This window comes from Odocoileus virginianus, chromosome 30, assembly GCF_023699985.2.
Source record: "Odocoileus virginianus isolate 20LAN1187 ecotype Illinois chromosome 30, Ovbor_1.2, whole genome shotgun sequence".
Lineage (NCBI taxonomy): Eukaryota > Metazoa > Chordata > Mammalia > Artiodactyla > Cervidae > Odocoileus > Odocoileus virginianus.
The window spans coordinates 34,021,599-34,266,284 of NC_069703.1; the positions used below are offsets into that span (position 1 = coordinate 34,021,599).

The window sequence follows — 244,686 nt, forward strand, 5'->3', positions numbered from 1 at the left end:
CGGCCTCAACCTTCCTTTTCTCGGGTCCTCCTGGCCCACACAGTCACATGGAATAAGCAAGCAAGAAAGGGATACCACATTTTCAAGATCACAGGGAGTTTTGCCAGGCGATGGGGTTCCTGGAAGCCAAGCCTGGTTGGCCATCAGAATCTGGGCCCGGCCCCCTCACAGACTGCCTGAGGCATCTCCCCAGTGAGCCCCAGGGGTGCAGCCTGTCGCTCAGGACTTCCTGCCCTGCCTGGAGCCTGGGTGCTCCCAGCCCTCCTGCTCACACGGGGGTGCGACTTCTCCAAGGGCACCGGCGGCGACCCCTGCTGCACCCCTAGAGGCAGCCAAACAAGCGGCCTTTGTGGTCTGGGCGCGTGGGGAGCAGCACAAAGGGTGGGAAGAAAGGCGCCAATCCTCTTAGGACCCGCTGTGCGCTTTCCCACTGGGATCCATCTGCTCCTGGGGAGCCGGGCAGAGCCGGCGCCTGGCCCCGCCGCAGAAAGCAAGCAAAAGCCTCCGGGGAATGAAAGCCGGGCCCGGCCAGCCCAGATCCCCATGGCAAACACAGGCCTGGCCCGGGGCCTGGGAGGGGGCAAGGCTGATCCCAGGGGGAGAACACAGTTAAAAGTGCCGCCCCAGGAGGGGGACCCTGGGCTAATCCCCTCCTACCCCGCGCCTTCCCTTCCCACACCCCTGCGCCTGGCTGGGACAAGGGATGGGAGGGGGAGGGACTGGGTCCTCTCCGGGGTCCTCTCTCCAGCTCCAGGCTCTCAGTGGACCCCTTTACATGCATCCCTTATCTTTTCCCTGCAGCACCCCACTTTTTGAATGGGCTCAGCAAGGCTAAGTCACCCAGCTGCTTCATGGCAGAGCTGGGATCTCAGCTCTGGGCTGAATCTAAACTCGTTTATCCAGGTGGCTATGAAGGTTGCTGAGCCTCTCTGCGCCAGGGCTCTACAACCATCTCCATTTCTTACCGCAGCCCTTGGACACATGGGGAAACCGAGGCCCAGGAGCAGAAGGTGATTTACCCAAGGCCACAGGCCAGGCAGAGCGTCCCTAGTGGCTTAGGTGGTAAAGAATCTGCCTTCAATGCGAGAGACCCAGCTTCGATCCCTGGGTTGGGAAGATCCCCTGGAAAAAGGAACAGCTACCCACTCCACTACTCTTGCCTGGAGAACTCCATGGACAGAGAAACTTGGCAGGTTACAGTCCATGGGGTCGCAAAGACTTGCGCACGACCGAGCGACTTTCATTTTAACTTCACCATCACAGACCAGTTAAAGTCCTAGCTCCACTCTGCTTTCTGGTCCCAACTCTCATACCTCTACGTGCGACCTTGGACAAATCAGGATCTGTGAGCCTCAAGATCTTCATCTGGAAAATGGGCATAAGATTAACTACCTCATAGGGTTGTTGCAAGCATTCAGTCATTAAATCATAGTCATTTTTAAATATATTTTCAAATATTTATTATTTGGCTGCATCAGATCTTGGTTGCATCATGTTTGAGGTCTACAGACTCTCCAGGTGCAGCAGGCTGGCCCAGTCATTCCATGGCATGTGGGATCCTAGTTCCCCAACCAGGGATCGAACCTGCATTCCCTGCATTGCAAGGCAGATTCCGGACCACCAGGGAAGTCCTGTTACAGTCGTTTAGAAGGCTGAGTTCATGTTTACATGCTAAGTTGCTTCAATCGTGTCCAACTCTTGTGACACTTTGGACTGTAGCCCAGTAGGTTCCTCTGTCCATGAAATTTTCTAGGCAAGAATACTGGAGTAGGTTGCCATTTCCTCCTCCAGGGGACCTTCCCAACCCAAGGACTGGACACACGTCTCTTGCATCTCCTGCACTGCAGGCAGATTCTTTACCGCTGAGCCATCGGGCAAGCCCATTCCAAAGTGTAGACAGATAATATTTGTCCCATTTTACTTATGAATAAACTGAGGTTCAGAGTGAAGAGGTGATTGGCTTAAGGATAACAGCTGAATGGGGACCTGAATTCACCTCTCTGACTGCTCATCCTGTAGTCCAGAGTTGGGGTGCTGCTGGGGAAGAGTGGGTCTTTAGACTCAGCAGGCCCGGCTCTGCCACCTTCTGGCTTCTAACCTCAGGCTCCTTAAAACCTGATGTGGGCTGGCCACGTTACCTTTGGAGTCTTCCTTTCCTCCTCTTTAAATGGGCATCTGTGAAAAGGGTGATTCTGAGGGTTTGATAAGATAATCAATTAAAACTTGAGCTCAGTCCTGGCACACAGTAGGTGGCCAATTATGGTATTAGATAGCCCCGAGCAGAATGGACCCCAGAACAGGACGGGGAGGAAACAGTGAGTTTCCGCCTATGAGTGGCTGGCCCCAAACTCTCATTTTTTCCATGGTTGGCGTTTGTCTGGCGGAGTGAGGAAGGGGAAGGGACCAGGGGGAGGGAGGCAGCAGCTGCGGCCCAGGTCGAACCCCTTCCAGGGAGGGGAACTGCAAACCAGCTGCCCCTGTCCCCCACGCCCCATGTGAGGCCCAGAGCCCAGGTGCAGTAGAATTCAGAATATCAGAACCCAGATGCCGTCTCCTACACAGACACACACACACACACACACACACACACACACACATACACACACACAGGCCAACTCTGACCACCTTACAGGTGCCTAAACGGAGGCTCAGGAAGGAGGCTGGGACCTCCCAGAAGATCATCCAGCCACTGAGCGTAGCCCAGGCCCCAGCCACCCTGTCCCCTCCCTCGAGGGGATCTGACCTGGAATGCCCACCAGCCTCGCTCCCTGCCCTGCCCACTAAGGAGCCATGCAGAGTGCCAGGTGGCCTGAGTGAGCCCTCTGCCCCTTCTAGTCCCCAGGATCCGGAAGCAGCTGGCCTCCTCTCAGAAGAGCTAAGTGAGCCCACAGTTTTCCCCTCTCTCTCCTCCCACTTCCTACGCCCTCCCTCTTATCTTTTCTCCACTCCCTCTCTGTTTCTCAGGCTCTTTTTCTCTCTGAGCATCTCTTTTTCACGCTCATACTCTCTGTCTCTCTGCATTGGTCTCCCTGCCACACCACAGCCCTTGACATTCTTTGCCCTCGGTGTGTCCCTCTCCATCACCATGGGGCTTCCCCATTGATGGTATACCCCTCTGGGGCATGGGGTGATGGTCAGGACCAGCTCATCATCCAGGCCAGGTCCAGCTCTGTCACTAGGCCCAGGCGATTCCTGTCCCCCTGGGAGCCTCCATCCCTCTCTGCGCACGGCCAGGGCGCAGGATGGACATGGCCCCACACGCGTTTCTGTCCCCAGGAACCAGAGTCACCGAGTGACTTGAGGAGCTTTGTAAGAACTTTACTCACCTTTGAAAATGGTCCCTCCTCCAAATCTTGTCTCTCCCACCCCTCCCCCAACAACACCCCCACCCCGCCTGTGCCCACCAGAGACCCCCATCTCAGCCCTCTGGTCAAGCCCTGCCCAGAGCTTTCAGACTGCCCCCTGCAGAGCAGGGTGGGCCTGTGGATCCCGATTCAGATTCACCCCAAGGGGTCATCAGATGACCACAGCATTCATTCCTAGTTAACTTTTGGCCTTGAGGTCAGCGGGAGTCAGACATCCTGGGTTCAGATCCCTCCCGTAACTGGCTAAGGGTGTTGGGCATGTGACTTTACTTCTCTAGGCCTTATTTTCCTTCGTCAGTGAGTGGAACATAAACTACTGATTTGTAATTGAAATTTAAGAAAGGGGCGTAACTAAAGAAACCGGGGCTGGGTGGGGACTTGTGGCTGAGTCTGTGGATTGCTTCATTTACGTACAACAGAATGTCTGCTTGGCAAAGGCCCTCTGTACTTTTGGAGAAACTGAGGCTGGGAGAGGGGAGGCCACCTGCCAAGAGTCCGACAGCGAGAGGCAGCAGTGCACGGGCTTGAATTCTGGCCTGGCTCTCAGCGGTTATTTGGTGCAGATTATCAAAGACAACCGATTCCAGAAGGGAGATCAAAGGCCTGCTTCTTTATTCACAAAGAGAAATCCTCATTAAAACATGGCCAACGGCTGAGGCAGCCAGGGAGACAGGCCATGTATGCACAAAAAGAGAATTAATGATCCCAGGCAGACGGCGCCAAGCGGCAAGGGAGCCGTTCAGAGAGTCTGAGCTGGGGAGAGCTCGGGCCAGCGCAGAGGTGGTCTGGGAGGGCTTCTTGCAGGAGGAAGGGACTCAGGTCAGCCTTGTGGGAAGACAGGATGTCCCAGGAGAGCTGACTACAGCTGCTACTCATTGAGCACTTACTGTGTTCCAGGCACTGAAAGGATGAGACTCCTATGCCCAATTTCCAGAATAGAAAACTGAGAGGTAAGGGGTCTAAGCAATGCCATAGGGCAAGCCAGGGCCAGATTTTTAAACCATGTCTGGGCTCCCCACGCCTCCAAGTTCATCACCACTGGATTGTGCTGCCCACATAGGAAGAGTACGTGTGCATGAGTGTCTCTGAGGATAAGAAGGGAATGAGGATGTGGTCTGTCACTGGAGCAATTTGTCAAAAGCCAAAACTCTGGGGAGTAGGGGTGGAAGGGCCTGGCTAGAACAGCATATTAGGGCCAGTCTGAGAAAAGGTGCTTTGAAAGTGCTGGTTGAAGTGTTCAGCAATTACCCATTCTTTGATTTGACCAAATATTTCATGAATATCTGCTATGCAACAGATATTGTTCCAAATGCTAGGGGCACAGCAGTGACAAAAATAGACAGTGCATGGTCTCATGGAACTGATCCCTTGGGGGGAAGGATGGAGAATAAACACATAAATAAATAAAATCATTTCAGATGGTGTATTAGTCTCCCAGGGCTGCTGCAACAAACTGCCACAAACTGGGTGACTTCAGACAACAGAAATTTATCATCTCAGAGTTCTGGAGGCCAGAAGTCTGAAATCAAAGTGTGGCAGGACGCTGAGTCTTCTGAAGACTCTAGGAAAGAACCCTTTCTTGTCTCTTCCACCTCCTGGTGGCACCTGGCATTTCTTGGCTCATGACTGCATCAGTCCAATCTCTACCTTTGTCCTCATATGACCCCTTCTCTGTGCCCTCTCCTCTTCTTTTAACGATTCATCCCATTTTACAGAGGAGGAAACTGAGGCTCAGAGAAGAAAAAGAATTCACGGGAGGTCACCCAGCCAGGGGGTGAGGCGCCAAGTCCAACTGATCCCCAAGGGCTAATGTGGGGACCCCAACATTGTACTACATGTACGGGGCCTTGGCACTCATTACTTCTATAGGAGGAAGGCTCCTAACTCCAGGGGTGTCCGCCCTGGGGGAAAGGGCTCTCACCTCTCTAAGGTCCAGCCCGTTCCTCTGGCAGCAGCCCCGTGCTTTCCCTCTGGGGACCCCCGGGTTCCTCACACTATCTGGGCAATTTGAGAGGGGCTCATCCATCCTACCTCCCACTCTAAGCTGTGGGTACCAGGCCTGGCCAATCAACATAAGCCATTCTCCTTATGGCAGCAGTGATTGGTTCAAAAATGGGTGTGTAACTCATGTCAGGCCAATGAGAATCTACCCAGGAATTGCATGGGTGCTTATGGGGGGAAGGGGGCCATCTTTCTAGTGGGCTTGCTATCCGGGAATCCATCTTGCCAACACGCGGGCAGAGGACTTGAGGAGGAAAACAGAGGGAAGAGATGGTGACTGACGGCGTAGTTGGAGGGCCTGGATCCAGCCCTGCCAGGGTGCCGCAGGCACATGCACAGCGCTCACCCGCCGGGTTGCCTGTGAAGGACCAGAGCCGTCTAGGACTGCCGTTCTTGCAACCCGGATCAGACTTAAGAGAACTCCCAGAACGGTATCAGAGCTCAGGGCGGAGGTCGGGTCTGTGGCTTGATGTGGAAAAGCCCACATTTCAGTCCTCTGGCCTAGAATCTGCCTCTACCTGGCAGGCTGTCCAGATTCTCACAACACTGCAGAGCATCTTTGGGTACATTTCTTAGTGAAGCCCTGAACGTGCCGCTCCCCTGAATCTCCGCCCACCCACCCGTCATCCGGGCACCTTGTGCACCACCCCTGGAACTCCCACCCAGCCCCTGGGCGTCCAGCCACCCGCTCCTCCCGTGTCCCCAGTTCCCCTCTGGGCTGAGCCCTCACTAAGCCTCTCCTTGGCTGCTGCTCCTTGGAGCTGGCTTGAATTACAGTGTTTGCTCAGCAAGGTTGGGAGGAGACAGACTCCCACCCCCACCAACTGGCTCCTGCCGAGCTAGTGCACAGCCTGCAGGCCACACACCCCTTCCCAGCTCCCTGCTGGTCTCACAGCGGTGGGGGGCGGGCGGGGGGGAGTGCACCCACCTTGGGGACCATCCCGGGTCCTGACAGATCTGTGCTCAGCGATGGTCTCCCTCCCTGACCAAGCCATCCCCTCCGCAGCCCAGGAGCCAGTCTCTGGGTGCTGCACGTGGGGTCCACAGACATTTCACACTCAAGTAGTTCCAGACACGATTTGCCATCTTCTCCTGAAACTCTCCTCCACCGGAGCCGAGGCTGGGCCGTTGGCGCTCAGGCACCTGAGCTGGGGCTGGAGCTGGGCTGGAGCTGGAGCTGGAGCCTGCCTCCCAGCCCTGCAGCCAAAACCGTGCCCCTGGCCCCACTTGTCAGCCCCACCAGCACCCCCGGAGCCTGCCCCTCCCCTCCAGGCCCCCTGGCAGCTCAACACCCGGCCTCCAGGGCGCACTCAGCCAATTCACCCTCCTTACTGTGGGCTCTGGGGAGCCCCTTTCAGGGTGTTGGCAAGGTCAACATTTTTTTTTTTTTTCATGAAAATAAGCCAGTCATAAAGTGTAAGAGCAGAGACATTACTTTTCCAACAAAGGTCCATCTAGTCAAAGCTATGGTTTTTCCTGTAGTCATGTATGGATGTGAGAGTTAGACTATAAAGAAAGCTGAGTGCCAAAGAATTGGTGCTTTTGAACTGTGGTGTTGGAGAAGACTTTTGAGAGTCCCTTGGACTGCAAGGAGATCAAACCAGAACATCCTAAAGGAAATCAGTCCTTAATATTCATTGGAAGGACTGATGCTAAAGCTGAAACTCCAGTACTTTGGCCACCTGATGCGAAGCACTGAGTCATTGGAAAAGACCCTGATGCAGAAAGATTGAAGGCGGGAAAAGAAGGGGACGACAGAAGATGAGATGGTTGGATGGCATCACCAACTCAATGAACATGAGTTTGAGTAAGCTCTGGGAGTTGGTGATGGACAGGGAGGCCTGGCGTGCTGCAGTCCATGGGGTTGTAAAGAGTTGGACACGACGGAGCGACTGAACTGCACTGAACTGAAAGAGATCTGTGGGCTTCTCTGGTGGTGTAGTGGATAAGAATCTGCCTGCCAGTGCAGGGGACATGGGTTCGATCCCTGGTCCGGGAAGATTCCACATGCCACGGAGCAACGAGCCGCATGCGCCACATCTCCTGAACCCATGCTCCAGAGCCTGTTCTCTGCAACAGGAGAAGCCACCACAATGAGATGCCTGAGCAGCACAGTGCAGAATAGTCCCAGCTCACTGCAACCAGAGAAAGCCCACACGAAGCAACGAAGATCCAGTACAGCCAAGAAATAAAATAAATAAATTTTTTAGAAGAAATCACAAGCCAAAAAAAAAAAAAAAGAACTCCGCAAAAATGTAAAACAGTGACACTCCGCCCACTAAATGTTTCTATTTTGGGAAATACAGTTATCTTTCATAAAAATGTATTATTTATTTTAACACGTGATGAGTTTATTACCGTTACTTTGAAATGAAATAATAAATATTTTTTAAGTCTTCTCAGTCTACTGGACTGAATCCAAACTGTGTTGCCTGTTGAAAGTTCCCGGAAGGTTGTGTTCCCTCTTTTGTCTCCAGATCTCTGCCCGTGCTATTCCCCCTGCCCCAAATACCCTCTTTTTCCTCCTTCCTCTATTGCCTCTTCAAGATCAGAGTCAGGTCTCACTTCCTCCAGGAAGCCTGCCCTGATGCCTCTGGTCTCCTCCGTGCTCCCACCACTCTTATGCTGCCCCCTTTCAGGGCTCCTTTCAGGTTTGCCTTGGTGCATCTCCCTTACCAGATTGCAAGCTTCTCCCCCATCTCTGTACACCCCACTGCTGGCACACAGCCTGGCCCTTAGTAGGTGCTTAATGAATTTTGCAGCTAAATTAAAAGCCTGTGGCAGGTGGATCGATATTACTGGTGAGTTCAGAATTTCCTCCATAGGACAAGTTTCAAGGTGGCTGTCTTGTTGGAAGGCATTTCCAAAGGTGGCTAGGGGATCTCTCTAAGGTGGAGTGGTTCTTACAGAGTAAGCTATTTAAGCTCTATGAGCCTCCGTTTCTTATTTGTGAGATGGTGTTAGGTCTTCTCTAGTGGCTCAGTGGTAAAGAATCCACCTGCAATGCAGGAGACACAGGTTCAATCCCTGGGTCAGGAAGATCTCCTGGATAGGGCATGGCCACCCACTCCAGTATTCTTGCCTGGGGATCCCATGGAGAGAGGACCCTGGTGGGCTCCAGTCCATAGCGTGGCAAAGAGTTGGACAAGACTGAGGCAACTTGGCACGCACGCACGCACGCATGAGATGGTGTTTTGACATTACCTCCCCTCTATTTCACAGAAGTGTTTTGTAAGCCGTAAGGGGCTATGCACATGTAGGATTTTCACTGTTAGAACTAGGAAGGAACCTGGAGATAGCAGATAACCTTAATCTTAGAGCTGAGGAAGATATGAGCAATTGACTCATTCAAACTCCTCAATTACAGGTGAGAGGACTGAGGTTGGATGGGAGGACTTACTTCTTGTGGACAGGAGGGTCATCTTCTAATCTCCATTCCTAACCCTGAATCTCCCTCTGTCAACTCAAGGGACCCCAGAATCATGGGAAACTTCCTCACCTGGACGTCAACTACTGTTACCATTCTGGTCTGTCCCTAATTTGCTTGTGGAAGAAGCTCTTCCCCTGTGTTCATAGCTGTGAAAGTAAAGGGCTGGATAGATTAGCTCCAAAATATGTTTCAGTGTAACTGATCAATAAGGGAAACATGTCCAACATCTTACAAAGAAACACAAATTAAAACAACAAAATAAAAAGCAATAATGCCCAGTGTCAGCAGGCATGAACTGAAATGAGCAATCTTGATACTTTTGAGGCAATGTTAGCCAGTACTGTCAAATCCTACAGACAAAGTCTTTTAAATATGATGTGCGTACCCTTTGGCCTAGAAAACTCCACTTCTAGGATTTTATTGTAAGGAAACAATGAAAACATTGAATGCTGTTCATTGTTTATAATAACGAGACAAAGAGAGAGACAGACAGGCAGAGATAGGTGTCAAAGGACACTGGCAATTACCAAGGATATAGGCAATGGAATAATCCTGTAGCCACTCAAGCCGATGATACACAGTGCATATATGATGTAGAAAAGTACTGACTGGGAAAAGCAGATGATAAACAATAGGTAGCATATTCCTATCAGTGTTGTTGTTTTAAAATGTATGTTAAGAAAACAAGCAAAATATTCACTAAAAGTTAAAAATGGTTATTGGGTGCTGGGATTAAGGGTGATTCAAACACTTACATCCTTTTGGGGTTGCTTTGCCGTATGTATTACTTATCAAGTTCCTTTTCAGCTCTGAAATTCTAGAATACGGGGCCCCTCCCTGGTTGTGTCCCCATTAGCATTAACTCGTCCCCCTCAGCCCTGGTGTGAATCATGGAAAACAAGAGTGACGGTCAGCCAAAGAGGGATGTGGGTTTGGTGGGGAAATGCTGTGGACCTTTGGCCAGGACATGAGCGGTGGAAGTTGCCCGAGTGTGTCATCCATGAGAAGACGCTTCTGTGACTGCAGCGGCAGGAAGCCAGGTGTCAGCGGAGACAACGTGTCCTGAGGGTGAGAAATGGGACTTGGAGCAGGGCCGGGGTGGGGGGTGCAGAGGGTGCTGCCCAGCTGGACGGCCAATCCCGACAACCAGAGCGTTCCAGGGCAATGTGACTGCAGGGACTTCAGAGCGTGGCTGCTTTATCACCCCTTTCTACACTCACGGAAATGGAGGCCCGGCAAAGCAAATCAGAAATGCCTTTAGGACCAAGTTCACCTGCGCGTATTTGTTCCTACCTTCCCTCTATTTTCTTTACCTGACTGTGTAAGCCAATAAAACTGTATTTATGAAATCTCTACAGAAAAATGTAAGATGAAGTGAGATAATAAAACAATCAACTGACTCTATAAAAAGCAAGAAATGCCTTTAGAGACAACTGAGCAAATGCTCTCAACCATTTAGCTTTTAAAATTTCCAGTCCGTTTCCAATCCATCGCAGACTGAACCTTTTATAAAAGACAGTAAAAATAAATTATTACTAGTAAGGTATCTAATTCATAAAAACAGAAAGTAGGAACTTCCCTGGTAGTCCAGTGGTTAAGACTTCACCTTTCAATGAAAAGGGTGCATGTTTGATCTGGGGTCAGGGAACTAAGACCCCACATGCCTCATGGCCAAAAGATCAAAACAAATATAGAAACAATATTGTAACACATTCAATAAAGACTTTAAAAATGACCCATATTAAAAAAAAGTCTTTAAAACAAGAAAGAAATAGAAAGTAAAGGGTGGCTCCCAGGAGCTGAGGATGGGATTGGGGGGATGAGGGGAAAGGGGAATGGGGAGTTGTTTACAGGACACAGAGTTACCATTTTGCAAGATGAAAATCTACAAGAGATTTGTTTCACAACCCTGTGAATATACGTTACACTACTGAACTGTTCATTTAAAAATGGTTAAGATGGTAAATTTTATGTTATGATTTTTTTTACCACAATAAGAAAACGTCTCATAACTTGCAGGGATATAGATGCCAATACAGAAAGTTCTATTTTGAAGTGACAGTTGATGCTTCATAAAGCAACAGTGCTAAAACTGTGCAGGAAATGAGACAAACATACTGTATTTGTCTTAGAACATTTTATAAAATAATTACAAAAAGATGAATGACTCCAAAAATGAGCACGAGATCGGATGCAGCAGCAACGCTAGCTAGTGATGAAAGTTTGGCAACACCCTCGTCTCTGCACAACTCATGCACCAGCCATGGTCCACCGGACCACACGTGAGTCACCTGGAGGCCTGTGTGTCACAACACAAACAATTTATTGAGGAACCCTGGAGCCTCGGTCAACTGTCACAGCACACTCGCGGGACGGTTTGGGTCCTGACAGACACTGTTCAGGCCCCAAGGAAGGAAGGAAACGCTGTTCATCCTTTGCTGTGTCCTCAACACAAAACTTGACTGCATCCAAATGCCACCAATGCTTGCGGAGTGTATGGGTGCTGACGTTGCCCATGCGCCCTGCTTTGGAGCGCAGGGAGGCTTTGAACAGTGCAAGAAAAGCCTTTGCTCGGGGACCTCCCTGGGGGCCCAGTGGCTAAGACTCCCAATATAGGGGGCCCAAGTCCAATCCCTGGTCAGGGAACTAGATCCCACATGCCACAACTAAGAGTTCGCATGCCACAGTGAAGATTCCAGGAGCTACAATGAGGGCTGAAGATCCCAGCACAGCCAAGTAAATAAATAATTCTTTTTTTAATGAAAGAAAAGTCCTTGCTCTTTGTTAAGAGAAAAGACAAATCAATTGACTTCTTAGATCCTTCCTCTTAGCACAAACGCAGTAAATTCCCAGTGGTACCCAGAGTCCATTCCCTTGCGTCTTTTCATGTTCCAGTCTGCAGCTCCAGAGGTACTCATAAAAAGGGCATAGAATCCAAAAGAGTCGCACAGGGCAGCTGAGGAACATTTTGCAATATCAAATAATCCGTATTATTCTTGAGCTGGTATACATGTAGGTCCAGATGTAACAAGCTTAGAGCATGACACCGATCACTTACCTGAATATTAGATCTAGATATTGCTTTAAGAGACAGCAAAATTCAAGATATACACGATACAATTTATATGAGGAACTCAAGAGAGTTTGTAATATTTTCCACAACAATCATAATTTATCACATGCAATCCCATTACCACATTTAAGCTTGCTATGTGAAACTCACAGCTCATTTCCTAATCTAAATATTGCTTTTAGAGTAGTATTGACAATTTCTTCCTACATCCTCAACAGAGCAAGTGTTCACCAATTAAAATTAATTAGAAACTATCTGAGAAATACAATGACTTGAGAAAGGTTGTCTAATTTCACATGACTAGAAACAGAACAGAAATTATAAGAAAATCTTGATTATCACAACACAATTATGGATTTTTGCCAAAATAAAGGCAGGAAAAACAAATTTGACAGAATGAATGTGTAATAACTTATGAACATGTCTGTCTTTATTTTATCGCTCACTCAAACATCATCAGCCCATAAAGAGACAACCGAGGCATGTGCAGTCATCGTTAATGCTTGGCTGACTTGCACTCATGTAAAAACCATCGCTTTACACATATTTTGTATTTTGTTATAATGAACAAGTTGCCATAATTCACTTACTTTGATTAGCTTGATTCACAACTTTAAAATGTTTAGATATATAGTATGCGGAGCTCCATTTGTGTCTTGCCCTGTTCCCTACAGGAGAAGGCAATGGCAGCCCACTCCAGTGTTCTTGCCTGGAGAATCCCAGGGACGGGGGAGCCTGGTGGGCTGCCGTCTCGGGGGTCGCACAGAGTCGGACACGACTGAAGCGACTTAGCATCAGCAGCTGCAGCTGTACCCACAAATGTTTGGATGGATTTGGCCGAGGGATCTGTCCAGGGCCACAAGTAATCCAAATGCTTTGTCTCTCCCATTCAAACATGTAGTTAATGAGCACCTACTGGGACTTCCCTGGTGATCTCTTGGCTAAGACTCCAAGCTCCCAATTCAGGGGCCACAGGTTTGATGCCTGGTCAGGGAACTGGATCCCACATGCCGTAACTAAGAGTTCAAGTGACGCAACTAAAAATCCCTCAAGCCGCAACGAGGATCAAAGATCTTGTGTGATACAACCAAGACCCAGCACAGCCAGATAAATAGATACATAAATATAATTTTTTTTTAATGAGCACCTACTGATTGCTGGGTGTGTTGATTCCACCAAGCTATGTAGTTTATAATCCCTGTTCTAAGAGCACCAGTGGAGCTGGAAAGACCTGTGTTCAGTCATTGGAGCACCTCTAGGAGATGTCTGGCACATGGTTCCACACTGACCAGCTTTTAACTCAAATGGACCGGGGCTGAGGTCTTGCTTGAGTCCACTGCATCCTTACTGAGTGGCCTTAGGCAAGTGTCATCTCCTGTCTGAGTCTTGGTTTTCTCTCCCATGAAGTGGGGATAGTAACCATACCTACATCCTTATATTATGAGAGTTAAATGAGATTATGCATGTGTTTTAGTCACCCATTACTGTGTAAAAAATTATCCCCCAAACTTCATGGCTTAAAATGACAAACACTTATTACTTCCCAGGGTCTGTGGGTCACTGGCATCACTGGGTGGTGGTTCTGGCTCAGGGTGTCTCACCAGCCTGCAGTCAGAATGTTGGCAGGGGCTACATTCATCCAAAGGTTTGACTGGGGCTAGAGAATCTGCTTCCCAGCTGGCTCCTTCATGTGGCTGTTGGAAGCAGCCTCAGTTCTTTTGCAGGAGGCCTGTGCTCCTTACCACCTGGGCATCCCAACACATACTTGAGTGTCCTCAACACATGGCAGCTAACTCCCCGCAGAGTGAGTGATCCAAGCAAGAGGAGAAAGCCACAGTGCTTTCTTCATGGCCAAGTCTCCAAAGACACGCATCATTAGTTCAGTTCAGTTCAGTCGCTCAGTCATGTCCGACTCTTTGTGACCCCATGAATCGCAGCACGCCAGGCCTCCCTGTCCATCACCAACTCCCAGAATTTACTCAAACTCATGCCCATCGAGTCAGTGACGCCATCCAGCCATCTCATCCTCTGTCGTCCCCTTCTCCTCCTGCCCCCAATCCCTCCAAGGCAGGGTCTTTTCCAATGAGTCAACTCTTCACATGAGGTGGCCAAAGTATTGGAGTTTCAGTTTCAGCATCAGTCCTTCCAATGAACACCCAGGACTTACCTCCTTCAGGATGGACTGGTTGGATCTCCTTGCAGTCCAAGGGACTCTCAAGAGTCTTCTCCAACACCATAGTTCAAAAGCATCCATTTTTCGGTGCTCAGCTTTCTTCACAGTCCAACTCTCACATCCATACATGACCACTGGAAAAACCATAGCCTTGACCAGACAGAACTTTGTTGATAAAGTAATGTCTCTGCTTTTTAATATGCTATCTAGGTTGCTCATAACTTTCCTTCCAAGGAGTAAGCGTCTTTTAATTTCATGGCTGCAGTCACCATCTGCAGTGATTTTGGAGCCCAAAAAAATAAAACCTGACACTGTTTCCACTGTCTCCCCATCTACTTCCCATGAGGTGATGGAACCAGATGCCATGATCTTAGTTTTCTGAATGTTGAGCTTTAAGCCAACTTTTTCACTCTCCTCTTTCACTTTCATCAAGAGGCTTTTTAGTTCCTCTTCACTTTCTTCCACAAGGGTGGTGTCATCTGCATATCTGAGGTTATTGATAGTTCTCCCGGCAGTCTTAATTCCAGCTTGTGCTTCCTCCGGCCCAGTGTTTCTCATGACGTACTCTGCATATAAGTTAAATAAGCAGAGTGACAATATACAGCCTTGATGTACTCCTTTTCCTATTTGGAACCAGTCTGTTGTTCCATGTCCAGTTCTAACTGTTGCATCCTGACCTGCATACAGGTTTCTCAAGAGGCAGGTCAGGTGGTCTGGTATTCCCATCTCCTTCAGAATTTTCCACAGTTTATTGTGATTGACACAGTCAAAGGCTTTGGCATAGTCAATAAAGCAGAAATAGATGTTTTTCTGGAACTCTTTTGCTTTTTTGATGATCCAGCAGATATTGGCAATTTAATCTCTGGTTCCTCTGCCTTTTCTGAAACCAGCTTGAACATCTGGAAGTTCTCAGTTCACATATTGCTGAAGCCTGGCTTGGAGAATTTTGAGCATTACTTTACTAGCATGTGAGATAAGTGAAATTGTGCAGTAGTTTGAGCATTCTTTGGGATTGCCTTTCTTAGGGATTGGAATGAAAACGGACCTTTTCCAGTCCTGTGGCCACTGCTGAGTTTTCCAAATTTGCTGGCATATTGAGTGCAGCACTTTCACAGAATCATCTTTCAAGATTTGAAATAGCTCAACTGGAATTCCATCACATCCACTAGCTTTGTTCATAGTGATGCTTTCTAAGGCCCACTTGACTTCACATTCCAGGATGTCTGGCTCTAGGTGAGTGATCACACCATTGTGATTATCTGGGTCATGAATATCTTTTTTGTACAGTTCTTCTGTGTATTCTTGCCACCTCTTCTTAATATCTTCTGCTTCTGTTAGGTCCATATCACTTCTGTCATTTATTGTGCCCATCTTTGCATGAAATGTTCCCTTGGTATCTCTGATTTTCTTGAAGAGATCTCTAGTTTTTCCCATTCTATTGTTTTCCTCTATTTCTTTGCATTGATCACTGAGGAAGGCTTTGTTAGCTCTCCTTGCTATTCTTTGGAACTCTGCATTCAAATGGGAATATCTTTCCTTTTCTCCTTTGCTTTTCACTTCTCTTCTTTTCACAGCTATTTGTAAGGCCTCCTCAGACAGCCATTTTGCCATCACACATCATCACTTCTTCTTTATTGTATTAGTTAGAAGCCAGTCACTAAGCCCAGACCACCTTCAAGGGGAGGGAATTAGTCTCCACCTCCTGGAGGGAGGAGGAGCTTAGAATTTGGAGACATATTTTCAGACAGCAGGAACCTAATTAGCAGAGGATCTGGTAAGCAAGTGTTCCTTGTGAGTGCCATGATTATTTCCCATGTTTGTACTTCGTTTGACCATAAACAGGGTTCTTTGCATTCTTCGTTGCATTTAATGTTCATAAGAACCCTGTGGTGTCATTATTTCCATCTTGCAGGTAAGGAAACAGGCTCAGAGAGAAGAAACTTACCTAGAGTCAAGCAGACACTGGTGGCAGGGTCGGGCTGGAAGCCTGCCCACTGGCGGGACAGCAGCCAGCCTGGCTACCTCTCGTATTGCTTCCACACAAGATGGGAGCGCAAGTTTGGCAGTCAGAAGTACCAGGAAATCTGAGAAGCCACAGAAATCTAGCAGACCATGGGCAAGGACGGCAACTCTCCCAGGAAGAGAGGGTGGGACAGGATGGGAGGGCTCCGGCGAGCACGCAGGAGACACGGGGCGCGATGAGTTACGGCAGGCCTTCGAGAAGGAAGGGCTGGGGGGTGGGGGCAGGGGAGGGGTGACAGAGGGAGACTGGGCAGGTGTCGACTGTACCGGAGGACAGGCTGATGCAAGTGACCTTGTCTGGGCAGGGTGACGGGAGACTGGATGGGCTTTGGGGTGGTGTGGTGCAGCCAGTGTTAGCCTTGGAGATGTTCCTTAGTGCCAGTGCCCCAGCCCAAGGAGGCAGCAAATTTTGAGGACAAGTCTAGGGCTTGGAGAGTTTCCCCTGGGGCCAAACGAAGTCTCTACCACCTCCAAGCTGTGTGCCATTCAGTGATCTCTAAACCTCTCTGAGTCTTTGTTTCCAGACACTAATACCCACTGAAGTCCTCTTTGTGCCCCTGATACCTAGTATCAACACGGCTATCAGAATGCCTGTGACACCCTGTGGGGCCTAATTGTCTTCATGGGGCAGAAAAGGATAATTGTCTGGAGCTGTGCTAGCCACTAGCCATATATGGTTGCTGTTCAGTTGCTCAGTCATGTCCAACTCTTTGCAACCCCAGGGACTGCAGCACACCAGGCTTCCCTGTCCATCACCATCTCCCGGAATTTGTCAAACTCATGTCCATTGAGTCAGTGATTCCATGCAACCATCTCATCCTCCGTTGTCCCCTTCTCCTCCTACCTTCAATCTTTCCCAGCATCAGGGTCTTTTCCAATGAGTCAGCTCTTTGCATCAGGTGGTCAAACTATTGGAGCTTCAGCTTCAGCATCAGTTCTTCCAGTGAATATTCAGGACTGATTTCCTTTAGGATTGACTGGCTTGATCTCTTTGCTGTCCAAGGGACTCTCAAGAGTCTTCTCCAACCCCACAGTTCAAAAGCATCAATTCCTCAGCACTCAGCCTTCTCTATGGTCCAACTCTCACATCCATACGTGACTACTGAAAAAACCATAGCTTTGACTAGATGGACCTTTGTTGGCAAAGTAATGTCTCTGCTTTTTAACACATGGTCCAGGTACTTAAATTCAAAAGTAAATTAAGTCAAATTAAAAATTCACTTTCTCAGTCACAATAGCCATATTTCAAGTTCCCCATCGCCACGTCACACTTAGTGGCTACCCAGTTGGACCAAGCAGGATGGAACACTTGCGTCGCTGCAGAAAGTTCTATTGAACAGCACTGATTTAGAGCAGCAGGTCCAATAGAGAGATAACACAAGTCACGTGTGTAATTTTAAATTCTCTGGCAGCTACATTCAAGGAAGCAAAAATAAATAGATACATTAATTCTAACAAAATATTTTATTTAAGCCAATATATCCTAACTATTATTTTGCATATCACCAATTAAAAATATTAATAACTTATATTCTTTTTTTTTCTTACTAGGCCTTTGAAATCCAGTGTGTGTGTCACATTTATGGCACATCTCAATTCTCACTGGCCAGATTTCAAGCATTTGATGGCCACACGTGGCTCGTGGCTAGTGTACTGAACACAGTGGTAGGAGAGCAGAGACTCGGGGACCAGCAGAGCTGGGATGAACATTTCCTCCTTCACCTGCTGTAGTGCTGTGTGACCTTGGGCAAGTTAATCAGCCTTTCTGAGCCTCAATGTCCTCATCTGTAAAACATCTGTGATTCTCTATATGTGACATTATTATGTAGGTGACACCACCATTTTCTATATGTAGAATTACTATATTATTATATCATTATCTTCTATGTTATTACTCTTATTATAGCAGCCAGTGCAGTGACCATTGTGACGATTCATAAAGAGACTGAGTCCAAGCCTTTGGCATGATGAGAGCTGCAGGGTGAACTCCTGATGCAGGCCGCTTGCACTGGTGGTGTCACTGTTACAGGTCTGACTTCTCCACCAGCCTGTGAGTTCCTGAAGGGCAGAGACCAGGGTCTGTTTATTCTCTGCCCTCATCCCCAACCCTTTCCCCCACATCTGACCCAGGCTTCCCTCTGACTGGGCCTCACTCTGTGATCAGACAAGTACGAAGGCTGTTCAGCTTTCAAGTCAGCCCCCACCCCCAGGGCCCAGCTCAGAGCTCATGACTCAGGCTCAGCAAACATCTCAGCCCATGAGGCAGCTGGTGGTTCAGAAATCAATTCTCCCTTTGGTGAGTGGGGGTGAGGGGGTAAGAAAGCCCTGGGCTGGGAGAGAGGAGACCTGCTGATAACCCTTTCGGCAACCTTGGGTGGGTGCCTTTCCCTCTCTGGCCTCAGTTTCCCAACTGTAAAATGGGCAGATCAAACCTGATGAATGCCAGGACCCTTCAGTGGCAGCTATACAGCTGGTAACAAGGCCCCTGACCAGCCAGGCTATGCTCAGAGGCAGCGTCCCTTCTGACTCTCTCCTGCCCAGATCAGAATGCCCAGACCCTACACTCTCAGGGAGAGTCAGGGCTGGCCCCCAGGTCTCCTGACCCCAAGGTACCTACCATCCTTCTGCCTCCACAGAGGATGGTGAAAAGATGGCACGGCCCACACTCAGGAACCAGCTTGTCATCCTGGCTTGACCACTCACAGCTGTGTGACTTTCAGTAAATTTCTTAACTTACCTCAGTTTCCTCATCCATAAAATGGGTATATTACTCCTTACCTCATAGGGCTGTGGTGAACCTTAAATGATCTGATGGGTGTAAAGAGCTCAGAACAGTCCCCAGCTCTTGCAGTTTCTTTTCAGATGTTCACTGTTGCATTATTTTTCACTGTTATATATGCACAAGTGTGTGTGTGTGCGTGTATACATATAGTTTGATGTTACAGTATTATATTATTTTATTACTGATGCTATTATATCACATGAGCTATTGTGACAGTCATCCCACATGAAGCAGGTGGAAGAGGAGGCGCCGCTGGCAGTATTGAGCCTTCCAGGCAGTTAGTGGACTTCATCTCATTCAGTCCTTCTGTCAGCTCCAAGAGGGTGCTCCCTGCGGTCCCGTTTCATAGATGAGGAGACGGAGGCTTAGGGGTGAGACAGCCCACCCAGCGTCACACAGCCAGCAAGCAGCAGAGCAGGAATTTGAGCTCAGTTCTGACTCCAGAGGCCTCAGCCTTTCTCCCATGCCTCTGTCTCCTTGGAGAGGAAGAACTAAGCTGGGACTTACCTGGTGGTCCAGTGGTTAAGAATTTGTGCTTCCATTGCAGGCGTGTGGATTCGATCCCTGATCGGGGATGTTCTGCATGCCATGTCGTACAACCGAAAAAAAAAAAAAAAAAAGAGGAAAAACCTAAGATCTGGGTTCTATGGCTTGGGCTTCCATTGTGGCTCAACTGGTAAAGAATCTGCCCATAATGTGGGAGACCTGGGTTCTATCCCTGGGTTGGGAAGATCCCCTAGAGAAGATAAAGGCTACCCACTCCAGTATTCTGGCCTGGAGAATTCCATGGACTGTATAGTCCATGGGGTCGCAAAGAGTCAGACACGACTGAGTGACTTTCACTTTCATTTTCTCTCTATGTCTCAGTTCCCACACAGAGACCAGTCCAAGATCCTCTCAGGTAGGAGAACCTACCCTCCGACTCCGTCTAGAAGTTCTGGCCCCCAGCTGGGCACCGATTAGTCAGTTCAGTTCAGTTCAGTTGCTCAGTCATGTTGGACTCCTTGCGACCCCATGGACTGCAGAATGCCAGGCCTCCCTGTCCATCACCAACTCCCGGAGTCCACCCAAACTCATGTCCATTGAGTCGGTGGTGCCATCCAACCATCTCACCCTCTGTCATCCCCTTCTCCTGCCTTCAATCTTTCCCAGCATCAGGGTCTTTTCCAATGAGTCAGTTCTTCACATCAGGAGGCCAAAGTATTGGAGCTTCAGCTTCAGCATCAGTCCTTCCAATAAACATCCAGGACTGATCTCCTTTAGGATGGACTGTTTGGATCTCCTTGCAGTCCAAGGGTCTCCCAAGAGTCTTCTCCAACACCACTGTTCAAAAGCATCAATTCTTTGGTGCTCATCTTTCTTCATAGTCCAACTCTCACTTCCATACATGACTACTGGAAAAACCATAGCTTTGACTAGATGGACCTTTGTAGGCATAGTAATGTCTCTGCATTTTAATATGCTGTCTAGGATCTGATAAATCAGGGTCCCTCCAAATGCCTCCTCCATGGCCCTAGTCCCAGCCATGGCCTTGGAGGGTGTTTTCTTTTTTTTTTTTTTTTTTAATTTTTATTAGTTGGAGGCTAATTACTTTACATCATTACAGTAGTTTTTGTTATACATTGATATGAATTAGCCATGGATTTACATGTATTCCCCATCCCAGTCCCCCCTCCCACCTCCCTCTCCACCCGATCCCTCTGGGTCTTCCCAGTGCACCAGGCCCGAGCACTTGTCTCATGTACCCAACCTGAGCTGGTTATCCGTTTCACCCTAGATAATATACATGTTTCAATGCTGTTCTCCTGAAACATCCCACCCTCTCCTTCTCCCAGAGTCCACAAGTCTGTTCCATACATCTGAGTCTCTTTTTCTGTTTTGCATATAGGGTTATCGTTACCATCTTTCTAAAGTCCATATATATGTGTTAGTATACTGTAATGGTCTTTATCTTTCTGGCTTACTTCGCTCTGTATAATGGGCTCCAGTTTCATCCATCTCATTAGAACTGATTCAAATGAATTCTTTTTAATGGCTGAGTAGTATTCCATGGTGTATATGTACCACAGCTTCCTCATCCATTCGTCTGCTGATGGGCATCTGGGTTGCTTCCATGTCCTGGCTATTATAAACAGTGCTGCGATGAACATTGGGGTGCATGTGGCTCTTTCAGATCTGGTTTCCTTGGGGTGTATGCCCAGAAGTGGGATTGCTGGGTCATATGGCAGTTCTATTTCCAGCTTTTTAAGAAATCTTGGAGGGTGTTTTCTTGACAGGACTTTTGTGGAAGCCAGACTAACCAGGGAGCTCAGAAATCTCCCTTTCCATGACTTCATTTGCATAATCCCCACAAGCCAGTGCAGACCCAGCTTCCCTTTGTGATATTAATTAAGTGGAGGAAAATGTCCTGGCTGAGGAAAACTGGCTCCCGATTTTCAGCCACATTCCCCCACGCCATCCATCCTGCTCGCCCCTCCCAACTAGATCATGGGTATGGTGCGGAACTGGAACTCAGCGACAAGAGGTGTGAACCGGCTCTCTTGTGTCCCCTCATTCCTGCGTTCCCCTGGGCCTGCCTTAGCCCCCTGAGCCACTGGGGGAAGGAAGGCCTGGCCCCTGATCAGAGATCAGCCATCGGTGGATGTTAAGTGTTCAATTGTGTGATAAAACATGCCATTTGCATTTAAAAATTAATCCCAGAGGAAAATAATAGACTATTAGTTAATGGATAGAATTGACAAGCTGGCTGCTTTCCAATGCCATCTCAGGCAGTTACAGCGCTGAGCTCCACACAGCCTTCGAGATGGTCCAAGAAAGATGAAAACCACCTGCTCAGTATCCTTGGACTCCCCTTGAGCCCCGTGTCCCAGCTCCGTGGTTGGAAGTCTGAGGCCAACTGCCAAGTCGGCTCCGTAGCCCGGGGAATACCTCACCGCTGTCACCCACTAACTGGCTGGCTGACCTTGAGTTAGTCACTTTCCTTCTCTGAGACTCGGTTTCTTTATTTATAAAAGGAGAGGGGTGCAGAAGCTGACGTCAGCCTCTTCTGAATTTAAAAGTTCTAGGGTCCCAGTCATCACCAACAGCGAACACTTGTACTGAGGCATGTCATGTTGAAATACTCTTCTCAGAAACAGTCTGTCCAAGAGAAGGCTGCAAAGTTTGAGCCCACTACCGCCAGCCACTTCTCCTTCTCTCTTCTCAGAACCTCTCCTGGACCCCAGATATCTGTTCCCATCCAGGCACAGAGACAGAAAAGTGCCAGGAGACCTGAGTTCTAGTCCTGACATTGCCCCAACCCCCCTGAGACCCTGGACAGAGCTGCTTCCTCTCCCGTGAGACCCAAGGGCAGAGGATTTTGGCCTGACCAGGGGCCCATGGGGTGGTATGAGTGTTGTACCTATGCCAGGCTGAGATGCTGACTGGACCAATCCCAGTCTCCCCCCGAGAGGCACAGTTCGGCCATCAGGGTGCGCGTGCAGAGGAGAGCAACCTGCAGAGAGAAGAAAGGGCACAGAAGCCTCATTACGAGCATCCTCAGAGAATCTCTCCAGGGGTGAATTAGACAACATTCATGAAATGCTCAGCACAGCCCCTGGCAGCTAATGCTATTACTATCATTATCTCAATGGTTAGAGATGCCTTAGATTCTGAATAATCACAGATCACGTTCAGGCCTCCTGCGGCTTTTGCTGGGTTCCATTAAGGCCTGACCATAGAGTAGAGCTTCCCGTTTTTTGATTGCCAGGTGCGTCCTTCCAAAAACTCCTGAGTCCGTGTCTTATAATCCAGAGAGTTGTCACAGCGCATATGTCACCACCACCTGGAAGCCTGCTTGTCTTCATTTTCCCTCCTCTTCATCCACCCATCCATCCATTTGGTCAATGCCTCTGAAACATCTCCTTGGGCCTGGTCCTATGTAAATATGAACCAGCTGTAGTGGGGCTTCACTCTTATCCCAGAGTACTCGGCTGTACTTGGTTCTATGACTTTTTCTTCTCACGGACAAGGGTCCTTAAAGAATGCCTTATCTTTCTGTGGGTTTCCCCAACCCCAGTGTCTACCCCACTCTGAGCTTCTTTGGAAGGGGGCAGTTCTCCTGTGGCCTTTAGTGCCTCCACACCCAGCTTACCAGCCCATCAACCCCACCCTGCTGCACCCCTGTTGCCAGGCACCTATCAAAACAGCTCTTTCAAACTCTGGGAGAGAGGCAAACTGAGAAACGGCCAGGCAGGTGAGCAGCCATAAAAAACCCTGTGTACTCCCGGTGTGGTGGAGAGATCAAAGCATCGTATATCAGGCTCCAGAGTCAACTGTAACAACCTTTTACCTGGATATAACACTCCACAGTTTACAGAAGCAACTCCTATCTCCCGGCTCCTTTCGGCTCCCAACAGGGCCCCCTGCCACGAGGAAGCTGAGAGCCAGGAAGTGACACAGCCTCTCTAAGCCGGCCAGAACGTAAATGGCGGCATTGGGATTTGAACTGGGTTCTCCTAACATTTAATCCAATGTTGCATCATATCTGTAGTCTCAAAAGGGCCTTTATCTGGGGGTCAGGACACCTGGCACCCAGCCCAGCATTCATGAGACTGTTAAGTGACAAAGTTAGCAGAGTCTCTTCCCCTCTTGGGTGCTGTTTCCTCCACAATAATATGGAGAGGGCCGCTAGGCTCACTAGACTCTTAGAAGGATCAAAGCAATCATGGGTGAGAACATGCTGTGGAGACAAGCTGCCCACTGCAAGCCAGAGGCCGCCCCCAAACCTTCTAGGACCCTCAGCTAGGAGACAGATTATCCAGGCCCTCCCAGCTCCCAGGAGGAAGTGACTCTAGTTCTGGGTGGTAATTCCCATGGCTCACAGATACTGAATAGCCTTTTACCGTGTATTTCAAATACCACGACATTTCTCCCTGCTGGTGGGAGAGAAGTTTCGATTCACTAAAGCAAAGCACTTTTAGAGTACCCCTGTGCCAGTCCCTCTGGGACTCCAAGGGGGACGGGATGCAGTCTGCCCCAAAGGGGCTTCCTGTCAGGTGGCAAGCGTGTTGTGTGTCCCGTCCTTCTACACGTACAACAAACCTGCAAGGATTAGGACCATTTACACGGAAAAAAACAACTGAGGCTCCAAGTGGTTAAGTGTGCTCCCTTCTCAAGAGCACACGGGATACGAACACATACCTCCCTGAGCCCCAAAGCCCAGACGCTCTCCACCCACAAGGCCATTTACAGGAATCCAAGATGAAAGCAACTGACACATATGCCGTTAGCACGCTGGGGAGCTTTAGAGAGAGGGCTAGGTCTATAGCAGGATTGCTGGAGGAGGTGGTATGTGATGAGGTCTTTGGAAGGTGGGGAGAATGTGGTCCAGAGTGAAGCTGAGTATGAGAAGAACGCAGAGGTGGGAAATTGGAGGGTGCTCCTAGAGTCTGGGGCTTCCCAGGTGGCGCAGTGGTAAAGAATCCACCTGCAGGAGATGCAAGAGATGTGGGTTCGATCCCTGGGTTGGGAAGATCCCTTGGAGTAGGAAATGGTAACCGGCTCCAGTATTCTTGCCTGGAAGATTCCATGGATAGAGGAGTTTGGCGGGCTACAGACCATGAGGTTGCAAAGAGGTAGACACCACTGAGCATCTCAAGTCTTGAGGGAAACAATCTGGCTGGCGCAGAGGGGCCTAGAGGTAAACAACAGGAGACAAGACTGGGAAGGGGAGTTGGGCCCTGTTCTCGAGGGTCTTAAATGCCAGGCTAGGGCATTTGTATTAATATTTACTGCAGGGAGCAGCCGGGAACCCCTGAAGACTTTTGAGCAGGAAATTGGTTCAACTGGAGATTTTGAGTTTCAGGAAAACCTTCCTGGGGTTGGCTGGAAGGTTAGAATCAGATATCTAGAGAAAGAGAATGAAACTAAAGAAGATCCACCCTCTATACTTTGCCTTTGCTTTCCATCTGATAGGAAATAGTTAAAAACATCCAGCATTTACTGTGGCCTAGCCTCAGAGCCAAGCATTTCACGTACTATCTCATTTCAGACCTCCCAACTCGATGAGAAACACACTGTTACAAATGAGGAAACAGAGACACAGAAAAGTGGAGTGGCGTCCCAAGGCCACAGGGCTCCTAAGAGGTTGAGGTGGATTTGAACCTGGACAGTCTTTCTCTCAAAGCTGCAGCCCTTCCGAATGAAAGCAGAAAGCAGGAAATCCCTCCCCAGAATAAAAATTCAGATGTGCTCCACTGTGGAAGGCTGGTCACAGAGTGACGCAGAGACCCAGCGGTCAAAACTGGAAACCCAGGAGCCCAGCACCTCCTGCCATCGGCTACCTAGGGCGCCGTGCTCCCGGAGGGCGCATCCCCTTCCAGGACCGCCAGGTGGCAGTGGGGAGACTGGTGACACGCAGCCCCGGCCCAGCCCAGGCTTCCTTCCCCAAGTCACAAAAGCCCAGGGGCTGGCGGCGAGGAAGGAGGCGCAGCGTGGCTTTCAGGGCACCTGGCCTTCCTGGTTGTTCCCCGCCCCAATCCCCACACCCGCGGTGCTCCGCGGGGCGTTCAAAGCAGAGCTGGGGTTGCAGGCACCCGGGAAGGCGCAAGGGTTTTACGGCCAGCCCTCCCCTGGAATGCCGGCTTCTCTAGGGGCTCAGACGGGGGAGACGCTGCCTGCAGTGCAGGAAACCCGGGTTTAACTGGAGCCCATTATACAGAGCGAAGTAAGCCAGAAAGATAAAGACCATTACAGTATACTAACACATATATATGGAATTTAGAAAGATGGTAACGATAACCCTATATGCAAAACAGAAAAAGAGACTCAGATGTATAGAACAGACGTGTGGACTCTGGGAGAAGGCGAGGGTGGGATGTTTCAAGAGAACAGCATTGAAACATGTATATTATCTAGGGTGAAACAGATCACCAGCCCAGGTTGGGTGCATGAGACAAGTGCTCGGGCCTGGTGCACTGGGAAGACCCAGAGGGATCGGGTGGAGAGGGAGGTGGGAGGGGGGACCAGGATGGGGAACACATGTAAATCCATGGTTGATTCATTTCAATGTATGACAAAAACTACTGCAATGATGTAAATTAATTAGCCTCCAACTAATAAAAATAAATGGAAAAAAAAATTTAAAAAAAATAAAAAAAAGAAACCCGGGTTTGACCCCTGGGTGGGGACGGTCCCCGGGAGAAAGAAATGGCAACCCACTCCAGTATTCTTGCCTGGAAAATTCCACGTACAGAGTTGCCTGGTGGGCTACCGTTCATGGGGTGGAAAAGAGTCAGACGCCACGGAGCAATTAACACTTTGTTTCCCCTGGAAGAGTACACAGCCGATAGCAGTACTGTTGGAAGAGGGTTTTGAACAACCCAGAGAGATGCTTGCTCCGCAGTGCTAGGAAGGACATAGCACTCCGCATATAGTAAGATTAGAGTTACATGCAAAATACTTGTGCCTAGGAAAATGCCTGAAAGGAAATGGATAGGAACATTAACAATGTCTCTCGGGCTGCTCAGGCTGAAAATTATGGGTTGGTTTTTGTTTCCCCTCTTAACTCTTCTATATCTATTGTTTATCAATAACTGTGTGCTACTTTTATCACAAGGTAGAAAATTTTTTTCTTAAGGGAAGTAGTAAAGATATTAGCCACCAATAAGATTTTTTTTTCTTTTTTTTTTTGTTTTTTTAACTGTCACCTCCATCAGGAAGCTTTCCTTCCGTATCTAGGAAGAGGTAGTGACTTCCTTCTCTTTGCCCCTGGAAGGGTTGAACTGTCTTTATAAAAGGACACTTTTCACTTCGTTGGGTAATTATTGATGTCGATGTCTAAATCTATGCTATTCAATATGGCAGCCAATAGCCACTTGCCACATGCGGTTATTGAGCATTCAAAACGTGGCTGGGGCAAACTGAGAGATGCAGAAATATAAAATACACACCGAACTTCAAAGACTTAGTGCAAAAAAAAGTAAAATAGTTCATTAATTACATGTTGAAATGATACTATTTTGAATATATTGGGTTAAATAAATATATTAAAATTACCTTCACCTGTTTTTTTTTTTAATGCAGCTGCTAGAAAATTTAAAATTTGCGTAATGGTCTTGTGTTATATTCTACTGGACAGTGCTGGTCCCTGAGCTTCATAAGAATAGATCTGTAAACGGCCATTTCAGGCCCAGAGAGGGGAAGGACCCCGCCTGAGGTCACACAGCAAACTAGAACTTGAGGCAAGTAGACTCCGAGACTCTCCCGGGCCTGGCAATGGCTGCAGCTGAGGTCTGAATCATAAGTGGCCACGTGTGCTCATCAGTCCTGCACTTGAGCAGGGATAGGGTATGGGGTGGGAGTTGGAGACCTCGGTACACTGAGAGATGACCTCTGTGGTCTCTCCTAGCTGTTACTCAGCATAACACACTTTCCTTCCAGAAGCCCTTCCTGAAGCCTTTTCCAGCTGGAAGGACTCAGGGAAAGCTGAGCAGACCCAGAACGCAGTGGCATCCCCAGCGTCTCATGGCTGAGATGAGGACACAGGTCCTGCTGGCCCCACTAAACCCACAACTTCAAGGGAATCAGGGTGGAAAGTGGCCTCAGAGAAACCCCCTTAGCCAGGGCCCTCATTTTCATATGTGCCAAATGGGGCCCAGAGAGGTTGAGTGCCCTGCCCAAGCTCACACAGAGAGTTAGGGGAGGGCTGGGACATACCCTGGAGTCTCAGTCTAGGTTACAGGCGCCAGGGAACCCTCTAGACCAGGGGGATGGTGGCATAGATTGGCACCCAGGCTGCCCCCAGGCCCTGCTGAGCCAGGCTCATACTTCTTTCTCTACCTCTGCATTCTCTATGTAAAATCCTTGATGGCTCCCCATTGCTTAAAATGCATTTATATTCCTCCCCCACCATGTCATCGCCTCCACACTCCCATTGCTTGCCATTTTGCAGCTGCTGTTCCTAGAAGGGACCTTGTATATTATCACCCCAGGGCCTTTGCATTTGCAGACCCTTCCACCTGGAACCCTTTCTCCACACTTTTGCAGGCAGGACTCCCATCATCCAACTTTCAGACAGGCCTTGTCTGATCCCCCTCCTCTCTGTCCCATCACCTTTTGTACTGTCTTCCTAGCATTTATCATAAGTATCTTGTCCATACACAGGTCTTACACAGCAGAATGTAGGTTATAGAAGAGCAGGGTCTTCCTTATCGGGCAGATCCACAGTTGGGTACCCTGCCTTCCCAGTAACTGGCGTGTAGGAAGGGCCCAATGAATGTTTATTAATCAAATTTGATTGAAAGTGACATGGACAGATCACATCACTGAAGCCTAGTTCTAGCTGCACCCCAAATTTGCCATATGTCCTTGGACAAGTACTTTTTTCACCCTCTCTGAGCCCCGGTTTCCCCTTCTGAAAAATGGAGCTCCCACTGCTGCCAGGCTGGCTGGCAGGATGGGCTGGTTGAATTAGCATCAGTCGAGTTGATGGGTGTGAATGCTGCTTTGTAAACTGTTAAAGCGTGATTGCAAATGCGAGTAGCTGTTGTCATTAGACAAATGAGGCTTAAAGCCGCCTCTTCCCCTGCTGAGGAGGGGCCTGGGTCAGAGGTTCTCCGGGGCTTCCTGCCCTGAGTGTGTGTTGTGCAGAGGCCGGGCACTGCCCGCAGGCAGCGCCCAGTCTGAAGGGGTGGTAGAGACGAAATGCAGATCAGAAACAAACAAGCTGAGACACCAGCACCCGGCTGGCTGCGAGGGGCTGCCCATCTTTCAGGAAACAGATAACACGTGCAAACAGTCTGAGGGCACTGAGGCCAATGTCAATTAAAGCGCTTGGTGGGGGGCACGGGGCGGGGGCAAATCGAAGCCATTAAGGTGGAGAGGGCAACCAGGTGGAGTGCAGAGCTGGGACAAAGGCGCAGCCGAAGGCAGTTGCCACAGAGACCAGTGAGGAGGGGCCTGGCCAGACTGCAAAACCCAGCCACCCTATGGGCTCCCAAACAGGGAGTCAGACAACGTGCAGCGAGAAGAAGATGAGAGAGAAGGGGGCTTTATTTTATTATTATCGCTATTTTCTTTTTTCATCAGTTAAAGGCCCTGGACTGCTATCTGTTTAATTATACAGGGTTGAGGGAGTCACTTCCATCTTTCAAACTCAGTTTTCTCTTCTGCGAAAAGGGGAGGTGGGAAGTTGACAGATGACTCCCTGAAATCTTTCATGTCCGTGAAAGGCACAAGGGGGGATCAGTGTTGGGATTAGAAGGGCCTGGGCTTGAATTTGAACTCTGACTTGCTGCGTGACCTTGATCAAACTGTCTGGTCTCCAATTTCATCACCTGAAAAGGTGAGCACCTACCTCCTGGCGTTGAAAGATGAAGGTAAACTCTGTGCAAGCAGAGCTTAGCCCCGTGCCTGGTGTGCTAATCACGTGCTCAATTGTGTCCAACTCTGGTACCAGGTTCTTAATAAATACCATTTATATCAAATGAATACCAAAATAAATACTTTATTTGGCATCAGAGAAGGAGGTACCACTGGGGTGGGAAGATGGGGCAAGGGTCCCAGGGGCTAGAAACAGCAGAAGTGTTGAATCTCCCTTAGCACATAGTTTTTATTGTTGTTCAGTCACTGTGTCCGACTCTTTGCGACCCCACGGACTGTAGCACGCCAGGATTCCCTGTCCTTCACTATCTCCCGGAGTATGCTCAAATTCATGTCCATTGAGTTGGTGATGCTATCTAACCAGCACATAGTAGGTGCTCACAAAATATTTCTTGATTTGCGGAAGAGATAGGGCTTCCCAGGTGGCGCTAGTGGTAAAGAACTCACCTGCGGATGCAGGAGACTTAAGAGAGATGGGCTTCATCCCTGGGTCAGGAAGATCCCCTGGAGGAGGGGATGGCAAACTGTCCTATTATTCTTGCCTAGAGAATCCCATGAATAAAGGAGCCTGGAGGGCTACGCTCCATAGGGTCGCAAAAAGTCGGAAAGACTGAAGCCACCTAGCCCGCAGGCACCTGGATGCTGACCCTGGCGAGGAGAGCAGCTTGGAGCCTCTTGCCCAGGAGAGGGAGTCTTGCCCCAGGATGGGCCAAGCTCAGGCTCTCTCAAACCCTGGGTCCCCTGCAAAGGCTGAGAAGCAGGAACTAAAAATAAAAGCCAGCCACACCCCAGTGGATTTTGACCCTGGCCCAGGAGTCTGAAGCCTCCAGGGAGCAACCCCCCACCTCATTTCCTCTCCCTGCTCCCTTCGTCTCCTCCCCAGGCAGTCTCTGCCAGCCCTTCTGGCCTCCTTCCTCCTGGGGAACTTTCAGGATGAGGCCCATTTCAGTTGGACCCTGGAAGCCTCTGAAGATGACCCCACTTTTCCAAACCTTCAATGGGGTCTCCGAGTCTCTGGTGTCCTTTTCTTGGTATGAACTGTAGGGTGCATCTGAAGGGAGGGGATAGCAGGGACATTTTGATAGTGCGTGGGACAAAGGGTCTGGAGAGGTCTGGGTGACTTCGGTTGAATTGAAACCCTGCAATCCTCCGCAGGGCCCTTACACCCACTCCACGGGGCAGGAAGCTCCTGGTGAAGTCTTGTTTGTCAGCAGTGTGGCTCCCAAAGGCCAGAGGCCCTGACTGGGTGATTCCTGCCGCCCTCCCTGCGGCTCACCGGCCATCCGGCCTCAGCAAAGCCCTTAATGATGATGGTGATGAAGGCTGTCAGAGCAGGGATGGAACCAGGGGCTGTGTCCTCCCCGAAGGGACAAGCCACAGCACAAAACCACGGGCGGCACGCGCAGGTCCATCCCACGGAAGGTTGGGGTGGTCTGCCCAGATACCCGCCCTCTGTACCACCCCTGAACTGCCCTGGGAACGAGATGAACAGAGAGGGAGAAATTCAGTGTATACAGACTGAAGGGTCTCCAGGGAGGGGCTCGCGGGCTCGCTCAGAACAGAACCAGGCAGGAGGAGTAGGCCCGGGGTCTGCCTGCCAGCGCCCGGCCCACCGGTGCCAGAGTGACCCCCACACCCCACCCAACCCAGGGCCCAGCGTCAGCGCCAAGGCCCGCTCTCCCAGGCGGAGGCCCCAGCCCAGCCCCAGCGCCTGGGAAAGCCGCCTGTTTTGTTCCCATCTCCACACACACACACACACACACACACCCCAACCTCTTTTTTTTTTTTCTTCATTCATTGCAGTTCGGTCCCTTTCGGAGCTGCAGGGACCCGGGTGGCAGGGCTGAGGCGAGGGGGTGGCCCTCCCGGCCCTGACAGGTAGGGCCCGCCCCGCTTTGGGCAGCCCCTTCCCTCGCCCTCTCCCCCCACCCCTCTCCGGGTCCCCTCTCCCTGCCCCTGTCAGCCGCGCCAGACGCTCTCCGGCTTTGCAGCATTCAATAAAAATTCAGAAACATTTGGGCTGAAATCGCTGCTTTATCTGGAGGAGCCACAGCGCCGGGAGAGACCACTGCTGCGCGGGGGGAGCCCGGGGTCTCGGTGGCCGGGGCGCGGGGCGTCTCTGCGCTCCAGCGCGCGCGCGGCCCCCGGGTGGCCCCTGCGGACGCCAGGGGCTGGGGGCTCCGGGGGCGCGCGCGGGCTGGCGGGGCTGCCGGGGCGCGCGCGGGGGCCCGCGGCCCGGCTGGGCTCCCCCCGCGCTCGCGGCTCAGGTGGGCCGCGCCCAGCGCTGGCGGAGCCCGGGTCCCCGTTCTGCCCGGGCTGGATGGCTCATTCTGCTGGCTGCGCGGTGGCGGCGGCTGTGTGTGCGCCGCGCCTCGCCGCTCCCCCCGGCCCCCCGAGCCCGGGGCGCGCGCTCCCGCCCGGGCCGCCCGGGCCCCGCGGCGCCGCGGCCCGAGGCCCCGGGAAGCGCAGCCATGGCCCTGCGGAGGCTGGGGGCCGCGCTGCTGCTGTTGCCGCTGCTCGCCGCCGTGGAAGGTGAGCGGGCGGGCGGGCGGCCGGGCGATGGGGGCGGGGAGCGGCCGGGCACGGGCGGCCGCCGGCGCCCACCTCCGCCCCGCGGCCCCGCAAAGTTTGCCCCGGGGCTCGCGCCCGGCGCAGGTGGCCGCGGGGAGGTGTGTCCGGCCGCGCCGGGAGGCGCGGGCCCCGCGGGCGCCCGGGAGCGGCGGGCGCTGATTGACTGTGCCAGGAGGAGGCGAAGGGACCATCTTGCCGAGGCTTTGTAGCCAGCCCGGCGAGCGCCGCCCAGGGCCGGGGGGCTGCCCACGCGCGCTCGCCGCCCCCGGCCCGGGCACCCCCCTGCGCGCCGGCCTGGCCTTGCTCGGCACCGGGTGGAGGGGCGCCGGCCGGGGGGTGGGGGTGGGGGCCCGGAGCGCAGTCGGGGCTGGAAAGTTTGGCAGGGAGCGGAGGGAGGCAGGCACCGCGACTGGTCCGGGGTGGGGGTTCCCAGTCCGCGCCCCCGGGCTGGGGTCGGAGCCCCGAAGAGGGGGGACTGGCAGAGTGGAAGTGAGCGCGCCAGCACCCCGCGCCGGTGCCTGCCCATCGCCCGCGGCGTACAATGGGGTCCCCTCCCCTGGAGGACTGCGGGGGGATGGGTCCGTGGGCATCTCTCGGCCGCGCGGGGTCTCCGGGCACCCCTGCCGGCCACCGCCCCGCTGGCGGCAGAGCTCAGCGTGGCTGCTGGAGCCCCGGGAACTCTCCAGCTGCCGCCGGGGCCGGACCAGATGCTCTTGCCATGTGTTGGCCTTGGCCAGGGTCTCTGGGCCCTCTCCCCCATGGCCTCGTGTGTCGGTCCCACCCGACCCCCAAGGAAACAGGGCGGCTGCCCAATCTCCCGAACCAGCTTGCTCTGGAGGGAAAGTTAGTGGGGTCTGGGTGTGTCCCCCAGAAATGGCCGGGCTTGTGGGGCAAGAAATGAACATGAATAATGGTTCTCATGTGTACTGCACTTTACAGTTTTCAAACCGCTTTACAGTTTATGAAGTACTTTGCACTATATGCAAAGTACTGTGGTTTACAACGTGTGGCACAGTTGACAAGGTACTTGAAGCTTTACGAAGTGCTTTCCCACCCGCAATTTTGTTGGATTCCCCAAAATAAGCCTTCCAGGGAATCCAGATGGGTAAGAGTCTTAACTTCCTTTTACTAGAAAGGGAAACCAAGGCTCAGAAAAGCCAGTCCTTCCCGCCTTGGTCCTTGGGTGATAAAAATAGAATGGGGGTCTGGAGTCTGGGAAGCTTGCGCTCTGTTCATTTTGCTGGGTCTTCTTGTCCCTAAACAGGCTAACCTCTCCAGGATTCTGCCACCTGAGGCCTGAGGGGTACCTTCATCTTGGGCCATTTGGGGGTGATGCAAAGTCCCCTTCCCTCTTGCAGCTCAAAAAACCCCATAAAACCAAACCCAAAAATAACCCAGTCGAACCAGGCATGGAGCCTGCAGACTCTGGGAAAGGACGGATGGGGGATCCCATGCGATAACTTTAGTTTCTCAGTGATGAGTGCTTTAGTGACCGCAGTTCAGGGGATGGAAGGGGTGTCCCTGGATGGCAGCCATAGGTTCTGGCACGGAAGCAGCTGTCCCGAGGCTCCTGGAGGGTTTGACAGCTGCCTGAGGTTTCCCGGCGTGGGGCTCCTGGGGCACCAGGGTGCCACGAGCCCTGGGCGTGCAGGGCAGCCCTGAGACCTGGCTGCTGGCGGGAGCTCCCTGGAATAGGGCCGAGGTACCACTTATTAGCTCTGGCTTTGGGGAAATGACTCATGCGTCGGCCCGCTATGCGTTGGGATGTTTACAGTATTATGGGGAGCTTGGCATAAATATTGCTCTTTGGGTTGTAGTCAGCGGTGCTGGAGGGGAAGAAAATTGGCCCCTCTCGCGTTGGAAAAGGCCCTCGGTGTGTTTTTAATTACCGGGGGGGGGGGGAGGGGGGAGTAGATGGAAGGGCCACATCTGTCCAGGCCTGGCCCGGGCGGGGGGTGGTCAGAATCTGGGGAGCTCTGACCAGAGCGGACCCTGGGTCCGGGACACAGGGCTGATCAGCTGCTGACGTCCCAGAAGGGCGTGGCGGCATGGGCTGCCACTTGGGGGCAGACTGGGAGGCGGGCTGCAGTGGGCATCCCGAACCTTGCTTCAGTCTCTTTGCTCCCCGGATACTCTGGAGTCTAGTCCGTTAGGCCTTAAGAAGGAGCTGGCCTAACGGAGGGGGAGATGGTGTGAGGTGGAGGTCAGAGGCCTGGCTTCTCACTTACTCGGGGACCCCTGGACCAGCTCCCTGCCCTACAGGGAGCTCAGTTTCCCTGAGTCTAGAATGTTCACCTGAGCCTCCTAGGATTCACGTGCACCCTCCTTGCCTTCCCTGAGCCTCAGTGTTCTCATCTGCCAAGTGAGGGTAATCACGCTGGTCCTGCCTGTCTCACAGGCAAGTCTGTGAGATTCAGACCAGATAATGGATGGGAAGAAGTCACCTTGAAGATCTGTGTGGCCTCTGGGGGATGGAAGATGGGCACTGCTGCTTGTGACACAACCCAGAAGAGACGGGAGCCTCCCGGGAGCAGGACAGTCTGTGGAAGGAGACCTGAAGCCCGGGGTGATGAGAGGGCAGCCCTCGGGGCTCCCGATACCCAGAGAAGTGCAGCCGCCACTCCTGGCCTGTCCTCCTCCTCCTCCCCAGTAGTAACCATGCTGTCCTGAGCATTAAGGTCTAGGAAATTCCCAGCCTTTGAGACAGGAGAGAGGATGTGTGCAGTTTTTGGGGGTGAGGGGGCGGCTAGGTTGGGCCTCCCAGGTATCACTAGTGGTACCTGCCAATTCAGGAGACGTAAGAGACGCAAGTTTGATCCCTGGGTGGGGGAAGATCCCCTGGAGAAGGAAATACTCCAGTATTCTTGCCTGGAGAATCCCACGGACAGAGGAGCCTGATGGGCTATGGTTCTTAGGGTCGCAAAGAGTCAAACACGACTGAAGTGACTTAGCACACAGCATGGGGATGGCCAGCTTAGTATCTCCCCAGACCATGAGGCCCCTCCCAAAGGAAACCTAAGTCTGGAGCATCTGGATGCTTTGAGAGGATGGTAGTGCCCCCAGGGTTGTGTCCAACAGGAGAAGAGGCCAATGGTGGACCAGCTGCTGGTGAAAGTCGCTCAGTCCTGACTCTGTGTGACCCCATAGACTATACAGTCCGTGGAATTCTCTAGGCCAGAATACTGGAGTGGGTAGCCTTTCCCTTCTCCAGGGGATCTTCCCAATCCAGGGATGGAACCCAGGTCTCCTGCATTGCAGGCAGATTCTTTACCAGCTGAGCCGCCAGGGAGGCCCGGACCAGAGAAAACCCATGTCCTCTGTACATTTGTTCTTTTCTTTCCTTAAGATTTTTTTAATATAGACCACTTATAAAGTCTTTATTGAATTGGTTACAGTATTGCTTCCACTGTACATTTTGGTTTTCTGGCCATAGGGACGTGGGATCTTAGCTCTTCTACCAGGGCTTGAAGTGGCACCGCTTGCATTGGAAGGCAAAGCCTTAACCACTAAGACTGCCAGAGAAGTCCCCGTACATTCGTTCTTTCGCTTTCCACATATTTATGGGGCGTGTTTTTCTCGCTGGTGTGGTGCTGGGCCCTGGGGCGGGCAGGGAGACAGGGGACAAACTGACAGGGAAGCCTTGGCAAGGTGCAATGTGATAAGTGTGCCCCGGGTCCTGCCAGGAGGAAGCCGTGCACCACCTGGGGAGCAGCAGCCGTTTAGGATGGAAGCCAGTTGCTTTGTCATTTATAGCTTTATTCTTTGCCTCATTTTCTTACTTCCCGTTCTCCCTGCCACGAAACTTTCTCAGCCACCTGTCATGTTAATGGACTGTGTTCCCAAAAAGCAAAGGAGGTTGACTTTGGGACTTAGAGGAGGCAAAGTTTTGGCCTGGAAGAAGGAACAGCGTGTGTAAAGACCCAGAGACATGATGATTGGTGTGTGATACTTGGGTGTATCTGAGGGAGATGGGTGTTAACGGCAGCAAAGAGGGATGGGGCTGAGGATGGACGGCAGGGCTCTGATGGAAAGCTTAGGAGTCTGGACTCGATGCTTAGGGCATTGGGGAGCCACTAAAGGTTCTTGAGCCATGGGGGACCTGGCCAGATTTGTTTTTGGAAAGATCACTGACTTCCAGTGTGTGGGAATGTTCAGATGGGCTAGAACCTGTCCTGCACAGTAAAGAAAAGGCCAGCTTGTCTGTTCTTTGCTAGGCTGTGAGCTCCCTGAGGGAGCTCAGTTTTGTGTCCACAGTGGTAATAAAAAGAAAGTGGAGTCGCTCAGTCATGTCCGACTCTTTGCAACCCCATGGACTATAGCCCACCAGGCTCCTCCATCCATGGAATTTTCCAGGCAAGGATACTGGAGTGGGTTGCCATTTCCTTCTCCAGGGGATCTTCCCAACCCAGAGATCAAACCTGGGTCTTCCCGCATTGCAGGCAGATGCTTTACCCTCTGAGCCACCAGGGAAGCCCAGTAGTAAAAAGAGCTCTGTTCAAATGCTGCCTCCCGGAGGCCTTCCCTGATTACCTCATCTAACACAGACTCAGTTCAGACGCTTTCTGTCCCTCCCATTTCGTCGAACTTCAGAATACACACTGCCACCTGAAATGGCATCGGAGCCTTGTTGCTTTCCTTGTTTAGTGTCCATCTTGCCCACTCGACTGTACCTTCCAAGAGACGAGAGGGTTTTTCTGAATTTATTTTTTAAAATTAAAACATTTTATTATTTTCTGGCTACACTAGATGACGGCCTGCAGGATCTTCGTCACCCCCACTGGGGATCAAACCCTGGCACCCACAGTGGAAGCCTGAAGCCTTAACCACTGGTCTGCCAGGGAAGTCCCGAGGTTTTTACTTGTCCTGTTTGCTGCGGCAGCCCGGTGCCCTGAACCGAACCCAGGCACCCGGTGCCCGGCAACTGAAAGATATAATCAGCTAAGGAACGCTGAATGAATGAATGAGTGCGGAGTGAACAAATGAATGCGTATATTATACTGCGCTATACAGTCAGTGTCGGGAGAATGATACAGAGACGAAGGAGGGAGTCCCTCTGGCTGGGGAGATGAAGAAAGTCTTCCCAGAGGGAGAAGCAGAGGGCAGATGTGAGCAGAGATACAGAATGCAGGAAGATGTTTGGGGATAATAAAGAGATCAGTTCAGCCAGAGCGGAGGATTCAAATGGACCAGCGGCAGCTCTGTGCCAGGCAAGTCCGCTCCTTACAGGGGTCGAGGGAGACTGCCTGCCCCTGCCCCGCCATACGTCTCGTCTCTCCCACCCTCAGCCTAACCCTCTCCTGGGCCCACCTCTTGGGCATTACCTATCTAAGATCCAGCGACCTTCAGTGGGATTAATTTAGAATTGGTTTTCCTTTTATGTTTATTTCTCCTGCTTCTCATTTTTAAAGGAGGCTGCTTTCATGTATTCGTCTTAGCCAGGAAATCAGGGCTTAGATTTAAAGCCCAAATGCTGTAGAATTCAAAAGCAAGTTGACTTACTCATTTATTCCTCCATCCATCCATGTATTTTAAAAGAGTCGCCAGGCACCTCCTTCGTGTCAGGTGCTGGGTGGGGAGAAAGGATTCCGACTTTAGTGGGAAGCAAGGGCAGCCAACTTCCCGGATGCTGCAGGGCAGAGAAAAGGTGCAGCCTTTCTGGGCAATCAGACCTGGGTTCAAATCCCCCAGCCCTGAGCCCTGGGTGTGCCCTGGGTGAGGAGCTGGACTCCCATTTCCTCAGGGGTTCCTGGGGACACCCACACAAAGTGTCAGGCACACGACGGGGGAGGAAGAGGGGGGAGGGACAGTTAGGGAGTTTGGGCTGGACCTGTACACGTGGCTTTGTTTAAAATGGATAACCGCCGAGCGCCTACTATATAGCACGGGGAACTCTGCTCAATGTTACGTCACAGCCTGGATTGGAGGGGAGTTTGGGGGAGAATGGATGCACGTATATGTATGGCTGAGTCCCTTTGCTGTCCGCCTGAAACTATCCTAACACTATTAATTGGCTATCCCCGATATAAAGTAGAGTCCAAAAAAAAAAGAAGTGTCAGGTACTTGTCTGTGGAGAGGCTGTTCTCAGCCCCTCCAAAGTCCTCATCCTTGGAGTGAGCGCCTGTGATCGCTGATGGCTGTGTCCTGACTCACCTCTTCTCTTTCTGGCATTCAGACTGTTCAGCCCACAAACCAAGCTTCAGTGTCTCCCCCAACCCAGCACACAGACTGCCAACTGCCCCAGCCTTGGGATGGCGACCCCCCAGGTGTGGGCAGGCCCAGAGCCCCGTCTCTGCCTCTCTCTTCAGGGCTCTATCAGGGGAAAATACTTGCTTCTTACCGTGGCTGGGAATTGGAAGAGGGGCTCTCAACTGGGATCCACAGGCCTTAGTTATGGGACTCCGGGATCACCCTGAAATTATAATAGAATGTCAGATGTGACCGTAGATTTTCCTAGGAAGCAGGGTCTTAGCTTTCAGAAGATTCTCAAAACAGTTGTGAAAACACAAGCCCGTACCCAGGCTCCCAGTGGGGGGGTTTGAATCCTTGGTTGGCCCTGAGACCCCACTGCCAGCTCCCTCTGCCCTGCCACGGCCCCAGACCCTCCCAGGGGGCGGGGGTTGTCCTTCCTAATGCCTTTGGCCGCCTCCACTTCATCAAGGTTTTGCATCAGCCCCAAAGCCAGGGTGGGGGCAGGTTGTCTGGGCAGCTTGCTGGGAACTCCGCGAGGCCCAGAGTCGCAGCTGGTCAGCTTGGCCTGCGCAGAGCTTACCTGTGAGCTTCGGGTGGAGGTCAGACCCCTGCAGGCAGAGAGACCCATAAAGGAAGGGGCTGGTGATGGAACTGGCTGGTGATAGGAGGTCTGGGCTGGACAAGGGAGGGGGTACTCTGCTCCCTCTGAAGGCGGAGGGGTGAGACCAGGAGGGCCTCCTGGCAGTGGTGGACCCGGCCTGCACCTCTGAACAAAGCCCCATCCCATCCTGTGGCCTGGCCTGCCTGCCTGACTTTGCTGGAGATTTGATAGATCCAGCTGGAGGCCGGGGATCTGTAGTTTTTAACTCACTTCCCATTGGGCTTTCCATTGGGCAGGTCTTTCCATTGGGCAGGCAGGGACTCCTGGAAAAGAGCAAGAGAAACCTCAGCGGGAAACTGGGAAAGGCTGAAACGAAGTAAAGTCAATCTGAGTTGGTGCTCACCAGCCCAGGCCGCTGGCCTGCTGGTCAATGGAAGGAGGCTTGGCGGGGGGAGGGCAGGGCAGGGCAGAATGTTTGCACACCTCTCAGGGATGGGGTGGGCCATTGGTCTGACGGCACCTGGAAGCTTCCTGATTGGGATCAACTGATAAGGCTGCCTTGAAAGCATTTTAGGGTTTTAGGGCCTTTAAAAGCAGGTGCCTTCCGGAGGGTGGAGAGGAGACACCTGTCCCCCAGGTGCCTCTGTATCACCTGGGGCATGGGGGGCTTGCCTAGACCACCTTAGCCTGGGCTGTGCCCCAGGAGCTTCCTGGAGCCACCTGGAGCCCTGCTGCAGCCCCCTCGGGAAGGGGGGAACCGTCAGGGAAGAGACTGTGTCTGCTCTGTGGCCTTGAGCAAGCAGTGCGCTGTCTGAGCCTCAGTTTGCTGATCCGTTAACTGGGGATACCACCTGCCGGAGGCTCGTGGTGAAGGTTTGATGAGGTCCTGTCTACAGCGGCCGGCAGAGCAGCCTGGTTTGCAGCCCTGCTGGTGTTCATCCGTTGTCAGGACTGTGAGGTGTCAGCACCCTCGTTCCCCGCAGGAGCACTTGCTCCTGTCTGAAATCCCAGAGCCCTTTAGCCAAGCCCTGACCACTCTCTGTCTTGTTCCGTAAACAGCAGAGCCTAGGATGTCTGGAGTCAGGCTGTCCCTTACTGTGTGTCCTCTGGTCGGTTATTTAACCTCTCTGAGCCCTGGTTCCCTCACTTCTAAAATGGGGATAATAATAGTTCTTGAGGTGGCTATGACGAATGAATGGGTTAGTCCATAAAAGATGAATTTGCGTTTGTAACTAAATGTGCATCTAACATGTGATGAGCGCACAGTAAATATTAACTGTGGCTGTTATTTCTCAAAACCAGTGGGAACCTGCACTTGGGGTAGGGGGTGTCAGTGCCGTTTTACTCGAGGACTCTGTCTGCAGCTCTCCCCCCATCCCTCTTCACTTCACCCCAGGAAAAAGTCAAAGATACCGAGTTAAGTTCTATCTGACTCTTGCTGAGTAGTTGACAGTTCCCTGCAGCCTGCCTCTCTGCTTCCAATGCACGTTTTCCTCAAGAGCCCATCCCCACTCCAAGTCAGCCTCCCTTAACCCCAGGAAAGGGACAGGATCTTCTATCACTGCGACTTCATTCTTGACCCTTGGCCTCCCAGCCACCAACTTCCATGAAAAAGTGAAAATGTTAGTTGCTCAGTCGTGTCCAGCTCTTTGCAACCCCATGAACTGTAGCCCACCAGGCGCCTCTGTCCATGGAATTCTCCAGGCCGAGAATACTGGAGTGGGTTGCCATTCCCTTCTCCAGGGGCTTCTCCAGTCTTCCCACCCCAGGGGCTAAACCTGGGTCTCCTGTATTGCAGGCAGATTCTTTACCATTTGAGCTACCAGAGAATTCACGCCAAATTTCATACGTGATAATAAAAACAGCCAGATGCTCTGCTCAAGGACACTGTATGGGGTTGGCCAAAAAATTTGTTTGGGTTTTCCATTAAGAGGTTATGGAAAAACCCAAATGAACTTTTTGGCCAACCCCATATATGTCATCTCACACAACTACCTCAACAACTGCCCTGGTGGTTTTATTATTGTGCCCATTTTACAGATGTGGAAACTAAAACTCCAAAAGCGACTAGCCCAAGGACACATAACTAGGGAGCAGGAGGCAGGGATTCTAACCCAGGTCTGGAGGACTTTGACGCTTCTGCTCTGCACCACTGCCTTTTAGCAGCCTCTGGAATGTACCTCCCAGCTCAGAGAAAAGGCTTGGCTCTGACGAGGGTCTCCAAGGCAGCCATCCAGCCTCTGACTCCATCAACATCCTGAGATAATGCAAGTGGGAGGGTTCTGGAACTCACAAACCTGCCATAAAAAAGCAATCGCTGTCATAATGGTCAGAATAATGTTGTTCTAACTTAGACAAATCGGGTGTTAACTCATTACATTGTGAGGGGTGCCTCCACAGAGAACAGAGGCTGTGGAACAGTCACAGGGCCATTTGTGGCTTGTGTTTCTAAACCCGTTAGCTCACTGGGTTTTCGCAGCAACCCAGCAAGTGGGCAGGAACCATGGGGCCCATTTTAGAGATGAGGAAACTGAGACCTGGGGGAATAAGGCGACTTGCTGGAGGCCAGTGGCCAGACCCTGCCTGAAGCGCAAGGTGAGTCTTGATGGCTCAGAGATCGTCGATTCAATTTGAATTCCTAGCCAACATGTAAGAATCAGGAGAGTTTACAGAGAAATCCTGTTTCTGGCTTTGTGAGAAGTCAGACAATCTGGCTTCTCTAGGCCCACATTCCCACATGGCCACAGTTGGCTGGAGCCGAATAGTGACTGCCTCTTCAGATGGAGCACGTGAACGCGGGCTGGGGGGGCGGGGAGCTCTCCATCAGCTTGCGTCACACATTTGTGTTACTTGCCTGGGTCCTGCAGGGTTCAAGTCTGCCTCCTGGATCCGCCCCGTCTCTCCTGTTGGTGTTGGTGGTGTTTAGCCTCTAGTCTCTTGTGATCTGGAGTAAATTGCTTCTCTTCCCCAGGCTTCGGCCACCTGTTCTCTCAAATGAGGGGGTAGGACTCAGTGGTTTCGGAGGCTCCTTCCAGCTCTGGGATTGCACGCCCAGTGCCAGGCTCCAGGCAAGGAGGGGAGAGCTAGACAAAGGCCAGGGCTCTGCCCCCGGGACGTGTATCAGTTATCCATTACCGCCTAATCAGCCACCCCAAAATGTACTGTCTCAATACAACAGTGATGTATTATTCCTCCTGATTCAGTGGAGTGGCCGGGTGCAGCTGGGCATTTATTCTGCTCCATGTGGTGTCAGCTTGGATCACTCTTGAGCTTGCACTCAGCTGGGTTGTATTGGAAGGTCTGCCGTGGCCTCCCCTACATCTCTAAGACCCTGGTAGAGAGAGCGGGGAGGCCATCCCCCGCCCTCCCACTCTTCAAGATCGCTCACCCGTCACTAGTCTAGACCGAGCTTTCCACGGTGGCTAGCTCCCAAGAGGGTAAAGAGGAAACTGTAAGACTCCTTGAGGCCTGGGCTGTGATGTCACAAAGCATCACCCCTGCAGTTGGAGCAAGTCACAGAGCCATCTCAGATTCATCCCAGGCCTCCTCATCCAGTTCAGAGACAAGAGGGATATACACTGGGCTTGATTTTCTGTTCAGTCTTTCAAAGGAAGCACCGTTTGCTGCGAACGGTTTAACATGCAATATTCGCTTGTGTGTTGCCCGTGGTCTCCAGTGCGTCTTTGGAGGTGATGCCCAGTGGCCCCCATTCGCCCCCTTCACCGTGCGCACATATCTCCTCGTGTTCTGGGCTGACCTGTGGTCCAAACTTGGCTTCAGCAACCCCTTCCCTCCCTCTTTTTTTCTTTCTTTTTGTCTGCACTGGTGTCTGTTGCAGTGTGTGTGCTATTCTCTAGTTGTGGTGTTCGGGCTCTCTGGTTACGGCGCATGCGCTCTCTGGTTGTGATGCACGCATCCTCTAGTGGCATGCAGGCTCTCTGCTTACGGCATGCTGGTTCTCTCGTTGGGATGTGCAGTCTCTCTGCTTGCAGTGTGCAGACTTAGTTGCCCAGTGGTGTATGGGATCTTAGTTCCCCGAGCAGTGATCGAACCTGCATCTCCTGCATTTGGAGGCAGATCCTTCCCCACTGGACCACCAGGGAAGTCCTTAGGCCCCTTAATGGGAGGAGGCTTTGCATCTAGTGACAGCAGCTATAGGCGGTGACCACATCAAGGGACAGTCCACCCCAGGGAGTTTCTAGTCCCGCACAGGGTGTGGGTAACAGGGAGCCAGAAGCCTCATGCCTGGTCTCTGTCCTGTCCCACCACTGCACTGACTTCCTGTGCTGTCTGCCTCCCCTGAAAGGACAAGGGACCTTCCACTTCACCATGTCCCCTGCCCAGCACAAGGCCTGGCTCATGATGTGCCCTGAATAGATGTTTGTGCCATAAAGTGAAAGTTAAAATCGCTCAGTCCTGTTCGACTGTTTGCGACTCCGTGGACAATACAGTCCATGGAATTCTCCAGGCCTAGGGATACTGAATACTGGAGTGGGTCGCCTTTCCCTTCTCCGGGGGGAGTCTTCTCAACCCAGGGATCAAACCCAGGTCTCCCACATTGCAGGCGGAAGCCACAAGGGGAGCCATGGTAGCCCAAGTCATAGTATTCAGGATCAGGCATGAGGAAGAGGCACTGGGCTGGCAGGAATGAATTTAGAGGATGGGGCTAAGGTACCCTTGTGGCCTGGGGCAGGTCACTTCCCAGAGCTTGCGGAGGTATGTGCATGTGGTGGAGTGTTGAAGACCGTGAGCAAAACACATAGGCAAATTTTATTGTCGAGAGTTTAAGCAGGAAATGGGGTTGCTGACTGAATAGGAATCAAGCCTACACAGATAATACAGACACAGTCCTTCTGATACACCTTAGTCTCTCTTTTATTTTTAGAAAAAACTAAAAATGTGTTTGGGTACATCTCTTGTGTGCACAAGGGAAGCTGAATTATTATTTGGGCTCTAGTTTTGTTACTCAAAGCCTAAGTCTTATTCTTTTAATAAGTGAGTTAATCCTGCTCACATTTATTGATGTAATGGATGTGTTGGGTCTCAGCTCTGTTGTGGTATTTTTGGGGGTTGGCCAGATGAACTTTTTGGCCAACCCAGTATGATGATGTGTACTTTATTTGCTGCGCTTCTTTTTCTACAAGATGTGCATTCTTTACTCTGGTTTATTTAAATATGCTTGGTATTTAGGAAGGTTCATGGTTTTGTTCCAATGGTCACTTTTGTACTTATGCCCTCTTCCGCAGGGTCTAATCTGCTATTATAGCATCCAGTGTATTGTTTCTAGAATTTCAAGTTATGTCTTTTTTTATAGCCCTTGTCTCTACTGAATAGATTCCGTCTTTTCCTTCTTGAACATATTAAACAGAGTTATATTACGATAAATTAACAACCAACCAAATCCTAAGAGTCCTGGCCAGAGACCCTAGACCCATGAATTGGCCGGGTTGTGAATGGGTATTTGACAGACAGCAGTGCCCCCAGGAGAGTGCATGTCTTGTCTAAAGAAGGCAAGTGGGACTTGCCTGGTGGTCCAGTGGTTAGGATTTCACACTGCCACTATATAGGGGACACCGGTTCAATCCCTGGTCAAGGAACTAATATCCTGCATGCCACGTGGTCCAGCCAAAAGCGAAAACATAAAGAAGGCAGGTGCTACCCACTCTTGACCATCTTGCTGTGTGGGGATTTAGGCTCAATTTTGCCAGAACTTCTGGTTTGCGAAGTGCTGACATTTATGGAAAAATTGATTTTTAAAAGTTTGCTCACCTCTAAAATACAATCCTGGCCAATCTAAGTCATAGTTGTTGGCTGAATTTGGCTTACAGGCTGGCAGTTTCAAGCTCTGGTTAAGGTGATTTGGGCAGAGAAATAGCAAAGGCGTTGTTACCTCCATTTTACTGATGGAGAAGTTGAGGTTCAGAGAGCTGTAGTGACTTACCCAAGGCTACACCGCTGGTAGCCAGAGGCTTCCCAGGTGGCGCAGTGGTAAAGAATCTGCCTGCCAGTGCAGGAGATGCAAGAGACGCAGTTTCGGTCCCTGGTTCAGGAAGATCCCCTGGAGGAGGAAATGGCAACACACTCCAGCATTCTTGCCTGGAGAATCCCATGGACAGAGGAGCCTGGCGGGCTACAGCGCCACAGGGTCGCAAAGAGTTGGACCTGACTGAGCGTGCACGCGCACACACACACACAGCTGGTAAGCAGTGACGTTGTCAGAAGTGCCTCTTAATCTTAAACTGGAGAGTCTTCCTGGAACTTCCCTCCATGGCTTCTGTTTCCTGCCTTCCAGAACAATCCAGGAGCAGAAGCTCCTCCTGGCAGGCATCTATGCTATTTAAAGGCAGAGAGCATGTCTTCCTTCCAGTTTCTTCTTCGCAGGCAGAGTTGGTGTAGTGGGAGGTGTGTGTTCTTGGAGTAGAACCTCTGGCTCTGAGACTTACAAACAGCCTGACCTTGGCCCTTTTAGGAAAATTTAATTGTTCATTTTTGGCCGTGCTGGGCCTTTGTTGCAGCCTGCGGGCTCTCTCTAGTTGCAGCGCACAGGCTTCCCTTTGGGGGGCTTCTCTTGCTGTGGAGCACGGACTCGAGGCGTGCGGGCTTCCTTAGTCATGGGGCGCAGGCTCTAGAGCGCATGGGCTTTGTTGCCCCACGGCAGGTGGAATCTGAGTTCCCAGAACAGGGATTGAACCCACGTCCCCCTCCAATGGCAGGCGGATCCTTAACCACCAGACCGCCAAGCAAACCCCAGGCCTTGGCCCCTTCTAACTTACTTACCTCTTTGTGCCTCAGTTTCTTCTGTGGTAAACTGGAGTTAGGAAAGTTTCATAGAAGGCACCTGCCACGATGCTTGTTGCGGAACAGCCAGACGGAGAAGTGGCAAGGCAGGCAGGCCTTCCGGGCAAACAACAGGACAGCATCTGCAGAGATCCGAAGGGGCGGCCCCGGATCGCGTGGTGTCTCTGGGAGCTGGAAAGAGGCCTGTGCGGCTGAGAACCGGGCATGCCAAGCACCAGGGCGGGGTGCAAGCTGCCTGGGCCCAGCAGGCAGAGAGCGTGGGGTCAACACTCCCATTATGGCGACGACATATGTCCACAGCACCAACTTGTCACTTGGCCTGAGTCCATGGGAAGCCGGAAGGACAAAAAGCATCTGAACGTGTAAGTGGGGAGAAAGCGGCTTAGCGCACAGTGGGATGCGTCCCGCCTGAATGGGGGCTTCTCCGCCTCTCGCGGGGAGGCAGAGCCTGGGAACAGCCCCGGCCAGAGCCTGCGGGGCCTTTCTGGAACCCACGAAAGGCCGTGTGGCCCAGGGAGTCTGTTCGAGTCAGGGCCCCAGGGCGGGATGTCTCGCGAGCCTGTCCCCATCAGTGTCAGCTGTCACTCCCCACGGCTTCAAGTGGCAGCTCCTGCCGCTCTCAGGAGGCCAGTCGGAGGTGCTCCCTAGATACCAAGGAGGCCCTGATGCTGGGAGTTCCTGGGCCGCCCCGAAGCTCAGCCCCACACCAGCAAAGCGCGGGGCTCCCTTCTGATGGCCTCAGCTGGAGTTGACAGGGTTCCGATGAGGCCCAGCCCCTTTTGGCCTGGGTCCAGGGACACAGGCGAGGCGGGAGATGCTGGGCCAAGATCCTAGACTCTGGAGATAGTCAGGCTGTCCATATCCTGGCTTCTCACTCACTAGCCGTGTCACCTTGGGTAGGTCATTTCCCACTCAGCCTTGGCTTCTTATCTCGAAAATGAGGGTGATATCACCTACTACATCATGTTGTTTCAGAAATTAAAAGAGCAGATGTTTTTGAAAATCAGGTGGTATCTACCGAACCTCTCAGCCTCAATTTCTCAGTGGTTCAATGATTGATAATAATAGCAGTAATGAAAACAGTGTTCAGTCGTGTCTGACTCTTTGCAGCCCCATGGGCTATAGCCCGCCAGGCTCCTCTGATCTTGGAATTTTCCAGACAAGAATACTGGAGTGGGTTGCCATTTCCTACTCCAGGGGATCGTCCTGACCCAGGGATTGAACCCACGTCTCCTGTGTTGGCAGGTGAATTCTTTACCACTGAGCCACTGGGGAAGCCCATCCTTTACCTAGATTCAATAATTATGAACATTTTGCTGTATTTGTATCCCTTTTTGTATGAGAGTGTGTGTATGTGTATATTGTTTTTCTGAACCATTTGAACATAAATTGCTGATATGGACAAAGAACTAATGTTGACTGAGAACTGATACATATAGGTCTAAGGCCGACTTTCTTAACTACCATTTTAGATCACTTTGCCTGGCACACAGTAGGACTTGAAAATTGGTAGCAGTTGGGAAGAATAGCTGGTAGTACCTACAGCCAACCAGGGAATCCCCCTGTGTTATCTCATTCAGTTCTCGCTGTGGCCAGGAGGAAACTATTAGCGGTGTCTCCGTTCTCAAAAGAAGGAAGAGGGACTTCCTTTGTGGTCCAGTGGCTGATGCTCTTCGCTCCCAATGCAGGGGGCCCAGATGCAATCCCTGGTCAGGAACTAGATCCCACATGCCGCAGCTAAGAGCTTGCATGCTGCAACTAAAGATCCTGCCTGGAGCAACGAAGATACCACAATGAACATCAGAGATCCCACATGCTGCAACAAAGACCCGGCCCAGCTAGCTCGCTAAATAAATAAGACTCAATAAATAAATAAGATTTAAAGGTTAAGTAACTTTGAGAAAAATGAGGTTGAGATTTACACCTGTGTCTACTTGACAGCAAAACCTGTTGCACAGAACTTTAGGGACCCACTTTCCTCCCCATCAGGTCTACCCTTACTGTGGTCACCAGGGCGGCACATGGCAACTTTGCTCCCAGCGGCAGATGAACCTGGGCCATTCTCTCCGGGAATCAAGAGGGCGTTATTATAGAGGCGTGTGGACTTGGAAAAACTGGGGACTGGCCCAGGGTCCACAGTGAATTAGGTCGTTATGAGGACTCAGGCCTTGGGGTTTCTAGAATCCAGCATATTTGTTGCCCCCCTTGCCTGGGTACCCTTTTCACCTTCTTTCTCTGGCTGCTTATTAAGACCAAGCTCCTGTCTCCTGTATGAAGCCTGCTTTGACCTCTCTGACCCCTCCGCCGTCTATGTGTAGAGTTGAACTGTCCTTGGTGACTACTGTGTTCTCACTGGCACCTTGTCGCGTCCCTGTTTTATATTGCCTCGGTTAGACTGTCCTGGGGACTGTGTCAGCACATCTGGTTTACCCCCAACCATCCCGGGGATCCTCAGTCATACTCGTTGAAAAGAGTACAGTTGGAGAGGTAAATAGCTGAGCAGTTGGATAGGAGCTTGAGTGATTGATGGCTGGTTGGATAGAGGATGAGTGCATGGATAATTGCATGGATTGGATGGTTGGGTCAGTAATGGGCACATTGATAGATGGATCAAGAGAGAGAGAGCAAAGGATGGTTTGATGGCAACTGAGTGGATTGGATGGGTGGAGGGGTTGGGATGGATGGACGGATGGATAAAGGCAAAATTGTTGCACATTCTAGATAGTTGGTTGGATAAATGAATGGAAGAATGAACAAACCTGAAAACCCAGAGTGCATTTCTCCCCCTCAGATTCTCTTTGGCATCTAGATTGTGATATTTCCTTATTCTCCACTTTCAGGACTTAAAAAAAGAGCTGGCAAACTGCACACTCCCAAGGTTTGGAGAAACCTTCTGAGCCATTGACTGTGGATTTGCCAACGTTTCTGCACTGGGGAGTTCCAAAGAAGTTGGCCCCCAAAGTGAATTTCTGTAAAATAAATCCTATTTTCCCATTGACTTGGCTCACACTTTTGGAGCTGTGTTCCTGCTGTCAGGGGCTGGTGCTCTCAGAGGCTGGTGACAGGTGGGGAAAGAGTTGGAACTCCCGGGGGCATCAGCTGCCCTGAGCTTCCACTCGCTCAACCTTGAGAGCAGCCTGATGCTGGCCAGGAGCACAGGATCTTGGAGCCAGGGGAACAGATTTGGCATCTGTTCCCAGAAACCTCAGCTGCCAGTGGGATGCTGTGCTGCTCGGCTTCTGGGATAGCACACTCAGTCTCCTCCAGGCTTATCTGTTTCCATTCATCTGTCCATACGTCCTTTCTTCTCTCCCACAATCCTAGCTTCTTTCCTTCTTCCCACCATCCATCCTTTCATTCTGTCTGTTCATTCAACAGTCATTTATGAAAGCCTCCAGTATGCTGGGACACAGAGAGGAATTAATCAGAACTGACATTCTCGGGCACTTCCCTGGTGGTCCAGTGGTTGGGGGCCCACTTTGCGGTGCAGAGGACACGGGTTTAGTCCTTGGTTGGGGAGCTAAGATCCCGCATGCCTCAATGAAAGATCTCGCACGATGCAGCTAAGACTCAATACAATAAATAAAAATGTTAAAAAAAAAAAAAAGAAAGAAAGAAAAACTGACATTCTCATGTCGAAGAGTTACATCCCAACAGAGGGATCGGTGACCTCTCCTTCCTATTCCTTCGTTTCCATCTCTTCTTTCCCTTTGCCTTCTCTTCTCTTTCTCTTTCTCTTTCATCCTCAACATCATCATCATCACAGCAACTGCTCACCACTGAGTCCCTGTTAAGTACTAGGCACTATACCGGCTGCTTTTCTGACACATTCTCATTTATTCCCTTCAACAACCCTGCATCATAGTTATTAACACTGATTTTGCTGATAAAAACGCAGGTTCAGAGATGTTCAGTGATGTGATAAATAGAGAGTAAGATGGAATATTGTTTACTGCAAAGGGGAAATGTCTTCCAGCCTGGATTGGTGGAAGGCATTTAGCCCAGTAGGATTTTTGACACACAATGAATGGAATGGAGAACATTCTTAGCAGAGGGGACAGCTTGAGCAAAGGCTGAGAGGCTGGAGGCGGGCAGGTTTGTAGAAACCACGTGCTAAGTGCATGCTAAGTCATTTCGGTCATGTCCGACTCCTTGCAACCCTGTGGACTGTCGCCCGCCAGGCTTCCTCTGTCCTTGGAGATTCTCCAGGCAAGAATACTGGAGTGGGTCGCCATGCCCTCCTCCAGGAGATCTTCCCTACCCAGGGATTAAACCCGTATCTCTTCTTTCTCCTGCATTGATTGACAGATGGGTTTTTTTTACCACTAGCGCCACCTGGGAAGCCCTGTAAAAACCACAGTGAATGAAAATGTATAAAAGAAAGAAAAGGGAGATGAAGCTCTGGGAGAAGGTTTGAGCCAGGGAATCAGGGCCTTGAGTGACAATCTGTGGCATTTGAACTTGATACTGAAGACAATAGGAAGCCATGGAAGGAAATCAAAAGCAGGGATGGGTTCAGGGAGATGGCCACAGAGGCTGATGTCAGGGGAAGATCCAGAGCGTGGGAGGGGCGGTCAGGGAGGGGCTCTGTGGGTCTGACCCAGAGGGTTAAGCCATACCCTGGGTGCAAGCGAATCTTGCCCAGCCAGCTCCTCTGGTTGTGCGAGGGGCCAGGACGCACTGGGAAGGGGGCCAGAAAGGTGGGGCCCATGGCAGAGTGAGGGGCGTCCCCGGTGGCTCAGCTGGTAAAGAATCCGCCTGCAATGCAGGAGACCCCGGGCTGACTCCTGGGTCAGGAAGATCCGCTGGAGAAGGGATAGGCTACCCACTCCAGTATTCTTGGGCTTCCCTTGCGGCTCAGCTGGTAAAGAATCTGCCTGCAATGCAGGAGACCTGGGTTCATTCCCTGGGTTGGGAAGATCCCCTGGAGAAGGGAAAGGCTACCCACTCCAGTGTTCTGACCTGGAGAATTCCATGGGCTGTATAGTCCGTGGAGTAGCAAAGAGTCTGGCAAGACTGAGCGACTTTCACTTCACTCCATGGCAGAGGGAACGTGTCTCCCTGGCCCCTGCTCCCCTTCCCGAAGCCCCCCAGCTTCTCCAGAGAGCCAGTCCCAGCCCACGCACTTCACCCCGCCGAGCCAGGGAGGGGTTGCGGGCACCTTGAGAGGGCTCAGCGATCCCACAGAGCCTGTACAATCCAGGCAGCACACCAGGAGCCATCCCAGGATGCAAAACACTGGAGCCAGACGGGGGGAAGCTGAGGCCCAGAAGGGGACTACCCATTGCAGGCCTGGAACTAGGTCTGTAGTTGCTAAAAGTCTTTCCAAGGGAGAGAAGACCTTTAAAGCCAGCTCCCTTTTCTAGCTGTAGAGACTTGGATAAATTATTAACATCTGCCTCTAGCCCTTCTGAGAATAACATGGGATAAAAATAAATAATGGGCATCTAAAAAATGACTTAACCATTCCAACCTTCAGCTTGCCCTTCTGTAAACTGTCAGGAATAATAATGAGAAAAACAAAATGTCACTTAGTCATTGTCCTCCCTGTAAGAACGTAAGCTTCATGAAGGCAGGAATTTTTTTAAATGTTCTACAAATAATTTAAAAAATTTGTCAGTGTTGTTGTGTTGGTTTCTGCCATAAAGTGCAATCCAGCCATAATTATGCACACATCCCCTCCCTCTCTAGCCTCCGTCCCCTTCCCCGTCCCGTCCCTCCAGATCATCACAGAGCACCTGACTGGGCTCCCTGTGCTACTCTGACTCTTGTTTCCAAGTATCCCCCGTGCATCCTGGTAAGTAGTGGTGGTTGGGAATGAATGAATGGAGGACTGGCCATCATGTATGAGCGTCCTACAGTGCACCAGGAACACGGTGCTTTACATATCAAATCCTGCTTAGTCCTAACAACAACCCCATGGAGTGGGTATGATTATCCCCACTCTACAGATGGGGGAACTGAAGCTTATATTGGGGCTTCCCAAGTGGCGCTACACCTGCCACTGTAGGAGACATAAGAGATGTGGGTTCCATCCCTGGGCCAGGAAGATCCCCTGGAGGAGGACATGGCAACGCACACAGGATTCTTGCCTGGAGAATCCCATGTTCAGAGGAGTCTGGCAGACTGTAGTCAGTGGTTCAGTCACTCAGTTGCGTCCGACTCTTTGTGACCCCATGGACTGCAGCACGCCAGGCCTCCCTGTCCATCACCAACTCCCGGAGTTTACTCAAACTCATGTCCATCAAGTCAGCGATGCCATCTAACCATCTCATCCTCTGTCGTCCCATTCTGCTCTTTTCTTCGATCTTTCCCAGCATCAGGGTCTTTTCCAATGAGTCAGTTTTTCGCATCAGGTGGCCAAAGTATTGGAGCTTCAGCTTCAGCATTAGTCATTCCAATGAATATTCAGGACTGATTTCCTTTAGGATGGACTGGTTTGATCTCCTTGCAGTCCAAGGGACTCTCAAGAGTCTTCTCCAATGCCACAGTTCAAAAGTATCAATTCTTCAGCACTCGGCTTTCTATATGGTCCAACTCTCACATCCATACATGACTACTGGAAAAACCATAGCTTTGACTAGATGGACCTTTGTTGGCAAAGTAATATCTCTGCTTTTTAATACACTGTCTAGGTTGGTCATAGCTTTTCTTCCAAGGAGCAAGTGTCTTTTATTTTCATGGTTGCAGTCACCATCTGCAGTGATTTTGGAGCCCCAAAATAGGAAGTCTGTCACTGTTTCCATTGTTTCTCCATCTATTGCCATGAAGGAATGGAACTGGATGCCATGATCTTAGTTTTTTGAATGTTGAGTTTTAAGCCAACTTTTTCACTCTCGTCTTTCACTTTCATCAAGAGGCCCTTTAGTTCTTCTTCACTTTCTGCCATAAGGGTGATGTCATCTGCATATCTGAGGTTATTGATATTTCTCCCGGCAATCTTGATTCCAGCTTGTGCTTCATTCAGCCCAATATTTCTCATGATGTACTGTGCATATAAGTTAAATAAGCAGGGTGACAATATACAACCTTGACATACTCCTTTCCCAATTTGGAACCAGTCCATTGTTCCATGTCTGGTCCTAACTGTTGCTTCTTGAGCTGCATACAGATTTCTCATGAGGCAGGTAAGATGATCTGGTATTCCCATTTCTTGAAGAATTTTCCATAGTTTGTTGTGATCCACAGTCAAAAGCTTCAGCATAGTCAGTGAAGCAGAAATAGGACTATAAAGTAAGCTGAGCACCTAAGAATTGATGCTTTTGAACTGTGGTGTTGGAGAAGACTCTTGAGAGTCCCTTGGACTGCAAGGAGATCCAACCAGTCCATCCTAAAGGAGATCAGTCCTGAATATTCATTGAAAGGACTGATGCTGAAGCTGAAATTCCAATACTTTGGCCACCTGATGCGAAGACCTGACTCATTGGAAAAGACCCTGATGCTGGGAAGGATTGAAGGCAGGAGGAGAAGGGGATGACAAAGGATGAGATGGTTGGATGGCATCACCAACTCAATGGACATGAGTTTGAGTAAGCTCCGGGAGTTGGTGATGGACAGGGAAGCCTGGCACGCTGCAGTCCATGGGGTTACAAAGAGTCGGATGTGACTGAGTGACTGAACTGAACTGAACTGAGATGTTTTTCTGAAACTCTCTTGCCTTTTTGATGATCCAGCAGATGTTGGCAATTTGATCTCTGGTTCCTCTGCCTTTTCTAAAGGAACATCTAGAAGTTCTTGATTTCACATACCGTTGAAGCCTGGCATGGAGAATTTTGACCATTACTTTGCTAGCATGTGAGATGAGTGCAATGGTGCAGTAGTTTGAGCAATCTTTGGCATTGCCCTTCTTTGGGATTGGAATGAAAACTGACCTTTTCCAGTCCTGTGGCCACTGCTGAGTTTTCCAAATTTGCTGGCATACTGAGTGCAGCGCTTTCACAGCATCACCTTTTAGGATTTGAAGGAGCTCAGCTGGAATTCCATCACCTCCACTAGCTTTATTTATAGTGATGCTTCCTAAGGCCCACTTGACTTCACACTTAAGGATGTCTGGCTCTAGATGAGTGATCACACCATCATGGTTATCTGGGTGATTAAGATCTTTTTTGTATAGTTCTTCTGTGTATTCTTGCCACCTCTTCTTAATATCTTCCATACGTTTTCTGTCCTTTATTGTGCCCATCTTTGCTTGAAATATTCCCTTGGTATCTCTAATTTTCTTGAAGAGATCTCTAGTCTTTCCCATTCTATGGTTTTCCTCTATTTCTTTGCACTGATCACTGAGGAGGGCTCTCTTATCTCTCCTTGCTATTCTTTGGAACTCTGCATTCAGATGGGTATATCTTTCCTTTTCTCCTTTGCCTTTTGCTTCTCTTCTTTTCTCAGCTACTTGTAAGGCCTCCTCAGACAACCATTTTGTCTTTTTGCATTTCTTTTTCCTGGGGATGGTATTGGTCCCTATCTCCTGTACAATGTCACGAACCTCCATCCATAGTTCTTCAGGCACTCTATCAGGTCTAATCCCTTGAATCTCTTTGTCACTTCTACTTTATAATCATAAGGAGTTTGATTTAGGTCATACATGAATGGTCTAGTGGTTTTCCCTACTTTCTTCAACTTAAGTCTGAATTTTGCAATAAGGACTTCATGTTCTGAGCCACAGTCAGCTCCTGGTCCTGTTTTTGGTGACTTTATAGAGTTTTTCCATCTTTGACTGCAAAGAATTTAATCAGTCTGATTTTGGTATTGACCATCTGGTGACGTCCATGTGTAGAATCGTCTATTGTATTGTTGGACCAGGGTATTTGCAATGACCAGTGTGTTCTCTTGGCAAAACTCTATTAGCCTTTGCCCTGCTTCATTTTGTACTCCAAGGCCAAGCTTGCCTGTTACTCCAGGTATCTCTTGACCTCCTACTTTTGCATTCCAGTCCCCTATGATGAAAATGACATCTTTTTTTCGTGTTAGTTCTAGAAGGTCTTGTAGGTCACCATAGAACTGTTCAACTTCAGTATTAGTGGTTGGGGCATAGACTTGGATTAGTGTGAAATTGAATGGTTTGCCTTGGAAACGAACAGAGATCATTCTGTCATTTTTGAGACTGCACCCAAGTACTGCATTTCAGACTCTTTTGTTGACTATGGGGGCTACTCCATTTCTTATAAGGGATTCTTGCCCACAGTAGTAGATATGATGGTCATCTGAATTAAATTCGCCCATTCCAGTCCATTATAGTCCACTGATTCCTAAAATGTCAACATTCACTCTTGCCATGTCCTGTTTGACCACTTCCAATTTACCTTGATTCGTGGACCTAACATTCCAGGTTCCAGTGCAGTATTGTTCTTTTACAGCATCGGACTACAGTCCATCTCAAAGAGTCAGACACGACTGAAGCGGCTTAGTGCGAACGCAAGAGGCTTATGTGACTTGCCCACGGCCACCGGGTTCCAGGGAGACAGAAGTGAGATCAAAGCTCCGCAGGCGGCAGGGCTGCCCAGCTGCTGCAGAACTGAGTGAACACCATGGTGTTCCGGGTCCTGTCTCAACAGCTGGCGCAAAGCGGAGGTTCTCCGCACAGTGCCCTTGCCCTGTTCTCCCCAGCCCCCATCCCTGGACCTCTGTTCTCCTGTCTGGGTGCCCCAGGTCTGGACTCTGACCTTCTCAGGGTCCTTGCACATGGACCGCCCACACTAAGGAGGATGCTCCCACAGTGAACAACCCTACATTGTCCTAGCGATCGTGACCAATCCCCTCATCCCAAAGGGAGAAGACCTGGAGGTTTCTCCATGCTCTGTCTCCCTCCTGGGACTGTACCACCTCTGTGGTCTCTGCACTAGCTTCCCAAGGGGCCCCCGGAGTGGCGGCCAGACAGATCCGCCTGGATGGCAGCACCCGGAGGCCTGCAGGGAGAGGCGTGTCCTCCATTCCCTGGCGGCTGTCCGTCCCAAGGTGCGAGGCTCCAGCTGCATGCGGCGGGCCGGGCTGCCACTCTGTCTGGAGCACTGCTCGGAGAAACAAACACAGCTGTGTTTATTCCAGAAATTACACATCCTGATAATCTGCTCACTCGGGGTAATGCCTCCCAGTTAGGATCACAGGGGGAGCCGTGCCGAGTTTCCTGCATTTCTGGGCAGATTTTCATTCTCTCTGACAACTGTGCTGTTGGGCAGACCTTGGCCAGTGGGTAGACCTCAGCCAGCGGGCACCTAGACACCATTGGAATGTTCAGTCCTGAGGATGGTCAGAATTCTTACCTGGGCATGAGATGCTGGGAGGAGAGGACCTTTTGCCTTGGCACCTCCAAACTGGGAGACTTGAACCCGACACCCCACTACCCTTGGCCACACTGGGACGGAGAGACACATGAACCTCATTTAGGTGAGCATCACCTGCAACTGGATTTTGAATCTAATTACGTGATTTCTCTAAAACCTGTCCATGACTTCCTATTGCTTTAAGGATAGATTCCCCCCTCCCCATAGACCAGGGGCCCTGCTTAGACTGGCTAGTCTCCCTTTTCTGACTCATCTCCATCACCCGCATGGGTCTAGCAGTTCTACCCAGTCCAGCCTTTCATCCTTACTCTCACTAGACTTATTCCCAAAACAGGGCCTTTGCACTGGCTGATTCCCCTGGACTGATTCCTTTGCTCGTCACCTGGATACCTCACCCATCCTCCACTCTTTCAGGGAACTTTTCCCTGAGCTCTCAACAGCTCCACCAGCTGATCTTTGATGGCATTTGTCAAAGTCATAATTGTAAAATTAATGTTTCTTTGATCATCTCTCTCTTTCTCTCCTACCTGATTATACACTCCCTAAGAGCAGGAGCCGTGATTCAATTGCTTCATCACTAGATTCCCGGTCCTGCTGTAAAGCCTGGTCCATAGTAGGTGCTCTGTAGCTGTGTACTGATTGGAAGAATGAGGGAAGGACGGAACGAATGAACAGTTCTCGGGATCAGTGAAAGGAGGATACGCTTCTGTTTGTTCTTTGGGGTGACAGTTGGCAGAGTGCTGTGACATCCGTCATCTCCCTTTAATTGAATAGACTGGTACTGAAGTCTGCGGGGGCTTGGCACGGGGCCAGGCAGGCCCCAGGGTGGGGGTGGGCTTATTCTATTCGCTTGATTCCAGAGCGAATCAAGCATCACGAGTCTTGCCTTTGGGAGCTCTTACACTGGATCTGCACGGCCGCTTGGGAGGAAGGCCCAGTGGGATTGTTCTTCTAGACGGATGGATGAGGCTCTGATTCTCAGAGAGGGGAAGTGGCTTGGTGGGGCCACTCAGTGAGTAAGGGGGAATGGATATACACTCATCTGGTGGACATCAAGTTGCTGACCCTTCGCCCACTTCTGTCTGGCACTCAGATGAGTGGTACCCAGGGGTCCTTGAATGGTCCTGGGGGCCGGCAGCCTGGTACCTTGACATCCAAGCCTCTTAACCAGCCCTGGTGGGCCGTGCAAACGGTCCTGCTCTGCGGAGCTTTCTTTCCAGAGGGCGTGATGTCTAGTGAGCAGGTTAGATGTTGAGGATGTTCAGGAGAAAAATGAAGTTGGGGCTGGGGGTGGGTGGGACCACGGTCAGGACTTGGCTTCTGCCTCAAGCAGCATGGAGGGATTTGAGGATGTGACTTGTGTTTGGAAAGCATGACTCTGGCTGCAATAAAGGGAAGAGACTGTGGGGCACAGGCCAAGCAGGGGACAGGGCTGAGCCCCTGCGGCGCCCAGGCAGGCGGCAGTGCTGGGGCTGAGATGGTGGGAGTGGGAACTGGTCGATAGATGGCCTTGGCTTTGCTGGTTTGAGGGGAGGGGCAGGGGTGAGGACGCTCCATGCCCCCCTTCTCACCCTGACCCTTTACCCCCTCCAACCACCCTAGGAGGCTCTGTTAGTATTTGTGAGGTGGAGGCATCTGTCTTTTTGTTTCTAACATAAAGTAATAATTTATTGACAGCTCCATCTCCCAGCAGCCGTGTTGGTGACTGAGGCTGGATTGTTCTGGGCAGGGGTGGTGCTGGAGGGGAGGGGGAAGGGCCTGGCTTGGGTCCAGATCCAGTCTTGGTCAGGACCCTCTGAGTGACTTTGCACAAGTCCCTTTCCCTCCTCGGGTGATGGTTCATCCATCTGTAGAATGGGGAAATGAGACATAACCTCCTGGTTGGATCTACATATATTAATCTCCTGATGTGTGCAGAGTTCCTTAGAGCAATACAAAGGACTATGCCTTTCTGTCATCCTCAAGGAGGTCAGAGTCAAAGTAAGAAGACTGGGCTGAACAAAAGACGTGTACTGAGCCCAAGATGATTAAATAGTGCATGACCAGAGGCAGTTGACCAAGGGGCTCTGCAAACACACTCACTGGGTTCCAGTCCTGGGGTCAGCTCTTACTAGAGGTGATCGCCCTGGAGCCCCAGTTCCTATCTCTAAAATGGGTATAATAATGGTCCTCACCTATTAAGGTTGTGATGCATAGAAAGTGCTCAGGAAATGATCATCATGGTGTAGAGGAAGGCAGAGCTGGGAATGCATTTGTCCAGGCTGTGTCCTCAATCCACTTCCCACCCAAGGAGAATTTGCCTGATCCTTGGTTCCAGCCGCCCTAGGATTCACCCCTGGGTCTCAGGACCTACAGAGCCAGGCAGCACTTACCCCCGGGAGACAGTGCCCTCTAACGGAAAGGATGGGGCAGACCATTTCCAGGCTGTATGACCTCAGGCTGGGGTCACAGCCTCTCTGAGCTCCAGGGGTGAGGAGTGTCCCCATCTGTGCCTCTCAGGGTTGCTCAGGGATAAATCAAGAAGCCATTTGGAAAGGGCTTGGAGGGTGGGACTCAGCAAGTTCTGGCTCCCTTCTACTCAGATGTGTGGGCCAGTTGCCTCCCAAGAGTACAAGCCAAGAGCTGCAGGGGCCTGGGAAAGGTGCTGGGGTGTGGAGAGGGTGGTGGGCAGATCCCTGGAGATGAAGGGCAGAGGGATTTGGAGGAGGGCCTGGGAGTGGCCAGAGGGCAACTCTAACAGTTCTCTTTAATTTCTGAGAAAACCTTTCCCCATCTTCATATAATTAAGAGTATTTTTAAAATGCTGTGTTGAAACAAAAATAGCCTATTTCCATATGACCTCATTTCATTCCACGCCCCCCCAACACACACACACACACACACACACACACACAACTAGATTTTAAAGCTGCCTCTCGTGCCTCTTCTAAAGAGTTCTTATTTTTGTGTAACAGGTAGATAAGGGACCCCCCCCACCTCTAAATGTTCTGACTTGCAGCTGGAGGCCCTTTGGGGGCCTGTGACCATAGCTGACACCGGGAGCTTTAGACTCCTTTTTGCAGTAGACTGCTTTTTGCAGTTTACCAGGCGTGTTCACCGGCACTATCTCTGTTGCTGCTCCTGCAGTCCTGTAAGAGAGGGGCTGTCCCCATGATCCACCACTTGAAGGTAGGACTATGGCAACTTCATGTTTTTAGCAGCAGCATCTGGCCCTGGACCTGGCACATTCCACATTCAAACCCAGTTGATATCAATTGAATGCAGATGAGGGATGAGGCCCATTATACAGAGGAGAAAACTGAGGCTCAGAGTGGTGAAAGGGTTTGCCCAAGTGCATTTTTCTTCGGCTTCAAACCAGGACTGTCTTTCTTCACTGTGTGTTCCCCTCCTCCACTGTCTTTCTGATCAGCCCCGTCATCTTGAGACTGGGAGACCAAGCCCCAAAGAGGCCAGAGGACAGGGATGATGTGACCCACAAAAAGTGTTGACAAGGGGTTGGCCAGACAAAGGAGGTTCCCATCCTAGTAATTAGCCTGCTTGCAGCCTCACTCTGTGCTAATAATGTTGCCTTGTTGAATCTGCCACCGTGAAGTAAGACTGTTATCCCTGTTTTCCAGATAAGAGGATCTCTGAAAGGTTCAGTAACTTGCCCAGGGCCACACAGCGAGGAAGTGGCAGGACTGGGATTTGAATCCAGCATCTTCTGAGTCTAAAGCTCATGCGCCAGGCTACTACATCAGGCTGGCTGGACTTGGTGGGGACAGAGCCAAGAACCCCAGACTCTATAGATTCTTGGCCTCCTGGCCTCCAAGACCAGAATTACAAGCAAGAGTCCACCCCCATCGGGAGCTCCTGAGTTGGGAAAGACAGAGCGCTGCCCTGGGTGCCCCCCTGTACTCAGAGGCCAGACCAGGGGCTGGTGTCTCTCCCAGGTCCCTCGGTGAAGGGGTCTGGGGGCAGCTGACCCTGCTGCCTCCTTGGCAGGGTAAGATAGCCCTTCCCTCCCCGACAGCTGTGTACCCTGTCACCTCCACAGTCCCAACTAAGCCACACCGTCCTCCTGAGACAGGCAGGCCCGGGATCCCCAGTCTTCAGATGGAGAAACCGAGGCCCAGAGACGTGCACACACCAAGAGAGGGCTTGAGAAACATCAGCGTCCTTTGGCTGTGGTTCTTAACTTCTTTGGGGTCATGAAGAGCTGGGAGAAGCTGACAAAAACCGATGAACTCCCCACCTGCCAGAACATTGGAGACACGCACGCATGTAATTCCGTATATAATTTCGAGAGGCTCACAGATTCAAAGCTTCCATGGTTTGCTCTGGGAGGCTGATGATGGTGACGACGCGCTACCCTGTGGCAGGCTCGTGGTGCCTCTTGTACATTATTTCGCTGAATCTTCGTCGCCTCCCTGCAAGGTGGGGAAGTAGGCCCAGAGATAGTAGCGTTCCACCTTCATCCTTGGGGGGCACGGGGTTGCAGCCTCCTTCAGAGGCTGTTACCAGAACCTGAGACTCTAGGAAGTTCAGAGTCCCTAGTGAGTTTCTGCTTCCGGGAAAGGGGTGCTGGCTGATCACCACGCGGGCCCGAGAGCAAAGAGAACCCCTGAGACCAGCTTTTCTAGCCCTGCGGGAACTCCTGCTGGGTTGCTTTCCTTCCACGTCCTAGGGCTTCTACTGAAGGACCTTGTGGGGAGCCCCTCTCTTGGTTGTAGGACTGGAAAAATCTGCCATTTAAACTGAACTCACTTGGCTTAAAATTATGGGGAGTTTATCTTCCCCGAAAGTGCCTCTCCCACCCGGGACAGCCCCGTAATTGCCGTCGGGCGCTCAGAGTTCTTTGGCAGTGAGTCGGCCCCGAGGGCCGGGGGTTGATGAGGTCGCTGAACTTGGAGCAGCGCCTCTGGACCTGGTTGCCCTTCGCTAACGGCCTTGTGTGGTGGTAAAGGTGGGCCCTGAGCTGTGGTGCACTGGGTTTGAACCCTGGTGTCGCCGTTTTCACGCTCTGCGACCTCAGGCCGCTCTCCCTCTCTGAGCTTCCGTTCACCATCCATGACTTGAGGATGATAAGACTGTCCGAAGACGCACCTTGCACGGTGCCAGGCACAGAGGTGTTTGCTAATGATAGCGATCGTTGGTCGTAACGACTATTGCCGTAAGCCGGGTGTGTGATTTTCAGGGAACACACTGCCCATACTCTGGAGGTGGGCCCCGATGGGTCTGCAGGAGGCTGGTCAGGGGTTAGGCCTCTGTTTCCTCCTTGGCAAGACTGTACCTGGAGGAGGGTTGGGTGAGGAGCTTGCAGACTTATGGGAGGTGGCAGGGTTGGGGGGAGCGTGGAGGCAAGGAGGCCCCTCTTGCTTGGGCAGTAGGAGGAATGAGACCCCAGGGGCTGGGCCCAGGGGCACAAAAGCCTCTCCCCTTCAGCTTTCCTCCTAAATAATTCTGGAGGCTGGACAAAGACTTCCCTGGGGCCCCTTCCCAGTGCACAAGCAAGGGCTCTATGGAGCTGCCCCCCACCCCACAGACCCGCCTTGGTCGCCATGCTGGCAGAACCTGATTCCTCGGGGGGTGGGAAGGGGCCTGGGAGCCTCAGTGAGGCCTGCAGGCCGTGCTCTGGTTCCCAGAGGCCCCGGGAGGAGGCCCCTTCACAGCGTCAGCGCCAGGCCCTTTGAGGGTGGGGGCGGCCTCTGCAGGCCGACGTGTTTGTGCGGCTGACACTGCGGCAGGGTCACTGTGCATAAAGGCGCTGCCCAGACCCCGGGCCCAGCCTGGAAAGGGGCTTTCTTGTCAGAGAGGAGCTTTTCTTCCCAGCGCACTGCGGGGCGGCGGCAGGGGGTCACCCGGCCCCGGAGGATAATGGAACTTCGTTGATGGAGACACAGGGCCCAGCCTGCCCCCGACCCCCACCCCCCAGCAGAGCCAGGGTGGGGGGGTGGCGGGAAGGGGAGGTTGGGGAAGCTGGTTGCTTGAAATCCTGGCTGCCACCTTGGCAATGGCTCTCTGGGCAGATTCTGAAGGGAATTCACAACCGAGAACTTGGGATTTCCCCCCAGAGGCCTCTGGGTATCTGTGAATCCAGCTGTAGGCTGCCTAGGGATCCTGGGCCAGTCATCACGAGCTTCCATCTCCTAGCCTGGCTGCCTTGTGGATGTGGGAAGAAGGCATCTCGGCCAGAGCCTGCACAGTCCTTCTCATCTGTGCTTCCCTCTCTCCCTGGCCATTTCAACTGCTTCCTGACCTTGCGGCCTTCCCCTTCCTCTCCTGGACCATCTTGGTGACCTCTGACCTCACAGAGCATCACCACTGAGTCTTCAGAACTGCAGCTCAGATCATATTACTCCCCCGCTCAGACTGTAGGCTCCTTGTCATCTGAAAAATCAAAGTCAAACCCTTCCACCTGGTTTGCTAACCAGCTGCTTGGGGGCCCTGCCCCACTGCTGACCTCCCTGCCTGTCCTTGTCATTCTCGTCCATAAGCTGTAGGTTTCCTCATATGTGTCATAAACTCCTGTGCCCCTAGACTTTTGGTCAGGCTCTAGTTGCTCCCTGGAGTGAATGCTCTTCTTTCACTTTTCAATCTAGTGAACTCTTTTTTTTTTTAAGGCTCCACACATGTGGGATCTTAGTTCCCTGACCAGAGATCGAACCCATGCACCCTGCAGTGGAAGTGTAGCGTCTTAACCCCTGGATGGAATTCCCAGTCTAGTGAACTCTTAGGCATCCTTCATGGCCCAACTCAAACATCGCCACCCTAGTGTATTTTGCCCCCCTAGTATATTTCCCTCACCCCTTTAGCCACGTTTTTTTTTTTTTTCTTTAATTGGGCCGCAGGGTGTCAGTTTCGCAACTAGGGATTGAATCCAGGTCCCAGGAGTGAAAGCGCTGAGTCCCAAACACTGGGCCGCCAGGGAATCCCCCCTTAGCTACAGTTCTTTAATAGATGACTTTAGAACATCAGGTATGGTTAATCTTGTCCGCATCAGCTTCCTCCGCTAGGCTGGAATGTAGACTTTCTGTTCTTGCTCATTGCTGGGCTTCCAGTGCCTAGCTCAGGATCTGTTACCACTAGGCTCTCAAACCGATGTTTAATGAATGAACGAATGAATGAATACACTGTCTGCCCATAAAAATAACTTCTTCCGCTATCCTAGAGGCGTTTACAACTCAGCGTGACACCCTCTCAAGACCTTGGAAGTGGGAGGAAGTGATCGTAATGCACAGGCTGTTCTGATGCCTCTAAAACTGGGTAGAATCTGGAGAGAGAGACGGGGAGCTGGGTCTCGGGCCAGAACAGGGTGGCTCTTTTATCGTCCCCGCCTTGAAGAGATCTTTGAGTTCATGCCCTTGAGGTAGGCCCTAATGAAACCATTTATAGGTGAAATACACCAACTCATCTGAGATGAGAAATGCCCACTTCGGGGCTGGCAGGATTCGTGGCGGCCCAGCCTTGCTTTGCGGATGACTGATTCGCTTGGGAGTTTGGTTTGAGCTTCGCTTTCTCTTTCCTTGATCATCTCCTTATGCCTAAATGTTCCTGGCTCTGTCCATGTCTGTCTGGACCGTCTTACCAAAGCCGGGAAACCTCAAATGTTCTTGGTCTCAAGCCCTCAAGCATCAGTTGTAAATAACAGTAATGGTCGTGAGAGGAACAGTTTCCATCTCTGGGCCTGCCTGATTGTTAGGTGCTGTGTCTTGGTACCTTTCTCCATCATGTCTTCCTAACAACTCCTTGTGGTAGGTACGACCATTATCCCATATTGCACACAAGAAAAACCAAGGCTCCCAGAAGCTAAGGAGTTTTCCTGAAGCTACACAGCTAATAAAAACGGCAGAACCAGGATTCAAATCTACTTATGAGTTCTGCTTTCCGGTGCTAGGACCACTCTGCACCCATACATCCGTTCATTTATTCATTCAGTAACCATTTATGGAATGCATATGCTGTTGTTAGTCATTTTGATCATTTATTCATTCCTGGCCTTCAGTAAATGTCTGTTGAGGGCCTACTGTGTGCTAGGGCTCTGCTGTAGAGGTTTCTAGGGGAGATGAGACTGGAATTGGTGCTTGAGGTTGGCTGAGAGGAAGAGAAGGGTTCTCAAGCTGTGATGGAGGAACCCCTAGGGCTCAGGTGCACCCACAGTCCTAGAAAGGTTGAACCTGTGGCTTAGAGGTCCTGCGGTCTGGCAGTTTGGGGATGATGGTGCCACAGGGGCGTGGGCAATGAGCCAGCACGCTCAGGGGTCTTGGGCATGTTGAGGCATGCTCAGGGTTTTGGAGTTTCTTGTCTTAGCTGCCATGGTTCTCTTTCCACCACTTCATCACTCCCTGTGCCTCATTTCTGAAGTGGGCTGACCAGCCTCTAGCTCAGCTGGTTATCCCAAGGCCTCAAGGAGTTCATCTCTGTGGAGGGCCTGACACGGTCGATTGGGCCTAACCCAGTCTGGGCATTTCTGATGTCACGGGCAGATGACCCTTGAGTCAGAGGCAGCAGAAACTAGACTGAACCCACCTGGCCCTGCAGCCCAGCGCCCGGAGCTGGGAGTGGAGATGGGGCTGCCCTCCCCCTTACACCCAGCCTGGCCCGGAATCAGACTCGGATTTGACGGGTGATTCATTACCTGACGCTGCAGAAAGTTGTGCCGGGCCGCAGAAGGGCTGCCCAGGGTTTGTGGTTTTGATCGCAGGGAAGAATTCCCTCGTCGGCTCAGGGTAGGATAACTTACTTGTTGAGAGAGACATTTTCACAAAATAAATCCTTGGAGAAACCAGGCGCTGAGGCAGGGAGGCCTGGGGAGGGATTATCTAAATAAACCCCATTTTTGAAGCTCCAGGCCCCGATGATTTGCCTGAGCCTCCAGTTGCTTGCTGGCGCTTGAGGTCCCCGATGACCCTGAGTTCTTTTTCAGTGGTACCAGTGCAGCCAGGTCCTTTCCATCTGGGCGATGTCCCCACCGTTTGGCCTCATTGGCATTCTCTTCAGCTAGGGTCACTGGAGTACGTGTGGTTTTTTGCAGGCTGGGTGTCATGATTAGTCTAATCCAAGGGTCCCCAGCCCCCGGGATCTAATGCCTGATGGTCTGAGGTGGAGCTGATGTGATAATAACACAAACAAACTACACAATAAATGTAACACACTTGAATCATCCCGAAACCATCCCCTCCCCGCTCCCCGCCCTGTCTGTGGAAAACTGTCTTCCACGAAACCGGTCCCTGGTGCCAGAAAGGTTGGGAACCAACTCTAATCTACCTTTATTTTTTTAAAACAAGATTGCTCACTCTACTTCGCTCAGGATAATTCCTCCTTTTGTGGGATTGTCCTGCCCACTGCAGAATATCTAGTACTCCAGTCTCCTGCCCGGGGAATGCCAACAGCATCCCCCTCGCAAGGTCCTTGTGCCACCCTGGTTCTCAGATGGCTGGCTCCATGGCCCTGGGTTTCAGATGGCACTCCTGTGGTGTCAGCAGAGAGAAAGTTTGCCTGTAAGTCTCCATCGTCGTTAAAACAGTCAGAGTTGCTGCAACACGTTCCTAAATGCCAAGCCGGGCTTCCCCGGTGGCTCAGGGATAAGGAATCCACCTGCCAATGCAGGAGACACGGGTTCGATCCCTGATCCAGGAGGATCCCAGGTGTCGCAGAGCAACTACGGCTGGGCCCCGCAGCGACTGAGTCTGTGCTCTGGAACCCGGGAGCCTCCCGAGCCCATGCTCCGCAGCAAGAGACACCACCACGATGAGAAGCCCACGCTTTGAAACTAGAGTAGCTCCCCCCAGCCCCCATTTACTTCAGCTGGAGCAAGCCTGCGTCTCGCAATGAAGACCCAGGGCAGCCAAAAATAATAAATAAATAAAATTCTTTTTAAAAAAGACCTCTCAAAAAAATAAGTATATGAATGCCAGTGCGGCAGAGGGGCACAGTGCCGAGACCCACTGCCGTCACCGCCGCCTGAGTCTTCCACACCCAGTGTCTTTCCATTCCTTGCATGCACCCTGCTGCTGCTTCCTGACCTGCCTGCCTGCCTGCCTGCCTTTGCTCCTGCCTTCTCCAGCCTGGAGTGCCTTCCCCACCCCTCCATTCTCTTCCGGAGACCCCACCCGTCTTAGTCCAAGAAGTCTGTCGGGAGCGGCTCTATGCTGGCTCCTCCGGCCTTGCTGCTGTGGGGCCTTGGCCTGTTCCTGCAGCTCTCGGAGCCTCATTCATTCTCCTCGTCGGTGAGATGAAGGCCAGGACAGAACTGGCCTCCCCTCCACCCCCCCACAACCCCATAGTAGCCTGGTTCCTGCAAAGCTCTTAACTTGGTGCTGGTCAAGTGCCTGCTGCGGGCACGCCTTCCCCTTGCCCACCCTGCTGCCCTGCACTGGCTCTGCTCCCAGGCCCCGGGCCTCCCCTGTGGGGGTGAGGAGGGCAGCCCCATCCTCCTTGAGCTCCTGCTCAACCACAGTGGCCTGGTCACATGGGCGAGGAGGGTGCCCTGGCCCAGTGGGGACTGGCTCTGGCTTGGGAGACCTCCCCGCCCCCTCCTGCCGCTCGCCTCCCTGCCCCACCAGTGTCTCCCGAGGACCTCCCTGCAGCGGCACCTCAGGAGACAGCGCCTCTCTCCGCCCTGGGGCCGCTGGGACTTGTCTTCCTAACCTGACACCTCGACGTCCCCTCCGCTTTATCCTCCTCCTAAGTAAAACCCCTTAAAACCGCGTTCCTGGAGCCGTCTGCATTCCCTTCCTCCCGACACCTGGCTTTGCTCCCCCCTGTCCCATGACCGACCCCCCCACCCCAAGTCTCCCTCTTATCTAAATCCAAAGCCAGCTTGTCTCTCCTTGGGAGATAAGGGGATTCCCTTTCCCGCCCCCACTGATACCGTAGTTACCCCTTAGGTGTTCAGTGCCTGACATTTAGAGTAACTCCTGGCGCATAGTAGGGCACCTGAATACTTGTCGAGTGGATGCCTGCCCTATGTGGGCCGTCTGGTCCTCTTTGGGGGAGATTTAGAACGAAGTCTAAAAGCCTGAGGGAAGGCAAGGTGTATTTGCTCTGACAGCCCGGTTTTCTTTTCAGCAAGAAAACTCCATCTATTTCTCACATCCTGGGGTCCGTGTACTCTACCTTCCTTGAGCCTGCGTGACCTCAAGGACCATAGTGGTCTTGCAAAACTCAGCTCTTGGTGTGGGCAAGTCACAGGGTGGCTGCCTTTGACACTGCCCGGCTGATCCAGGAGGGTGCCTGAGAGAGAGGCTGGAATCAGACGGTGTTTCTGCAACCAGGGCGGGCAGAGAAGTTCAACACCCAGGTTTGCTCGGGGGTGGGCTGGGGGGGGCTATGCCACATGGCTTGCGGGATTTTAGTTCCCTAACCAGGCATTAAACCTGCACCCTCATCTTGTGGTCCTAACCACTGAACTATCAGAGAATCCTCACAGGGTTGGGGCACTTGTTCCTTTCCTGCTTTGACTTTAGCTGTTCGCACTTGCCCAGGCTTCCCCCGTGGCTCTGGTGGTAAAAAAAAAAACAAAAACAAAAACTCACCTGTCAATGCAGGAGACGTAAGAGACACAGGTTCAATCCCTGGGTCAGGAACATCCCCGGAGGAGGGCATGGCAACCCTCTCCACTATTCTTGCCTGGAGAATCCCGTGGACAGAGGAGCCTGGCGGGCTACAGTCCATAGGGTCACAGAGAGTCAGACACAACTGAAGCAACTATGCATACACATTCTCTTGGCCATTCAGTTGCCAGCAAACCTCAACTGAGCACAGACTTTTTGCTAGGCATTGTACTCTTGGGAATGTGTTGGATATTAATGGTCACATCAACCCACAGGTCAGTAATGCCCAGGCCATTCCTCTGTCCTGATAGACCACTGACCTCCAATACCAGGAGGCCACTCTTTGCATACACTTACTGTGAGGCCCAGGCCAAGGTCTTTGCATCTCTGAGCCTCAGTTTCCTCCTCTGTAAAATGGGATAGTCATTACTGCTTCACAGTACATTTGAGAGGATTCAGTTCAGTTCATTCTCACAGTCGTGTCCAACTCTCTGCAACCCCATGAATCACAGCACGCCAGGCCTCCCTGTCCATCACCAACTCCCGGAGTTTACTCAAACTCATGTCCATCGAGTCAGTGATGCCGTCCAGCCATCTCATCCTCTGTCATTGCCTTCTCCTCCTGCCCCCAATCCCTCCCAGTATCAGGGTCTTTTCCAATGAGTTAACTCTTCACATGAGGTGGCCAAAGTATTGGAGTTTCAGCTTCAGCTTCAGCATCAGTCCTTCCAATGAGCACCCAGAACTGATTTCCTTTAGGATGGACTGGTTGGATCTCCTTGCAGTCCAAGGGACTCTCAAGAGTCTTTTCCAACACCACAGTTCAAAAGCATCAATTTTTTGGCGCTCAGCTTTCTTCACAGTCCAACTCTCACATCCATACATGACTACTGGAAAAACCATAGCCTTGACTAGACAGATCTTTGTTGGCAAAGTAATGTCTCTGCTTTTTAATATGCTATCTAGGTTGGTCATAACTTTCCTTCCAAGGAGTAAGCGTCTTTTAATTTCATGGCTGCAATCACCATCTGCAGTGATTTTGGAGCCCCAAAAAATAAAGTCTGACACTGTTTCCACTCTTTCCCCATTTATTTGCCATGAAGTGATGGGACCAGATGCCATGATCTTAGTTTTCTGAATTGACGGAGATGAAAAACAAACTCTGAGTACAGTACCTGGCACATAGTAGGCCTCTTCTTGCTGTTGCTGCTGCTGCTAAGTCACGTCAGTCGTGTCCAACTCTGTGTGATCCCATAGACGGCAGCCCACCAGACTCCCCCGTCCCTGGGATTCTCCAGGCAAGAACACTGGAGTGGGTTGCCATTTCCTTCTCCAATGCATAAAAGTGAAAAGTGAAAATGAAGTCGCTCAGTCATGTCTGATTCTTCACGACCCCATGGACTGCAGCCTACCAGGCTCCTCTGTCCATGGGATTTTCCAGGCAGGAGTACTGGAGTGGGGTGCCATTGCCTTCTCTAGGCCTCTTCCTACACCTCCACAGATGGTAATTATATCTGCTTCTGAACTGGGAGCCTGGTGTCCAGGTCACTTGTTAACAGAACCACATTTATCTGAACCCCCAGATTGCCCATAGGAGGTCTGACAAAGAGTTTATAATTGATTTGTGAATTTGTTTCTAATAGAAATCACCCAGTAATATTAAAAATAATCAAATCATATTTCATTATTAACACAATAAATTGCCTCCATCCAAAATATTAAAATCACCCCACATCATGATTTCCCTAAGATTAGAGCAGTGACGTGAATAAAATCAGTCATATAACCCGTTTGGAAAACAATTTTGCAGTTTCTAATACAGCTAAACATATGCCTATCCCATGGCCCAGCAGTTCCACTCCCAGTTAAGTATGTACTTAAATGAAATGAGTACACATGTTCACCAAGGCAGGTACCAGATTAGAATGTTTATAGAAGCTCTGCTCAAAGTAGCGCCAAACTGGAAAAGACCCAAATGCCCATCAGCAAAGACCAGGCACATACATTGTGGTGAAGCCACACAATGGAATACCACACTGCAGTAAAAAAAAAACAAAAAAACACAAACTAGGAACTTCCCTGGTGGTCCAGTGGTTAAGAATCTGCCTTCCAATACACAGGGACACCGGCTTGATCCCTGGTTGGGGAACTAAGATTCCACCTGCAGTGGGGCAATTAAGCCCAGGCACCCCAAATTCTGAGCCCACTTACTCTGGAGCTCGTGCACCACAACTAGAGAAGCTAAACATCACAGCAAAGACCCAGTGCAGTCAAAACTTTAAAAAAACACACACACACAAATTGCTGATAACACAAAGCATGATGGGTGAATCTCAAAATCATGCCGCTGAGCAAGAGGCCAGTCCCCGGAGAATCCATACGGAATTGTTCTCTTTCCAAAAGTTCAAAACCAGGCAGAACTCGTCAACGATGGTGGAAGTCAGAACATTGACTGCATGAGGTGAAGGGGGTCATTAATGAGGAAAGGATAGGAGGAACTTGCTGGCTGGCATTAATGAGGAAAGGATAGGAGGAACTTGCTGGCTGGCAGTTACTTGGGTCCATCCATTTGAGAAATTCGTTGGGCTGAATATGGATGATTCCGTGCACTTTCACTGTGTATACGTTACACTTCAGTTAAAAAATGAAGAAATCCAGGGACTTCTCTGGCGGTCCAGTGGCCAAGACTCCGAGCTCCCAATGGAGAGGGCCCCGGTTCGATCCCTGGTCAAGGAACTAGATCCCACATGCCGCAACTAAAAATCTCTCATGCTGCGACTAAAAGTAACCCCACATGCTGCAACAAAAATCGAAGATTCTGAGTGCTACAACAGGACCTGGCACAGCCAGATAACTAAAAATACTATAAATAAATGAAGAATCCAAAGCAGTACCCATCTCCAGTCTATAACAGTGTGATCTTGAGGGACCAACTCCACCTGTCGGAGCCTCAGTTTCCTTCATCCCTAGAAGAGGGTGACCTTCCCCACATTATGGGGTTATGAGAATGTAATGAGTAACTGCAGTCTGAGCAGGGCCTGGCGGACATTGGGAGCCTGTGTTGACATTGTCCAGAAGGGCCCCAGGCTGGGTCTCAGCTGCATCAGCAGCTATGAGCATAGGAGGAGCCTGGCGTCTGTACCCACGGATGTGACCAGAGCATCTAGCTGGCACTCATCTGGTTCTCTGTGACAATCTCTAGCTTATCTTCCAAAGTATATCTCCCCTTCTGTCTCCCACCCCTGCCCGCCACCCGCAGCAAGTAGCCTGAAAGTGGTGACAAAGCAGGATCAATTTAAACGTCTCTGCAGTCTACCCAGGCTAGGAGAGAGAGACCACTAATCCTGTGATCATCCACTCTGCTCTGATTAAAAATCTGGGAACGACCAAGTGCTTGCTAAGGGCTGGGCCAGAGGCCAGAATGGAGCCGTGGAAAGACCACGCAAGGTGTCTGCCCTCGAGGAGCTTAGAGCCTGGTGGCAGAGCAGACAGTCGTCAAAGACCCTCACACTCATGGGACCACTGCATGTACTCCCCAGATTGGTAGGGAGGCCAGGGAAGGCTTCTTAGAGCAAGTGACATACAGGGGGCCTGAAAGATGAGTTGGGAGCTGACCTGGCTCAAAGGGAAAAGGAGGGTGCACCGAAGCAGGGGGATCAGCCAGGGCAAAGACCCAGCGGGCGTGTGCATTACTGGGGGCTGAAGGGACCTGGAGTGGCTCGGACTGAGAGGTAGGGAGGGAGACGGGCGGCTGAGGCCACCTGGTACCTCCTCATACTTGGAGCCACAGGAAACCCAGAGTTTTCTGCAGGGGAAAGATGAGACGGTGAAATCGGCCCTTTGAGAAGAAGAACAGAGCGATCTGACTGACTGCCCACCATGGGCCGTATTCTGTGCTGGTCCCTCTGACCACGCTCCCGATCCTGACTGCCTCCTGCAAGGGACTCACTCGCTGCTTTCAAGATGCAGAAGGAGGTCAGGGAGGTGTTAAGCGTTCTCTTCATGTGCTTCGAGCTGGGAGTGGAGGAGCTGGGATCCAAACCCAGCTGTGTGAGGTGGTGTCCACACACTTCCCGCTGCGTCTTTCTGATCTACAACAGCCTCCAGGTGTGAGTCGGCTTCCCTGCTCAGCCTCGCTTTCCTCATTTCTGGAAAGGTATTAGGGGCCAGCCCTGCCTGCCTCCTAGGGGGGTTGCCAAGGCAGATGACATAAAGGACAAAATGACACGTGGGCAGAGTGGGCAAGCCTCCGAGTCCAAGTCTCTCTCTTTTTTAATCCACACCTCTTAGAGAAAGGGAAACTGAGGCTCAGAGAGGAAGACTGGCTGGTCCCAGCTCACACAGCCGTTAGAGGCAGGGCTGGGATTGCAGCTCGGGTTTCTGCACCAGCTGCTGCGTACCAGGAACCCAGGTGGAGTGGCGGATGAGGCCTGTTGCTATGACCTCAGCCCCTGGGCCAGAGCCCCAGTAAGGCAGGCTCACGTCTGTCCATCATGGTCAGAGCACCTCTGGCCCACAGATAGGCCCAGGCCAGGTTAATTGTATTCTTGAGAGCTCATTTATTAAGCACGTTTTATGTGCCAGACACGGCACTCAGAGCTTTTATTGCCTTATATTATTTAGTCCTTGACATTGCCCCACTGCTGATGAAGTGACTCGCCCAAGATCAGGCTCAGTCAAGGTCTGTTGACTCTGGACCAGCCAGGCTGTTCCAGGAACTCTCTGTTTTCCTGGCAGGACAAGTTGAGAGGGGCCTGGGGTCCTCCCAGTCCCATCTGTACACACCTTCACACGGGCCCAGCAGAGGAGGGGTGGGGGTCTGAGATGACTCACCTATCCAGCGAAGTAAAGCAAACACCTCTGAGTGGCATGTGGCTGTGAGCTGGCGTTGCCAGACCCCCAGTCATCAGGGACCTCTGCCAGCAGGGGCAGCCGCGGGAGAGTGGGCAGGCGAGCCGTCGGGATTCCACTGCCTTCAGGGAACTCGGGTGTGGCCTGTCTCGTCCCCTGGAATGAACGCTTTGTTTCCTTTTGCCAGTGGCATGTGCTGTGGAGCCGAGCCTGTCTGCCAGAAGGGAGGCACGGGCAGGTTAGGCAGGCCCCCTCTGCTATGTGACTTTGGGCAGGTCCCTCCGCCTCCCTGTGCCTCAGTTATGTCGCTTGGCAAATGAAGGCGATCATGCCACCTGGTAGTGGGACCTCCTGGTGGCCCAGTGGCTAAGACTCCTCACTCCCAAGGCAGGGGGACCGAGTTCGACCGCTGATCAGGGAACTAGACCCCACGTGCAGTCACTCAAGGTCCCGCATACCATAACTAACACCTGGCACAGCCAAAAAAAATAAATGTTAAAAAGAATTCTACCTGGTAGAGTTGTGCAAAGCCAGCAAGAAAGCACACATAAAGGGCTCAGCAGAATGGCATGATGGCTAAGTGCTGGTGTGGCTCTGGAGCCTGATTCCCTAGTTCAAATCCTGGCTTCACTGCTCTCTGGGCACTTGAGCAAGCAACTTATCCTTCTTGCCTCTGTTTCCCAATCTGTAAAATGGACGCAGATAATCGTATCAGGTCTTCCCTGATAGCCCTGATACTTTGCGAACAAAGGTCTGTCTAGTCAAGTCTATGGTTTTTCCAGTGGTCATGTATGGATGTGAGAGTTGGACTAAAAAGAAAGCTGAGTGTCAAAGAATTGATGCTTTTGAACTGTGGTGTTGGAGAAGACTCTTGAGAGTCCCTTCTACTGCAAGGAGATCCAACCAGTCCATCCTAAAGGAAATCAATCCTGAATATTCATTGGAAGGACTGACGCTGAAGCTGAAACTCCAATACTTCGGCCACCTGATGCGAAGAGCCAACTCATTGGAAAAGACCCCAGTGCTGGGAAAGATTGAAGGCGGGAGGAGAAGGGGACAACAGAGGATGAGATGGTTGGATGGCATTACTGACTCGATGGACATGAGTTTGAGTCAGCTCCAGAAGTTGGTGATGGACAGGGAAGCCTGGTATACTGCAGTCCATGGGGTCGCAAAGAGTCGGACACGACTGAGTGACTGAGCTGAACTGAACTGATAGCTCAGTTGGTAAAGAATCTGTCTGCAATGCAGGAGACCCCGGTTCAATTTCTGGGTCAGGAAGATCTGCTGGAGAAGGGATAGGCTTCCCACTCCAGTATTCTTGGGCTTCCCTGTGGCTCAGCTGGTAAAGAATCCACCTGCGATGCAAGAGACCTGGGTTTGATCCCCGGGTTGGGAAGATCCCCTGACTAAGGGAAAGGCTCCCCACTCCAGTATCCTGGCCTAGAAAATCCCACGGACTGTATAGTCCAAAGGGTTGCAAAGATTCAGACACAACTGAGCGACTTTCACTTCACTTCAATCTTATGTATCTCGCTGGGTTACTATGAACATTCAGTGTGTTTCCACACATAAAGTTCTTGATGCCCAGCACAGAGTAAGCATTCAATAAGCTTTGCCTCTTGTTCTTATTTTCCTTCATCTTCCCATCTCAAGTTGCCTCCTTTCTCAGGCTGCTGGGAAGCTCAAATCAAATGTGACTTACTGATTACAGTTTTTATCTCATCCCAGAGTCATGGAACAGTTCTCTTTCCTTAACCTCTAAGGGGTTTCTGAATGTTCTTTTAACATAGGGCTTCCCTGGTGGCCCAGCAGTAAAGAATTTGCCTGCCAATGCAGGAGACTGTGGGTTTGATTCCTGGGTCGGGAAGAACCTCTGGAGAAGAAAACGGCAACCCACTCCAGTATTCTTGCCTGGAGAATCCCATGGACAGAGGAGCCTGGCAGGCTACAGCGTATGGGGTCACAAAGAGTCAATCACAACTTAGTAACTAAACAACAACAGCTTTTTACATAGATGTAATTCAAATGTCACATATTTTTTAAATTGATAAACTTCCCTCTAATTTTTTCTAGTAACAACACAGTATATGGTATTTTATGAGAAGGGCACGGCAACCCCCTCCAATATTCTTGCCTGGAGAATCCCATGGACAGAGGAGCCTGTCCTGTCCCATGGACTCTGTCCATGAGGTCACAAAGCGTCAGACATGACTGAAGCGACTTAGCATGCATGCACATGGGATTCTATGAAAACCAGCAGGGGAGATGACACACATGACCGAGCCTCTTCTCTGTGAGCCCCTGTCTCCATGCATTCCTTTGTACTCCTGACTTTGCTGCATATCAGCAGCTATTGGTGCCCTGGAAAAAAGGAAAGAAGGGCAGAGACTGGGGCATGTGTGTTCCCTTTGGAATCTTCCTCCCTCACACTGCCTAGCCCAGGGCTGGGTATGTCATAAATACCCAGCGGAGACCTGATAGCTAACAGAGGGATTCAAGGTTTTCAGTTCAGTTCCGTAGGCAACAGCAGAAGGTGTGTTTGGTCGTCTGATGTCACAGATCCAGGCTGGCATCAACTCCCACTGAGGAAAGTTGTCCCTCCTGGTTCCTCTTGGAAGGAAGGGAAGAGGAAGCTGGAGGGGTGGGATCCCGGATGGAGAGGGGAAGGGACACTGCTGCCTCCCCGTCTCAGGGGGCTTAGGTCCACCTGAGCCATTATGGCATTCATTCATTCAATGAACACTTTTTCAGCCAGGCCTCCGTGGGGCTCCTTCCCTGCACAGCGGGCTGAGGGTGCTGACCAGAGTCAGTGAGTCCCTGCCCTCATGGAACCCTAAGAAAAACAGAAGGGTGGGATGAGGAGAAAATGTGTGAAGCGGTATAATTCCTGCAATCGAGACACACAGCTCGACAAAGGACTTTTCTCTCAAATTTTGAACTTAGCTATAACAACAGCTCTCCTTTGTAAGTGCCTGTTATGTGCCCAGAGCTGTAAGTAAGGAGTAAGTATTAGTTGCCCAGTCATGTCTGACTCTCTGCAACCCCATGGACTGTAGCCTGCCAGGCTTCTCTCTCCATGGGATTTTCCAGGCAAGAATGCTGGAGTGGGTTGCCATTTCCTTCTCCAGGGGATCTTCCCCACCCAGGGATCGAACCTGGCTCTTCTGCATTTCAGGCAGATTCTTTACTGTCTGAGCCACCAGGAAGGCCCAGAGCCAGAGTGGTGTTAGTTAAACCCTTAAACTGCATTGTCATGTTGACAAGCTCACCAGCCCCCCACCCCCAGTAGGTAGCTTTCTCCTTATTTGGCAGATGAAGAAATGGAACAGAGCAGGGATATGACTTGCCTGAGGCAGGTCAGAAATGGAATGTAAAGTTCAGAATCCTTACTCTTCACCTTGACCGTGTACCACCTCCCAATTCAAAGAAACAGAGTGGGATGGTTTAAATTGGAGCCAACTGAGCAAATCCAGGCCAGGTGGTGGCTGCAGCGGCGGGAGGACAGTTCTCAGCAGGTAGGGGAGAGGAGGACCGACGCGGGCGGACGGGGTGTGGAGGACAGACCCTTCCGTGGCCTCCGAGCCCCATTTCTTCCTGGAGTTCCAGGTCGTCAGAGCTAGACTTTGGACGTGCTTTTGTCCCGTGTTCACCAGGGTGTCCGACCGAGCAGACTCGGGGGGGAACACGGAAATGGCATTAAATAACACTGAATCATACGGTAAGAAAGTTCCCCTTCCCTTCTCCTCCACGCCTGCTGATTACTCACGGAGAAAGTCTCTGGTTCCTGCCAACATGTCTCTAACACCTCTCTGACAGCCCCTAATCTCCCTTTTCAATAGGAAAAAGCGAGCCTCAGGCTCAGCCCCGACCAGGGAGCTAGAATACCAGGGCGCCATCTCACTTCACTGTGCGTACTGTGTTTATGTATTTTTATTTAGCAAACACATGTACAGCACTTACGGAGTGTCAGTGCTTTGCAAACATTCACTGCTTTCATCCTCATAATAACTTTATGAGCTCAGCAGGGTTATTATCTTCGTCTTACCGATGAGTGAGCTGAGGCACAGGGAGGCTAAGTTACTTGCCCAAGGTCACACAGTTAACCGTCAGAGCAGACTGTGAACCCAGGCAGCTGGCCCCTTAGCCCGTGTCCTTAAACACTTCGCCAGACTCTGGTAGAGGAATGAGTGCAACTTCCCTGGTGTCTCAGACGGCAGACACTCTGCCTGCAATGTGGGAGACCCAGGTTCAGGCCCTGGGTCAGGAAGGCTCCTTGGAGAAGGCAACCCACTCCCGTCTTCTTGCCTGGAGAGCTCCATGGGCAGCGGAGCCTGGCGGGCTACAGGTCATGGGGTCACAAAGAGTTGGACACGACTGAGCAGCTAACACTTTCATTTCACTTTCACAGTAGCAGCCTGATTTTTCCTTGACTAATGAATTGATTTCAGTAAAACTAAGTGAGTCCATTTAAAAATAAAATGTATCAGTAGTTCAAGTGGTTACATGCCTATGGCCAAAGTCCTAAAAATCGTTTAGGAATCAGTGAAGTTTGAGGCCCTCTGGTCAAGTCCGGGCCGTTTACACGCCAGATGGGAAGCTGAAGCCCAGAGGAGGACAGGACCAGCCCAGCGTCACACAGCAAGTGAGTCTGTGAACCGCCTGGGCAGGTGGGGCTGTGCCATCACCTGCAGCCCAGGAACGCCTCCTTCCTGCCGTCAGGGCTGAGGGGTGCCGGGCGGCTGGAGTCTGAGGGGTACTCACCTGACCGGAGGTGTCCAGGCCTGTAACAGGATTCCCGTTATCTCTGCTGCTACTGGCACAGGCAGGCCGGAGCCCGGAGACCCAAGCCCACATCAGCATCTGGGCCACGGCTGAACTGACTGCCGTTCCATCCTCTACCTTCTCTCTCAGGTCTGGGTGCAGCCTGGGTGGGGAGCTGTCCTCTGCCTGCTCATTACCTTTATGCCTCTCCGGAAAGTTCCACACCTTCACCCTGCAGAGACATGAGCTGTGCGTGGATGTGCTAAGTCACTTCAGTCGTGTCTGACTCTATGAGCCTATGAACCGTAACCCACCAGGCTCCTCTGTCCATGGGATTCTCCAGGCAAGAATGCTGGAGTGGACTACCATTTCCTCCTCCAGGGGCTCTTCCCAACCCAGGGATCAAACCCAAGTCTCTTATGTCTCCTGCATTGGCAGGCGGGTTCTTTACCCCTAGAGACACCTGGGAAGCCCGAGATGAGCTGACCTGGGCTCAAATCCCGGCTCTGTCGTGTCCCCACCTTCAGCAGGAGAGCCAGCCCCTCTGAGCTTTGCTGTCCCCTCACTTTACGTAAGTGAGGATGAATAAGACCCGAGATGTTGGCTGGAGGATGCCGGAGGGGAGGTATGCCTGCTGCACAGGAAGACAGGCGCAGAGACCTCTGCTCAGCTGCCCTTGGAGTCACCAGGCTGCAGGGCCACCTCTGTGTCCTGGGAGGAAGAAGACTCCATCGAAGAGGAGAATGAGTTGGGGTTATCGTCCATCACAGAGAGGAGAAAACTGAGATCCCACGTGGGGGGCCCGGCTTCTTCCAAAACTTGGCGCTGCTCTGGAATTCCACCCCATGAGCACGGCCTCACTCCCAGGCTTTGGACCCTGGCTGACCACTGGCTCCGGTAGCCTTGACTGGGTGGTTTCCCTTCTCTCAGCCTCAGTTTCCTCATTTGTCAAATGAAGCCTACCACGCAGGGTTAACGTGAGGCTTAAATGTGATAGATGTTGTTTGTAACGTCTGAGGCACTCTCCAGATGTTATTTATGACTGGCTTTATTCCTTGTGTAGACAGGAAAATCACCGCACGACACTCCTACCGTGTAGACAGGACACGGAAGGGAAATAAAACCCCCTTTCTAGTGAGAGCCTCGGAGAGGGGCCCGGAGGAGCTGGATCTGGGCTCGTGTTTTATTTCCAATTCATTCTTCCAGCCAACAATCTTTTCTCGCCCGCTACTGGGTATGGAAGACGGAGCGTGTGCTCCAAGGTGGGGTCGCCCTGGGTTTGCATCCTGGCTCCCCTACCTCCTGGCTGGGTGACCCTGGGCAAGTTGCTTCATGTCTCTGAGCCACCAGGTTCCTCGTCTATAGAATGGGGGTGACCCTAGGACCTGCCTGTGCAGGTTGTGATGGGGATGAAAGGAGCCGATGCGTGTGAGATGCGTGGTGCACATCCTGGCCCGTGGTGGGCACGCAGTACATAGTCACCTATTCATGTTGTATTGTTACCACACACCAGGCCCTCTCCAGGCTCTCATGGGTTTGAGTCCCATGAGTTCGGTGGGCATCCAGGTGAATCGGTCAGCCTCCGTCCTGGTGGAGGAGGCCTGGGGGTCACGTCCAGCCGGGGCAGTCAGGGAAGGCTTTCCTGTGCGGGGTGCAGGGGAGACGGAGGAGACCCCCCGAGCAGAGGGACAAGCTCGGGCGCGAGCTTGGGGTCCTGAGAGGGGCTGCACTCGGGCTGCGTCGGGGGGAGGTGGGGGACAGGAGATGAGGTTGCTGAGTCGACGGGCCCCCCGGGGACACTTTGTCGGGGAGCTTGACAAGGTTAAGGATCTTCCCCGAACATCCTTTCACTTCCCCTCAATAACCTGGCGCGGATCTATCATCCCTATATTTATCTAAACCCTTGCTGGACCCATTTATATCCTCAGTCTCTTCTGCTTCACGGGGTAATGAGCTCCAGATGTGGGGATGGGGGGCCTTCCCGAAACCTCTACCTTGGGCCCAGAGGGTGCCGGGATTGGGGGCCGAGGGGAAGGCCTCAGCAGCTGCTCCCCAGACCTGGCTTCATCCTTCCATGGGCCTAAGACCCGAATTGGCGTGGGCACAGGGCCACCCGGGGGTTCCAGGCTACTGAGAGGACCCCCCCAGTCCCACGGCTGAGTGTTCTGCCTGCCAGAGCATCTGTGGGCTCCTCAAGGGGCACCCACTCCAGGGGGGAGATGGCACAGCCAGGAAGCTCTTTCTAGCCAGAAGGAGAACAGGAATGTCCCTAAACCAAACCCGAATGTTCGGGCTTTAAGGGGCTCAGAAACCTTTTGTCCTGTGGTTCCCGCTTGTCAGTCCCAATTTCTGCCATTCTCCACTTGTGGTCTCACTGTTCCTGAAATGACTCACTTTTCTCCTTACCGGAGTGAATGTATTAAGAAGGGAAGCCCGTCTCCCTAACATAAATAAAACACCGATGTCTCTTGACACAAACAGAAGGTAACTGTGACTATAAATACGGCAGAAACAGCACGGGGTGATTACGGTCCAACTCAAGCCTGACACTTGCTCTCTTAGCGCGGCTCCTGCAGAAGGGAGTGGAGCCTGAGAAGGGGTTCAGGGGGCCAGCGGGGCACAGGGGAGCAGGCTAAGGGGATGCAGGAGCAAGTGACGGGGCTGTCACTGCTGTGGGCCACTGGGGCTCGGTCTCACGGGGACCTGGTGTGGGGCGGTGGAGACGGACCTCAGCCTTGCCACCGCCTTCACCAGCCAGGGTTGCTCCCGGGGAGGTATTTTCTCACCCATCGCCGTTTGTTGTGTGCGAGGGGGTGAGGCCTCTGCACACCCCAAGGTGGAAGCGGGAGGGCTGGCAGGTGAGGAACGAGAGCCTCCAAGGCAACTGCACGGGCCGGAGCTGAGGCCCGCTCGCCACTCTCGGCTAAACAGAGCAGCGTGTTTCACAGGGGTGTTGACGTCGCAGCAGCCCCCAGGTGAGACTGTCTCTTTAAGGGAGCAGGGGATTGGAGGGAACCGACAAGGAGGAGATGTTCTCCCTGCTTAACATCCTAGGATGCAGCCTCAGATCCCCCTAACGTCTCTCAGACCTGGCTCCATGAACGAACAAGCGCCCAGAGGAGAAGGGACTTGTCTAAGGCATGTCAGAGCTAGAAAGCTGGGTTCTCCTTTCCCTGCCCTGACCCGCCTTCCCTGAATTCATGTTCACTCACTTTTTTATATAACAGTTTTCTTCAAAGCAAACACCAGGAAATATTTTCAGACTGATACAGGAAAAGTGAAGTCGCTCAGTCGCGTCCAACTCTTTGGGACCCCATGGACTGTAGCCTGCCAGGCTCCTCCATCCATGGGATTTTCCAGGCAAGAGAACTGCAGTGGGCTGCCATTCCCTTCTCCAGGGGGTCTTTCCTACCCAGGGATCGAACCCGAGTCTCCAGCACTGCAGGCAGACTCTTTACCGTCTGAGCTACCAGGGAGCCTGAGTAGATTCAGAAGAGGGAATCCCCAAAACTGAATGGGCAGGAGGCTACGATCAGCTAAGCTGTGGTCTGCAGAAAGAACCAGAGCCTCAGAAAGGCCCATTGTCCCAGCCGTCTCTCCTCCTCGTCACCACCACCCCCACCCCAGCCCAGCGCCCTCTGGGTGATCTCTGATTTCTTGTCCTTAGAGAAATTACACAGAACAGAGAGGAGAGCTTTCTCTCTGGCTTCAAGAGGGCTTCCTGCGAAAGCTGGATGCATGGGGTTCAGATCTACCTTTCTGCCCCCAAATGGTCATGTGACCTTGAAAAATTACTTCCCTACTCATCCTCAGTTTCCTCATCTGTAAAATGGGGGTAATACAATACTTATCTCATAGGAGTGTTAAGAAGATTAAATCTGATGATGCGTGTAAATGCTCTTAACTGTCCTGGCATCACACTGCATGTGTTTGCTGATATTATTATTGTTATTATTAGGCACAATTGGAAAGGAAAGAGACTAACATTTGTTTAGTCCTTTTAAAGGTCCAAGCACTGTGCCTGCAGTTTGCATAGTTCATCCTCCACAATCTTCAGGATCGTTCTAGGAAGGTCGTTCTTTGTCTGATGAGCAGAGAGCATGAGTGAGGTGCCCAGGGTCACACTGTTGTGGGGGTGCAGCCTGCATCTGTCGGGTACCCGGATGTTCACTGCATGGACTCAGGCCAAGCATGGTTGTGGGGACCTGCAGTAAGAGGAGCTGAACTCGCATAGCGGGGGGCTCCAGGGTAGGGGTGGGAGACAGGCTGGACGAGGCAGAGGGGCTGGCTCAGGAATTCCGGGAGAAGAAGCTTGCACTCTCTCCCACGGGCGCTGGAGAGCCACCAGCAGGCCACAGGCAGGGAGTGACATGATAAAAGGGGTGTTCGGAAAGGCTCTGTGTGGCTGCGGTTTCAGGATGGATGGGCGGCAGAAGTGTTCAGAAGGGAGGCAGGAAGCCCAGCCCGGCAGTAGGACTGGAAAGGTCCCTGAGATGCTCACAAGGGACCCTTAGTCAGACTGACCCCGGGGGCCCTGGAGAAGTCCCAGCCAGGTCAGGGCCCAGGGCCAAAGAGGCTGACTGGGCCCCAGAGACTCAACCCTCCTTCCCTTTGCCAGTTTTCAGCTTTATCTGGGAGCCTCCGGAGGGCGTCCCGGCCGCCTGCAGATTTATGAGGTGTAGGGGAAGCGGGCGGGGGTGGCGGCATGGGAGACAGGCCGTTGGGGGGAGATCGGAGGATGCTTTCCAGCCTCCGATGTGCTTTGACCCCTCTGCCACCCCGCCGCTCCGTCACCATGGCCGAGAGCCTGCCCTGGCCTGGGCTGGGCCCCACACCAGCACCTGCTGCCTCAGTTTCCCCTCATGGACTCTCCAGGGTGGGGGTGAGTCGAGAGGGACCACATATGAGAATCTTACTAGATGTGAGGAGGCTGTCCCAGCTAGATTCCCGAGCCGCCGGGAGAGAGCCAGAACCTTCTGTACCAGGGTCAGAAGATGTCTATGAAACATTAAGAGTAGGTTATAAACAGTATGTTGAGTATGATTCCATTTCTGACTTTCAGGGGCATAAATATGCATTTGTGTCTCTCCGTATACATTTTATGCACAGCAAAATGTCTAAATGATATCTAATTGTGATTGCCTCTGGAGAAAGAGCGGTGACTTTTCACTTTCTACTCTTCTAAATACGATGTTTCACTGTCTTGTAATAAGCATGTATTTTTTTCCCACTTAAAAACTGTATTTTTAAAATTCAGAGTAATGGCGGGGGGCGGGGAGGGCGGTGAAGTCAGGGAGAGAAGGGAGGGGTTTCTCTGTGCTCATGGGCCACGGGTGGCATGTTCCCTGCTCATTGCCAGGGACTGAGGATGCCCAGACCTCGGGTCATTCTCTGCTGAAAACCCTGCCCCCACCTCCTGCCCCTACCCCAGCCTCAGTGGGGAGACAGTGCTGACCCACGTGCAGACAGGTTCTTGGGAGTATTGGAGGTGAGTTGTGTCCATTAAGAAGGGTCTCCCAGAGGCAGTAGACCTTGAAGTCTGATAAGATTTGACTATGGATGGGAGAGCTGAGCCTCAGTTTTGTCATCTGTGTAATGGGAATCCTATGTTATTCAAAATCAGACTGTGCTCATTAGGTGTAAGCTATTATTTTTCAGGTGTAGAGGTCCCAAAAACTGGGGTATGGCCCCAGAAATTTTGAAGGTACCCTGCCAGATATCTCAGACCCTGGCCTGAAAAGGCAGAGGGTTCAGGGAGAATTGTGTGAAGCAACATGCAGGGGAGGTGATTCCTCCTAGAAGGGGACTTCCCAGGCATCTGGACAAGGGCAGGGAGACTGCAGCCCCTCAAGGGGCACCAGGCAGCCCTTGGATCCAGGCCCGCCCCCCCCCCCCAAGGTCTGGGTTTCCAGGGGCAGCCAGCACTTGTTTGCATGGGCACTGCCTCCTGAGTGGGGCTCAGGACATCCACAAAGCAGGCACCGTGGTACCCATCCGCTGGTCGGGTAATGAGCAGAACAGAAGATGGACTCAGATAATGAATGCTCGCTCCTCAGGGCCTTTGCACTTGGTCCTTCTTCTCTGTGGGACACTGTTACCCCCAGTTCTTTTCCTGGCTCACTTCCTCACCTGCCACGAGGCCTCCTGAGGCACTCAGCACAGCCACTAATCACCTCGGGCCTTGAACAAAACTCTCGGCCTCACTGAGCCCCAGTTCTGTCGCCTAGAGATGACACTGACGCGGGTCTGTTTGCTGTGTGCCTCTGTGTGCCCCCTCCTCACAGCCCTCCCCACCACCCACACCTGTTACCTTTTCATTGCACTTAGCGGTATATGCCCCTTCTTCTTCCTGTCCTCAGAGGCCCCCTCATTAGCTGCACTGCTCCGGGGCTGGATTTCCTTCCTCCAGCGTGAGGCCTCGTATAGCGCACGCTCAGTGAAGGCCCGATGAACGGAGGAAGGTCCAGGTTGCAGGACTGTTGTGTGAAGGAGGAAGTGACATGCAGGCTGTGAAGCGCTGTGTTTTCACCTTCAGGAAGCCTTGGCCCACACCCTCTATGGCTCTGTCTTGGTTGCCTTTCTGTGTGTCTTTGGTCTTTGGGCAGAGGCTTCAGAGCAGCGCCCCCAGACCTGCGCTGTGTGCTGTGACACTCTTGAGGGGACATGTGAGGGGTGTTCTCACAAGGGGCGATCAGCTCACCTTCCTTGGTGACGGCAGCACCCTCTGCTCCTGGAGGGGTCCCCTCCCCATGGCCACGCTAGCCTGATGGTTCCTGTAGCCCACAGGCTGCAAAAGGCGATTCTTGGCCCAGCGGACAGCAGGCCTGCAGCTGTGTGTGGGCAGGGGACCTCAAAGGCCTGCCCCAGATCCCACCCATGCAACTGTCTCTCTCTCTCCAGCAGCCTAAAGGCCCATGCACTTTATCATTCTCGAAATGCAGCCATATCCTCTAATTTGCTATAGATGCCAAACATCTGAGGCAAGTGAGACAGATAACATGACTACCCCATTTTACAGCTAGGAAGACTGAGGCTTAAAGACCTTCATGCTTGGTTGATTCAGACAGGGCATAATCTAACCCAACCCTGCCCTCCTAGACCCCACAGTTTGGTGGGGGGGGGGGCACTCAGAAATAATCATATCTCGGGGTGGGGGGGCGGTGAAGGCTAGGGAAACACAGAAAGGGGGGCTGAGGGAACCCAGGAGGTGACCTTTGAGCCAGGCCCTGGAGGCTGAGCAGAATTGGGGCAGGTAGGATGCGTTTTCGAGCTGAGTTCAGTAGTAAAGAATTCACCTCTACTGCAGGAGATGCAAGTTCGATTCTTGGGTCAGGAAGATCTCCTGGAGAAGGAAATGACAACCCACTCCAGTATACTCACCTGAGAAATCCCATGGCCAGAGGAGCCTGGCGGGCTACAGTCCATGGGGTTGCAAAGAGTCAGACACAACTTAGCAAGTGAACAACAACAGCAGTGGTGGGCAGGGGCCGGGGGAGGGGAGCGGGCAGGCTTTGGGTGGAGACCACTTCTGGGCCTGGCCATGGGGGCTGGTTTTTAAGAACCAGAGGGGCTGGCGTGTGGAATAGGAGGGGCAGACAGGAGTGAGGAAGATGCAGGAGATGCATTCTGGAAGCCTGTCACATGGTAGGTTCTCAGTAAGCACTGGTGGAAATGACCGTCAGTCTTGTTTGGACCTTTGCCTGTGGGTGGTGGGGGCCCTGAATGATTCTTGAGTGACAAGGTCTGGCTTATGTTGTAAAAACCTACTCCGGGGAGTCAGGGACTGAATCAGCATATCCATGTGGTCTTATTTCCCCCAGACCCTGCTGCCACACCTTGTGTCTTTTTTCCCAGGTTCTCAGAGGGCAGATAGAACTGGGGGACATGAGGCAGATGGAGACCCGGCCAGCTGAGCACACCCAAGGGCCTGTGGTGGTCACTTCCCCCTTTATAACCCACTTCCTCTCTTCTGGGGCCCTCTCCACCGTACCAGCTGCACCCCAGGAAAATGGCCTTAGGACCCTGACGCTGGTGGCTTTGGGACAGTTATGATGACCGCCTTGGGAGGGTGGCAGTGTCTCAGGTGAGTGTAAAATGCTACTTGGCCTTTCTTCATTCAGTCCATGGAATTCTCCAGGTCAGAATCCTGGAGTGGGTAGCCTATCCCTTCTCCAGCGGATCTTCCCACCCCAGGAATCACACCAGGGTCTCCTGCATTGCAGGCGGATTCTTTACCAACTGAGCGATCAGGAAAGCCATCATTCTCTTCACAACCCTGCAAAAGAGCGTCCCATTTTTCCAGATGAGAAAACTGCGGCTCAGAGAGGTAAATTCACTCACCCCAGGCCACACAGCTCAGCCTGTGGTCAAGCCAGGTGGCTCCAGCTGTCCCCAGGGTCTGGCCACGCGCAGGTCTGTGGACTGATCCAGGCTGGCTGCCTCGATGTCACCTGGAAAGCTTGTTGAAAATGTAGATTCCCAGCTGCCACTTGCCAGCCCCCTCCCAAGACTCTGATTCTTCCCGTCTTGTGGGGGAAGGGAGGCCAGGACGGGTGTTTTTAAAAGGCGCTTGAGTCCATTGTGATGCACAGCCAGCTGCTACCCTGCGCCACCACCGAGCGGTATTAAAAGCATCACAAATTACATGAGGGGAAAACAAAGCTGGAAGAGCCGGCCAGCCAGAACGTTAGCGTCGTCATCTTGTAGGGGCAGAGCGGCGGGACGGTGGGGCAGCGGGGCGGCGGGGGTGGGGGATGGTGCTTCTTTGGTATCCTGCTTCCTACTTTCCCACATTTTCCAGACTGTCTTTAATGAGCGCGTATTGCTCTTACAGGGGCTTCTCAGGTGGCTCAGTGGTAAAGAATCTGCCTGCCAGTGCAGGAGGTGCGTGCGGGAGATGCGGGTTTGGTCCTTGGGTCGGGAAGACCCCCTGGAGGAAGAACTGACAAACCACTCCAGCCTTCTTGCCCGTGGACAGAAGTGCCTGGCAGGCTACCGTCCCTGGGGTTGCAAAGAGTCAGGACATGACTGAAGGGACCGAGCAGAAGCGCAATGGCATTTATGATGAGGGAAATAAGTAACAGCATCAGGCAAGGAGCAGCTCGGAAAGGAGTGAGAAAGAGACTGTGTGCGCTTACCCAGACCCAGCTCTGCCGCTTCCCTGCTACAGCACTCTCGAGCCGGCCACGAGATCTGCTGAGCCTCAGTTTCCTCATCTGTAAAATGGGAGCCTGAAAACCTTGAAGTGTTACAGGAAGCATTAAGTAAGATGATCTTCCCTCCCTCTCCTACGCTTCTCCCCCCGGCCGTGGTGCCCGTTACCTGGGACGTCTTTTCTGCCAGTGTCCCGTTGGAGCCGCATCTCCTGGTCTGGGCTGGGCCCTCATAGACTATGGGGCTGGCAGAAACTCTGCCGGGTGGGGTGGCAGGGGGGTGGTGCAACTGCAGCCGATCCATTTTACAGCTGGGGAAACTGAGGCTCAGAGCCGCCCCCGAGCTTGGCTGCCATGCCAGCTCCCCCACCGTGGGAGAGGCATACACGTGCTCACTGCACATCTCTCTCCCTGTCGGCGCCTCACTCAGTGTGTGTGAGGGGCAGCAAGTCACCATCTGTGTTTTCCAATAAAAGAAAATGAAAATTGAAGCGCATTAAAAATAGCTCAATTGGGATTCCGAGAGGAGCTCTGAGGCCTGCTGTGGCAGAGACGCCCAGCCTGCCTCCTCCCACCTCCCAGCCTGGCAGCGATGCCACCGGGAAGTCATCTGAGGCGAATGTCTCCTGGGAAGGGGCCAGGGTGCAGACAGCATCACCCATAGCTCCAAGGGTCGTCGGGGACCCCCAGTCCTGATGTCCAGGCTCCCAGCCTGCTCATGTCCAGAGGTCTTGGGACCTTATTGGAGGCTTCAGAAGATGGATTTAGAGCCATCAGCTGGGGGCTGAGGCCTCTGCCTCCAGAGGAGGTCGCATCAAGGGACCCCATGTGGCTAAGGGAAGGGTGGACACTGGGGCCTGGAGACTTGGGTTCACCCTGACCCCGCTACCCCTGCACTGACTTGTCAGGCCTTGAGCAAAACCCAGCAACCACCTTAAGCAAAAACCAGGAACCACCTTAAGCTAAAACCAGGAACCACCTTGAGCAAAAACCAGGAACCTCTAAGGGCTCCTCTCCTCCTCTGCTCAGTGAGGGTCTCAGCAGTCTCAGAGGGCAGCCTGTGCCTGGGCTCCTGAACCCCAGTGGCTAGCTGGAGATGAGGCTGATTTAGGAGTGTCTCCAGGGGATGTATGCAAGACCAGCAAGCTCTTAGCTCTGTATGGAGGGGTCTCCATGAATGGCCACGATGACAGCTGTTCTCACCGTTTTCTGGGAAATGGGGTGTGATGGCAAGCTGTCGGAAGCCTGAGAGAGGCCTTGCGGATGGCAGAGGGCTTGTTGTGCACTGGCTGCAGCTGCTCACCTCGAGGAAGGCCTGGCCTCGGTCCAGGAGCACTGGTTCCATGATTCCCAGAGCGGCTCTTCCTTCTCGGAGAGGTCCAGCGCTCTCCAGGGCACCTGTAACCTCGGCTACTGTGCAGACCTCTGTGAGGCAGACAAGGGGGCTGGATCTTCATCCCCAAGGCCCAAAGGGTGGGGCAGCAGGGAGTCACCCCAGGTCCCCCAGCCCGGCCTGCAGCAGACGCCCCCTGCCCCCCGTGGCCGTCAGATTTGCGTGGCCTAGGGGTAGACAGAGCAGTGCACGGGGCTGGAGCGGCCTGTGCTGGGCCTGTGCAAGCCGGAGCCAGACCACACCATGCTGCAAGCTTTGGACAACTTGCTCTGAGACTCGGTTTTTTCACCTGCAAAATAGGGCTGATAATCATCCCCCTGCTTTGGGAAGACTGGATCCTGGGCAGTGCCTGGCACATGGTAAGCACTAGCTAGATGGTGGCCCCAAGAGTAGCCCACCCCCAGCTGGTCTCTCATCCATCCAGAACAGAGCCTGTTGCTGGGCCCATGGGTACCCAGTTACATGGGACCAGCACCTGCCCTGCCCAAGTCCCAAGCCTCTCCCCGCTCATGGGTCAGCAGAACCAGAAATGCCAGAGGAGAGGGGTCTCATCGACCACAGCCCTGAACCCCCCCAAACCCCTAACACTGCCCTCTCTCAGCACAGGGGCTTCTTCTCAGTGGCAGGGAGTGAGCATGTGGCATTCTTGAGGGTGTGTGTGTTAGTCGTTCAGTTGTGTCTGACTATGTGACCCCATGGACTGTAGCCTGTCAGGCTCCTCTGTCCATAGGGATTCTCCAGGCACGAATACTGGAGTGGGTAGCCTTTCCCATCTTCAGGGGATATTCCCAACCCAGGGATCGAACCCGGATCTCCAGCATTGCAGGCAGCTTCTTTACCATCTGAGCCGCCGGGGAAGCCCTAACACACACACACATACACGCAAGGCATGCTTGAGGGTGGAGTAGTTGCTGGGGTGCAGGGAGTGATCTCTTTTTCTCTGTTAAGGATGGTGTATCAGTTTCTGTTTGCTGTTGTAACAAATAACCACAAACTTCATGGCTTAAAACAGCACAAATGTATTGTTTTCTTACAGTCCTGGAGGTCAGAAGTCTGAAATGGATGTCACTGGCTGAAATCAGTGTGTTGGGGGCGGTGCCCTTTCTCTCTCCAGGAGAGAGCCTGTTTCCTTGCCTTTTCCAGCTTCCCCTAGCTGACTGCATTCCTTGGCTTGGAGCCCCTCCCTCTGTCTTCAGAGGGCATCGCAGCAACCTCTCCTCCCATCCTTGCATCTCTTCTCTTCCTCTGACCTTCCTGCTCCTTAAAAGGATCCTCGTGATTACATTGGGCCTACTTGGATAATCCAGGATGATCTCCCCATCTCAGAAATCCTTAGTTTAATCTCATTTGCAGAGTGTGTTTTGCTATGTAACATTCACAGGTTCTAGGGATTAGGATGTGGACATTTTCGAGGGTCATTGGTCTGTCTACCATGGGCGGAAAAACTGCCGTCTACCTTAACCTTGACCAGAGGGGCCTGGCTAATGTTGATAATAATAGCATCATACCCTCCATTTATTAGTGACTGAATGTGTTAGTCACAGTCATGTCCAACTCTTTGCAACCCTGTGGACCATAGCCCGCCAGGCTCCTCTGGCCATAGAATTCTCCAGGCAAGAATACTGGGGTGGGTTGTCATTCCCTTCTCCTGGGGATCTTCCTGACCCAGGGATCGAACCCGGGCCTCCTGCATTACAGGCAGATCCTTTACCATCTGAGTCATCAGGGAAGGCTATTTAGTGACTGCTTGGTACCCAGTTTGTGTAGGAATTTGAGTTCTAAGGACAGTCATTATTGTACTGAGTGCCCTCTTTTGCCAAGCCCAGGCCCTGGGCAGAGTGCTTTCTGGGCATGCCCTCATTAACCCATCACCACCACTGCAAGGCAGGTGCTAATGTGACTTCCCATTCCGCAGCTCATGGACCTGGGGAGTGTCCCCCCACCCCGAGGTCCCAGGGTCAGGAAACGGGGTTCAAATCAAGATGTAACTGCTGAGTCCGTGCTCTCTGCTCCCCAGGATACACCTATGCTGCTTCCCTGGCATTTGGACCCAACCCCACCTGGGTTCCACCACCAGCCCCCTGCCCCGCACCCACCAGGCTCCCACTGTCCCACCCAGCTTATCCCGCTGCCCAGTGTCTGCACCCCGCTCCGATGGTGGTGGCTGCCGGAACTGCTTGCTCGGTGTCAGCCTGGCCAGTCTCTGGTTTCCCCGGCAGGGACTGTGGCTGTAGGTGCTCTGTGAGCGAATGTGCTAAAATCAGAGCGGAGGAGGTGGGCAGGGGCGTTGAGGACTGTGCGTGGGAGAACAGAGTAGGTGCCCTATGCCTGAGTAATTCTGCGTCTGGGTGGGAGGTGGGGTACTGGGAGCCAGACAATCTGGACCCCAGTTCTGCCCACACCGCAGAGCGGCCGGTGCGCAGCCAGGGCCCCGATCTTTTCTGGGACTTTTCGCCTGTTGCCTTCTGTCCCCCACAAGGCCTTCAGGAGACACCAGCCCACTGAAAACCCCAGATCCACCCATGTGAGCACGGTTACTCTCTATTGGGTCCCTTCCCCGGTTCCATCATTCTCCCTCTCAATGAGCTTTTGGCGGCCCTTCTCTAAGTCTGTGTCTAAGACCCCAAACACTGCTGCCTTGCCATGGGATATTGGACCAATCCCCAGGGTGCCTCAGTCTTCCCATCTCTACATTGGGCTACATTTCTATGTCCCGGCCCGTGGTGTGATCCTTTTGCAGCCCCCGCCCACCGTGGGGGCAGCCCCTCTCAGCAACACCCCCCACACACACTGGCCTGGACAGCTCCTCGGGCAGGGGCAGAGGGGAGGGAGGCTCGGGAAGGAGGAGACACGTGTCCTCCATGCTCATTAAGTTCCAGGCTCAGGGAGGATCCCCTGGAAACTCCCTGTTCCCGGCTTGCTCCGTCAGGGTCTTCCCGCATCCCCGGAGAGCTCAGTTGTAACCAGAGGGAAATGGGACAGATAATTGCAACTTTAAATAAGGCCAAGTGAGCGCTCCCTGCCAAGCCCAGCACAGGGGACTTCCTGCCTTCCGTGTGAGGCAGCAGGAAGCCCTTGACTATGACGCTGAGAATCCCAGTGCTGCCACTAACTCCCTGGTGACTCCAGGCAAGTCTCTGCCCTTCCCAGAGCCTCAGTTTCCTCACCTGTGAAATGGGGGCCAAATAGCATCACCCGTGAAAATGGACTAGCATAGGGCCTGGCACGGGCAGTCAGAGGTGCCTAGCTGGAGGTCAGGAGTAGGGTTATTAATTTTCCCAGCTTAAATGCAGCTACCCATCCTATCCCCCCAGCCCCCAGAGCCTTCTCTGGGAGCTCTCCTCAGTCCCTTTGGCCTCTGGGTAATGAAGGGTGATACAAGTTGTGGTACTAACCTCTCCTGGGCTAAGCTGACTGTGCCAGGCCTGTGCCAAGAGCTTTGCATCCCTACCTGCGTGTAAGCCTCGCTTCGTGCTCCCATTCTCTGGATGAGGTCATCGAGGCTGCAGACCTGGAGTGGGTCTGGAGAGGAGAGAGACAGGGCCAGCGGGGAAGGGAAGCTGTCATCATGAGGGCACAGGACCACCCACCACACACCTTAACCCCATCAGAGAAGCATCCTATCCCAGTGTGGCAAGATGCTTGAGGTTCCAGGTCCAATTTCCTAATTAGAGCAGGAATTTTCAAGCAGCTCCGTTTGGCCAACCCAGGCTGTGGCTGCAGCTACACTACCGTGGAATTCCTCAGGAGGAGGAGCCCCACTGTGGGCCTGGGGAGCTGAGGGCTGATCAGTCAGGGCAAGGAGATGGCCTGCCCATGGCCAGTGGTCCTGTGGTCTTCTCCGGCTCCTAGGTGCCCCAGCAGCTGGCACAGCCCAGCCACTTGAGGAGGCTGCTCCTTGGCTCAGCTCCTAGGCAGGGCCGGCCCATCATGCTTGTGGTCTCAGCACAGACCGCCTGCTCATCATCTGCCATGGTTCCTGCTTATGCCGGGAGGGGGGAGCTGTGACGTCCTGGTCACCGTGGACACCAGGGGCCACCACTTCCATCCAGCAGCCAGCAGGGTGGGACTCCCTGCTTCCATCCAAACACCAGGCTAGGACAGGGCATCAGATACACTCTGGAGAATTGTTGCTCAGAGAAGGGACGTCTAACCCAAGCTGGGAAAGTGGAGAGGTGTGGGTCAGGGAAGGCTTCTTGGAAGAAGAGATCCCTGAGCTAAGTCTTTGAGGGTAAAGAGAACTTTTCCAGGTGAGGAAGGTCAGCATCCCCGGGAGGGGAAGAGGCCTGGGCAGGAGCCACAAGGAGGTGTAGAATGTTGTCGGAACTCTTCTTTCCTGCCCTGGGTTTCGCTTCTGCGGCTCTGCCTGCCTGCCACGGCCCTGTCTTTTCAGAGAAGGTGTTGCAGGCAGGGGTATAACCAAGAGCAAAGGCATGTGAAGAAGGTGTGGACTCTGATAGTTAGCAGACTGGCCTGGGGTGGAGGGAGGTGCCGTCAGCATCAGAGACCAGGGCAGCCCACAGAAGGCCTTCCAGGTCAGGCCAGTCTGGGTCGTCCCCCCAGGGCAGGAGATGGAAGAAGCCTCTGTCTAGCCCATCGGCACTTGGAGGCCTGTAAAACCACAGGCTATCTGCCCTCCCAGGACTGTGGCTGATGCCCTCTTGGAAGCCTTCCGTGACTTCATGGAATGTTCTCTCGCACAGACAAGAAGTCTCCTCTGCCGTCCTCTGTACCCTCCCCAACACTGGAAACCCAGAAAAGCCCACCGCAGTTGACGTGACTGTCACAGCCCACCTCCTGGAGCTGGCAGTGCCCTCCTTCTGAAGATCCTCAGGCTGCAAAGGACCCCAGCCTATGGTGGGAAGAGCTCAAGTCTGTAGCCTTGTCCCCTGCCCCCTGCCCCTCCCTGGGGACAACCTCCCACCTCCGGATCAGACCATGCCTGCGCCCTGCTTCCATGCTGCCGTGGAAGCCCCCCTACCCCAATCCCAACTCCTTCCCGGCCCCACTGCCTGCTTCAGGCCTCACCTGAGACTCTGGACTCCTGAAAGCCTTCTCCAGATTGTGGAAGGAGTTGGGGTCACGCAGCCCAGAAAACAAACTCTGCCTTCCCCACCAACTTGCAGGGCCAGTTGGGCCCACTAACTTGTCCTCTTGTGTGTGTGTTTGTGTGTGCACTCAGCCGTGTCCGACTTTTTGGGACCCCATGAACTATGGCCCCAGGCTCCTCTGTCCGTGGGATCCTCCAGGCCAGAATACTGGAGTGGGTTGCCGTTTCCTTCTCCAGACTTCTCCTCACTGAGCCTCAGTTTACTAATCTGTAGAATGGAGACACTGTATGCCCCTTGAAGGATTTGGGGAGGCTCAGATGTGCCCCTGGATGCCCCTTGCATAGCTTAGTGCCTAGCATAGCGTAGGTGCTCAGTAAATGGTCTCCATGGTGACGGAGATGCTGGTGGTAGGGGTCTGTTCCCTCACCTCCTGGATAACCTCTTTCCTGACTCGGAGAGCCTCTTCCTCCATGTCTTCTCCACCCGAAGGGGCCCTCATTTCAAGTCCTGTCCCTTATCAGGCCTGTCCACTGTCAAGAACCTTCCATGCCGTCATGTCACGAGCCCCAGTAGTGGAAAGCTCTTGGGCCCCCCCGGCTGTCTGTCAGAGGTCACCCCTCAGGGTGTTGGGGATGGTGGGGAATGAACAGTATGATGAGGGTGATGAGCACGTGGAGGCTTCTGTCATGGGGGTGGTGATGGGGAGTACGGGCGCAGGAGAGAACACCCCAGCAGAGCTGTGTCTGCTTAACTGCCCGAGATGCCAGATGCGCTTGGCAAGTGGGCCCAGGGCGTCAGAGGGAACAGGCGGAGTCTCGCTGAGCAGAGATGGTGCCTCAGGGGATCTGTCGCTGCACGGCAGAACCACGAGGGCCACAGAGGCAGAGCTGGAGGCGGGTATCAGCACTGAGGGGGATGCAGACTTTCTGTAAAAACAGCTCCTCTTGAGACAGAAGCTGCTTTCAGAATGAGTGGGGGCTTCGGGGCCATCACTCCAGGAGTGGAATCTTTGCTCTGCCCCGACCAGCTTAACTGCGCCACCTGGGCAGCCTCTGCACCTCTCTGATCCCTCGGCTGTGATGTCCACGCCTATAAAGCGGATCAGTCACACCAGAGAATGCAGTGATAACTGAAGCAGGCCGCGCGCCTTCGACGACGGTTCCCTGCTGCCCTCGGGCTGGCCTGGGCCGACCGGCCTAACATTCAAGGCTCTTTGTGTTATCCGTTGTTCTCTTTCTCCCAAGACTTCCTCTTTCCTCCAGCGTTCCCTGCAGGAGCTGTACTCATCCTCTCGTCCTGGCCCTTGCCCAGATTGTTCCTCCTGCCTGGAACACCCCACTTATCCTGCTCTCAGTTCTCCCTTCCTTTCCTTCCAGGCTGGCTTGCCTCCCACTCAGTACCTTGGGGTTCAGGCTGGCTGTCCTACATTTGAGACATCTCCATCTCCCAGGCGGGACTGGGATCTCTCCGCTGCTCAGCGGTTTTGTCTTTACGCTGTGGCTCTCCTTCCAGACTGAGCTTCTCCGGTGGCTCAGTCGGTAAAGAATCTGCCCGCAATGCAGGAGACCAGGGTTCAATCCTTGAGACAGGAAGATCCCCAAGAGAAGGAAATGGCAGCCCACTCCAGTATTCTTGCCTAGAGAATCCCATGGACAGAGGAGCCTAGCAGGCTACGGGCCATGGGGTCGCAAGGGTCGGACATGACTTAGCGACGAAACCACCACCACCTCCTTCCAGACTGTGCAACAGGGGGTCACGGTTGGCGATGAGGCTGCATCTGGGCTCAAGTCCTCATTCATTGGCTCCTCTTTGGGGGTGGGAGAGGCCTCAGCCATATCCATGCGTGATAGGATGAGGAAAGACCAAAGGGGACCCCAGTGAAACAGGCTGTCTAGAGCCAGAGGGGAACCAGATTCAGAGGCAGCAGGGCAGAACTCAGGATGCAGCCAAAGGGTTAGGGTTAGGGGGGATGAATAAGTGAATAGATTGGCATGCAAATAGGTGAGTAGGGAGGTGAGTGGGTAGGTAGATGGCAGGATATTTCATGGATAATTATGAGGATTGGGTGGTTGGAAAGAGATGGATGAGTGGGTGTGTGGGGTCAATGGGTGAATGAATGAGCAGGAGAATTCCATGTGACTAAATGCCTGACATCTTGCCCAGAATCAGAGGGGTGTTCTGGATTCTGGGATTTGAGTTAATTGTCCTTCAGTGGAAGAAACCGGTGCCAATTAGGCAAATAGATCTAGTCCCAGCAGGTCTTGCAGCAGGCTTCCTAATTGACTCCAACCTGACAGACCCCAGCTTGGACTTACATTGGGCTGTGTCTTATTGATTTATAATTTACACTCTGCACACATCCAAAAGGGTTTGAGGTGACTTGCAATACTAAACCTGCATGCAACGGGAGAGTTTGAAATGAAGTGAGAAAGTGGGAGGCCACAGAGCGAGTATCCCTGGTTCAGCCCCTGGGTCTACTGCTTGTTAGCTGTGTGATGTTGGGCAGGTGGTTTAACCTCTCTGAAGCTCATTTCCCCCCATCTATGGGAAGAAAAGAAGGAAGAATTGAAAGAAAAAGTTGGTTTAATGGGGACAATGTGTGCCTGATGATTGGATACTTAAGTGGGAAGCTTGATATGTGGGTGAGTGGATGAATAGGTAGTGGGTTATAAGGGTGAGTGGAATGGTAGACGGATGGGATAAGTGAGAGGATGGATGGATGAATGGGTAGTTGGATGGATGATGGGTGGATGGGTAAATGGGGACAATGATAATTCTACCTGGTAGGGTGTTGTGAGCATCAAAGGAGCACTAGCACAGAAGTGGGACTAAGTAAGTGCTTTGAATTATATAGTGTGTGCTAAGTCGCTTCACTCATGTCCAATTCTCTGTGATGCTATGGACTGTAGCCTGCCAGGCTCCTGCGTCCGTGAGTTTCTCCAGGCAAGAATACTGGAGTGGGTTGCCATTTCCTTCTCCAGAGAATCTTCCCAATCCAGGGATCGAACCCTTCTTTCTTAGGTCTCCTGCCTGGGCAGGCCGATTCTTTACCACTGGTGAAAGTGAAGCCGCTCAGTCCTGTCCGACTCTTTGTGATCCCATGGACTGTAGCCCAGCAGGCTCCTCTGTTCATGGAATTTTCCAGGCAAGAGTACTGGAGTGGGTTGCCATTTCCTTCTCCAGGGTTCCCCCTAGGAACTCCATATACTGTATAATTCAGGGAAGCCTGATTTACATAGTATATGGAGCCATTTTGATAACAGTAACTGCCCTTTCTTGGAGGGACAGTCCGGGCACCCGGGTGGCGTAGGTGCGGAAGGGCATTTGATGGCTGGATCGGCTGGAGGCCGGGCCAAAGTGCGGGTTCGATGGCTTTAACAGACGCTGAGGGCTCTCACAGTGATCCAGGCCTAGTCCTGCCCACAAGGTGCTCACAACCCAGTTGGGCCGATGGGTAAAAGTCTCAGGGCAGGGTTACAAGGCTGCCAATGAGAGGTACGCACAGGGCTATAGAAGCCCCAGTGCCGGGATCATCGAGAAGGGCTTCCAGGAGGGGGTGACATAGCCGCGTTGGGTCTTAGCTGCAGCGTGTGGATCTCCACCGCATCGTGTGGGGTCTTCTGTGGTGCTCAGGCGTCAGTAGTTGCAGCACATGAGCTTAGTTGCTCAGCAACATGTGAGATCTTAGTTCTCCGACCGGGGATCCAAACTGCGCCCCTTGTATTGCTAAGTGGATTCTCAACCACTGACCCACCAGGCAGATCCCTTGATATGGAACTTGAAGGATGTGTGTGAGCATCCTGGGCAGGTCAAGAGGACGAGGAACGTTGCAGGGAGAAGGAACGCCTTGAGTGCCGAACTGCAGAGTGGGAGCCCTGTGCAGGGGGCTGAAGGGAGATGAAAAAATGCTTAACAACCACTCAAGATGGGGTGCTGACTGTAAACAACTGGGGTGCCTGAGCTCCTGCTTGCCTTAAGCCAGCCCGAGATGGGTCCTTGAAGTCAATGCCTTCCTAAGGGTGCTTCCTCTTCTTTAAAATGGTTATGATGGGAACTTCCCGGGTGGACCAGTGGTTAAGAGTCCGTGCTTCCACTTCAGGGGACACAGGTTTGATCCCCGGTCAAGGAACTAAGATCCTGCATGCCTCATGGTGTAGCCAAAAAGGGTGGAAAAAAAGGTTGTGACTGATGTTCCCAACTAATCAGTCACTGTCAGGGTCTCACCAGATAAAGCTGAAACGTGCTCAGCATAGACCTGGCACATAGTAGGCGCTCAGTAATGCCAGTTGCCATCACTATATATATATATTTTTAAACTTTTTACTTTATATTGGAGTATAGCCGATGATGTTGTGAAAGTTTCAGGTGGACCGCAAAGGGAACCAGCCATACATATACATGTACCCATTCTCCCCCAAACTCCCCTCCCATCCAGGCTGCCACACAACATTGAGCAGAGTTCCCTGTGCTATATAGAAGGACCTTGTTGGTTATCCATTTAAAATATGTCAGTGCCATCACAATGTTTTCATTAACTGCTTAATAGGTGGGAAGGGCCTATGGGTTTATTTAAGTAAAAGAGCTTTAAAAATTTAAAAACACTGGACAAATGCTGGCTGTGAGAGGCAGCCTGGTGTTGTCGGGAAAGTCAAGGGCAACAGACTTGAGTTCAATTGCTGAGCTGCTGTGTGACTTGGGCCAAGTCGCCTCACCTCTCAGATCTTCATTTCTCTTCTGTTATAAGATGGATCCAGTAAGAGTACCAGGCATCCCTCCGGGTTGTCATGAAGACTGACAGGGCTCTTATGCGTGCGGGGCTGTTCCCATCCCTGCCTCCCTTCTTCCTCTTCCCCAGCAGCCCTGGTGTTCATTTACCGCCCACCCCACCCCCAGCAACCCCTTCCCAGACCCCCATCCATCATCCTGTCCTTTGCAGAGGTTAAGTGGGTCCCCAAGCAGCGAATCCAAACTCTCCCGAAGCCCCAGCCGCACAATGCGGCCCGCTGTTAGTGAGCACCCCGGCTGGCCCGGAGGATTGGGTTTCAGCCGGGCGGCCGGCGCTGGCGGATGCCCAGGCCAGTGGCGGGCAGGCAGGGGGACGGAACGGAGGAGCCCGGCGTCGCGGGGACTCCTCCACCCAGGGCCTGAGAAAACAAGAATAGGCTCCAGGCAGGCAACCGAGGCAGAGGAGGGCCTCTGATGGCAGGAGGACAAGGAGGGGTATGTGCTGGGAGAGCCGGCGGGCAGAAGGATTTTACATTAGCTGGGTCCTCTTTCCATGAGCCTGAGGGCGGAGAGGGGGTGGGGGGCCGCGCTGGAAAAACATCACGCTGCCTCTTGGCACGTTGCAGCCTGTAAGATCCACGGCCTGCCCACAGCTGGCCCAGGGCTGCCTTGCTGGCATCGCCGCCTTCTACTTGGTTGCTTTGGACCAGCGACCCCAAGATGCCCTCAGCTGATGCTTCTCGTCTGGTTTTCAGAGGAGAGGGAGGCCACAGGAAACCCGGGGCTGATAGTTCAAATCGAGTGTTGCTGCTGTGGGGCTGTGTGACTTTGGGCAGGTCTCTGCGCCTTTCTGAACTCAGGTTCCTCATCTGTGCGATGAGGGTAACAGTGCCAGCCTTGCAGGATGTGTGGAGTGACGGCTCAAGGCCTGGCACCAAGAGCATGGTACCTGAATGCTCTGATTTTTTACCCCTCCCGTTTGCGAATCAGCGTGACCTGGTGCCTTCTGGGGTCAGACCAAACACGTCCCATCTGGCCTTGCCTCTTAGTGGCCACGTGGCCTCTGGGGAGTCCTTCATCTCCCCGAGCTTCGATGTCAGTGAAGCCTATACTGCGTCCTCCACGAGGGTCAGCGATTTTCAGTAGGGCCCAGCCTCTGCATGTGATAAAGACCCTTTGCACCCAGTGCCTCCTTGGATCCTCTCAGCAGCCCTGGGAGGTACATAAAATGAGAATGTTATGATCCCCACTTTATAGATGTAGAGACTAAGGCTCAGAGAGGTACAGTGAACTTTTCCAAATCACCCGGCTTATCCGTGGCCTTGAACTTTATCTCCTGATCCTGACTGTTGCCTCCTCTTGGAATCCTAACACGGACCATAGGAAGACTGCGCCAACCCCCAGCAATCGCTAGCCCGGGTGTGGCCTCCATGCTGTGGCTAGCATCTGACCAGGCCATGGCGGGGTAGACAGGCCTGTGGTCGAGTCACCTTAGCCCAGTTAGCCCCAGCAGGGAGCAGCTGGAGCTGCTGGGACGGGTTCGGAGTGGCATCTGCAGCTCACGTGCCAGGCTGCTTGGTTGCCTGGGCTGAGGGCTGCTGGCCAATCTGGAGTAAAGACCCCAGGAAATAACCTGCAAGATATCTGTCGATCTTCAGGACAGATCGTGTTCTCATGTCCATGTTCTTAAGATAGACCATATCACTACCCTCCTCAGGAACCCTCTATAGTTCCCCATTGCCCCATTTTGGATCTTCAAGACAAGATCCAAACTCCTTAGCCTCATACTGAGGCCCTAAGTTCTGGACCCATCCTGAGGTGACAGATTCACCCACAAAGCATATTGTTCCCACCCCCTGGGACAGACACACACATGCCAGCCCGATGCACTGGCGAAGAACACAGGCTTTGGCAAGAGGCAGACAGAGCTGCAGCACTGCCGGGCCATGAAAACCTCGAACAATCTCTCCTAACTTCAGCTTTCGCGTCTGTAAAGGGAGGTTCAGTAAAGCACCTACTTTATAAACAGTTACGATGAAATGAGATAATGAATGCTAAACCTTTAGCCCAGAGCCCACCAAGACCCTCAGGTTTTACTGTTGCCCAGACTCAAGTTTCACACCTCTGAGCCTTTGATCCCGCCATGCCCTTTACATTTCATGCCCTTCCCCTCTCCTCCCAGCCCAATGCTAATTCCCCAGTCAAGGCTAATCCTTTCTTCCTCTGGGTTTCCTGGTTCGCAGCCCATCTCAGCTGTTTCACTCTGCCTCTCTCTGTAGAGAGTTTGCATCTCGGGCACTAGTCGGGAAGCTCCTTGAGGGAAGGACTTATTGATCTGTTTTTACGTCCCCAGTGTTCAGCACAGGGCCTGACACGCAAGCGGTAGAGGCAAGTAGATGTTTGTTGAATGACCATGATCTCGTTTCTCAGACCGGGAGAATTCAGGCACAGCTGCCAGAAACTTAAGCTCCCTTGAGTTAAGTTTTGGAAGAGAAGTTAGCCAGGCTCCAAAGCTGGAAGGACATTTCAAGCAGAAAAAATGGGAACATTCAAGTCACTGAGGCCCAAGGAAACATAGGGCCTTCTGCACACAAAAGGAAACTCAGGATGACTGGTCACGGCTGGAAGGTAATTAAGCTGGCCTGGCTGACAGGGCCCTTGAATGGGTTGTTGAGGAGCTAGGACTTGACCTTGCTGGCAGTGGGAGTTCTGAAGGGCATTCAGTTCAGTTAAGACATGATCAGACATGGGCTTTAGAAACCTCACCTGTGTGTAAATCAAATGCATCTACTGCGTACCAGAATCATTTCTCAGTGCTAAAGTCACAGTGGTGACGGAGGCGGACACAGAGCTCTCCCAGAGTGAGGGCCTTCAGTTCAGTCCAGTCGCTCAGTCGTGTCCAGCCCTTTGCGACCCCATGGACTGCCTTGGAGACTGCAGATCAGCAGGACTCACCTGTGTGATGTCACTTAATTCTCACATGACCCATTTATACAGATGGGGAAACTGAGGTCCAGAGAGGAGCACAGGCTTGCCTACAGTCACTCCCTGAAGAGTGCTAGAGCCCAGGTTCTAGCCTGGACAGTCTGTGCACCAACCCCCTGCTGCCCTCCCCTTTCTTTCCCCTCCTGTCCTTACACTGGCCCGTAAACAAAAAGAGCATAGTGTGTGAGTGTGTGTGTGTGTTTTAAGGCTATAGCTACAGCCTCCTGAAAATAACACAGATGAAGAATGAGAGAGATGATGGTTCAAATCCCAGCCCTGCCTCTGAGGGCTGTGCAGGCCGCTTCGCCTCTCTGATGTCAGTTTCCACATCTGTAAAGTGGGGCTAATGTACCCCACAGGTTGCCAGAGGCCTGAGGGCATGCGTAGAGCGCCCAACTCCATGCCTAGCACACAGTAGGCACTTAATAAATGCTTCTCCTTGAATCTTTGGAACTCTCACCTACTGTCACTTGTGCAGACGGTGTCTGTGGCCCTAGAGAAGTCTGATCCAAGAAGGGGTCAGATGGAGCTGACCGGGGGCTGGGTCGGGGAGCAGAGGGTGACACCCCCCACCCTGCTCCAGCCTGAAAACAGGGCCCCGCGCAGCCACTCTCCCTTCGGCCCAATGCTAACGACTTCAGTGTGTGTCCTTTTTAGCGCAAATATTCCTGAAATGTGCACTTCTCATTCACACATAGCCAGAGGGGTCTTCGGGCCTCCCCAGCCTGTGCGATCAGGGCCTCCTGATTGCTTTCTTGTGTGCAGTCTCCAGGAAGCAGGAGGGGGTGTGGGAGCAGTGGGGTGAGGGCCAGAGCCACTCCCAGGGTCCAGACCCTGTTTTCCCCATCAAGTAAGGCACTCCAGGCTGGTGGCTAGGTGCTGAAAATCTTGTCCACGTACTCTCAGTTTCCCCATCTTTCCACTGGGATTTTTTTTTTTTTAACAGTCATTTTGAACATCCAGGGGTTGGGATCTGGGCATTTCCGGGGCTAACTGGAAGGTTGGGAGGGCCCAGAGGCGAGTGAAAGGGCAGTATTAGGCAGGGCGGGGGTGGGTGGTACCAGGGGGGCTGGGAAAGATGTGGGCAGATGGGTGTGGTCCAGTAAGGGGGCCTCGGACAGTCACTGACCTTTGCTGGGCAGCCCCTGCTCCCACTCCCCAGCTCAGCCTGGCACGCTTTCCCACTTAGCCTCTCATGACTCTCTCCTAATTCATCCTTCAAGCCCTTTATCTGTGTCACTTCCTCCAGGAAGCCGCCGCTGGATGGTTTGTTTTCTTCCTCTCCTGCTGTACCCAGTTGCCATCACATACCAAACCTCACACACATTCCTGTTAGGGTTTTGTCACATCATGTGGTGATTAATTATCTGTGTACGGTGAAAGTGGCTTCCCCTGTACGTGGGATTGTCATTGTCACAGTCGGGGGGGAGTGGTGGGGGGAGGAGTGGGGAGCACATTTCAAGCAACTAAGAGGCAGCTTGGTGGAGTCTACTGGTCCCCAAAGTGTGGGGAGTGAGATGATATTAGGTAGTTTGCAGACAAACTTTTTTAATGGTAATTGTCGTATGCTTGTTTTCCTTCCTTTTATGGCAAGTGATATTGGTTTCCCATTTGTAATAATGATAGCTTTTTCCTCTTTAAAATGCACTTAAGGAAAAAAAAAAAGAGTCGGAAGAAATTTTGTAATTATATGATAGTACAGGCTGTAGGTGGAAACAGCCAAAGTCATGGATATTGTCCTGAAGGAGCAGAACACTAGCATGTTCAAGCCCTACAGTTTTAGGGGAGGGAAGGGGAATTCAGCCTTTGACTGAAGACCTACTAAGTGCAAAGCCCTCTGCTGGGTCTTGGGGTAAGTAAATTACAGATGGGGTGGAAGGGGAAGAGATCAGGAGAAACAGTGTGCAAGAGAGAGTACCAAACAGTCTGTGTAGCTGCAGCACAGCTTGTAAATAGTTATGAGACCTTGAGCAAGTCCCTAAGCCTTTGTAAACCTCAGTTTTCCCATCTGTGAAATGGAACAGTATCCGTTATCTCTTGGCATCACTGTGAGAATGTTGGTGAGGGTTTCTGGCTCCTAATAGACAGGATCTCTGGTCTCAGTGACCATGAGTTTCTCTCCCTCTGTAGATTTTTGAGAACAGAGGGGCAAGGTCTGGGGTGTTATGGGGAGGAGGGAAGTGCTGGCGATGGAAATAGGGCATGGCTTTCTGAACCCACCCAGGTTCCCAGGGAAACTGAGCTTGAACTTCAGTACTTGGTTAAGAGGAACAAAGAGGAAATCAGGGCATTCCAGGAAAGCAGCATCAGACGAACCAGGAGTGGCTCCCTGGAGGCCTCAGCCCTCGAACGAGAGGCTGATGTCCATCAGATGTTGGCAGGCGTGGTCTGGGGTGTGGGAGGAGCTGCTTGGACTCGCCTTCACTTGCAGGGGCCACCTCATGAGTCCAAAGGAAACGATGTGTGTACGCCAGCACAGGGTCAGCCAAAACACACCACACTGGATCTGAAAAGAGAATAGCTGCCACTTGCTGATGATCTGCTTGAGCTGGGCTGCAAGCTCAGAACCCTCCTGGCTCACTTAGCTCTCCTGTTCACCTCCACAAGGCATTATGGCCTTTGTCTAGATGAGGAGACTGAAGCTTAGAAAGGTTGCAAGTCCAAGGTGGCAGAAAAGGTATTGGAATTGAAGTCTGACCTCCCAATCCCAGTACATCTGCTCTGCTTATCTGCCTTTTTTGCAGAGAGTGGAGGGAGATGTGGATGCAGAAAGGCAAAAGGCCAAGGGGAAGTTGTGGGGAAAGTACCCTGGGGTTCCCTCCTGCTGTGACTCCAGCAGGTAACAGCCTTCCCAGAGACAGCCTTCCAGGCAGAGCCCAGGACCGGCTTGGCGAGAAAGGAGCGTAGGGGCCGCCTTCTGCGTCCTCCCCAGCGGACCTGCAGGCTGGCCCCTCCTCTTAGCCCCTTCCAGTCTGTGACCAAGCAGCCATTGACTTCCTGTCCTTCTGAGATCCTCCCCTTGCGGGCTCCAATTGTGGTGGGAGGCAGAGGAGGAGAACAGTGGGACCCCCAAACCTGAGCTCCCTGGGAGCCCAGAGTTTGAGGACCAGCTTTTAGCGTGTGACTTTTGGCCAGTCCTTCGCACCTCCCTGGGCCCAAGTTTCCACCTGGGCGTGGAGGACGTCCGTTCGCAGTCCCTCCTCTGGGCTGTGGAATCCTCTAGCACTTGGCCCCTGGGTCAGCCCAAGAATCCAGCCAAGGGGTGGGGCCACCTGCTTGGCGGGTTTGCCTCCCCCGCCACCCCAGCCCCTGACCCCTCTCTGGTCCCAAGCACAGTCTCCCCTCTCCCTTGTTGCGCGCAGCTCCCAGCAGCTGTTTCTCGGGCCCAGGCAGAGAGCCCGGCTTGGCGCGTCTCTGGCTGAGGCCGATGAGAGAAAACAGGTTAAAAGTTCAGCCCTTGTTCTCTCCAGGAAGAAAAATCTGTAGCATTCGGAGTGTGAAAAGGAACCCTTTTTTCAGCTCCAAAGCAGCACAATAGAACTTCCCTCCAATTTGCCATCAAAAGGACGCCCTTGGCACTGGACTCCACCGTCCCTGGCACCCTCCTCCCCCCGCCTCGCCAGCCCCCAGTGCAGAGGGACACAGTGACCGCAAACACGAGCCACAGGCGGTCATGGGGACACTGCCGCATCCTCTCTTGTCAGCCCACGGGTCTGCCTGAGGTCACCTCCGGCTCAACGCTTCCTTCTTTCCCACCCTCCCATCCGTACCGCCCCTGTCTGGTTCAAGACCTTGTTCCTCCCATTTCGACCTTGACAGTGACCTGGACGCTTTCCCCTGCCCCCACTCTCCTTGCCCTAGTTCATTCAACCCGGGCCATCAAATGAAGTGTCTAGAAGTTTACAGGGTGGGAGGCAGGAGACCCTCACCTCCCACTGTGCCACCAACTCCTGGGTGATCTTTAGGAAGCCTCTTCCCCTCTCTGTGCCTCAGTTGCCCTATTTCCAAAATGAGGCTGTTGGACTAGACCAGAGATAGGATCTCAGATGGTGGGTGGTGGTTTCCTGGAGCACTGTGGTGAGAAGCCCTGTGTGGTCACAGAGTGTGGGAATTGATTAGTGATGTCTGTGCTGGGCACAGGATGGGAGCTTCGCAGCAAGCATTGCCTCTCACTCACTCTCGCTCACCTAGGGGTGGTAGAAGTTCCAGCTGTGATCCCCTAGGTCTCTCCTCCTGCCCTCTGACAACTCTTTGTATTCACACCCCATCTCTGCCACCAGACTGTGAACTGCTCCCTTAGAAGGGCTTTGCTAGTCACCCTCAGGGTACCCGGTACAGTGCTTGGGTACATAATGTACATCAGGATATATCTGTGGATTGAATGCCCGAGCAAGTTAAATCTACTCACTGCATCACAGTTCAGTTCAAAAAGCATTTTGAATCCCCTGTGGCAGGAAACAGGGGAGAGGGGAGGGGTGCTGAGCCCGATCTGGGAGTGAATGGAGATCTTTCTGGCCCTGTGGGTCTCCTTTGTCACTGACTGTATGGTTCCTCCCCTCCAGCTAGAATAACGGGAAGCACGTAGGGCTCAGCTGGTTCAGAAGCTGATCTGAGTTTTCTGAACCCCCAAAGGGCAGGTGATGGGCTGGCCCCATGGACACGGTGTTCACCCCTGCCACCCCTCCATCCCCAGGGCCCTGTCCTTGGGACAGAGTTGGCTGAGCCTGGGGGAGGGGGCCCAGGGATGAGGACACGATGGAGAACTCCCATTTCCTGGAGAAAGGGGAAAGGTATCCCTGATGGGAGGCGTGGGGCAGATGGCAAAATGGGGATAACTGAGGCAGCTTGGCTGGGGCCCAAGGGAGGCCTCTGTAAGGCCAACGTTCCAGTTGGTGAGAATTTGATGCATGCGGAAAAGCAAATAGGACCCTCATTTTGAAGGAAAAATTTGAAATTTCTTGAGGACTCTCTCAAGCCCACCCAGGAGACCCCAGGTTAAGACCCTTCCCCAGTAAAGGAGCAAAGTGGGGGATGGTAATATCTAGGTTGGAGGGATGTGGTTGGCTGAGAGGGTGGAGCATGACCAGGTGTTTAAGGGCTGGAGTTGGATTTAAGGGGTGGAGTCTAGAAGAATAGACTCAGATGATTGGCTGGAGTGTGGGAGTGGGTGGGATCATGGAGTGAGAGGCAGGACCTGAAGGGAGGGTAGTCTATAGGGTCAGACCCAGTGACTGTTTGGAGTAAGGGAGGTAGGTGGCTGCTCTGTACAGACGGCCCTCAAGAGGGAAGTTCTTGGTGATTGACCTTGCTTCACAGGCGGCTCAGCAGTGGCTCTGCTCTCTCCACAGAAACGCTGATGGACTCAACCACAGCGACGGCGGAGCTGGGCTGGATTGTGCATCCTCCGTCGGGGGTAAGTCGGTGGCCCTCAAACCCGGCCTGGTCTGCAGGATGCCTCTGGTTCTGCTGCAGTGCCTGGATGCCTTACCCTACCCCATTCGAGCCCCGTCCACTCCTTCAGATCCCAGGACCTGGGCTCTCATTGCCCCACCCTAGTGGTCTCCTACCATTGATCCAGTACCAGTTACCGTGACAACAGGCTGGATGCTTTTAGCTCTTGTCCTATAGAATTCTAAGAGTGAGGCTGAGAAGTGGGTACTCACAACCACTGTTTTACAGACAGGGAAAGTGAATTGTCAGTTCCTGAGCATGCACTGGGTGTCATACTGTATCAAATCACCTTTACACACATCATCTCCAGTCCTATGGGAAGGAATCACTTCCATTTTACAGATGAGGAAACTGAAGCTCAGAGAGCTATAGCCACCTGCCGGGGACCCCACAGCTAGTAAGTAATGAGGGCTCAGGTTTGTAACCAAGGCGGTGACCTAGTCCTTGGGTCCCTACCACACTAGATTCCATCTTCCTGAGCTCCTACCATCACACTTGGGTCCGGTGGTCTGAGCCCACGTAGGCTATGAGCTTCCCAGGAACACACTCAGGCCCAGGGACTTCCCTGGTGGTCCAGTGGTTAAGACTGTGCTCCCACCGCACAGGACACAGGTTCGGTCCCTGGTCCAGGACCTAAGATCCCACATACCCGCCCCACGCCACGCGCACCAAAAAATTCCGGTGCAGTTTGAGATTCCTCTTTCTTCTCACAACAACCAGCCCAGCAGTTACCTATAGTCTGTGGAGTGAGACCCCTGAAGGTAGGAAGAAAAGTCGCTCAGTCGTGTCTGACTCTCTGCAACCCCATGGACTGTAGTCCACCAGGCTCCTCTGTCCGTGGGATTCTCCAGGCAAGAGTACTGGAGTGGGTTGCCATTTCCTTCTCCAGGGGATCTTCCCGACCCAGGGATGGAACCTGACCCTCCCACCTTGCTTTAACCGCCTGAGCCACCAGGGAAGCCATTCCAATTCGGCCACTTAGCAGCTGTGTGATCTGGGGGCCAGTTCCTTAACCTGTCTGAGCTTTAGTTTCCTCATCTATCATATGGTGGTGATCATGCTCGTAGAACTGTTGTGAGGTTTTTCTGCAAAGTATCCAGCATAGCATGCCTCACGCAGAGTGGGCTCCCAGTGACAAGTGGCTATGGGAACTGTCGCCGTTGTCATCCTCATCGGCATCCTTTCTGATATTGCTCCCTCCTCACCCCCCTGGTCTCTGGCAGGGGCTCGGGGCTCCCCTGGCCCACCCCTGCCCCTCCCCCCATCCCAGCTCCTCCGTGGGGACTCAGCTGCTACCCCAAGGAACTGCGTCCTCCGCTACCCCCCCTCAGGCCTGTGCTCTCAATAGGCAGGGCCCCAGGGTCAGGCCTCTTTCTGTGGCTCTTTCTTGTCACCAATTTTCCATCTGCGAAGGCGGCTGGGCCCACAGCCCCACCCTGCCAGTAATGAGGCCAGGCTGGGCTGCAGGGCCCCCGGACGCAATTATTTGGGGTGTTTAGGCTGCAGGGCCTCCGCATGTTAATTAGAGAGAGGGGAGAAAGGCAGAGTGCTCTAATTAAGTGCTCTAATTAAGTTCTGAAGAAGAGCAGTGATTGTAACAAGGGGCTGACTTTGTCACATGGTGCCACCAAAAAAAAAAAAAAAATTAAATGCAACATAGGGAGCTTCAAGCCGCCATTGAAGCAGAGGCTGGGCCGCTCAGCCTTGCTCACACACACCGGCCCTTCACAGCATCCACAGCCGCCGCCCCGCCCCATGCAGGCTGGGCCCGGAGAATCTGAGGGAGGCAGCGAGACAAAGAGCACCCACGCGAGGGTGACACCTCTCCGACCGCTCACCCTCCCCCCGACAGTCGCTTCTGGCAGTTGGGGAAATAGAGGCCCAGAAGGGGCCAGTGACTTGCCTAAGGTCACACATCAAGTTAACAGAGCTGGGACAAAGCCCACTGCTGGGTCCTCGTGTTTCGAGGTGGGGTGGACAAGCTTGGGTATGGGTCTGAGTCTGGGTCTGTGTGGCCTGGGGTCAAGTGCCAGTGTGTGACTGCACTTCTCTGGTCTCTACTTACTGATCTGTAAAATGGGGATAACCATGCTTCCCACATGTGAAAATCATGACAAAGAAATGAGATCCTATTACAGTGCAGGTTCACCCTGTCAGCCCAGCACCAAAGAGGGGCACAGGAGAAGGAGGGATCGGGGAGCTGATCCCAGCATGCCCTCGGACCCCCCTGGGGGAGACCAGACCAAGAGGGGTTGGGCGTGCCTGGCACTCCTTCAGGCAGGTTGTCCCCAAAGCCCAAGGGAGAATTGGTGAACCTGGACACGGCGCTGGAGGGAGACTCTGCTACAGGAGGTTCCAGAAGGCTGGATAGAGAAGTGAGAGGTGCCCGAGGGGGCGTGAAAGGGTGAGCAAAGGCTCAGGCTGCGAGTGAGCCTGGCTCTTGAGCGTCTGTGCGTGGAACACAGTCTGTGCCGTTCTGTTCCCAGCTTTCCACGGCCCTGCCAAGCCCCCTGCAGCAGTGGGAGTGGGGAGCTCACAGCTGGGTGGGTGAGCGCCCAGGCCGGGGCCTGGTGAGGTGCCCTGACCCCAGGCAGGAAGGTGGGGAGGTCTCCCTCCACTCTCCGTATTAGCTACTCTCGCGGGGTAAGGCCTCGTGTTTCTGTCATGGCGGTGAGGGCTCATCGTCCATTGGACTGAGGGTCCCCGAGGGCAAGGGCTGTGTCTGCCCGGTCGGACAGGGAGCCCCAGGCAGACGGCAGGCCTGTCTCCTCCATCAGACTGGGCACTCCTCGGGCACATCCATCGTGTGCTTTCAGGCCCGGTGAGCCTCTCCCCGGTTTCCATTCCATGGGCAGCTTCCCAGGAACGGTGGGTGGAGGGCGGTGGGGGCATGTCTTCCTCATCAGATTAGTTATCCCTGGGGGGTAAGGGTCACATCTCCCGTGTGGATTAGGGGAATACCACCCAGAGCAGGGCGTGTGCAGAGAGCGGGGAATTCCTCAGGGCCAGAGCCAAATCTCCCGCTCAATTTGGGGTTTCTCTGATGGTAGGTATCGTGTCTGCATCATCAAACTGGAAGATCCCTTAGGTAGAGTCTGTGCCTGCCCTCCGTGAGAGGAGGCCCATGACGGTAGGTGTCCTGCCTGCCGCCTTCTCAGCTGGAGGATTCCCCAAGGAAGAGTGTGCCCCCACTGCTTAGGATGCTCCCTGGGGCTCAGCCCCTACCTGCCCCACCTGACTGGCATTTCACCCGCAGTGGGAAGAGGTGAGCGGCTACGATGAGAACATGAACACGATCCGCACGTACCAAGTGTGCAATGTGTTTGAGTCAAGCCAGAACAACTGGCTACGGACCAAGTTCATCCGGCGCCGGGGCGCCCATCGCATCCACGTGGAGATGAAGTTCTCCGTGCGTGACTGCAGTAGCATCCCCAGCGTGCCCGGCTCCTGCAAGGAGACCTTCAACCTCTATTATTACGAGGCTGACTTCGACTCGGCCACCAAGACCTTCCCCACCTGGATGGAGAACCCGTGGGTGAAGGTGGACACCATTGCCGCCGACGAGAGCTTCTCCCAGGTGGACCTGGGGGGCCGGGTCATGAAGATCAACACCGAGGTGCGGAGTTTCGGGCCCGTGTCCCGCAGCGGCTTCTACCTGGCCTTCCAGGACTACGGCGGCTGCATGTCCCTCATTGCCGTGCGCGTCTTCTACCGCAAGTGCCCCCGCATCATCCAGAACGGCGCCGTCTTCCAGGAGACGCTGTCGGGGGCGGAGAGCACGTCGCTGGTGGCCGCCCGGGGCAGCTGCATCGCCAACGCGGAGGAGGTGGACGTGCCCATCAAGCTGTACTGCAACGGGGACGGCGAGTGGCTGGTGCCCATTGGGCGCTGCATGTGCAAGGCGGGCTTCGAGGCCGTGGAGAATGGCACGGTCTGCCGAGGTAAGGGCCGCGGCGGGAAGGGTGCCCCCTGCAAGTGCGTGGCATTGGTGTCAGCTGCAGCCTTGAGCCTGGCCGCTGGGAGGGCAGGCTGGTCTGGGCAGGGGCCTGGAGCTGACTGGGAGGCCCTCTCCAGCCAGAATTTCCAGATCTGTAGCCGTGGTTCAGCTTCTTGGAGGGAGGCGATGAGCAGTGCTTCATGAATTGTGGTGTGTGCAGATACTGCGGGGGGTGTGCCCGCGGATTTTCGTTGCTATGAGGATAAATGTTTCTCCTTTTAACTATTATGTGAATATTAAGGATAGCAAGTGGTACTTTGTTTCTTCATTCACAAAAGTGACGTGGTTTCCTTTTTAAGAAAATGTGTACGCTGTAGTAAATAACATCGATAAGATAATATCCGTTGAACTTTTGTTGTCAGTCAGTATAGGCCAAGCCATGCTGAAGTGACAAAACAGTAAAAGTTTATATTGCACTTAATGCTACATGTCCATCACGAGTCAGCTTGGGAAAATGTGTGAGTCCTCATAAATGATATTGATAAGATCACATTCATTGAGCTTCTGCTGTATCAGTCAGTATAGGCCAAGCCATGCTGAAGTAACAAAACAGTAAATGTTTATTTCGCACTTAATGCCGCATGTCCATCATGAGTCAGCTTGGGATTCCTCCCTCTGGGAGCCAAGCAGATGGAGGAGCCCCTCTGGAATGTTGTGATCACCAGGCAGAAGGAAGGAGCAAGTGTGACAGATTGTATATGGGCTCTAAAGCATCCCCCACCCCCCAGAATGGCTCATATGTCATGCCTATGCACATTTCAGTGGCCAAGGCAGGTAATGTGATTACTTCCAATTCAGAGAGATGGGAAAGTGCAGCCCCACTGCAAGCTATTTTTACTGTGTGCCGAGCACTTTGTGTGTCTAACTCTTTTAATCCTCACAAGAGCCCTGTGAAGGACCGTGCCATCTTTTAGGAAGAAGTCGAACCTCAGAGAGTTCATACAGTGCGTAGGTGACGGTGACCTGGGGGCTTACCAGGTCATGTGATTCCAAACCACCCTTTTAACCACTGTGCCCCTTAAGTTAATTTAAGGAAAAATGTTAAGTAAACAATAGTACAGGTGGTATTTGATGACAGCCAAGAGTCACAAAGGTTCTTTACAAATATGAGAAGTTGCAAGAGGTACATGGTGGTGAGAAGCCTATAAAGGTCGACAGAGCTGAGTTCAAATCCCAGCCCTGCCTGTTACCAGCTGGATATCTTGAACCAAGTGTGAAACCCTCTCTCATAGGATAGTTGTGAGGATTCAAGACATCAAAACATGTGAAACACTTATAATGGTTTCTGGTATACAGTAAAAACCTAATAAATGTTAATTAATGAGATGCTACATATGAAGCCCAGCATGGCACAGATCCTCTGCGCCGGGAGCTGTGGTGGCCGATGGTGATGGTATAGGAGACTTGAAGCCTGCTTGTGTCGGTTCCTCTTGCCTTCCCGATTGGAACTGAATCCTGGAGTGTTCCAAATGCTAGTCCAGGAGCCTTGAAAGCCAGTTAAAATTGAGCCTGGGGAAGCTACAGTGGTCCTCACCTTTATGAAATTCTATCACATCCACCATCTCCGCAATGCCTCCCTCCAGCCCTCGGAGGAAGCATGTTAAAGATCCCTGGGAGAAGAAGAGGGTGTGTGAGAGACAGGAGCAATGGCCTTGGGGGAAGCTGCTGCAGTGATCTTAGGAGATGGTGATGCCTGGACTGGGCATCCCCAGTGCTGGGGAAGAGGTGGGGTACAGTCAGGGGATGTTTTGGCAGTGAACCGATGAGACCTGAAGACAAGTTAGACAGGGAGCAGTGAGAGAACTCAGAGGGAACCAGAAATTCCAGTTTACAGAGCCTTGGTGATCTTGGGAAAGAAATGGGGAGATGGGGAGAAAAGGCTGATTTCTTGGGGAAGACAACACATCTGGTTTTCTATACTCAAGTGTGAAAATGCTCCACCTTGGGAGATGGCAGGGGTGAGACAGGCCGTGGGGAACAGAATCAGTCCCTCACTGTTCACCAGTTATTCACTCACCCGGCCTTCCCCGCTCCTCCTCTGGGTATCAGACCTTGTGCTGAGCACCAGGTAAGACGGAAGAATCCAGCTGTGGCCTTGCCTTCTCGGAGCTCATGGTCTAGCAGAGGAGACCAACTGTAAATGAACAAGAGTGAGAATGTGTCAGATTTGTTTTAATAGGAATGGTCCAGGCCATGATGGGCCCCCAAAAAGAGAGGGCTTCTGAGAGGAGGTGGCATCGGAGCTGAGTCTTGGGAGAGGGAGGCATTGACCAGGTGGCCCAGGCCTTCTGGAGTTTGGATTGGCATAAGCAAAGGCCTGGAGACATGAATCAGTGTGGCTTATTAGAGGGACTGGTCAGTTGTTTGGTGTGGCTCAGGGAACAAGGAGGGAGGGAAAAAGAACCATGATTGGAGGTGGCCTAGACGAGGAGGTGTATTAGTTATCTCTTGCTGCATAGCAAGTTACCCTCATATTTAGCAGCTTAAAACAGAAAGCACGTATTATCTCACAGTTTCTTAGGGTCAGGAATCAGGCATGGATGGCTTGATGGATGGGTGCCTCTCGCTCAGGGTCTCTCCTGAGGTTGCATCTGGAGGTTTGACCAGGGAAGGATCTGCTTCCACGTTCCTACACATGGTTGTTGGCAGGCCTCAGTCCCTCCCACATGGGCCTCTCGCATGTGCAGCGGCTTCCCCAGAGTATGAAAGAGAGAGTACCCAAGACAGAAGCCACAATCTTTTGATCCTCTCGTTTTCAGAAGGGACGTCTCATTACCTCTCCCATGTTCTCTTCATTAAAAGTGAGTCACCCGATTCTGTCCTTGCTCCCGGGGAGGGAATGACATGGGGGTGTGAACGCCAGGAGGTAGGGTCAGGGGGACCACGGCAGAGGTTTCCTGTCACAGGATCAGAGTCTGGGCTGCTTCTTGCAAGTACTGGGGGCTCGAGGCAATACGAGGGCAGGGTGTGTCCAGGGCTGGCTTCCCCCCACCCCCCACCTCCAGACCAGGCCCAGCCTAGCCCTGCCGGCTGCTGGGCGTGAGTGGAGGCCAGTCAGGGTGTGATTAATGAGCTCAGGGAGCCAGAAGGACACCAGCTGCCGCCGTGGCCTGTGTGCAGCCACCCAGATGTGGGGCTGCTTCAGTCCAAGCCCCAGAGGCGCTGGCCCCGCCAGCCCGGGACGTGTCGGAGTGGTAATTACAGCTCACATCCGAGTGGTCGGCAGAATGCTCTCCCATCTCCAGCTCAGGGATTCTCCACCTTTTCTGTGCCTCCCTCCAGAACCATTGGCAAGTTCATTAAAATGCAGATTCCTGGGTCTGGTGCAAACCTCAGCCCAAGTCTGGTTCTGTGCCTCGGAGGTGACGCCAAGAATCGGCATTTTTTAAACAAGCAGCCCTGATGCTTCTCTAACAGGACTCTTAGCTCAGACACACGATGTGTTAACACATCCTTGGCCAGACCAAGCAGGATTCAAGGCCAGGCAATGACCACAGGCCCAGGCCCACCACCACCCCAGGGAGCCTCCACCCTAAAGGGTGGGAGGGGACATTAGCAAAATCTCTGGGAGGGTGTGGTTTGGAAAGATCCATTTAATATTGAAGCATAATTTGATGGGAAAATAATCTATTGCTTTCTCAAAGAAATACAAGTTTAGAGAAAACTTGGCAGAGGAGAAGTAGGTGAGTCCTCTTGGGGCGTGGCAGCAATCCCAGGGGTAGGCCATGGTGAATAATGATGGACTGGCTATTCTAATGCACTCAGTGGTTTCTGAAACTATAGGCTAAATCAGACCAGCTTGCTCTGGAGCCTACTGTGTGCAGGGCACAGTGGGGAGGGCAAGGGAGGGGCCCAGTTAACACCTCAATCAGCATGTCCTGGGATCCTCTGTGCACCAGTTAGCCTTCTAAGAGGTATTTGTCGAGTACCTTCTATGAGCCAGGCATGTGCCAATCCTAGGAAACATCAAAGTGAACGGGAGGGCACATTCGCTGCCCTCCCAGAGTTTTTGGTCCAGGTGGGTGGATAGAGGAAGATGGAGGAAATAAAGTAAATGAACAAGTAAATAGTTACAAACTGTGAGGAGTGAAAAGAAAAATATAGGGTGTTACAATAGAGATCAAAAGGAGAATCTGCTTTAGCCAGGTGATTCAGAGAAGGCTTCTTGGAAGAGGTGTCATTCGAGCTGACTAGGGCTGACCTCGGATGGTTGGAAGAGAGTGCCTGAGACTCAGGGTTTGGCCTCAAGTGGCTCCTGGGTGAGCAGAGGATTCAGACACAAAAGAACAAGGCAAAAAAAAAAAAAAAGAACAAGGCAGAGCATGGTCCTTCCAGAAATGAGATCTGTCCAGGCCAAGTACTTTGACAGAAGAAGGCTGTCTTTTCCGATGGGGCATCTGGGAGGGCTTCAAGGAGGAGGTGGCATTTGAAGTAGGCCTTCAAGAGTGAGTAGGATTTTGATGGGTGAAGGGAGGGGAGGAACTCATGGTCAAGAAGCCTCATGAACAAAGGCCTGTGGTGTGACAGTACAGGGCATGTTTGGTGGGTGTCCAGTACCCTACTGGGAGTAGGGCTGGGGCACGGCTTTCTCCTCTTGATTCATCTATTCGTGGTTCGCTGAGTACCCAATCTGAGCCTGCACTGGCCATAGAGATTCTGGGTGGGAGACTCTGGGGACTGTCTGCAGAAGACCTTTGCCTTTTCCCCCTACCCCAATCCCCAGCCCCCTTGGTACCACAGTCCCCACTGAGGCTTGCCACCAGTGGGTCTGCTAGGGCCGGGGCTCGGGGGGCAGGAGGGAGGCCCGGGAATCCGCCCCCCCAGCCTCTGCAGCAGCTGCTCCGCCCAAGCCCTGAGTCTGCTCGCCCGACTCTTGCCAGATGTTGATGGGGGTGATTGGGAGCGTGTCCCGGCCTCAGTTTCTCCAAGTGTTACCTTGGCCTCTCCTTCCCTAATGAAACTCCTACTTGCCCCTCCCTGCCCATGCGTGGGCGCCCCCCCCCCCCCCCCCCCCCCCCCCAGCCAAGAAACCACTGGGGACCCTGCCCTTCTCTCTCTCAATGGCAGACGTGCGTCTTGAAGGGGTCTGGAGGGAGTTCCACAGTGAGTGTGATCTCTGCGATGCTCTCGGGGTGTAATGGGATTTTTAATATTTAGCTTGGACAGGGAGAGGGGCTGCGAGCCAGCGGGTTAGAGGGGTGAGGGGGCGGCCGGGTGGTGGGAGGGGGATGGTCGCACGCACATGTTGATCAGCTGGCTCCAGCTCAGACTTCCCAGCTCCCGGCTGCCCCGGGCTTCCCCTCCCAGCCTCTCCTTCTCCTCCCCCTGCCCTGCTTGGGGGCCTCTGGCCCTGCTCTCTCCCCCACCCATGGCCTCCCCTTGACCTTGGTCTTGGAGACCTGGCTTCAAACCCCAGTCCTGCCTCTTGCTAGCTGTGTGACCTTGGGCAAGCCACAGACCCTCTCCTGATGTTTGTTTTCTCATCTGCAAAACAGAATAAACAGATGGACTGCTGTGCAGAGTAAATGAGAAAATACCTAGAAAAGTGTCAGAAAAATAAGGACTTTTACAAACTTGCCTGTGAGCTTGTTTTTTTTCTCCCAATGAGTTTTTATTTTGAGGAAAAAATAACTTTTCCTTATCAGAAAAGCAGTACAGGTTATTTGCAGAATCTTTAGAAATTACTGATAAGCCAAAAGGAGCAAATTAAAATATCACAGAGAGTAACCACTGTAAGCAGACTGATGTGGATCCTTCGAGGTGTATTTATGTGTATTTACACACACATATTGATTTTTTTAAAAGAAAAAGTAGATTCCTTCTGGGAATACATGAGGATTTTTGACTTACTAATATCTTGTGGGCATTTTTCCATGTCATGTTGGATCATGTGGGAAGGCTCTTAGAATTCCATAGGCTATCTGTACCATAATTCTTTTACCAATCCTCTGGTGATCCACATGTAGATTGCTTAGTTTTTCACTATCTTAAATGCTGAGATGAATTTCATGGTCCCTCTGCCTTTCTGCACTGCTCCTGATATTTGTGTAGGATATGTCTCCAGGCGTGGAATTGTGGGGTCAAAGGGTATGTACTTTTTTTTTAGAGCTTTTGGCACGCATTGCCAGATTGCCCTCCAGAAACACTGGGCTGAGGTTACCCTCCTGGCAGCAGCCTTCAGGAGTGTCTGTTTCCCCACATACTCACCAGCATGGGATATTCTGCCTGTGGCTTTATTTTCTGTTTTACTTCCAGAATCCTGTGCTTCCCCAGCCAAGGTAGGGAGGGGCCGGGGCCAGAGATCCTCTCTAGGCCCTCAGAGCTGGAGCCTGGGCCACCCCCAGGGTGGCCTCCTTCCCACCCTGCTCTCAGCTCCAGCCCTTCCCACAGAGGCTGGACCAGTGGCCCAGCTGTGTCTGGTGAGTCTGTGGGGGTGGGGTGCGGTCAGTCTTGGGGTGAAGAGGAGGGAGGCGTCCAGCTGGCAAGTCCTGTGCTGGGAAAGGGGTGTGAGTGTTGGAATGCGGGGTGGGAGGAAAAGCCCAGACCCCCTCCCCACCACGGAAAGTTCTGCAGCATCTCTTCAAGGGCGGGGTGGAGACACCCAGCTTGGGGAGGGGGAAGGGTCATAGATAACCCCTCCAGACCCCAGACTCAGGCCAGGGCTGAGACCACACACACCAACCTTTGGGGAAGGGGATTGGATAGGAATCCTGGCCAATACACTCAGGATATTCAAGTCTTTGCTTTTAAAAATTAGAAGTACCTTCCACTCCCTACATCCCCTTTCCTCTATGCTCTCAAAGCATCTATTTTTATTCATGACTATTCATCCATCTCTCCATCCACTGATCTACCTGTTTATCTATCTACCCAGCCAGCCATCATCTATTCACTGAACTCCAGTTTCTGATTTTTTTGCTTCTTGGAGAGTCTTCGTATAGACGACCAAGAAGCTAACACACAGTAAATCACACTCCCCAGGTACCTACTGTGTGCCAGTCCCTGGATCAAGTGTAGGGACTGCAGACACGAGGAAGGCCCTTCTTACCCTCCTAGTGTTTCCGGTCTGGTATAGGGGAGATGGCTCCATCTGTAACTATAGCCTTGGGGTACTCTGGAGGAAGTCAGGAGACAGCTTGGGGGGCTTCCTGGAGGAGGAGCCATTTTCCCAGGGCTTTGGAGAATAGGAGGAGTTGGGGGCAGAAATTAGTCCAGAAAAAAGATAGTCAGAAATGATACTGATTTTTTTTTTAAAACCCTGGTCTCTTGCTGACCCTCAGCCTTCTAGGTGACAGAGGGCATGGGAGAAGTATTCTTAGCCAGGGGAGAAGGGCCGAGGGGCTGCCAGCACTTTAGTTTCGCTCTGTCCAAGGGCTGAATGAGGCAGAGGCTGAAAGGAGTCCGGAGGACTGGAGAAGGCCAGAGCTGAGGGTGAAAGGTACCTCCGGTGTGCCCAGCTCTGTGCTATCTGCTAGGTTCTGTTGTCTTATTGAATCTTCGGTTGGTATGATGAGCTCCACTTGCAAATGAGACTGAGGTCCAGAGAGGCTCAGCAAGTCTTCCAAGGCCACACAGCCAGCAGCAGGCAGCAGAGGCAGACTGTGAACCCAGCTTCCTCCAATTTGCTGGGACAACTGATCACCCGGGAGTGGGCAGACCTCTGGAGGTACCTCTGCCCTGCCCACCTCCTGGTTACCCAGGGGCCTCTGAGATGGCCGAAGTAAAAAGAGTTTGACAGATAACCAGCTTGGGGGTGAGGGGGTGGGGGAGTCACGCGTGAGATTGTTAAGCCCTCATAGGAAAGAGGGGGCAGCTGAAGGGCTTCCGAGGGGAAGAGGGAAACTCGTGGCTGGGCCTTGGAGGGCGAGTTGCTTTCGTATCAAGAGGTGTTAGCAGGATGGAGCACGCTCCCAGGGCAGAGGCTCAGGGGTGGGGAAGCCCCCATGGGCCTCCTCTCTTCATGCCGAGCCATGAAAGGGGCGCACCCACCCCAGTTAACCTCTGGCCAGAGAGAAGGGGCCCCCCACTGCCAGCCCCCACACAGCATTCCAAGTGCTTGTGTCATGCTGCCTTCCTGCCCATCACCTTCTGGAATCCCCCCATCAGATTAGGAAAGAGACTGAGGGCCAGCCATCCCACCCCCTCGTAGGTGGCCGAGGCAGATGTGCACTCTTGTGCTTCCTACTTCTGATATCCTCTGCTTCTTGGAGGTGTCAGAAAGGCTTGCGAGGGACTCCCCTGGTGGTCCAGTGGCTAAGACGCCACACTCCCAATGCAGGGGTCCCCGAGGACCCTAGTTCTGGTCGGAACTAGATCCCATGTGCCGCAACTAAAATATCCTGTATATGCCGCAACAAAGAGCGAAGCTCCCGAATGTTGCAGCTAAGACCCAACACATCCAAGGATCTCCTATGGACCAGGCAGCTCCCCACGGAGGGTCTCACCGACTCCCCGTCACAGGTTTAGCATCCTCACCCCTGTTTTACTGAAGAGGAAACTGAGGCTCAGAGAGGTGAAGAAACTTGTCCACGGAGACACAGGAAGGGGTAGGATTTGAACCCAGGTCATTTGACCCTGGAGCCCCAGCACTGCCCTCTCTCAGCCCCAGACTGACCTGGGACCCCGAAGGCATCAGGTTGACAGCTTTGGTCGCAGGCTGCCTCCAGAACACTCCGGCAGGACCATAAACAGCTGGGGGAAGTTCCCCTCCCTCCAGCGGCTGCCTTTTCATCTGGCTGGGCTTCGGGATCTGGCGAGAGGAGCCCGTTTATTGAGGAAGTTTATGCATTTAACAGTTTAAGCCTTTCTAAGCCTGTGGTACAACAGGATTTCGGAGCCGTTAACAATTCTGTGTGGTTAAGAGACTTTCATCGCTCTGCGGCAGCTGGCTCGGGCCCCGCAGGCCCCGTTGTGGCCTCTACCCGTCGCCCTGCTGGGGCGCCTCCTCCCTGGGGCCCTTTGTCCTCAGCCCATCCTGCTGCTTCTCCCCTCATTCCTAGTGCCTAGGGATGAACTTTGACCTCAGAGGGGAACTGAGGCTCAGAGAGGGAAAGGGAGCTGCCCAAGGCCACACAGCAGGTGAGAGGCTTGGATCGAGGCCTGGTGGCAAAGCTTGAGTCCCTTCCCACACCCTAGACTGCCTTCCTTGGGTGGGGGTGTGGGTGGCGGGAGGATGTCCCATTGTTAATTCCCTACTGGCAGGACTTACAAACCGCCCCCCTCAAAGCCAGCATCTGATCTCTCCCAGGGCTTTGGGAACAGGTCGGGGTGGGGAGGCTTGCGCAGATTCACTCACCTTGTCAGATATCGAGTTGGAATCAGAACTCAGGCCAAATGAGAATTCTTCACACAGTACAAAACGAGGTTTTTTGTTTTTGTTTTGTTTTTTTTCCATTGCTTGTCAGGGGGGTGGGGAGGGAATGCCATTTGTAATCATAATGTCTTACATATGTACAGTATTTATTTACTTACACTCTGCCTCATTCCAGAAAAAGATTAGAGGCTGCTTTTCTGTAGCATTTGGTCTCACCCTATGAGATACTTTGATCTGAATGATACCCACATGATAGAAGCAAGGCAAAGATTATTAGCGCCATTTTAGAGGCAAGCAAATCTGAAACCACGAGAGAACCGGACTTTGCCAGGGTCACAGTGTCCTTTGGTGGCAGAGACGGGACTTGAACCGAGTGCTCCGGCCTCCTAGGCCCAGGCCCTCACGGGGGCCCCTTGTCATCCCCGGGCTGTTCTGTTAAATGGCCCCCACCCTTTACCTCCACCCCTGCAGGAACAAGACCCCAGGGACCCCTGGAACCACAGGAGACCTTAGTCTCCACCCCCACCAGAGAGGTACCCTGGCAGAGCTCCTCACGGCCCCGAGGACGCGTGGTTTATGTGAAGAGGAAGGTGTGGGTGGGTTTGGCAGACTGTGAGCCAGCCCCTGACAACCATACATATAAAGGGGCCCCAGGGTCATCCTGAGGGGGCGGGGGGGCAGGCCTTTAGACTCCTACCTTCTCTGCCCCCTCGGGCTCTTTGCTCCTTCAGCAGGCCTTCCCAGTCTTTCTCCGTGGAACCCCATCCGTGGAGGTTGGATGATACTGTTGTTTCCATCCAACCGAGGGTTTATTTCCTGATCACACTGACCCACGAGAGGGTCACAGACTGACAAGGGCTTCCGTGTCACTGGCATCCAGACACACCACATGAACTTTGCCTGTTGCCCCCGCTTGACACCCCCTAAACAAAGGGGCCAAGGCAACCGCTCACCAGCTTCATGCTTATAAAAACCGAGGCCCCAGGACATCAGACGGAATGGCTTATCCAGAGACCCGGCAGTCACACTCGGGGTTCAGTCCTGGGCTCTCTGCATCTCCCACTGGGCCCTGATTGTAAATACCGGAGACAAGAGCCCAGGGAGCAGAGAATATGCATTGGTTGAGCGCCCACTGTGTGCCAGGCCTTCTGCCTTAGGCTTGGTGTAGAATTCTGGATCCCTGCAGTCCCCAGAAGTTGGGTATGGTTGTTATTTTCATTTTATAGAGGATGAAGCGGAGACTCAAAGAGGTTAAATAAATCAGCTCAGGATCACGCAGCTAATGAATGGTGGAGCCAGCACTGAAATCCAAAACCTGCTGTCTTCCCACTGGAATATTTGGGCATTTCATTGTGAGTGAAATATTTTCACAATCTTTATCTCATTTGATTCTTGACAGCCCTAGGGTGTAAGAGCGATCTGATCCCCGTTGTTGAGCTGAGGACGTTAAGGCTCAGTGAGGTGAGGTACGCTGCCTGAGGGTCACCACTAGGAAGGGCTGGAGCTGGGACTAGAGCTGGGTCACTGGGTCAGTTTGAGTCTGACGCCCAGGCTGTGTGACCCTCCCAGCCTCTTGCTGATGACTCTTGTTCTGAGAGCTCTTTTGAACACATTCATATCAGACCTCTGCCCCGTTGTTCCACTAAAACTGCTCATAATCAAGGCCATGTTGTTGTTCACTTGCTCAGTTGTGTCTGACTCTTTGCAACCGCATGGACTGCAGCACGCCAGGCTTCCCTGTCCCTCACTATCTCCTGGAGCTTGTTCAAACTCATGTCCATTGAGTCGATGATGCCATCCAACCATCTCATCCTCTGTTGTCCCCTTCTCTTCCCACTTTCAATGTTTCCCAGCATCAGGGTCTTGTCCAGTGTGTTGGCTCTTCGCATCAGGTGGCCAAGGTATCGGAGCTTCTGCTTCAACATCAGTCCTTCCAATGAATATTCAGGGTTGATTTCCTTCAGGATGGACTGGTTGGATCTCCTCGCTGTCCAAGGGACTCTCAAGAGTCTTCTCCAACACCACAGTAGTTCAAAAGCATCAATTCTTCGGCGCTTAGCCTTCTTTATGGTCCAGCTCCAACATGAGTGACACCCATGTCACCAATCCGTTGTCAGTTGCTAGGCCTCAGCTTCCCCAGGGGCATATGACAGGGAGACCACTGTCTCCTGATGTCCCTCCTGTTTTGCCAGGTGCTTTGTGGCCAGTTCCCACTCACCTCCCACCTCTCTACCCCAGAGGACCCGATGCTAAGTCCTTGGTCTCCTCCTTTTCTCTCTCTCTCTCCGGTTGAGTTCATCCAGGCCCTCTCTGGCCAATTTCCAGCTTGGACCCCTTCTCTAATGTCCACACTCACATACCCAACTACCTACTGGACATCTCCACTCTTCCTCCTCCCTGCCTCCTAGTCTGTTCCCTTTCCTGCAGCCAGAGGTCCCTCTAAAACATAGATCATGCCCCGCCTCTGCTCAGAACCCCCAAAGTCCCTCATCTGACATAGAGCAAAAGCCAGAAGGATCCACAGAGCCCTCTGTGATCTGTCCCTCGCCACCTCAGACAGATTTTTCTCCCACTTCCTCCTTGCCTCCTTCATTCCAGACCCGCTCACCTCCATGGCGGTTTCATGGAGGCCATTCCGTGGCCTGGAATGTTCTTTCCTTGGGTGTCTACGTTGATTGCCTTCTCATCTTCTTCAGGTCTCTCCCCAAACATCACCTTCTCACCAAGGTCCCCCATCGCCCTAGTTTTCAAAAGGGTGCCCATGTGTTCACACACACAGATGTGCACTTTCACAGATGTGCACTTACACACTTGTGCACACAGCCTGTCCCCCTTCCCTCTTTATTTCTCTGCATCACCCTTACTGCCACCTAACAGGCTGTAGGCTCACTTCTTTATCTCTTAACTACTTGTCACCCCAGCTGGAATGCAAGCTCCAGGAGGGCAGATGTTTCTGTTTCATCCACTGCTGTCTCCAGCTTCTAGAGTGAGGTTTAGCTCATCAAAAGTGAAAGTAGTGTTAGTCGCACAGTTGCGTGTGACTCTTTGCAACCCCAGGGACTATATAGCCTGCCAAGCTCCTCTGTCCGTGGGATTCTCCAAGCAAGAATGCTAGAGTGTGCAGCCATTCCCTTCTCCAGGGGATCTTCTCAACCGAGGGATTGAACCTAAGTCTCCCACATTGCAGGCAGATTCTTTGCCATCTAACCCCCCAGGGAAAACCTCACTCATAGCAGCTACTCCATAAATGTGAGTTGCAGAGCCCCACTCACCCCAGTCTCACACCCTGTTCCCTCCCAGCCCTGATGTGAGCGATGATGCTAACAAAGGCCCTTGGAGAGGCTGGGGGTTCTTCCTGCTCCAGGGCAACCAGAGTGGCCAGGATGCTCAGCAGGTCTATCCGGGGTTGGGACAGATGTTTCTAGACTTGGATTGAGGGTCCTTTCTCTGATACACAGCATTTCATGTAAAAATCTTAAATCATTCTTGGAGCTGGGGGCCTCAGAAAGCATCTTTGTCTTCTTTGTGTCTTCACTGTTAACAACCATAATGCCGGTGCTTGCTCTCTTTCCTGCACTGGCCTGTGTGTTTAGACTCCCCACACGGTGGTCCTCGACCAGGACCTGCTGGGGGACCCATCTCTTAGCAGGAGCCTGCGAGAGCCCACCAGGGGCCCTGGTCTGTACAGACACAGAGCAGGAGGAGGCGCCCAGCCCACGGAGTCTCCAGCCTCCAGAGTCAGACCCCGGCCCCGGTGCCTGTCTTACTTGAGGGGGTCTTTTCTCTGAGCCTCAGTTTCCTCATTGTTAAATGGGGCCTGCGGTCCCAGCCTCACCGGGTTTAGAAGAGACCCAAAGGAGTTATGGGAGCTCAGAAGACAGGTGAAGGATGGGGAGGGGAGGGACACCCCTGCTCCATCTGGGAAGGGGTGTTTCTCGGGTTGGGCACCAGGCAGTGCCCTGGCCAAGCACCTGGAGATCCGAGTGTGTGTACATCATTCCGGGGGCTGGCGGTGGCTGGCCATCCCCTCTCAGTTATAAGCAAGCCTGAGTACACAGCAGGTGCTTAATACATGCGTATGGCGTGGCATTGTTTTAGCCAGATTGAGCAGTACGGGAGCAGCTCACAGAGTCAGGGTCCAAATATGGGCTCTGTGCGCCCCCCGACTCACCCCGGGACCCTGGCAGAGCACCTCCCCCGCCCCTCCACCTCTGGGGCTCAGAGTCGCCACCTATAGAGTAACTTATGCACCAACAGCCTCTAATTCTGTTCTTCCCGGTCCTCACAGTGCCGCTTGAGAGGCCAGCAGGCCAGCTGTGACCATTTGAGGCAGGAGAATAGTGACCCCTGTTACCTGCCACACTCTGGTGCCCTCAAGCAGGAAGGGAAGCATCAGAGCCAGTTGCTTTGATGCTCATACCCGTTCTGACATGTACGAGCTGTGTGACTCTGGGCGTGTGATCACTTCCCAAAAACCTCAACCTTCCCATCTGAATAATGGGTACAGTAAGGAATGGAATGTTACAGGTGAGTTGTGAGGGTTCAATGCGATAATCCACGTAAGGCACCCAGCACGTGGCATGTGGTCGGTGCTGATCATAGCCTGGACTAACTTGCCTCCGTGCTCAAGGTTGTCATCATCCCCTTCTGCAGATGAGGAAACAGGTTCAGAGAGAGTGAGCGACTTACTTGCTCCAGGCCACACAGCAAGTAAGGCCCCTTCACCCCTGTTGTCCAGGCGAGCAAAAGCAGAGGCCTGGGTGGGACTTGAGGGCCAGGCAGAGCTATTTCCTGCCTCTGTCCCCTATGTCCCTGGCAAATTCTAGGACCAGAGCCTCATGTTACCTTGGCTTCTTCCAAGGAACCAGACTCCAGCGTCATCCCTTAAAGGTGTCACCATCTGATTCACAGCATTTCAAAGACCTGAGCATGGTCGCTGGCCTTTTTGCGCTGCCTGGGCGGACCATGCAACTTCGGGGGCCCCGCATCCGTATCCCTGGCAACTGCAGCCCTGGGCTTCATTCCCCCCACACCCTGCTGTCAGAGCTGTCTGTCTGTGGGAGCTCCTTGGAGTCCTGGGAGGGGTGTACACACACGCGTGTGCTGGGTCAGTGCGGGGCATCCCTGACATGGCTGCATGTATGTGTGTGCTGGCCCTGTTAGACGTGACAGAGTGTGCGCTGGGCCTGATGGGAGTCTGTTTGTGTGCCTGTGTGTGTAGAAGCGTGCCCCCTGACCCAACATCCCTCCACCTGTGCGATTGGAACATCTCTAGACATAAGAGCATGTGCGTACATTTCAGGGAGGGGCCTATACGTGCCCTTGCCCACACGCTCACCCTGGAGCCCACCGTTAGTCATTACTGCCCTTGTGCTTGTAGGTTCCTGTGTCTGCCTGACTTGTCCCAGCACACGTGTGTGCAAAGAGGAGCATACTCACGCATGCGCTGGCTCCCTTGGACCAGAGCACGCCGGTGCACTACGCAGGAACGTAGGTGCCACAAAATGAGTGTGTGCACCCATCATGGTGTGAGGGCATCCCTGTCCATGTGCGTGTGTGTCCCGAGTCAAGTAGGTGTGTGTGTATTTGTGCATATCCAGCCACAAGGAAATCAAGCCCGAGTATATATATTCATTTATATATTGTATCAAACCACATGTACACACGCTTAGAAATGGGTATTTGTGTGCATGTGTGTCTCTGTGCGTGCAAGGGACCCCACTAGTGAAGTGTGTGTGTCAGGGAGGGATACACACACACACACACTTTCTGGGGGCCAGAATGTCAGGGGCATTGATTTTCTGTCTCTTAGAAATTCCCTTTGAGGTCCTCTTCATGTCTCTTTCATGAACCAAGCTCAGCAGTTCCAACATCCTTAGAGCAAATCGGCCCGTTTTGCAGCAAGCAAAACGGCCTGCCCGCCTCCCCCGCTGGTTGTGGGCACAGCACATACACCCAGAATCCTCTTATGATTTACGGGAATGGGGGCCGTAAATGCTTATGAGGGGCCCTGGGGGGCTTCAGTGATGGTGCTGAGCTGGGGTCAGTTCCTCACCAGGCTCTGCAGTTTTCTAGTCGGTGGTCTTGGGCACTCCCCTCACTTCCCAGAGCCTCCAGTTTCTCAGCTGCCAAGAAGGCCCTAACGGTGGCACAGACTTGATGGCAAGGCCCCTGCCCAGGCTGGATCGGCATTTCTCTCACATCTGCGGGCTGTGTTTTGTTCATGCAATGCTTCTACCTTCTTCTTGGGGAGAGAGGCTGCGTCTACACGAGGGTCGGTGGTGGACAGGCCGGCGGAGGAGCCGTGATGCCCCCAGGAGGAAGGGGCAACTGTGTGCCACCCCCCCATGCACCTCCACTGTGCTCTAAGCTAGCATCCCCTCATCCTGGCCTGCCCGCTGTCCTCTGTTACCCCCATCCCACAGAGGAGGAAACTGAGGCCAGAGACAGGCAGGGGCCTGCCCGAACCTCACAGGAGGCAAGCCAGAATTGGGACCCGGATCCAGCTGACTACGGGGCCTTCACGAGCCTTCCAAGAACCCTTCCCGTGGGAGAGAGAGGTCAGGCCTCAAAGGACCCCCATTCCCCAGAGCGGGGGCTGGAGGATGTCCAAGCCCGAGGTGCCGCGGGAACAGAGGAGGGGGAGCCCCAGGTTGGAGGAAGGCAGGCCCTTCAGCCTTGGCCTCCCGCGCACCGGCTCCGGCTCTCCGGGTCCCGGCCCCCTCCAACTGGGCACCCCCTCACCGGGGTCCCCTCCCATCCCTCACGCTGCCGTCTTTGTGGCCCGGGAAGAATGCGTCTCTTTATCTCCCGGGCACCCCTTCCCTTTGATTCTCCTCTCCCCAGCGTTTCTGCTGACCTCTGCGTGTTGGGAATCCAATTAGAGGCGCAGACAGAGAGAGTGACAGCGGCGCTGAATCCCGCCTCGGCCCCTCCAAGCACGCCCGGTGGAGCTTGCGGGCTACGCGGGGCCTGCTTGTCATGCCAGGCCCAGCGCGGGGCTTTGTGGGGATTAGCGGCCCGGGGTGGGGTGGGGCCTCTCCGCAGATGGGACCAGAAATGATGCTGGTGAATGTTACGTCGCGGGGAGAGTGGGGGATTCCCCCCTCTGCTCTGGAGGGAACTCAGCATGGGGAAAAGGGGGGGACAGGGGGCAGGAAGCAGGGTGGCCTTGGCATGGAGTGGGTCACCGCCTTGACCAATAGAGACGATGCTTGGGGAAGTGATGGCCCAGCCCATTTGGGTTATGTGGTTCCAGAGCTAGATCGAAGCGGAGCTGGCAACCAGGCTCAGATTTGCCTGCTGTAGGGGAGACACCCAAATTTCCACCTAGGAGGGGCATCAGAGGTTTTAAGTGCTTGCAGGGGTGGGATATTAATTTTGAAGCTTCATTCGTAAAACACTTTACTTGTGACCAGGAGAGGCAACCCCGAGAAGTGGAAAGGGGCAGCCACTTCATGATGGTGTCTGAAGACTCACCCATCGCAACTACTCCTTGGCATGGCTACCAGCCTGAGGCCAAGACCCTGCCCTTCCCCACCCACCACCATGAAGTTATCCTCCTGGTTTACTGCCACAGAAGACGAGGGTCCCAAGGACCAAAGACCAGTCTGAGGCAGAGCTAGGATTCCTCTCCCCTCACCCCCTGCTCCTAACCCCGGCATCACCCTGACCCTGTCCCCCACCTCCTACGTCAGGAGAGTCTGCGATGCCTGCTCCCCAAGGAAGGATTTGGTGTCTGAAGAAGTGGATTTCTAGCCCTCAGGGAAAATAGCAGCCTCACCCCCAGCCCTAGGAGCAGCAGGCAGAATATGGGCCAACAAATGCCCTAGCCCCCCCAGAAACGGCTGGAGCCCACAGTGCACTGGGCCTTGTCCTGGGCCCAAGCACCCAGGGAGATTTGGATCTGAGGTGGCTTCTTCCTCCAGGAGCTCACAGCGGTAGGTGTGTAAAGGGGAAGTCTGGGGCTATGAGGACCCACAGGAGAAATGCGGGGTGGAGATGGGCCCACACTTCAGGCTGGGAGTCCCAGAGGGCTTCCTGGAGGAAGCGGCACTTTAGCCTGAGACCTGGAGGACAAGCCGAAATAGCTTGAGGAGCCCCCCCCCCCCCCCCCCCCCGCCCAACTGAATATTCTAGGCATGAGAGGCAGGGCAGGTGTGGGGCTTCCCGGGGAGGGGCAGCTGCCCACCCTCATCCCCGTCCTCATTCCGCAGCTGCCTGGGCTGGGCAGGGCCGGCCCATCTCCTGTCCCAGCGCCCCAGCTATGACTGCCTCCTGGGCCTGGAAGGGTTGGCAGCTTTGGATGCTCAGCATCTTCGGGAAGAATTGTCGCAGAGGTGGGACGGCAGAGGGCCGGAGAGCACGCGTTCGAGAACCGGGCCCCTTCCACACACCGCCTCCGCGGACCCCACATCAGCCCAGGAAGCAGGAACTGCCTCCCTGTTTTACCAGTGAGAAAACGGCTCAGGGAGGCAAAGGGGCTGCCCAGACAGACAGTGTGTTAGTATCCGGCCCCAGCATCTAAGCTCAGGAAACCCACAGGCCTTTTCTCCCACCCTGGGCTGTCACAGCCTGAGCAGATACGAGTTTGTTGTATTTATGTTTTAGGTTCTCCTGTCCCAGCACAATGCCTGGCACACAGAAGGTGTCAATGGGTGAGTGGTAGACGGATGGATGGACGGGTGGAGAAAACCAATCAATCGAGCGATTCTTCCTTACCTGGTACCTTTTAAAAAAATATATAACAAACTGTCACCTGTCCCCATCCTGCCTGCAAAGACCGTATTAATGGTGAATTAATCTTTCAGCTCAGTTCTCATGAATACAAAACGGGAGGGTGTGTGTGAACCCAAGAGAGCCAGAAAAGACATCCTGGTCTGCTTCCCACACCTGTCTGGGCCTAAAGACACGCACTCAGTCACCCAGACCCGTTCTCACCCACTCACACGCTCTCGCACAGCCGACACCCCCCCAAGGGACCTCCGCACCCCCCCACCCCTCCATCTCCCCAATTCCAGGCTCAGCCCTGGCCCTGCCCACGGGCTTGCAGCCTCTTCCAGCCCCTCTCCTCCCTCTGAACCTGACTGCTCCTCCTCACCTGCCTTCCTCGCCTCCTCCTTCTCTCCTTCCTTTTGTCTTCCCCTCCTGTCCTCCTTGGAGAAGGCGATGGCACCCCACTCCAGTGCTCTTGCCTGGAAAAGCCCATGGACAGAGGAGCCTGGTAGGCTGCAGTCCATGGGGTCGCTACAAGTCGGACATGACTGAGTGGCTTCACTTTCACTTTTCACTTTCATGCATTGGAGAAGGAAATGGCAACCCACCCCAGTGTTCTTGGCTGGAGAATCCCAGGAATGGGGGAACCTGGTGAGCTGCCGTCTATGGGGTCGCACAGAGTCGGAAATGACTGAAGCGACTTAGCAGCAGCAGCAGCCCGTCCTCCTCTTGTGTTTCCTTTCTCCTTCTGTCTCTTGGTTTCTCTACCTTAATCAGGTTTCCCGTCTTGGCTTCATCCTCCATTGTCTTGGCTTCATCCTCCACCTGTCTGTCTGTCTGTCCGTCTGCTGGGCACTTTCTCTGTGTCTCCCCTCTTCCCCTCACCCTTCCTCATCTATTCCCCTCAGATCTCCTCAGATCTGAAGGAGACCCCTTGACGCCCCCACCGCCCCCCACCCCGCCCCGCACCCTGTCTTGGACTCATCTGGGGCCCAGGGTGAACTGTGAACTGGAGAGTGAAGACTTTCTCCTCAACCCAGACACAGGGGTCAAGCTGGGGTCCAAAAGCAGCGCCCCCACCTTCCCCCTCAGAAAGGGGTGTGGTACACGTCCCCGGGGCGGCCGCCACAGGCTCCTCACCTGCTAACCCAGGAAGTCATCTGGCCTGGCTGTTGATTTGCCGCACAAATCAACTGCACAATATCTGCTGAGCCCCTCCCCGGCGAGGTGGGGGAGAAGGCTGCAGACTCACACAGCCCAGTTCAGATTTTCTCCATGCCTCCGAGCCTCAGTTTTCTCATCTGTAAAAAGGGGACAGGAGACTTGGCCCGGAAGAGCTGTGTGAAGCTCGGATGTTCTGCCCAACACACAGCAGGTGCTCATGGGTGGCCTTGGAAGAGACAGGCTCTGCTCTCAGAGGACTCACAGCCCTGGAGGAAGGCAGGTGGCCGGGAGAAGTCACCCCCCTCAGGCTCTGGGGAGCTGGTAGAGCCATAATCAGTGGCTATTTGTCCCTGAGGTCAGTTTGCGGGGCCAGGGTCAGGAATCACAGGGAAGAGATAGGTCTCATCCTGAGTGACACTAGGCCATGCCTCAGTGGGAGCCATTGCCGGGGATTCAGCCTGCGATCTGGCCAGCCTGGAGTCTGTCTGTCAGTCTGGGGGTTCTCAAGCACGCCTGGTTGGCCCCTCACCTTCATACCAAGGTTAGAACCCTGCAGACTTGGGGTGAGCCACGTACCTCCGCATCATCCACCCATCATCTCTCTCCTGTGCTGGCCACAGGGGGCCTGGCTTGTTGATTTCCAAGAGACTTCAGTGGTGCCCTGGATTGGCATGACCCCACTGTGCGTCCTTGAATCCCACCCATCCTCTCTTTGAGCCTTAGTTTCCTCATCAGGGCCCTTGAGGAGCTTAGACAAGGGGCTGCAACCTCAGAGTGGGCGTGGGGTCACCATCTCCCAACCTCCCAGGGTGCTCCCCATGCTGAAAATTCCAGACCTGCCCCGCCCCTCAGGGGGGCCCATCTCGGGCCCTCCCTTTCAGGAACTGACCTCCCCTCCCACTGCCTGAGAAGTCTGGCCCCAGGATGCCTGCACCCTCTGCCCCCTCCCCCCACTGCCCCGCGACCACCCAGCCCAGCCAGCTGGGCGGCAGGGGATCAGAGGCTGCGCACTGCAATCCCCCTCCCACCCAGCCTGGACCCCGGGTCAGCAAGCCTTCGAGCGTGGGAGGGGATGGAGACCGAGGTTCTGCCGAGTGGGGGTGGGGTGGGGGCAGGGGTGAGCATGAGGCAGGTGCGTGTATGGGTGTGAGTGTGTGTGTGTGTGTGTGTGAGTGAGAGGGAGAGAGATCGCCAGTGCATATGTGCTGCTGGGGGGCTACAGATGTGTCTGAGGACCTGGCAGGGTGAGCCCGGGGAGAGAAGACAAAAGAATGGCATGAGCCGAAGCAGCCGCTGCTGCTGCTGCTGGGCGCAGGAGGCTGAGCGCATTTGTATGCAGCAGGAGCAGGAGCCCAGCAAGGCCCGCTCTTCAGAAGAGCCTCCATTCCCAGGACACTGGAGCGAGCAAGGCAGCGCCCCTCCCTCACCCACCATCCTGCCCAGCCCTCATTGTGGAGGTGGGGAAACCGAGGCTGGGGAAGCCGCAGGGCAAGTAAAATGGCCAGGCTGGGGCTGGAACCCAGCCAGCCTGTCGGACCAGGGTTCTTCCATGTCTTGAGTGCCTCTGGGGCTGCAGCTGGGTCCAGAGTTGGACAAACGAAGGAATGAGTCACAACTGTCAAATGCATTGGGCAAACCTTTGATGCGAACTCGGTGAGCCTCACACAACCTCTAAAACATGTGCCATTTTTATCATCCCCGTTTTACAGATGGGAACACTGAGGCCCAGAAAGGTCATTTGCTCCAGATCCTACAGCTCATAAGCAGCAGAGCCAGGGTTCGAGACCAGGCCAGCTGGTACCAGAGTCCGTGCTGCGGTCACTGTACCATGCAGCCTCTTTGAACGTGGAATTCTTGAACACGGGGACTGTTAGGTCTCTGTCCTTCCAATTCTGAGCACTGGCCTGGCACATAGCAAGTGCTCAGCGATGCTTGCTGAGTGAGTGAATGAGCAAGAGAGGACCTTCACCACGAAGACATCTTCCCAGGCCCCGGGAGCCCAGCTCTCGCAGCAGAGTCCTACTGCGTGTGCGTGGCCCCTGCCCACCCCCCAAGCAGGCAGGTGTTGGCTGCGCCCTCCGCAGGGCCAGGCCCCACAGGGACAAAGCCGGGGGCGCGCCCGGGCGGCCCAGCCCCAGCGCAGGCTGAAGCTGTAACAGGCTGGAAATCTCTTTTGTCAAAGCCTGCGCTGCCTCCAACCTCCTTTAATTAAAGACAATTAGTGCTTTCAGCCCCTCTGCACAGCTCAGCTCCCCTGTTTGCAAACACACAGCTGCGGGAGCTTTGTGGGGGCCCCCCCCTTGCCGCCGCCCCCAGCCCCGCTTCCCTAGAGACACACAGAGGTGCCTTTATTATCAGCACGGAGGCTGCAGCACCAAGAGAGAGGCGCCTCCGCTCAAGGAAGGGAAGGGAGTGCTTCCCAGCGAGGCCAGGGAGCGTGAAAAGCCAAGGACCCTGGGGTGGCCTGGCACACGTGGGCCATGGGTCTTGCTTTTCGAGGAATTGCCTGTGGGTGCCAAGTCCAGCTGGGGCACCTAGGAAGGACTTGACACCTTCCTTTCTCCTGCTCTGCTTCTTAGAATTTGAGCCACCCATGTGTTTTCTCCCAGAACTCTGTGTCTGACCTGTGTCTGATCACAGATGCTGACCCTGAGTACTCCCTTAAGAAGAAAGGAAAAGGGAAAAATGACTTTTAGTGAGCACCTGCTATATGCTAGGGCCCTGGCTAGACTCTAACTGCACAGCCTAATTCTATTATAGTAGACAGAGATGCCAACACTCAGAATGGTTCAGTAACTTGGCAAGGCAGAACTAGAAAGGAGCAGAACCAGTCATCAAGATGAGGCCTTCTGAGCTGAGCATACTGGTTGGATGTCAGCAAACTGGGAGCCCAGCCTCTTATTTAGAATTCAAACGGTCATCTGGTCTACCTCTCCACTTGCCTCAGCCCCCAGGGACTGAGCCTATGCCAAGTGCCAGGCAATCTTGGGCCCCCTCTGGGTGCTGAAAAGAGCGTAGACACAGCCGTGGCCTCCAGGAGCTCCTAGTCGAAGGGGAGCTGCTATGAACAGACCCGTGCACAGCAGCAGCGCCCTGTGATAACAGAGGGCTTTGCAGACTTTTCCAGCAGTGTAGGGGACCTGGGTTCGATCCTTGGTCAGGAAACCTGATTCCACGTGCTGCAACTAAAGATCTTGCATGCTGGAACGAAGCTTGAAGCTCCCATGCGCTGCAACTAAGACCCAGCCCAGCCAAATGAATAAATATTTTTCAAAAGAGGACAGTGGGCAAAAGCATTGTAGGCAAAGTCCAGGCATTAAGAGAGAGCCAATTTCAAGAAAGGTGAGTGGTTCAGGCAGAAAAGGGCTCGCTAAGCCCACTGTGGATAAGGGGACAGAGGCCCAGGCAGGCTGAGTGACTAGCCTAAGGTCACACAGCAAGCAAGTGTTAGAAAGGGAGCCTGACCTCTGCATGCAGTACTGCAATCAGCCCATGAAGGTCTTCCCCACTGGACTCTTGACTCTAGGGGGAAATCATGTCTGTTTTTGCTCACTTTCATAGCCTGGGACCTTGCCCAGTCCTGACCTGGGCAGGAGCTTAATAAATATCTGCTGAGTCAATGAAATGTCCCAGTGGAGGCAGGTGAGAGACTTGCTGGCCTCCACTCTCCCTTCCGAGGTCCAGGACAGACATCACCAATCCATCACCACACTTTTCCGCTCAGTCCAGAAGGGCCGCAGGCAGACTCCTTGGAGCTGGTGTATGTGGTGAAATCACTGCAGAGTCAAGTCCAGGCTCACAATTTTCAGATGAGAATTTCCAAGTAGGTTGTTTCCAAATGGGGAGGAAGGTACAATACTAATAACAGTTCAACATTTACTAAGTGATTTTCACATACTAGGCACTGTTCTAAGCTCTTAATATATACTTAAGTCCTACAGCACCCATGACATGGGTATTTTTCTTCTCATTTTCCAGAGGGGGAAGTTGAGGCACAAAGAAGTTAAGTAACTGACCCTAGAGCATGTGTGGGTGATAAGTCGCTTCAGTTGTGTCCAACTCTTCGTGACCCCTTGGACTGTAGCCTACCAGGCTCCTCTGTCCATGGGACTCTCCTGGCAAGAATACTGGAGTGGGTTGCCATTCCCTTCTCCAGGGGATCTTCCCAACCCAGGGATGGAACCCAAGTCTTATGTCTCTTGCATTGGCGGCAGGTGAGTTCTTTACCACTAGCACCATCCTCAGTTCAGTTCGGCTGCTCAGTCGTGTCCGACTCTGCAACCCCATGGACTGCAGCATGCCAGGCCTCCCTGTCCATCACCAACTCCCGTAGTTTACTCAAATTCATGTCCATCAAGTCGGTGATGTCATCCAACCATCTCATCCTCTGTTGTCCCCTTCTCCTCCTGCCTTCAATCTTTTCCCAGCATTAGAGTCTTTTCAAATGAGTCAGTTCTTCACATCAAGTGACCAAAGTATTGCAGTTTCAGCTTCAGCATCAGTCCTTCCAATGGATATTCAGGATTGATTTCCTTTAGGATGGACTGGTTGGATCTCCTTGCAGTAGAAGGGGCTCTCAAGAGTCTTCTCCAACACCACAGTTCAAAAGCATCAATTCTTCGGCGCTCAGTTTTCTTTATGGTCCAACTCTCACATCCATACGTGACTACTGGAAAAACCATAGCTTTGACTAGATGGACCTTTGTTGGCAAAGTAATGTCTCTGCTTTTTAATATACAATCTAGATTGGTCATAACTTTTCTTCCAAAGAGCAAGCGTCTTTTAATTTCATGACTGCAATCACCATCTGCAGTGATTTTGGAGCCCCCAAAATAAAGTCAGCACTGTTTCCACTGTTTCCCCATCTATTTCCCATGAAGTGATGGGACCAGATGCCATGATCTTAGTTTTCTGAATGTTGAGCTTTAAGCCAACTTTTTCACTCTCTTCTTTTACTTTCATCAAGAGGCTCTTTAGTTCTTCTTCACTTTCTGCCATAAGGGTGATATCATCTGCATATCTGAGGTTATTGATAGTTCTCCCGGCAATCTTGATTCCAGCTTGTGTTTCTTCCAGCCCAGCGTTTCTCATGATGTACTCTGCATATAAGTTAAATAAACAGGGTAGCAATATACAGCCTGGACGTACTCCTTTCCCTATTTGGAACCAGTCTGTTGTTCCATGTCCAGTTCTAACTGTTGCTTCCTGACCTGCATACAGACTTCTGAAGAGGCAGGTCAAGTGGTCTGGTATTCCCATCTCTTTCAGAATTTTCCACAGCTTATTGTGACCACACAGTCAAAAGCTTTGGCATAGTCAATAAAGCAGAAATAGATGTTTTTCTGGAACTCTCTTGCTTTTTCGATGATCCAATGGATGTTGGCAATTTGAACTCTGGTTCCTCTGCCTTTTCTAAAACAAGACCAGGAGCTGACTATGGCTCAGATCATGAACTCCTTATTACCAAACTCGGACTTAAATGGAAGAAAGTAGGGAAAACCACTAGACCATTCAGGTATGACCTAAATCAAATCCCTTACGATTATACAGTGGAAGTGAGAAATAGATTTAAGGGACTAGATCTGATCAACAGAGTGCCTGATGAACTGTGGACGGAGGTTTGTGACATTGTACAGGAGACAGGGATCAAGACCATCCCCAAGAAAATGAAATGCAAAAAAGCAAAATAGCTGTCTGAGAAGGCCTTACAAATAGCTGTGTAAATAAGAGAAGCAAAAAGCAAAGGAGAAAAGGAAAGATATACCCATCTGAATGCAGAGTTCCAAAGAATAGCAAAGAGAGATAAAAATAAAAAGCCTTCCTCAGTGAGCAGTGCAAAGAAATAGAGGAAAACAATAGAATGGGAAAGACTAGAGATCTCTTCAAGAAAATTTGGGATACCAAGGGAACATTTCATGCAAAGATGGGCTCAATAAAGGACAGCACCACCCTAGAGCACACATTACTACTTTGTGAGGCCAGACTCCAAACCCAAGGAGCCTTGCCCCAGAGTCACACCCTCTGTTGCTAGGCCTCACTGCCTCTCCTCCACTAGCGTGGGACCTCCTGGCCCCCAGAGCTGGCCGCCCCCAGGGCTGTTGTGCCTCCAGCTTCACTACAAGGCCCTGGCTTCCTCCCCCACAGCAGAGACCCAAAAGCTTAGTCAGAGCTGGCAGCGCCAGGCCAGGCCTGGGATCCATCTGCCTTTCGGCAGCTCCAGGCCGGCTTCCTCCAACCTGGACAGCTTCCCAGTGGTGCCTCTGCAGGCCCTTTCAAGTCCCCTGGCACCCCCAGCCCCACTTCCTGCGACCCCTGGCCCTGGCCTGACCCGCTCCACTCAATTTCCCAAGATGAGTTGCAGAAGCTTCAGGGTCTGTGTGCAGAGTCGGGGAAAATTAACGAGCTGCTCCCCGGCAATTGGCGGTTTCCAGGCACCAGCTGGCCTGGAGTATTTACTCGGCACCCTCAGAGCAAGACAATTAAGTGGAGCTTAGGCCGGGGTGCAGAGATGTCTACAGATCAGATGGAAACCCTCCTAAGATGTTTTTCCAAGGGATCAGTGCCTGAGAACAAGTTTCCAGGGAACTGGGGTCTTTATTCATTCTTATTAGTACATTACCTAGTAATATGTCTATATATAACATATACATATATAGTCATTCGTTTTGTTCCTTACCTGGGTTGCCATGTTGAATCCTCACCTTTTCTCTGCAAGATAGACATGGTTATTGCCATTTTACAGATGAAGAGACTGAGGCTCAGCAAGGTTAGGGGACATCTTGCAGGTCACACGGGGGAGGTAGGATTTGAACTCAGATCTGTCTGACTCCAAACTTCTGCTTCTTGCCATAGAATAGGTCTCTTTCCTGGTCTTTGAGCATACATAGCCCTGTATTAGGCACCAAGGTTGAGCCAGAAGCAAGAGTTGATCCAATGCGTGCTGTGTACCAACTCTGTGCCAGACGTAGAGAAGAGTGAGAATGTGAGATCCCTTTCATGCCTTGGGGAGTGCCGTGTGGGAGGCGTGTGCTGTACCGAACGCGATCCCAAGAAGATCTGGCCGACTTGAGTCGGTTCTGATGATAGGGTAGAGCTTCATGGAGGAAACAAACCTTGTTTGGGGCTTTGAAGGCTGAATAGGAGCCTGCCAGATAAAGATGGGCAAAAGTGCATTCCAGAGGGGAGAATTCAGCATGTCCACCCCAGTCCCGGTCTGTGTGCCAGGGAAGTGTTCAGAGTTCAGCCTGGTGTTTGGTGAGATCGTTGAGGTGGGACAGGAGGAGGAGGAGGAGAGAGAGCAGAGAAGACAGTTGGGACAGATGACAAAGGACCTTGAAGGCCTGGCTGACCTTGAAGGACCTTGAAGGCTGGACCAGGCATTTCTTGTGGTGACCTGTGCTTAGTCGCTCAGACGTGTTTGACTCTTCGCAACCCCATGGACTGCACCCCACCGGGCTCTTCTGTCCATGGGGATTCATTCTCCAGGTGAGAATCCTCCATGTCCTCCTCCAGGGCATCTTCCCAACCCAGGGATCGAACCCAGGTCTCTCGCCTGCATTGCAGGCGAATTCTTTACCGACTGAGCGGCAACCTGGTTACTAGCCAAAGAGAAGAGGCCCAGGAGATGGAACGGGAGCCTGGTTGCCAATGCCATCCTGTGGGCACCCCCCGACCCAGTACCACACGGCAGGGGTTCCCCATTCCTCCGACCCTTTCTCGTGTCCCCTGGGCTTCATGATGGTCTCACGGTGGCATGAAAGGGAGGGCCAGGAGAGGGGGGCCAAGCTGGTTGCTTGTCCACGGAGCCGCCTCCTCCTTGCTGTCTTCCAGGAGTTACAGACCTCCCTGTCTGTCCTCTCCCACCTCCCCAAGTCAGGCAGTTACTAACGCACTCTGTAACCTACGGCAGGCCACTTCTACCTGGCCCTCAGTCTCCCCAGAAGTCTAAGAAGGAAGTAAATCAGAGGTCTCAGTGGCCTTTAACCTCTGTATCCCCGAGTTCCCTGAGAACATGAGCGAGGAAGCTCTGTCCCGTGGTAGTTGCCCAGTGGATGGGGATGGAGGCAGGGGGTCCGGGGACTTCCTGTGAGGACCGTGGCCTGCAGCGTACCTAAGCTCCCCTGATGTGTTGCTTGGTCCCTGCCATCCCACCTCAAGTCTGGGAAAGCTCCATGGGGGACATTCAGACATTCTGACACATCAAAGAGGGTATGTATTTGAGCAAGGGCTCTGGCAACCCCAGGTTCCCCTCCCCAACCCGTCAGCCCACTGGCAGCCCCCGAGTGGCCTTCGTTACAATGCCCTATTCCCGGCCTTTGGGGTCAAGGGAGGGGGCCTAAACTGGGGAGTCAGAAGAAACAGGACCTGGCCTGGAGCTTGAAAACCCGCTTGCTGTGTGACGCTGGGTGAGTTCTTTGCCTTCTCTGAGCCTCTGTTTTCTCATCTGTACAATGAAGGGGGTTTGGATAATGAACACTTCTTAGCGAATCACCTGGGCCTCTAAGCCCATTTCTGGTACTGTTGGTCTGAGGAAGGGCCCAGCCACCCTGCGCTTGAACACTGCCAGCCTAGGAGACCCCTAAGGGCCAGGATGGGCTCCAACATGTGTGATCTCTTCTTCTCCGCTTGCCCCAGGCCTGACCCCTAGCACGCTAATCACCCAGACCACAGAGCAAGGCAGTTTTGACCCCATTAGCCCACTCACACTTGGGATGTCCAGGCCAAAAGGTCATCATTCCCCCTCACTTTCACTCTCAGCATGCCAGTCCCCAAGCCAGTCTGTCCTCGTGGGTGGCCTGGGCAAGACAGGGGCTAAAAATAACCCATCCTGGGCACTGAGAGTGGAGGACGGAAACAGTGTACTGGAGGCCAAGCGGGGTGAGCCTGCAGGTCGGGCGCAGGCTTAACACCCCAGGTCCAGTCCTGCTTAGCTGTGTGGCCAGGGACAAGGCAGTCCACCTCTCTGCACCCCTGGACATGGTTGTAAAATGCAGGCATGGCATCTGCCTCTCTGGGTATCGAGCAGTGTGAAATATTGGCAAATTTAAGCACCATCAGCTAGTGCCACCTTGCTCCTGGTGTCCTGCCTGGCCAGGGAGAGAAGATAGCCTTGCAGAGAGTAAAGAAACTGCAGCCCTGCTGGGGGGGCGGGGGGGCGGGGGGTGGTGAGGTGGGCTCACAGAGCCACTGGGGGGCCTTCAGGCCCACCTGGGGATTTTCCACAAGGCTTCCACTGGTAGCGGCAGTAGTGATGTCAGTGAAATCATGGAACACATTTTGTAGGAAAATTAATAAGGAACGGTTGGAGACGGAAACTATGAGCTCTTGGAAGCCAGGGAGGCGGGATGGGGGTGGAGATGCGGGGTTGGTACTCAGAGGTTGCCAGACCCACCCGGCTGAGCTGCGGGGGCAAGGAGGGGGTCTTGCAGAAGGAAGGAAGTTGGGAGCAGGGGCTGTGGAGAGTGACGTGATCATAAAACACATGAGATGACGTTGCCACTAAGGCCAGAAGGGGACATCAGGGCCAGTCAGTGGAAGAGAGGAATATGGCACCAAGGTCAGGAAGGTCTTCCAAGCCCCTGGATCTTGGTCTTATCTTCCCTGAGCCTCTGTGTCCTCACCTGTAAAATAGGTATGAGGATTAAAGAAGGCCTAGGAACAATCCTTGGGGCTCCATGAAGAGAAGCTGATATTCATCTCCTTTGTGGGTGGGAGTGGTGTGCTGCTCATCCCATCTGAGACTTTGCAAGCGCCCTGCACCCAGCAGGAGTTTGGTGAGTGTAGATAGAAGGGCCAGAGTGACGGATTGGTGGGTGGACAGGCTTGATGGACAAAGGGATGAGTGAATGACTGCAGACCACACTCACTGGGCTCAGGCGCTGAAATCTGCATTATATGTTTTCCTTCTATCACCCAAAAGCCCTCACTCAGCTGCTGACATCTAGTACCCTTTGATTGATTGTTTGTAATTCATTATAATTGGGCATATTATGTTACGTACTTAAGTTATGGTTCAATTCTATAATCCATTATAGTTCTTTAATTAAAGTCCACCATCTACCCAGTGCTTTTCTGTTTACAAAGCACATCCACACTCATCAACTGGCCGTCTCATCCTCACAACAACCTGTCAGGCAGGTCCTCTTTTCCAGGAGAGGAAATCCAGGCTCAGAGAGGGTCGGTAACTTGTCAAACTTACCGACATACATACGGCTCATAAGTGGCAGGACCAGAATTCAAACCCTGGGTCTTTTGTCTTCAGGGGCACTGCCTGCTGGAGTAGGTCACTCTGGGTGGGGCGTTTCGGATCACTTGGAGCCTAACACGAAGGCATAAAGGAGGCATTGGGGGTTGTGGTTCAGTCATTCAGTCGTGGCCGACTGTTCACGACCCCATGGACTGCAGCACACCAGGCTTTCTTGTCCATCAACAACTCCCAGAGCTTGCTCAAACTCCTGTCCATCAAGTTGGTGATGCCATCCAACCATCTCATCCTCTGTTGCCCCCTTCTCCTCCTGCCCTCAACCTTTCCCAGCATCAGGGTCTTTTCCAATGAGTCATCTCTTCACATCAGGGGCGGGATCAATAAAAATAGGGTGAAGTCGGACATCAGAGGTCAGAAGCTGGGAGGGGGTGGGGCGGTGGGGACAGCTCAATGCCTGGTCCAGGGTGCAGTCTGGCTCCTCCTGAGGGCATGAGGGACCTGCATCCCAGGCAGACAACCTCCACACTGCATTTGAGGTGCGTGCTGGTGGAGGGAAGAAGAGGGGGAGTGACGAGAGGGTCGGCTGGGAGGCAAGGTCAGCAGCAGGCATCACAAGCCTTGGGGGACGGGTGGGCATGTCCAGATTCTCCCGGATGAAGTGCATGTGTGCCAACATCACTGGTCCCTGCCCGTGTCCCCCCAGCAAGTGATTCACCACCCTGAAACTTGATTTCCTCCCCTGCAAAATGGAAGCTTCAATGGGAAAATGGAAGTTTTCATCCAGAGCCCTCCATGCAGAGCTCAGGGCACCCTGGCTGGTCTTCCTGTCAGTTACCAGGCTTGTACCTCACCCCCAAAACCTCCACCCCCACCATCCCCACCCTCCACCCGAAAATATGTCCCCAGGCTCTCCCCAGATCTCAGTCCTGGACTGGAGGTTCAGAAATGGTCACCACCACATTTGTTTGTTCTTATTCATTTACTGAGGACCTGTTGAGTGCCAACCTTGAACCTGACTCAGCGAACATAGTAAAGCACAGTGTCAATTACTCAGGCTTGTCTGTGCTTCGTCGCTCAGTCGTGTCCAACTCTTTGGGACCACATGAACTGTGTAGCTTGCCAGGCTCCTCTATCCTGGGGTTCTCCAGGCAAGAATACTGGAGCGGGTTGCCATTTCCTATTCTCAGGATCTTCCCCACCCAGGGATCAAACCCACATCTCCTGTGTCTCCTGCATTGCAGGCAGGTTCTTTACCCACGGAGCCGCCGGGGAAGCCCCCATCTGGGAAACAGGTAAAGAGACTCTTGCAGTTCACTGTGCTGAGTGCGGTAACACAGAAGGTTATGGAGGATCCCGTGGGAACAGGAGGGAGCAGTCCCTGATGCTGCCAGGGGGACATGACCCTATGCCCCTACACACGGGTGATGCTGAAGGGCGGGGACTGGGAGCAAGTGGAGGGGAGCCAGCTGTACTTTGCACCTTGGTATGCCCTTTCTACCCATCTCAGTCTCCTTGCAGCATGTCATGGTAGCCTCCTCATGCCCATTTTACAAGTGAGGACACTGCTGCTCAGAGGGGTAAATGCACTTGCTCGAAGTCACACAGCCGAGAAGCTGACTCTGCCTCGGGGGCATCTGCTTCCACGATTACCAGGGAAGGGAGGGTGGGCCTGGGTGGGGCCCCAGGATCCTGGGAGGAAGCCTGAGATCCACACGTATCAGCTCAGAAACCGTGTTCTCCAGGCCAGCCGGGGCCACGGGCAGCTGTGGTTTACGAGGCGTGGGGCTGGCCTGAGATGTTTTGCTTCACAAATGCATGCTGGCTCATCTGGGGTAAGTTTGCGCCTTTATGACCATTCTTCAAAGGCCCGGCTCGGCTCTGTGCCCGTCACCATGGAGACGGCTCTGGGTGGCTGAGACCTGCCGGCCTCCGTGGCCACGCGTGAAGGCTGCCCCGTGCTGGGGTGGGTGCCATGCCGGGTCGGGGGGTGGCAGTGGGCACCCACGGAGGCCTATCCTGAGGAGATGCTTGTTGAGGGCAGGGCTTCAAATCCACCTCCCACGGAACGTTAAGTGGTCGAGGCCACTTCACTGTGGCAGGAGCGCCTGTCTCCCCCGCCCGCCCCTTCCCCACCGAAGCAGTGCTTTTGCCCAGCCCACCCCCATTGGAATCTGCACAGGCTAAAGCCAAGTGCTGGGAGGGCTGGATTTGAATCCCAGGGATTGGCTGGCTGCACACCCACAGCCCCCTAAAACTCACACGGAAATCCCGTTCTGTACATGGCCCAAGGGCCAGAGAGAAGTGATTTGCCCAAGGTCACCAGCAAGGCAGGGGCAACTGGAGCCAGGCTGCCGCCTCCTCTGAGCCCAGGGCTCCTGGGCTGCCAGACCCAGGGAGTGGCGGGGCCCCCGCTGCAGGCCGAGGCTGGACGTGGCCAGCCCGAATCTGGAGGCGGGCTCGCTGGCTGGGAAGGCGGCCTGAGCCCTTCCTTGGCCCCAAGCCTTCCTTGGCTCTCTGTTTTGGTCCAAGTCTCAGGGGCTGCTCGAAGATTCCAAAGGCATTTGAACATTTTGGAAGCAATTTGTCAGTCCTGGAAGCTGTTTGGAAGCTCCAAAAACTATTTTAAAGGTTCCCAGAACATGTTGCATTTGCAAAGGCTGTTGTGCATGGTTTCCAGAGAAGTTCGAGGTCCCGGCTGACTGTCCCCCAAGGCAGTGTTGGGGTCTGAGGAAGAAGCATGCTGAGAGCCCCGGGGAGCACTGGACACGGAGCTCCTGGCAATGGGAGCTCCCAGCTTTCTCCCCAGTGACTCAGCCTGGGGAGCCGCCAAGACCGTCAGGACATCTGCTGCTCTGTGGAGCAGAAGGTGTGTGGGTGCTGGCAGCAGGGGGACAGAGTTTGGATCCCAGTTTTACCATTCACAGGCTGTGTGACCTGAGGCCAGTTGCTTAGCCTCCCTGGGCCTCCTTTTCTGCCATCTTCTGCAGGCCGGATTGTCCCCCCTCCCATCTCATCTCGGGCATTTGCAGGATTAAGTCAGAAAACACCCCGCTCCAGGGCTGGTTAACACTTTCCTGACTGCTTCTGGGTATGGATTTGGGGGATGAGGGGAGGTCTGTATCCAGGGTGCGGTAATTGGCCTGCCAGCCCTGCTCAGACCAGACCACCCTGAGCCTGAGGCCCAGCCGTGCCATATCCACTCCTGGAGGAGCAGCCATGGGCGGAAGGCCCTGGTTGACCAGATTGCCCATTCCTGCCTAGGCCCCCATGGAGGGTTCTCTCTGGTCAAAGACCTGTCCTGCCGTTGCCTTTTCCACACGTCACTGGCGCCCTTGGCATTTTCCCTCCCTCTTCTTTATCACTGGCCCAGCTACCCTGCCCCCGCCCATCTGTATATATCTCAGATCTGCTATTTGCTCTGTCCAGGATGTCCGTTCACACACACACACACATCACAGCCTTCCTGGACTCCCTCAGCTCCTTCTCTAGCCCCCATTGCCTTTCTCATGTCATGGCCAGAGGGGTACAGTCAGGGCCTGTCACCTCCTGGGCTAAAACTCTTGCTACCCCAGTGATGCCCCACAGACTCCCCACAGTTCTTGCCACCCCAGTGACTCCTCACTGTGTGGACTAGGCGTGGGGTGAGGAGTCAGACCCCAGGCTTGGCTGAAGCCTCTGCCCCACAGGTGGCCTGGGGCGGGCTTGCGGCTGCGCCCTCTGAACCTCGGTTTCCCCCTCCATAAAATGGGAATGGTAAGTCACGCTCTGCCCGACTCCCTCCTTGTTGTGAGGGTTAAATGAGACAATGCGTGGGAGCAAGGTATAGAAACTCTTAAAGTAACGGGGCTGAGGGTGGCTGAGTGATTTGCCTACGGTCATCCTGGGGCGTTTAGGGGCCAAACCCGGACCTTAATCTTAATTTCATTTATTTATTTATCTCTGGCCGTGCTGCATCTTCGTTGCTGCGTGGGTTTTCCTCTAGTTGCGGCGAGCAGGGGCCACTCTAGTTGTGGCGCAAGGGCTTCTCGCTGCGGTGGCATCTCTTGTTGCGGAGCACAGGCGCTAAGGTGCCAGGGCTTCAGCAGTTGTGGCCGGAGGAGCGCTCAGTGGTTGCGGCTCCTGGGGCTCTAAAGTGCAGACTCGGTGGCTGTGGTACGCGGGCTTAGTTGCTCCGAGGCATGAAGGATCTATCCCGATCGGGGATGGAACCCGTGTCTCCTGCATCAGCAAGCAGATTCTTTACCACTGAGCCCTCCAGGGAAGCCCCCAGGACCTTAATCTTGATCCAAGGCTCCCATGAGAGCCCTGATGGAGACTTCCTCCCCCTGGAACCCCAGGCCATCCTGGGGGCCCCTCTGAGAAGTTTTACTTTTCTGCAACTCCCTGACCCACTTGCAGAGCTGCGGGCAGGCAGGCTGGCTCCCAGCTGAGATGACCCACCAGCAGCCAACTGATGTGCTAAATGCATCATGCTTTCCTGGGAGACGGGAAGATCGATACTGCGGCAGACCGGCAGCTTCGCTCAAAACCACGGCCGACCCCCGAGGGTGACAACAGGCCAAGAATAAATATTACCAGGCCTGCTCCCTCTGTAGGGTCAGTCCAGGCCAGACGAGAATGATGTGGGTTTTGATGTGGCCACCTGTGGCATCATCGTCGTCATATCATCACGCCAAGCAACATCCATGTGCCAGGCTCTGTTTAAGTATTTCCAGCGTGTGAACTCACCAGATCCTCCCTGCCACCCTATAAGGCAGATTCTGATAATATCTCCATTTTATAGAGGAAATGTGGCGGAGACAGGTTTAGTGACTCGCCCAGGGCCACAGAACTAGAAAGCAGCCCACCAGCATCAGAATCCACACCTACCTGACTCAGAGCCCGTGCTTCCACAAGCACATTCTGTGGCTTTTTCAGTCGTACAGAACACTCTGTGGGCACTCAAACTGCAGGCTCTTTGCCTTTCAGAATGCCCTCTTGGGACCCCCTTCCCAGCTCCCTCTGTGCCTTAGGCAATGGGGCCTTGAGCCACATTTTCAGTGCTTGGCATGTTCTTTGCCAGGCGGGCACTCCTTAATAGGTTGGGGGAGGCCCCAACCCAGCAGGTACCCATATTCAGCCTTATTCTGCCAGAGCTCAGAGCAGGCAGGTCTAAGGTGCCCTGTGGTCACTCTGGACAGGAGAGACCTCTCTGGCTGACTTGAATTCTCAGGGGCCTAAAGCCTTGACCTGGAGTGGTCCCGGCCTCACTGCCCATTGGCCAGAGACAGCACGTCCATAGCCAAGGATGGGCCAGCCTGAGGTTTGGCCAGCTCCATACGTCACAGGCAAAGCAAGAGAAGCCCCAGCCCCAGATGGGGTTAAGCTAGGAGGTGGGACAGATACTCAGGACATGAGGTGTGGAGCTGCAAAGTAGGCCCAGCTCTGTGATCTCCCTAAACGGTAGCTCGAGTGGTAGGACATGTGTGGGCCTTGGGGTTAAATTCAGCATGTTGCCTCCTAGCTGCGTGACGTTGGACAAGACACCGAACCTCTCTGAGCCTCAGTCTGTCACCTCTCTTCCACTTGTCTCCAGGCCAGCTGATCCATCTACACTCAGAATCCTTGCGCACATCTGTTTCTTCCCTGAAGCCCAGTGTGCCTGGCCATTCCCCCACAGCTCCTCTCCCTCAGGCCCACCCCCGAGTCCTCCTCCAGCCCTCCTGCACCCTCACACCTTCCAGGCTGTCAGACACTGAACCCTGTCCATTTCCTCTCTAAATATCTGAGTGGTCACTTCCCCTTCTGGCCTCACGACCTCCCTGCCCTGATCCAGGCCTTCTTTCTCCTGAATTTATGCAGCAGTCTCCTCGCTGCCCCCTGCCACGCCCTGCCCATCAGCCCATTCCCCTCTGGCAGTTCCAGAACCACGCCTCTGAAAGGGGAATCTGGTCATGTTGTGATGGCCTGAGACGCATCCTGATTGCATACAGGATAAACCTTCGCCTCCTTCCCATCCTCCAAAGCAGGCACCCCCCCTCTTCTTCCAGTCATACTGGATGGATGCGCTTAGATCCACCTCTAAGCCTCTGCACACATTATTCTCTTAGCCTAGAATCCCCTTCTCTCTTCACCCTCCCCCTCACCCTTTGTTTCACACCCATCTGGCCTTCAGGTCTCGGTTTTGACAGCCCTCCTTCCAAGAATCCTTCGTCGCCACCACACGCCAGGATGGGGAGGTGGTCACCCTGAGGACCCACACCCCCATCAGAGCAGCTTCCCCTCTGAACTGTCATCATCTATTTTTTTTTTTTCTGTGCTGAGTCTTCCTTGCAGCGCACAGGCTTCCCTAGGTGCAGAGCAGGCTCAGTTGCCCTGCAGCATGTGGGATCTTAGTTCCCTGACCAGGGATTGAACCTGTGTCTCCTGCATTGGAAGGCTGATTCTTAACCACTGGACCACCAGGGAAGTCCTGTTGTTGTCTATTTACATGTCTCCCTGCCCACTAGACAGGGGTCCCCATCTCCAGGCTCAGAGTTGGCCCTATAGTGAGTGAGAGCAAGTATTCCCACACCCACACCTGCCAGTATGTAGTCCCAGCTTCCCCAGGACCGCACTGTGAGCCTTCAGCCCAGCGCCTTCTCCTCTCTGTGCCTCAGCTGCCAAGGATCTATAAAAGGGCAAGTCTGAACTAGACGGCGTCTCAAGGGCCGGCTAGCTCTACAGTTCCACAGCTTGGACACCCAGCAGAGGACCCCTCTTGGCTGATCTCTGTGCTCTTGATTCTGTCTTGAAAGTCCGTCTCCAGTCACCAGCTCTTGCAAGCTGTTTGGGCCTCTCGGTGACATTTTCTCTCCCTCTCTGCCCCCAGGCTTCCTGTGAGGACTGAGGCCTCCTTTATGCAACTCCAGATCCAGGTCGAAGGGCAGGCCTGGAAACCACCCCAGCCCCTTACCCATCCTCCCACCATGGGACCTGCCATCTGCACAGCCCCAGTAGGGCCATTAACTCACCATGAGTCAAACGATGCTATAAATAAGTAACGGGGTGAGGGTCCCCAGGGGGTGCAACCCCAGCTGGCTGCCCTATCTCTGGCCAGATCTGGGGTCTCGACCGCCCCAGGACGACTCAGCCTGACAGATCTTGAGGTGTCATCACTGTTCCCCAGAGAGTGACGGGGAAATCACCAGGCCTCTCCGGCCCCCATTAGTGTCAGTAATTGCCAATCAATTTCCTGGGATCCTGGTGGGGAAAAGGCCCCTGGGTGTCTCTGGTGGGGAAGCCACCTCTAATGGCTTTCATTTGGATTGTTGCAAATTGATTGGGTTCTTTTAAATGGAGCTTTGGTGGGTTTTTTTTTTTTTTTTTTCCTCCTGTATCCTAACTAACCCCTCAAGGCTTGTTAGGCCAAAAGATGAGTGATGGTATGACTTTACTCCTCATAAGAACTGAGACCAGGGCTGGTCATACCCACACCATTCATGTATCCTTCATTCAGCAGAAACTTCCTGAAGCCACAACCACAGCTCCCATTTCCTTGGCAGTCACCCCATCCCAGGTCCTTCCCAAGGTTCCCAGATTGAAATCTTACAGTCACCCTCATGTGATTTGTATCACCATGTCAAAGGAAAGGTGAGAAATGAGGCAGGCTGGAAAACATGGCAAGACTTGGCTAAAGTCACACAGCCAATAAATGGTGAAGTTAAGATCTGACCCTAAGTCTTTCTGGCATCAAAGCCTGGGTTTCCGTATTCTTACATGTACCTTTCCAAGTGTGACATGTAAAGTGATGGTGATTCCCCTAAAAGCTATAGCACTACAGGAATTAGAGCTTTCATGGGACTCCTAGGGATTAGCTGATAATAACAGTGGCATCAATAATGGCAGCAACAAGGGCTTGTTTATTGAGCTCTTAATTATGAAACAGAAGCAATGCCAGTAGCTTTACAACTATATTTCCTCCTTAGAACTATGCTGGGAAGTATATATTATTATAGCCATATCACAGGTAGGGAAACTGAACCTCAGAGGTCAAGTGACTTATATAAGATCACTCAGATTGTTAGTGGTAAAACTAGGATTCAAACAGGTGTTTTAATCCATGGCATGCCTGTTTAACCAACTGTTTCAGTTTGGATTGAGAGTGACAGAAAACCAAATAAAAATGACTTAAACAAGATAGGACTTTATTCCTCTCTCAACTAAATGAAGTCCAGAGTAGTTCAAGGCTGCTATGACAGCTCCATGATCACCAAGGTCCTAGGCACCTTCTGTCTTGATCTCATGATCTAATTTGGCTGCAAGAGCTCCAGCCATCACATCTGCATTCCAGCCAACTGGGAAAAGGAAAGAATAAAGACAGGTATGCACATTTCTTTTAAGGACCTTCCCAGAAATTGTTCCTACCATTTTTTCTAATATCCACTGTTGTTGTTAGGGCTTCCTTCATAGCTCAGTTGGTAAAGAATCCGCCTACAATGCAGGAGACCCTGGTTTGATTCCTGGGTTGGGAAGATCTGCTGGAAAGGGGATAGGCTACGCACTCCACTATTCTTGGTCTTCCCTTGTGGCTCAACTGGTGAAGAATCTATCCGCAATGTGGGAGACCTAGGTTCGATCCCTGGGTTGGGAAGATCCCCTGAAGAAGGGAAAAGCTACCCACTCCACTATTCTGGCTTGGAGAATTCCATGGACTACAGTCCATGGGGTCACAAAGAGTCGGACACAACTAAGTGACTTTCACTTTCACTGTTGTTATTTGGTCACTAAGCCATGTCTCATTCTTTGCAACCCCATGGACTGTAGCACACCAGGCTTCTCTGTCCTCTTCTACCTTCTGGAGTTTGCTCAGATTCATGTCCATTGAGTCAGTGAAGCTATCCAACCATCTTATCCTCTGACGCCCCTTTCTCCTCTTGCCCTCAGTCTTTCCCATCATCAGAATCTTTTTCCAATGAGTTGGCTCTTTGCATCAGATGGCCAAAGTATTGGAGCTTCTTCAGCTTTAGCAAGTCTGCCCAATGAATATTTAGGGTTGATTTCCTTTACAATTGTCTGGTTTGATCTCCAGGGGATTCTCTAGAGTCTCTTTCAGCACCACAGTTTGAAAACATTAATTCTTCAGGCTTATTTATAGTGCAACTCTCATTGCATCATCTCACTGCAACATCTCACTGGCCAGAACTAAATCACATGGCAAAGTCCACCTGCAGGACAGGAAGGAAATGTAGACTTGATTCCAAGAGGCCATGTGTCCAGCTAAAAATCAGGGACCGTTATTAAGAAATGAGGGGATATCAGATATTGGGATAATCATTGGTTACTTCCATTAGCATCACTCTAAACTGCCCCCTAAATATATAGATAGATGGATGGACTTTAAGGAGGTTTGTAAACTCACTAAGATTGTCCACAACGTGTTTTCTTTGTGTACATAGGTGCATTTGGAGGAATAACAGTAAAAACTTTCATCAGGTTTTTTTGAGGATCTCTGCTCTAGACTGTGATGCTCTTATAGTTAAAAACTGTCTGTCACTGTATCTTTGTCATCAGCAGGCAATACAATAAATATTAATTGAATGAAATGTTGGATGAATAATTCAATGGATGACCTTAGGCAAGTAACTTCACCTTTTTTGACCCTGATTTTCTCATCCGTAAAATGGGGATAAGTAGAGATTCCACTCAGCTTTTCCTCATTTCTGTATTTCTCCTCTACCCTAGTACCCAGCACAGTGTCTGACACATAGTAGGTGTTCTGTAGATGGGTATGAGGGAAATGGATAGATGGGTAATTTGGTAGGTAGATGGAAGAATCGGTGTTTTTAAGAATGAATGATGGCAAGTGAGTGAATGGGTGAATGGCTGGTGAATGTCAAGATTCAACAGGTTCATTGGTAGGTTCATTGGGTAGATGAATGCATCAGTAGATAGGAAGATTTGTTGATGGATGGGTGAATAGAGTGAACAAATGGATGAATGTCCAGATGAATGACTAAATGAATGGATCAGCAAAGGGAAAGATTGATGTTTGGGAAGAGGTGGAATAAGCAGGTGAGTTTTTTTTGTTTTTTGTTTTCTGTTTTTTTTTTTTTTTTTTTTTAGCAGGTGAGTTTTTATATAAAGAATCAGTAGATAGGTGAAAATGAAAAACACATGACTCGAGGGATCGTAGATGGTTTTGTGAATGAATGTGTAGGTGGATGGACGGATGGGAGGGTAGATGGGTATATGAATAGACAAATGGATGAATGGATGGAAATTATACACCAGATTTTTATATGTGCATATAAGGGATTATGGGCTTCCCTGGTGGCTCAGATGGTAAAGAATCTGCCTTCAATGCAAGAGACCCAGGTTTGATCCCTGGGTCAGGAAGACCCCCCACCACCACCACCACCGGAGAAGGGAATGGCTACCCGCTCCAGTATTCTTGCCAGGAGAATTGCATGGACAGACAAGCCTGGCAGGCTACAGTCCATGAGGTCACAAAGAGTCAGACACAACTGAGTAACTAACACTTTCTCTTTACCTAAGGGATTATGAGATGTTTGGATGGATGAACCGATGGACAGTTGGATGGCTAGACTGTTGACTGGATGAACTAATGGATGGATGGATGAAAACTGTATGCAAAGTGTGTGTATGTTTGCGCACAGGGGAGGTATAGAGTGTGTCGATAGAGGGACTGAAGAGTGGATGGATGTGTGGACGGGTGAATAGAAGGAAGGAAGAGAGGGAAGGACAGTGGCCTCCATCTAACCCAGGCCAGAGAGTGATGAGGCAGGGACAGAGGGTTTCCTGTGCAGAAGGCTGGCTTGCAGAGCAGATAAGCCACCTTTCCTCCAAAGCCTGGCGGGGGGCGGGGTGGGGTGGGGGGTGGGGGGGCTCCAACTGAGCCCTTCCTTGCCACGAGTCCAGGGTCTTGCTGGCAGGGCCAATGCTCAGAAACTGATGTAGGAGGGAGACAAAGGGAGTGGGCAGACACCAGGGCCAGAGGAAGGGAGGGAGGGAGGGAAGATGGGTGGGGGCTGGGTCTGCCACTGGTCAGCCGCCCCTGTTTACTCAGCTCCGGAATGAAGCCCCGGAGAAGAGTTGTTCATATTTCTCTCTTGAACAGGGAGCTGACATTAATGAACAGCTAATTAACATCTTGGAGTGCGATGGTTCCAGTGTCAGTGTCCCTAATTAGTCTCGCGCTAATCTGCTTTAATTAACTGTCCCTGTCGTGGTTTTAATTTAATTTTCAGCTCCAGCCCAGGATGGCAGTCCTGTGAGTATTCTGTCCCAGGGTGCCTACGGCCGGGGCAGGGTGGGCCAGCCAATGCCAGGTTCTTGGGGGGCACTTCCAGGCAGCCCCAGGTTGGGCAGAGCTGGTGACAGACAGACTGGCTCCTCCCTGGCCCTGGGGGCAGAAAACTTGGGGACAGGACACTTTCCTCCCCATCTCAAGGGAGCGTTCTCAGGCCACCAGTTGCTCCCAGAGCATGCACAGGTCAGAAGCAGAGTCTGTGACTGCCTCTTGGACTCAAAACAGGCCCCATACACTGACTGCACTTTCTGAACACGGGCTCTGGGTTCAGAAGGATTCGTGTCCTAGTTCTGGAACTTTCTAGGTATGTGGCCTTAATGAAAGCACCTGCTCTTCCTGACCTCTGGTGGAATGGGGCGCTCATCTAGACGTGGCCCCCTGTGCCCGCCTAGGATGCAGGGCTCAGGGGAATCTGCACACCCACCTCCCTGACGGTCAAGACAGAGTAAACAACCACCCCTGTGACAACCACCCCTGAGCCAGCAGTGGAGAGGGCTGAAGGGGAGCCTGTATCAGGGAGGGAACGGAGCACAAAACTGGAAATCGGATTACCCAGGTCCCAGTTCCAGCTGTGCGACCGCCTCTAAATCTCTCGGCCAGTCTGGGCGTCTTCCCCACTCCCACCCAGGAGGTGGAAGAGACAGAGAAAGGGGAGAACAAGACACTTTCTGAGCACACCACCCTGCTCCCCGCGCTCTGATCAGGAGTGGAGAGTTAAAGTGCAGGTGGTGCAGAGAACCCAAATCTGAAACAGGAGGTCTAAGTAGGAACTGGGCGCTCGGGCCAGCCTGGCGGCCAGGTGAGGCCTCCGCATTTTGCAAAGCAAAGCAGGTGCTACCAGGGAGGACACGGCTGACTTGGTTACAAGGTCCTGCTGCAGGTGGGAAACAAATCAACATGCTGCCCTGCAGTGGGAGCCAGAGAAGCAGCTGTCAAGATAGTGAGACAAATGAGGATCCTCCAAGGGGAAGCTGGCCAGTGGCAGAAGATGGGGAGAGGAAAGCCCAGAAGCCAAGTGGGGACCCCTTGTCCAAGACCGCAGGGAGCTAGGAACGTAGGGCAGGGGTGAGGGCTGAGGCTCAAGGAGTGAAAAGGCCCCCTCTGAGGCAGGGATGCCAGCTCAGGAGTTTACTCTAACCCTGAGGGCACTGGGGAGTCATGGCAGGATTTAGAGCAGGAGTGTGGCCTGATCCAGTGATTGAGCGCTGGCAGACATGAGTGCTTCCCTCATAGCTCAGTTGGTAAAGAATGCGCCTGCAAGGCAGGAGACCCCGGTTTGATTCCTGGGTTGGGAAGATCCGCTCGAGAAGGGACAGGCTGCCCACTCCAGCGTTCTTGGGCTTCCCTTGTGGCTCAGCTGGTAAAGAATCTGCCCACAATGTGGGAGACCTGGGTTTGATCCCTGGGTTGGGAAGATCCCCTGGAGAAGGGAAAGGCTACCCACTCCAGTATTCTGGCCTGGAGAATTCCATGGACTGTATAATCCATGGGGTCACAAAGAGTCGGACAGGACTGAGCAACTTTCACTTTCAGACATGAGTGAAGGGAAGTGAAGAGACAGGATGCAGGAAGGACTGTGAGGGGGCTGCTGTCTTACTCAAAGCAGTACAGTCTTGCAGAGTTGGACAGGCTCGGCGAGACTTCCAGAAGCAGTGAGCTAATGTACATGAAGTGTGTGCTTTTTAGGAAAGATCAGGGTGCACCTCCCTCTCCCTATGGCCTTGGGCTTGATGAATATGTTTGGAGTTTCTCTGTGACCCCAGCTCCAAGGCTGTACCCCATGTTTTCTCAAACTGGGTCTATAAACCCCAGAATTTAGGGAGGTGTGGTCCCAGTAGTATTTTCAGGGCTCCAGGAATTTCTGTGTTTAGATTTTACTGCTGATTCCAAAGAAAGAAACAAAAAAATCCTTTTTTTTTACCATCTCTAAAGCAACACTAATTTCTCCTGGCCTCACAAAGAGGAGCATCCTTACTTCTCAACCTGGCATCTGAGGTTTGGAGAGAAAGTCCGTAAAGATCCACAGAAGAACATCTCCCTCTCCGCAGGGCCCGAGCCTTGTCTGGCTCCGAGAAGCGCTGTCAGACCCGCCTTCCCCCAGGACGGCAGACCCTTCCAATGCAGGATCCATCTCTGGCTCATCTCCGCGTCCCCACGGCCCGACACTGGTCTGAACCCAGAGAGGGCTTGTGAACCGAGGTGAAGTCTCTCTCTGGAAGCCCCACAGGCCCCCTCCCCCGCCTTTGACCTTCAGTTGATCTTTGTTTTCTAGTCCAGCAGAGCCAAACCAGTTTTTCCTGAAATTCTCCGTAAATTAGTGTGGAATTCAGAGCTCCTGCCTCCCCCTCACTTCCACCCACACACCAGTGCACAAAACTCTGGAAGGAGAAAAAGCCTCACGTTTTTCTACACCTGTCCCCCTCTCCATAGCAACCCTGCACAGTTGCCCAGATCCCACTCAGACCATGCCACTTCCAGAGAGCCCGCCCTGGTTTCCCCAGCCAAATATGCCTGCTGGACCATGGAGCCCCGAAGCACGTGCCCCCCCGGCCGGTCGTCCTCTTGCCTTGAGTGGTCCACAGTCAGCCAGGGCTGGCACATGTCCCCTCCTTCCACCCGCTCAGTGCCTGGCTCGTAGTGGAGGGCCTGCAGGAGAGCTTTACCCATCGCCCCCGGGCTGGTGGACGGACAAGCTCCCTGAGCTGTATTCTCGGCAGAGGGGCCAGTGGACGCCGGCCTGACCCCTAATGCAGTAGTCAGAGCGGTGCCCTTGTTGTCCGTCAAGCCTGAGTTTTAACTGCACCTCCACCCCAGTCAGCTGGGCTGCATTGCTTAAAGTCTTAACTTCTCTCATCGGGAAAATGGGTAATGATAGCACTTACCCGATGGGAGCTCTGTGAGGACTTAAACGAGGGACTCCATGTAAAGTGCCTGGGACATACTAAGTGCTCAGTAAAATGAGCTAATGCTGGTGATGGTGGTGATGAAGTGCTAGAACCTTACGCCAGAGCCCCTGCGCCCTCACAGCTGGGGGCAGAGTGGTTGAGGGAGACATGGCTCGGAGTTAGAAAAATTCTCAGTTTAGGAGTCGGGCCTGTGTGAGCACTGCTGACTCTCCTTTTTCCTCTCTCATCCCGCCAGGAAACAGCTGGGCCTGGGCGCAAGCTACTGCAGGCGTGACCTGCAGAAAGGTGACCAGACCGCTGACTCCTGTCTCACAAGGCTTCCGCATCCACGCACATACAAAGACCCACACACCAGGGACATGCGTAGAGATATACATGCGTGCACACACACACACTCAGAATAGAGAAGAAGAGGCCACTTTTGTTGACTCCCAGGCAAATGCAAGCACTGCAAAACAAGAGTGAGTGGGCCCACAGCTCTCCTGTTCTGCTTTCCCTGCCCCCTGCGTGGGTTTCAGTTCAGTTCCGTTAGGGCCACAGATCTGTGCCCGTGGCCTGGAGCCTGGATACCACCTGGGTCTCAGCTCTGTGGGGAGTTGGAGGGACTGCATGGTGGTTTGACTGTTTCTTTTTTTCTTTTTTAAAAAAAAATTCTTTATTTTTGGCTGCGCTGGGTCTCTCTAGCGCAGGCCGTCTCTAGTTGCGGTGGGTGGGCTTCTCATTGCGGCGGCTTCTCTTGTTGCTGAGCACAGGCTCTAGGCGCGCATGGGCTTTAGCGGTCGCGGCTCCCCGGCTCTAGAGCATGGGCTCCGCAGCTGTGGTGCCCGGGCTTAGTTGCTCCACAGCATGTGGGATCTTCCCGGACCAGGGATCGAACCCGTGTCCCCTGCATTGGCAGACAGGCTCTTATCCACTGCACCAGCAGGAAAGTCCTGACTAGTTCTGACCGGGGGCTCATCAGAGGGTGCATATGCCTCTCTGTGGAACCTGGTGGGATGTAGCAGCAGCGGAGCCTGGGCTGTTCCACAGCCCTCCCCCTGGCTGTGGCTGGGCTGCAGCAGAAGCATCCAGGAGCCTCAGAAGCCCCAGCCCCCGCCACCCCGGACCCAGAGCCCCTGGGGCCCCTTCTACATCTGCGCGGATGAACATTTAGTTGACCCAAACTTTGCTCTGGCAGGACGAGGGCAGAGGGTCCAGACTCTACAGATAGCAGAAGGCCTTTCTGAAGGAACCGTGTGTCCTGCGAGAACCACCAGCAGCCAGGGGCTGGCGTTCGGGGAAGGTCATGAGGTCAGACAGCCCGGGATCCTGGCCTCCCAGGATGTTACGGCCTCCGCCTATTATGGCCACAGTATTGTGTATTGTAGTGTTAACATCACCATCAAGCAAGAATCTCAGAATGTTTCAGGCCTAGAAAGGTTGTAATCATAGAATGATAGACTGTTGCAATCATGTAATCATAGTAGCACTCAGAAGAATAAGCTCATGGAAGACTAGAAAGCAAGAGTTGGAGAATGTTGCAGGCATAAAAAGGTAATAATCATAGAATTATAGAATGTTATAACCTTAGAATATTAAAATTTTAGCTTTACAAGCAGGAGTTTTAAATGTTACAACCGTGACACTGCGGCCTACTGCAGTGAACACACACACACGTGCAGAGTATATACACTTGTAGGCTTAACGGCAGGAATTGTAGAATGCTGTAGTAGCAGAATGTCGCAGTCAAGAACTGTAGAATATTTCAATCTTCTTCAGGTGTTGTAATGTCACGCTCAAGAATCCAAGAATGTGAGAACTGGAAGAGCGATTTTACCTGTATTGTTGCCGGAGCCTATGCAAACTATGTGACGCCAACTAACTCATTACTCCTCCCGGCAGCCCATGAAGTGAGCCCCTCCTAGATGGACAAGGAACTCTGGGGGCGGGCAGAAGCTACATGCAAGCCCCCCCAGGCCTTGGAGTCTCTTTTCTTCTTGTTTCGGCTGTGCAGCAGGGCTTGCCGGATCTTAGTTCCCTGACCAGAGATAGAACCCACAGACTCAGCAGTGAACGTGTGGAATCCTCACCACTAGACCACCAGGGAGTTTCTGGCCCTGGAGTCTTGGCAGGAAAAAAGGGGGGAGTTGTTTCAGCCTGTCCTTGGCCCCTCCCCACCCTCGACACAAACCCAGAGGAGAGAACCACGACAGCGCTTCTCCTTTTGTTAACTTCTGGCTTCGGGGCCTGCAATCCTCTTCCAGTGTGTAGGCAGGAAGCCTGAGGCCTCCTAAGGGGCCCTGCGGGCCCCACCCAGATTCCTAGCCAGGGTGTGAGGGGTCAGAGGTGCAGATTTTCTCAAAGGCCTTCCCCCACCACGCTGACCTCACCTGCTTGTCTGCACAGATGACCATGCTGATTTTCACCGAACACCCTTCAGTTCTTCCATCAGTTGCCATTTTCAGGTCACCTTCTGAGGACCAAGCCCCATTCAGGGCCCTGAAACAAGGCCTCTGCCCTAAGGAATGGAATCGTGGGGCTATTTGTGGATACAGAGAAAGTGGTTATATGGGGTCAGAGCAGAGAGAAGTGGCCAGGGCATCATGGAACCCTTCTTGGAGGAGATGGGACCTAGAGGGAGGCAGAATTGGGATATACAGGTTTCCCCTGCTGTCTGAAAGCAGAGTGTTCCTGTGAAATCTTTCATAAGCTGAAATGACGTAAAGACAAGACGCAATTTTCTTCATCATAAAAGCAAAAATCCTCCTCAGATTCTTTTTCCTTTAACGAAAACAGTACTAATGTACTTTGTGAAAAAAAAAAGCAAAGTGGTTTTGGGGACTTCCCTGGCAGTCCAGTGGTAAGACACTGAATTGCTTCCAATGCAGTCAGCATAGGTTCGATCCCTGCTCAGAGAACGAAGATCCCGCATGCCACGTGATGGGGCCAAAAATAATAAATTTTTAAAAAGTGAAGTGGCATAAAGCGCATTTTTGCAAAGCAGGGGTGGCGGGAAGGGCGTTGCAGACAGAGGAAGCAGCAGAGCAAAGGCCCGGAGGCAGCCACGTGTGCAGTGTGTTCAGGAACCGTCAGGGAGCTCTCGTCGGCCAGTGCAAAAGCTGCCGGATGATGGATGTGGGGCGGGAGAAGTGGGCTGAGGCTTTGGGAGCCAGGCTAGGGAGGTCAGGATTGGTAAATGGCCAGGCGAGTTCATGACAACGCTTGAGTCTGACTGGTAGGAAGGGGGGCTGAGGAGCTTGCCATTTGCTTTGCCTCCTTTAGAAACGAGAAACTGCAAATTCCTTCCCAGGACGGGTGGGCCAACCCTGGGCTGGGCTCCAAAAGCACAGAGAAAGGGCTTTCGCGGGAATTCCAGGGCTGTGTGACGGGTGCTGGCCACATAGCCTTTTGTCCAGGGAGGCTGGCGGCCAACAAGGCTCTCAGGGCAGGGACTCGGGGGATGCTCAGGCTCTGAGTGGGCCCCACACGGGGACCATGCAATTCCTTCTGGCCTCCTATTACTTGAGTTAGTGGAACAAGTGACTCCGTTCCCCCATCTGTAATATGCGACTGAAGACCGGGCTCCTGGCAGGGAGTGGATGCCTGTCCCCAGTAGGTTTGCAATTCGTTTTTGTTCCCTTTATGTGAACAGTCTTAGAATCAACAAGAAGCATTTAGTCCAACCACCCATTTTATAGGTAGGCAAAGTGAGCCTCAAACGACCACAGACATCTGAGAGGTAGAACCGCCAGGCATTTGGTCACCTGGAGGTGGGGAGCTAGGTGAGCTCAGTGTGGACTGTAGACTGAAGCCCAGAGTCTGAGCCTGGGATGACAGGACAGACTGTAAACTCAGGGCATGCGGGTAAGCGTGTCAGGCACTCACTGTGGCTTTGCAGGTCCACACTGGCGGCCTCACCACACCGTCGGGGGACAGGGCAGCAGGTCCACTGAAGGTGAGGGGCAGCTGCAGAGATGGTGAGGGGTATTAAGCAAGACAATTTCACTAAAGCTCCTCATAGTGTGTCCTGCACACAGTAGGTCCCCAGGCTCTAGGACAGATTATCGGCAGGGTGTGTGAGCACTGGATACAAACCAAAACTGGGATGGAAGTGACTGCCCCCTGCCAACCCCATCCTGCAAAGTGGCAGGATTTTTGCGTAAAAACAGCTGTAGACACTACGCACCTTATTTAGACTAATAATATTTGCCTATGCAAGAAATGGGCTTCCCAGGTGGCACTAGTGGTAAAGAACCTGCCTGCCAATTCAGGAGACACAAGCGACGTGGGTTCAGTCCCCAAGTTGGGAAGAATCCCTGGAGGACGGCATGGCAACCCACTCCAGCATTCTTGCCTGGAGAATCCCCATGGACAGAGGAGTCTGGTGGGCTACAGCCCATGGGGTCACAAAGAGTTGGACATGATTGAAGCGTCTTAGCATGCACGCACACAAGAAATAGTTGTTGAGTCCCTATGTGCCAGGCAACCTGCTAGACCCTTTGCATGAATCATCTCATTTAAACCCATCAACCCTTATAAACAACTCTATGAAAAGTGAAAGTGAGAGTCGCTCAGTCGTGTCAAACTCTTTGGGACCCCATGGACTGTATTCTCCAGGCCAGAATACTAGAGTGGGTAGTCTTTCCCTTCTCCAGGGGATCTTCCCAACCCAGGGAGTAAACCCAGGTCTACCGCATTGCAGGCAGATTCTTTACCAGCTGAGCCACAAGGGAAGCCCAAGAATACTGGAGTGGGCAGCCTATCCCTTCTCCAACAGATCTTCCCAACCCAGGAATCGAACCAGGGTCTCCTGCATTGCAGGCAGATTCTTTACCAGCTGAACTTCGCCTGGGGAGCTCAAACAACTCCATTATCATTTCCTTTTGACAGAGGAAGAAACTGAGATTCGGAAGTGTTTTGCCTATGGTCAGACAGAGCAGGGCAGGAATCCAGGACTTTCTGAACCCAGAGCCTTACCCCTGTGCCATACCACGCTGGCATAGATACCCAGAGCTGCTGCCTGCAATGTTTGAAAGGGAATGAGCACTGAAATCGTTTCCCAATGGAAACTGTTGGTGGGACATGCTTACCTGGCCTCCTTCAGGCGGGTGTGAAACGCTGCCTCCCCTGGGCTCTTCAAGGGCTCAGACAGGGTTGTGTTAAGCTGGACTGGAGACAGAGGGCTAACCATGGTGGGTTCTAGAGGGGGCTACACCCATCCCCCCCGCCCACCTCCTAGCCAGAGGCAGCCAGGATTCCATTAACCTGATTCTCTGCCCCACATAAACCTGCAGAGGGAGCCCCGCGAGGGAGGGGCGCTGGGGAGGGAAGAACTGGGCTTCCCCAGGCCCCACGTGGAGCAGACAATGGCGCCCGTTTCCTCTCCTGCAGTCCCGGAGGGCCTTCGAGGCCCCTGGCTCTGTGAGGAGGGAGTGGGGAGAGGGATCCAGAGCCAGGAAGACGGGACAAGGGAATCCAGGCTGGGAGCACAGCACAGGCCATCCGAACACAGAGCCCCGAGTAGCCCTGCCTGTCCGGCCTGCACGTGGCCTCGGACGAGTCACGTCACCTCTCAGCTCTCTCAACTCCTCCCTGCTAGTGGTAAGGGCAAACCAGTGCCAGCTCGTCCTGCCGCTGGGCAGTAGCGACACTGCGCCTGACACGGAGTGGGAGCTCAGGATGGTGGCTTTACAATCCTGACCCCTTCGCAGCTTGCCAAGCACGTTCACAACCATTTTGTTCCTTCTTCAAGAAATGTGAGGATTCTTATGAGAGAGATTAAGGGACTTCGAATCACAGATTCTGACTTTATCGTGATCATCACAGTGAGCCACCCCCGCCAGGCCACTTTGGTCTGTTTCTCTGTCACAATTCAGCCTCTTCCCCCAGGAAGCCTTCCTTGACCACATAGCCTGGTTAAGGGCAACTCCTCTGTTTTCCTACAGCCCTCTGGACTTCCGCTGTCAGAGCACTTACTAGCTCTTGTCACAATCGTTAAGTGCCCCCACCTAAGACTCTGCGGGCCTGAACAGTGCTCTCTATAGAAGCAGAAGGAGCATAATAAATATTTTGGTAATGACTGCAGCTATTCCCACACAGGGGAACATGCAGGCGGACACAGACTCACAAGTACACAGGTGGGCATATACACAGGTATGCACGTGTGGGTTGGTGAGTACACGTGTGTGTGGATAGAGGGCGAACTTTCTGGAAGATGGTAGACTAAGCTGACATGGATGCTGTCATCTCCCCACACCTGCAGAAATACACAAAAATATTAGAGATGCTATGGACATAGCTTGAAAGAAAAGAAAATCTTTGGGTGATTTTTAAAATAATAGATGGAACAAAAATGGGGCTTCCCTGGTGGCTCAGATGGTAAATAATCTGCCTGCGGTGCAGGAGACCCAGGTTCAACCCCTGAGTCAGAAAGATCCCCTGGAAAAGGGAATGGCAACCTACTCTAATAGAAGATAGGAGGATAAGATTGGGAAAAAAACACATGCTAAGATCATTTGGGGGTAGATGGGCATGTCAATGAACTTTTGACTTGGTTGAGACAAATATGCACATTAAAAATCTAAGGAGTCAGGACTTCCCTGGTGGTCCAGTGGCTAAGACTCCGCGCTCCCAATGCAGAGGGTCTGTGTGCAATCCCTGGTCAGGGAACTAGATCCCACATGCCGCAGCTAAGAGAGCCTGCGTGCCACAGCAAAGACACGGCACATCCAAATAAATAAATAAATATAAATAAAAGTTAAAATGTAAGGGTAGCCATAAAAGACTAGAATATATAACTACTGAGCCAGCAGAGAAATAAAAAAGCATCAGAAAATTTAATCAATTCCACAGAAGTCAAGAAAGGAGAAAAAAATTTTACATGGATGATAAATAAAACGCATAATGTAAGACAGTGTAGATAAGGTCAAATATATTTAGTAATCACAGTGCATGAAAATGGATTAAACTCAACTGTTGGAAATCAGAGATTCTTAGTTTAGCTGGGAGAAAAATGTCCAGCTCCGTTTATGAGAGACATGCCTAAGAGACAATGATGCACCAAGGGTTAAGTAAAGGGATAGAAAATGATATATCAGCAGATATTCTCTATAATAAAGTGGGTGGCAAGATAAATATCAGGGAGAAAAAAGACTTTAAGGCAAGAAGCATTATTGGGGACAAAGGAGGTCATTATTTAATGACAAAATGAATAATCCACCCAGAAGATGTAGTAATCCTGAGCTTGCATGCACTTACACCATAATCTCAAAACACTTTAAAAAAAAAACACTTGGAAAAAGAAATTGTCAAATCCACATTCTTTTTTTTAAGTCAAAGTATAGTTGATTTACAATGTTGTGTTAGTTTAAGGTATACAGCAAAGTGATTCAGTTCTAATCTCTATCTATTCTTTTTGAGATTCTTTTCCATACTATAGGTTATTACAAGATTTTGAATATGGTTCCCTGCACTATTTATGAGGTCCTTGTTGTTTATTTTCTGTGTGTAGTATGTGTCTGTCAATTCCAAACTCCTGATTTCTCCCTCGCTTCTTTTCTTCTTTGGTAACCGTATGTTTGCTTTCTATGTCTGTGAGTCTTTACATTTTTGTAAATAAGTTCATCTGTATCATTTGTTTAGATTCCACATACAAGTGATATCATATGATATTTGTCTTTCTCTGACTTCTCAAATCCACATTCTTAGAAAGATGTTTTAGGATAGCTTTCTCAGAAATTGATTGACTAAGCAGACACAAGTTACTAGATTTGAATGGCCTAATGAATAAGAACCCTATTCCCAACAAATAATAATGGCACATTTTTTTTTCTGATTATACACACAGAGAGGGTCATACAGACACACAAAACTTCTGCCAGGCGTGTAACTGCACAGGCACAATTCCAGTTAACATCCACAAAGGCACCAAAACGTGGGAGAGGGTCTGGTGGCCAGGTGTTTGGCTAACTAAACCCTTACCTGACGCATGACCTTGGATAGTCAGATACCCTGTCTGAGTCTCAGTTTCCTCATGTGAAAAGAAACAGATTAGCAGTCAGCAAAGTGTAAAGAGCCGGAGAATTAATATACGGCTCAACTCTGCCGTTGTATTCATAGTATAAAAGCAGGCACAGACAGTTCAGACACAAGTGATCATGGGTGTGATCCAATAAAACTTTATTCTCCAAAACAGGTGGCAGGCCCAGTTTGGCCCCTGGACCATAGTTTATCTACTCCAATGTAGATAATACCACTGGCCTTGCCAGGATTAATGATGACATAAAAGAATAGTAATTGAAATAAAGCATCTTACACAGAATGAGCTCAGTTACTGGTCTGTATTGTGAAACAAGGACACAGCATGAGGCTGTGGACACATATATATATGTGCATGTATGTACAAAGACCCAGATACAAAGATCTGTTTGCATCTGGATAAAGAGACAAAGGCTGACGTGTAGATATGAGCACATTTTGTGCACACAACTAGACACGCACATGTAGGCAAATCATCTAGAAAATGGGATCATAGAACATAGACCTCAGTGGGTTGTGAGGCTAAAATGAGGTGATGCTTGCTGTGCTGCCTGGCACGTGGCAGGCACTCAGAAGTTAGCTTTCATGATATCTGGGAAGAGGTCTGGAGACGCAGCGAGGGGTCCGTGACACCACGCACGTTCACACACGTCCCCATAATGTGATTTTTGTGAGTTTGTTTCTAAAGGAGAGCCGGGCTAATGAGGAGGTCGTCTTCGTAGCCAGCAGGTGCCCAGAGCAGCTCTGACGGGGATGCAATTTAGCTTTCTTCTGAGATGTTGGGCAAATGAGGAGAAAAGGCGTTTTAATCCCTCGTCACGTCTCCAAGGGCTGGAGGACATGTGCTGAGTTGGAATTTTTCAACTTCAGCCTTTTTTTTTTTCCTTGACACATCCATCCCAGAAACATCTGTGAGATAAAACAGAGAAGGTCTTATGAATTCAGCTCATACTCGGCCCGTGCTCCCACCCTGGGCCAGCGAGACATGAATCACCAGCCCGGGGGCCCAGCAGCCCCGCAGAGCGGCCTCTGCAGCAGGGCCCCGGCCTTTCCTGAGTAGCTGCTTTTGATTTCCCCGAAGCCTTCTGATCGTCTCCACTCCACAGAGTGTGTGTATCCTAGGGGAGGCGTGCTGAGAGCGCAGCCCATGCGCTGGGGTGGCGGGGTGGAGTGGGGGGGGGGTCAGTCTCATCCCCCAGCTCAGCTAAGTCCTGCTCTGCACCAGCCACTTAGTGGTGCGGAGATGAACCAGACAAGGAGTCGAGGTCCTTGATTGTTCTCGTTTTCCCATTATTTGAAAAGACCGTGGAGGAGAACTACTATCTCGGTTTTGTGATAGGTAGCTGCCTGGTTCCTAGAATATTGTGCATTGGAAGTTTTTATCGTGCACACAGACGGGAGCTCGTGGTAGCTGCTGCTGGGTCAGAGATCAACTGGCTAATGTCTTGGAGCCAGCCGTTAATTGAACTTGACCTTCTAGTGGCCCTTATGCACCGCCCTGCAGCTTTGGATTCCAGGAGCGTTGAAAACCTGAGCCCTCTCTGCCCGGGGCTCACATCTTGTCTCTCCTCTTCTCTGGGCACCATGAAAATGAGTGGATTTCAGAGCTGCCTACCCCCTTGACCTTCTATAGCTGGTACCCGGGGCCAGGGAGGGGTGTGACCGCCTCATGCTCATGTTTTCTGTCAAGTGAACTGACCCCTGCTGGGCACCTGCCCTGCTCTGGGCCCTGTGCTGGGCGCTGTGGCAGCTGAGAAGACAGGGCCCTGGACTTCCCTGGCGGTCCACTGGCTCAGACTCCGTGCTCCCACCGGCAGAGGCAGGGGTTGGGGAGCTAAGATCCCCCATGCTACATGGCACAGCCTAAGAAAAAAAAGGGCCCTGCCTTGAGGAGCCAGCAGTCCCAGGCCTTTTGTATTCTCAGAGAGGCAGACCAAGTCTATAGGGGCACAGGAGGTGGGCAGAGAGGCTTGTAGATCTGGAGGGTTGGGGCAAGACCAGGGGAGGCATAACTCAGGAGGGGACCTCTGAGCTGAATTTGAATGTGAGGAGATGTGGACACTGGGTAAGCAAAGGCATGGAGGTGGAAAGTGTGGAGTCATTCAAAAGATGTCCCAGTCAGGGACTTCCCTGGAGTCCAGCAGTTGATTCTGCATTCCCACTGCAGGGAGCTGGGTTTGATCCCTGGTTAAGGAACTAAGATCCCGCATGCTGCAGCTAAGACCTGGCACAGCCTAACAAATAAATATTTAAAGAAAAAAAAAAATGTCTCACCAGAAAGGACTAATTATCATCATCTCCCAGGTCTTATGAAGGAAGCAGCTGAAGCCTGAAGACAGGAGGTGATTTCCTGTTGTCAGAGGGGCTTCTGGGATCCCCAAGTCCCTAACTGGGACTGATTCCCCTACACACAGGCACCTGCTTTTTCTGCCCTGGTTGACTGAGGGGTGGGGTGGAGACGATGTAATTTTTATAATGCCGTGAGTTTATAGGAGCTGCTCCTCCTGGAGGGACAGGGTCTCTGGAAAGAGGGTACAGATGGGGGAGGGGGAGGAGTTTCTCTAGTTCTGAATTGTTGGTCCCTAGGCCCATTAACCCCATGGATGGAGGAGCCTGGTGGGCTGCAGTCCACAGGGTTGCTAAGAGTCGGACACGACTAAGTAACTTCATTTTTCACTTTCATGCACTGGAGAAGGAAATGGCAACCCACTCCAGTGTTCTTGCCTAGAGAATCCCAGGGACGGTGGAGCCAGGTGGGCTGCTGTCTCTGGGGTCACACAGAGTCGGACACGACTGAAGTGACTCAGCAGCAGCAGCAGGCCCATTTTACAGGTGGAAAAGTTGAGTCACAGGAGACCAAGTCAAACACTGGGAGCTGCAAAGTGTTTAAGATCCAAACTTGGATCTTGGAGAAACCAAACTTGTATGGAGCAGGAGAGCGGGGAGAGGGCGGATGCCAGACCAGATCCAGCCATTTTCTTGTCTGTTTCCGGTTCATCTCTGTCTTCCCAAGGACAATGCCAGACCAGTGTGTGGCTGCTTCTGGGCCTTAGCTTTTCCCTGCCTCCTTCCCAGAATCCTTAGCAACAGACAGGCAGTCTGAGAGGGGCAGGAATGCCCCCCGCCCTTGGATGGGGCCGGTGCCTGTTTACCCAGCTGGCGTGAGCCCAGGCTCGGGTCATGGGGAAGACCTGGGAGGCCTGGCGTCTAGCTGGCGCCCCACTGCTCAGGTCTTCTGACCCCATCTCTCCCCTTCCAGGCGCCCCCTTGACAAGGTGGCCCAAGGTGGGGTTTGGCCTCCTAGGAGAGGGAGCATGGCTCCTGTTACATCCCCTTCATGTCTCTGCTCTTTCATCTTCCCCGAAAAAGCAGAGGTGGCTGTGAGGAAAGGGAGAATGCAGTGGAATGTAGGGGCTGGTTAGTCAGGGGCAGGTGGCCGGACTGGGGGGCGGGCGGGGGCGGCGGGGTTGGAACCAGGAGACCTGGGTTTGCATCCCAGCTCTGTGCGACCTGGCAAATCGCGTGCCCACTCTGAGCGTCACTGCCCCAGTCTGCTGACTGAGGACAATGGTCGCCCCCTCTTCCCAGAGTCCTTAAGAAACTCAAGTGCAAGAGTGAAAGTGAAAATGCTCTGCGGAATCAACTGCAATATGGCTGCTGATTGGCCCCGTTATTTCATTGACTGAGAAAGGGACATGGCGCTGACTCGGGGCACGAACCCTGTGGCCTAGGGACCTGCAGTTACGGGGACTCGTGTGGGCTCTGTGTGGCTCTGGGCCCGAATCTTGACTTCCGCATGTAGAACTGGAAGCCTAAGTCCTGTTCTCCCTGCAGAGTCTCGTGATAACCAAGGAAGATTATTCATCCAACCAGCGTTTCCTAAGCATCTGCTGTGTGCTCCGCCCTGGGCTAGGCCAGCATGTGGTTCCTGCCCCTAAAGAAAAATCATTCTAGAAGTGAATGTGGGGCTCAGTCAGAATCCTACAGTGTCAGATATAAGTGAGTCTGGTCCCCTCGTTGTATAGCCGGGAAAAAACAAGGCCTTAAAGAGAACCACGACTTTCCAGGATACCAGAAATAAGGAGCCCCTGTCGCTACTGCTGTTGAATCCAGGGCGGGCATCGCAAATCAATTGCAGCACTCTTCCATTAAACCTGATACCGCGTCAGGACCCTTCTCAGCGCTCCAGGCAGCTACCAGCCAGCTGATTGAAGTTTGAGGGTGGCACGGAACTATTCGCATACCAGCCCTAAGTCCCAGCCGTGGGCTCATCCAAAGCCGTTCGGCCAGAATTAGCAAGGCTAGGACTCAGAGCCAGGTTCTCTCACCCACTCTGCTTCTTCATTTATTCCTTAAACCAGCTTTTGTTGAGTAACCATCCTCTGCTCAGCTGTGTACTAGATTCAAAGATGAATAAGGCCTGCTTATAAGCTCCCAGTCTGGTGGGGGAAAAGTCAGAAGGAAAATAATGATGCTATGGAGGGATTTGGAAATATAAAGAGGTCCCTGTGGGAACTCGGAGAAGAGAGGGAAGCTGGTGTTCACAGACGGGGTTGGGGGCTGAGGAAGACCCCCCAAAGGAGGGCCTGTTGCAGTCAGCACTCAGCCACCAAACAAGTGGCAAACGTGAGCTGCAGGACAGGGTTCAGATACACTGGGCTTCTCTGGGGATGAAGGCTGTCTGCGACCCGTGAGATGATGAGAGGCATCACAGGGGGGTGGGAGAGGGGGCCACTGACCCTGATGAATGCTGAGAAGGGGCAAAGATGGAACCTGGGAGGAGAGGCTTAGGAGATGGTAGGAGAAATTTCTAGGCTGCTTTCCTCCAACTCCATGTACTGTCAGGCCCCTATTGAACTCACCCATCACGCCCTGCACTCCTTCACTCGGGCCCTCCTGGCGCTACTCATTGCTTAATACAGGTCAGTCTTCCCTGACTAGACCGGAAGCTCTGATAGGGTAAGGACTCAGTATCTTTTGTTACTAGCTGGAACTCAAACCTAGTGCTGGCACAGTGCCTGCTTGGCTCATAGTGGATACTCAGCACATCTTGGATGGATGGATGGTCAGCCGTGCAGCCTCCCTAAGCCTGTTTTCTCCTTTGTAAAATGGGAAATAGTGCCAACTTCATCGGGATGTTGTAGGGATTAAGTAAGATGATGTAACTGAAAGTCCTAGAACAGTGTCTGGCATTCAGAAAATATGTATTGAAGGCATAATGGTGACTGTTTGAGCACAGGTATAAAGGCACTTTTGACAGATAGTTCCTGACAAGTGCATTTTGCATACTCTCTGCCAGGATGCTTAAAAGAGGAGGGAAGCTGGGACATGATTGTCAGAATCAAAACCCAGCAGTTCCCGTCAGGATGATAAGAGCTTGTTTGGGAAATCCCGTACATCCATAAGAACCTGGAAGGACAGAGTCGCATTAACTGTGCAGACACACCTTTCTAAGCACTTTATCCATATTATTCATTCACCCCCACTGTGACCCTGATGGTTTGTGTGTGCTCAGTCGCTCACTCATGTCCAACTCTTTGCAAGTCCATGAGCTGTAACCCGCCCGGATCCTCTGTCCGTGGATTTTTCCAGGCAAGAATACTGGGAGCGGGTTGCCGTTTCCTACTTCAGGGGATATTCCTGACCCCAGGGATGGAACCTGTGTATCTTGCGTCTCCTGCATTGGCAGGTGGGTTCTTTACCACTGCGCCACCTGGGAAGCCCAACCTTGGTGGTATAGGTGTTGTTATTATCCCCATTTGTCATCTGCAGAAACTGAGCTACAGAGAGGTGAAGTGAGTTGCCCAAGATCACACACAGCCGGGATGTGATCTCTAAAGACCACTCTCAAATGAACCCAAATTGGAAAAGAAGAAGTAAAATTGTCCCTGTTTGCAGATGACACAACACGATACATAGAAAATCCTAAAAATGCTGTCTGAAAGCTACTAGAGCTAATCAATGAATTTAGTAAAATCACAGGATCCAAATCAACACACAGAAATCCCAAGGTCACTCTCTTAACCACTTGAGAAGCTCCCAGTCCAGTGTAAAAGGCAGAGCTGTACTATTGGGTCACAGTTGCCAAGGCCCTGTATCCGACATCTCTCTGTCCTGACGAGGTGCCTGCCACCTAGCGAGTTCTCAGTGTCTGGGGAATGAATGAGTAAGTAAACTAATGAATGAACCTTAGATCAATGCGCCAGGCTCTAATCCTCATAGTAGACAAATGACAGGGGTTCGTGCCTAAATCATCTGAGCGACGGTGTCATTTCTCACTGGATGTCCTGGTCAGTTTCAGAGCCCACCTAAGTCATTTGCTTTGCTGTCCACTCGCGCCTGTCACTCCCCATTAACGGCCTTGTCGGCTATCCCTCTGCTCTTCACCAGAGCCGTCTGCTGTCATTTCTGTCCTTGCAAAGAAGGAGAGAACGTGGGTGGCAGAGAGGGCCTGGCGCCAAGGAGACCGTGCTCGACTCAAAGTCGGAGGTAGAGACCTTGACCCAGGCATCCGTGTGGCCCTGGGCAGTCGCATTGCTCCCTGAGCCTCGCTTTCCTCATCAGCATGAGGGGTACAATGATCACAGCCCATCACGGGCTGTTGTGAGAGGCACTCATCATGCTCAGGCTGAAGCGGATTGTCCTGGAAGGTTGTGATTTACAGTCTCGTTTCGGGAGCAGGTGAGTCAGTCTTGAAGATGAGAGCGGCAGGAGACCTTTGGAGAGGAAGGGCAGCCTGGTGCCCTACCAGCCCCAAAGTCCGCCTCCCCTCCCTGGACTCATGCCTGAACTGCCCCCGTTTGACGCCCTCCCGGGCTGAAGGCCTGGTGTCTCCGGGGGCGATTCAGTGTTGAGGTGCACAGGTCAGTGTGACATTTTGACTGCCTGGCCAAGATGTATCCTTGACCCCTTCCACCGTGAGCTGAGTGCAGAGGGAACAAGTTGTGGCCAGGGGCAGAGGGTCAGATGCCAGGAGCTGGGCAAGAACTGAGACCCTGAGCCAGGGTTCCTCCGGGGCTTTGGAGTAGCTCTGGAAGCCCCATGCCCAAGGCTGGGGGAGGGCAGCTGGAAGACCCTAAAAGCAGAGCCGGGAGCTGCCCGGAGCAGCTGTCTTCCCTTTCAACTTTCTGCCAAGCAACAGCGTGGCCACGGGCTCCACGCGGCCCAGAGAGGAGTGGCTGCCAGCCACCCCCCCACCCCCGCCGGGCACCTGTCCCACAAGCCTAATTACGGACTCTCAACAGGCAGTCCGCTCGCTGATTGAGCGTCCTTGGGGAGAAGGCGCTGCTGAAACAGTAAAATACCCGGAAGGAGACACTGCTGTTCCTTCGCAGAAGCAGAACATGGCAACTCCCCTCTCACCCGCTCATGCCCGCGTGGGGCGTTCCCGGGGGCAGAAGAAACCACTGGCAGCCCCTCATTAAATCCCACCCTCCTCTCTCCACGCTCACCATCACTGCCCTGTCCATCCACCGTCATCTCCGCCTGTTCAAGTCACAGGCCGTTTCACCGCCCTGCCGAACAGCCTCTGGGGCTTTCTCATCTTCTTTCTGTGCCCAAGGGCCTGAGGCTTGGTCTCCCACTCTTTCCACCTCATTAATGCCTCTCCAGCTACGAGGGCCTCTGCCCTCCTGAGACAAGCGGGGCTTCCCTAGTCCCTCCTGAAGAGGAGCCTTTGCACATGCGCTTCCCCTGCCTGCAATCCCCTTCCCTGCGCTCTGCTCACCAAGAGCTCCTTCACATCCTTCAGGTCTCAGCTCACATGTCACCTCCTCAGGGAAGCCCTCCCTGACCACCCCAGCTAGAGTTGTTCCCCAACTCAGCACGCTGTAGGGCATCACTTTGTATTTATTTGATATCTGTTTGTTGGCCTTCTTCCTCATGTGATTATAAGCTCTACAAGTAGGGACCTCGCTTGTCTTATTTGCTGCTATGTCCCCAGCAGCCAGAACAGTGCCTGGCACATAGTAGGGCTTCATGTCTGTTGAAAGAATGATTCCTACCAGAAGAAATGAGTAATACTGACAGCCACGTAATGAGCCCCTGAAGACACACGGCACTATCCGCCTGTAACCTCATTTTGTCCTCACAGGATAAGCCCTACAGAGTGCTCCCATTTTACAGCTGAGAAAACTGAGGCCCCAGGGGTTCAAGCAACTTTCCTAAGGTCATACAGAGAGCTAGAAGCAGAGTCCCGGGTCTGTCTAAGTCCCTACTCTGACCTCTGTGTAATTAAAACAGGGGTTATTACCCTTGTTTTCCAGACAGGAGAACAGAGACTCAGAGAGTCATGTTCCTAGGCCTGAAGGCCTCAGCCAGGAAGATCTGGGGCTGGGACTTGAACTCAGAATGCTGCTTTCTCTCTAGGGACAGGGCTGGCAGGAGGCTCAGGCGACTGGGAGGCTGGCCCGGTCAGGGAGCAGTCTGTAATGGAAGGGGTGTTGGGAGTGGGCAGAGACTGTCTGGTTTGGCAGCAGACCCAGGGCTCAGGGCATACCCACAGAGAGAGGAGAGCACAGTAATAATATTTGTTGAGCACTTACTGCACGTGTTATTGTTTAGTCGCTAAGTTGTGTCCAACTCTTTGCGACCCCATGGACTGCAGCACGCCAGGCTTCCCTGTCCTTCACTATCTCCCAGAGTTTGCTGAAACTCATCCACTGAGTCAGTGATGCCATCCAACAGTCTCATCCTCTGTCGCCCCCTTCTCCTCCTGCCTTCAATCTTTCCCAGCATTAGGGTCTTTTCCAATGAGTCAGCTCTTCGCATCAGGTGGCCAAAGTATTGGAGATTCAGCTTCAGCATCAGTCCTTCCAATGAATATTCAGGACTAATTTCCTTTAGGATTGACTGGTTGGATCTCCTTGCAGTCCAAGGGACTCTCAAGAGCCTCCTCCAGCACCACAGTTCAAAACACTGTGTGGAGCGTGTGGCAATGTTCTAAGTACTTCAAGTGTATTAACCATCATCTCAGCAATCTTGGGAGAGAGGTAGCATTATTATACCCACTTTGCAGATGACAAAACTAACTACAGAGAGGTTATGTGACTTCTCTGAGATCACCCAGGTAGAAGTGTTGCCTCTGGGTTAAGCTCAGGAGCTAACCACTGCACTCTACTTGCCCCTCCGAGGAGACAAAGGCGGGCAGGGCTTTAGAGCCCTCTGGTTCAGGAAGGGGCTCCAAGCCCAGCAGAGTAAACGAAACCTGTGGCCCCCGGCCACTGAATTGTGATCCTCAGGATCCTGACTGATCCCAGCCCTTTGGGGGTTCACAGGCGGGCCAGACCCGGAGGCTGAGTCCAAACCTCGGAGCTAGGTGCCCAGGTCTGGTAGCCAGGCAGCAGGGGCGGGTCCGAGCTGCGCCCACTGCGTGCTCTTGGCTGGAACACTCCACCACTCTGGGCCATACCTTCCTCGGCTGTGAATCAGGGCCGGGAGTTCATCAGGATGTTGGAATGGGAGGAGAGGAGGGGATAGACATGAACCAGGCCCCCCCAGCCTGGAGCCTGACCCCTTGAATGATGAGCGAGCAGCAGGTGAGGGAAAACACATGGCCCCCCTCTCACTTGGAAGCCCTGCTCCGCCACTCGCTGAATCCGTGATGTTTGGCCAGGGACTTACTCCTCTGCCCATATCCCCCGTAAATGAGGATCATTACAGTATAATTTGAGATTATATAAATTAATCCACATAAGGCACTTAAAATAGTGCCTGGCCCAGAATAAGCTCTAAGTGTGAGCTGTTATTTATTGGAAGATTACGAATGTTAAAATAGCGGTTTTGGCCTCCCTTGTAACCAAGGAGACTCTCTCTAACAGGGTTGTGCCTTGAGGTCGAAGTAAGCGAGGACGCTACGTTCTCCAGCCCTCACTTGGTGACAGCGTAGGCTTTCCCTCCCCTTCTTCTCCCCTGCCTCCCCATTCTGCCTCTCCAGTCTTCTCAAGGATTAGAGTCCTTCCCTCTGGGTGCTAGAACTAAGTGCTCGTCAAGTTTATGAGCTTTCAGAGCTGCTTTTAGTGACAACCAGGCCTCCCCGTTTTTATAAGGACTGAGATAAGAGACGAGTTTATGAGATTACAGGGTTGTCATCATCCTTTGCTTTGATGTCTGTCTCTCTGTCGGTTTCCTTCTCTTTTACAAAACTAGCTTGTGTTCCAGCACGAGCTGGGAGCAGCAGCTCCAGGCTCCATAAACACGCTGTGCAAATAAAGGAGACGTTTAGAGGAAGGCTGAAGTGCCACTTAAAGGTGTTCCCTCTTAAATGACCGCATCTGGGCAACTTGTCATGAGGTATCCCGGCTGTTGGCCAAAGATCACTTGTTCCGCAAATCTTGCTGTTGGCTCATAATTTTCAACTTTCGACCCTTTAAAACTGAGAAGGTGTGGGATTTCTGTAAGCTTCGGGAATAGGAGTGTTTTTAAAGTAACTGTTAAGGAAGCCATCTATCTTTGGGAAGGTTTGGGGTCTGTTAGACTTGAAGGGCCCTGCAGAGGAGGCTAGGATCCCCAGGTCTCTGCTCAGCCGTGGAGGATTTTTTGATCCAAGAATGTTCCAGTCCAGGGACTGAGCAGGCTTCTTCCTGATTCTCTGTGGGTTCACAGGCTGTCAAGCCGTAGGCAGAGCTGCTTGATCTGTAGGCAGTGGCCACAGGGCCGGGTGGGAGGTTCAGTGCTGGCCACCCCTGCCTGCCTGCCCAGCCTCGTATACCGCACCCCCACATTCAGAGACTCAAGGTTCCAGCTGCAGGTCTCACATCGCAACCCCTTGCCCGGGGCTGTTCCCTCTCTGCCCAGCACACCCCTCCTTTCGTTCTCTTCTCTTGTCCTTCTTTATCTCCTAAGATAGCTCAAGTGTTAACACCTCCAGGAAACAAAGTTAAGGTCCCCTCCTCTGGGCTTCCAGGCCCAGCACCTCCTCCCCCTACCCCATGTGTCCCCTGACACTGGTCAAGCTGTTTGAAAACCACCCATATTCTTGGGCATGTTCCCCACCAGGCTGGGTGCCCATTGAGACTTAGGTCCCTGGGCCCAGCTGAGTCCCCAGCTTGGAAGAGGTGAGACCATGTGATAGAATAGTTAATACCTCGTCTTTGGCCTCAGATGTAGCACTCCATTGCTCCTCTCCTAGGTCTGATACCGGCTCTGGGTGGGTTACTTATCCTCACAAAACCTTCAGTCTCCTCTCTAAATAGGAATGTCACTAGTACCTGCCTTCTAGGACTCCTGTAGGAATTGCTGATGAATGTACACACTATGGTATTGACTCTGAATTTTCCCTATAAGCTAAGTCCTATTGATAGACCCATTTTCCAGATGAGGATATGGAGGCCCAAAGAAAAGTAACCCCCCCAAAGTCGGTTGAAGAACCAGGGTCCAAGGCCAGTTGGACCCCGACTCCAGAGCCTGTGCCTCCACCCACTGGGGTGCACAGCCCCGCCCCCCATAACTTACATGAAGCCATCAGTCCGGCACTTAGCAGGGGCACAATAGATGGTGTTAATGGTTGTTGTTAATCGCTCAGTTCATTTTTTTTAATGACGGAAGAGGTGGAAGTGGTTTCAACAAAGGAGGAAGGGCTGGGGAACTAGGTAAAACAGAGAGGAGACAGGGGAGGGGGTCAGCTGAGGAAGGAGAGGGGTCTGTAGTGCAAGAAGGTGAGAGCCCAGGCAAGCGGCTGCGAGGGACGGACAGAGGGCACATGATGCCCTTTTGCGCTATGGCACAGGACCCCCACTGGCTTCACTCCTCTTAGAGAATAAAACCCCAGACTCCATCGCTGAGCACATAAGGCTTCTGTGACTTAACCCCAGGTCACCTCTCTTGCCTTGTGTCCCCCGCTTTCTCCCACACAGCTCGCGCGCCAGCCACCCCTGCCCTGCCCGCCACCCCTCCAAGCCTTTGTACACACAGTTCATCCTTCACCTCTTCTGGCCCTCACAGACTCCTACACATCCTGTAACACCCAGTTCAAATGGCCCTTCCTCTGAAAAAGTGCTCTGATGTCCTAACTGATCGTATTCACTCTCCCATTCTAGATAGCGATTGTAAGGCCAGGGATTGGCTTATTCCAGTCTGTGCCTGGTGCCGAACATGGGGCTGGGCACAAAGTCTTTATCTAGAATGTTGGGTTGTTTTTTTTTTAAATGAAGTCTATCTTTAATTGAGGGCAGGCCATGGTGGGACCACACATGTGATCTCAAATCCCCAGTGTCCAGGCTAGGACATAGAGACAGAGGCTGACCGAGATTAAGGAGAGAACTCATACTTCTCAGAGATCCAGGTGAAGAAATGCTCCGGGAGCTCTGCTGTATGCCTGAAAAATGCTGCCTGGAGAGTTTGGACCTGGAACCCTACTCCAGGCCCCTCCAGCACCATCCAGAAATGCCTGCAGATAGACAACCAGCTGGATGCCTGAGATACCCATCCACTATCACTCACTGGACCTCCTTAGAATGTGGAGCTCAAAACTGACCTCCCTGAGCAGCAGGGTCGGGGGGTGGGGGGTGACGCTGGGCTGTCAATCTCCGTCTACTGTTACAGCCTAAGACCACATTGGCTTTTTCAGCAGCTTTTGGCTTGTGGTCAACTCAAACCCCCAGATCTTTTTCACTGGGATGGCTGCCAAGCCACATCTTGCACATTTGATTTATGGCTTGGGTTCGCTGAGGCTCACTCCTGCTCCCCAGAAGCCGACAGGAGAAGGGGAATGGTTCCTGAACCCCTAGGAAGGAGATCGATTGCAGGCGACACCCCCCCCCCAAGCCAGGAGCCTCGGGGTGAAGCAGGCAAGCTCCTGATTCTCCCTATTCGTGTTCCTTAATCCCTTTTCCTTGAGGTGCCAAATGCCAGGACCTCTTGGGTGGGGTTTTCATTAGCATTCAAGTCACAGGCCACCAGGGCTTGAGCAGACCAGCCTTCAGGGTTACTGGGGGCAGAGCAGTAGTTCTGGAAATCTCCCAGAAGGGCGGTGAGAGGCAGGTGTTGGAGGCCCAGCCCCCTGAACTTGGTGTCCAGGCGTCCCGGGAAGGCAGTTCACCATTCTGGGCCTCGTTTCCTTGTCTTTTTTGGGGGGGCAGGGGTGGGAGGGGTGGGGGCAGGGTGCTGCCCTGGGTCTTATTCACAGCACGCGGGATCTTCAGTCTTCATTGTAGCATCTGAGATCTTTACTTGTGACATGCGAACTCTTAGTTGCGGCATGTGGCATCTATTTCTCTGATCAGAGATTGAACCTGGGCCCCCTGCACTGGGACCACGGAGCCTTCAGCCGCCGGGCCACCACAGAAGTCCCTCATTTCCTCGTCTGCGGAATAGGGGTGACAAATCCTGACCTCATGGCATTCTTAGACGAAAGTGCCCAGGCTGAAAGTGCCTGCCAGGGTCAGAGTCAGCTGGGGCCAGGCAGCTGGGTAGCAGGCGCCTGTAACGTCCCACTTCATTACACAGAGAGGAACCGAGGCCCTGAACTTGTCCCATCTTTGCAAATCCTGTTCCCACTCATTCCTCCCCCACCAGGGATTGCCTTTTAAATGCCGTATTTCAGAGAGGTCTCTCCTGACCACAGAGTGACCCCTGTAGTCCTGCCTCGGCCTCCCTTGTCTCCTTCGTGGCCATCACAAATCGAGTATCCGTGTTTGTCCACTGCCCCTTCCCTCTGTCCCTCTCACGGGACCCTCAGCCCCATGAGGACAGAGACCACATTTTCCTCAGACCCCACTGACCCTCGCCCCCCAGCACATAGTTGAGACTCAGCAGAGCCTGGACAGCGACCATCGGGAACTTCAAAGATGCAGGTTCTGATCGTGGTCAAAGGGCTCGGGGATGCATACAGAACCCGAAAGAGCAGCACATAAATGTTTCTGCCACGAACAAGGTCTCTTCCCCTCCCAGGGCCTCGGTTTTCCCACCTGTAAAATGAGGTATAAAATGAGGGGCTGAACTAATTCCTTTCTCTCAAGTCCTTCGAGCTCTAAAAGACCCTTAAGTCCACACAGGAAGGAGGGGGAAATTGTATTGAATTGTATTGCCCGTTGGGTTGAAAAAAACAACTTCTGCCAGGAAATCTCTCTTACTCTGTCACTTTCTCCACTGGCCTGGAAAACACCACCCTGCGCAGGCCCAGACCTGCGGAACCCACACCGCAGAAGTCACAGGCCCCCTCCTGCCCTGGGCCCGGGCAAGGGGGGCCCCTGAAAGGTGTATGGCAGCTGCTTCCCCGGGGGGGTCTGGGGCTTTGTTGCCTTAACCGAACTCACAGAGCAGGTAAAAAAATTCCAGACATGTTCTCCGCTGACAGCTAATTGTGTCCTTTATTAATGACCATGGCTTTCTCGGGGCAGGTGGGAGGAGGGAGGAGCCCAAGGGGGCTGTCTCAGGTGGGGTTGATGACCACGTTTCTGGATCCCATAAAAGGGGAAGTGCTCCATGAGGTGACCCCGAAAATGCACCGCCCAGCTGGAGAGGAGAGGGGGCTTTCCCAGGCTCCCCAAGCCCCAGTAGGGGCGGCCAGTGCAGACAAGATGAGGTAGGGATTTTGGAATCTGGTGGCCCAGGTTCTGGGTCCTAATTCAGTCTCTCAGAGCACAACTGTAAAGTCCAGTGGATGGCCTGAAGTGGGGTCTGACGCGGCAACCCACAGAGGGGCGATGGCCCTCGGGCCCTTGGGAGATGTTCCCAGCTCCATCCGGCCATCACCCACCTCGTGATACGAGGACCGGGCCTCACAGGCCCTTCCTCGTGACCCGCCACACCACCTGTCAATACAGCAGCCAGACGTGCCGGGGGGCTCGGGCCCTGCCAGATGTGTCAAGCTCTCCCCACACATCCGGCTTCCCCCCGGGGCACATCGTGATTATTATTTAACACTCGCTTTTCCAGCATCTGCGAGTCCTGAGGATTACAGGTTAGGGAGCTCCACCGTGTTGCTCCAGCTTCAGATCTGGGGGAGCCTGGAGCCCACGGCTCATCAGAGGTGCTGTTTTCTCAAGGACCCAGTGAAGATCTTTACCAGCCCTGTTGCCATGGTGGCCTCGAGATGGAGGGAGGGCTTTTGGGGAGTTCTGTTTGTTCCCCATTTTCTCATCAGGATCCCATGTTAGCCTGGGGAGGAAGGCGGGGAGTACAACATTAACCCCAATTATAGACGAGGGATGTGAGGCTCAGAGAGGGGCGGAGTGAAGGAGTAGCTGAAGGAGGACTTGATCCAGGCAAGGGAAACAGCACGTGCAAAGGCCCTGAGGCTAGAAGGAACCCGACATACTCCAGATCAGCCAGGAAACTAGTGTGGCTGGAGCAGGGTGGACGAGAGGGAAGGTTGTAGGAAGTGTGTTCGGAGAGGTAAAAGAGGACACAATTGCACCGAGAAGAATAAAAAGAGAAGAATAAAATCCCTGGGGGTAAATGTAACCAGAGAAGTAAAGGGGACTTCGTACGACTATTGGTTTTCATTCCAAGTGAGGCAGCAGTTGTTGCAGGGCTTGGAGCAGAGAAGCAACACACCGCTGATTCCTGTTCGGCAGGATCCCTCCGGCTGGTGTGTTGAGGGCCGAGTGCAGCCAGCGCAAAGTAGGGAGTGGGGGCAGGAGGCAAGGGCGAAGGCCAGGAGGCCAGCCTGGAGGCAGCCTCCGTGAGCCGACAGCTGCAGCTCCTTCCCCCCTCTCTTATCCTTTCCGTTCTGGGCATCAGGACTCCTGGCAACCCCAGCCCCGTCAGCCACTCATTTGCTCTGTGAGCTCAGGGACGTCACTGTGCCTGCCTGGGTCAGATATTCTGTGGTCATAAAACCAAGAGCTCGGACAGAAGACGGTGAAGACCCTCCTGACTTCCAGTGACCCAGACCCCAGCCACCTCTCCAGCCTTGCCTCCCACCCCTCCCAGACTTGAACTTCACGCCTCCGTGACCCTGACCTCTCTGTAGCTACACACGTGCATGCACACACACGCCGTGTGACTTCAGGCCTCCGTGCCTTGGCAGAGCCTGTCCACTCTGCCTGCAGGGCCCCGTCCCCCCAGCCGCCCTGCCCAGGGAGAGCCCGAGTTCTTCAGCGGCTCTCAAGCTGGCTGGCATCTCCTGCCACCAGCCTTATTCTGGGGCACTTTGACAGGCGACGTTTGCTGTTCTGTAAGAGACAGTTGATAAAGCGGCTGTGGACTCGGAACTGGCTTCAAATCCTGGCTCCATCTCTGGAGTTGTCTAAGCTTCTGCGTCCTCTGATCATTACACTTCCTACTCTCAGGGTCAATGTGGGGATACAGTAAAATTGTCAAGCGCCTTAACCCAGCACCTGGCACATGGTAACTACTGGGAATCCGTGAAGCCAGACTCTAGCTAAGAGAAAGGACCGTCGCACGAACGTGTCAGTGGTGGGGGTGACACGCCAGAATAGCGCAGCCGCAGGCCCCTGGGACAGCCCTGGTCAGGACCCAGGACGGCCTCCTGGTAGCCCCATGACCCCAGGGGTTTCCTAGCCACCCTCCCGTGTCCAGCCCCTCCCTCTGCTCACCTCCTCCATCGGGGTCTGGTCAAAGCTGCCTGCCGGCAGCCACACAACACTTGGAAATATCCTTAATTGCTTCACCAGAGTGGGGAGTCACCCTGCAGGCAGATAATTAAAAAGTTCAGAGCTTGATTAATTGGGAGGAAATTGGAGGAATGGGGCTCCCTGCTGGGCGGGCGGGAGCTCTCGGCCCCCACCGCAGGGATGGCGTGAAGGGAGGCGGGCCAGAGATGGGCCGGGGGCCCTGACCGAGGATCCCGGGGCCAGAGAGCTGGCACTGAAACGCTCTCACCCACTTCTGTGGCCACAGGGTTCAGGGTCTGCCTTCTCCAGGAGGCTGTGAGCTCGCCCCTTCCTCCGCTTGGGGCCTGTCATTCAGGGAGGTGTTACGGAGGGCCGGCTCTGAACAGGGAAGGCATGGGGCTGCGCAGAGCCCACAGTCTGGGGGAGGCAGAGAGACGGATGTCACCCAAATGCCAAGATGGATGAAGGTAGGGTGCTTTGAGAGCCCACCACCCAGGCCCCAGATGAGTCCTGGGGCCACCATGGTCCGGATGCCTTAGAACCAAACCTCCAGTCCACGCATAAGCAGAGTGACCTTAAGCACAAGATTCCACCTTTCTAAGCCTCGGTCAGTCAGTCAATCAACAAACACTTGCTGAGACCTCCTGTGCATCACCTTACAGCCAGATCGTGGGGCTGAGAGGTGCCGGTCACTGTGGGTTACTGCCACCCCCAGGCTCGAGGCCTTGGGAGGGAGGCAGACAGTCACCCCGCGTAATCGTGCAGGGGCCATGGCGAAGGGTTGGTGCTTCAGGAGCACAGAAGAGAGGCCCCAAACCCAGCCGTGGTGCGGGCGGCACTCCAGGAGAAGGACCCACAAGGAGCTGGAGTCGAGACGTGAAGGACGAAGAGGAATGAAGCCAGGCTGGAGCTGGGACCCACGTATGAGGCAGAGGTGACCCCGAGCACACCCGCTGGGGAGCCGGGGCGGCCTCCTGTGAGGAGCCCAGGGCGCCGCTGGGAGGCCGTGGCAGCTGAGGCTGGCCGTGTAGACCGTGCAGGCGAGGCTGACACGGGCGCCACGTGCCACAGACACAAGAGAGCCCCGGACGGGTCTCGAGCCGGGAGAGGATGCTGCAGATGGCCGTGTGGGAGGCTGGCCCGGGGAGACCCTGGGTTCCCCCCTCAGGCAGAGAGGAAGCGTGTTAACACAACTCCCGCCGCTGCCTTCTGACTTCTGTAGTTCTGCCAGCTGTTGGCAGAGATCCAGAGAGCCAGGGTCCCAGCAGGGGCAAGCAGGGGGAGCCTGGGCATGTGGGGGCAGCGGGGCGGGGGTGTTGCAGGATGACTGACATCCCCTGGGTGGTCCCAGTAGGAGCTACCGCAGCAGGGGGTTGACCCCCGAGTCATTTCTTGGGTTTAACCTGCAAGGGCAGGGCCCTCCCCCGCCCCCTTGAGAGAGGAAGAGCTAGAAGGGCCAGAAGGGGCCCCCTTCATCAGATTGGAACACTGAGGGTCTCAGATACCATGTGAGAGCGTGGACTCTGGGGGTACAGGCTCTGCAGCTTTGTCTCTGAGTGACTTTGTGACAAACACTTCCTTTCTGTGAGCCTCAGTTTCCTAATCTCTAAAATGGGGGTAACACCTCCTGCCGCACAGGGCCATCATGAGGATGGATGAGGTTATAGGCTCCGGAAGCCCCTGGCCCAGCATCAGGTGGTGCCTGTAGACACCCAGAGATCGGAAGCTCCTCCTTCCAGCCTGGGAGCTTGCCTGCCGCCCGCTCCTCTTGTGACTTTGCCCCTGGCACAGAGGATCAGCGCCCTGTCCAGCCCAGTGCTGGGGCACTGGCTCCACTGGCTGAATTTCAGCAGCCAAAGCAGAAAGCGTGCAAAATGCTAAAGCCACTTTGCATGCAGGAGACCCCAGAACCCCGCCCACTCAGCCACAAGAGCACCGCCAGCTCAGCCCCAGCATGCGCTCAGCATAAACCCCTGAAAATACACAAATCAGTCCTTTCACAGTTCAGGGAGAGTGTAAGCCCAGGGTTGGGTGCCTGAGCGTGTCCACAGCCAGAGTCCCGTGGCTGGAAGAGGCCATGATGGTCCCAACCCCACCAAAGTAGGCCGGAAGTAGCCTGGGTTCACAGCGCAGTGGACCCGGAGCAGAGCTGAGGCCGGGCCTCCCTCACTCCCACTTCTTCCCTCTTCTGTGCCCAGGACTCTTCTCTAGGTCCAAATCCTTCCACTACCCAAACCCAGAACTTCCTGGAGATCTCAAGGCAGGAAGGTAGGCCAGCTGCCCTTCAAACCAGGCACTACTGGGCCCAGGACCACTCCCTGGCCCCTCTGCCCACAGCAGCCAGCAGTTAGCCCTGGCTAAAGGAAGACGTGCCAGCCTTTTGCTCAGTTGTGGCCTCTAATAGGCAGGATGTGGGCCTTTTGTCTCCATGACCCACTGCCTAGTACACAACAAGGGCTTCAGTTCAGTTCAGTTCAGTCGCTCAGTCGTGTCCGACTCTTTGCAACCCCAAGGACTGCAGCACGTCAGGCCTCCCTGTCCATCACCTACTCCTAGAGCTTACTCAAACTCATGTCCATCGAGTCGGTGATGCCATCCAACCATCTCATCCTCTGTCTTCCCCTTCTCCTGCCTTCAATCTTTCCCAGCATCAGGGTCTTTTCCAACAAGTCAGCTCTTCGCATCAGGTGGCCAAAGTATTGGAGTTTCAGCTTCAGCATCAGTCCTTCCAATGAACATTCAGGACTAATTTTCTTGAGGATGGACTGGTTGGATCTCCTTGCAGTCCAAGGGATTCTCAAGAGTCTTCTCCAACACCACAGCTCAAAAGCATTGATTCTTCAGCACTCAGCTTTCTTTACAGTCCAACTCTCATATCCATACATGACTACTGGAAAAACCATAGGTTTGACTAGATGGACCTTTGTTGGCAAAGTAATGTCTCTGCTTTTTAATATGCTGTCTAGGTTAGTCATAGCTTTTCTTCCAAGGAGCAAGCTGCAGTCACCAGCCATGAAATAACAAGGACTTAATAAGTGCCTATTGAATAAATTCATAACACATCATCTCCCCAACTGGACCCACACTCCTGAGCGCAGAGACTACATCTTCTTTGTCTCTGTATCCCCAGGTCTTATCACAAAGCAAGCGGCGGGCCAAGAACGAATGTATATAATAGAAGTAAACGCTTGTATAGCCCTTCATATGAACCAGGCAGGCACTATAGCAAGTGCCTTCCTTCCCTTAACTCATGTCATCTTCCCAGCAAATATAAGGCAATGTCACCATTCCCCCCTATTATACAAACATGGAAACTGAGGCACAGAGAGTTAGGGAACTTACCCACAGTTGCACTGTTAGCCAGAGGCAGGCCTGGGATTCCACCCTGGCAGCCAGCTCCACGGTTCAGGCCCTGGTTCAGTTTCATCCATTTATTAGGAGTGGGAGCTAGACTGTGGTGAGCCGGCCTCTACTCAGAACTCAGACAGATTCCCCGGTCTGCTGGACACCCCCAGAAAGAGAGAGACACTGCTTCCCCACCCCGAGGCCTGGCACATGTGGCCTGACAGAACTCCACTCCCCTGCCCATCAGTCGTTTGGGGATTAACCCGGAGTCTCTGGGCAGAGAAGGGGGAGCCGAGCGGCAGGCCAGCCAGAGAGGCTTCGAGGATCGCTCTGTGCCAATTAGCAGCCCCGCCGTGCCAGGCCCAGATGGAGCCCCGCCTCGGCCTGACTCAGGGCTCACTCGGTCAATTATCACCTATCCCTGGAGCCCAGGGGGCAGGCAGGGAGAAAATCTGTTTCCCCGTAATCCTCTCTCCTCCTCCCGGCTGACTGCCATCCCCGCCTCGGGTTGCCTGGCTGAGGGCTCCGGGAGTCTGCAGAAGGCAGGTGCTGCCTGCCCACTTTGGCTCCATGTCCTGGGTTTTTGGGGCCCAGGCTTTGCCCTTCTACCTTGCTGAGTGACCCCAGCAAGCCCTGTCCCCTCAGTTGGCCTGAAAAATGGTCTCCAGCCCTGACACTCCGCCACTTGATAATTCCTGTAACTGGTAGTACCTGGAACCACAAAGACCTGGAGTCAAACCTCAGTTTTGCCATTTAGTAGCTGTGTGACCTTGTGATGTTCACTTACCCCCTCCGAGCCTCAGTTTCATCATCTGTAAAATGGGGGTGATATTGATAACCTACATGAGTGGTTGCATGGATTCAGTGAGAGAACCCATGTAAATCACTAGCACTGGGCTTGTCACCCTGAAAGCACATAATGAAGGGTGATTATTATTGTCCCTACGTGCTGAATGAGTAATAACAGCTAAGGTTTATATAGCACTTGCTGTATATCCTAGGCACTTTATGTGTATTAACCTATCGAACCCACAGCCCCTAACCTCAGGTTGCTCACAGTCCAGTTAGAGAGACAGACCTGCCTTCATTTGGCAGACTGAATTAACTGAGCACCTTCTATGCACCCTACCCTGTACTAGGTGCTCAGGATTTGATTAAAGCCCCGGCCCCTACCTGAACCAGGGTTCACCAGCCGGTGGGTGGTGACATACAGGTGAGGTCTAGTGGTGGGATGGGCTGGGTTTTGCTGGCTTGGCTCACAAGAGCTGACTGTGGGCATTTCTTCCTAACTCAGTGTTTAGTTATCTCAGATTGGTAGCTTGAAATTTGCCCTGGTGGGAGCATTTTCACCATAGCAATTGGCAAACACAACAAATCAGGGCATTCCCCCCCGCCTCAAATAGCCGTTTACCGGCACATCACTGTCCGTGTAACCTGTACCTGATATGCTGCAGTGGAGTCTGAGGCATCTGCTGTGGACAGCGGAAGGCAGGCCTCCCAGAGGAACACATGTCAGATGCACCGATCCCAGAGGGATCAGAGGATGGGGGAGGTGGGCATTCAGATACAGGAACCGGTATGTGCATGCCCGGGGCATCCAGAGACCTTCAAACAGAAGAGAGAGGTGACAGACACATGGGGCTGAGCATCCAGGAGGGTTTGTCCGGGACTGTGGCCACTTCTGGGATGCAGAACTTCCAGTCTGAAAACCAGGGGTGACTCGGTCTCCCTGGTGGACAGGCCCATGGGAGGACCCATGGGGAAAAGTGAGACGTGGAGAGAAATCTGAGCCTTGAGGCAGTTCTGGTGAAATTGACATGATAACGGTGGTACCCAACCTGGCATTTACCAAGTCTTTTCTCTCCCACTGTCTCATATGATTCTCACAACACCTTGTAAGGGGCATATCTGTTCCCTCAAGAAATGTATGCTGAGCACCTACTATGTTCGCACCCCTCTGCCAGTTGCTAGGCAACCAAGGAGAACCAGACCAACCAGGTTCTTTTCCTCTCCGGGTACTTCCAAATGCAGGCAAAGGACAGACGGCACACAGGTTGATAAGCTATTTCCTAATATGATTGCAAATGGTGATGAGGGTCAGTGAAGGAAATAGAGACGAAGGGGAGAGTATCAGGAAGGGGCAGGAAGGCCCCAGAGCCGCCCTTCCAGGCCTAGGTGCGTGCATTCATTCTGAGCACATGGGGCGCCCATGGTGAGCTTGAGCTCTGATTCCTTCTCATGAGATCACTCCAGCTAATGCAGATGATTGGCAGGGAGGCTGAGGTGGAGCCAGAAGACACACTCACAGGCCTCTTGCCACGTCTAAACCACGCAGGGGTCAGTTCCCTTTCCAGGGAGGAGACTGAGTCTCAGAGAGGGCAGGAGACCTGTCTGAACCCACACCTATCTGGGACAGAGCCACCCAAGTTTGTGATCTCAGCTGTCTCTGTTTTCTTCCCACTTCTATACACGAGACTCAGGTGTTAGCAGTTCGGTGCCTTCCCAGCTGAGATGCTAGGAGCACTGTGGGCCCTGGGGCCCCGGGCAGCATGGACTGGAGGCTGCCTCCGACCCCTTCCCTGTATGAAAAGAGGTGGCTGGTAGGGGGCTAAGACCCCAGCACACCCTCATCACAATGTACACCTGGGATCAGACTCTGCCTCTGCTGCTAAAGAGCCACGTGTTATCTGCCCCTCTATGGACCTCTTGACTCACATGTCAAGCGCAGCAGCTGAGCATATACCCACAGGTCCTCACTCCCTCCATCCATCACTTGCTAGGCACCCAACATCGTATTGGGAGTTTACAGTCGTACTTACAGATGTGTAAGTAGTTCAAATAGGCCCCTCAACGCTTTTGGGGGGGGGGACTTGGGGAAGACATCCCGGAAGGGGGATACCTGTGCTGTCCTAACGGGGTGTAAGAGTGTGCCTGATGACAAAGGGAGGGCATTCCAGGTAATGAGGGCAGGAGGGACACAGGCGTGAGGGCAGGCTGGGGGAGGGAGGTGCCACAGGCGGTTGGCAGTGCAGCATCAGGCTTGGGGCGCTGGGTGCTGAGAGCAGGCAGGTGCCAGCTCTGGAGTCCCGGGCACCCTGAGGAGTTTAGGGAGCGATCGTGGATTTTTCTTACATAGAAATTTTATTTTGATACAATTCACATTACCATAAAATTCACCTCTTTAAATTGTACATTTAGTGACTTTTTTTTTTTAGTATTTTCACAGAATTGTGTAACCCTCACCACAGTCGACTTTAGAACATGTTCATCACCTCAGAAAGAAGCCCCATAGCGGTCACTCTCCATTCGCCGCTCTCACCAGCCCCTGGCAACCCCTCAGCAACTTTCTGTCTCTCTAGATGCGCCCCGTCTACCCATTTTCATATAAATGGAAGCATGCACCGTGTGGCCTTTGTGTCTAGCTTCTTTCACCAAGCACGATGCTTTCAAGGTTCATCCATGTTGTAGCGTGTATCAATACTTCGTTCCTTTTTATGGCTGAATAATATTCCATTGTATGCCATTGTGGATTTTCAAAGGACACAAAAAAAGTTGGCGCTTTGGAAAGCTGGCTCTGGAGGGTGGGCTGCAGGAGGCCAGATGGCCGTGAGAGGCTCAGCAGTGGGCAGAAGGGGCTTTCCGGATGCCCGCGGAGCGGGGGGCGGCTGAGGAGAGCCAGGGACAGGCCCTGCTGAGGAGGGAAGGCCTGGTAGTTCATTGGCCACAGTGGGTGAGGGAGAGGAGGAGGCCCCCAGGGCTCCTGGTGACCAGGTGGAGAGCAACGCCATTTCCCAAGACCAACGGGCGGGTTTTATGAAGCCCAAAAATACAGAAAGTACAGAATGCCCCGCAGGAGGGTTGAGGGGCGGCCAGGCAGGAAGCCTGCTGATGGAGGCAGAGTGGGGCGTCAGAGAGGGGGACCGGGACATGGCGATGCAGGGAGGCCAGCCGGGAAGGCGGTCCAGATGGAGGGGCTGGCACAGCGCGGAGCGGAGAGCGGGCAGCCACCCACCGGCCAGGCCCACGGAACCGCCAGCAGATGGGAGAGGCGTGCTAAAGCTGGGCAGGCTCTCACCTGGGAGGGAGCCAGGAGGATCTCAGTCTTGGGACCAAAGTCTTTGGCCTCTAGCATGTGGCCCTCACGGGATCCCCGTGGCCCCATTCCACCGCAGAGCACATTGAGGCTCAGAGGTCAACCACGCAGCTAGATCCAGGGCTGCAGCCCGTGTGTCTGGACGGCACATTGCCGAGAGGCCGAGATGGCAAGGCTCTCCCTTCATCCATCCAGCAGGGGAAGGCTGGTGCCTAAGAGGGAGGGCGGGCAGGGTCTCCAGGGCCAGTGCAGCAAGGCGCAGCAAGCCCTGGACGGGCGCCCTGAGCAGAAGCCGCCAGTCCCTGCCCAGCACGCATGGCTCATCGGCGCAGTGCAGAACAGTGTGGCGGTTAGGGATGTGACCTCCGCAGTCAGACCACCCGGCACTGCCCCTGTAAACCCACATCCTCGGAAAACACTTCACCTCTCTGCTTTCTTTCCCTCATCGGAAAATACTACCTCTGATGTAGGGCTGGGTGGGGTTTGGATCAGTTCCTATGGGTTAAGTCCTTTGAACAGGGCCAGCACTTAATGAGTACTCAATAAATGCTGCGCATTTCACACTCACGCTCCGGAGCCCTGGTCTCCCCCTCTGCGTGACGGATGAGGCACCTCCTGCCATCCTCCTCACTGGTGTCGCTGTGGCCTGGCAGGTTGCTTCAAGGTACAGTCTTTCCCTTGTCCGGCATCTCCTTAAGAACTGGGCTGAACCTGGTTCTTCTCCAAGATGCTGGCAGGGCCTGGTCAGGGTGGCACCGGCCAGGGCTGCAGAATCAGGGGGGTTGCCACCTTCTGGAAGCTCCCCTGCCAGAGGCAGGCAAAGCAGGACCCCAGGGGGAGCAAGGGTGCTGTGTTTTAGCACCCCTGGGGGAAACGCCCTTTGCTTCATCACGGAGACTTCCCTGAGATTGGAACTGCAACCCCTCTCTGACCCTGGGCCAGGCACTGTTCATCACATGCAATCCTTCATGGCTACTTTCAGAGGCAGACACTCTCTTACCAAGGAGAAAACTGTAGTTCAGAGAGGCTGAACCACCTCTCTGAGGTCACCCAGCAGGTTGGTGCTTGAACCAGAAACAGCTGACTAATGCCAGGAATTGTTTAGGCAGTTTTGCCTGAATTGACCCAGGTAATCCTCACAACAACTCCAGGAGGTAGACGCTATTGCCCCATTTTACAGATGGGGAAACAAGCATCTGGCTCCAGGCCAGAAGGCAGGCACAGGCGGAGCCGGGGTTCGCTCAGCAGCCTGCACAGTAAGCTCCGCTCCTCCCTGCCTTTCGGCCTGTGTGGTCCCCAAAGCCCAGGCCCTTTCCGCTTCAGCAGGCGGCTTCGGGGAGTATGTGTGGAGCAGCTGCTCAGTGCCAGGCTCTGTGCTAGGCACAGGGAACGGAGCCGTGGATCAGACATGGCTCAGTCCTGGGAGCCAAGAACAAGGCCAAGAGAGCCCCCTTGTGAGTAATTATGACAGGAGTAAAGCACCCTGAACTCAAGTCATGTAAGGTGGTGATCCCCAATGTTTTTGGCACCAGGGACCAGTTTTGTGGAGGACAGATTTTCTACAGACCAGAGAAGGGGTGATGGTTGTGGGGTGATTCAATTACATTTATTGTGCACTCTATTTCTATCATAATTACATTTTGATATATAATGAAATAATTGTGTGTCTGTGTCCGACTCTTTTTGACCTCATGGACTGTAACCAGCCAGGCTCCCCTGTCTGCAGGATTTCCCAGGCAAGAGTACTGGAGTGGATTGCCATGCCCTCCTCCAGGGGATCTTCCCAACCCAGGGATTGAACCCTCATCTCCTGTATTGCAGGCAGATTCTTTACTGCTGAACCACCAGGGAAGCCCCCGAAATAATTATACAACTCACCATAATGCAGAATCAGTGGGAGCCCTGAGCTTGTTTTCCTGCAACTAGATGGTTGCATCTGGGGTGACGGGAGACAGTGACACCCAAAGTGTGTCCAGTCTGCTCCATCATCTTGTTTGGTTGCTGTCATTGCAGAAAATCCTGCTTCACGTAGATAGGATGTTGGAAATGGAAGCAGGCTTTTCAGTGCTTTTTTGGCCATCTCAGGATGTTCCAACTTGACTTGAATCCAGAATGTGTGGAGATTTAAAGTTGTCTCAAACATACTTTTAAGGCCACAGTCATGTGCCTTGTAAGCACATGGGGAGCGGCTGTACATACAGATAAAGCTTTGCTCCCTCACCTACTGCTCACCTCCTGCCATGCAGCCCGCTTCCTAACAGGCCGCAGACGGGTCCCAGCCCACGGCATGGAGCTTAGGGAACCATGTAAGACTAAGGAGAGCAGCGTCTCTGAGGGGTCTGGGAGGAAAGAAAGCTGCTAAGACTTAGACTGGACTGGAAAAATGATTCAGGGAAATCTATGTGAGCCATTTATAATATATGAGGAAACTAATGCTCAGAGACGTAGAGTTACTTGCCAAAGGTCACACAGAACATGGGCATGGAATGCAATCCACAGTTCATCCCCAGGAAGAGCTTGCCCATTGCAAAGTTCTTCCTGGTCCACCTCTCACTTACCCCTTGTTGACCCCTGACCTGAGGCACCATAGGAGAGCTGAGATTATGAACCCCAGAATGCAGAAGAAACTGAGGCCAAGAAATGGGCAGGACCTAGACCCCAAACCTCCTGATTTCCAGTCCAGGGTCAGGAGGAGGGTGAGGGGCTGGGTTTGCACATAGGAACACACAGGAGTGGACACCTCTTGAAGAATCTAAGCGCTGAGCGTTAGGCCCTGAATCCAAATCCTAAATTATGCCCCCAGAGCAGGGAAGAAGGCCGAAAGCCCAGGGGAAAACCCAGCTTGTTGAATGCCCACCAAGTGCAAACACTGCCCTCCTCAGGCTGTCCCTGGTACTGCAAGTCCTCTTTACTAAATAGATCAAACACCTGCTGTAACAGCTACTATTCATTGGCCATCTATACTGTGCAAGGCCTCGGGCCATGTGCCTCGCATATTTATGCCAAATGTTCACAATGGCCTTCAGAAATGGGACTTGGAAGAATTTTGCTTTTCCAGTGGCTCAGCGGTAAAGAATCCACGTGCATTGCAGGAGATTCAGGAGTCATGGTTTCGATCCCTGGGTTGGAAAGATCCCCTGGAAAAGGAAATGGCAAACCACTCCAGTATTCTTGCTAGAAAAATCTCATGGGCCTGACAGGCTACAGCCCACTGGGTCACAAAGAGTTGGGTATGACTAAGCGTGCACACATACACTCACACATCATGATTTTACTAAAAAAGAAAACAAGTCTCAGAATGGATAAACTATTTGTCTGGGCCACACAGCTAGAAAAAGGGCCAAACCGGAACTCAGACTCAGGTCTGTCTGCTTCCCAAGCCAGCCTTCTTTCCTGCTCTCCCATATCACCTCTCTACAAGCCCTGTGCTGGGCTAGGACTTTTCTCCTGCAATGTTATCCTCGCAATCACCTAGAACCCAGGAATCTAGGTACAAGAATCAGAGCCCAGCCAGCCATTAGTCAACAAGCCTGGACCATGGGCTCTGCCCTAGGCTTCGTCACAGTCTTCAGACTAAGTTGAGATTGGTCTTAGAAGCTGTGGAACAGCCCACCAGCAAGAGGAAGGGATGGTTGCTAGGGGCCCCAGCTGAACTCACAGACAGCTTCAGAGACGAACTCCAGCTTCAGGGGAACCTTCTGGGCACAGCTGGGACTGCCATGTTGGGGCCTGGAGACCCTCAAGAGCTTTCAGAGGAGAAGTTCCCCATCAGTGAAGGCCACTGTGTGGCCCCTCTGGGACGTTGCATGGTCCTTCCGTGGCTTGTGGCCTGAGTTCTCATTTGGTTTCCCCAGTGACTCTCCTTGTCTTCTCTCCAGGTTGCCCATCTGGAACCTTCAAGGCCAACCAAGGGGATGAGGCCTGTACCCACTGCCCCATCAACAGCCGGACCACTTCAGAAGGGGCCACCAACTGCGTCTGCCGCAACGGCTACTACAGAGCAGACCTGGACCCCGTGGACATGCCCTGCACAAGTACGTCCAGGGCCCCCGGAGGGGGACGCCCGACCGAGTCCCGAGTCCACCTGCAGGAACTCTCAGAGGGCGGGTGGCTGTCCGGCTCCAGTAACCTTTCCTAAGTGAGGGGCAGCCAGGTACCTGGTGGGAGGGGAAATGGAAAACTGGCTAGAAAGGACCATCCTGGGGTGGTTGTGCTGCCAACCGCAAACACCACAGAGCTGGCATCTGGCTCCTTACCCCCTTCTGCTAAGTCACACGCAGGATGAAGTCAAGGTCTTGACTCACAAAGGGACAGAGAATGGAAAGCTTGGCAGAAGAAGAACCAACACAGGTGGTGTCTGTGGTAGAAAAGGCTTCCCAGTGTTCTTTTCTGGCAGCAGTTGCCTGAATCACAGGCCAAGGTTCTCCAAGAACAGGGTGACTGCAAGGGCCATGTCACAACCCTGTATCAGACAGGAAAGGCAATCAGCTGCCAGTAGCAGAGAACTGACCCCTGTAACTTAAGCCCTAAGAATTTATTCTTGGAAACCCAAAGAAAAGCAACCCTTGGGTAATGTGGTCAATCCATGAAGTTCCCCGAGACCCAGCACTTTCTTCTGCTCTTCCAGCCATAGCATGTGGTTTCCACCCTTTGGGTCACATCATGGTCCAACATGGCTGCTGAAGCTCCAGCCATCACACACGTTCTCAGTTGTGGAAAGAGGAAAAGGGATAAAGGGACCTACTATAGCTATCTCCTTTTAAGAAAAAGTCCTAACTGTCAACTTCTGTATGTCAGTGGCCAGCACTTAATCCCAGGAGGCTGGGAAATAGCCTTTAGTTGGACATATTGCCACCTTGAATAAAACTGGGTCCTGTCATAAGGAAAACAGGGGAAATAGATGCTTGTTGTTTGGTCACTCAGTCTTGTCCGACTCTTTTGTGACCCCACGGACTGTAACCTGCCAGGCTACTCTGTCCATGGGATTTTCCAGGCAAGAATATTGGAGTGGGCTGCCATTTCCTTCTCCAGGAAATAGATATTGGGTGGATATAATTCCAACACAAAAAGACTGTCCCTAGTAAGGAACACCGAGGAGGGTGGAGTCCGGGGAGAAAGGTTTGAGCAGGTGGGTACAGTAGGATGGAGAGTTATATTCTAGAAGCATGTCTCTTGGGTGGAGAGGAGAAAGGGTTTAGAGGAAGGCTTTGGGGAGGCCTAGGCCAGAGCCAGGGCATTGGGCACAGAGCGGTCTCTTGGGGAATGCACCTCCACCCTCACTGACAGACACCTCTCCCCCTCCCCAGCGATCCCCTCCGCGCCCCAGGCCGTGATCTCCAGTGTCAACGAGACCTCACTCATGCTCGAGTGGACCCCGCCCCGGGACTCGGGAGGCCGCGAGGACCTCGTCTACAACATCATCTGCAAGAGTTGCGGCTCGGGCCGGGGCGCCTGCACCCGCTGCGGGGACAACGTGCAGTACGCTCCCCGCCAGCTGGGCCTCACCGAGCCTCGCATTTACATCAGCGACCTGCTGGCCCACACCCAGTACACCTTCGAGATCCAGGCCGTGAACGGCGTCACTGACCAGAGCCCCTTCTCACCGCAGTTCGCCTCCGTGAACATCACCACCAACCAGGCAGGTAAGCGGCTTCGGATGCAGGCTGCCCGGGGCGGCGCTGTGCCATGCTGTGCCAAACAGGTATCCTGCCAGCCCTCGTTAAAGACTCCCTCACTTCTGCAGAGCGCTTTCCTCTTTTCCAAGGCTGTTCATGTGATCCGGCCACCTGGGAGAGTCAGTGTTACCTCTCAGCTATAGTGGCATTTATCATAATCGCTGGCATTTGTTGAGCGTGTATTTTTGAAGATGAACGTAAAACTGCTATAACAAAAGGGCCCGGTGTTCAGTGGCTTCAAGAACACAGAAGAATGTTTCTCTCTCGTGTAAGAGTCCAGGGGTGAGCAGGCCAGGTCAGCAGGGGCAGCTCTGATCCACCTGCAGGTTCAGGGACCTGGCTTCCTTCTCTCTTGTCTCACGAGCCTCCATGCTCCTCGTCGGCCTGTTCGAAGCTGAGTCGCGGGTTTGTCTGCTCTCTAGCCTGTACAAACGGGAGAAACAGAAGACCGGGGCAGCAGTGTGTTTTAAGCAAGGTAGGCAGCAGTGGCACCTCCCACTCTTGGGCATGGTCCGCTGGAAGGGACGTGGTCTCGTCGCCTCCCCAAGCTGCAAAGGAGGTTGGGAAACATCATCTCTCCCAGCCTAACTTAGACCTCCATCGCAACAGCGGGTGAGGAGACAGACTTCAGTGGCCACCTAGCCATTTCCACATGTGCTTTTTCTGAACCTTCAGCCCCCTCCAGTCTAACTCCAGCAAAACTCTTCTCCCCAGGCTTACCTTCAATAATCCCTCTGTGACCCCCATGTGCCCACCCCCATCTTCTGCCCTGGTTTCCTTTACAACAAAAAATAGTTGCCAAATGATGCGTCCCGTCACCTCTCCTCACCTCCCTTCATCCCCCTTCACTCCACGGCACTCAAGCTTCCAGCTGCACCTCTCCACCAAGGCCGTTGTCCTCAGGCTCACCTGGGACCTCCAGATGGCCAGGTCCGGGAGACAATTCCCAGTCTCCCATCCAAGGGACACGCAAGATTTTCCAGCATTTCATGGTTCCTGCAGTCCCTTCAGAAGACTATGGTTGGCCCTCTGAGTGTGCGCCTTAGTAATTTACTCAGCAGGCTTTGCAAGGCCCTGCTGTGAGTGTGGTCTGGGGCCCATCTAAGTGGGGTGAAGGGAGACCAGGCTCCAGGACAGACAGTGAGTGGGCTGGGCATCCAGAGATGGAGGTCCAGGAAGCCTTCCAGGAGGGGGCAGAATTTGACCCGCCGTTTGAAAGACTCACAGAGTTTTGAAGGGCGTGATGGAAACAGATGGGATTTTGAGATGAAGAAAGGGCATGCACATGCACGTGGAAGGAGAGGCGGCAGCCAGCTCCACCTGGTTGAGGGGTGTTTTTATATATGACCTCACTGCCACCCACCCCCCGGCCTCCAGGAGTAGGAGGCATCTGTGTCCCCATTTCACAGATGTTGCTCAGAAAATTTGAGTCACAAAGCTAGGCAGGGTGTGAAGCAGAAATTGACTAGGTCTAACAGACTCCAGTGCTCAGCACCATGTAGGGTGCCTCCGAGGAACCGTGGACTGGGGGGATCTGATGCGTGTCCATGTGTGAGTGTGCATACTTCCGCTACGTCTGAGCTTGAGTTTGTATGCCTGAGGGTGGCTCAGCCCATCCGTGTGTTTGTGTCGTGGAAGGAGCGTGGTCGTGTTTGTGAGCGCTCATGGTGTTGCTGGGCCGAGAGGGCACGTTTATGAGCGAATGCTGCAGCCCTTATAGGCTCGTGGGTGCATTTAAGCCCGCCTCGGATGCAGGTCCGGATGGAGCTGACTCAAGGCAGGCAATCTGAGAAACCCCTCCAAAGCCAGCAGCTGTTGGTAGAGATACATGGCAGATTATGAAGCCTTGGTTCTGAGTCTCTCCAGCTTGACAAAGCCCTTGAGGTAGGGAAGCCCAGGCTCCCAGTGCGGGGTGGAGACGAGGGAACTCTTTTCAACTGGGAGAAGCTAGAAATTCCCCAGAGTCCATGGAGTTCTTTCCCTAGGTGTGCAGGCATCCCCTGCGACCATTCGGGATCCCCAAGAGTCAAACTGCCTACTTAACAAGGCTCAGCTTGCTAGAAGCAAGGGCTGCTGGCTGGAGTGGGCCCCTCCTGTCTGGAGCTGGAAGTTCCCAGAGAATAGAGGTGGGGCAGAGTGGAAATGAGGGCCCCAAAGAGGAAGGTGCTGGGGGAGCCCTCGGGATTGAAAGGCAGGAGCAGTCAGTAACAAGCCCTGGGTTAGTCGCAGGGGGACCTGAGTTTGAAACCCAGTTTTGTCATTCCTTTGTTTTGTGACTTTACTGTATTGGTCAGATATTGCTGCGATAATGCTGTATAACAAAACCACCCCCAAACCCAGAATTTTACCATAATAACATTCATTTCCTCACTCACTAGTCTGTGCATCAGCTAGGGTTTATCTAATCTGCACCAAGTCCTCCGAACTGGGCAGAGCTCCAGAATGTGGCTGAACTGGGTCAGTTCCATGTGTCTCCCCATTCCCCTTGGACTAGCACCTCCCTGGGCCTGTTTCTCGTGAAGTAATGGCAGGAATACAAGTGGCCGAGTGATATCAGGCCACATAAATGCATGCCAGTGCCTGTGGCACGGTGGTCCACAGTGAACGCAGCCTGCAGGGCTCCTTGGAAAAGGTGTGGGTGTGAGATCCTGTTACAAGAGGTAGAGCTGAGATCTGCCATCTGACCCATCCCACTCAAGAAAATCACTTCCTCCCTTTGGACCTCAATTTCCCCACCAAATTGTGCATCACAAGTCCATGAGAGGGATTTCTCTGGTGGTCCAAGAGTTAAGAATCTGCCTGCCAATTCAGGGGACACGGTTTCCATCCCTGGTCCGGGAACTAAGATCCCATGTGCCATGGAGCAGCTAAGCCTGTGGGCCACAACTGCAGAACCTGCGTGCCCTGGGGCCGTGCTCCAAGACAAGAGGAGCCACTGCAGGGGGAGCCCCTACGCTGCAGTGAAGGGCAGCCCCACTACTCAACTGGAAAAAGCCCGCACACAGCAACGGAGCCAGCGCCGCCAATAAATAAATAATTTTTTTTAATCTATGAAAGCTTTTCCAGAATGCAGGTCCCCTGATCCCACCCCAGACCTGCTGGATCAGAACCCCAGGAATAAGCCCTGGGAATCAGCACTTTTCACAAGTAGCTCAAGTGTTTCTTACCATTAGATTTGGGAGGGTAAAATTTAAGTGAATCCAAACCCCTGCTGATAAAGGTCTGTATAGTCAAAGCTATGGTTTTTTCCAGTATTCATTTGTGGATGTGAGAGCTGGACCATCAAGAAGGCTGAGTGCCAAAGAATTGATGCTTTTGACCTGTGGTGCTGGAGAAGACTCTTGAGAGTCCCTTGGACTTCAAGGAGATCCAACCAGTCCATCCTAAAGGAGATCAGTCCTGAATATTCCTTGGGAGGACTGATGCTGAAGCTGAAGCTCCAATCCTTCAGCCACCTGATGCAAAGAGCAGACTCACTGGAAAAGACCCTGATGCTGGGAAAGATTGAGGGCAGGAGGAGAGGAGGGTGACAGAGGATGAGATGGTTGGATGGCATCACCGAGCCAATGGACATGAGTTTGAGCGAACTCCAGGAGACAGTGAAGGACAGGGAAGCCTGGCGTGCTGCAGTCCATGGGGCCGCCGAGTTGCACATGACAGCAACTGAACAACAACAAAGCCCCTGAAGCCCCTGAAGCCCTGGGGCTTTCTGGGCCATAACCACTCTTTCCCCATCCTCTTTGTTCCAAGCCCTGGGACAAGCCCCGCTGTCTCTCAGGCATCCAGAGCCCAGCTGAGGGCTGTGCAACGACACACACCCTCACCACATCCTCCCCTTCTGCCAGAGGAGGAAACAGGCCCAGAGAAGTGGAGCCATTTATGCAAAGTCCCACTGCTAAGTGGCCTCAACTAGGGTTTGAACCCAGAACCGTCTGACTCCAAGTCTACACTGGAGAAGACATGGATCCTGCCATTGAAGATTTCTGCTGTGGTTGGGAAGATGAGACCTGGATGTAGTTTATGTACAATAAGGCATGAATGAGGATGCAAGGAGGGGTCTGGGAGGTGAGGAAGAAATCATTTCCTCCTAGGGAATGGGAGAAAGGCATGCCATGAAAGGCTTCCTGAAAGTGGAGGCATTTGAGCTTATCTTTGAAGAATGGGGGGGGAACCTTCCCTGGTGGCTCAGATGTGTAAAGGAGCTGCCTGCAGCTCCTTATAGGAGGTCCAGGTGCAATCCTTGTGTTGGGAAGATCACCTGGAGTAGGAACCCACTCCAGTATTCTTGCCTGGAGAATCCATGAACAGAGGAGCCTGACGGGCTAGAGTCCATGGGGTCACAAAGAGTTGGACATGACTGAGCTGCAAACACTTTTACTTTCTTTGAAGAATGGAGAGGCTTCTAACAGACAGAGATGGATTCAGGCAGGGAAGAAGGTATCCTGGGAGAAAAAAGTACAGGAGGCAAACTGGAGGGGAATTCTCCTTTGTCTTCCTCTGAGGCACTAAGCTCCTCTGCCACAGGACCTTTGCACATGCTGTTCCCACTGCTTGGGATGCTTTGCACCTTTCCCCCTTCCTTTTGACCTTAGCTTATCTTCATTGACCATCTGACTCGGTCACATGCCCCCAGCACCACAGCCCTCAGCTTCCTGTGGCTGAGATTTTTAGTCTCGTGTCTGTGATCATTTCGTTCCTGTCTGTCTCCCCAGCGTCAGTACTTGGCAGTACACTATGGGTCTCTTCCCCTCACTGTGGTTTTCCTGATGCCTAGATGGGGGCACACCGCAGTGTGTGCTTCATGAGCAGCTGCCAAGGGGTCTAGAAAAGCGTGGAGTGAGGAGAGGCGTGGAGAATTCCAATGATGCTGGAAAATAAGGCCGGAGACTGGATTTCCAGACAAATGCATTCAGTGCTCGGTTTTAATCAGACCCTAAAATTCAATATATAAATAGCTAGCTCATGGCCTTAAAAGGAAAAAGTATTTCTTTGGGGCAAGTGATCAGGGCTGGCTTGCACTCCCTTGGCATTCACGGGGGCCAGAGCTGTCTTCTGACTTCATAAAGCCATCACGCTGACTTCAAACCACACTCAGCCATTCCAGAACGCCTTTCTGCCTGTGTTCACAAGTCCTCTTGGTGGGGAGTGGGGGTGCCCAGAGGCAGGAGACCAGGCTTGGCTGCATGTCCCCACTTGAAGGTTTAGGAAACAGCATTGGCTGAGGCGCGTGCCTGGGATCACTCAGCTGGGACAGGAGGACGCAGGGTTCAGTCTGGCTGTGCAGAGACCATGGTTCTCAACACAAAAATACAAGACAACACGGGGACAAATGGGGAGAGGGAAGGGGAGCCTTGGTGAGGGCGTCAGAGGATCAGAGGAGAGCCTCTCTGAGGAGGTGGCACGGGAGCCGAGATCCAGATGACAGGGCGGAGACAGCCATACAGACCTAGGTGCGTGCAGCATCTCAGCCACATGGGGCTGGCCTTCTAGCCTGCCTCAGTACTCTGGGTGGCCCTCCAGGGCTGCAGCGGACTCACTCTCACCCCAAGCAAGCCCTGACGAGCCACGTCTCTGTCTGGTCCCAGGGGTGGAGAGAAGGGTCTGGGCTTTGGAATCAGGCAAACAAACCTGGTTTTGAATTGAGCCTAGCTGCTCACAGGCACATAGGCCCAGACAAGTCACTTAGTCGGCATCTGATCACATCTTCCTCCTGGGTATCACCACACTCTCCTGTGGGGTGCTGTGAGCTCAGGCTCTCAAGGTGCCTCAGAGGCTGCCTGAAATGGTCAGTACTCAAAAAGCAGGGATCAGGACTTTCCTGGTGGCCCGGTGGTTGGGCCGCCACACTTTCAATGCAGGAGATGTGGGTTTGATCCCTGGTCGAGGAACTGAGATCCCATGGCCAAAAAAAAAAAAAAAAAAAAAAACAGAGGAAGTCTAAACACACACAAATCATCCTATATTCACTCTAATCATAATAATAGCTCAATTTGGCAAGTGTTTATTATTTGCCAGATAACGAAGTCCTAGATGATAAATCTCCCCAACCTCAGTAGGTCCTGTTATTCTTTTATCTTACAGGTAAGGAAAGGTAGGAGTTAAATGACTTGCCCACCGTCAAGTCACTGGCAGAGCCTGAATAATGACATTACTGCGTACTCAAGGCTCAGTGCTGAAACTGGAGCCACGCCTTCTGCAGAGGTGGGGCAAGCCGTGAGCCTGGACCTGCCACACCACCGCTTGGCTGAGGCAGTGCAGCCTTTGGGGCCACCCGTACTGAATGACCCGTTAGGGATTCCCCCATCGTCATGTCCTAGGGAGTCATGGGGGGGAAAGAGGCATCAACGCTGGGCTTGACAAACTCTACCCTCATGCAGCACGCCCCTTTCCAAGCTATGGGATCAGGCTGTCTAGGGACCCTTACTTCCTTGAGCCTCAGAGTCTTCCCCTTCCAGATGGACATGTTTTCATCATCCCAGCTTTCCAAGATCATTGCCAGGTTAGTAATAATGTGGTAGAAGCCCTGGGCATAGTACGGGGTAGCTGGGCTTCGAATGAAATCAGAAGGTGTGTTAGGTTCCTGTTGCTGCTGCAACAAGATGCCGCAAACTTAGCAATGGAGAAAGAGATGTAGTTTTTGTCTTACAGTTCCATGGGTCAGAAGTCTAGGCTAAACTCAAGCGTTGGCAGGGCTGTGTTGCTTGCTGGTGGCCTCACTCGTTCGGGTGTTAGCAGAATTCAGCTCCCTGTGTTTGTAGCAGAGACATCTCCGTTTCCTTGCTGTCTGTCATCTAGGAGGTTCCCTAGCTCCCAGGGGACTCTCTCTGGTCCTTACAGAGACCCCGCCCCACCCCAGCCCCACCGCATCTCAGACAGCAACTGGGCGTTCGGGTCCTTACAGAGACCCCGCCCCCCACCCCAGCCCCGCCGCATCTCAGACAGCAACCAGGCGTCAAGGCTTCCTCACACTCTCACTCTCTGGCCTGACTCTCATCTGGGAAAGATTCCCTCCTCTTTTAAAGACTCAAGTGATTAGACTGGGTCCACCTGGATGATCCAGGATAATCTCCCATCTCAAGGGCCATAACCTTAATCACATCTGCAAAGTGTCTTTTGCCGTGTAAGATAACGGATTCACCAATTCCGGGATTAGGTCGTGGACATCTTTGGGAGCTGTGATCCTGCCTATCACACCCGGGAGGTAACGGAGGTCAAATTAAAAAACACACCAGCATCCATCCAGTGCAAACACCTCCTTTTATGGGGAGGAAAACTGAGACCCCAGCAGCTTCCTAATGGCCTGCCCCAGACCATGCAGCAGGTGCTTGGCAGAGCTGGCCTCCCACCCCCTGGCCTGCTGTCACAGCCTCTGTCCGTAACGTCACTCCACGCAGCTTTCTCATGGAAAAACTTTCAACTTTCCGAAGCCCTTTCTACCAGCCGTGTCCGCCTCTGATCCTTCCGCCCTCCTGTGGAGTGGGCACAGAGTGGCTGGTCTCCAGAACTGGCATGAGCAAGTGCTCACCTACTTCTCTCTCTAGGGGTGGAGAGGATCAGAAAGAGACGGGACAAGAGAACCCCCAGCGAGGCCCGTGCCTGGGGAAAGGAAGAGAGGGAGAGGGCGCTTCCCTCCCCGGGCCGAGCCCTCTGCACGCATCAGCCTCTTTCATCCTCCCGAGCGTTCTGCAGGGGGAGGCCTTGCCCGCCTAGACTCTCAGCTAAGATTGCTTTGGCTGCCTATGAGAGCAAGAAAAAGAACAGAGAGCTGCTGCCACAGTAAGGCTGTTTAACAATCAACCGTAAGAGCAAGAAGCACTCATCTAGCTTGTGAGTCTCCTGGCTGGATGGGTCTCGGCGGGGAGCAATCGTATGTTTGTGCTCCAGCTAGTCCGGGTCGCTCAGCAGTTCTTTGGATTTTGTCAGGGCTCTACTGCATGTTTGGGGTGGAGCGCTGTGAGCTAGTCAAGAATGGCCCTGGCAGGGACTGCTGGGGCAACAAGCCTGCTCCATGTGTCTCAGCCTCTAACAGGTCAGCCTGGGTCTGTTCTCACGGCCATCAGATACTTAGGAGGGCTTTTTCAAGCCTCTGCTTATATAATATTTACTTAAATTCCACTGGCCAGAGCAAGTCACACAGCCAAGCCCAAAGCCATAGCCAGAGGGGGATTACACAAATTCTAGGACAAAGGTTGTAGATATAGAGAGGCAATTAATACAACCAGTCGACATAGTAACTTAGACCAAATGGAGATTTATTTTTCTTATGTGTAAAGGATGTCAGAAAACAGGAGTTAGGGCAACTGGATGGAATCATTAGAGATTCAGACTCCTCAGCACACAGTTTCTTGTCCTTATAGCCCAAAATGGCTGCAAGAGCTCCAGCTATCACATCCATATGCCAGGCAGCAAAATGGAAGAAGAAAAGTGACAACGGTGGTAGGGCTCCTTCATTTTAAAGAGACTCTCTAGAAGTCCCACACTTTAGCTTGTCATTCATTGGCAAGCACGTTGTTACATGGCCACTCCTAGCTGCCGAAAAACTTGAGAAAGTGTAATCTTTTATTAAGGAAGAATGTGCTCAGTGAAGAACCAGGATTCTGTTAATTTGAGAAAGGAAGAATGGATATTTGGTAGGCAGTGGATACTGTCTGCCACAACCCATTTTACAGGTGAGATAGCGGGGCTCAGAGAAAAGGGTAACTGGCCTGAAGTAATAGTGTCACGTGAGCATAAGAGAGATGGGACCTGAACCCTGGATGTTGCTCCTTCTCCCCTCTTCCGCCATCACCACCACCATTCATGATCCTTTGCTAAGCACTCAGCTACTCACAGTGCTGTTTGAGAGTCTGAGTGGCCCAGAGAGTGACACATGGCTGATGTCCCCCGATCCCTTACTCTGGGCCAAGTCCTGTGCTAAACACTTTAGATGTAAGTCTTCATTTAACCTTGCCAGCATCCTTGCCACTGTCCCCGCAGAAGGCTGAGTTAGGTCCCCTGATTCGAGGTCCAGGCTCTTCCCCCCTTCCTAGTCCAGATGCTGGGGTGGGACCGGTTCCCACTGGGTGGCCTCAGATGAGATCAGGGTGCTTGAGCAGCCCACTAGGGGGTGGACCATTGGATGTTTCCACAACATGAAGCCCAGAGCCAGACCTCAGCCTGCTCAAATCACACTTGTGGATAGGGCCAGGCAACCAGGAGAGAAAAACAACCTGGGTTTTCGAGTCAGGCAGACCTGGGTCCTGATCCCAGCCCCAGTGCTTGGGAGCTGAGGCACCCTGGGCAGGAGACATTGATCTGAGTCTCTCTTTCCTCATCTGTGAAATGGACTCTGTCTGGTCGTGTGGCACCAGGTGGATACAGCTAAATCGACAGTGAGTCAAGGGAAGAGTGAATAAGCAGGTGAACTGCCCCTTGCCGCCCCAGACAGGAGTTCTTCTCAGGTTTAAGGGAAAGAATAATAGTATCTCCTGGACCAACTTTTTTCCCCCTCCAAAATATGTTCCTCAGATTACTGGTTCCAAAACACAATAGCTATTATGTGAAAAAGGCTTCCTGGGCGGCGCTAGTGGTAAAGAACCCACCTGCCAATGCAGGAGATGTAAGAGATGCAGATTCGATCCCTGGGTTGGGAAGATCCCCTGGAGGAGGGCATGGCAACCCGCTCCAGTATTCTTGCCTGGAGAATCCTATGGACAGAGGAGCCTGGCAGGATCCAGTCCACAGGGTCTCAAAGAGTCGGACACAACTGAGCAATGCATACATCACACAAGCCATATCGCCCTCTCCTGTATGCTGCCTGAGGCTACGAACGCCAAGGTCAGTGGACTCAGCCGCTGCTGGAAGGGCTAAAAAATCAGAGCCAGCCTCCCATCCTTCCTCCTCTTTTCCTTTCTTCCTCCACCAAGAATCGACCGAGTGCCTGCTCTGAGCTACATACTGTTCCAGGCACTAGCGATAGACTGAACAAGAGCCACAAGGCCCCCGTCTGCAGAGAAGACTGTTCATGCTATAAAGAAAAGAGCGTGTGGCCTGGTCAGTGACTGCGGCCGGGCTGGTGGTCAGGAAGGGCCTCTCTGAGAAGGTGATGGTTTAGCTGCGACCTGAATGACGAGGAGGCACTGGTCATGCAAGAGCTGGGGGAGGAGGTTTCCGGGCAGAAACACCATGAGGCCAAGGCCCGGAGGCAAGAATGACCTCAGTGTGATCAGGGACAGAGAGGCAGCCAGTGTGGGTGGCGCCTGGGAGCCCGTGGGTTTTACTCCCGGTGGAATCCACGGAGGACGTGGGAAGATGTCAGGGAGGCAGCGAGTGGGGTCTGAGAGTCTGGGGTTTGGGGTGGCGTCTCTGACCCCCCCAGTGGCAGCGACTCTTCCCCCGCCCCCTAAGCTCATGGAATCTTCTGGTGAAAGGGCAAATGCCGAGTGGGGGTCTCCTTCCTTAGAGCGCAGCACTGAATGAGACCCAAACCCACACCCTCTGCAGTAGCCAGACCCACAGGCCTCCTGACTTCCTGCCTGTCAAAGGACCCTAGTCCCAGAAGACCCCAGAAACCCCCTCCTCCTATTCCTTCAGGCCCTGGGGGAGAAAGAGGCTCACAGAAGGAAAGGCTCCTTCTCCAGGTTTCAGCTGAGGAAGAGACTGGAAGTTTCCCCCCAGGGCTTGCTGGGGGCAGCGGGGCCCCTGACCACCTGCTCCCACTGAGCAAGGCCCTGCCTGGCCGGCCTCCCCCGTCCCCTCTCGACCCCCGCAAGCCTCTTTTGTGCTTGCTCCCTGGGGCTCCATCTTCTTGCAGGGGTCACGGGGCGCCCCTGACCCCACCTCCCTGCCGGTGCGCCCGGCTGGTAATTGAAAATACCAGAATTCCCTAAAGAGCAACTCACAGGGCAACCTGACACCTCAGGGTGGGCAGCGGGCAGCCAGGAGGGATGGGGGATCGTCCAGCTGTTCGCTTTTCTCCGCCGTTAATCCCCCCGGATTCCAGGAGAAAGGCCAGCCCTCGCTGGCCCGCCTTGATCGTCTTCCCGACGAATGCCTCCTCCTTGCCACACCCAGGGTGACGGGGCTTATGGGATCAGAACCCGGGTTCACTGCCTGTAACCCAAGCCTACCAGCTAAGCCCACCAAACCCAGACCCCCCTGACCGTGGGCGACCTGCCTCCACCAACAGCTGAGCGCCCAGAGCCAGGACGGCCGGGTGGGCGGTGGGCCATGCTGTCCTCAGAGGCCCGCTGAGACCCCCTGGCCTCCAGACCTCCATGGTCAGGCTGCCTCTGCCACAGCCAGCAGAGAGGACAGGAGATGGATGTGCGTGGGCCTGGGTTCACATCCCAGCTCCAGGGCTTGGTAACTTTGGGCCAGTTTACCTCATACCTCAGTGCTTCCACTTCCTCATCTGTGAAATGGGGATAACCATAATACCAGCCTCATTGGGTTGCTGTGAATGTTAAATGATTTAATTGATGTAAAGCATTTGCCGAAGTGCCTGGCGTGGAGTGAACAGGGAAGTGTCAGGTGTTAGCCGCGGGCCTTCCTCCTTGTATGTGTTATCACCCCTACTGCAGACCTCCTATGGCTGCCCAGGGCCTTGGGGATAAAGCCTAAGTCTGGAGTTCTGGCCCCCACCTGCCTCAGCAGCCCCGTCCCTATGCCTGTCCCGAAACTACTTGTCCCACTGCATCTGGACTCTCCGAAACTGCAGGCCCCCAAAGACTCTGGCCTGGGCAAATGAGAGGGCAGTCTTGGGCACAAGTCTCCAGGCACAGCTCAGCTCCTCACTAGCTGTGTGGCCTTGAAGTCATCATGCCTCTCTGAGCCTGCGTGTGTGTGTGTGTGTGTGTGTGTGTGCACACGCTCAGGCGTGTGTGACTCTGCAACCCCATGGACTGTAGCCGGCCAGGCTCCTCCTGGACAGGAGCCTGGACAATGTAGCCCCCATTGTCCATGGGATTCTCCAGGCAAGAATACTCTAGTGGGTTGCTATTCCCTTCTCCAGGGGATCTTCCCAACCCAGGGATCGAACCCACTTCTCAGTTTCCTCTTCTGCAAATTGCAGCTATTAACCCTCACCCCACACTGTTATTGAGAGGCTCAAACAAAACTCAGGTCGGCTGCTCAGTGGCCAGCGCACAGGGACACACCCCCAAACACTCACGGCGCTGACCAGGTGCCAGACACCACACTAAGCGCCCGATGTGTTTTCACTCCTCCGTCCTCAAAACAGCCCTGGCACGGGTAACCATGAGGCTCACTTTGCAGATGAGGAAACCCAGTGGCTGAGAGCTCTGGCCACACCCACCCTCCTCAGGGGTCTATCAATTTCCTTGTTAATTTCCAGTGTGCATTTACTTGGAATCAGGCGGATCTCATGGTAACCAGAGGGGCGCTGCTGAAGAGCCTGAGGGCTAGTTCCAAGGGCTAGCCCTCCACTGCTTGGCTGCATGAGCCTTGAGCTGGTCACCAAATAGCTCCAAGCCTCAGTTTCTCCATCTGTAAACTGGGGATGTTAATAGCCCCCAGCTCATAGGGCAGTTGTGAGAATGCTATGTTACACTTGTGTCTGGTTCTTTGGTGGCGGGAGTGGGGGTGTTGTTTGTTTTGTCATGTGGGATCTCAGTTCCCCGACCAGGGATTGAATCCATGCCCTCTACACTGGGAGCACGGAGTCTTGACCACTGGACCACCAGGGAAGTCTCTGCTGCTGCTGCTGCTAAGTCACTTCAGTCATGTCCAACTCTGTGCGACCCCATAGACGGCAGCCTACCAGGCTCCCCTGTCCCTGGGATTCTCCAGGCAAGAACACTGGAGTGGGTTCCCATTTCTTTCTCCAATGCATGAAAGTGAAAAGTGAAAGTGAAGTCGCTCAGTCGTGTCCGACTCTTAGCAACCCCATGGGCCACAGCCTACCAGGCTGCTCCATCTATGGGATTTTCCAGGCAAGAGTACTGGAGTGGGTGCCATTGCCTTCTCCGAGGGAAGTCTCTACACCTGTGTTAATAGGTGTTGAGTGCCTGGAATAGGGCATGGCACAGAATAAGTACTCAGAAAGAGTTAGGTTAGCGGCTTTATCCTTGTTATGATTATACTCATGCACACAGCCCTGAAAACCCCTCAAGTGACTTCATGGAGCATGAGTGTATGTTGCTTTGTCCTGGTGCTTACTGTCTATGTAGCTTCAGGCAAGTCACTTTACTGTGATTCTCAGTTTCCCCATCTGCTAAATGGGCTGAAGGAGATCTGCTTCACAGGTAGCTGTGAGGATTAAATGGGCTCATGAATGTCAAAGGCTTAACACAGTGCCCAGCTTAGCAGGTGCTCAATAAACAGTGGTTAGTGAGGCAGGAACAAGGAAGACAAAGTCTCCTTGATCCACTAAAGAGGAAACTGTAGGGAGTTCAACAGTCGCCCAGTCATGTCTGACTCTTTGCGACCCCATGGACTGCAACACGCCAGGCCTCCCTGTCCATTAACAACTCCCGGAGCTTGCTCAAACTCATGTCCATTGAGTTCATCCAATCATCTCATCCTCTGTCATCCCCTTCTCCTCCTGCCTTCAATCTTTTCCAGTATCAGGGTATTTTCCAATGAGTCAGTTCTTCGCATCAGGTGGCCAAAGTATTGGAGTTTCAGCTTCAGCATCAGTCCTTCCAATGAATATTCAGGACTGATTTCCTTTAGGATGGACTGGTTGGATCTCCTTGCAAGGGGCCAGGTCTCTAATCTTCCCAAGAAGCCTGCTGCCCCCTGGTGGGACAAGAAGCTGACTTGAGGGACAGACTGCTTCCCTTGGGGGTGGGGGGTAGGGCGGATGCAGAAAGATCAGAGGACTTCAGGGACACCTGGTCCAGGGTCCAAGTCCTTGTTGTGGGTGATGCCACCCCTTCTAGGATGTCTCGGGCCCATTTTTCGCAGCTCCTCGAGGTGCTGGAAGGAAGCCTGGACCTGTTCAGGCCCACGCTGGCCCCTCCTGGGCTGATGCAACTCCAGGACCAGGGTCAACCAGGAAGAACAGGCAGGGAGCATTTGAGCTGCAAGCTCTCCGGGATCTTCCAGCTGTGCCCACGGCGCAGAGGAGAAACCAGGTCCAGAGAGGGGGGCCACCTGCCCAAGGCTGCCCCAGCCTGGCTGGAACCAGGCTGATCTCATGGTAACCAGAGTGGCACTGGTGAAGAGCCTGAGCCGCCAGTTTCAAGAGTCAGCCCTCCACTGCCTGGCTGCATGAGCCATGAGCAGATCAATTAGCAGCTCCAAGCCTCAGTTTCTCCATCTATAAACTGGGGATATTAATAGCCTGCAGCTCATAGGGCAGTCAGTTCGCAGCAGGCCAGAGAGCAGGCCCTGAGTCTTCTGCTCCCTCCACCAGGGGGACGAAGGGGCGGAGACAGAGCAGGAAACGGGCGCTGGATCTCCAAGTGCTCATCCTCCAGGACCCCCTACCCGTCCCTGGCCTACGCTCCTGTCGTGCGGCCAGAGCCCCTGCAAAGCGGGATTTGGGTGGGAGGAGAAGAGTCAGCCTCAGGCTCCTGTGAGAATCGCCAAGATGGTCGAGACAGGGCATCCGCTTGTCATGGACCCGCCCAGGAGCCAGGAGAGACTACAGGAGGTGCTCCCCCAACCCCAGTGAGTCCTCAGCCCCTCCCGGGCCCATGAAACCCTCAGGCCCAGAGAGCTGAGGGGGCTCCCCACTCCAGCCACGCCGTAGGGAAGAACCAGGCCAGGACTCCTGGATGAACCCTGCTCCGGGAGCAGCAGACCTGGGTTCAGACCCCAGCTCCCCCCGGATGGGCTGTGTGATCTCAGGAAGCCTTGTGCGGCTCTGAGCTTCGGGGGCTGAACCTGTTGGTGGGGCTAATACCGCCCCCTCGTCAACAGTCAGCTCAGGACACACATGCGTGAAGGGTCCGGGGCCACGGCCAACACAACGTAGGTGCTTTGTGCAGGTTCGTTCCATTTAAGAAGAAGGCAACTAACACAGGGGTTGGGGGGGGGGGTGCTCTGTGAAAGAAGGAATGAAGGAAAGCGCTGCGAGCTTGACTTCACTATGACCCCGGGGCAGCTTACAACCCTCTCCAGACCTCAGTTTTCACATCTGTAAAATGAGGGAACGGGACTAAATTATTTCTAAGGGTCCTTCTAGCTCCAAACACAACCTCCTGTGACTTCTTGTCTCGTTCTTCTAACTACCCTCCATGAGGGTGCTAGCAGCACTGCAGGGAGGGATGGGTGAAGTTCCCATAACATGCAATTAACATGTTAACATGCACGGTTCAGTGATGTCATAGTGCGGTCACAATGTGGGCGCTTACCACCTCTACCTACTGCCAAAACATGTTCATCACCCCAGAAGAAGACCCCAAACCCAGCATTCTCCGTGCCCCCTCACCCTACCCTTGGCAACCACAATCTACTTACTGTCTCTGTCACCTTATCTATTCCATACAGTTGGCATCCTCCCTTAACTTAGCACAGATTTGAGGTTTATCTTCATCATAGCGTATGACAGTGCTTCATTCTCTTTTATGCCTAAGTAATATTCTGTTATATGTGAATGCCACAATTTGTTTATTCATTCATCTGTTGATAGACATTCATCTGTTGATAGACTCAGCACAGCACACCTTTTGGCTGTTGTGAATAGTACTGCTGTAAACATTCATATACAAATATTTGCTTGAATAGCTGCTTTCAGTTCTCTGGGGTATGTGATTAACAGTGGAATAGCTGGATCATAGGGTAATTCTATGTTTAACTTTTTAAGGAGCCACCAAACTTTTCCAGAGTAGCTATGAATTGATTGATTGATTTTAATTTTTCTTTTTCTTTTTTTTAAAAATTAATTTATTTATTTTAATTGAAGGCCAATCACTTTACAGTACTGTGGTGGTTTTTGCCATACATTGACATGAATGATTTTATTTTTATATATTTATTTTTGGCGGTCAGTTTTATTCATTGCTTTATCCCTCCACCTAGGAGGCACTCAATGTAAATTTCTTGAAGGAACGAATGAATCTCCCACCTTCTCTGCTTCCCTGTTCTGGAGCCCCATAACCATGTCTAGGGACTCCATAGACTGTAAGCTTTGAGAGAGAATGAATCACATTAGGTCCAACCTACCCGGGGCCAGATCAGAGAACGGGCCCAGCGGCTCTGTCTTGACCTGACGTGGCTGAGCTTCTGCGGGTGTGGCTGGAGTGGCTGGCGTCCGTAACCTGAAGGTGCCCCCTGAGAGCAGCGCCTGTGGCCCCTTACTCTGTCATCGCCTGCGGATTGGCTGTGTGACTTAGGCCAGATGCCTCCCCCTCTCTGGTCCCACAGCTGTCTGTTGTCTGGGCATCTTTGAGGTCGGGTCAGAAGCTGCACCTTCTCGTGCCTGCCCCGACCCCTGACCTCTGACCTCTCTTTCAGCGCCTTCAGCCGTGTCCATCATGCACCAGGTGAGCCGCACCGTGGACAGCATCACCCTGTCGTGGTCCCAGCCCGACCAGCCCAACGGCGTCATCCTGGATTATGAGCTGCAGTACTATGAGAAGGTACCTGTGTTCCTGGGTGCTCCCCCCACCCCCCACCTCACGCAGGGACCCCCCCTCCCCCAGGCTGGTGTCTGGGCTTCTACCATCCAGCCAGACCAGGCAGGCCGGTGAAGCAGAAAGAGCCCTGGCCTCAGCTCTGCTCCTCCCCAGCTGTGAGACCTCAGGCGGGTGCTTTGACTTCTCTGAGTCTTGCTTCTCTGGTCCTGGGCATCAGGCCACAATCTCAGTAAGACGCAGTGGTCATGGCTTTTCCCTACCGAGACCCCTTTCATCTGGACCCTGAAGGGCCTGGTGTTCTGAAAACTGGTTTTCCCAAAAGCCGCATTTCTGAAATTCTGATTACTGGTGTATGCATTCTGAAGCAGAGATTTGAAACTGCTCGAGAGAGCTTCCATACAGGGGGAGAGAACGGAGCCTCCAACCCCCGTGGCTCTGATTCCAGGTGAAACACCCGTCTGCATTTGCCCGCGTGCCCTTTGTATGGGGACAGGGGTCTCTCTCTGAGCTTTAAGTCAGACCCCCTTGACTCCCTCGGGGACCCAGGGACAGGGGTCTCTCTCTGAGCTTTAAGTCAGACCCCCATGACTCCCTCGGGGACCCAGGGTTGGAAGCCACTGGTGTCAAAGAAAGAGCTCTGGACGAGGAATGAGAAACTGTAGGTTCAAACCGCAGCTCCATCCCTAACCAGCTGTGTGTGACCTTGAGCAGGCATCTTTCTCTCTCTGAGCCTCCGTTTCCTCTCGTGTCAAATACAAATGAGACCACCTTTCTCGGGTGGGGTTGGGGGGGTCGATGTGCAGGTGAAGGAGAAGAGGCAGGTGTGGTGCCCAGCATGGTCTGGCCCTCAGCAGAGAGGAGTATGCTTTCCCTTCCTCCCTTCCCTGACCTGCGTGCCTCTCGGTGAGCAAGGGCTATGTGACGTAAGACCAGGTGAGCTCCGCACATCTGAATGTGCAGGCTGCCCAGTACAGAGTCAGCGGGTGACAGAGCAGCTGACCATCAGAGGCCCAGGGAACTCTTGACTGATGGCTTTTTCACCTGCTCCCTGAGGCCGTCCCAGGGAGCCACAGAGACCGCCCCTGAAAAGGGGGGTCACTGAGCCCTCATTCAGACTAAGGTGTAAATGACTATAGGACGTGCATCAGTTAAGGGTAAGCCAACTGAAAAACAGAAAAGGATGGAAAGGCTTTCCCTGACTGAGAGGGAGAGGGGTGGAGGCAGTTCCAGCCAGCCTGGCTGGAGCCCCGCCTTCTGAGGCCCCGCCCAGCCCTTCCACTCCGTTAACTCCTGGCTCAGCTGAACTCTGGTGAGTCTCTGAGGTTCAGCAAACACCTGTCCAGCCTCACCCAGCTGGCTTGTGATCGTTTCCTTGCTCATCCGCTCCTCGCAGCAGTGCATTCCAAGAGACCAAGGACCACAATTGTCCTGTTCACCACGTTCTCCCAGGGCCCTGGGGCTGCCTCCAAGGAGACATTTGATAAATGTTGGGCAAATGAGCAAGTGAGTGAGTTTCTTTCTGCAGTCTTGGTGGAGGGTGGAGTCCTTGCCTTGTCTCTGCCATGACCCCCGCCTGGCACACAGTAGGCACTCCAGGTGTTGTTGGTTGGCCTGAGCCCAGATGATGGGAGGCAATCAGCTTCTCCCTCACTGCATCATGGAGAGGCTTGAGGGAGCTGGGCACCCAGCTCCCAGGGTGGTTGGACAAACTACTCTCAGGCCCAGGAAGCCCCTGGCTTTGCAGAAGCCAGTCTTCCCACCCCCTCTGGCAGGGATAGCTTAGCAGCCCAGAATTAAAAAAAAAAAAAAAAACTAATTAAGAAGCTTTATGATTAAATGAAACTGAAAGTGTTTGTCCCCAAAGACGGGAGCGGAAATGAGAAATCCCAGTGCAGGTCCTGCCTACGACCCATTTCCTACCGAGACGGGAGGGGCTAGGGAGGCTGACGGAGGTATGAACCCGAGGCAGCTCTGCCCTACTTTCTGCCACTGCCCATGCATCCCCAGGCCTCTGCCAGGGGTGCAGGGCCAGCAGGCCCTGCAGCCGCTGCAGTTATCACCTGCTCACCTTTCCTTTGCACTCACTATGTGCTGAGCATATCAGCTCTGGCAACCCCATTCCTCCTCGCAGCAGTGCTATTCATCCCATTAGACAGGAGGGAAAACTGAGGCAAGAAGTTGTATGAGTGTCCAAGAGTGTCCAGCTGCTAAGTGGCAGAGCAAGGATTTGACACTCTGCTCTTACTCTTCACCTGGCCCTCCTGCCTCCCAGCTTTCTCCCAAAGATGTTCTAGGATGACTGTTAAGAGGTGGATGGGACCACACTTTGATGGAGAATTCTAGGCACAAGTGATGGGAGCGGGGCAGACCGGAGGTACAGCTGTCAGCCCCTTCTCCCAGGGCCTGGGTGCAGAAAGAGGCAGCTTGGATCTGCCAACGGGGAGATAGACATCGGTTCACTCAGCATTGACTCATGAGCTTTGGACTGGGCCCTGAGCTGGATGCTGGGTTTATGCAGAGTAACCAAGCTTGCCTGGAGACCTGAAGACTTCACAGTTCAGTTCAGTTCAGTCACTCAGTTGTGTCTGACTCTGCGACCCCATGGACTGCAGCACGCCAGGCCTCCCTGTCCATCACCAACTCGCGGACTTACCCAAACTCATGTCCATTGAGTCAGTGATGCCATCCAACCATCTCATCTTCTGTGGCCCCCTTCTCCCACCTTCAATCTTTCCCAGCATCAGGGTCTTTCCAAATGAGTCAGCTCTTCACATCAGGTGGCCAAAGTATTGGAGATTCAGCTTCAACATCAGTCCTTCCAATGAACACCCAGGACTGATCTCCTTTAGGATGGACTGGTTGGATTTCCTTGCAGTCCAAGGGACTCTCAAGAGTCTTCTCCAACACCACAGTTCAAAAGCATCGATTCTTTGGTGCTCAGCTTTCTTTATAGTCCAACTCTCACATCCATACATGACCACTGAAAAAATCACAGCCTTGACTAGATGGACCTTTGTTGGCAAAGTAATGTCTCTGCTTTTTAATATGCTGTCTAGGTTGGTCATAACTTTCCTTCCAAGGAATAAGCGTCTTTTAATTTCATGGCTGCAGTCACCATCTGCAGTGATTTTGGAGCCCAAAAAAATAAAGTCAGCCACTGTTTCCACTGTTTCCCCATCTATTTCCCATGAAGTGATGAGACCAGATGCCATGATCTTAGTTTTCTGAATGTTGAGCTTTAAGCCAACTTTTTCACTCTCCTCTTTCACTTTCATCAAGAGGCTCTCTAGTTCCTCTTCACTTTCTGCCATAAGGGTGGTGTCATCTGCATATCTGAGGTTATTGATATTTCTCCCAGCAATCTTGATTCCAGCTTGTGCTTCTTCCAGCCCAGCGTTTCTCATGATGTACTCCGCATATAAGTTAAAGAAGCAGGGTGATAATACACAGCCTTGACGTACTCCTTTTCCTATTTGGAACCAATCTGTTGTTCCATGTCCAGTTCTAACTGAGTTGTGGATGTGACTGGAGATGAAAGACTTCACAGTCCAGGGGAAAAGACAGGTTCAGACACAGTCATTAGACAAGATGTGATACAAGCCACAGAAAAGCCAGCAAAGTTTTCGGGGGGCACCAAGGAAATACCCATAATTCTGGCATGGATGAGAGGAAGTCTTCATTTAAGTGACAGTTGAGCAGAACCGTGAAAGATGCTAGAAGTTCACTAGACAGACCAATGATGAGGGTAGGGTTTTTCTGGGCAACAAGAACAGCCTGTGCAAAGGCCCCAGGGCAGGAATGTGCCTGCTGCCTTCAGAGAGCAAATAAGAGTGTGGAAGAGCCACAGGAACCAGGGAGAGATCAGTAGGGGAGGAGCTTGGGGAGGGAGGCGGGTTGGGTTGTGGTGGGTCTTCCAGGCCTTTAGGGTCTGGATTCAATTTGACAGAGTCTGATAGGAAGCCATCAGGAGATTTTGGAATGATGTGATCTGATTCATATTGCTTTAAAGATTCCTATAACTTGCCACATGGAAAATAGACTGCAAGGGGGTCCCAGGGACACAAGTAGACCCAGCACAGGGCTCTCATGGGATACCAAGTGGGAAACGAGCGTGGCGTGGAGTTGGAGGGCTGGCAGCAGAGATGCGAGGAGCTGACCAACTCAACCAGTATTTTGGAACTCAGAGGACCAGGGAAGGGTGAAGGGTGACTCCTGGTGGATGGTGGCGCCTTTGCCTTGGGACAGATGTAGGCTGTGTAATTTGCAGGTGTAGCTTCGGTACTTGCCAGGGGTATGTGTGCTTAGCTGCTGTCGTGTCTGACCCTTTGCGACCCCATGGACTGTAGCCTGCCAGGCTCCTCTGTCCATGGGATTTTCCAGGCAAGAATCCTGGAGCGGGTTGCCATTTCCTCCTCCAGGGGATCTTCCCGACCCAGGGGTTGAACCTGCATCTCTTGCGTCTCCTGCATTGGCAGGAGGATTCTTGGCCAGCGGTAGGGAGGAGTCGTCAAGAACAGACAAGTGTGCAGAGGACACGGAAGTGAAAGGTTACGATCCAGGAGAGTGGCAGGGTTTAAGGAGAGAAAGAAAAAGTTGTAGATGAACGTCTCATTGGAGACACCAGCAGAGGAGGGGTAGGAAGAGAATCCAGAGTGGTTTCTGCCCCGCGCCCTCAGGCAGGGCTGTGACATCCCCACACCACCTCTGCCTTCCCGAACCAGCCCCACTTGGCGAGGCGCGGCCAGGCTGCTGGTGGGGAGATTTATTTCTAGGTAAGCCAGCTCTCACCAGCACTTCAGAGTCCTTCTAGTGCCTGCCATCGATTTCTTTAATGAGTGCTCCAGATCCTCCCAGGTAGGGAAGTTCGAACCGAGCCCTGCCGTCCGTGTGGGTCCCCCAGCCTTCCCCCTCCTCCTGGCCTTCTTCAGAGAGGGCGCTTTTGGAGCGGGTTCTCGCTTGGCCTTTCCCCAGCTCCACGGGGATTTCCCAGCCTGCCCGGAGCCCGGAGCTGACAACCGCTTCGCAGGAAGGCTTCTGGATGCCGCTGACGAATGGCGATGGCCAGACCCGGGCGGGCCGCTCCCATTGGCTCCGGCGTCCCAGGGGAGGTGGCCTCCTTTGGCAGCCGCCCCAAAGCACACAGGTCCACACTCCCCTCGGCTCCCCAAGAGCTCAAGAAGAGTCATTTGTGAGGCGGATGGGCCCACGTAGGCCACATCAATTTATGTGTTTATTCAACAGAAACTTCTACTTGGCAGAAGTGGAAGGGAAGGATATTCCAGAGAGAGGGAGCAAAGGCTGGGGGAGGAGGGGGTGAACTATGAAAGGCCAGGCTGCATTCAGGTTGTTGCCGAGTGTACGTGGAGCAGTAATGACATGGAGATGCTTGTTGTTCATTCACTCACTTTTGCATGCATTCATTCATTTAATGAACATTGGTGAAGGCTTATTCTATCACATGTTAATGATAACCATGATGGTGGTAGCCTCCGTTTACTCTTTTTTGTGTGTTAGTGGTTGTTGTTCAGTTGTCAAGATGTGTCCAACTCTTTCTGACCCGATGGACTACAGCATGCCAGGCTTCTCTGTCCCAAGTTCATGTCTGCTGGATCGGTGATGTCATCCAACCATCTCATCCTCTGTCACCCTCTTCTCCTCCTGCCCTCAATCTTTCCCAGCAATCAGGGTCTTTTCCAATGAGTCAGTTCTTTGCATCACGTGGGCAAAGTATTGGAACTTCAGCTTCAGCATCAGTCCTTCCAGTGAGTATTCAGGGTTGATTTCCTTTAAGATTAACTGTTTTGATCTCCTTTCTGTCCAAGTGACTCTCAAGTAGGTCTTCACCAGCACCACAGTTCGAAAGCGTCAATTCTTCAGCGTTCTGCATTCTTTATGATCTAACTCTTGCATCCGTATATGACTACCGGAAAGACAATAGGCTTATCTATGCTAAAAGTTTTGCCCATTTTTTCTGATTAAACTTCCATAGCCACTCTGTATGGTATATAGTGGTGTTATTCCACTTTAGAGATGAGAACGCTGAGACTGAGAGGGCTTAATAAATGCACCCATGCCTCATTGGTCCACTGTGTAAGGCCTCAAATGAAGCGCTAGTGAATTTCATACTAAATTTCTTCCCATAATCCATCATTGCTTAATCTTTATTCAGATAATGGGACTTCAAAGAGAGAGAAAAAAGAGAGTGGGGAGAGGGAAGGAAACTGATGGCTCTAGGCAGCATCCCCAGTGTGCCAAGCACTGCCTGATCAGATTTTATCTTCACAACAACCCTGAAGAATTGGCATTTATTGCTCCATTTTCCGGAATAGAAAACAGGGTCTCGGAGAAGTGAAGGGTTTTTCCCAAGATTATAATGCAAAGCAGTGGGAGAACTGGCATCTGAAATGACTTCCAGTCTCCTGGAAGTCATGACTTTGCATGGCTCGGACAGTAAAGAATCTGTCTGCAATGCAGGAGACCCAGGATGGATCCCTGGGTCGGGAAGATCCTCTGGAGGAGGACATGGCAACCCACTCCAGTATTCTTGCCTGGAAAGTTCCACGGACAGAGGAGCCTGCCGGGCTACAGTCCATGGAGTTGCAAAGAGTCAGACACGAATGAGCAACTAACGCACATACCAATCCCCTGCTCAGTCCTGTGTCTGGTTTCAGAGACGGGATCCACTCAGGTAGTGCCTCAGCTTCCCAAGGCAACTCTGCCTCTAGCAGTTTCCTCCTATCTACCTCACAGAATCAAAAACTTCTAGCCTCTCTTAAGTGGGGGACCCACCTAGTATGCAGAATCCAAGCCCCTTTTTCGAGCCTGAGCCCATCCCGTGTTGGACAGCGGCACCTACTGGCCAAATCTGGTACTGCTCCCTAAATTCCGCAAGTGAATAGTCTTAACAGTTTAATATTCATTCATTCATTCATTACGTCAGCACTTAGTGAGCACATACTGTGTGCCCAGCCTGAGGGTCCCAGAGATGAGCCAGACAAGATCTATGCCCCAGAGACCCCACAGACTTTAGAGAAGACACTTTTATGTCAGAACGATGGGTAGAAGAGGAGACAATGGACCTGCAGTCTCTGACTGGGACATTGGAGGGCTCCCAGGTTTCCGGTAGCTTAGTTGGTAAAGAATCCACCTGCAATGAAGGAGACCCTGATTCAATTCCTGGGTCGGAAAGATCCTCTGGAGAAGGGATAGGCTACTCACTCCAGTATTCTTAGGCTTTCCTTTTGGCTCAGCTGGTAAAGAATCTGCCCGTGATGCAGGAGACCTGGGTTCAATCCTTGGATGGGGAAGATCCCCTGGAGAAGGGAAAGGCTACCCATTCCAGTATTCTGGCCTGGAGAATTCCGTGGACACAGTCCATGGGGTCATAAAAAGTCAGACACGACTGAGCGGCTTTCACTTCCACTTTCCCCAGCCAAGGTAGTAACTGTGTTGAATCTTGAGTGATAAGTAAGAGAACTGCCTGACAAATGAGGAGAGTGTAGTTCAGATGGACAACAGCAGTTGCAAAGGCTCGGGGTGTCCAAGGAAGGTCAGATCGGCAAACTTATCTGCCAATACAGGACACCAGGTTACATTTGAATTTTCTTTTAATGTTTTGGTATACCTCAAAGAATGCACAGGACATACTTATCCTAAAAATTAGTCATTGTTTAGCTGAAATCCAGATTTAGCTGAGCATTCTGTTTTGTTTTGTTTTGTTTTTCTAAATCTGGCAACCCCAGCAGGGAAAGGGGAAGCAGCTACATACGTCTGGAGCCTGGAGGACCCTGGGGATGTGGCAGGAGAGACCAGCAAAAGCCGAGTCATGGAAAGTCTAGAATTGGGGAAGGACTCTGTCTGCAGGCCCCTGTGCCTGGTCCAGGGGAACAAAACACAGTCCCTTCCCTCCGGAACTTACAGTCAAGGGAGTGAGATTAAGCCTGGGCCCAGGGCACTGGAACACGGCCAAAACCCCCTCCTATGGTACCAACAGCAAGTGCTCCAGGGCTCAGAAGAGGGGAGACACATCTGGCTGGGAAATCAAGGAGGCTTCCTGAAGGAGGGGGCAGGCAATCTGCTGTGGGTAAAGAGACTTCCTATCTGCTGCTGCTCCCACATCCCAAGCTTTTTCGTACCTCCTTGCCTTTGTACCTACTGCTCCTTTCCAGGACCACCCTCCCCCTTCTTTGCTTGGGTGACTTGTATTTATTAAGATTCCACTTCAGTTCCCCCCACTCGTCAAGACACTTTCCATGGCTTCATCTGCTATCCCCAACCCAGGCCAGGCCACACGCCCTTGGTCTCACTGTGCTTACCCTACCCGTGTAAGCCTTTCATACGTATCAATTCATTTCTTTCTCTAAACAATCCTTTGAGGTAGCGATTATGATTATCCTCCCCATAATACAGATGAAGTAAAGGAGGCAGAGAGGTTAAGAACCTTGCCCAAGATCACAAAAGTCATAGAGTCAGGATTTGAACCCAGAAAGTCTGGCTCCAGTTCATTGTTTTAACCTCTATACTGTAATTACAGTGTAGTTGTATAATTACATAATAGGATAGTGGCTACAATTATTATCTATAATAACATGCTCACACTGAATTTGTTGCATGAACGTTTTAAGGACTCTGTGTACCCAGACATACACATGACTAATATGTACACTCAGGCACACATTTTTCTACATAAAGGTTCATAGCTTTTCATTAGTTTCTCAAAGAGGTTCATGATCCTCCAAGTGTTAAGACCTCCACACCATTTGCTTTACTAAACTGACCTCCCCAAGGAGGCCAGGGCTTGTGCTTTACCCACTAGGGGCCCCTAGTGCCCAACTCAGGGTCCAGTGCAAAGCAGGTATGTAGGGAGGGTTTTCTGGGGAGCTGACAGATACCAGAACAAGCACCATCTAGCCTGGTAAACATCTGCCTCAACTCAAGCACTTCATTCCCAGTGCACCAGCTGGATCTTTGTCTAGTCCCAGACTCCTCAGGTCACCCTGGGCAGTGCTCAGATCAGAATTGGCATTCTGTATCTGTCAAAGGAGGGAACATCATCAGGTCCTGGATATCCAAAGGCATGCATATGTGAGGTGGTTCCATGCAGGAACCTGGTTTTGACTCCTAAGGCAGCCACCAACTGATATATGTGACCCTGAGCATCATTTCCCCTTTCTGGGTCTTAATTCTTGCCTCACTCAAATATGCTGAGGCTGAATGGGGGTCCTTCCACTTAATCCATTGAGGCATGGGGCAAAGAGGGGGATGCAGAAGTGAATAAGGTGGACCCTCTCCCCGCTGTCTCTAAGAACTCACAGCCTCATCTTCAGGGTCTGCACACAGTGGCCTCTCAGTCTATGTGTATTAGTCAGCTATTATTGAGATGATGCTGCAGAACAAGCAGTTCCAACAATCCAGCAGCTTTGCAAGAAGTGGCTGTTTTTCCTGCTCATAGGTTTTTGTCTTTGGGTCAACTGAGGTGGGGCTGTTTCAGCCTAGGAGTTAGGTCAAGGTCCTCTTCACATGTTTCCCCTTCTGGAACAAGCGGTTACCCAAGTTAAGCCTCACCATGACAGATGGCAGAAGCCCAGGAGACCGAGTCAAATCAACAAGTGTCTGTAAAACCCCTACTTGCATTACATCCTCTAGCATATTCCAGCAGCAAACCAAGTCATGGGAACAAACTCACCATCTGTGAGGCAAAGAAATACATTCTCCCTTCTTTTGTGGGAAGTGTTGCAAATCATATGCCGAAGATGCAGGTCTGTCATTCTGTTATAGGGAAGGAGTGAAGAATTTGGAACCCCAGAATTTGTCCAGTAGCCAGACCTGCCCCAAGCGGCAGGAGGAGGTGGTGGACTCTGGGCACAGCCTCACTAACTGTTTTCTCTGTTCCTCGGCAGGAGCTGAGCGAGTACAACGCCACAGCCATAAAGAGCCCCACCAACACAGTCACTGTGCAGGGCCTCAAAGCCGGCGCCATCTATGTCTTCCAGGTGCGGGCACGCACCGTGGCAGGCTACGGGCGTTACAGTGGCAAGATGTATTTCCAGACCATGACCGAAGGTAAGCAGGGGCCAGAGAGCAGGAGGAGGGCATTGACTCTACAAACAGAACAAGGGCCACCGCTTCTGTAAAGTGCCTTTGTGCAGATTAGAAAAGGCTCCTTCCCCTTCTAGATGTCAATTCTCCCTCCATCCCGGGTGAGAACCTTCGTGCACTGTACAAACTGCACAGCCACATATGCAGGCATTGTTTCTGTGGCCCAGACAGGATATGGACTCCTCTGTTACCATGATGTCCTTTCCCAAGATCCTTGGGAGCCCAGCCCCAACTTGCAAAGCTACTCTGAGCAAGCCACTTCCATTCCCTGATCCAGTTTCTTCTCATCTATAAAAATCAAAGTGTTATATTCCATCTGAGAGAGCAAACGTATCTTAGCCATACATCACTCCAATGACATGCAGTCGGATTGAGAAGAATTCTGAAGCGACATCGGAACTCAACAGGGAGAAGTGCTGGGATGGATTTGTAATGTCTCCCCTGAAGTTGCAGCCCATGTGCTTTGTGTGTCTGAGTCTGGGACCACATGGTCTCTAAGCACCCTTCCTGCTCCAGTAATCATTGAGAAGCCGCATAGTTAAAGAATGCAGGCTCTAATGCCTGACAGATGGAAATTACAGTGCTGATTCAGCTCTAGCTGTGTGGTCCTGAGTAACTCATCTTGCCTCTCTGAGCCTCAATTTTCCCATTTATAAATGGGGATGATGACAGCTAACTCATTATCATCATCATCATGAAACTAGTGTCAGGAAGTGGGTAAATGTACAGGCCCTAGCATAGGGTTGGCATTCAGTCTCACGTGGTTAGTGCTCACCAAATAGAGTTAAGGTCATAATTTTCATTGCTCTGAGTCTGGGGGCCTTTTCCCCAACCAGTCAAACTCCAGAGCAGAATATTTATGACCAGACTGCAGCATCCCTTCTTAGCATCTGCTTCATCCACTGGACAGAGGCCTCAGCTTTTGCTGAGTTAAACATTTCAGGGAGCCCCTGGACCCCTGAATTCTTGTCTTATCACAAAAATCCTCCCCTATAGCTCCACCACCATTTCTAGTACTCAGCTCCTCTGTAAAATCCCCCTTCCTTATGGCCAGTTTTTCACCTCTCTAGGTCCTCTTGTGTGTTGGTTGAGGGTCACTGACCTGGGGACTGGGGGACTGTCCCAAGATCTTTATTAACTCAACACATATGTGCTTGTGATAAGGACCCAGAAATGACCTAGTCCCTGACTTCAACAAGCTCCTGCCTGGGTCTGGAGGCAATGAGAAGTAGTAAAAATAAAATGGTAAATAATGAAGATCTTGACGCCATTGAGATTGCACTGAGGGGTTTCCAAGAGCCGGGGCCAATGCTGAGTGCATTTTGCACATTATCTTGCTTAAGCCCATGGCCTTGGGTTAAACAGACCTGGGTTCAAATGTTGGCACTGGCCACTGTCTAACTGTGTAAACTTAGGCAAGTCACGATTTTCCTAAGCCTCAGTTTTCTGATCTGATAAATGGGATGATTACAGATAGTACATCATAGAACTGTTCTGAGAATCACACAAGGTACATACCTACCCATGGTAGCCTCTTGAAACACTTAAAAACAATAATAGTTAATATTTACTGAGTACTTACTATGTTCTACAAGTTGCTCTAAGTGGGCTTTTTATTCTTTTTTTTTAATGTATTTATTTATTTTGGGCTGGGTCTTTGTTGGTGCGGTCGGGACTTCTCTAGTTGCAGCAAGCTGGTGGCTAGTGTTTACTGCTGTGTGCGGGCTTCTCGCTGCAGTGGCTTCCCTAGTTGCGGGGCACGATCTCTAGCGTGTGCAGGCTCAGGGGTGGTGGTGCACAGGCTTGGCTGCCCTGTGGCATGTGGGACCTTCCCACACCAGGGATCAAACCCATGTCCCCTGCATTGGCAGGCACATTCTTTACCGCTGGACCACCAGGGAAGTCCCACTCTAAGTGTTTTACACAAAAATCCTATGATGGGAGCTATTATCCTCCCCACTATCAGTCAGTATCAGTTCAGTCACTCAGTAGTGTCCGACTCTCTGCGACCCCATGGACTGCAGCACGCCAGGCTTCCCTGTCCATCACCAACTCCCAGAGCTTACTCAAATTTATGTCCGTTGAGTTGGTGATGTCATCCAACCATCTCATCCTCTGTGGTCCCCTTCTCCTCCCACCTTCAATCAGCATCAGTCTTTTCCAATGGGTCAGTTCTTCGCATCAGGTGGCCAAAGTATTGGAGTTTCAGCTTCAGCATCAGTCCCTCCAATGAATATTCAGAACTAATTTCCTTTAGGATGGACTGGTTAGATCTCCTTGCAGTCCAAAGGACTCTTAAGAGTCTTCTCCAACACCACAGTTCAAAAGCATCAATTCTTCAGCACTCAGCTTTCTTTATAGTCCAACTCTCACATCCATACATGACTGTTGGAAAAACCATAGCTTTGACTACTTTATTGATGAGGAAACTGAGCCACAGAGATAAGTCACTTTACCAGAAATCACACAGATAGTAAATGGCACCATTGGGAGTGAAACCCAAGGAGTTCGGCTTGAGAGTCTGAGTTTTGCCCTGCCTCTGTATATGTATCAGCCTATTATTATTGATTTTCACATCTACATTGAGATGTAGGCATTATTATGCCCATTTTATGGATGAGAAGTTGAGTGTCGGAGCAGCTCATGGATTTGTCCAAGGTTACTTGTGAGGGAGTAACAGCCAGTTCTCCACCCGCTGCTCGTCCAGAGTGGCAGAGTCTAGGACTCCCAGGAGACCCGGGGCAGTGGGGATGCGGGGGGTTATGACTCCCCGAGCCAGGCTGAGACCAGCGCGCTGTGCTTCCTCTCCAGCCGAGTACCAGACCAGCATCCAGGAGAAGCTGCCACTCATCATTGGCTCCTCGGCGGCCGGCCTGGTCTTCCTCATCGCCGTGGTTGTCATCGCCATTGTGTGTAACAGGTGGGTGGTGTCCCCCTGCCTGGGCCAGGCCTGGGTTCCGAGAGGGCTGTCCATCCATTCTGCCATCCCTGAACAGGGTCTGTGACCAGAGGGGGCAGGAGGGGCTCAGGGAGGCCCAGAGACCCCCAGGTGACCTCCCACCGCCTAAACGGCCACAGTTGGCAGCCCATCCCTTTGGTCAAGTGTTGCCCTGGACAAGTCCACGCTCTGCGGAGGTGGCTCACCAAGACGCTAATACTTCAGTACAAAGAGACAGCTCAGAACCGTGGGTGGGAAAGACTGCACGATGCAGGAGGCCAGGGGACTGGGGGAGGGCACAGATTGCCCCACTTTCTGCTCTAGCAAAAGCCCCTTCGTGAACAGGGCCAGAAGCAGGCTGAGGAGCTCAGCTGGCTGAGGTGGCTGGAAAGAGAGGAGACATAGACAGGACGAGGTGGGAAAAAGGGCATCCAAGTGACTGGCACTGCAAGTGCAAAGGCAAGCAGTGGGACTGGTTCCTGGACTTCTGCTGGACTTAATGCAAAGACTGTCCCTTCTTCCTTAGAGCTTTCTACTTTATTTATTTTTGGCCACACTGCACGGCCTGCAGGATCTTATTTCCCCAACCAGGGATCAAACCTGTGCCCCCTGCAGGTGGAAGGGCAGAGTTCTAACCACCAGACCACCAGGGAAGTCCCAAGAGCTTCCCGCTTTAGAACTACGTCTTAAGCTCAGATGGACAGAAGCCTCTGGGTTTCTGGGACCAGGGGCCACCGCCAGAGATGCCTTTGCTCTTTGAAAGGGGCTTGGTTGGAGAGGAGACAGGGGAAACAGTGAGCCTAGACTTGAAGCTGGAGAAGTGGGAAGGGCTCAGGGCAGGGGAACCACGGAGGGTGAGGCTGCTAGGCAAGGGGCTGGCAGGGAGTCCTCTGGCAAGGAGATGGTTTCCGGGGCCTGCCCACCCTCTCCCTATCACCTGCTGTGGCTCCCATCTCCCTGGGCACCTCCAGGTGGCTCCAGCCCTTTGCTCTTGTTCCAGAAGACGGGGGTTTGAACGTGCTGACTCGGAGTACACAGACAAGCTGCAACACTACACCAGCGGCCACAGTACGTATACCCCGGAGGGGATGGCACCCTGGGATCCTTCCCTTGTCAGCTCCCCAGCAACCTCTCAGCCTGCTTTCTCCGTCTGCCTCCTCCCTTGCTGCAGTCAGACTGAATGTTGAGCTGTTCCCTGAATGTGGGCATGCTGTTCCTTCCGCCTGGCGCACTCTCCCCTCTCTTGCCCTGGCTAGCTCACTCTCAGGCTTCATCATGTACAAGCCCCTCTGAGAAGCTTTCCTCGACTCCCCCTCTACCCTGGGTGCACAGCGCCCCCTGCCTGGCTGCATGGTGACGGTGGTCTCCCTGTCCCTCCACCATCATAGTGGGGGGCACCTGGGGACCTGAAATCGTGCCTTGACAGTCACCACCGCCTCCCTGGTGTTAGCTGGCTGCCCAGCACACTGAACAGATTGGCAGAATAAATATCGGGTATGCCAAAGTGTTCGTTCGGGTTTTTCCGTAAATGCTATAGAAAATGAAATTTTTGGCCAGTGCAATACATGATCTGAGTGAGACCCCCCAGGCTCTGACCATGGAGGGGAGAGAAGGGAGCCGGGAGGCCCATTCTTGTGCCGCCCCGTGACTCCTTGGCTGCCCCTTCTCCACCACCCCCCACCACGGTGCCCCCGTTTAATCCACTGTCCCATGCCACCTTCGGCCAGGGCTGGGGGCACATGTGCCGGGCACACCCAGAGCAGATGTCTCCCCCCGGGGGCGCCAAGCAGAGAGAAAAAGAGAGCATAGATTCCTCTCCGTCTGATCTTGGCAGGACCAACCATCTGTGTGGGGAGGGGAGGTGTGGGTCCTCACTTTGGCTCACTTGGCGAACGGGAATTCCAAGTGGGTCCCCTATAGGCTCTCAAGCTGTACTCAGTGGGGTACCCCAGGGCTTCTCAGATGGTCCCCAGTGAGGGGGTCATCCGCACATCCCTTCAGTTGTCACATATGTTTTGTGGCCTGTTACGTACGTCAGGCTCTGCTCCAGGTGCTGGGGACGCGCAAGTAAGCAAACCCCATATTCCTGCCCTGGTGGAACTTACATTCTAATGGGAGGGACAGTAAAACAGTTGCATTTAGAGTGGATAAACAACAAGGTCCCCGTGGGTCAGGCAGGGAACTCTACTCAATATCCTGTGATACACCATAGTGGAAAAGAATACAAAAAAAGAATGTATATATGTGTAAAACTGAGTCACTTTGCCGTACAGCAGAGATTGGTACAACACGGTAAATCAACTATACTTCAAAAAAAATAAGTGACAGGTATTTTTTAAATAAATGCAAAATATTGATAAACTTTTAAAAATGAGGTTTACATCTTTGCAACATTAAAAGAATTCTGGAGATTGGTTGTACATCAGTGTGACTGTACTTAATACTACTGAACTGCAGGTTTTGAAATGGTTAAAATTGTGCAATTTATATTATGCATATTTTACCACAATTTTTAAAAAGAATATAAAAAATCCTAGGAAATTTTTTTAAAATACCGCAATAAATGAGCAAAGTGTATGGTATGTCAGAAAATGAAAGTGCTGTGGGAAGAAGCAAGGTAGAAAAGGGTGACTCAGAACTGCAGGGGTTCAGTTTCAGTTCAGTCGTGTCCGACTCTTTGCGACCCCATGGACTGCAGCACGCCAGGCTTCCCTGTCCATCTCCAACTCTCAGAACTTGCTCAAACTCATGTCCATTGAGACAGTGATGCCATCCAACCATCTCATCCTGTCGTCCCCTTCTCCTCCTGCCTTCAAACTTTCCCAGCATCAGGGTCTTTTCCAATGAGTCAGTTCTTCACATCAGATGACCAAAGTATTGGAGCTTCAGCTTCAGCATCAGTCCTTCCAATAAATATTCAAGACTGATTTCTTTTAAGATTGACTGGTTTGATCTCCTTGAAGTCCAAGTGATTCTCAAGAGTCTTCTCCAACACTACAGTTCAAAAGCATCAATTCTTCAGTGCTCAGCTTGCTTTATAGTCCAACTCTCACATCCATACATGATTACTGGAAAAACCATAGCCTTGACTAGATGGACCTTTGTTGGCAAAGTAATGTCTCTGCTTTTTAATATGCTGTCTAAGTTGGTCATAGCTTTTCTTCCAAGGAGCAAGCGTCTTTTAATTTCATGGCTACAGTCACCATCTGCAGTGATTTTGGAGCCCAGAAAAGTAGTCTCTCACTGTTTCCATTTTTTCCCTATCTATTTGCCATGAAGGGATGGGACCAGATGCCATGATCTTTGTTTTCTGAATGTTGACTTTTAAGCCAACTTTTTCTCTTTCCTCTTTCCCTTTCATCAAGAGGCTCTTTAGTTCTTCTTCACTTCTTCATTTTGCAATGCCAAAGAATGTTCAAACTACCGCACAATTGTACTCATCTCACACCCCAGCAAAGTAATGCTCAGAATTCTCCAAGCAGGAGTTAGAGCAGTGTTTTTAATGTTAATTTATGAATACCACACTGGGTCTTTGTTGCTGCGCACAGGCTTTCTCTAGTTGCCAAGAGAGGGGGCTACTCCCCAGCTGTGGTGTGTGGGCTCTAGGTCTCAAGGGCTTCAGGAGTTGCAGCACGTGGGCTTACTTGCCCCAGGGCATGTGGAATCTTCCTGGGCCAGGGATCGAACCTGTGTCCCCTGCAACGGTAGGCGGATTCTTAACCACTGGTGTAGCAGGGAAATCCCAGAGCTATGTTTTTAAACAGGGTAGAAGGGGTTGGCCTCACTAAGAGGCTTCCTTTGAACTAAGGTGCAGAGGGGCTGGGGGGTTGAGATGTGTAGAACCTGAGGGAAGAGCATCTCAGACAGAGGGACCAGCCTGTGCAAAGACCCTGAGGCCAGAACATGCCCGGCAGGTTCAGGAACAGTCAGGAGGCCGGTGTGGCTGGAACAGAGTGAGGGGTCAGGAGCGGGACGTGTGAATGGCCACGACATGCAGATTCTTGTCAACCAGCGTAGGGCCTTGCGGGGTTTTTGTTTGTTTGGGCTGCACTGGGCTTGCGGGCTTTCTCTAGCTGTGGCAAGTGGAGGCTGCTCTCTCGTTGCGGTGCGTGGGCTTCTCCTTGCAGTGACTTCTCTCGTTGCTGAGCGTGGGCTCTTGGGCTCAGTCGTGGCGCACAAGCTGAGTTGCCCTGCAGCATGTAGAATCTTCCCGGACCAGGGATCGAACTCGTGTCCCCTGCAATGGCAGGCGGATTCTTAACCACTGGACCACCAGGGAAGTCCAGGCCTTGGTTTTTATTCTAAGTGTAATGAGAAGCCTCTGGAAGGGTCTAAGCAAAAGACAGACATGCCCGGAGTTACGATTTTCACATGTACGGTTTTCTCTGGCTGCCCTGTGGAACGTGGACTGGTCGGTGCCCGGCAGGGACGGAGCAGGGACCGGGAGGTGGCTGTTGGGATAATCCAGGGAAGATGGGATGGTGCTGGACCAGGGTGGCAGCGGGGGAAGTGGGGGGAAAGGGTTGGTTTCAGACACACTTTGAAAGTAGAGCCACTGGATTCGCTGCTGCACTAGATACGGGGTATACGATAAAGAGCAGAGTCAAGGCGTTCTTGATATTAAGCCTCTGTGAGAGTGTGTGTGTGTGTGTGTGTGTGTGCGCGCGCGCGCGCAGGCGCACGCACACTTTGCTCAGTCGTGTCCAACTCTTTGCAACCCCATGCACTGTAGCCCACCAGGCTCCTCTGTCCATGGAATTTTCCAGGCAAGAATATTGGCGTGGGTAGCCATTTCCTGTTCTAGGGGATCTTCCCAACCCAGGGATCAAACCTGTGTCTCTTACGTCTCCTGCACTGGTAGGCAGATTCTTTACCACTGAGCCGCCTGGGAGGCCCCTCTGGGTAAGATTTAATTTGAAGTAAAAGTTCTTGAGCTTAAAACTCATTTTTAGACATCAATGTAAAAATAATTAAACCACTAAAATTTCCAGAAGACAATTTAGGTAACTATTTAATTGATAACGTGGAGGGAAAAGCACTTTCTAAGCACAAAAGCAATAAGAGGATCATAAGACAAAAGTGGACAAATTTAACTACACAGAAATAAAAACCCACCTGTATGTTAAAAGTAAAACTCATAAATTCCATCGCCCCATCCTGTGCCCCAAGTAATGATATCATGATGGTAGATATAGCTAAACATAGTGTGTTCTATGGGCCAAGAGCTACTTTAATGCTCAACGTGTATTTCCTCATTTAATCCTGATAATTTCCCACTTTGAACATGAGGAACCAGGGCACAGAGAGTTCCCACAGTTGTGCAGGGCGAACACTGGTGTACAAACACAATCTTGGCCACGCTGTGCTACCTACACCCTTCTGAGTGAGACAGGCTCACGCCCTCCATCACCTGGAGCCATTTAGGAGCATCACTATTTAGAGCAGCAAGTCAGTAACAAGGGAACAGGTGGCAGCGGGGATTTATTTTAAAAATAGACTCCAGAATAGAACAGGTTGCTCATAAATCAACACATTCTCAAGCTCATGCTCCTACTCCCTGCATCTGAGCAGGATTTTGTTGTTTTGTTTTTTTCTCACAACACTGCCAGCCCCGTGATCACATATCCACCAGCAACCCTGTGTGGCTGGGACAGAGGAGGAAGCTGAGGCCTGGGTATGTGTGTGACTGACCCAAGGTCACCCTCATGGGCTCGTGTTTTCCGTTGTCCAGCAAATGCTGAACGAATGCTGACGTCTAAGGTGCCCGGATGTGGAGCCAGAGGGACGCACCGGGTTTCTCAACCCTTCTTTGCTACTGGCCAGCTCGGTGACCTTGGAGAAGTCATCGGAAGCTCAGGAAGAACCACTCTGAGCCCTGGCATCCTTATGTGGGAAGTAGCAGGAATAAGGCTTCTTTCACAGAGTTATGAGGGTTAAATGAATTAATGGATATTAAAGTGCTTTGTAATAGTAATATTTAATAATAGCCAACTCTTCATGATAACAATTAATAATTATTCAGTGCTTTCTGATTTCCAAATACTGAACAAAACCTTTTCAAAAGATTCTCATTTAATCTCGGCAACCCCCTTACGAGATAGGAGATTTGTTTATTATCTCCATTTTGCAGATGAAAAAAGTGAGATACAGAGAGGTGAAGTAACTTGCCCAAGGGCACACAGCCAGATCAATACAGTGGTTGATCCTGAATTCAAACTCATAAAGCAACTTATTTGTAACCATTATTGCTGGCAGATCCAGAATTCAAATCCAGGTCTCTGGATGCCTGGTTCCTCCTTCCCTCATCTTGAATTTCCCACATGGGTTCAGGATGGCACGTGACCCTGTTGGTGACCCTGTCATAAATCATCCAAACAGTAGCCCAATATTTTCTGAAGACTCTTGACCTGCCAAGGTTCTCATCCAACTTCAGTTCAGAAAATGTCCCTCCTGGGAGCCAGGCCTTGTGCAAAGCTCTGGCCACAAGGAGCTCATGCTCTATCCCAAGACACAGGTGGGGAAGCACCCAAAATAAACCGGTAGCTTGGCAGTTGTTAAGTGTAGACGTTCAAGGCAGACAACTTGGATTCAAACAACACTTCTGCCACTAACTAGCTATGTCCATGTCCCCTTGGGCAAGTTATTTCTCCTTATTCTTTCATTCATTCATTCATTTATGGCTGCACTGGGTCTTCATTTCTGTGCACAGGCTTTGTCCAGTTTTGGCGAGCGGGGGCTACTCCTCATTACGGTACCCAGGCTTCTCATTGCAGTGACTTCTCTTGTCTCGGAGCACAAGCCCAGTAGTTGCAGAGCACGGGCTTAGTTGCTCCACAGCAGGTCGGACTTCCTGGACTAGGAATCGAACCTGTGTCCCTTGCATTGTCAGGCAGATTCTTAACCACTGGACCACCAGGGAAGCCCCATTTAGCCTTTCTTATACCAGTTTCTTCATCAAAAAATGGAGGGGACTGTTAGGTTGGACTAAATGAAATGGCCGTTTTTATAGATCAGGGGGAGTCAAATATTGACGATTTCATAGGGCTCCGTCTCAGTCATTCAGTTCAGTCCAGTCGCTTAGTCATGTCTGACTCTTTGTGCCCCCATGGACTGCAGCACACCAGGCTTCCTGTCCATCAGCAACTGCTGGAGTCTACTCAAACTCATAGCCATTGTGTCGGTGATGCCATCCAACCATCTCATCCACACGGGTTCAGTCTAATAGTAGTATTTACCCAGAAAGATTGTCAGGGAAGATTAATTGGGTCAATACCTATTAAGTGCCTGGAACAGGGTCTGGTACGTGGTAAAACCATGCTAAACTGTGAGCCAGTCGTGTTATCAATGGTGAGGTGAAACCAGAGGATCACTGAAGCAGGAACAGCAGCACTCAGAGCCATATAGTCAAAAAGTATTTATTAAGTACCTACGGTGTACCACCCTCAAATATACTCTAGAGAAAACATTTTAGAGCAAGGGCTCATAACTTAAGAGTTCATAACTCCTAGAGCTTCCAGGGCCTGTGAACATTCCAAAATTATATGCTGACCATGGGCACATGCACACACGTGTGAATTCTTGGCCAGGAGCAGAATTCATAGCTTTCATAAAATTCCCGAAGGTATTCGTGACCCCAAACAGGTAGAGAGAGAAAACAAGGGCATGTCAGTGAGTGAGGCTAGTATTCTCCCAGTGAGCATTTATTGAGCACTGTCTGTGTGCCAGGCCCTGAGATTTAGCAAGAACAAGATAGACATGGCCTCTATGCCCCTGGGGGAGAGAGACTAAAGCAAGCCCTCACAGGCAGGAGTGTTCCAGAAAGGGGTGGTGGGAGACTGCGGGCCTGCGAATCCGGGAGCCCTGGTACAAGGTAGAAAAGTCATACAGACATCTGTGGGAGTGGGTGTGGGGACAGGGCAGTGCTAGCCTGAGAAGGCCTTGGTCCCCTCTGGAGGGATCCAGGCAGACTGCACAGAGGAGGTGGCATTCGACCTGGACACAAAGGAAGAAAGGGGTGCTCCAGGTAGAGGGAACCACAGGAACAGAAGCAGAGCGGCCAGAAGCTGTGAGGCCTGTCCGGGACCTCTGAGTGATTTCTTGTGCTGGCATGTGGAGTAGCAGGGAGCTGTCAGTGGAGGCCATTACGGAGCATTGGAAGGCCAGATGAAGGCACTCGCCTTTAAGGACCTCCTTTAAGCCAGAGGTCCCCAGGGACAGTTTCGTGGAAGAGAATTTTTCCACAGACCAGTGGCAGGGGTGGAGGGATGATTCAAGTGCAATCACATTTATTGTGATTTCTATTATGATTTTTATTTCTATTGTGATTATTAGTGTGTGTTAATCACTCGGTCATGTCCAACTCTTTGCAACCCTGTCCATGGAATTCTCTAGGCAAGAATACGGGAGTGGGTTGCCATGCCCTCCTTCAAGGAATCTTCCCTTGATCCCTTGATCCAGGGATCAAACTCAGGTCTCCTGAATTGCAGGCAGATTCTTGACCATCTGAGTCACCAGGGAAGCCCCCTGTTATTATTACATTGTGATATGTAATGAAATAATTCTACAATCCACCATAACTCAGAATGAGTGGGAGCTCTGAGCTTGTTTTCCTGTAACTGAACGGTCCCGCTTGGGGGTGATGGGAGAGTGATCAGTTCAGTTCAGTTGCTCAGTCATGTCCGACTCTTTGCAATCCCATGGACTGCAGCATGCCAGGCCTCCTTGTCCATCACCAACTCCCAGAGCTTACTCAAACTCATGTCCATTGAGTTGGTGATGCCATCCAGCCACCTCATCCTCTGTCATCCCCTTCTCCTCCCTGCTCTGGGGAGAGTGATAGAGAGCAGCTATAGATACAGATGAAGCTTTGCTCACTTGCTTGCCGCTCACCTCCTACTGTGTGGCCTGGTTCCTGATGGGTACCAGTCCATGTGGCCCAGAGGGTTGGGGACCCCTGCTGGAAGTGATGGAGCCCTCCCGACTAGCACTCCTGTCCAAGGCTTGGGGACAGCATCTGATTGGCTGGCAGCAGCCAAGCAGGCTTTGAGCTCCCGTTGTGCTTCTCCTTAGCTCCCTGAACTGACCCATTCCTGTCCTCCCTCCCCAGCTGGCCCAGCAGGAAGAGCTTCCCCCAGTTCTGTTGGCAGGGAGTGAAAAGTCAGTCACCAAGAGCCACAGCCCAGACACTGAGTCTGGGTGAAAAAGAGAGCATCTCTGAGGGAGCTGATGCCCCCGCTCTGGGGAGGGCTGACTTGGAGAAGGAGGAATCACAGATGAATCCAGGAGGAGGAAGCATGGGCCAGATCTGGGTGGGTTTCCTTCAGGAAGCAGTGAGCATGGTGATTCAGAGCAGTGGCCCTTGGCTCAATTATGACAGGCCTGGGCTCAAATGCTGGCTATGCCATTTGCCAGCTGTGTGGCCTTGGACAAATTACTTAGCTTCTCTGAGCTAAAGTTTTCTCTCATGTGAAATGAGAATAATGATCTCATTCAAAAAACTAAGATCATGGCATCCCGTCCCATAGCTTCATGGCAAATAGATGGGGGGGAAAGTGGAATCAGTGATTTTATTATCTTGGGCTCCATAATCACTGCAGATGGTGACTTCAGCCACAAAATTAAAAGACCCTTGCTCTTTGGAAGAAAATCTATGACAAACCTAGACAGCATATTTAAAAGCAGAGACATCAGTTTGCCAACAAAGGTCCATCTGGTCAAAGCTATGGTTTTTCCAATAGTCATTTACAATAGTAAATAGTAAATGACTATTGTAAATGACTATTATTATTGATGTGAGAGTTGAACCATAAAGAAGGCTGAGTGCAGAAGAATTGATCCTTTCAAATTCTGGTGTTGGAGAAGACTCTTGAGAGTCCCTTGGACTGCAAGGAGGTCAAACCAGTCAATCCTAAAGGAAATCAGTCCTGAATATTCATTGGAAAGACTGATGCTGTAGCTGAATCTCCAATACTTTGCTCACCTGATGCAAATTGCCAAGACCCAGACCCTGATGCTGGGAAAGATTGAGAGCAGGAGGAGAAGGGGGCGACAGAGGACAAGATGGCATCACCCATTGAATAGACACGAGTTTGAGCAAACTCAGGGAGATGGTGAAGGATAGGGAAGCCTGACGTGCTGCAGTCCATGGGGTCGCAAAGAGTCGGACAGGACTGAGCAACTAAACAGCAACCTCTAGGATTTGTTGGGTGGAGGAGATGAGATCATACATATAAAGAGCCTGGCACAATGTTGGGCAGAGACAAAGGGCTCAGAAACTGGAAACTGGTATTGTTATTCTTCTGTCTCTATCATCTAGATTCTGTCAATCTACACACATTGAGTGTCAACTGGGTGCAGAGCATTCATTATGCAGTGCACCAGGGAGGGATGAGAAAAAAATGTGCACCCATCCCCCCCTTCCCAGGTCCCACGATGGTGGGTTTTTTAAATAATCTCACTTAATTACTATGGTTTTATCTTTTATTTATGTAGGTTGTGCTGGGTCTTCGTTGTGGCACATGGGCTCAGTAGTTGCAGCACACGGGCTTAGTTACCCCACGGTATGTGGGATCTTAGTTCCCTAATCAGGGATCAAACCCGAGTCCACTGCATTGGAAGGCAGATTCTTAACCACTGGACCCCTAGGAAAGTTGCAAGACGGTGGTTCTTAACCTCTTTTGAGGTCAGAGGCTCCTCTAAGTCTGCTAAAAGTTTTGGATCCTATGCCCAGAGAAACACAAATATACATATATATGTGTATAAAATTATAAGGGAAATCCAGAAAAAAATTTTCTATATTCAGAGATAGATTTTTGGAGAACATTTATTTTCAACAATATTTATTTATATAATTCTAAACTATAAGGAGCATAAATTATTTTTCTAATCCAAAAAGACAATAATAATGTATTCCATTTCAGCAGCCCCCCTCAACACATCCTGAGGCTGCCAAGTGGTTCAAAGACCCAAATTAAGAAAACCTTGACCTAAAGGGCTAGACAGACACCCACATAAATAATACAAAATAAAACTAATGTGTTAGAGCAGTGGTTGGCAAGCTTTTCTGTAAAGGGTCAGACAGTAAATATTTTAGGTTTTGCAGGCCTTATGGTCTCTGTTGTAACTGATCAACTCAGCCACAGGAACGTGAAAGCAGTCACAGACAAAGGAATGTGTGTGGCTGTGTTCCAATAAAACTTTATTTATGACACTTTATTACAAAACGGGCAGTGGGCCATTTTGCCAACCCCTGTGTTAGAGGTTCCAGCTCTTAGACGACTGGAATGTCTGAAACTAGAGGCGGAGAGTGGTCAGCTAACAAGTCCAAGGTCACGCAGCTGAGCAGGGTTGTGGCCCCACTCACCAACTTGCCAAGCCTTGCTACGGTCCAGGGACTCCAGCACCCAATTCCTCGAGCTGCTGCCCCCAAAGTCACAGCTCCTGGAGCAGGGGGAGGATGCGGGCAGGGAGCTGGGGACCCAGAGGCAGGCCCCGGCTGGGTGAGAGCCAGATGGTCTGGGAAGTGGAAGACCAGTCCTTTGGGAGGAGGAACGGGGGATCGTCTTTCCCTTCCTCCAAAGCACGTTGCTGACTCACTACTGAGGTCAGATTTGGGTCTTTAGTATCCAAGTTACCATCTTCCTTTCTGCATCAAAAATAAAAATCCGTATCAGATCAGCAATTAAACTCATATGCCCCGTATCCAGCCTCCTGCTGATCACCAAGGAATATGAGATCCAGAAAAGTTTGAGACTTGGCTAGCAGAGGGACCCGGGAGGTGGGCCTAGGAGCTGTGGGTACTCAGATGCTTGTGAGGCAGCCCCTCCAGTGCCTGGGATGCCTGAGACAGCCAAAAAGTCTCCTGAGCGGAGAGAAGGCTTGAATTAGGCCTTGAAAAGCAGGGAGCTCTCCTTAGCAAAAGACCAAGAACACGGTCTGTTGCCTGCTCTTTCTGTATTTTTGTTCCAATTCCCTCTGCTCCTTTCTTGTCTTCTTCTTCCTTTACTTTGCACCCCCTGATTCTCTATCACAAGAGTGACAAGCCTATCTATCCTTTCATGCCCACGCTCGGACAGACATTGTTAATCAATCCCCACAGTCTTTTGGCTGCTGGAGGAAGCCCTTGTTAATCAATTACAGTTGGAACAAAAATGAGAACCTATTTGCTAACCCTCTGACCTTTCTGTTCCCCTCACCCTTCTACTTAGCTCAGTACCCACCTGCTCACCGAGACCCAGAGAGGTCAAGTGACAGTGCAGGGGGTTGCCCAGCTCTTACTGGGGCCCTGTGGGAGAGTTCTTCCCCCCACAGAGGGACTGGTTCACACTTTTCCATCTGTCCACCTCTTGAGTCTGTGCATGTGACTGAACCTGACCTTCTCTCCCAGTGACCCCAGGCATGAAGATCTACATCGACCCCTTCACCTACGAAGACCCCAATGAGGCAGTGCGGGAGTTTGCCAAGGAAATTGACATCTCCTGTGTCAAAATTGAGCAGGTGATCGGAGCAGGTAGGTGACTGGTACCCTCACAAGTACCATGGCCTCAGCCATGGGTGGGGGGGAACCACCCCAGTGTGTACTCCTGGGGTGGAGGGTAGGATGCCTAGAGGACCCTCCAAGGCCTGAAGACTCAGAATATCCAAGGTGCATGGGCTCCCAAAGATGTCCAGTAAAACTACCTCATCATCACATGAGGAAACAGGTCCAGGGAAGGAGCTTGTTCACATCAGAGGCCGAGCTAGTTCTGGGACCCGGTACTCTGGACTCTGTCTAATGCTTTGTCCTTCCTGCCATTCATCCCAGGTCCCTCGCTCCATCTCGCCAGGTCCCCCTGCATCCTCACCCCTCGCCCAGCCAAACACCACAGGTTGGCCACAAAGGGTTTACTCTTCCTCCTGAAGGTGGCTGAGACTCTTTGGGGCCCTTGCATTCTCTAAAGGGATTCTGTGTCTGCTAGGATTAACTGAGCGTGGAGGAGGAAAAGGCTCCTGCAGCCCCCAGGGGCAGAGGTGACAGGGAAGAGGGAGGGCGCGTCCACCTGCCGAGTGACATCCTGCCTCTTTCGGTGCGTCTGTCCCAGGGGAGTTTGGTGAGGTATGCAGCGGCCACCTGAAGCTGCCGGGCAAGAGAGAGATCTTCGTGGCCATCAAGACCCTCAAGTCGGGCTACACCGAGAAGCAGCGCCGGGACTTTCTAAGCGAGGCCTCCATCATGGGCCAGTTCGACCATCCCAACGTCATCCACCTGGAGGGCGTGGTCACCAAGAGCACACCTGTGATGATCATCACTGAGTTCATGGAAAACGGCTCCCTCGACTCCTTCCTCCGGGTAGGGAAAGCCAAGAGCGGTGGGGCAGGAAGAGGAGCAGTGAACAAACACAGCTTTATGTTGTCAGAGCCTGAAAGGTCTTGGAAGGATCATGGTCAAGAGTGGCTTGCTGGCTGCCACTTTCTATTCCTTTACCCACGGCGTGCATGCATGCCAAGTCACTTGTTGTATCTGACTCTTTGCGACCCTATGGACTGTGGCTGTCCAGGCTCCTCTGTCCATGGGATTCTCCGGGCAAGAATACTGGAGTGGGTTGCCATGCCCTCCTCCAGGGAACCTTCCTGACCCAGGGATAGAGGGATTGAGCCCACAACAGGCATTGCTAATAAATCCCAGACTCTCTCCCACTAAACCCAGATGCAATCTCAGAATCCTTCTCTATCGGGGAAACCACAGCCAGTTGATCAGTTGGCATACAACCTGAAATCTGTTCCCTCCAAGCACTTAGCCAGCCTTCTCTTTACGCCCAAGAGAAAAACTGAGGCTCTAAGAGAAGTAGAGTGTGCCCAAGGTTACCCAGAGGCTCGAGATGAGAGCCAGGCCTGGAACCAGGTCTCCTGACCCTTAGTCCAGAGTTTTCACCAGGTTTGGATTTCCCCACAGCTGTACAGGGAGAGAGTTTGGAGCACAAGTCAACAGAGAAAAGTTCCTAGGCCCCCCGAGAGGTCACAGGCAACCAGCTAGACAAAGAGCACTGACTAGGAGTCAGGAGTGTGCCATCGGAAGGAGAGGGGAAACTGGAAGATGGGAAGTGACACATACATACTACTATAAACAGAATCTTCCCCAGCACCAGGGTCTCCTCCAGTGAGTCAGATGCTGGGAAAGATTGAAGGCAAAAGGAGAAGAGGGCACCAGAGGATGAGATTGTTAGATGGCATCACCGACTCAATATACCTGAACTTGGGTAAACTCTGGAAGGCAGTGAGGGACAGGTAGGCCTGGCATGCTGCAGTCCATGGGATCAGAAAGAGTCAGACAGGGCTTAGCAACTGAACAACAACATATATATATACACACACATACACACACACTCATAACTAATGAGGACCGACTCTATAGCACGGGGAATTCTTCTCAGTACTTTGTAATGACCTAAATGGGGAAAGAATCTAAAAAAAGAGTGGGCGTATGTATAACTGATTCACTTTGGTGTACACCTAGAACTAACACAACATTGTAAGTCAGTTATACCGCAATAAAAAAAAAATTTGTAAAGAAGTATGCCATTGAACTACTTGCTATTTAACAAACATTTACTAAGCACCTCGTATGTGCCAGGAGCCTTCCATGCACCTTCTCGTTGAACACTGAGTGCCCTAGAAGGTGGGCATTACTTATTCCCATTTAACACACAGTTGAGGAAACAGGGGCTTCCCAGGTAGCTCAGCTGGTAAAGAATCTGCCTGCAATGCAGGAGACCTGGGTTTGACCAGTCGGTTGGGAAGAGCCCCTGGAGAAGGGAAAGGCCTGGTATTTTGGCCTGGATAATTCCATGGACTGTATAGTCCATGGGGTTGCGAAGAGTCAGACACGACTGAGCGACTTTGACTTTCAAGACTCTGAGAGGTTAAGTCACATGTCCAAAGTTGCACAGCCAGCAAGGGGTAAAGCCAGAATCCAACCAGCCCCAGAGTCCATATTCTCTCCACCACACTGAAACCAGCCTCCTCTGGGCCTTTCTAAGGCCCTGAGCATCTGAGTCCTTTCCACAGGGAGCCCAGGCCAGGGCAACAGGTCCCGGTCTGGTGTCCCTCTGTGAGAACGCTCCAGAGATCTGACGCACACGCTTCCATTCACTCTGTGTTTTCTGCACTTCTCCCAAAGCAAAATGATGGGCAGTTCACAGTCATCCAGCTGGTGGGCATGCTGCGGGGCATCGCGGCCGGCATGAAGTACCTGGCCGACATGAACTACGTCCACCGCGACCTGGCAGCCCGCAACATCCTCGTCAACAGCAACCTGGTCTGCAAGGTGTCTGACTTCGGGCTCTCACGCTTTCTGGAGGACGATACCTCAGATCCCACGTACACCAGTGCCCTGGTAAGACAGAGGCAGGAGACAGTGAAGCCGCGGGGCCGGGAAAGAGGGCAGATGTCCATCTCCCCCTACAACACGTTCCCACCGACACTTGCTCATGCCAAGCGCTGTTATAAGCCCTGGAGAGGTAGAGACGTAAACCCCATTTTCTGCCCTCTTGGAGCTCACAGGCTGGTGGGCACAGGTGTGCAGAGCACCAAGCGATGGGGCAGAGTCAGACCCCAGGCTTAGGAGGCAGAGGAAGGCTTACCAAGAGGGAATGATAGCTGAGCTGAAAGCCAAGTGCCAATAAAAGTTTGTCAGATGCTGTATTCTCACGGGCAGGTGTGATGGGCACACAGGCTGTTGGGGAAAGTGGTGGGCAACCATGCTAGAGAGGTAGGCAGGGCCACATCTCGGAGACCCTTGATTGCCCAAGCTCAGGACTCTCTCCTGAAAGCTGTTAGGGTTGTTGAAGAGTTGCAGGGAGACAGGGTGGGGTGGGGGGTGGTTGTTTTGTTTTTTGGCTGTGCTGGGTCTTCACTGAGGCATGCAATTGCGGCTTCTCTAGTTGCAGCTCCAGAGCATTGGCTCAGTAATTGCCGCGGATGGGCCTAGTTGCCCCATGGCATGTGGGATCCTAGTTCCTCAGCCAGAGATCAAACCCACGTCCCCTGCATTGGAAAGACGAATTCTTAACCACTGGACCACCAGGGAAGGCCCTGTTGAAGAGTTTTAAACAGAAAGGAATAAGACAGTACTTGCCCTCGAAGATCTCAGAGGTAGTTCAAGTAGAAGCAGTGAAAAAGTGAAATGAAAGTGTTAGTCGCTCAGTCGTGTCTGCTTCTTTGCGACCCCATGGACTGTAGCCCACCAGTGGGGCTCTCCAAGCAAGAATACTGGAGTGGGTTGCCATCCCCTTCTTCAGGGGAAGCTTCCTGACCCAGGAATCAAACCCAGGTCTCCAGCATTGCAGGCAGATTCTTTACCATCTGAGCCACCAGGGAAGTGGAGGCAGGCAAGCAGGCAAATGAGATGAGTACCACTCTCCAGGAGACGTGCCTCCTGATGACCTCAGTCATAGGAGTAAGAGCATGCGCCACCCTTTGTGGACTTAGGGAAAGCTGTGCAGAGGGACTTGAAAGATGAGGAGGAGGTTACCAGATGACAGGGTGGGAAAAGGCGCTTCATGCAGAGAGAAGGTCACAGGCACGCGCCCGCAGGTCCAGTGCAGCAGGGCGAGTCTAGGGAAGCAATAAGGCACTTCGTGACTGTGCAGCGCAGGGCGGAGGGTAGGGAGCTTCACCAGCAGAGGCTATGTGGGCCAGCCTCCCACCCACTGACGCTCCCCGTTCTGCTCCCCAGGGCGGGAAGATCCCCATCCGCTGGACGGCCCCAGAGGCCATCCAGTACCGGAAGTTCACCTCGGCCAGTGACGTCTGGAGCTACGGCATCGTCATGTGGGAGGTGATGTCCTACGGGGAGCGGCCCTACTGGGACATGACCAACCAAGACGTAAGTCTGCAAGGAGTGGGCGCAGCCTCTCCGGCCAGCCCGGCGGGAGGGGAAGACCCAGAACTCCTGGGCTTTTGACCGACTTTCAGCGGGTAGGAGCAAGGCCTCTGAGATCCTGGGTCTGGGCAGCTCCCAGCACAGTGTTGGCTGATTCAAACATCTGCACAGGACCCTGGAGTCTCCAGGGGGGTCAGGAGTAGGAAAGGCCTGTGCATGCATGCTAAGTTGCTTCATTCGTGTCCAGGTCTTTGCAACCTGTGGACTGTAGCCAGCCAGCTCCTCTGTCTGTGGGAATTCTCCTCTCCAAAATACTGGAGAGGGGTTCCGTTCTCTTCTCCAGGGGATCTTCCCGAGCCAAGGATCAAACCCGCATCTCTTATGTTTCCTGCATTGGCAGGCAGGTTCATTACCACTAGCGCCACTGGGGAAGCCCAGAAAAGGCCCACCCATCCCCAAATAAGCAAATCTTCAGGATGCAGCCACCTGTGGCCAACCCTCGGCGACCACGTCTGCCCCTCAGCGGTTCACCACCCATGAGAGGGACAGGACAGTCATTCGGGGAACCAGATGGAGTTATCAGGTGCTAGGCATGGTCAGGTGGTAAAGTGAGGAAGGCAGGCGTCAAACCCCACAGGTGCTCAGGAAAGGGGACATGGGCATGATTAGCCAGGAGGTCTACACCGACAGCTGGGACTCAAACAGTAGTGAGACTCGAAGAGGTGAGGATTCCAAGTGGAATGAACACCCTGTGCCAAGGCCCAGAAGTGGGATGATGAGGACTCATGTTGGGGAGCAGTGAAAATTTGATCAGAAAGGTTGCTGAGGTTCAGTAGTGGGGTGTTTGAAAGTCCCCCTCTAGGAATTCTGATTTTCAACAATGCAGAACAGGGAATGAATACTTGAGCAGGGAGGATACCCACAGTCAAGCTGGGGAAGACAAATTTGGCCCTGCGGGCAGGACATCTTGGAAAGGTGTTTGGGCTCCTTTCCCCTAACAGAGCAGCCATAGGGGGGTTCCTCATAGGAGGGTGGGCCTGGTGGACCCTGAGACAGAGGGTATCTTGGGTGCTGAGTGGAAGGGGAGCCAGACGCCCAGCTTCCAGGCCAGACTGAGGTCGGAGATGGTGGGAACCCAGCAGAGGCACATACTGGCTCTCCCTGCAGGAAGTGGAGATGGTTGCTATGGCAACCAAATAAGCCTGTCCTGCAAGGCACTGGGGGCAAGACCAGAGAGCAGATGCTCTTCCCTCACCCCCACAACCCCTCCCTGCCCCTCCCCAGGTTATCAACGCCATAGAGCAGGACTACCGGCTGCCACCGCCCATGGACTGCCCGAGCGCGCTGCACCAGCTCATGCTGGACTGCTGGCAGAAGGACCGCAATCACCGGCCCAAGTTCGGCCAGATCGTCAACACGCTGGACAAGATGATCCGCAACCCCAACAGCCTCAAAGCCGTGGCGCCGCTCTCTTCCGGGTACTCCCCCCGCCCCACCCCTTTCCCCAGCGCTGCCTGGCCCTGCCCCCTCCTGGGATATCTGAATTGAGACGGGGAAGGACAGTGCTAGGGTTTTGGGGGGAGGCTGCCTGCCTTGCAGTGCAGAGTGCAGAGCACAGGCTATCATGAGGAGGAGGAGGAAGCCAAGATGGGTGGTAGAGAAAGCATCTTTTAAAACGTGGTCAGAGAGGACACGTTTTAAAAGAAATTATCAGTATCTTTTTGTAAAATATTTATTTGGCTGTGCTGGGTCTTGGTTGTGGCTTGCAGGATCTTTAGTTGTGGCATGTGGGGGATCTAGTTCCCTCACCAGGGATGGAACCCAGGGCCCCCCTGCATTTGGGAGCTCGGAGTCCTAGCCACTGGACCACTAGGGACGTCCCAGTTCTCAGAATCTTTGTGAATAGATTTATTCCTCACTCAGTTTCCTGCTTCACACTTAAACCTGGACGCTCTAACTTGCATTTGCATCCTCCTCAACACAGCCATGCTCACACGCACACACAGTCCTACACACATACATGAACGCACATTTGGGCACAAACACTCATGCTTATGCTCACAGTCTCACACACACAGATACACTCATTCCCAAGCTCTCAGGCGTACACACAACCATAGGTACCTGAGCACGCACATTCAGAAGCACTCACATACCACAGAAAACACAGGCACGCATGCCCCCACACTGGGGTTGCCATCCTCATGGCAGAGACTGGCTCGGGTGCACCGGCGTTAGCTTCAATGATCCGGGTGCTTCCCTTTGCCCAGTGGCCCCAGGGCACCCTGCATCAGACCTGCAGCCAACCCTGGCTCTCCCTGGGCAGCTTCCACAGGCCGGTCCCAGCCCTGCACATCCTTACTCTTCAGGACCCTCAGCCACGCGGGGTGTCTGAGGGGTGTCTGGCCAGATGTCCTCAGGGCCCTGGGCGGGCTGTGTCCAGAGACTCTCTGGGCCCGAGTCCTTCACCTGCCAGGAGATGTCCATGTTTGCCGCGGCCCATCCCTCCTCACCACAACCCTGCCTCAGCCACTCCTGATTCTCTGGATAAAAATCACTCTGAGCTTTTAGCCTCATGATGGTCTCTTCATACCTCACCTGCACGGAAATCACTCCCACCAGCCACAGCAGCTGTGTCTGGACGTTGGCGATGCAGTCCACAAAATCGGCTTACTGTAGCATAGCCAGGGTGGGGCAGGACAGAGAAGGGCGCTGGGAGAGGAAAGGACCAGTAATCAGCACAGTGATGGGCCTTCCCTGGGGTCCAGTGGCTACGACACAGCACTTCCAAGTGCAGAAGGTCTGGGTTTGGTCTCTGGTCGGGGAACTAGATCCCACCTGCCACAACAAAGAGTTGGCATGCCACACCTAAGACCGGGCATAAATAATGATAGATAGATAGATTAAATCAGCACAGTTAGTCCAGCTGAAACCCCCCCCCCAAAGCAGCAGCATGGAGACATGTCCCCGCCTCACCGCTGCAGTCCACCTCTCAGCAGTCCCCGAGAGGCTTCCCAAGACTGTCCAGATAGCCCCTGCTTTGAGCCTGCACACATGCTCTCACCTACTCACGCATACACGTGTGCACATTTATGTGGGTTCACGCCTGCTCTCCCACAGAAGTGGTCACAGGCATACACACTGTGTTCTCACACATGGGTGCACATGTGCAGGTACACGCAGCCTGCACCTGTGCTCACGCCCATGCTCACCCTCACCCCTAGGTCAGCACGTGCGCTGACCATACTTGCTGTCCACCCCACCCTCTAGAATCAACCTGCCGTTGCTGGACCGCACGATCCCCGACTACACCAGCTTTAACACGGTGGACGAGTGGCTGGAGGCCATCAAGATGGGGCAGTACAAGGAGAGCTTCGCCAACGCCGGCTTCACCTCCTTCGACGTCGTGTCGCAGATGATGATGGAGTAAGTGCCCCAGCCACCTCTACCCACTACTGTGAGCCCCCCTCCCCACCTATCCCGCCAAGCAGGGGGCCTCTGGAGAGTGAGGAATAGACAGTGTCTCAGCAGGGATATGGGGGACTAAGGAGCAAGATGGCCAATGCAGAAATCACATTCTATCAACACCCAGGTCTCCTGCCACCCACTGGCTTTTCAGTTCAGTTCAGTCGCTCAGTCATGTCCGAGTCTTTGCAACCCCACAGACTGCAGCACACCAGGCCTCCCTGTCCATCACCATCTCCTGGAGTTTACCCAAACTCATGTCCATTGAGTCAGTGATGCCATTCAACCATCTCATCCTCTGTTGTCCCCTTCTCCTCCTGCCTTCAATCTTTCCTGGTATCAGGTCTTTTCCAATGAGTCAGTTCTTTGCATCAGGTGGCCAAAGTATTGGGAGTTTCAGCTTCAGCATCAGTCCTTCCAATGAATATTCAGGACTGATTTCCTTTAGGATGGACTAGTTGGATCTCCTTGCAGTCCAAGGGACTCTCAAAAGTCTTCTCCAACACCACAGTTCAAAAGCATCAGTTCTTCAGCGCTCAGCTTTCTTTATAGCCCAACTCTCACATCCATACATGACTACTGGAAAAACCATAGCTTTGACTAGACAGACCTTTGTTGGCAAAGTAATGTCCGTGCTTTTTAATAAGCTGTCTAGGTTGGTCATAACTTTTCTTCCAAGGAGCAAGCATCTTTTAATTTTATGGCTGCAGTCACCATCTGCAGTGATTTTGGATCCCCCAAAAATAGTCTGTCACTGTTTCCATTGTTTCCCCATCTATTTGCCATGAAGTGATGGGACTGGATGCCATAATCTTAGTTTTCTGAATGTTGAGTTTTAAGCCAACTTTTTCACTCTCGTCTTTCACTTTCATCAAGAGGCTATTTAGTTCTTCACTTTCTGCCATAAGGGTGGTGTCAACTGCATATCTGAGGTTATTGGTATTTCTCCCAGCAATCTTGATTCCAGCTTATGCTTCATCCAGTCTAGCATTTCTCATGATGTACTCTGCATATAAGTTAAATAAGCAGGGCGACAATATACAGCCTTGACATACTCCTTTTCCTATTTGGAACCAGTCTATTGGTCCATGTCCAGTTCTAACTGTTGCTTCCTGACCTGCATATAGGTTTCTCAAAAGGTGGGTCAGGTGGTCTGGTAGTCCCATCTCTTTCAGAATTTTCCACAGTTGATTGTGATCCACACAAAGGCTTTGGCATAGTCAATAAAGCAGAAATAGATGTTTTTCTGGAACTCTCTTGCTTTTTCGATGGGATGTTGGCAATTTGATCTCTGGTTCCTCTGCCTTTTCTAAAACCAGCTTGAACATCTGGAAGTTCATGGTTCACATATTGCTGAAGCCTGGCTTGGAGAATTACTTTGCTAGTGTGTGAGATGAGTACAATTGTGCGGTAGTTTGAGCATTCATTGGGATTGCCTTTCTTTGGGATTGGAATGAAAACTGACCTTTTCCAGTCCTGTGGCCACTGCTGAGTTTTCCAAATTTGCTGGCATATTGAGTGCAGCACTTTCACAGCATCGTCTTTCAGGATTTGAAATAGCTCAACTGGAATTCCATCACCTCCACTAGCTTTGTTCACAGTGATGCTTCCTAAGGCCCACCTGACTTCACATTCCAGGATGTCTGGCTCTAGGTGAGTGATCACACCATCGTGATTGTCTGGGTCATGAAGATCTTTTTTATATAGTTCTTCTGTGTATTCTTGCCCCCTCTTCTTAGTATCTTCTGCTTCTGTTAGGTCCATACCATTTCTGTCCTTTATTGTGCCCATCTTTGCATGAAAATTTCCCTTGGTATCTCTAATTTTCTTGAAGAGATCTCTAGTGTTTCCCATTCTGTTGTTTTCCTCTATTTCTTTGCATTGATCACTGAGGAAGGCTTTCTTTCTCTCCTTGCTATTCTTTGGAACTCTGCATTCAAATGGGTATATCTTTCCTTTTCTCCTTTGCCTTTCGCTTCTCTTCTTTTCATAGCTATTTGTATGGCCTTCTCAGACAACCATTTTGCCTTTTTACATTTCTTTTTCTTGGGGTTGGTCTTGATCACCACCTCCTGTACAATGTCATGAACCTCCATCCATAGTTCTTCAGGCACTCTATCAGATCTAATCCCTTGAATCTATTTTGTCACTTCCACTGTATAATCGTAAGGGATTTGATTTAGGTCATACCCGAATGGTCTAGTGGTTTTTCCTACTTTCTTCAATAAAGTAAGGAATAAGGAATTCATGATCTGAGCCACAGTCATCTCCCGGTCTTGTTTTTGCTGACTGTATAGAGTTTCTCCATCTTTGGCTGCAAAGAATATAGTCAATCTGATTTCAGTACTGACCATCTGAGTGACCTTGAGCAAACCACAGGACTCCCCTTAGCCTGTTTTTTCTGTGAACTGGGATGTGTGGTAGGAAGATCAACAGAGATAAAAAGTGAACGAATGGATACTGAGTTGTTGCAGGGTCATGCAGGGCCCCTTCTGCTCTCCTGCAGCAAAGCAGACGTGTGCACCTAGGTGCCCTCACTCCCAATCCCCTGCTCCCCCATCTTAACATTCACTCACTCCAGCTCCCCTCCCCCTTTCCAGTGGGAAACCCCTGGAATAGCCCAGGTGGTTCTACCTGGATGGGGTCCCCCCACCCTCACATGTCCACGTGTGTTTCTCTTCCCAAAGGGACATTCTCCGGGTTGGGGTCACCCTGGCTGGTCACCAGAAAAAAATCCTCAACAGTATCCAGGTGATGCGGGCACAGATGAACCAGATCCAGTCGGTGGAGGTTTGACGTTCACCTGCCTCGGCTCACCGCTTCCTCCAGGCCCCGCCCCCTCCGCGCCCCCCAGCCGGCCCCTGGTCCTCGGTCCACCGCAGGGTCAGCAGCCACCTGCCAGGAGGCTACCGGCAACAGGAAGAACCAAGCATTGCTCCAGCCAGGAGACGTCACCAAGAATATGTGCAACTCAGATGATGGAAAAAAGGGAATGGGGACAAAAGAAAATAGATCCTGGGAGGGGGCGGGAAATACCAAGGAATATTTTTTAAAGAGGATTCTCATAAGGAAAGTGATCATCGTTCTTGGAGGAAAAAGAAGAAAAAAAGGGCTTGGGAGATCCATGCAGTTTGTCCCATTGGAGATCAAAAGCAGTTTCTCTCCAGCTCCCTCTGGGAAGGTGACCTGGCGGGAGCCAAGAAACGCGTTCAGGAAAACAAATGTGAAATGGAGAGACAGGGGCCACCCTTCTCTCCTGTCCCTGGGGCTGCTCTTCCAGGTCTCGCTCAACAGCCACGTGCCAAGCGGATGGACAGGCGGACAGGCAGCCACCCCTGGAACAAGCCTGGGAAAATCCAATCGCAGTGCCACCGGGCGATCAGAAGAATTTTTATGTCTTTGGAGAATATTTTAGAAACTCCAATGAGAGACTTGTTTCTCCTGTCAGCTCCCGGGGCTGCAAGGGACTTCTGTTCCCCTGGGTCAGGGAGAACATGGGGACACCTGAAAGGTCAGCCTTCCTGAGGCTGGGCACGGCACCCGCCACCACCTCGACCTGAAGCTCCACGCCCAGGTCATGGGCACGGCTCCTGGGCCCCGGCCCGGCGGGGCACCCACTCCCACCAGCCCCCATCTGGAGGACTAGCTACGACTGCCACCAAGGACTGCTTCTGCATCTGGGTTTGTTTACAGCAATTCGTGGACTCGGGGGTATTTTTGGTCAGGGGTGGATTTGGTTTGGGTGGGTGGGGAGGGTGGGACTTGTTGGTTGTTTTTTTTTTGTTTTTTTTTTAATGACAATGAAGTGACACTTTGACATTTCCTACCTTTTGAGGACTTGATCCTTCTCCAGGAAGAAGGTGCTTTCTGCTTACTGACTTAGGCAATACACCAAGGGCGAGATTTTATATGCACATTTCTGGATTTTTTATATGGTTTTCATTGACATCCTTCTCCCCTCCCCCGCCCCACAGAGTTTCCCACGTGCTGCCAGGCCTCACCAAAGCCAACTGCCT

At 52.5% G+C, this 244,686-nt stretch overlaps 1 protein-coding gene and 1 long non-coding RNA gene across 3 annotated transcripts; one reads left to right on the top strand and one right to left on the bottom strand.

Moving 5' to 3' along the window:
- The first annotated feature begins 31,502 nt into the window (after nucleotides 1-31,502).
- Nucleotides 31,503-243,562, top strand: EPHB2 (EPH receptor B2). Of its 2 annotated transcripts, none has more exons than XM_070458892.1 (16): nucleotides 31,503-31,740; nucleotides 105,448-105,512; nucleotides 108,807-109,491; nucleotides 188,989-189,144; nucleotides 190,417-190,752; nucleotides 207,190-207,314; nucleotides 217,211-217,373; nucleotides 220,221-220,329; nucleotides 221,348-221,415; nucleotides 232,733-232,855; nucleotides 233,427-233,674; nucleotides 235,502-235,717; nucleotides 237,059-237,208; nucleotides 238,490-238,683; nucleotides 240,476-240,631; nucleotides 243,358-243,562. In XM_070458892.1, exons 1-16 carry the CDS (start codon nucleotides 31,680-31,682, stop codon nucleotides 243,464-243,466), a joined length of 2,964 nt encoding a protein of 987 aa, XP_070314993.1. In that variant the 5' UTR covers nucleotides 31,503-31,679; the 3' UTR covers nucleotides 243,467-243,562. The 2 variants fall into 2 exon arrangements, with proteins under 2 accessions (XP_070314993.1, XP_070314994.1); XM_070458893.1 differs by having other exon boundaries at nucleotides 31,504-31,740; nucleotides 221,351-221,415.
- On the bottom strand, nucleotides 101,631-105,670 carry LOC110125514 (uncharacterized). Its single transcript, XR_002310103.2, has 2 exons — nucleotides 105,404-105,670; nucleotides 101,631-102,605 (listed from the first exon to the last, which is right to left on the bottom strand). It is a non-coding gene; the product is annotated as an uncharacterized lncRNA (long non-coding RNA).
- Nucleotides 243,563-244,686: the final 1,124 nt, after the last annotated feature.

Excerpts from the sequence above, each read along its gene's own strand:
- EPHB2 (XM_070458892.1), top strand. The coding sequence starts at position 31,680 with ATGGCCCTGCGGAGGCTGGGGGCCGCGCTGCTGCTGTTGCCGCTGCTC. Across the intron at positions 31,741-105,447 it reads GCTGCTCGCCGCCGTGGAAG|AAACGCTGATGGACTCAACC; the intron begins GTGAGCGGGCGG and ends CTCTCTCCACAG. Across the intron at positions 189,145-190,416 it reads CGTGGACATGCCCTGCACAA|CGATCCCCTCCGCGCCCCAG; the intron begins GTACGTCCAGGG and ends CCCCCTCCCCAG.